The sequence below is a fragment of the Amblyraja radiata genome, chromosome 24 (assembly GCF_010909765.2).
Source record: "Amblyraja radiata isolate CabotCenter1 chromosome 24, sAmbRad1.1.pri, whole genome shotgun sequence".
Taxonomy (NCBI): Eukaryota; Metazoa; Chordata; class Chondrichthyes; order Rajiformes; family Rajidae; genus Amblyraja; species Amblyraja radiata.
The window spans coordinates 21,274,677-21,563,034 of record NC_045979.1 but is presented as its reverse complement, the minus strand read 5'-3'; the positions used below and the strand labels follow the sequence as shown (position 1 = coordinate 21,563,034).

Below are 288,358 nucleotides of genomic sequence, written 5' to 3'. Positions count from 1 at the left end.
AGGCAACATCTTTGGAGAGAAGGAAAGGGTGACGTTCCGGGTCGAGACCCCTCTTCAGACTGTTTGTTGGATAAGAGATAGGACGGGGCCAAGTATGTTCAGACATAAATCCAGTCAACAGAGACGCAGCGGTACAGTGCCAGAGACCCGGGTTCGATCCTGACTGGGGGTGCTGTCTGTATGGAGTTTGTATGTTCTCCGTCACTATGTTGCTTTCTCTAAGTGCTCCGGTTTCCTCCCACACTCCAAAGACATGCAGGTTTATAGATTAATTGGCTTCTGTAAATTATCCCTGGTGTATAGGTTGCGAAACTGGAATAACAAAGAACTAGTTGGTCGGCGCGGACCTGGTGGGCCGAAATGACCTGTTCTCTCACTATATCATTAAACTGAAACTAAAACGTGGAAACTTGCCCCTTGGCCCAACTTGTCCACGCTGGCCAAGATGCCCCAGCTAACCCGATCCCATTCACCTACATTTGACCCATACCCCTCTCAACCTTTCTGATCTATGTGCCTGTCCAAATGTCTTTTAAATGTTATAATAGCTACCTCAACTTCCACCTCTGGCAGTTCGTTACAAATACCCACAACCCTCTGTGTAAAAAAGTTGCCCCTCAGCTCCATATTAAATCTTTCCCCTCTTACATTAAACCTATGTCCTCTTGTTCTGATTCCTCTACCCTGGGTAAAAACCTCTGTGCATTTATGCTGTCTATTCCCCTCATGATCTTCAAGACCTCTAAGATCACTCCTCATTTTTCCGTGCTGCAAAGAATACAGTCTTACCCTGCCCAACCTCTCTCCATTTTACTCCAGTCCTCGAGTCCTGGCAACGTCCTCATTTCTACAGTACAGGAACAGTCCATTCGGTTCACCATCCAATTTCATCCCAAAATGAACCAATGCCATTGTCTCTACACGTGGTCTAGGAGGGGCGAGCGAGGGTGGGCAGGGAGGGGGTAAGCGGGGTTATGTGGGAAGGCACGGGGAGTGTGGGTGGGTACACGGTGTGTGTGTGAAGGGCATGGGGAGACTGCGGGGGGAGACAGCAAGTAGGAAGGCAGACACACCAACTCCATCTCCCCACAATGCTTCACCATGAGGCCAGCCCCCCCCCCCCTGAACCCCCCAACCCCCCCCCCCACCAGCCCAGCCACTTGACCATCCCCCACTTACGTCGTCGGTCGTGTCTGCGGGCGGCTGGCTGTAGATCACCTTCGGCTTGTCGCTGGGGAGAGAGCATTGTCACACTCAGAGCAGGGGGGACAGATATGTGGGGGTGTAGGTGTCAAGGACCAGGGGCCAGAGGGGATTACAGAAGGCGAGGGGCTTGCGAACAAGGGGGTTTACAGAGAGAGAGTAAGGGGGTGCAGGGACTGGAGAGGGTCACAGAATGAGGAGTTTGAGTAAAGGGGGTGGGGGGGTAACAGACAGAGAGGGTTAAAGACAAGAGGTAAGATTATAGAGAGAATGGGGGGGGGGGGGGGGGTTTACAGGGAGATAGGGAGGGAGAGGGGTTATGGAGATGGGGGGGGGGGGGGTGATTACAGTATGTGGGGTGGATACAAGTCCAGAGGGATTACAGAGATGATACCTTACCTTGTTTTCCCTGTAGGAGTGGACAAAAAGAGGAGAGATTAGAGTCAGAGAGGATTCAATCCCACCACCTCCCCTCGCTCAGCGCCCCCCCCCCCCCATCTTAAACATCCCCTCCACCCTATACACCCACTCCCTCAACCCAAAACCTCCCTCCACCCCAAACCCACCCTACCCCCGCTCCCTCCATGGGTGTGTATTAGCACAAGTTCCAGTCAGCCCTCGCCGGGGATGGGGGGGAACATGGGAGAAGGAACTGGAAAGGGGTAGGACCGGGAATGGGAAGGGGAGGGGTTACGGATAGCGGATGTGGTACTTACGTCCCAGGTATCCCTTGCGATAGGCGAACCAGATGGCGACGCCGATGAAGGCCAGGATGATGAGGGCCACGATCACTCCGGCAACGATGCCCCCCACGTTGGTTTCATCTATACAGGCGGCAGGAGACAGGTAACCGTCAGGCCATTCAGCCCCTCGCTGTAGACTAGTACACACAGGCAGCAGCAGGCTGGGTGGGGGGGGGGGGGGGCGGGTTGGAGGGGACAGAGCGGTAGGGGGAGTAGGGGACGGGAGCAGGACATTCAGCCCCTCTCTGTAGCCTGGTACATGCAGACAGCAGTAGGCTGTTCTGGGGAGGGAATGGCGGTGGGGATGGGGGTGTCACTTACACACTTGCAGGCGGAGGGGGGAGCTCTTGGTGGGTGGCCCCACCCCATTGTTGGCTTCACACATGTATTCACCATTGTCTGCCTGATTCACTGGGTCGAAGGTCTGGGGTCAGGGACAGCAAGGGCAACATGTCAGTTACAGACCTCACCACTCTCCCCCCCCCCCCCCCATCTGATCCAACCCACGCCCGCCCTGTGCCCAACACTCATCCATCTCCCACCACCACCCGCTACCCCTTGTCAACCAATAACCCCACCACCACCATCATCCCCTTTCCCACTGCCTACCTCACCCTCCCTCCCTCCCCATTCCCCGTCCCTCCAAACCTCCCCCCCACCACTCCCTCCTCCCCCTTCACCCTCCGCTCCCCACCCCTCCCTTTTTTGCCCCCACACCACCGGCCATCCAACAATCTCCCTCCCTCCACTGCCCTCTAACCCCCGACAGCCCTCGCCATCCGAAACCAACCCACCCTACCCCCTCCCCCTCCATGGGGGGCACTCACCAGCTCCCCGGTGCCAGGCTGGATGGTGTAGGAGGAGTTGCGGAAGCTGGCACTACCGGCTGATTTCTCGGGCATCAACACCCCGTCGCGGTACCAGCGGAAGTTGGGCGGTGGGTAGCCCGTGGTCTCCGTGCACTGCAGCTGTACCATGCTGCCCTTGACCACCGAGGAGGGCACAATGGCCATGGGCAGCCCGGGGGGGACTGCAGACGGAGGGGAGGGACAGGCAGTGAGACGCACCATCCAGAGAGCATGTCCGCCCTCTCCCCTCCACCCGTCACCATCCCCTCCCCCTAATTTCCCTCCCCTCACACCCCGTCTCATCACTCCTCGCCCCGTCGCTCCCCTCTCCTTCTCCACCTGTCCCCACATTCACCTCCCTCTCACTATTTGGCCCCACATCTCCACCGTGCCTACACTTTATCCCTCCCCTTCACCACTGACGCAGATACCCCCCTCCACCCTGGCCCAGCCACCCCCGCCCCCTGCCTGGTGCCCCCCTCACCCTGCACGACGAGCTCGACCTTGACGGTGTCGGTTTGGCTCCCATCGGGTGTGGTCACCTCACAGGAGTATTCACCGCTGTCTGTCGCAAGAGTCTTCACAAAGTGGAGAGCACGGGCAGAGAAGTCTACGCGGCCCTGGTAAGTGTCTGCACGGGGAGACAGGGAGAGGGGAGACATAGAAACATCGAAAATAGGTGCAAGATCATCCAAACTCAGTACCCCCGCTCTTGCTTTTCCCCCATATCTCTAAATTCCATTAGCACCAAGAAATCTATCTAACTCTCTCTTGAAAACATCCTGTCAATTGGCCTCCACTGCCATCTGTGGCAGAGAATTACACAAATTCACAACTGTCTGAGTGGAAACGTTTTTCCTCTTCTCAGTCCTAAATGTCCTACCCCGTATTCTTCACTTGTGACCCCTGGTTTTGGACTTCCCCAACAGCGGGAACATTTTTTCTGTATCTTGCCTGTCCAATCGCTATGATGGTCAACATGCCAGCGGCTTTCTTCACTGCCTCCTGTACCTGCATGCTTACTTTCAGTGACCGATGTACAAGGACACCCAGGTCATGTTGCACCTCCCCTTTGCCTAATCTAGTACCATTCAGGTAATAATCTGCCTTCCTGTTCTTGCCACCAAAATGGATAACCTCACATTTATCCACATTACGTTGCATCTGCCCACTCATCCAACCTATCAAAACGACTCTGCTGCCTCATAGCATCCTCCTCGCAGCTCACACTGCCACCCAAATCTCACCTAAATCGTTAATATATATTGTAAATAACTGGGGTCCCAGCACTGAGCCTTGCGGCACCCCACTAGTCGCTGCCTGCCATTCTGGAAAGGACCCGTCAATTCCTACTCTTTGCTTCCTGTCTGCCAACCAGTTCTCTATTCAATTTCAATACCCTACCCCCAATACCATTTTTTATACTAATCGCTGATGTGGGACCTTGTGAAAGGCTTTTTGAAAGCCCAGATCCACCACATCTCCCTTATCCATTTTACTTGTTACATCCTCTAAGTTTCTCCCAGTCCTCCGGTTTGTTGCTTCCTCTGGCCAATTTATATGTTTCTTCCTTGGATTTAACATTATCCCTAATTTCCGTCGTTAGCCACAGTTGAGCCGCCTTCCCAGTTTTATTTTTTATGCCAGATAGGGATGAATTGTTGTAATTCATCTATGCGCTCTTTAAATCTTTGCCATTGCTTATCCACAATCAATCCTTTAAGTATCATTTACCAGTCCATCGTAGCCAATTTTTGTCTCATACCATCAAAATATGATGGTCATAAAGCATATTATGGGCATTGTTGCCCAAGGGGCTTTGCACAACAAAGTTGCTAACTAAAGAAGAAAGGTGTTTCGGCCCGAAACATTGCCTATTTCCTTCGCTCCATGGATGCTGCTGCACCCGCTGAGTTTCTCCAGCACTTTTGTCTACCTTCGATTTTCCAGCATCTGCAGTTCCTTCTTAAACATTAAATGCTAACTAATCCTTCCTCATTACACAATACCCAGTCTAGCATGGCCTGCCCTCCAGTTGGTTCCTCTACATATTGGCTTAGAAAACTGTTGTTGCCAATTTGGTTGGCCCAATCTATATATAGATTCAAGTCACCCATGATAACTGATGTACCTCTGCTACACACATCTCTAATTTCCTGCTTGATGCTATCCCCAACCTCCCTACTGCTGTGTGCTGGTCTGTACACAACTCCAACAAGCGTTTTCTGCCCTTGGCTATTTCGCAGTTCTACGCATACCGATTCTACAGCATCAAAGCTAATGTCTCTCCTTGCTATTGTGTTAATCTCCTCTTTAACCAGCAATGCCACCCCACCTCCTCTTCCTTTCTATCTATCCTTCCTGAAAATTGAATACCTCTGCATGTTGAGCACCCAGCTTTGTTCACCCTGAAGCCACGTCTCCGTAGTCCCAGCTATATCATATCATATCTGAGATAGGGGGAGGTGAGACACGGGGGGGGGGGGGAGGTGAGACATGGGAGGGAGGAGATGGTCAGACCTACCAGTGATCTGATTGTTGTAGTAGACGAGACGGAAGGATCCTTCGAGGTCTTTGAACTTCCACTCCACGCGGGGCTCCCCAAAGTCGGCAGAGTACCGACAGAACAGGTCGGCAGCTGGGGGCAGAGCCAGGCATCAGCACCATGGGGAGGGGCCCGCAGGAGGAGGGGGGCGGAGGTGGGGAGGGTTGAGGGCACCAGAGAGGGGGATGGCCGCCGGAGGGGTGGTTTGGGGGACGGTGAGACGGGAGGGAGGGGGGGGATGGGTGTCAAAGCGCTGCCATGGGGGGGGGGGGGGGGGGGCGGACGCAGCTGCGGAGCCGAGAGAGAGAGGGCGCTGCAGGAGGAAGCATCGAGGGGGAGACCGCTGGAGGGATAGCGATGAGGGGCGGCGTGGGGCAGTGACTCACAAGCTGTGTGCATCGTGCTACAGGAACAAGGCCAGAAGTAGGGATGGAGGGGGCGAGAGGCAACATGGAGGAAGGGGTGTGGAGGGGGCGAGAGCGGGTGTGAGAGGCAGTGTCGAGGAGGGGATGGTGGGCATGTGGCGAGTGTACAGTGGCCCACACTTCCTTTACCTGCTCCAGCTCGCACGCTCACTTTAGGCGTGCTGGTCGTCACTTCGTAGGATCCACTTAAAGACACTGTGAAAGACACAGCACGTCAGCCAAGGGTCACAAATCACCCAAACCTTTATTTCTGTACCCTGACTGGAGTCTCCCAGTCCCTCTCACAGAGGGATATCTGTACACCAAAGGAACTCGACCCAAAACATCATCTATTACTTTCATCCAGAGATTCTCTCCCTCTCCCTCTCTGAGATATATATATATATATGGGCTGGATATTGAAGAATAATGAGACAAAGTACAGGAATGAGACGGAGCGTTTAGTATCATGGTGTCAAAACAATAATCTGTCCCTCAATATCATCCAAACCAAGGAGCCGGTGACAGTGCAGGAAGCAGGTGGACTCCAGACCCAGACTGCATCAATGGTGCTGAAATAGAGATTGTTGAAAGTTTCAAGTTGCTTGCTATAAATATCACCAACAAACAGCCAGATCACCCACCAATACTTCTGCTTCCTCATAAGACGAAGGATCGTCCAATTACCGATTGCTACAGATGCACCACGGTGCAGGTGGCAGCATGGTGGCGCAGCGGTAGAGTTGCTGTCTTACAGTAACCAGAGACCCGGGTTCGAACCCGACTGCGGGTGCTGTCTATATGGAGTTTGTGCGTTCTCCCTGTTACCTGCGTGGGTTTTCCCCGGGTGCTCCGGTTTCCTCACACACTCCAAAGACGTACAGTTTGTAGGTTTATTGGCTTGGTAAAATTGGAAATTGTCCTTAATGTGTGTAATATAGTGGTAACGTGCGGGGATCACTGGTTGGCACAGACTCCGCACAAGATCTCTAAACTAAACCAAACCAGAGAAAGCATCCTCTCAAGATGCATCACAACCTGGTTTGGCAGCAGCTCTGGCCCAGAGTGCACGGACTTGCAGAGTGTGGGTGAGGGACAGTGCGTGACAAAAAGCTTCTCAATACACAATCTGTACATGATCGGTGTCTCTCAGTCCTTCTCTCTCGATCAGGGGGATATCTGTACACCAACTGGTGTCTCTCAGTCCCTCTCTCCCTCAATCAGGGGGATATCTATACACAGTGTGGCTAAATTCTGCTCTAAATATAGTAAATTTGGAAATTGTCAGATGCACGACTGTGGAGGGCTGGATATTGAAAAACGATGAGACAAATTGCATGAATAGAAACATAGAAAAATAGGGTCAGGAGTAGGACATTCGGCCCTTCGAGCATGCACCGCCATTCAATATGATCATGGCTGATCATCCAACTCAGTATCCTGTACCTGCCTTCTCGCCATACCCCCTGATCCCTTTAACCACAAGGACCACATGTAACTCCCTCTTAAAGATAGCCAATGAACTGGCCTCAACTACCTTCTGTGGCAGAGAATTCCAGAGATTCACCACTCTGTGTGAAAAACGTTTTTCTCATCTCGGTCCTAAAAGATTTCCCCCTTATCCTTAAACTGTGACCCCTTGTTCTGGACTTCCCCAACTTCAGGAACAATCTTCCTGAATCTAGCCTGTCCAACCCCTTAAGAATCTTGTAAGTTTCCATAAGATATAACCATATAACAATTACAGCATGGAAACAGGCCATCTCGGCCCTTCTAGTCCGTGCCGAACACTTATTCTCCCCTAGTCCCATCTACCTGCACTCAGACCATAACCCTCCATTCCTTTCCCGTCCATATACCTATCCAATTTATTTTTAAATGATAAAATCGAACCTGCCTCCACCACTTCCACTGGAAGCTCATTCCACACAGCTACCACTCTGAGTAAAGAAGTTCCCCCTCATGTTACCCCTAAACTTCTGTCCCTTAATTCTCAAGTCATGTCCTCTAGTTTGAAACTTCCCTACTCTCAATGGAAAAAGCTTATCCACGTCAACTCTGTCTATCCCTCTCATCATTTTAAAGACCACTATCAAGTTCCCCCTTAACCTTCTGTGCTCCAAAGAATAAAGACCTAACTTGTTCAACCTTTCTCTGTAACTTAGTTGTTGAAACCCAGGCAACATTCTAGTAAATCTCCTCTGTACTCTCTCTATTTTGTTGACATCCTGCCTATAATTAGGCGACTAAAATTGTACACCATACTCCAGAATTGGCCTCACCAATGCCTTGTACAATTTTAACATTACATCCCAACTTCTATACTCAATGCTCTCATTTATAAAGGCCAGCACACTAAAAGCTTTCTTTACCACCCTAGCTACATGAGATTCCACCTTCAGGGAACTGTGCAGTTATTCCTAGATCCCTCTGTTCAACTGCATTCCTCAACTCACTACCATTTACCATGTACGTCCTATTTTGATTTGTCCTGCCAAGATGTAGCACCTCACACTTATCAGCATTAAACTCGATCTGCCATCTTTCAGCCCACTCTTCCAAATGGCCTAAATCTCTCTGTAGACTTTAAAAATCTACTTCATTATCCACAACACCACCTATCTTAGTATCATCTGCATACTTACTAATCCAATTTACCACACTATCATCCAGATCATTGATGTACATGACAAACAACAGTGGACCCAACACAGATCCCTGTGGCACCCCACTAGTCACCGGCCGCCAACCTGACAAACAGTTGTACACCATTACTCTCTGGTATCTCCCATTCAGCCACTGTTGAATCCATCTTGCTACTCCACCATTAATACCCAACAATTGAACCATCTTAACCAACCTTCCATGAGGAACCTTGTCAAAGGCCTTACTGAAGTCCATATAGACAACATTCACTGTTTTACCCTTTACCACAAGATCCCCCCTCAATCGTCCAAATTCTAGTGAGTACAAGCCGAGTCTACCCAGTCTTTCTTCATATGAAAGTCCTGACATCCCAGGAATGAGACGAAGCGTTTAGTATCATGGTGTCAAAACAATAACCTGTCCTCAATATCATCCAAACCAAGGAGCTGGTGACAGTGCAGGAAGCAGGTGGACTCCTGACCCAGACTGCATCAATGGTGCCAAAGTAGAGATAGTTGAATATAAACTTGCTATAAATATCACCAACCATTGGTACGGGTCCAACAAACAGCCAGAGTACCCACCAATATTTCTGCTTCCTCATAAGATGAAGGATTCTCCAATTACCAATTGCAGGGGGTGGCATGGTGGTGCAGCGGTAGAGTTGCTGCCTTACGGCGCCAGTGACCAGGGTTCAATTCTGATTACATGTGCTGTCTATATGGAGTTTGTATGTTCCCCCTGTGACCTGAGTGGGTTTTCTCTGGGTGCACCGGTTTCCTCCCACACACGAATGCCGTTTGTAGGTTTAGTGGCTTGGTAAAATGGTAAATTGTCACTGGTGTTTGTAGGCTAGCATTAATGCGCGGGGATCGCTGGTTGGCATGGACTTGGTACATCCATGCTGCACCTCTAAACTAAACCAGAGAAAGAATCCTCTCAAGATGCATTCCAACCTGGTCTGGCAACATCTCCGGCCCCGACTGCACGGACTAGCAGAGTGTGGGTGAGGCAAAGTCCGCGACAGAAGGCTGCCTCTCTCCACCCCCAGCCCACACACTCCAGCAACACCACACTGCCTCAGGAGAGCAATCAACACAATCAGGGGCCACTCACACTCCCGGCACTGTCTCGTTTCCCCCCCTCGCTCATCAGGCACAATATACAAAAACTTCAACATGTGCCACCAGATCCAAGGACAGATCTTCCCACCCATATCTGACTATTGAATGGGCCTCTCATATGCCAGGGATGTATTCCCAATCATAGTCCCATAATTCCCTATCTCATCATGGCCCTGTGCCTCCTGCTTGATCTGCATTTGTGTTCCAGCTACAACACTACATCGTGCACCATGCATCATTTGTCGTTGTTGCACTCATGCATTATAGGATGGCACACATGTTGTGCCTCGGTAGCACGCAAACCAGTGTTGTTCCACCACTCACTATATATGTGACAACAAGAAAACAATAACAATATCCCTCAGCCCATGTCTCTCTGGAACCAAAACACACGTACTCAATACCCAATCTGTACACAACAGCGGTGTCTCGCAGCCCCTCTCTTTCAGGGGATTTCTGTAACCAACGTCCCTCTCTCAGGAGGATAACTGTACATCGACTGGTGTGTGTGTGTCTCTCTCTCTGTCTCTCAGGAGGTTATCTGTACACTGACTGGTAGACACAAAATGCTGGAGAATCTCAGCGGGTGAGGCAGCATCTATGGGGTAGGTGATGTTTCGAGTCGAGACCCTTCTTCTGACTGATGTTGGGTGGGGAGGGGGGGAGGGGGGAAGAAAGGAAGAGGCGGAGATAGTAGGCTTTGTGGGAGAGCTGGGAAGGGGGAGGAGAAGGAGGGACAAAGCAAGCGCTATCTAAAATTAGAGAAGTCAACGTTCATGCCGCTGGGGTGTAAACTACCAAAGCGAAATATTAGGTGCTGTTTCTCCAATTTGCACTGGGCCTCACTCAATGGATGAGGCCCAGGACAGAAAAGTCAGATTGGGAATGGGAAGGGTAGTTGAAGTGCTGAGCAACCGGGAGATCAGGTTGCTTAATACGAACTGAGCGGAGGTGTTGGGCGAAACGATCGCCGAGCTTGCGCTTGGCCTCGCCGATGTGGAGAAGTCGGCGCCTGGAACAGCGGATGCAGTCGATGAGGTTGGAGGAGGTGCAGGTGAACCACTGCCTCACCTGGAAAGACTGATTCTTGGATGGAGTCGAAGGTGGAGGTAAAGTGACAAGTGTCGCATTTCCAGCGGTTGCAGGGGAAATTACCCGGGGAGGGGATGGTTTGGGTAGAAAGGGACGAATTGACCAGGGACTTACGGAGGGACACAGACAGGTGTCTCTCTCTCTCAAAGGGATAAGTGTACACTGACTGGGAATGTGCTGACAGAAGATTCATGCTGTAATATTCCTCCCCTCTCAGTCCCTCCCTCCCTCTCTCTCTCTCTCTCTCCCTCCCTCCCTTGCTCTCTTTCTCTCTCCCTTAACGTCACACCCTCAGGAATGCAGCAGAACAAGAATTTCCTGATCACATGACTAAGGTGAGCATTAACTATTGTGGAGCCACATCTCACGCCCACGCTGTCCCTCGCTCTCTGCAAAACCAGACACACAACTCCGATTTCACAATCTCTTTCCCTGCAAACCAACCCTCTTACATTTCTGGTCATTGTCCCGTCTCTCTCTCTCCCAAAGCACCGGACAGACCAGGGCCTCTGCGAGGAATTTTATCCGTGGGTACAAAGTTTCTTTCGGGCCCCCTTCCCTTCTCCACTAGTCATCCTGTTTTTATCCACTATGGTTTGATGCCATGACCTGTAGCCTGAGAGGCAAAAAGGGGGGTATGGAAGACGAGAGAGGGGTGGAATGGAGCGCTCTGCTGCTTTTCTGCATTTGAGGCCTGATGCTCCTATACTTCCCTCCATGATAAATATAAATAAAAGGATCAGAAAGAATGAAGCACATTTGTTTTGAACGTCTTTGTTTATCCTACAATACAGATAAGGAGAAAGAATTCACCTTGAAACTTCTCTTTATATTTCAATGTAGATCAGATCATCAGAATACATCATTATTAGTAAAAACTAAAAGAAGGTAGATATGCTTAGTATTTACTTTAAATAAAGAACTATCCTGTCCTTTTTTTGTGAAAGATTTCGAATCATAGCGTGAAAATCTATTGCTCTGGCAATGTTTGATTCAATACTTAGCCTGGCCAAATCCACACGACATTCCTGAGACATTGTAGACCTTAATTAATTCTTAATCATCTTGCGTTTGCTAAATGACCTCTCTGCAGAAGCTGCTGTTGCTGGAATTGTTAATAGTATTCTTAAGCAAACACAAACATTTGGAAACAGGTCACCAAGTCTGTACTCTGTTAACGAGTTCCACAGATCTAATGGCTTTGTGCATTTACAAAATTCACCCTCCCACTAACACACACACTTACTCACACCCATTTGCACACCTACCCACTCGCACACTCACACACACACCTACACACATACACCGAAACCCAGGACTGGACCACTGAAACTGCCACCCCGGCAGGGGAGTGCTGTCGATGAGGGGGCTGGCCGCTCACCTCCTACGGGCTGGGAGGCGCTGGGTGTTGAGGTTGGCCGTGGGCGATGCCCCGGGGCACAGAGGCTGAGTGAGGGGGCGGCAGGGTCAAGGGGTTGATGTGCCCGCATTGTTGCATTGACGGAGTGGCCTTCTGGAGGCCCTGCAGCAGCCCCCGTGGGGATTAGATTCGATCGGGTGCCGCTGCAAGGCTGAGTATGTGTATTGGACATAGCGGCAGGGGATCGGCAATGTTCCCTAGCCAGGCCCAGCATGAACCTCCAGCCCCAGTGGCACCACCAGGACACTTCATGGCCAGGTGAAGACTCAGAAACATTTTTAACAACTTTGAAATTGAGAGATACAAGATGGTGGTTGAAAAGTGGCGACTCACTTTGTGTATTGCCTCAGTGGAATGTACTATTCTTGTAATTAAAGACAGACACAAAGTGCTGGAGTAACTCAGCGGGACTGGCAGCATCTCTGGAAAGAAGGAATAGCTGACGCTTCGGGTCGAGACCCTTCATCAGACTGAGAGTCAGGGGAGAGGAAGTCTAGAGCTAGGGAGGGGCAAGGTGTGAAAACGAGAGATTAAAGCAGACGATGATCAAGGAAATGTAGAATGGTTCTACATTAGCTGAGGGGAAGCTCACAACGAGGCACACACAGTAAAATTAATCAGGACAGTGAAATTAGTCAGAGAACTAGGCTGGGGGAGGGGCAGGGAGCCAGGGAAAACAAGGGTTACTTGAAGTTAGAGATATCAACATTCATACCACTGGGTTGTAAACCACTGCAGACTATTGGCCTGTGACCACAGGCATTCACAGGGGTCAGTGCTGGGTCCACTATTGCTTGTCATCTATATGAATGATTTGTATAAGAATGTAGGTGGCACCCTCAACAACTTTGTGAATGACACCACTATTGGTGAGGTAATGCACAACAAAGATGGCTGTCTAAGTTGACAGAAGGATTTAGATTGTGGGCAAAGGTATGGCAGATGAAGTTTAACTCGGGCAAGTTCGAAGAGAAGGTTCATAAGGAACAGGAGTAGAATTTGGTCCATCAAGTCTACTCCACCATCAATCATGGCTGATCTATCTCTCCCTCCAAACCCATTTCTCCCCATAACCTCTGACACCTGTACTAATCAAGAATCTATCTATCTCTGCTTTAAGAATATCCACTGACTTGGCCTCTACGGCCTTCCGCAATTAATTCCAAAGATTCATCACACTCTGACTAAATACATTCCTCCTCATCTCCTTCCTAAAAGAACTTCCTTTAATTCTGAGGCTGTGACCTCTAGTCCTAGACTCTCCCACTAGTGCAAACATCCTCTCCACGTCCACTCTATCCAAGCCTTTCACTATTCTCTATGTTACAATGAGGTCTCCCCTTCATTCTTCTAAACTCCAGCGAGTACAGGCCCAGTGCCGACAACCGCTCATCATAGGTTAACCTAGTCATCATTGTCATTCCCCGGATCATTCTTTTAAACCTCCTCTGGACCCTCTCCAGAGCCAGCACGTCCTTCCTCAGATATGGTGCCCAAAATTGCTCAGAATATTCCAAATGCGGCCTTCTCAGCGCCTTATAGAGCCTCAGCATTACATCCCTGTTTAATGTGAGCAGTTCTGATCAGTGCATAAACTGGTTAAGTGTGATTAAGCTAGAGAGGGTGTGGAAAAACATGGGCATGGACATTGCAGGTACTGAGGGATGCGAGAGCGGAGAGTCTGGACACTCAAAAGACTGCAGATGCTGGAATCTGGAACAAAAAACAACATGCTGGAGGAACAAGCGGTCCAGGTAGCATGGATGGAGGGAGGGAAATGGACAGATGACGTTTCAGGTCGGGACCCTGCCCACTGAGTTCCTCCAGCAGATGAAACGTGCAGGAAGGAACTGCAAATGCTGGTTTACACGGAAGATAAACACAAAATGCTGGAGTGATTCAGTGGGACAAGCAGCATTTCTGGAGAAAAGGAATGGGTGTCGTTTCGGGTCGAGACCCTTCTTCAGACTGATAGTCAGCGGAGAGGGAGACTGGAGATATGATGAGGTAAGTTGTGAAAAGGACTGATCAAAGCAGACGATGATCAAGGAAATGTAGAATGGTTCATTGTTGGCCGAGGGGAAGGTGACAATGAGGCATACAATCATTAAATGTAATCAGGACAGTGAAACTAGTCGGAGAACGAGGGTGGGGGAGGCACGGAGAAAGAAGGAAAGCAGGGGTTACTTGGTTAGGAGAAATCAAGATTGATACCACAGAGTTGTAAGCTGCCCAAGAGAATATAAGGGGCCGTTCCTCCAATTTGCATTTGGCATCACTCTGACAGTGGAGGTGGCCCAGGACAGGAAGGTCAGTGCGGGAATGGGAGTTAGTGTTAAGTAACCGGGGGACACCTCGGGCAAGGCGGACTGAGGGAAGGTGTTCACCGAATCAATCGCAGAGCCTGCGCTTGGTCTCACAGGAGTCCACACCTGGAACAGCAGATACAGTAGATGAGGTTGAAGGAGGTGCAAGTGAACCTCTGCCTCACCTGAAAGGACTGTTGGGGTCCTTGGACGGAGTAGGTATCGGGACAGGTGTTGCATCCCCTGTGGTTGCAGGGGAAAGTACCTGGGGAGGGGGTGGTTTGGATGGGAAGGGATGAATTAACCAGGGAGTTGCGGAAGTAGCGGTCTCTGCGAGAGCGGAAAGGGGTGTATGTGTGACTGTTGGTGGGATCCCATGGGAGGACCAGAGACCGAGGGGCCGATGTTGTGGGAGGGCCAGTGACGGGGGCGGGGGGGGGGGCTGGGTGGTGTTTTGGGAGGACTGACGCACGTTGACCAGGCGCTCGCCCACACCTCATTGATGCCCTGGCGTTGCACAGTGGTAGAGTTGCAGCCTCACAGCGCCAGAGACCCAGGTCCGATCCTGACTACGGGTGCTATCTGCACGGAGTTTGTACGATCTCCGCGTGGGTTTTCTCCAGCTGCTCCGGTTTCCACCCACGCTCCAAAGACGTGCAGCTTTATAGGTTAATAGGCGTCAGTAAAATTGGAAATCGTCCCTAATGTGTAAAACAGTGCTGGTGGGTTGCTGGTCGGCGCAGACTCGGTGGGTTGCAGGGCTTGTTTCCACGCTGTATCTCTAAAGTAAACCGGTACACCCCACCAGCTCTGTAGGGGTGAGACCCCAGGGCTGGAGGAGTCAAGGGGGGAAGAGTCGGGGGGACATCACACAGACGCCCCGGGATGCAGCCTGGCCTCAGCGAGGGGCCGTCACGGTCCTGCTATCCAACAAGAATGATGCCTGCTGCTTGGGAAGATGGCGCCCAGCCTCACTGCCCAGCGTGGGTTAGACCGGGCCGCAGGCTGCTGCCCCAGCCACTGGCCCTGACCCACTAACACATAGATCGGGCCCCAGCCTGCTGCCCCAGCCACAGCAATCACCCACAAACTGGGAGCAAGCAGTTTTTAATTGCTGCAAACCTATCACTGTAACAAATGTGGTCAGAAATAACCTAGAGTTAATATTTACACACATTGTGTTTTAATCTACTAGTGTTGTACATTGATAACATGGAATGATTGGCATTGAACTTTGGTAAACAAGGGATACCAGAATTGTAAACTCGAGCCAGAGTAGCAGATGACTGACTAACGGGGTGAGGGACAGACATGGTAAGAGAGAGACGGGGATGTGGATTTGATAGAGGAAGGCTGGAGAGGGTGAGAGAAAGATTGGTAGGAGAGTGAGGGGGATGGCAATAATGAGAGAAGGGGCAGAGAGAGAGTCGGGGACGGAGAGAGAGAGATGGGGAGAGGCGGAGGGAGAAAGAGAGAGGGAGAGGGTGGAAGGAGAAAGAGAATGGAGGGAGAGAGAAGGAGAGCGAGAGGAAGAGGGTGATAGAGAGGGGAGGAGAGAGTGAGGAAAAAGTGAGGGAGGGGAGAGAGAGGGGAAGGGGAAGGGGAGACACAGAGAAGGAGAGTTAAGGAGGGGGAGAGAAAGGAGAGGAAGTAGACGGAGAGAGGGAGAGGAAGCAGAGAGTGGTAGAGGAAGGAGAAAGAGGAAGGAGAGAGGGAGGGGGGCAGAGAGATAGAAAGGGGAAGTGGAGGGAGAGAGGATGGGAGAGAGGGAGGGAGAGGAAGGAGACAGAGATAAGGTGAGGAAGGAGAGAGAGGGAGGGAGAGGAAGGAGACAGAGATAAGGTGAGGAAGGAGAGAGAGGGAGGGAGAGGATGGGGGGTGGGATGGGGTAGAGGAAGGAGAGAGAGGTAGAGGAAGGAAAGAGGGGAAGGACAGAGGGAGAAAGGAGGGGGAGGGGGAGAGGAGAGAGAGACCGAAGGAGGAAGAGGAGGAGGGGAATGGGGGAGGGGAGGGCTCGGATAGAAAGTGTTAGGTGCACAAAGAGAGAGAGAGTTGGTTTCGGAGTGGGGGTTGGGGGTGGGAGACTGGCCGAATCTCGCTGCCGGCAATCTCGCACTCGCCTTAAGCCCGGTGTGAGAACTGTTGTCGACTGCAGACAACCCGCTGTCGCTCCACCCTTGCCCTGCCCGCCTTCCCTCCCCGAGGGACCAGGAACCCCAATGTGTCATCGTTTCACCGAAACTGGAACCGCTGCCGACTTCCCAACGCGCACACCTCCTGCAATCCACGGCGGTTACAGAAACCAGACTGAAACGAAACCCATACGAAGGGGGCACCGTCCCACTTTCTAATGTCCCCGAGACTCAATCCCCACAGCCCAGTACTAACCCGTGCATCCCACGGCCCAAAACTCAGCCCTTGATCCCAGTACAAACTCCTTCACCCCATAGCCCCTGATCCCAGTACAAACCCCAACATCCCCCATCCCCCCCCCCTTTACCTCACAGTTCCTGGTCCCAGTCGGACTCAGCAGGAGTTTAAGAAGGAACTGCAGATGCTGGAAAATCGAAGGTACACAAAAAAGCTAGAGAAACTCAGCGGGTGCAGCAGCATCTATGGAGTTTCTCCAGTATTTATGGAGTTTCTCCAGCTTTTTTGTGTACCTAGGACTCAGCAGGAACTCACCTTGTCCCCCCAGGAGAACCAGCAGAACGAGCCAAGGGGAAGCCATCTTGTTGCAGGCAGCAGAGGACAAGGACGCGGCGCCAATGAGGGCAACGTCCCCCTCGCGGCCACACCTGACCCAAGCCCCGCCCTCACCTGCCCAGGTAACCCCTGTCCCATTGGCTGCCTACACTTCCTGCCTGCTTCCCATTGGTCGGCCTCCCACAGGGCTCGGTCAATTGGCCACTAGAGCTGCCGCTCTGCGGGAGGGGGCGGCTCTGATTCGCCAAAAGTAGCAGCTCGACGCTGATTAGCTGGCCAAGCGCGACCGTCAGTGGAGAAAGGCTGTGATTGGACAGCTGCGGCGGGACAGGTCCAGCAGCTGATTGGATCCGGTTTACAAACACTTAGAAACATAGAAAATAGGTGCAGGAGTAGGCCATTCGGCCCTTCGAGCCTGCACCGCCATTCAATATGATCATGGCTGATCATCCAACTCAGTATCCTGTACCTGCCTTCTCTCCATACCCCTGATCCCTTGAGCCACAAGAGCCACATCTAACTCCCTCTTAAATATAGCCAATAAACTGGCTTCAACTACCTTCTGTGGCAGAGATTTCCACAGATTCACCACTCTATGTGTAAAAAATGATTTTCTCATCTCGGTCCTGAAAGACTTCCCCCTTATCCTTAAACTGTGACCCCTAGTTCTGGATTGTTCTTGTTCTGAACAATCTTCCTGCATCTAGCCTGTCTAACCCCTTAAGAATTTTGTAAGTTTCTATAAGATCCCCCCTCAATCTTCTAAATTCTAGTGAGTACAAGCCGAGTCTATCCAGTCTTTCTACATATGAAAGTCATAACATCCCAGGAATCAGTCTGGTGAACCTTCTCTGTACTCCCTCTATGGCAAGAATGTCTTTCCTCAGATTAGGAGACCAAAACTGTACGCAATACTCCCAACATCGGGAATAATCTTCCTGCATCTAGCCTGTCCAACCCCTTAAGAATTTTGTTGTGATTAGATCTTTAAGAAGGAACTGCAGATGCTAGAAAATCAAAAGTAGACAAAAATGCTGGAGAAACTCAGTGGGTGAGGCAGCATCTATGGAGTGAAGGAAATAGGCAACGTTTCGGGCTGAAACCCCTCTTCAGACTGATGTGAGGGTGGGGTGGGAGGAAGAAAGGAAGAGAAGGAGCCAGTGGGCTGAGGGAGAGCTGAGAAGGGGAGGAGAAAGTAGGGACAACCTGAAATTGGAGAAGTCAATGTTCATACCGCTGGGGTGTAAACTGCCCAAGCGAGATATGAGGTGCTGCTCCTCCAATTTACGGTGGTCCTCACTCTGGCCATGGAGGAGGCCGAGGACAGAAAGGTCGGATTCAGAATGGGAGGGGGAGTTGAAGTGCTGAGCCACCGGGAGGTCAGGTTGGTTATTGCAAACCGAGCAGAGGTGTTGGCGAAGCGATCGCCAAGCCTACGCTTGGTCTCACCGATGTAGAGCAACTGACATCTAGAGCAGCGGATGTAATAGATGAGGTCGGGGGAGGTGCAGGTGCCGCACCTGGAAAGATTGCTTGGGTCCTTGAATGGAGTCAAGGGGGGAGTTAAAGTGACAAGTGTAGCATTTCTTGCGGTTTTAAGGGAAAGTGCCCGGAGAGGGGGTGGTTTGGGTAGGAAGGGACAAATTGACCAGGGAGTTACGGAGGGAGCGGTCTCTGCAGAAAGCAAACCGGGGAGGAGATGGGAAGATGTGGCAAATGGTGGGATCACGTTGGAGGTGGCGAAAATGACGGAGGATTATTGTTGTACGTGACGGCTGGTAGGGTGGAAGGTGAGGACAAGGGGGACTCGGCCCTTGTTGCGAGTGGGGGGATGGGGAGTGAGAGCAGAGTCGCGGGGTATAGAAGAGACCCTGGTGAGAGCCTCATCTATGGTAGAAGAGGGGAACCCCTGTTCCCTGAAGAGTGAGGACATCTCCAATACCCTGGTGCGGAACACCTCATCCTGGGAGCAGATGCGGCGTAGACGGAGGAATTGGGAGTAGGGGATGGGGTCCTTACAGGAAGCAGGGTGGGAAGACGTGTAGCTGATTGTATGATCAACCGCAAGACCCAAGCGGATTGGTCTCTGTTGGCCAAGGCACCGGTCAACGCTTGCTGCTGATTGGCCCTCAGCCCATCAACAAATGACGTCGGCCTGGATTGATTGGTGGCTCAACAAAGAGAACGTTGGAATCTCCCAGCTGATTGGATGTTTTAGAAGGAACCTCTTGCTCCAGCATCTTAGCTGCAGACAGAGATGATCTTTGGCCGCAGATGTTGGAAAAATCGAAAGTAGACACAAAAAAAAGCTGGAGTAACTCAGCGAGTGAGGCAGCGTCTATGGAGAGAAGGAATGAGCGACGTTTTGGGTCGAGACCCTTCTTCAGACAGTGTTTTATTGTCACAATTATTATTACAAGTTACTTGCAGCACCACAACCGGATATGTAAACATAGTACAAAATAATAGACGAGAAAAAAAAGTTCAGTATGTGTATACTCACATATACACATATATACAGATCAAATATATGTATGTGTGTGTATATATATATATATATATATATATATATATATATATCCGCGCATGGGGAGGGGCATGGGAGATTTGGGATAAAGAGAGGGCGGTGGTTGGGACCAAAGATCTTATAGCGGAGAGGGGAGGAGTCGGGGTAGAGAGAGGGAGGGATACAGGGGGTCCGTCTAGGGAGCAGAGGGGAGTCGAGATAGGAAGGAGTGAGTCGGGATAGGGGGAAGGAGGTAATGTGTGGAGTCTGGTGGGAGATGATCACAGAGCGCTGGAGTAACTCAGCGGGTCAGACAGCGTCTCTGGACGTAGTTCGGCGACGATGCGGATCGGGCCCCTTCTTCGGGCTGAAGAAACGCCACCTATCCACGTTCTCCAGAGATGCCGCCTGACTCGCTGTTACTCCAGCATTTGCGTTCTGCGCAAAATCCCTTCACTTGCAGTCCCACGCGTGACCAGGAGGGGCATAACTCTGGGCTTTCCGGAAGGAGGGGGGGGGGGGGGGGGGGGGGGTGAGCGAGAGGGGAGCGGGGTTTCCACCCACATTCCTTGTGTTATTTTCCTGCTCCCACTGCTCTACCCCGGAGTTCTCTCCCTGTGCTCACGTTCTGCACCACCCCCCCCCCCCTCCCACCAGTCTGCTTCCATCTGCCCTTCACTTCCTCATCCCTCATCTGGTTCCACTTCCCACCTTCCAACCCGCACCTCCTCCTGCTCCCCACACCCCCCCCCCCCCCCCACACTCCCTTCCTTCCCATCTTCCCACGCTCCCCACCTCCCCCCATCCCAAACTGCCCCCTCCCACCGCACACTCCCCCCTCCCACCGCACACTCCCCACTCCCACGCTCCTCTCCTCCACTCTTGGAGTTAGTGCAGAGTACTGACGTGAAGCGTTGACTGCCCCTACCCACCCCAGTCTCATTGTCATAAGATGACCACACGACAAGTATCGCAGAAGTTGAATCGTCCAAGTGCTCTTGCACGCGAAATGGGCACAAACGTTTGCAGATGACACAAAAGGTGGGAGATATTGTAGATATTTTAGATGGATATAAAAAAAACTTGCAGCAGGATCTTGATCGATTGGCCTGACGTTTCCAGAATAGTTAATGGAATTTAATAGGGAGGTTGCACGGCAGTCGAGGTCACAACCCGTACTGTTGCCATACAACGCCTTCTGGAGTACAAGCGGTGAACGTCAGGTAAGCGCTTATTATGGCTGCCAGTACAGCGGGCCCATCTTCTGCCCAGCATCCGGACTCCAGCTGATTGGTTCCACACTCGCGGACTTCGGGCCGTCTGTCCCCGCGGCCGGGGGGTGGGGGGGGGGGGGGGGGGGGGGGGGGTCAGGGTGCCGGTGTGGGGGTCGAGGTGCCAGTGCCGGGGCAGCGCGGTCAGTGACTGGGTGGGCTGACGGACCAGACTGCCCCCCAACTCTGCTGCAGCTGACGGGGATATTGCCGGGTTTTCGTTCCCGTGTGTCCGCGGTCCAGCTCCACCCGGCCCCGTGTGTGGGCGCTGCCGACCCACAGCCCGTGACAGTGCGGCCGCACAGGGGGAGGGGGAGTGGTGGATGGCTGTGGCCGGACAGCGCTGACCCCGGGGTGGAGAGTGGGGGCTGTCCCGAGGGATGCGCTCCTTCGGCCACTTATACAGTGCTCGGCTTCAGAGCAAGGATATTAGAGCATTTGGTTCAGAGCGCTCAGTCACCCGACACAAACATTTACCCCCCACAGCGCAAAAAAAATAAAATTTTGGCGGTTTTTAATAGGTAAGAAAGTACGCGTTTCGTGTGTTAACAGTATATGTCGGAGGCTGCCATGTCCTCCAGAAGGATTGAACTGCTCCGTGCGTCACGCCCGTTGACCCGATGACCCAACGTGCAACTCCCCTCGACAGATAAATGAGAGGTGTTGCAGTTTGGGCATTCTAACATAGGCTGGATCTGCACAGTGGATGGTGGGCCTCTGGGGAGTGTTGTAGAGCAGAGGGATCGAGGAGTGCAGGTACGTGCAGTAGTTCCTTGAAAGTGGCATCACAGGTTGATAGGGTCAAGAAAGGCTTACGGCACATTGGCCTTCATCAGTCAGAGTATTGTGTACAGAAGGTAGGCAAAAATGTTGGAGAAACTCAGCGGGTGAGGCAGCATCTACGGAGCGAAGGAAATAGGCAACATTTTGGGTCGAACCCCTTCTTCAAACCCTTCTTCGACCCGAAACGTATCCTATTTCCTTCGCTCCATAGATGCTGCCTCACCCGCTGAGTTTCTCCAGCATTTTTGTCTACCTTCGATTTTCCAGCATCTGCAGTATCTTCTTAAAAATCTTGTGTATAGAAGTGGGGAGGTCATGTTGCAGTTAAATAAGACATTGGTGAGGCCATGTTTAGAGCATCGTGTTATGGGGGAAATGTTGTTGAGCTGGAAAGGGTTCAGAGAAGATTTACGAGGAAGTTGGCAGGACTTGAGGGGCTGAAACAAGTCTTTGGTGTACAAATTCATGAGAGCAGTAGATCGGGTCTCGAAAGCCCAGAGTACTGGGATTGAGAACCAGGGGACACAGGTTTGTAAGGTGAGGGGGTGGAGGGAGAGACTTAATAGGGACCTGAGGGGTGATTTTTTTTTACAAAAAGTGTGGAGGGTGTATAGAACGGGCTGCCGGAAGAGGTAGACGAGGCAGGTACTATTGCAACGTATTAAGAAATATTTAGACAGGTACATGGACAGGACAGGTTTAGAGGTATATGGGTCAGACGCAGGCAGGTGAGACAAGTGTAGATGGGACATGTTGGGCGGTGTGGGCAAGTTGGGCTGAAGGGCCTGTTTCCATGTTGAATGACTCTATAATAGATTGGCAGACATGGAGCGGAGGTTGGTTCGATCTGATCAGAGGAGGCAGGAGAAGGTCGGAGTGTTTTGCGTTGTGACTGGTTGCCGCGCCCGGGGAATGGGCATGACCTACGATCCCATTGTTCCCATTGGCGAAGGAAGACCTTGGACTGAGGGGACCTCTTCCTGAGTCCAATGCAAAGCTGACGGTGCTGGAGGGACTGAGGTGGTCAGTGGGCCACATTGTGCTACAGCAGGCAAACAGGCCCTTCGGCCCATCAATCAGAGCTAACTCTCACCTGCCAGGAGAAAACGCCTCAGTCAGTGGCCGGGAGTCATGGGAGAGGAGACCGGCATGGTGGGACTGTGCCACCCGCCAAAATTCTACTGGCAGAGGCATAATATCAGGTGATGCTCCCTCAACTCCTTGTTTTTCACTAACGTCTCAATTTCCCTCATCAGCCAAGCTTCATTACGTTTGCCTGCTTTGATTCAGATTCAGATTCAACTTTAATTGTCATTGTCAGTGTACAGTACAGAGACAACGAAATGCAGTTAGCATCTCCCTGGAAGAGCGACATAGAATATGATTTCAATAAATAAAATCTATTTACATGCAATTTGCCCTTCACTCTAGCAGGGACGTACACGTCCTGAGCTTTCTTCAGTACACTTTTAAAAACATCCCACTTGGCCGATGTTCCTTTCCCTTCTAATAACCTGCTCCAGTCAACTTGATCGAGACCTTCTCTCATACACTCAAAGTTGGCCTTATCCCAGTTGAGCATTCTCATTCTTTCTCCCTCCCCCCCCCTCCCCTTTATCACTACCTCATCAATGCAATCTACCTCCCGTGTCCTTTTGCTCATCCCCTCTCGCTCTTTCCCATTAGTTCTCACTCTCCATCCCTCTCTCTCAGAGCCATAGAATCTCAGCACCAAAACAGGCCCTTCAGCCCAACTCATCCATGGCACCAAGGCGCCCCATCTAAACTAATCCCATTTACCCCCACTCTCATCCCTTCCTATCCCTGTACCTGTCCATGTCTATCCCAACTACCTCCTCTGGCTGCTTATTCCATATATCCTCCACCCTCTGTGTGAACACGTTTCCCCTCAGGTTCCTATTAAAATTTCCCCCCCCACCCTCGCCTGAAACCTGTGTCCTCTGGTTCTCCATTCCCCTATTCTGAGTAAAAGACTCTGCATTCATCCCATCTATTCCCCTCGTTATCTTATACACCCCTATAACATCATCATTCATCCCCGCGCTCCAAAGGATAAAATCCAAGTCTGCCCAACATCTCCCTGTAGATCAGCACCTTGAGACCTGGCAACACCCTCGTAAATCTTCTCTGCACTCTTTCCAGTTTAATGGCATACTTCCTATAACAGAGTGGCAAAAGCTGAATATAATACTCTAAATGCGGCCCCTCTCTCCCCCTCACGTTGTCACTCGCTTTCCCTCTTTCTCCGACTCTCACTCTCCCTCGCTCACCACACTTCTCCTTCACTGACGCTCTCTCTTCCTTTCACTCACACTTGCTCTGCCCTCGCCCTTCACTTTCCCTGACATTCTTACTTTTTCTCTCTCTCCCTCTTTCAGCTTCACTCCCTCCCTCTCCCTGTCCTCTTACCCATCCCCTCCCTCCAACCTGTTAAACGACGAGATAAGTCGAAACCATGGGTGTTTGCACACAATGTTCGGTTTTTATTAACATCCTAAGCTCGCGTTTATTTCAGCCGCGCACCACCAGGTGCAGAAAGCCCCCACTCCCCCCAACCCCACCCGAGCGATCGCCGTCCGGTCTAACAGTGGTGCCGGCGACGTGGGAGAATGCTCTCCGTCTGCGCTGCACTGCCGACCATCCTCCATTCGTTCTGGCGCCAGTATTATCCGCAGGAGGCCACTCAGCCCCAACCTATCCCACCGTTGAAAGACGCCCCAACTATGGCCTGAGCCTCACCCCCACCCGCCTGTGAGCTCTCACCCACACCCCATCACCAACCCCTCCATACATAAACACTGACGCTCCCGTTGGGAAACTGCATCTCCTCCAGCAGGTCCCGCCTTGCTCCAGATTCCAGCATCTGCAGACTCGTGTGTTTCATCTTTAAACGGAAGGTGATCTCTCCCAAACATGAAACTGGGATCAACTCTTCACCCCTAACCCCTGAGCCAGCCTCGAACCCCTAAACCCCGGCATTGCCAATCTTTAAACCCAATATCCTGGCACTGCCAATCTTCAAACCCTATACCCTGGCACTGCCAATCTTTAAACCCTATACCCTGGCACTGCCAATCTTTAAACCCTATACCCTGGCATTGCCAACCCTTCACCCCTAAACACTGGCACCGCCAACACCCTTTCACCCTAAATCCTAGCAAAGCGCCCAACCCTTAAACCTTTACCCCAAGCCTGGAACAGCCACCAACTCGCAACCACTAAATCTCCACCCCCTAAGCCTAGACCCCTACACCAACCCTCAACCCTAAATTCCTACACATGAAGTACACTCACACCCTGTCCCTGAGCAAGTTTTAATCCTTCGTCAGTTTCCTGGTTCCAGTGAGCCGTTGCCACGGACGATGCAGTCAGGGAAACATCCTCACGTTCCGCCCTCACAGCCTAGTCTTCGCCAGTCCACTCCTGGAAACCACCAATTACATTCACGGCCCTAAATAGAGAACAATGCAGAGAACACAGCACTAAATGCCCCTGGAGTGTGTGACGGGACCGTGTAGACGGAGCTTCACCCCGGGAGTGTGTCAGTGACGGGACGGGGTAGGAGGGCTCCCCCTCGCTCGAACCACCCACCTGGTGTAGCCCAGATCCCGGGCGATCGTCATGGCCGTGTTCCCTCGGCGCCCCGCCCTGCAGTAAAACACCAGCATCGATTCCAGTTTCGGCTTCTCCGCCCCAAACTGGTCCTGGAAGTTCTCCGCGTCCAGTGAGAAGGCATCCTTCACCTTGTCGACTGAAGGGGAGAGGCAGAGGAAGGGTTAATACCGCCTCTGCCAGCTGCACTCACACGGCACGGAGAGGAGGAAGCAGGTAATCCTGCCCACGATCTCAATCACCCACCCCCACCCGAGCCTCTGTCGCCAGAGGCCAGGACTGGTATCACAAGTTTCATCCCTCCACCCATTCTCGTTTAACTCATTCAGTTAAACCCTCTCCCGATCTCTGCACCTGGAATGTTGACAGATCCAACGATCTTGCCGTTTTCCAGCTCGTCCGGGTTACGGACATCGAAGATGGGCACTCTGCCATCCACCATCATTCTCTCCAGCTGTTCACAAGTAATCTCGCTCGCTGTGGGCAGTGGGGCAACTGCTCGGGGGGGGGGGGGGGGGGGATCGGGGGGAGCAAGAAAGGGAGGGAGGGACAGAAGAAGGGGGGGGGGGCGGGGGAGGGATCGGGGGGGAGAGGAGCGAGGGAGAGGGTGCGAGGGAGTGAGAGGCAAGCGATGGAGTGAGCAAGGGGCGAGGGAAGGGGGAGTGAGGGAGTGAAGGAGGGAGGGGGGCGAGGGTTGGAGGAGTGATGGGGGGAGAGGGGGTAAGAGAGAGTGGGAAATGGAAGCGAGGAAGGGAGAAGGAAAGAAAGGACAGGGTAGAGAAATGGGGAGAGGGGAGAGAAAAGGGGAGAGGGAGGGAGGGGATGAGAAAGTGGAGTAAAATGGGGGAGAGAGGGGGAGGAAGAGAGGGTGACGAGGGAGGGGAGAGAGAGGGAGAGAGAAAAGACAAACAGGATCAGACAACGTGAGATTCACATTCCCTTTCAGCCCTTACCCCTCTCCCATTCAAAGGTATTTTATTGTCACGTGTGCCAATTAAGGTACAGTGATATTGCGAATTACCATACAGCCATCCAAAAAAACCCCAAGACACACAACTACATAAAATTTAACATAAACATCCACCACAGCAGATTCCCCACATTCCTCACTGTATTTCCCCGCGGTCGGGGCAGTCGACCCATCCATAGGGGCGGTCGCAGCGCCCGCAGCTTGGAGCTCCACGGTGTAAATCCGCATCGCATCGCATCTCCGTGGAGGGTAAAAGATTAAAAAAAAGTTTCCCCCAACCTCGCCCACGCCCAATAAAACAAGCTAAAGAACACAAACAACATGCATTTAACGCGTGCTATCAACACAATAAAGAAGGAAGGGGCAGTCAGGCTGTTGGCGATGCAACCCCCCCCCCCCCCCTCCCATTCCCCCTCTCTCACCCCCCCCCTCTTCTATCCACCTCTCCTTTCCCCTCCCCAGCCCAGAGGTCCCCACACAGTGAGGCAGGGCCGGGACATCGCATGGGTGAAGGAGCCTCACCTGTCGAACCCATTGCCACCACACACTGACCAAGGAAAGTCCAAATGCTCTGAATCACTTGATTCAGCCGAGCAAGAGGCGGGGCGGATCGGAATGTACCTAGCAACCCAGCCAAACAGCTTAGAAAGAGAGGAATATCGGGTGACGGCAAGAGATAGGGGTAGATGAGGCTAGAGATATTGTAGGGTGGGGGTTACATGCTGGAGGGGATTATAGATAGGGAAGGGCTGCCGGGGGTTGCTGAGCAGGGGAGAGGTACACGGTAGGAAGGAACTGCAGATGCTTGTTTACACCGAAGATAGACTTCAGACTTCTGACTGAGCCGCTCCAGCATTTTGTGTCTATGACATGTAGAGGGAGCTGGTTACACAGATCGGGAGGGGGAGGTCGGGCTGGAGGGATTGCGGATATGGACAGAATGTATGCGGCGATATTACATACAGATGAAAGGATCTGGTGCAACATGGGCTAAAGTGTGTTACATAGAAACATAGAAACATAGAAAATAGGTGCAGGAGTAGGCCATTCGGCCCTTCGAGCCTGCACCGCCATTCAATATGATCATGGCTGATCATCCAACTCAGTATCCTGTACCTGCCTTCTCTCCATACCCCCTGACCCCTTTAGCCACAGGGGCCACATCTAACTCCCTCTTAAATATAGCCAACGAACTGGCCTCAACTACCTTCTGTGGCAGAGAATTCCAGAGATTCACCACTCTCTGTGTGAAAAATGTGTTAGAGTGGCGGAGGAGGGGAGGGGGGGGGGGGGGGGGGGGGGGGGGGCGGGGGGGGGGGGGGGGGGGGGGGGGGGGAGGGGTATATACAATCTTCCACCTCCTCAGGCAGCTGTTCCACACACCCATGCCCTCAGTGTGGAAATGTTTCCCCTCAGTTCTCTTTTAAATCTTCCCCTTCTCACTTCAACCCCGTGTCCTCTGTTTTAAACTCCCGTTCCCTGGTGAAAAGACTTGTACAACCCTCATGATTTTATAAACCCCTGGATGGTCACTCCTCACTCAGCCTCTTATGTTCCAGAGGGCAGAGGAGACGGAGCGATGATGCAGAGAGAGCAACAGAGTTGTTGAGCAGAGAGCGTGAGTGGAGGGCATGGGGGAGGAGGGAGGACTAAGAGGAGAGTCGAGGGGTGGAGGGGAGGGGCTGTTGCCTGATTCACAGAGGCACTCAGAACAAGCCCAGCCTCTCCACAATGGGACGGCATCCGATGTGTCTCCTGATCTGGAGCGGGATTCTGCACGGTCTCCATGGTCCGTGTGGGACAGAGATGGGTGGGGTAGGGAGAGAACGGTGTGGATGGGGGGTTGTGGGGGAGAGGGGGGAGGGGGGATGGGGAGAGGGGTGGGGATGGAGAGAGGGATAAGGGAGTGATGGGTGGTGAGGGTGAGAGGAGTGGGGAGGGAGAGAGGGGTGGGGATGGAGAGGGGGATAGGGGAGAGATGGGTGGTGAGGAAGAGAGGAGTGCGGAGGGGAGAGGGGTGAGGAGGGAGAGAGGGGTGGGAAGGAAGAGAGGGGTAGGGTGGGAGAGGCTTGGGAAAGGGAGTGAGGGGTGAGGAAGGGAGTGGGGGTGCGGAAGGTACGGGGGTAGGTGGGGGAGGGAGACGGGTGGGGAAGGGGAAGGGAGACAGGAAAGAGGGAGCCAGAGGCAGGGCAGAACACACACAAAAGTATGACAAGAGAGATTGAATGAGCGAGGCATACGATAAGAGAGAAAGAGAGAGAGATTCAGGAATGGGAGCGGGAGCGGTTTAGGGAGAGGGAGGCTCTGATCTACTGATCCCACATACAGACAGAGAGAGACGGAACGGTGTTGGTGTGGTACGGGGGGGCGGGGGGGGGGGAGGTCCCTGGACACCACTCTCTGGACGTTCCCATGCAGGAAGAGCAGCAGTCAGGAGGGGGACGGTCCATGGGCTTTCACTACGACAGTGGTTGCGTCCAGGAGTTGAGACGTCTCGCTCCATTTATCCGGGGCCCGGGGGAGACCACACCTGGAATATTGTGGACAGGTCTGGGCTCCCCGCCTGTGGGAGGTTCAGGTGAGGGAGGGAGGGAGTGCAGCAAAGGGTCACTGGATCGATTCCCGGGATGGGGGGGTTTGTCCCAGGAGGTGAGAGGAAGCAGACTGAGACCGTCCTCTCTGGAGTTTAGAAGAACGAGAGGAGATCTCACTGAAACCTTCAAACTCCTTCCAGGGCTCGACAGGGTGGGTGTGGGGAGGGGTTCCCCCCGGCTGGGGTGTCTGAAACCAGGGGGTCCCGTCTCAGAGTGAGGGGTCGGCCGTTCAGGGGAGAGACTGGAAGACATGTCTCCCCCCCCCCCCCCCCACAAGGGAGATCTTTGGAATTCTCTTCAACAGAGGCTTGGGGACTCGGTCACTGAGGATATTCAGGACAGATCGCTGGGGTTTGGGATGTTGAGGAATCGAGGGATGTGGGGTTGGTGCAGAGAGAAATAAAACAAAAGAGAGAGAAAGAGAGGGGGGGGGGGAGGGGTGGGGGGGAGAGAGAGAGAGAAATCTGGTTCACAGCCCTGTGCTGAGAAAGTTTGTGAGTTGGTCACAACATGACAGTGGCTGTCTGTATTTGGGCAGTCAGGCGGGAGACAAGCAGAGGGACCGAGAGGGGGAGACCGCAGATTCCACAGAGGCATTCCCATCAACACTACGGGAAATTAGCTGGGAGCTGCGGTCTGATCCAGGGATTCAGGCTGGGGGTGGGGGTTAGAGCTCGCCAGGACTTGGTGGCACACTGGTATCCAATTGGTTTAGTTTAGAGAACACAGTATGTGAACACGCGGAATATTCACCCCCTCCACACTACTTCTATGTTACCCCACTTTCTAATCAGGGGGTTTATAACATAACCTCTCACCCCCCCCCCCCCCTCTTCTATCCACCTCTCCTTTTCCCCTCCCCAGCCCAGAGGTCCCCACACAGTGAGGCAGGGCCGGGACATCGCATGGGTGAAGGAGCCTCACCTGTCGAACCCATTGCCACCACACACTGACCAAGGAAAGTCCAAAGGCTCTGAATCACTTGATTCAGCCGAGCAAGAGGCGGGGCGGATCGGAATGTACCTAGCAACCCAGCCAAACAGCTTAGAAAGAGAGGAATATCGGGTGACGGCAAGAGATAGGGGTAGATGAGGCTAGAGATACTGTAGGGTGGGGGTTAGGGGCTGGAGGGGATTATAGATAGGGAGGGGCTGCCGGGGGTTTCTGAGCAGAGGAGAGGTACACGGTAGGAAGGAACTGCAGATTAGATTAGATTAGATTAGATTAGATTATTTAATGACCACACAGTCAAACTGGTGGAATTCAGGTTCAGTACAGGATGTTACAAGGTAGGCTCATTCCCGTCAAACATAACATAAAACACAACATCATACAATATACAGTACATGCATGGGGAGGATATGTGCTGTTATCATAGTGTGTTCAGAATTCGGATTGCGTGTGGGTAAGAACTGTTTTTAAATCGAGATGTCTTGGCGGGCAGTGAGCTGTAGCCCCTTCCTGATGGCAGCAGGTGGAAGATGTGGTGAGCTGGGTGGGAGGGATCAGAGTTGATTTTCTTCACCCTTGACACGGACCGTTTGTGATGGAGTGATTCTATTGATGGAAGGGGAGTGCTGATGATTTTGGATGCTTTGTTAACTATGCGCTGTAATTTATTACGGGAGTGAGTGTCTAAACTGCTGAACCAGACTGTAATTGATGAAGTGAGCATGCTTTGGATGATGGCTGTGTAGAATCGGATTAGGAGGTGTTTCCTTACTCTAAACTTCTTGAGCTGGCGGAGGAAGAAGAGTCTTTGGTTGGCTTTTTTGTAGATGTGATTTGAATTGATTTTCCATTTGAGGTTATTGCTTATGTGAGTGCCAAGAAATTTGAATGAGTCAAATGCTTGTGAGATGCTTGTTTACACCGAAGATAGACACAAAACGCTGGAGAAACTTAGCGGGACAGGCAGCATCTCTGGCGAGAATGTGCGGGTGACGTTTCGGGTCGAGACCCTTCTTCAGACTTCTGACTGAGCCGCTCCAGCATTTTGTGTCTTTGACATGTAGAGGGAGCTGGTTACACAGATCGGGAGGGGGAGGTCGGGCTGGAGGGATTGCGGATATGGACAGGATGTATGCGGCGATATTACATACAGGTGAAAGGATCTGGTGCAACATGGGCTAAAGTGTGTTACATAGAAACATAGAAACATAGAAAATAGGTGCAGGAGTAGGCCATTCGGCCCTTCGAGCCTGCACCGCCATTCAATATGATCATGGCTGATCATCCAACTCAGTATCCTGTACCTTCCTTCTCTCCATACCCCCTGATCCCTTTAGCCACAAGGGCCACATCTAACTCCCTCTTAAATATAGCCAATGAACTGGCCTCAACTACTTTCTGTGGCAGAGAGTTCCAGAGATTCACCACTCTCTGTGTGAAAAATGTGTTAGAATGGCGGAGGAGTGGAGGGGGGGAGGGGGAGATACAATCTGCCACCTCCTCAGGCAGCTGTTCCACACACCCATGCCCTCAGTGTGGAAATGTTTCCCCTCAGTTCTCTTTTAAATCTTCCCCTTCTCACTTCAACCCCGTGTCCTCTGTTTTAAACTCCCGTTCCCTGGTGAAAAGACTTGTACAACCCTCATGATTTTATAAACCCTTGGATGGTCACTCCTCACTCAGCCTCTTATGTTCCAGAGGGCAGAGGAGACGGAGCGATGATGCAGAGAGAGCAACAGAGTTGTTGAGCAGAGAGCGTGAGTGGAGGGCATGGGAGAGGAGGGAGGACTAAGAGGAGAGTCGAGGGGTGGAGGGGAGGGGCTGTTGCCTGATTCACAGAGGCACTCAGAACAAGCCCAGCCTCTCCACAATGGGACGGCATCCGATGTGTCTCCTGGTCTGGAGCGGGATTCTGCACGGTCTCCAAGGTCCGTGTGGGACAGAGATGGGTGGGGTAGGAGAGAGGGGGGTTGTGGGGGAGAGGGGGGAGGGGGGATGGGGGAGAGGGGTGGGGATGGAGAGAGGGATAAGGGAGTGATGGGTGGTGAGGATGAGAGGAGTGGGGAGGGGAGAGGGGTGAGGAGGGAGGGAGGGGTGGGGAGGAAGAGGGGTAGGGTGGGAGAGGCTTGGGAAAGGGAGTGAGGGGTGAGGAAGGGAGTGGGGGTGCGGAAGGTACGGGGGTAGGTGGGGGAGGGAGACGGGTGGGGAAAGGGAAGGGAGACAGGAAAGAGGGAGGCAGAGGCAGGGCAGAACACACACAAACGTATGACAAGAGAGATTGAATGAGCGAGGCATACGATAAGAGAGAAAGAGAGAGAGATTCAGGAATGGGAGCGGGAGCGGTTTAGGGAGAGGGAGGCTCTGATCTTTGGAATTCTCTTCAACAGAGGCTTGGGGACTCGGTCACTGAGGATATTCAGGACAGATCGCTGGGGTTTGGGATGTTGAGGAATCGAGGGATGTGGGGTTGGTGCAGAGACAAATAAAACAAAAGAGAGAGAAAGAGAGGGGGGGGGGGGGAGAGAGAGAGATAAATCTGGTTCACAGCCCTGTGCTGAGAAGGTTTGTGAGTTGGTCACGACATGACAGTGGCTGTCTGTATTTGGGCAGTCAGGCGGGAGACAAGCAGAGGGACCGAGAGGGGGAGACCGCAGATTCCACAGAGGCATTCCCATCAACACTCCGGGAAATTAGCTGGGAGCTGCGGTCTGATCCAGGGATTCAGGCTGGGGGTGGGGGTTAGAGCTCGCCAGGACTTGGTGGCACACTGGTATCCAATTAGTTTAGTTTAGAGAACACAGTATGTGAACACGCGGAATATTCACCCCCTCCACACTACTTCTATGTTACCCCACTTTCTAATCAGGGGGTTTATAACATAGAACATCACAGGGACAGACCCTTCGGCCCACAATACCTGTGCCAAACACGGCGCAAAGTTAAATTAAATAGTACTCCACATGCAGCCTAACCAAAATTTTGTGGCATTTTCTGCCACAGAAGGCAGTGGAGGCCAATTCACTGGATGTATTCAAGAGAGAGGTAGATATAGCTCTTGGGGCTAACGGAATTAATGGATATGGGGAGAAAGCAGGAACGGGGTACTGATTTTGGATGATCAACCATGATCACATCTTTAAGAATAAGGAGTAAGCCATTTAGATCGGAGACGAGGAAACACTGCCTCAGGGGGCGGCGGAGGCAGGTTCTCTGGATGCTTTCAAGAGAGAGCTAGATAGGGCTCTTAAAAATAGCGGAGTCAGGGGATATGGGGAGAAGGCAGGAACGGGGTACTGATTGGGGATGATCAGCCATGATCATATTGAATGACGCTGCTGGCTCGAAGGGCCGAATGGCCTACTCCCGCACCTATTTTCTATGTTTCTAAATCCCCTCTGCTTAAACACCACTGTTGTGTCCGCTTCCGCCGCCACCTTGCCAGCACGCTCCAGGATTCACCCCCCCCCCCCCCCCCCCCCCCCCCCCACCTCCGTACATTCCTTTAAACATTCCCCCCACTAACATTATGGCATTACCCTCTAGTATTTGTAACCTTTTTAACCTTTGGGGCGAAAAGGTTCTAACTGTCTACCTCTCATAATTTTATGTCCTTCCATCAGGTCTCCCTTCACCCTCCAACACTGCAGGCAAAACAATCCATGTCTGTCCAACCTTTCCTGATAGCGGATACTGACTGCCTAATCCAGGCAGTTTTCTGGTAAACCTCGTCTACACCCATTCCAAAGCCAGCACATCCTTCCTGTAATCGGGTGACCAGATCTACACAAAATAATAATAATAATAATAATACATTTTATTTATGGGCGCCTTTCAAGAGTCTCAAGGACACCTTACAAAAATTTAGCAGGTAGAGGAAAAACATGTAAGGGGAATGAAATAAATAGTAGAGACATGGCTAGTACACAAAGTAAAGACAGAATACAATTCAAAACACAATATGAGGCGATTAATGTACAGATGAAAAGGGAGGGGGACGTGGGGCTAAGGATAGGCAGATGTGAAGAGATGGGTCTTGAGGCGGGACTGGAAGATGGTGAGGGACACGGAATTGCGGATCAGTTGGGGGAGGGAGTTCCAGAGCCTGGGAGCTGCCCTGGAGAAGGCTCTGTCCCCAAAACTGCGGAGGTTGGACTTGTGGATGGAGAGGAGACCGGCTGATGTGGATCTGAGGGACCGTGAGGGTTGGTAGGGGGAGAGGAGGTCAGTGAGATATGGGGGGGGGGGGGGCAGATGGTGGAGGGCTTTGTAGGTGAGGATCAGGATTTGGTAGGTGATCCGGTGGGAGATGGGAAGCCAGTGGAGTTGTTTGAGGACTGGAGTGATGTGATGCCAGGATTTGGTGTGGGTGATGAGTCGGGCGGCTGCGTTCTGGACCAGTTGGAGTCAGTTGATGTAGGTGGAGCTGATGCCAAGGAGAAGTGAGTTACAATAGTCCAGTCGGGAGGACTGGAATCCCGATGCAGTAATCCTCATGCAGCCTAACCGAAATGTCATGAGGTTGCGACATGGGTTTGGGAGTTTATAGAGAATAACTCCCCAGGGGTGGGTTGAAATAGAAGCGACTAATTAATGAGGGATTAGCAACAACAACAAAAAAGGCAGTACCGTGGTAGAGTTGCTATCTTAGAGCACCAGAGACATAGAAACTAGGTGCAGGAGGAGGCCATTCGGCCCTTCGTGCCAGCACCGCCATTTATTGCGATTATGGCTGATCGTCCCCTATCAATAACCCGTGCCTGCCTTCTCCCCATACCCCTTGACTCCACTAGCCCCTAGAGCTCTATCTAACTCTCTCTTAAATCCATTCAGTGACTTGGCCTCCACTGCCCTCTGTGGCAGAGAATTCCATAAATTCACAACTCTCTGCGTGAAAAAGTTTTTTCTCACCTCCGTCTTAAATGACCTCCCCTTTATTCTAAGACTGTGGCCCCCTGTTTCTGGACTCGCCCAACATTGGGAAATTTTTTCCTGCATCGAGCTTGTCCAGTCCTTTTATAATTTTATATGTTTCTATAAGATACCCCCTCATCCTTCTAAACTCCAGTGAATACAAGTCTAGTCTTTTCAAACTTTCCTCATATGACAATCCCGCCATCCCAGGGATCAATCTCGTGAACCGACGCTGCACTGCTTCAATGACAAGGATGTCCTTCCTCAAATTAGGAGACCAAAACTGTACACAATACTCCAGATGTGGTCTCACCAGAGCCCTAGACGGATTCGGTCCTGACTACGGGTGTTATGTGTACGGAGTTTCTACGTTCTCCCTGTGGCAGTGTAGGTTTTCTCCTGATTTCCCTCCGTACTCCAAAAACATATAGGTTTGTAGGTTAATTGACTTCTGTTAATTGTAAATTGTCCCCAGTGTGTAGGATAGTGTGTAGGTAGTGTTCACGGTTAGGGAGGGCGTGTGTGGGACATACTGGGCTGATCTCGGGCAAGGAATACTCTGCGTTGGCTACCTGGGGCAGCTCCATTTGATTCCGAACACGCTATGTGAAGGAAGGAACTGAGTATGCTGTTTTACACCGGACAGACACAAAATGCTGGAGTAACTCAGTGGGACAGGCAGCATCGCTGGAGAGAAGGAATGGGGGTCTTTTCGGGTCGAATGAATTGACTGGGATTATATTCACTGGAATTTAGAAGGATGAGAGGGTATCTTATAGACGCATATACAATTCTTAAGGTATTGGACAGACTAGATGCAGGAAAAATGCTCCCGATGTTTGGGGGAGGGAGTCCAGAGCCAGGGGTCACAGTTTAAGGATAAGTGGTAGGCCATTTAGGACTGAGACGAGGAAAAACGTTTTAACCAGAGAGTTGTGAATCTGTGGAATTCTTTGCCACGGAAGACAGTGGAGGCAAATTCAGGGAATGTTTTCAAGAAAGAGTTAGATATAGCTCTTAGGGCTAACGGAATCAAGGGATATGGGGAGAAAGCAGGAATGGGATACTGATTTTGGATGATCAGCCATGATCATATTGAATGTAGGTGCTGGCTCGATGGGCCGAATGACCTACTCCAGCACCTATTTTCTATGTTATCGTGGGTCGGCCCGGACTCGGTGGGCCGAATGACCTGTTTCCGCGCTGTATCTCTAAAGTGTACACGGGTGCGTCACAGGCTGGCGTCTAATCAAGGGGATCGGATGTTTAGATCTAGAATGACAGATCTCTAGGAGTGGATCATAGGCTGGGGTCTGATCCCTAGGAGTGGGTCACAGGCCGGCGGTTGATTGCTTCACTGTGTGTTCAGTGCTGGACCTGTGTGCTTGGGCCGCTGGCGACGTCTCCGTCTCTGTCCTGCTGGGTTTGAACGCGAAGCTACCCTGTGACATTGCCAATGCCCAGGATGTCTCCAGACTGTCCATCGTCTGGAGTTTAACGGCGACAGCTGGCGATGGACGCCCCACACAGGTATGGAATCTTTATTGTCACATGTGACAAGGCACAGTGACATTCTTTGCTTGCAAGACCCAAGGTATACAAACAGCGGCCATCTCCGGCGCTGACAAAGTGACAAAGTACGCCGGCTCCTACTGTATGAGGCGCACCTTCACAATGCTCGGGCCTTCCCTGCCGCGGACTACCACACCTACACTAATCCCACCCTCACACATAAATACCCCACCCAATCTAATCCCCCTCCGGTCTCGAACACCCTTCAATGTCCTCGCTCTTTAACTTCCCCACCTATTTAATCCTTCTTCCCATCCGCTTTAGCCCCCCCCCCCCCCCTCCGGTCTAACCCCAACCCTCCCCCCCCCCCCTCCCCCCCCCCCCACACACACCCCGTCTCCTCCCCCTTTAACTCTCCGTCCCCCCGCTCTTTAACTACCCCCTCCTCCCCCGGTCTTGCCCCCTCACCTTTTTAACCCCTCCCTCCCCCTCCCCCGGTCAATCCGCCCAACACTCGGGACTGAAGGCCGTGTCTCTGCCCGCAGGTGATACTGTACCAGGGCGGGACGGTCACCGCCAGTCCCTGGGGCACGGGGGCGCGGACAAAGTTCGTGGGCGACCCCAGGCGCAGCGGCAGCGTGGTGATCGAGGGCGCGCAGCGGGACGATGCCGGGCTGTACCAGTGTATCACCGTCAACCCGGCCCGCCTGCACCAACCCCGCATCCACACCGTCCGGCTCAACGTGCTGGGTGCGGCCCGGGGGCCGGCGGAAGAGGGGGATGAATGAAGGGGCTTGAGGAGGGGAGGCGGTGAGGAGAAGGGGGGTATTGGGTGAAGGAGGGAGTGGGGAGGGGGGGGAGCGGGGGAATAAGAGTGGGGAGGAATAAATAGGGAGGGAGAATGGAGAGGGAGGGGGGTGGGAAGGGTGGAGTGGGAAAGGGGAAGTGGGAGAAAGGGAGTGGGAGAGTGAAGGGGAGAAGGGAGAGGGGAGATGGGGTAGGAGGGATGGGGAGGGGAAAGAAGGTGGTGTGGGAGGGGGTGAGGGGAGCGGAACGGGGAGTGCGACGAAGGGAGGGAGTTGGGGAACGGGAGAGGGGGGAGCAGGAATGGTCGGAGGGGGGGGGGCAAGGAAGGCAGCTGAACAAGGGGTAGGAGGGAGATGATGGGGAGGCGGGGAGAGGAATGATGGGGATGGGGAGGATGAGGTTGTTGTGGAGTGGAGAGTGGGGGGGGGGGAGTCAGAGTGGGAATGGAGCGAGAAGCATAACAGAGGAGGGGTGGATAGGAAGGGGAAGAGGATGGGGAGAGGGGATGGGTGAGAGTGAGAGCGGAGAGAAGGGGAAAGAGATGGTGTACAGGGAGGTGGGGGGATGGAGGAAGAACGCGGAAAATGTGGAGGGAGGGGAGAGGGAAAGAGAGAAGAATGGGAGAGAGCCGGGGAGGAGGGGAGGAACGGTTATACAGTTATTTAAGAAGGGTGTAGAACAGGTTCGCTGGGATCTATTGTACATTTGCCGGCTACGATGATATACATTGTTCTTGGGAGTGTAGCTGGCTGAAAGATAATATGATTGAAGTATACAAAATCAACTGGGTACAACTGTAGAACTGGGTACAAGTATGCCTTTCATAGTCATAGTCACACAGAACGAAACAGGCCCTTCGGCCCAACTTGTCCATGTCATCATCTATGATTACCTATCTATGCTAGTCCCATCTGCCCGCCTTTACCTCGTATTCCTATAAATCTTTCCTCTGCGCGTACTGTTCAAATATCTTTAAATGTTGTTAAACGTATCTGCCTCAACTACCTCACCTGTCTGAAGAAGGGTCTCGACCCGAAACGTTGCCTATTTCCTTCGCTCCACAGATGCTGCCTCACCCGCTGAGCTTCTCCAGCATTTTTGTCTACCTTCGATTTTCCAACATCTGCAGTTCCTTCTTAAACATACCTCATCTGTCAGCTCGTTCCATATGCCCGCCATCCTCTGTGTGAAAAGGTTGCCCGTCATGTTCCTATTAAATCTTTCCCCTCTCACCTTAAACATGTTCTCTAGTACTTGATTTTCTTACTCTGGGTAAAAGAATGCGCATTCATCCCATGTATTCCTCTCATTGTTTTACACACTCCTACCCTGTAAGATCAGCCTCCTGTGCTCCAAGGGATAAAGTCCTAGCCAGGCCAACCTATCCCTATATCTCAGACCCTCGAGTCTTGATAAAATCCTTGTAAATCTTCTCTGCATTAACAACATCCTCCCAATAGCAGAGTGCTCAAACCTGAACATAATACTCCAAATGCTGCCTAACCAATATTGTACAACTGTAACATAACATACCAACTTTTATACTCGATACCCTGACCGATGAAGGCCAATGGCCAAAAGTCTTCTCAACCACCCTGTCTACTGCGTTGCCATATTCACGGAAATACGTATCACACTCCTAAATCTGCGCTACAACACCCCTAGAGCTCTGCACTATCTGTGAAGGTTCTTCCCTGGTTTGATTTTTCATAATGTAACACCTTGCACTTATCTGCATTAGCCATTTCTCAGGCCACTTACTCAGCTGCTCAAGATCCTGCTGTAATTTCTGATTTCAAAATAGGTTTCTACAGATATATGGCGAGGAAGGGTTTTGAGGGATATACAGAAGGGAGGGTTCAGGGAGAGAAAATGTGGAAAGGGCATGCAGTAAAGAATGGACAATGACTAAAGGGAGAGGAGCGTAGCTGATTGGGAGGAATGAGGACGTGGGCACGTGGAAGAGTGAAGAGTCGGAGAGAGATGGAGAGAGGCAGATAGACTGGGACAGTGATGGAGGGAGTGAGAAAAGGCGAGGGGGTAGTGCAGGTAGATGGGGGTGATTAGGAGTGAGATGGGTGGGGATCGGGTGGAGGAGGCGGTGGGTTTCATCTTTGGCCTGTGCTTCCCAGAGGCCCCCTCTCCGCCTCAGTGCGCGATGAGGGGCGAGGAACAACTCGGGGCCACAATGCTCCTCACCTGTAACTCGTCCAGTGGCAATCCCGAGCCGACGTACAGCTGGTGGAAAGTGGAGTCCAGCGGGAACCAGATCCTCAACTCCTCTCACAGTGAGTGTGTGACGGCACCGTGTAGAGGGAGCCTCACCTTTCCCTTGTGTTTGACCCGTGCCCCGGGAGTGTGTGACGGGACCGTGTAGAGGAAGGTTCGGTTTAGTTTAGAGATACAGCACGGACATAGGCCCTTCGACGAACCGAGTCCGAGCTGACCACCGATCCCCGCACACTAAGTAACGCTATTCTACACACACTAGCGATTATTTGCAATTATACCAAGCCGATTAATTTACAACCCTGTACGTCTTTGAAGTGTGGAGGGAAACGAGATCCCGGAGAAAACCCACGCGGTCACAAAGAGAATGTCCAAACCCCGTGCAGACAAGATCGAACCGGCCGCGTCTCTGCCGCTGTGAGTCAGCAACTCTACCGCTGCGCCACTATTTGTGCCCTGGGAGTGTGTGATGGGGCAAGTGTAGAGGGAGCTCCACTCTGTTTCTGACCCGCTGATATCTCCCCTGCAGCTTCTCCGGGGACTCTGCTCATTCAGACCCTCTCGGTGGACAGTCCTGGTGTGTATCTCTGCATCGCCTCCAACGTCTTGGCCTCAGAATCATGCTCCATGGCACTGACACTGGAGATATGTGAGTGTTGCCCTCCTCCCAAAACCATTCCTACTGGGATGTAATGGAATTGTGGACAGTGGAGTGTGTGGGAGTTGGGTCGGGACCGTTGGGATTGGACAGTGGGAGTGGGTCGGGATTGTTGTGATTTGAACAGGGAGGATAATTGGGATTGTTCTGTGCCATCCTCACCCAGTCCAGGAGAGTGCGGGCGGCATAGCGGCGGGCATTGGCATCACGCTGGCCATGGCTGTGATTATCCTCACCCTGTTTGGGCTTGTCCTCTGGCTGCACTCCAAGAGGGCCGGACAGCGGCCTGGGCGCCGGGCAGCAGCAGCGCAGGTCAGTCCGGCCACGGCACTCCACGGTCCTCCCCCACTCGACTACCCCTCCCCCGGGCTGACCCTACCCCCCTCCCCTGGTGGTCTCTACCCTTACGCCCCTCCCTACCGACCCCCCCCCCCCTCCGACCCCCCCGCCGACCGACCCCCCCCCCTCCTCCCCCCCCGCCGATCGACCCCCCCCCACTCCTCCCCCCCCCTCCTCCCCCCCCGCCGACCGACCCTTCCCCACCCTCGCACCCCCCATTGACCCTCGCTCCCCTCTCTCCACAGGCCACGAGTCTCCACCAACCCTGGCAGCCGGACCGGGAACGCTTTCCCCACAGCTCAGGCCGGACTCTCTGAGCTCTCCCTTTACTGGCTTTTCCCAGGATGTCCGGGGCACCGGGAGATCCGCGTGGACAAGTCCCGCGGCCGACTGGAAAGTGGGAATGAGCCGGAATAAAACAGGCAGATTGTGTCTCGGTGTTGCTGTGATTGTCTGACTCCCCTCGCCCCCTCCAAACCACCCCTACCCACAGCACACCCCCCCTCCAAACAACCCCTCCTCTCCAAGACACCCCTCCCCCCGCAGACCACCCTCCCCCTCCAAACCACCCCCACCCCTAGCACCCCCCTTCCAAACAATCCCTCCTCTCCAAGCCACCCCTCCCCCCTGCAGACCACCCTCCCCCTCCAAACCACCACCAGCATCCCCCCTACAGACCACCCTCACCCTCCAACCTGCCCCCCCGACCACCCTCCCCCTCCAAACGACCCCTCCCCTTCCAAACAATACCCCCCCCCTTCAAACCACCCCAGCCTCACCCCTCCTCCCCCCCCACCCCCTCCAGCCCAACGCCCGTGCAAACACCCCCACTTCATCCAATCGTCACTTGCTCCAACACCCTTGTTCCTCTCCTCCTCCCAACCCCATCCCTTCCAGACCTCCCCCTCTGGAGCAGCCTCTCCCTCCTCCTACCCCCCCCCCCCCCCCCCCCCCCGACCTCTGGAAGCACCCCTCCCCCACTCCGGTAGAATGGGATCACATTTTCCTTTCAGACAAACCAAGTCCCATCTCCATCGGGGAGGAAGGGGGGGGGGGGGGGGGGTTGGAGCCGAGCAAAATGTGAAAAGGGCCGGGGGGGGGGGGGGGGTGGGGGGGGAGTAGGCAGGTGTGACAGGGAGGCCGAGATGTCAATGGGAGTATGAGTAGGGAGGAGGAGAGCGAGTGGTGGAGTGTTGGGCGAGGGGGGGGGGGGGGGGGTGAGGGGGCTGGGTAAGTGAGTGAGAGGTGGAGACGGGAGTGGAAGGCAGTGAAGAGGCGGGGAAAGGGAGCGGGGCCGCAGGGGTGTTTCTTTCCAATGGTGGTGGTGTGGGGCGGGCAGGCGTGCGGGGGGCGCGGGCAGGCGTGCGGGGGACGCGGGCAGGTGTACGGGGGGCGCGGGCAGATGGGCGCGCTGGTGCCGCCGTAGTTTGCCGACGGTGTGGAAGCAGTGGTGCAGGAGAGAAACCCCGGGCGGCACCGGCCTCCTCAACCCCCCACCGCCGCTGCTCCCGAGCCTGGCTCCCTCTTCATCGCCGCCTCCCTCAGCCTGGGGCCCGGACATACAGGAGAGGCTGACCCTGCGAGAGAAAGCCGCAAGGGCGGCGATACTGGGCTGTGGGGAGAGAGTGGAATCGCGGGATTCATGCAGGGCTGTGGAGTTGGTTTGAGATTTGCTAAAGAGCGCTGCGTGGGGAGCGGAGCAGTGGGAATAGTATTTGGGATTGGCTTGCTTTTGAAACGGGTTGTATGCAAAACAAAACATTTCACTGCACCGAGGTACATGTGACAATAAAGTATCATTGAGTCATTGGATTAATTAGGGATGTGGTGAGAGTGGGGCAGTCAGGTTAGAGGAGCAGAATTAGGCCATTTGGTCCATCAAGTTTACACCGCCGTTCAATCATGGGTGATCTATCTTTCCCTCTCAACCCCTTTCTCCTGCCTTCTCCCCATAACCCCTAACACTCAACCCCTAGTACTAATCAAAAATGTGTTCATCTCCGCTTTAAAAATATCGATTGACCTGGCCTCCACAGCCTTCAGTGGCAATTAATTCCACAGATTCACAGAAAAATATTCCTCCTCATCTCGTTTCGAAAGGTATGTCCTTTTGTTCTGTGACTGCGTCCTCTGGTCCAAGACTCCCACTAGTGGAAACATTCTCTCCACATCCACTCTATCCAGGCCTTTCAAGAGTCGGTAAGTTACCCTCTCATCCTTCTAAACATACCAGAGAGTAAAGTCCCAGTGCCAATAATTTTGTCAATCATCTCTGGGATCATTCTCATAAACCTCTGGATCTTCTTCAATGCCAGTACATCCTTCCTAAGATATGGCCCAAAACCACTCAATACTCAAATGTGCTGAATAGTGCCTTTTGAAGCCTCAGCATTAAATCCCTCTTTTAATATTCTAGTCCCATCGAAATAAATGCTAGTATTGCATTTGCCTTCTTTACTACTGATTTGACTTGTAAATTCATTTGTTTGCAACCTGCACCTGTACTCCCAAGTCCCTTTGCGCCTTCGATTTCTGAATTCTCTCCCCATTTAGAAAATAATAGCTAACGCCTTTATTCCTACTACCAAAATGCATGACACCACACTTGCTTGGTGCATTCCATCTGCCACTTCTTTACCCACTCTCCCAACCTGTCCAAGTCCTTCTGCAGGGTCCCTGCTTTCTCTACACTACCCCCCCCCCCCCCCCCCCCCCCCCCCCACCGAGCTTCGTATCGTCTGCAAACGTAGCCACAAAGCCTTCAATGATATGCAACGTGAAGAATAGCAGCCCCAGCACTGAACCCTGTTGAACGCTGCTTGTCACAGGCAGCCGAGGAAAATCCCCCTTTTTTGCCACTCTTTGCCGTGGGATTATAATAATGATAATAATAATAATAATAATAATAATAATAATTATAATAATAATAATAATAATAATAATAATAATAATAATAATAATAATAATAATAATACTAATAATAATAATAACAATAACAATAATAATAATAATATATTTTATTGTCATTGCACATCAGTGCAACGAGATTTAGTATGCAGCTTCCAACCGATATAAAGAAAAGTAAAATAAATAAGCTGTGTGACGTGACCATCCGAGGGAGACAGTCCGGGGGGGGGGGGGGGGGGCACTCAGCAGGGCCGGTTCAGAGCCGCTATAGCTCTGGGAATAAAGCTGTTTCTGAGTCTGGAGGTTCGGGCGTAGAAGGCCTTGTAACGTCTGCCGGAGGGAAGTAGTTCGAACAGTCCGTTACAAGGGTGCGATGAGTCTTTATGGATGCTGACGGCCTTCCTGAGGCACCGTGTGTGGTAGATGCCCTCCAAGGCTGGTAGCTGTGTCCCAATAATCCTCTGGGATTGATCAGGGCTGTGGGGAGAATGGGGCAGTGGGAGCAATCTCCCACCCTGCCTGTTGCTCTGAACATTAATAGACCATTATCTGTTTATTTGCACTTTATCCGTTTATTTATTCATGTGTGTATATATTTATATAATGGTATATGGACACACTGATCTGTTCTGTATTCATGCCTACTATATTATGTTGTGCTGAAGCAAAGCAAGAATTTCATTGTCCTATCTGGGACACATGACAATAAACTCTCTTGAATCTTGAATCTATTCCCTATCCACTATTCCTCCTGCTCCCAAGACGAGGCTCCCCATCAGTGAGGTTCTCTTACTTTAGTTAAAATGGGTTTTCCCCTTCGGTCATAGATGCATCCATCACTAATCTCCCCTCCGCGTCCCGTAGTTCTGCTCTTGGTCCCCGTCCGCCAAGATGGAACGAGTTCCCCTGGCCCTCAACTTTCACCTGGCCTCCAAAACATAATTCTCCAACATTTCCGTCACCTCCAACGGGATGTCACCAGTCACACCTTCCTATATCCCCACCACTTTCCACAGAGACTCCCCTCCTCAAATCCTTGCTTCACTCATCTCTTCCCACCTAAACTACCCCCCTCCCCTAGTACTTTTCGGTGCAACCACAGGAGATGTAACACCTGTCCCTGTACCTCCTCCCTCACCTCCATCCAGGGACCAAGCAGTCCTTCCAGGTGGGACAGAGGTTCACAATCATCTCCTGTAACCTCAACTATTGCATCTGTTGTTGCCAATGTGGCCTCCTGTACATCGGTGAGACCCACCGTAGTCTCTGCAACAGTTTCGGTAAATACGTCAAGGTCAAGGGATTAGTCTGGACATTGATCGAAATTGTGGAATTAGTCAGGGATTGATCGAAGTTGTGGGATTAGTCTGGGATTGATCGGTGCTGCAGGGAGAGCGGGCTGGGACTGCAGCTTGAGTGAGTGCCTGAGACTCACCTGCCAGCTACTCTATGTTGCTGCATAGGTTGGGAGCGGTGAGGAGCCTGCACCCGCGCCCACTCCTGGACCTGCCCCGTGGAAGCGCATTGCCCATGTGGACATTCTGATCTCACTCTGCCATTGTGGAATTTCCGTTAGTACCCAGCGGTTGGCGAGCTGGAGGGAAGAGCGTTAGTAGTCGTGCAGTTTCACCACGCCGGGGAGACACGGGGAGGGGAGTGCATTAGTGCGCCTGCCCTATGCTGTGAACCGCATGTGAGGGAGAGACCACGCATGCAATGGGTGCAGCAGGTGACCGGGATGGCCAAGACGGATCGGGAATGAATGGTCACATGTGTGCCCGCCCCATATGTTGCTGCGATACTAACCCTGCATTGGTGCCACCATGTTTGATTTGCTGTGCACTCCCCCCCACCCTCCCTTTGCTGGCCCATGCCTTGCATTAGTAACCATCCTATTTTCAGCGTGTAGGAACTGCAGATGCTGGTTTAAACCGAAGATAGACACAAAATGCAGGAGTAACTCAGCGGGACAGGCAGCATCTCTGCAGAGAAGGAATGGGTGACGTATCAGGTCGAGACCCTTCTACAGACTGAGTCAGGGGAAAGGGAAACGAGAGGTGTATACGGTGATGTAGAGAGATATAGAAAAATAAAGATATGTAAAAAAATAACAATGATAAAGGAAACAGGACATTGTTAGCTGTTTGCTAGGTGAGAACGAGAAGCTGGTGTGACTTGTGTGGGGGAGGGATGGAGGGAAGGAGTGCAGGGGTTATTTGAAGTCAGATAAATCAATAATCATACCACTGGGTTGTAAACGGCCCAAGCGAAATCTGAGATTCTGTCCCTCTAATTAGCGTTTAGCCTCACTGACAATGGGGGATGCCGAGGACAGAAAGGTCAGTGTGCTTGCCCTACATTGCTGTCCCTCCCTGCACTGGTATGCCTGCCCTGGATTTGCAACGGTCCCATGCATCAGTGCAACTGTTTTCTGCATTAGTGCGCCTGCCCGACATTAGTGTTCCACCCACTTGTACTTGCAACCCAGCTCACGCGACCGTTGCATTGGTGTCCCCCCCCCCCCCCCCCCCCTGCATTGGCGTCCCTGCCGTGTATCTAATCCACCCTCTGCAAAAGCGTGAGTGCCCTGCATCAGTGTCCGCCGCCTGCCTGGATTAGTGTCCCTTCACTAGTGTCCATGGATTAGTCCTGTATTGGTATCCGCCCCCTAGCTGCATTAGTGCGCCTGCAATGCGGACCGTGCGGCTGCCGGAGAGCGATGGCCGGAGTGTGATAGCGGCCGTGCATGGGAGTGCGAGAGTGGGCAGCACCCGCCGCTTGCAGCAGCTTGCAACCGGCGAGATGCAGCATTTACCCCCCACCCTCCCGGCCGCGGGCTTCCTGCCTTCCTCCTTTGTCCTGCCCTCACTCCGCTCTCTACCGCTCCAATCGCCCCTTCTCCCAACCCCACCCCTTGTGCTTTGATTTAACAAGCAAAGCCCGTCCTTGCAACCTGCGACTCCTTGTACCAATGATCCCAGCGCAACCCAGAGGGAATAAAAGAAAGGAAAGCCTGCAAATGGCTCCCGGCATCAGCTGGTCTGCACAGGCACTGCCCGCCCCATTCAATCGGTAGAGCGCTTTCCTCGCAGCGTGGCATTATGGGCAAGGATGTGGCCATTGCTCTAAAATGAGACGGGTTGCACCTAAAATATCATAGAGCTGTACAGTACGGACACACGCACAACTGACCCATGCCGACCAAGAAGCACCATTCTCTGATTTATGGACTGTTCCCAGGGACTAATGGGAGAGGAACATCAAGTGTTATCTGAGGGGTAACATTTTCACACTGAGACGGGTGGGTGTATGGAAGGAGCTGCTAGAGCAGGTATTTGACGCAACGTTTAAGAAACATTTAGACAGGGACATGGAGAGGACAGGTTTAGAGGGATATGAGCCAAACATAGGCAGGTGGGACTACTGCAGATGGGACATCATGGCTGGTGTGGGCAAGTTGGGCTGGAGGGCCTGTTTCCACATTGTAAGACTATGGCGCTGGAAGGTGATAAACTCGGTTGAAGAGGCTCTTTGGTCTGCCCAAACCTTGTTAATCTCCCAACAGAGTGAGATGTCCGTCAGAGTATGTTGCTGACAGGCCCGCTCCAGACTGCAGGAGTAGGTGCTGATGGATGCACTGAAGCTTGGTGCAGCCAACACCAGGGCTCAGTGGGGGACCATAGTCTAAGGTCCTTCCGCTGCTGCACATTGAGGAGCAGGGTGTGGTGGAGCCTCCCCTCGAACGAGAAAAGGGATATCACCCCAGGGGGGCACGAGTAGCAAGGGCGCCTGGTACAATGATATTTCCCTGAACTACACTGGTTGGGGGGGGGACGTCTCCTCGTGATGGATGTACGTTAAGGTAACGTAACGCAGCTCTCCGCTCCGGCTGATCAATGTGTACGCCTGGCCCATGTGGAGAGAGCAGCGTGCCATTCTCCGGCAGTTCTCGCCGCTGTTGGCGATGTTCCGGACGGTGACATCAACTGCTTCATCCATGCGGCGGGACGAGCCAGCGGTGCCGACAACAGGCTGGACACATCCACGCTCCTGATGGATCTAGTCAAGGATGCAAAGCTGTGCGAAGCCTTCAGCAACCCTTCGACGGATCTCAGCTGCGATTCACCTGGTTGAGGCCGGATAGTTTAGCCCAGTCCCGGATAGACTTACTCTTCACATCGAAGGCCATCAGGGTCAGACTTACCATTGTTCCTCTGACCACTGCCTTGTTCAGGCTTCCTGTCACCAACAGGAGGACCAGAAGGCAGGCAGAGGTACGTGGAAGTTAAATGTGAAGCTGCTGACCCTGGAGAACATTGAGGGGCTAAAGAGGGACTACGTAGGTTGGAGAACCGTGAAGCCCTTCTTCGACTCCCCGACATTCTGGTGGGAAGTGACCAAGAAGAACATCCAGAGGTTTTTCCATCCTCAAAGGTGTACAAAAAGCAAGAGGGAATTGTGCCAACTCCAGACAGGTTGATGGCAACTCCTCCTCCTGCAGTCGAGGAGAGTGGTTGTTTAGTTTAGTTTAGAGATACGTGGAAACAGGCCCTTCGGCCCACCGAATCCACACTACCTACAATCCCTGCACACTAACACTATTCTACACATACTAGGGACAATTTGCAATTTTACCGAGGCAATTATCCTACAAACCTGTACGTCTTTGGAGTGTGGGAGGAAACCAGAGCACCTGGAGAAAACCCACGTGGTCACAGGGAGAACATATAAACTCCGTACATACAGCACCCGTAGCTGATGGTTTATTCTACAGCAAGACATTGATCCCAAACATACCGCTAAAGCAACAAAGGAGTTTTTCAAAGCTAAAAAATGGTCAATTCTTGAATGGCCAATCACCCGATCTGAACTCAATTGAGCATGCTTTTTATATGCTGAAGAGAAAACTGAAGGGGACTAGCCCCCAAAACAAGCATAAGTTAAAGATGGCTGCAATACAGGCCTGGCAGAGCATCACCAGAGAAGACACCCAGCAACTGGTGATGTCCATGAATCGCAGACTTCAAGCAGTCATTGCATGCAAAGGATATGCAACAGAATACTAAACATGACTACTTTCATTTACATGACGTTGCTGTGTCCCAAACATTATGGTGCCCTGAAATGGGGGGGACTGTATGAACACTACTGCAATTTCTCCATGGTGAAACCAAAATGTGTTAAAATGGCCTTTATTAAAATCTGACAATCTGCACTTTAACCACATGTGATTTTTTTTCTATTACAAATCTCAAATTGTGGAGTACAGAGGCAAATAAATAAATGGTACACAAAAATGCTGGAGAAAGTCAGCGGGTGCAGCAGTATCTATGGAGCGAAGGAAATAGGCAACGTTTCGGGCTGAAACGTTGCCTATTTCCTTCGCTCCATAGATGCTGCTGCACCCGCTGAGTTTCTCCAGCATTTTTGTGTACCTTCGATTTTCCAGCATCTGCAGTTCCTTCTTAAAGGCAAATAAATAAATGATGGTTCTTTGGCCCAAACATTATGGAGGGCACTGTAGATACATGATAAGGGAATAACATTTAGTGCAAGGTAAAGCCAGCAAAGTCGGATCAAGGATAGTTGTGGGTCACCAAAGAGGTCGATGTTAATTCACAGGACTGATCTCTGGTTGTGATAGGCTGATTCAGTTGCCGGATACAGCTGGGAACAACTGTTTGCACTGTTCTTGTTTTGTATATTGTATATATGTTTTAATAGAGGCAAAGACATACAGCATGGAAACAGGCCCGACGGCCCAACTTGCCCTCACCAGCCACTTGCTCCTCTCAATTTCCCAAGATGCGATCAAGTCCAATCTAAACTAGTTTGCAAATTTGGTCAAAATGAAAAAGGAAGCGCATGCAAAGTTTAAGAGGATAGGGGCCTTTGGACAGACAGGGCCTTTGAGTCATATAAAGAAAGGAGGAAAGTATTCGTGTGACTAGAAAGGCCAAAATGGGCCATAATATGGCTCTTGCTTGACGGATTAAATAAAATCACTGAGTATTTTATACCTACTTTATAAACAAGGGTTGGTCGAACCATTCAAGTAGAGAGGGAATTTGTGCTTTGAGTCTGGGGATGTAGGCAAGGCACTAAACAAATACTTTGCATTTGTTTCCACCAAGGAGAAGGTCATAGTGAGATCAGTGTGGGGAATGCTAATATACAAGGCCAGTTTGAGATTAAGGAAGCAGTGTTGGGGCTTTTAAAGAGCATTAAGGTGGATAAATCCCCAGAACCTTGGATTCTATCCCAGGTTATTGCGAGAGGCAGGAGCGGAGATTGCGGGAGCCTTGAAGAAGATCTTTGTGTCTTCTCTAGCAACAGACAAGGGCCTGGAGAACTGGAGATATTCCAAGGTATTATAAAAAAGTGAGTCTCACATCAGTAATGGGGAAGCTACTGGAGAAGATTCTCCATGATAGGATTTACTTCCATGTGGACGAGAATGGGATAATTACGGACAATCAGCATGACTGTACAAGGCAGGTTATGTTTTACTAACTTGATAGTTTTTTTAAGGAGGCGACGAAGGTGATCAGTGCGGGTAGGTGGTGAATGTTGTCTACATGGATTTTAGTAAGACATTTGATTAACTCCCCCATGATAGGCTGATCCAGATTAAGATGCATGAGATGAACAGTGGCTAGGTTGTACAGATTCAGAACTGGTTTACTGATAGAAAACAGAGGGTTCTGGTGGAAGGACAATAATCCGGTGGTCTATGACCAGTGGGGTTCTGCAGGGATCTGTGCTGGGACCTCTGCTGTTTGTGATAAATGACTTGGACATAAATGTAGATGGGTCGGTTAGTAAGTTTGCAGATGACATTAGCATTACTGGGATCGCAGACTGTGAGGAAGCTCAAAATATACAGAGAGTTATAGATCAGCTGTAGAAAGGAATGGAGAAATGGTCGATGGAGTTTAATCCCGGCAAGTGTGAGGTGTTGCACTTTGGAAGATCAAATATAACGGGAAAATATACAATTAATGGCCTGACCCTTAACAGTAGTGTTGTACAGGGAGATTTTTGTGTCCAAGTCCATACCTCTCTGAAAGTGGCAACACCAGTATATTGAATGGTAAGGAAGGTATATAATATGCTTGCATGCACTTAGTATAAGAGTCCGGAAGACATGATGTAGCTTGGTTTGGCTGCATTTCTAGTTTTACAGTTCTGGTCGTCCCATTATAGGAAGGACGTAGAGGCTTTTGAAAATGTGCAGAGGAGGTTTACCAGAATGTTGCCTGGATTAAGCAGTATTGGCTACAGGGAGACTTTGGACAGGCTTTGGTTGTTTTTTCTGGAACACCAGAGGATGTGAGGAGACCTGCTAGAAGTATATAAAAATATGAGACATTGATAGGGTGGTCAGTCAGATCCTTTTCACCAGGATGGAAAAATCAAATACTAGGGGTGGGAGGGGGGGGGTTGGGGGACACAGCTTTCACGTGAGGGGTAAAGTTTGAAGGAGATGTGCAAATCAAGATTTTACAGAGGATGGTGAGTACCTGGAATATGCTGCTGGGGGCGGTGGTTCAGGCAGATACAATGGTTTGTTTTTGGATAGGCACACGGGTATGCAGGGAATGAATTATGAATTATTTGCAGGCAGATAAGATTTGGTCTTGGCATCATGTTCAGTACAGGCATTGTGGACTGAAGAAACTGTCCTTGTGCTGTATTCTATGTTCTAAACTCCATTAGCCATTCCTTAGTCCATTTGCGCCTGTGTAATTTTTAATAACTATCTATGATACCATGCATTTTAATGTCATATGCAAACTTACTAATCATGCCAAATCTTTGCAATGGACTCTACCAATGCCTGAGGCATACCACTAGGCTTAGGCCACCAGTCTGAAAAACAACCTTCCATTATCACCCTCTGCTTCCTTCCATGAAGCCAATTTTACTTCGGAGTCACGTGAGTGACTTCGTGAAGAACCCCGCCTACGGCGCATGCGTGTCATATCGCATACACGCATTGAACGTGTCGGACCTGGGGAGGACGTCCCCTTGAACGGGAGAGTTAAAAAGCCGGTCGACGGCAGGTAAGTGATTCTGCATTTTCACCGTTTTTTAGGAATGGATAGAGGACGCAGAAAGGCTGTGAAGAAGCTGCAGGATGTCGGCGGTAAAGGTGCCGGGGACCCGCAGCAGCAGCCGACGGCACAGGCAGTTTGCGTTGAGCCAGCTGTGCCAGATTCAAACCCCGCGCCGGGGAAAAACTAATTCTAGACCGGGCGGGAAGGCGAAACGCAAAACGAACCGCTGGGAAAGTGAGCCCGAAAAATCGCCGGTAAATACTTACTTGTATAGCAGTGATGATGACCAGCTGCAGGGCATAGAGCAGCCGGCAGCGATCGCATCTGCAGAGCTCGGAAAACAGTACGAGTGGCTGCAGCATGTTGGGGCCGTCATCTATCTGTTTGGAGGAGTACCGGGACGGCAAAAAAACGGCGTTTGCAGCGGCCGGGAGCAACCAGAGCCGGTAGGCATGGCGACGAGTTGCGATTTAAACCGCGTGCGACTAGTGCCCGAGGGCACGAAAGTCGGCAGGAGCGGTGGGCTAAAAAGAAACACCCGCGAGCGACTAGTGCGGGAGAGCACGAAAGTCGGCTGGAGCGGTTGTGGGAGGAACATCTCCATAGTGTCAGGCTCCAGAAAATGGATAAAAGCCGCACACATACAGGTGTAAGTCCCTCAGAGCATGGCCAGAAAAGGCTGCTGGACATATCATCCTCATCTGAAGAGGGTGTTCAAGGGCTGCCTGACTCGGACTCTGAACAAGAGTCAGAGCCACGTTCCCATATGGAGGATGAGGGAACACAGTTGCTGGACATGGTGCACACATATTTCCAGCAAGAAGAAACTGGAAAAGACCTAGAGGCCAGGATGGCGGCCAGCATTGATTATATGACGACCCATCACCTCAAAACTGATACCTTAGCTGAGGTATGGGCAAGACATTTACCTCCGCGAAATTGTGCGGCTCTGAATGTACCCAAGGTGAACCGAAGCATTTGGAGACACGTGGGGCAGGATATTCGGAGTCTGGATATAAAAATACAGAATGCTAGTAAAGGACTCTCGGCGGGTATAACAGCTTTGGCCCGTACGCTGGAAAATGTGGATATGTCCAATGACATGAAAGACGCTTTAGCACTGTTTTGCAATGTTCAATTTGAACTGAACAACATCAGGAAAGGGGCTATTCAGCCAACGTTAGACCCAAAATTTGCAATCCTGTGCAAACAGAAAGCCATAAAACCTCAAAATTTGTTGTTTGGGGTGACCTATCAAAACAGGTCAAAGATTTGGAGGAAGAGGCCAAAACGTTGGGCCTAATAAAAGCGACCAAAGGATATGTCGGAAAACGGTATCATCCTTATGGGACGACTAAAAAAGCAAGTACTAGTATGTATAGTACGAAAAATTGGAGAGAGGCCAGAGGAAACCAGCAACAGCGTCCTTTTTTAGGGGTTGGCCCGGGACGCCCACAATGGAAAATGCGGAAGCCTCCACTTCAACATTTACCCCACTTTCAACCTCAAGGCCCTCCGCAACCTCGGTTAAGACCAAGAAAGTAACACCACCGATAACCATGGAGGTAGGTGGGTCTGTGCCTCAAAAATTAATAAGGAGCACAGAACTTGGAGGGAGGTTGCAATTTCATTTGGAAGCATGGTGTAAGTTAACTGTGGATAGGTATATCCTTAGCATTATTAGGGGATAATTATTGATTTATCAACACTTAATAAGTTTGTACAATATGCTCATTTTAAAATGGATACTTTTAGTACTGCTACAGAGCTAGTGTCGGCAGGCTACTTTATGGCAAGTATTGATCTGCAAGATGCTTACTATACGGTACCCATCAGAGAAGAACACAGACGGGTTTTGAAATTTAATTGGATGGGTCAGCTTTGGCAATACAAGGCGCTACCAAACGGGCTAACGTCAGCCCATAGATTATTCACAAAAATTATAAAACCAGCTTTGGCATTTCTTAGACAACAAAACTATAGAGTGATGGCATATTTGGATGATATCTTGATTGTGGGGAAAACTTATGAATTGGCTAGTAGAGCAGTGGTTGCCACAAGAAAATTGATGGAACAGCTGGGATTCATTATCCATCCAATTAAGTCAAGATTAACACCTGCAACTAATATTGATTACTTGGGGTTCACTATTAACACACTTGATATGTTAGTGACTTTACCTATAGGGAAAGCCACTGAGTTCCAAAAGGATTGCACAGAGCTTATTAATACCGTTAAACCATCCATTAGAGGGGTAGCCAGGATTATTGGGAAAATTATAGCCACGTTTCCTGCCATTCAATTTGGACGATTGCATTACCAAAATTTACAGAGAGAAAAAATTAGAGCACTAAAAATTAATAGAGGCCATTTTGATAGGCCTATGGAGCTAACAATTAGAGCTATAAAAGAACTACAATGGTGGGAACAAAATGTTATATATAGCTCCAACCCAATAGTTATTCCAAACCCATCTGTGGTATTACAAACAGATGCCAGTGCACTGGGTTGGGGAGCAACGGATACCATCTCGAGCTCTGGAGGGAGATGGAATATACAGGAAACTAACCTACTTACCACAAAGGGTATAAATTACTTAGAAATGTTGAGTGCTTTTTATGGTTTAAAATCTTATTGCTCGGGAATGATTAACCAGCATGTTAGATTGCAGATAGACAATACCACGGTGGTGGCATATATAAATCATATGGGTGGAAATATATCAATATCCTGTGATGAATTGGCAAACCATATTTGGGAATGGTGTATCCAAAGGAATATTTGGTTATCGGCTACGTATCTACCAGGGATACTTAATTCAGTGGCAGACGCCAGGTCACGAAAATTTAATGAAAATACGGAATGGATGTTAGACAGAAAGATATTTGCTGATATCACAGCAAAGTACGGAAGGCCGGATATTGATCTTTTTGCATCCAGGTTAAATCATCAGTTACCTAGGTATATATCATGGGAACCAGATCCTGAGGCAGAAGCTACAGATGCATTCTCTTTGCACTGGGGGAAATGGTTCATTTATGCATTTCCTCCTTTCTGCCTCATCAATCGGGTACTACGGAAAATTCAGCTAGACTCGGCATCTGGGATTCTCATAGTACCTGATTGGCCTACCCAACCATGGTTCTCGGTGCTGCAGGATTTGGTGCTTACACCATATATTACTTTAAAACATAGTCCTCAGTTGCTGGTGCATCCGGTGACTGGGGACAGCCATCCTTGCCATAATTATCTAAATTTATTGGTTTGTAGACTCTGAAGGAACCATTTCGGCATATGGGTTTATCTGATAGAACTGTGGACATGATCACAGCAGCACAGAGACTTTCCACTCAAAAACAATATTTATGTCATGTCAAGAAATGGACTAAATACTGCCTGGACAACAATCTAGACCACAGAAAGGTGGATATTCCAGCTGTCCTAGAATTCCTCACAAGCCTGCACTTTGAAGGACTCAGTTACAGCACGGTCAATAGTGCTAGGAGTGCCTTGTCCAGTTATTTATGGGACGGCACAGAAAGACAGGGTGTCGGCTCACATCCTCTAGTAATAAAACTGCTACGAGGCATCTTTAACACTAACCCACCAAGGGCTAGATATAGCCAAATCTGGGATGTGAGCGTAGTCCTAAAAATGTTACGGAATTGGTCACCGGCTACGGCATTACCGCTAAACTATCTAACTATGAAAATGGTTATGCTTATGGCGCTGGTCACAGCGCAAAGGGTCCAGTCATTACAGAAGTTAAGATTGGATAACTTGACGGAGGCGACAGGAAGGCTGATTTTCGTGATCCAGGGCCTTATTAAGCAAAATAGACCAGGATCAGCGGGTCAGGTGATAGAGTTCATAGCCTATCCACAGGATGAACGTCTCTGTGTAGTAAAACACATCATGTTATATATGGACAGAACGAAGGCTATCAGAGGCAATGAAAAGGCTCTTTTAATTAGCCATAAGAAGCCATACCATAAAGTCTCGACTCAGACCATTTCACGGTGGCTGAGATATTGCTTAGTTCAGGCAGGAGTGGACACTAATGTATTCAAATCTCACTCCACCAGGGCTGCATCTACATCAGCAGCTAATCGCCTGGAGGTACCGATGGACAATATCCTCAGAACTGCAGGATGGTCATCAGAGGAAAACGTTTCGCACATATTACAACAAACCAGTTAGAAAAGAAGAAACGTTTTCGGGCAAAATTTTGAGTTCTATTTAATTTACACCTGAAGCTTATAAGGTTTATAAATTGATTTAATATATATTATTTACAATTTTTGCTTAAAAATGTTGGTATCATTGTGTTTTTTTTTTTTTTTTAATACCAGTAACAATTTCTCCCAAACTACCAAGGCAGTTGTGAAGATTGGACTCGTTCCACGGCATGAGGTCACAGAGCTTTGAAGTCTTCACGAAGTCACTCACGTGACTCCGAAGTAAATAGTAAGATTAAACGAGAACTTACCAGTTTGAAGTTTGATCTTTATTTTATGCTCTATCCAGTTGGCTAGCTCTCCCTGGATCTCTTGTGATCTAACTGCCCAGAGCAGCCTCCCACGTGGAACCTTATCAAAAGCGTTGCTGAAGTCCATTTAGTCAATATCTATAAATTTGCCCTCGTCATCCTTTTCAGTTATTTAGATTCGTAGGAACATGATCTTCTACGTACAAAACTATGCTGACTATCCCTAATTAGCACCCATCTATCCAAATACTTTTACATCTTCTCCTTCAGAATCCTTGCCAGTTTCCTGTTATCCCACGTTCATATCCATTCCCAACATACTAGGGGCAATTCATCCACAGACCCACACATCTTTGGGATGTGGGAGGAAACCCGAGCACCGAGGAAGCCCACGTGGACACAGGGAGAATGTGCAAACTCCACACAGATAGCACCCCGAGGTCAGGAAGGAACCCTGGTCTCTGGCACTGTGAGACATCAGCTCTACCAACTGCGCCACTGTGCTGCCGTGTGAGCAAAGATGATTCGTCACCACCGTGCCGCTGTCTGCAAAGGCAGCAAGATGTCACATTCCACCCGCCTCATTCTCCGCTCCAAATGTCCTTCAGAAAAATAAATGCAGGCTCAGCTCCAGAGACCCAGATTCAATACCGGCACCCAGCACTGTCTGTGTGGAGTTTACACAATTCTCTCTGTGATCTCCTGGGTGCTCCGGTTTCCCTCCACATCCCACAGACAGCGGGTAGGTTAATTGTCTGCTGTGAATTATTCCTCATGTATGGGTGAGGGGTAGAATCTGGGGGGGGGGGGTTGATAGGAGTGTGCAGGTGATGGGTTACAGGGAAGGAAGTGAGTGGATTGGGATTGCTCTGTGAGCTAGCAGACTCGATGGGCTGAATAGGCTCTTGTGACTATAATCCTGGCTCTCTCTCCCAGCCAGCACCACCACCACCTGTGCTATCTCTCCTCAGCTCATTCATTTCTCCCTTCTGTGACTTCCAATGCTTTTGCTTGTCCTGATCACTGTCTTTGAAACCGTCTCTCTGGTTCTCTCACCACAGATGCTGCCCAACCCGCTGTGCACCCACCTTTATTTCAGGTTTTCAACCTCTGCAGCCGTTTCCAACCACGAGCTAAGGACAAATGCAGGAGAGGCCCTTGTTCCTACTCCATCATCACACGGCTGATTATTTTACTCCAGTCGCACTCTTCCCTCACTGACCCCACATCCCTTGATTTCTTCAACAATCCCAAACCTGTCCTGAATCTCCTCACCACTGAGTCCCCACAGCCTCTGGGGGAGAGAATTCCAAAACTCCCCCCGTGGGAGAGACATTTCTCCCCGTCTCTGCCCAGAACGACAGACCCCTCACTTGGGGGAAAACGACCTCCCCACACCCACCCTGTCGAGCCCTGGAAGGCGTTTGTGGAGGTTTCAGTGAGATCTCCTCTCGTTCTTCTAAACTCCAGAGAGGACGGTCCCAGTCTGCTTCCTCTCACCTCCTGGGCCAAACTCCCCCATCCCGGGAATCGATCCGGTGACCCTTTGCTGCACTCCCTCCCTCCCCTGAACCTCCCTCCTGTGGGGAGCCCAGACCTGTCCACAATATTCCAGCTGTGGTCTCCCCCTGGACCCCGGATAATTGGAGCGAGACGTCTCAACTCCTGGACTCAACCCCTCTCGCAGTGAAGGCCCACAGACCGTCCCCCTCCTGACTGCTACTCTTCCTGCAGGGGAACGTCCAGTGAGAGGTGCCCAGGGACTCGGCTCCCTCTCCATCCCAACATTGTCCCGTCTCTCTCCGTCTAAAACTTCCTCCAGCTTTTTTTGCGTTTCCTTCTGCTACAGAGGATGGGATGACATTTCCCCATCTGCCCTGTCCTGCCCCCTCCTTCGCCCTGTCTACACCCCAGAAAACCCCCTTCTCTTCCCACACCCCACATCACACTTAATTCCCTCGACCAAACCTTGCCCCTTTTCATTCCCCTTGGCTGAGATCACTGTGTCTCTGCGTCCACCACCCTCCCCACAGAAACACCACTCCAGTCTTTGTGTCATCACGTACTGTTTTAATTCACATTATACAGAGGAGAACAGCGGTGCCATGCTAAAGGGCGATTGATCGGTGGAGGTAGTGTGGCCCACCCTCACCCCCTGACCCGGGGGCTGACCTGGGAAGAGGCATTCGAGGGCGAGCTGGAGGGAGGGGCATGGCGAGGGGAGCTGGAGGCAGTAACTTCACAAAATGGGCGACAGTCCCACTCATCCCACACTCTCACTCATTCCTTCTGTTCCACACTCTCTCTCTCGCCCTATGCATTCACTCTCCTCTCCGCTCACTCTTCCTATTCATTCTCGTTCATTCTCTCTCCATTCCCTCAATCACCCTCTTTATTCATTCTCTCCCCCTCACTTCTCCACCACGGCTTCATTCACACTCAGCCTCTCTCTAGAACCCTCCCCCACCCTCTCTATTTACACTCTCCCCCTCTGATTCAATCACTCTCTCTCTCTCTCTCTCTCTCTATCGCCCTTCCTCATTCACCCTCTCTGCAACATTCAGCTTCACCCTCTCATTCACTCGTTCTCTATCGCTCTCTCAATCACTCCTTATCATCCTCTGCCTCATTTCCATTCTCTCTGTCACTCTGCCACTCCTCCCATCTCTCTCCCTGCCCTCACCCCCGCCTCACTGCCCTCAATGACTGTGCCCACTACACACCCGGCTGGTGGTTTGGATTGTCGGGAGTTTGGCAACTGGTGGGGGTTGGGGGAGGGAGCCTCACGGGTCCTCCCAGCTACTGCCCTCCTGCCCCTCCCTGCCAAGTGGAGGGATGAGAGAGTGTCCCCTGGCTGCACAGGTCGGCTCCCCCCTGCCCGTCCCAGCTGGGGGGTGCGGGGAAGGCTCCCTGCAGGCAGAGCTCAAAGTTGGAGAGGCCCAGGCCGAGGCCGAAGCCAGCGATGTCGAAGCTGGAGAGGTGGCCACGACAGAGGGGGCAATGTGAGTCCTCATCACCAGCTGCCGGCCCCTCGCCCATCGCCGGTGCCACAAACAGCTGGCGGCAGGCGGCGCACTGCACCGCCCGCTCTCCCTCGTGCTGGGGCTGGTGGGCCAGCAGCTCCGGCCACGAGCCGAAGCCCCTCTTGCACATGCCGCACTCGAAGAGGGCCGGGGCAGTGGGGGTGGTGGAAGGGGCTGGGGTCTCTGCCAGCCGCTGTGTGCCCGTTGCCAGCTGCTGGGCCCGTACCTCCTGCAGCTGGCGCTGGGCATCAGCCGCCAACTGCTGGGTGCGGGCGTCTGCCAGTCGCTGGGCCGCAGCTCTGGCCAGCTGGTCGGCCATGGCTGCCTCTGGCCCGTGCACGTTCTGGTGCTTGCTCAGGCCGCCCGCCGTGTAGAAGCGGCGCTGGCACACGCCACACTGGAAGGTGGGCTCACCCGAGTGCTGCCGCTCGTGCAGGCGCAGGCGGGCAGCACTGGGGCAGCGCTGGGGGCACAGGCGGCACTGGAAGAGGCCCCCGGGTGTGGCAGCGTGCGTCAGCCGATGCTTGGCCAGCACGCTGGCCGTGTAGAAGCCCTTGGAACAGAGCGGGCAGCGGAAGGGTTTCTCGCCAGTGTGGGTGCGCCCGTGCACGCCCAGCTCGCTGGAGGTGTAGTAGCGCTTGGGGCAGTGGGTGCAGGCGAAGGGCTTCACCCCGGTGTGGGTACGCCGGTGCTTGGAGAGGTCGCCCGAGCGGTAGAAGGACTTGCCGCAGAGCGGGCAGCAGTACGGGCGCTCGCCAGTGTGGGTGCGCCCGTGCACCCGCAGCTCGCTGGCCGTGTAGAAGCGCTTGGGGCACTGGGAGCAGGGGAAGGGGCGCTCCCCGCTGTGGAAGCGGGCGTGGATCTTCAGCTCGCTGCCGGTGCAGAAGCGCTTGCCGCAGGCAGTGCAGCCGTGGGGGCGCTCGGCACCGTGAGTGCGCTGGTGCTTCACCAGGTCACCCGAGCGGTAGAAGCGTCTGGGACACTCGCTGCAGCAGAAGGGGCGCTCCCCGCCGTGGGTCTGCTGGTGCCGGCGCAAGTCCCCCGAGGTGAAGAAGCACTTGGTGCAGTCGCCACAGGCGAAGGGCCGCTCCCCACTGTGGAAGCGGCGGTGACGGGTCAGGTTACTGCTGGAGTGGAAGCGCTTGCCGCACAGCGGGCACTCGAAGGGCCGCTCGCCGGTGTGGGTGCGCTGGTGCTCCAGCAGGTGCCCCAGCCGGCCAAACCGCTTGCCACAGGCGGTACAGGGATGCGGGCGCTCGCCAGTGTGAGCCAACTGGTGGGCTCGCAGCTCGCTGGAGGTGTAGAAGCGCTTGGGGCAGAGATGGCAGGGGTAGGGCCGCCGGCCACTGTGGAAGCGCTGGTGGGACGAGAGCTCGGAGTAGGTGGGGTAGCAGCGGCCACAGATGGCGCATTCGAAGGGGCGGGGGGCACCGTGTCGGGGCCGGTGAAGGGCCAGGTGGCTGAGCGTGGCAAAGGTCTTGCCACAGACGATGCACTCGAAGGGGCGTTCACCGGTGTGGGTGCGGAGGTGCCGCTCCAGGTGCGAGGGGCAGGCAAAGCCTTTGCCACACTCGGGGCAGGGGAAGCGGTTAGGTCGGCGCTGCCTCTTCCCCTCAACCTCACCCTCACCCTCACCCAGCTCGGCATCCCTGAGCTGTTCTGCCGTCCCGTTCAGGCCAGTGTGTGAAGGATCCTCACCCTCAGCATCGTCCGCTGACCCTGGGAGAGCAGAGAGCTGCGGGGAACCCCCAGCCATCTCCAGGTAGGGGTCAGGGCTGGGCTGGAGCGGGTAGAAATCCTGGTGCTCCTCATCCTCTTCCTCATCCCCCATCCCTTCCTCTTCCTCTTCCTCCCCCTTCTCCTCCTCCTCCTCCTCCTCCTGCTCCTCCTCTGTGGGGGTCCACAGCAGCCTACCCGCAGGTATTGGGGGCTTCGGGCATTCCCCCTTCTCCGGGATGGGAGGGTCCCCTGCGAGCGAGGCCGGTGGTGCGGCGAGAGTGGACGCGCTGGTCTGCTCCTCGCCTGGACCCTCCCCCTCGACGGGGGAGGGGAGCTCCTGCCGGATGTCGGGGGTCCGGGACAGCTGAGGGCCCGGCGGGGACTCCATCACTGCAGCAAGAAGCAGAGGGTTAGGACATGGTAGTGGTGGGGTGGGTTTCGGGTCACCCACCGACACAAACAGCACCGACCCCACACACTCCACCATCACCAGCCCCTCCCACAGTGCTCCATCGCCGCCCCTCCCACCCCACTACATCCGCCCCTCCCACCGCACTCCACCATACCCCTCCCACCCCGCTCCCTCATCGCCCCACTCACAGTACGGCGTTCCCTCACTGCGGAGATCCCTCCTACAGTGCGACACTACCCCAGTGTTGCCCCCCCCACAGTGCGGTGCTCCCTCACATAGAGTGGCATTCCCTTGTCATCCCTTCCACTGCACAGCGCACCCTCTCCGCCCGTCACCCAGTGTGGCACACCCTCACCGCCCCTCACCCAGTGTGGCACACCCTCACCGCCCCTCACCCAGTGTGGCACACCCTCACTGCCCCTCACCCAGTGTGGCACACCCTCACCGCCCCTCACCCAGAGGCACACCCTCACTGCCCGTCACCCAGAGGCACACCCTCACTGCCCCTCACCCAGTGTGGCACACCCTCACTGCCCCTCACCCAGTGTGGCACACCCTCACTGCCCCTCACCCAGTGTGGCACACCCTCACTGCCCCTCACCCAGTGTGGCACACCCTCACCGCCCCTCACCCAGTGTGGCACACCCTCACTGCCCCTCACCCAGTGTGGCACACCCTCACTGCCCCTCACCCAGTGTGGCACACCCTCACTGCCCCTCACCCAGTGGCACACCCTCACTGCCCGTCCCACAGCACGTTAATCCCTCACCGTGTGACGCTCCTTCACTTCTGCGGCGAGGAAGAGTCCATGCTCTCTGCAGTCTGCATGCAGTGTGAGAGGTTGCAGCCCCTGTCCGACTATCTGAAGGGGCTGCTCCTCACATCTTTGGCTACATTTTAGCCCCACGTTCCTGATATTTGGGCACCCGGTACAGAGGGGGGGGGGTCTCCCTGTCGGTCTGCTCCTGGGCCTGGCCAAGATGGCCATTCGCGGGTCCAGGCAGCGGGCAGTCGATGGCCACGCAGAGGTCGGCTGCCTGCCCCTTTTCCGGGGTTACGTCCGTGCCCGCGTGTCCCTGGAGAGGGAACACACGGTGTCCACGCGGACTTTAGACTCCTTCCGTGAAGGCTGGTCGCCGCGGGAGGTCGAGTGTATTGTTGATAAAGTTGGTGATATATTAATTTGATGACCGTTGGTTTGTAAACTGTCAATATAGGCAGTCTTTCATTGTGTTAATAGGCTGTCTGCTTATTTTTATTTTTTGTAAATAAAAGTATTTGTATAATAAAAATGTTTTTTTAAGTGACTCTCCCTCACCACCCCTCCCATAGTACAGCCCTCACTCACCGCCTCTCCCACAGTACAGCCCTCACTCACCGCCTCTCCCACAGTACAGCCCTCACTCACCGCCTCTCCCACTGCACGGCGCTCCCTCACTGGCCCCTCCCAAAGCATGGCGGTCCCTCAGTGGCCCTCCCACTGCCCTTCTCCCCTGGACCCTGCCTTCACTCACCAATGCGCCTCTCTCTATTCCAGTGGTATACTTGTTCCGGTCAGTGGTGGGATGCTGTATCCGGCTCTCCTTCTCCTTGGTCCAAGGGTCCTGCAGGCGAGGAGACACTTTAATTGGGATGGGGAGATTCTCAGTGTCTGTGTTATGCCCCTCCTTCACCACTGCTATTGCCCGGGGGTTTTTGCTGCAGTGTGGGGCATAGGACCCTCTCTCTCTGTGTCTCCCCCTCCGTCTCTTGCTCTCCTGTCCCAGCCCCTCTGCCCCTGCCTCGCACTCCCATTCCCTCTGGCCCCTATCTCCACTCCCGCCCCCACACACACACTCCCTGTCCACTCATTCCTCCTCCTCTTTCTGCCCTGGTTTCACTCTCAGCCTGACCTCTCATTCCTCCTATTCTCTCTCTGCTCCAGTCTATTTCTCTGTCTCTCACTGTCCGGGTCTCCCTCTTTCCCTGTCCCAGTCTACCTCTCTCTCTAGACTGTCTCTCCCCCATTCCCGTCTCTCTCTCTCTCTTGCCTCTTTGTTCCAGTGTCTCTCTAACCCTGTCCCAGTCTTTCCCTATACTTCCTGTATCTCTCTTTCCTGTATCCCCTCACTCCCCATTTCTGTGCTCTCTCTCTCTCTCTCTCCCCTTCCTGTTCTCTCTCTCCATCCCCCATTCTGATTTATCCGTCTTCCACTCTCCTGTCATTGTCTTTCCCTGCCCCTATCTCCCGTTCCCTGGTCCCCATCTCACTGGGTCTCTCTCCCCCTCGTTCCAGTCTCTTTCCCTCCTCCTGGCCCTCTCCCTGGACACTCTTTCACCAGTCCCAATATTTCTCTCTTCTCGTCCTGGTCTCTCTCTCCCCCTACCTGTCTCTCTCTCTCTCTCTCTCTCTCTCTCTCTCTCTCTCTCTCTCTCTCTCCTCTGCCTTCCTCTCTCTCTCTCTCTCTCTCCTCTCCTCATCTCTCTCTCTCTCTCTCTGTGTCACTCTGTGTCCATCTCTCCCAGTCTATCTCAATCCCTGTCCCACGTCACTCTCCACGTCCCTGTCTCTCCTTCCCCCACCCCCTCACCTGTCTCTCTACCCCCCCCCCCTCCTGGTCTCTCCCTCTTCCCATCCCCTTCCTGTCCGGTCTCTGCCCTCGTCCCCGTCCTGATCTCTTTCCCCATCCCCGTCTCTCTCCGTCCGTCTCTCCAGTCTCCCCTTCACCTCTCCCTGTCTCTCTCATTCCCATCTCTCTCCCGTCAGACTCTCTCTCCTTGTCTCACTCTGCCCGACCCCCCCCCCCCCTCCCCCATGTTCTGAAATCTCTCTCTACCCGTCTGTCTTTCTCTATCCCAATCCCCTTTTCCCTCTTTCTTCCCATCCTAGTCTCTGCCCTGGTTCCCATCGCACTCTCTCGTTGTCTCTTTCCCTCACCCATCTCTCGTTCCCTCACCCATCCCAGCTTTCTCTCTCCCCCCGTCCCAATCTCTCTGTACCAGTCTCTCTCACCCGCCCCAGTCGCCAGTTCCCACTCTCCTCCCTGTCATAGCCAGACAGGCCCTTTGATCCAACTTGCCCACACCAACACTATTCCCACCTGTCCACATTTGGCTCACATCCCAATAAACCTAGGACTATTAATGAACCTGTCTGAATGTTCTGATAGTATCTGCCTCAACTACTGCCTCCCCTGGCAACATCCTTGTAAATCTTTCCTGCACCCTTTCCAGCTTAACCTTTCCTGAAACAGGGTGAGCAAAACTGAACACAATACTCTAAATGTGGCCTCACCAATGTCATAAAACTGTAACATGACCTCCCAACCTTTATATAATACTCTGCCTGATGAAGGCCACTGTTCCATAAGCCTCTTGACCACCCTATCTACTTGTGAAACCACTTTCCCTCAGTTCTACTACCCTCCCCAGAGCCCTGGCAATCGTGTGTATGTCCGGCTCTGGTTTGACTTCCACTCTCCCTCCTTGTTCCAGTGCCTCTCTACCTCTTCCTTGTCTCTTTCCTGTTCTCTCCCATTCCCCTCTCTCTCTTACTCGCCTACATCCCTATTTCTCTACCTTCCATCTCCCATCTCTCTTCCCTTGGTAAATCTATTTTTCTGCTCCCCTTCTCCAGATCGCTCTCGCTCTCTCTCTCTCTCTTTCTCCCTTTTACACTGTCTCCCTCTTTTTGTTCCTCCTTCCTGGATTCTGTCCAGTCTCTCCTCCTCCTCCTACCTCTGGTCCCTGCTTCTCCCCCTGTAACTCACTCTACATACTTCTCTCCATACCCCCTGATCCCTTTAGCCACAAGGGCCGCATCTAACTCCCTCTTAAATATAGCCAATGAACTGGCCTCAACTACCTTCTGTGGCAGAGAATTCCAGAGATTCACCACTCTCTGTGTCAAAAATGTTTTTCTCATCTCGGTCCTAAAAGATTTCCCCCTTATCCTTAAACTGTGACCCCTTGTTCTGGACTTCCCCAACATCGGGAACAATCTTCCTGCATCTAGCCTGTCCAACCCCTTAAGATTTTGTATGTTTCTATAAGATCCCCCCTCAATCTTCTAAATTCTAGCGAGTACAAGCCGAGTCTATCCAGTCTTTCTTCATATGAAAGTCATAACATCCCAGGAATCAGTCTGGTGAACCTTCTCTGTACTCCCTCTATGGCAAGAATGTCTTTCCTCAGATTAGGAGACCAAAACTGTACGCAATACTCCAGGTGTGGTCTCACCAATGCCCTGTACAACTGCAGTAGAACCTCCCTGTTCCTATACTCAAATCCTTTTGCTACGAATGCTAACATACCATTCGCTTTCTTCACTGCCTGCTGCACCTGCATGCCTACTTTCAATGACTGGTGTACCATGACACCCAGGTCTCGTTGCATCTCCCCTTTTCCTATTTGGCCACCATTCAGATAATAGTCTACTTTCCTGTTCTTGCCACCAAAGTGTATAACCTCACATTTATCCACATTATACTGCATCTGCCATGCATTTGCCCACTCACCCAGCCTATCCAAGTCACCTTGCAGCCTCCTAGCATCCTCCTCACAGCTAACACTGCCCCCCAGCTTCGTGTCATCCGCAAACTTGGTGATGTTGCATTCAATTCCCTCATCCAAATCATTAATATATATTGTAAATAGCTGTGGTCCCAGCACTGAGCCTTGCGGTACCCCACTAGTCACTGCCTGCCATTCTGAAAAGGACCCGTTTACTCCTACTCTCCTGGCCATGTCTTTCTCTCTCTTTCCCCACAGCCCGTCCTGGTTTTTCTGTCTTTCTCTCTCCCATCTCTGTCTGCCCCTGTACCCGTGTCTCTTTCCCCCATTCGTCTGGTCTCCCTCTCTCTCTCCCTGCCCATCCCAGTCTTTTTCCCCCCATTACCCCGGTTTCACTGTCCTCCTCTTTCCTGTCTCTCTTTCTCCCCCTTCTTACAGTCCACCTCACTTTCTCTCCCTGTCACAGTATCCATCTCTCAACTTCCCAGTCTCTCTCTCACACACAATATCCCAGACACTCCCCCGGGCCCAGTCTCTTTTCCCACCCTGCTCTCTCTCTCACCCCCCCCCCCCCCTCCCATCCTATGCTCTTTCTCCTCATTATAGGTTGTCTCTTTTCTCATGCTTCCCTCCCACGCTCTTCCCTGCCTTGGGTTCTCTCTCAGTTCCTCTGTCCCTTTACCTCTACCACTGCCCTTCGTTCCCTCTTTCTGTCCCTGTCCCAATCTCCATGACACTCCTGACCTGGTTTCATTTCCCAGTTTATCTCCCCGTCTCTCTCTCTCTACCTTTCCTGAGTATCTCTCTGTTCCGGATTTCTCCCCTGTTCTGGTCTCTCTCTTTCTCTATCCTACTGTCCCATTCTGTCTGTCTCCCCCTGTACTTTGACTCCCCCTGTTTAAGTCTGTCTGTCCCGGTCTCTCTCTTACCCAGCCTTAGATACTCTCTACATAGTCATAGTCTCCCTATTCCCCTAACCCAGCCTCTCTCTCTTGACTGCCCTCTCTGGACTCTCCCTCACTCCCTGTTCCACTCTCCCAGCCACCCCCCCCCCCCCCTTCTCTCTCTACCCCATACTGATCTCTCTATCTCTCCCTCACCCAGCCCCTCTCACTCCTCTGTCCATGTCTCCCCCTCTCTCTCTCCTATCCCTGTCTCTCTCACTCCCGCCTCAATCTCTCTCTCCACATGCCTCTCTCTCCCCCTATCCTGCCCCCCCCCCCCCCCCCCACTTCTGCTTGTCCCTGTTACACTCTCTACCCCTGCCCCAATTCTCTCTCCTGCACTTCTAGTCTCTCTCCCCAGTTTTGAACTATTTCCCACCCTGGCCTCTCTCTCCCCCATCCATGTTTCTCTGTACCTGATTCCTTTTACACTCTCTGTCCCCACTCCTGTTTGTCCCTCCCCATCTTTCTCAGCCCATTACTCCCCTTGTTCCCATCTCTCTCCTGTTTACCATCTCCCCTCCCTGATCTTTTCCCCTGCATCCTGCACTGTCTCTGTCCCAGTGTCTCTCTAACCCTGTCCCTGTCACCCTGTTCCCCTGTCCCAGTCGCTCTCTCTACCCCCATCCCAGCCTCTCTCTACCCTATCCCAGCCTCTCTCTCTATCCTATCCCAGTCTCTCTACCCCTGTCTTGGTGATTTCTTCCCATTCTTTTCCCCCTCTTCCAATCTCTCTGCATCTGTCATAGTCCGTCTCCCTGCCCCTGATCCGGTCCCAGGCCCCCTTGTCCTCCACCACCCGTTATTCTCCGTTCTCCTCACCCTCTCTCCCGCTAATCCCTCCTCCCCCCCCCCCCCCCCCCTGTTCCGTTCTTTCCTTCACTGTGTCTCGGTCTCTCCCCCTCCCCCTCTCTCAGGACTCTCTCGCCCTGTTCTAGTCTCTCTCTGCCCATCCAGATTCTCCCCCATCACAATCTCTCTGTCTTTCCCTCTCGACATGTTACCTTTCCCTCGCCATCGCTATAACCCCCCTGCCCCCCACTGGATAGAAGGAATGGGTTACATCGCAGGTCTGAAGAAGGGTCTCGACCCGAAATACCACAATGCCACCCATTCCTTCTCTCCAGAGATTCTGCCCGAGTTGCTCCAGCATTTTGTGTCCGTCCTCTCTCTCTGTCTCTCTCTGTCTCTCCCGCCCCCCCCCCGGCCCAGATGGTCTCTTACTCTCTGTCTCTGCAGTTTCTGTCTCTTCCTCTGCCTCTGCCTCTGCCTCTATCTCCCAGCCGCGGCCATCCCCCCTCTCTCCGGTTACAGCCTCCCCCACCCCCTCTCTCTCTCTCTCTCTGCCCCTCCCCCTCTCTGGTCTGCTCCTAGCTTGGCTCCGGCCTGTGGTGCCTCCCTCTACTGTCGGGAAGCTGGGAGGCCTTTGTTTGGCCGGGGTGAGGCAGGGCCGCCCGCTGCGGCTGCAGCCAACCCCCCCTCTCCTCCCCTCCTACCCCACCGTGGTGCCAGCTGAAGGGGAGGGGGGGTCCGGTCTCATCCCATCCCGGCGTAGCCCCCCCCCTGCCCGTCCCGTCCCCCCGTCCCCCGCCCGGAGCAGCTCACCCAGGCCCAGCTCCCGTCCACAAGCTGCAGAGCCTCTCGCCGGGCCGGCCAGGCACGACTGGCCCATCCCCCCGCCGGAGATGGCCACCCCTTCCCCCGCCCGCCTCCAGCCTCCCCCCCCCCCCCCCCTCCCCGCACACGCTCACCCCGCACAGGCTGCTCGCCGGGCCGCACAGCACCGTAGTAGACAGGCAGTGACAGGAGGGGGATGGGGGGCGAGGGAGGTGGGGAATGAGGGGGGTGGAGATTGAGGGCGATCCGGGGGGGGGTAAAGATGGAGTAGTAGAGGTGGGGTGAATGGAGTAGAGGGAAAGGGGTATAGAGGGGAGGTGGTAGGGGGGGGGGGAGTGGAGGAGAATAGAGAGGGGGTAGAGGAGGGAGGTGTAGAGATGGGGGCAGAGGTGAGGGGGGGGGGGGGGGGGGGCCCAGACCTCTCGCGCAAAGCGACCGTTCTCGCCCTCTGGTGCGTTCGGTACCTCAACCACACGCCCCCCCCCCAGTACCATCACCCCCCCCCCTTCAGTACCATCACCCCCCCCCCCTCAGTACCATCACCCCCCCCCCCTCAGTACCATCACCCCCCCAGTACCATCAACCCCCCCCCCTCAGTACCATCACCCCCCCCAGTACCATCACCCCCCCAGTACCATTACCCCCCCAGTACCATCACCCCCCCCCCAGTACCATCACCCCCCCAGTACCATCACCCCCCTCCCCCCCATACCATCACCCCCCCAGCACATCACCCACCAGTAACCATCACCCCCCCAGGTACCATCACCCCCCCCCCAGTACCATCACCCCCCCAGTACCATCACCCCCCCCCCCCCCCAGTACCATCACCCCCCAGTACCATCCCCCCCCCAGTACCATCACCCCCCAGTACCATCACCCCCCCCCAGTACCATCACCCCCCCAGTACCATCACCCCCCCCCCCTCAGTACCATCACCCCCCCAGTACCATTACCCTCAGTACCATCACCCCCCCCAGTACCATCACCCCCCCAGTACCATCACCCCCCCAGTACCATCACACCCCTCCCCCCCAGGACCATCTACCCTACCCTCCCCCCAGTACCATCACCCCCCCCAGTACCATCACCATCACCCCCCCAGTACCATCACCCCCCTCCCACCCCCCCAGTCCCCTCACCCCCCCGTCCCATCACCCCCCAGTACCATCCCCCCCCAGTACCCTCACCCCCCCCCAGTACCATCACCCCCCCCCCCCCCAGTACCCTCACCCCCCCAGTACCACACCCCCTCCCCCCCCCCAGTACCATCACCCCCCCAGTACCATCACCCCCCCCAGTACCATCACCCCCCAGTACCCATCACCCCCCCAGTACCAATCACCCCCCCGTACGCAGATCACCTCACCCCCCAGTAACATCCCGCCCACAGTACCATCAACCCCCAGTACCACACACCCCCCCCGTACCATAACCGCACCCCTTCCCCCCCCCATTTTTAACCATCACCCCCCAGTACCATCACACCCCCCCCCAGTACCATCACCCCCCCCCCCCCCCCCCCCAGTACCATCACCCCCCCATACCATCACCCCACCAGTACCATCACCCCCCCCAGTACAATCACCCGTCAGTCACCCACCCCCCAGTACCATCACCCCCCCCCCCCCAGTACCATCAACCCACCCCCACCACAGTACCATCACCCACCACCGTCGCCCCCCCAGTACCATCACCCCACCCCCCCCCCCAGTACCATCACCCCCTCCCCCCCAGTACCATCACCCCTTCCCCCCCAGTCAGTGGCGGACTGGCCAGGGTGTCAGCTTGCCCGATGGCAAGTGGGCCCCTGATGAAGTGGGCCCCCTTTGTCTCCTGGCAACCAATATTTTTAGACCCAGTCCGCCACTGCCCCCAGTACCATCACCCCCCCCCCCCAGCTTGCCCGATGTCCAGCTGTCGAACACCCTCACTGACGTCATCCGTAATTCCCCCCCTCCCACGCGCAGCTGCCCCTCTCCATCCCGCCTCAATGCAGTGGCCCCCCGCCCCCCACATGTCCCCCTCACCCTGTCACTCCCGCACCCGCTCCCCCTTTGTCATCCCCTCCCCGTCATCGTCACCATCACCCCTTTACCCTCACCCCCCCCCCTCGTCCTCACACCCTCCCCTTCCCCTCACCGTCACCCCCTCTCTCCCCCCATGCACCCTCCCCATCGCGTACACAGTTCCCCACTACTGACGTGTGCAGTACCTTTCACCCCCTCTCATCCATCCTCCCCCTCGCCCACCCCCCACCCCCCTCGCCAACACCCACCCACCCTCCCTCTCGCCCTTGGCCACCCTCACCCTTGCCCATCCTCCCCTCACACACACACACACACACACCACCAGGCACACTTCCCCTCACGTGAATCACACTGTTCCCCTTACGGGCACAGACACCCCTCACTCACTCACCCCCCACTCACATATTCACCCATCACACACACACGCACACACACACACACACACACGCACACGCACACACACGCACACGCACACGCACACGCACACACACACCATTCACACACACTCACCCCTCACACATTCACCCATCACACACGCACACACACACACACACACACACACGCACGCGCACACACACGCACGCACACACGCACACACACACACGCACGCGCGCACACACACACCTTACACACACATTAACCCTTACACGCACACTCACACTTCACACCGCTCCCCCCTTACTCACCGACACACACACCCTTCACTCACACACCTTCCTTGTGCCCAGTGCCCTCACCCTCCTTCCCACAGTCCCCCTCCCACGTGCCTGTAGCGACCCTCTCCCCCCCCCCCCTTGTGCCCACAGTCAACCCCCACCCCAACTCGTGTGCAATCTCCCCCCCCCCCCCCCCCCATGCTCCGGTCCCAGCCACCCATCCATCACACGCGCAGTCACTCTCCCCTCTCCCGAGCCTGTCGTCACCCCGCACCCTTTCTACCCCTGTATGCAGCCCCCCCCCATTACGCTCACAGTCTCATCCCCCTCCTACCCTCTCAACCTCCTCCCCATCGCTCCCCCTGCCCCCCTCCTCAATTCTCCACCCCCCCCCTTCTCTTCCCTCCCCACACACCCATCCTCGCCCCCTCTCTCTCCTCCCTCTGCCCTCCTCCTCTCCCCCCCACCCTCTCAATACCCCCTCCTTCTCCCTTCCGCTACCACTCCCTCTCCCCCTCTTTCTCACGCTCTCCCTCCCTCACCTCCCCTCATGATATCTCCTTCCCGCTCTCTCCCTCCCTTCTCCCCTCCACCCCATCTGACCCTCTTTCTCCCTTCCCCTCTGCCCCCCTTTCATCCGCCCTCTCCTCCTCTCGCTGCCCCTCCCTCTCTTCCTCTCCCTCTAACACTTCTTCCCTTCCACTTCCCCATCATCTCTTCCCCTCCCTCTCTCCTCCTCTCTCTCTTTCCTCACCCCGCCTCTCCCCTTCCCTCTCTCCACCTCCCTCTCTCCCTCATCCCGCCTCTCCACTTCCCTCACCCCCTCCCTCTCCCTCTGTTCCCCTCCCCTTCCTCTGTCCCTCCCCCCTTACGTTCTCCCCCTCGCCCTTTCTTTCCCCATCTCTCTCCCCCTGTATCTCATGCAGACACCCCCCTCCCCCTCGTGTGGACAACCACCCCTCACATGCTCATTCATTCTCTCCCTATCCCCCTTGTACGCATTCATCCTCCCCCCCCCCCTCGCGTCCTCAGTCACCCCCCCCCCCCCCTCCCCGATACACGGTACCCCCATCCCGCTCCCCCCCCCCCCTGCAGAGTGCGATCTCCTTTCCACACACACACACACACGGTCTCAACCTCACTCTATCACACAGTATTTCTCTCAAATATCTCCTCACTCACTCACACACCATCCATCTCTCTGTCTCTCTCTCTTTCTCTTTCACAATGGGAGCGGGGGATGGGAGGAATGATGAGGCAATGTCTGTGACACACAGACGCAGCGCAGATCTTTTCCACACTAGTGAATACAAATCACTCACTTCACCAGAGGATTGTCTGCAAAACTAACTGTACAGCTTCAGGGACATTTGGCACTCCTCTCTGCAGAGCCGGCCCGTGGTGAACAATATCATCCCATTATCACCATCGTCCCACCGAGCACTCCCACAACCATCTCCCTCTTGTGTCCACACATCCCCGAATACTCCCAAACACCTCGAGTACAGGCAGGACACGCCAGTCAGTGTACAGCAGTACCCCTGAGAGAGAGAGAGAGAGAGAGAGAGAGAGACCAGCCAGTGTACAGATATCCCCCTGAGATAGAGGGACTGAGAGACACCAGTCAGTGTACAGATCCTGAGCTTACTGACAACGACTGGCCTCCACCCCCACAGCCCCACAACCCCACAAAGCCCCCCACACCTCACACCCCCACACAGCCCAAACACCCATCTCAGACCCCTCTCCCCTCGGACCCCCTCACTCACTAGATTCAGGAAGAGCTTATTCTCCACTGTTATCAGACTGAACAGTCCTCCCATAGCTAGGGTGTAGTACAGATCTTTGAACCCACCTCATTGGGCACTTGCACTTTTAAAGAACCTGCACTTTCTCTGTAACTGCAACACTATAATGCTGTATTGTTGCGCTGGCATTTTTCTCATTGTATCACCTATTGTACAACTTGTGAATGACTTGAGTGCATGGCATGATTATATAGTATCAAGTATATCATGATTTGACTGATGTGACAGTAATAAACCAATATCCTCTCCCCCCTCCCCCTCCCCCCTCAGCCCCTCTCCCCCTGGTCCACTTTCCTCATCCCTCAATGTTTCTCTCATCATACGTCAGCCTCTTTCCCCTCATCTTCCTCTCTCTTTACCTCCCCATGCCCCTTTCTCTGAGGCATTATCTGCCCCACTCCCCCATTGCTACTTTCTCTCTCCTCCCTCCATCAGTATCTCACTATTTCTTTATCTGTCCTGTCTCAGCTTCCCTTCTTTCAATCCCACTCTCTTGTCCCTCTTCTTCTCACCATAACCCCCCCCCCCTCTTTGTCTCTCTCCAACTCTCTTGCCCCTTGCAGAATTCCTTCCTCGATCCTGCCTTCTCCCACCTTCCTCTCCCATTTCCTTCCCTGCCTCCACCCCATCACGTTTCCTCCAGCCCTTTGTCCCCACTCCGTTCTTCCATACCTCTGTCTGGCTTCATCCAAACCTCATTCCTCGCGATCCCCACTCCTTGGTCTCCGTCTCTGTCTCTCTCTCTCCCCTCCCCCACTCTAGTCACTGAGACTGGAGATATGCGTCTGCAACTTTCCCTGAGACTAGCAGTGACCTGGTGCCCTCTCCACAGATGCTGCTTGACCCATGCAGTAACCTCCGCTGTGCTTCCTGCTCAACAGAGCTGAACGCTGGGGGGATGGGGACGCAGAGAGACAGGCTGAGGACAAAGGAAGGAGAAGGGAGAGAGAGAGAAAGAGAGACAGTGGGGGGGGGGGGAGCTCAGGGTGATGTGAGAGAGAGGAGAGGGGAGAGAGGTGGGGAGAGAAAGAGGGCAGAGAAAGGGAGGGTGAGAGGTGGTGGAAGAAATGGGAGATCCAGAGGGAGTCGGGGAGAGTGGGAGGGAGGGGGGTAGTGGGAGAGAATGGATTGAGAGGGGGAGGGGTGGGGTGAGTGAGTGAGACGGGAGAGAGTGGGGAGGGGAGAGGGGCGTGGGCGTTGAAAGGGGGGGTTGAGGGTGGGAGAATGGTGGTGAGAGAATGGTGCAGAGGGGGAGAGAGACATGGAGGGGGGGCCTAAAGAGGAACTCCCTCTGGGAAGGGGTTACAGAGGGGAGGAGGAAAGAGGAAAGAAAAAGGAAAGAAAGGGGAAAGGGAGAGAGGTGAAAGGGAGGGTTAAAGGCGAGTGGAGCGGGGAGAGGGGAGAGAGAAATGGTGAGAGGGAGAGAGGTGAGGAGAGGGGTGACAGAGAGAAGAGATGGTTGAGACGGAGGTTGGAATGAGGGAGACAAGGAAGGTGAAGTGGGGAGAAAGAAGAGGGAGAGAGGATGGCGAGTGGGAGAGGGAGAGAGAGGGGCAGTGAGAGAGGTGGGGAGACGGAGGGGGTGAAAATGAGTGGGAGACTGAAGGGGAGAGAAGGGAGTGAGGGAGGGAGAGAGGGAGGGTTGAGAGGGGTGGGGTGAAAGGGAAAGGAGAGAAAGAGTGGGTGAGGCAGGTGATAATGAAGAGGGAAGTGAAGGGCTAGGAAGGGAAGTGAGAAAGGCGGGAATGTTGGAGAGAGGGAGAGAAAGGGAAGGGGAGAATCGTGGAGGGAGAGAGGGAGAGAGAAGGGAAGAGAGGTTGGAGAGAGAGAGGGTTGTAGTGGAGAGGGTAGAGAAGTGGGGGAGATCGCAGAGATTGGGGACAGAGAGAGCGGGTTGGAGAGGGGGAGAGGCAGAGGGGGAGAAGGGGAGGAATGGGTTGACAGAGAAGGGGGGAGAAAAAGGGAAGAGCATATGGTGAGCATTTGACAGCACTGGGCCTGTGCTCGCTGGAGTTAAGACGGTTGAGGGGGGACCTCATTGAAACGTACAGAAAAATGAAAGGCACTTAAGTGGATGTGGAAAGGACATTTCCACTGGTGGGAGAGTCTAGGAAGAGAGGTCATAGGCTCAGAATTAAAGGCTGGTCTTTTATAAAGGAGGTGAGAAGGAACTTATTTAGTTAATCTGTGGAACTCACTGCCACAGAGGCCAAGTCAGTGGATAGTTTTAAGGCAGAGATTGACAAATTCTTGATTAGAACGTGATTTTTGGGAGAGTATCTGGCATCAGTGCAGATTTGGAGCAGAGTTATTCCTGTTGAGTCTGTGTTTCATTTCTCAATTCCTATTTTGCGTGAATTTGAACCAACTCTTGCTATGGCCATGAAAGCCACATACCACATACCACATACTCAGAAGACAAATGACATTTGGCATGCCTTCAGCGACTGATCTCTAGTGGGATACATCACGTTGCTTTGGCAACTGCTCTGCCCAAGACCACAAAATTGCACAGAGTTGTGCATGTAAGCCAACTTCTACACCATCCCTTCGTCACCCCAACACCCCCCCCCCCCCCCCCCCCCCCCCCCCCCCCCCCCTCGCCTCCCCATCTATTCAATCTATGCTTGACAGCCTCAGGAAAGCAGCAGCCAACATTATCAAGGAAAGACACAAAATGCTGGAAAATAATTCAGCAGCATCCCTGGAGAACATGGATAAGCGATGTTTTGGGTCAGGACCCTTCTTCAGATTTGATGATGGGTGGGAGGAAAGAAGGCAAGAAGAGAGGGCTGTGCATTCATAGGGGGTGAGATTAGAGGGGAGGTGGGTGTGAAAGTAGGAGGGGGGTAGGAGAGGTACTGTGGTGAGAATAAGGGGAAAGGCAGCATAACCCAGTGGTACCATTATAGAGGCCCCCAGTTGGAAGGGGAATGCAGTAGGACCACATGGTGTTGTTTGAGCTGGCAGCGTTGAGGCTCCGGGACTGGAGCTGGGCCTGGAACCCGGGTGTGTCGCTGGCCTCACCGGCCGGTGACCTGGAAGGGGGGGGTGGAGGGGGGTGAGGATCAGGGGAGTGAGTGACTCCGGCCCGCGGGGGTCGGGGAGGGGGGGGCATAGTGTCGAGAGGGGTCAGTGGTGGCGTTGGTGGCCCTGGCCTGGGAGTGGCTGGGGAGGTGGTGAAGGTCAGAGAGGTCGTAAAGGTGGGAGAGGCGACGAAGGTGGGAGAGGTGGTTGGAGAGGTGGCGAAGGAGGGAGAAATGGTCAGAGGTGAAGGAGAGAGAGGTAAAGTTGGGGAGAGGGGACGAGTGTGGGAAAGGGGGTAAGGTTGGGAAAAGCGGTGTGGGTGGGAGAGGTGGTGAGAGAGCCAGTGAGGTTAGGAGAGGCTTCTTGCCCACAGTTATCGGACTCTTGAATAAACCTCTCGTATGCTAGGCGTGAATTTCTCTTCTCCCAATCCATCTTGCAGCCCTTGACCTTTTTCCATTCGCACTTTCTCTGTACCTGTAACATTATGTTTTGCATTGTTTTCTTTCTCTTATGCACTCTATTTCTCTTCTCCGTTGTACTGTATGGTATGATATGTATGGTATGATCTGACTGAAGAGCACGCCAACGAAACGTTTCACTGTATCTCGGTGCACATGACAACAATAAACCAATACTGATGAATCACTTTTCCAATGTGTCACATCTTGGTTTTCCTGTGTAATTGTTTGACATTTGTGATGCTCTAGTGCGAGCTTTCAACTCTTCTGCTTCAGTATCTGTGCAATTGCTGGTAGTATTTGATGAAATCTTCAGTAACACTGTCCAAAGTACCATTAATATACATATTGTGAATAAGATCTTGCAAAGTTTGACCAAATGCTTCAATAGCTTGTTTTTGTGAGCCATACATTGTGTGTTCATCCCAGACAATGTTTTAGACTTTGCCCGGTGTGGTCTCCTGATCAATAGTGCGTTTGGACTCTCCACATTTGTCAAATGTAAAAACTGAACATACAGTTCTCACCCAAAAGAAGAGTTAACACAATGATTAAAGAGCCATTGGCCAAGCCAATGATTTTTTTTGTATTTGAACTTTAGCCAGAAGTAGATTAATAACAGAAATGTTCTACATTCCATCAGAAGATTCCAAAAAAAGAAAGATTTGAGGTCATTGTAAACAACTAGAATAGTCATAGAGATAGTCATAGAGCTATTCAGCATGGAAACATGTCCCTAGCCCAACTTGTCCATGCCAGTCAAGTTATTATTCTGGGTGGGTGCCATTTACCTGCATTTGGCCCAGATTCATCCAAGCCCTTCCTATCCATTTATCTGTTCAAATGTCTATTAAAACAGTAGTATCAAAAACCTATACAAGGATGGCATCTTTTCGTCTTTTGCGGAGCTCTCGTCCAACTATAGCCTCCCAAACTCCCACCTTTTTCGTTTTTTCCAGATTAGGGATTTTGTGAAGAAGACATTCCCCCATTTCCCAAATCGACCCCCTGAAACCCTGACCGATACCATCTTAGCTCTAGATCCCAACCGGAAGAAATGCATCTCTGTTTTGTATAACTTGTTAGGGTCGGTTATATTGAAACCTCATACCTCATTAAAAGCTGTGTGGGAGGGTGAGCTGAATACGAAACTAACAGACCAGCAATGGGACTCTGCCTTGGATTTGATCCATTCTTCCTCCATATGTGCCCGTCATGGCCTAATCCAATGCAAAGTCCTTCACAAAGTCCACTACACAAATGCAAGATTATCTAGAATTTACCCCGCTGTTAGGGACACCTGCAACAGATGTAATCAATCTCCTGCCAACCATAGCCATATGTTTTGGTCTTGCCCTAAGCTAGCAGCCTTTTGGAGGAGTGCTTTCGACTTGATAAGCAGAGCCTACGGCCAGACTATTCCTCTAAACCCACTGTCAGCCATTTTCGGTACCCCTCCCAACACCAACCTCTCTGTTGCGGTGAAACGGGTCCTAGCTTTTACAACCTTGTTAGCCCGGAGACTGATCTTGCTTAACTGGAGGCTCACCTGTCCCCCGACACACGCCCGCTGGATTAAGGAGGTGCTTTACAATTTAATGCTTGAAAAACTTAGGTTCTCTCTCAAAGGCTCTACCAAGACATTCCTAGATACATGGAACCCTTTCTTGGAACTTGTTAACTCTCTCAACTTGTCCCCGGACTCGGAAAAGGACTGAGTGCTCTCCACCATTGTTCTGCTCTACTGCAGCTGCTCTCCGCTTAACCCCCCCCCCCCCCCCCCCACACACTTATTTATTTAATTACTTACTTATTTACTGTTATTAGTGACCCCTTTTTTTTTTTAGTACTTTTTGTTTCGTTTATCTTACCATATTTGTGTGAATGTGTATGTATGTGAGTGTTGTTTGTCCCCGTTTGGTTCCGACCTGATTTGGGTGGGTTGAAGGTGGGTAAGGGTAAGGGCTTTGAGGGTCGCCTACATACTGTTGCACAATTATGCCTTGACTGTCACTGTCTGTTATCATTGTATGTATGCAAATTGCTGTGAAATTCAAATAAAAAGATTTAAATCAAATGTCTATTAAAAGTCATAATTGGCACCTCTATTGCTTCATCTGGCAGGTCACACCACATACAGACTACGTTCTGAGTGGAAGAGTTGTCCCTAGGATCCCTCTTAAATCCTTCTTCTCTCACCTTCAGCCAAATGCCCTCTAGGTTTAAAATCCTCTACTCTGAGAAAAAGACTGTGTTCACTTTATCTATGTCCCTCATAATCTTATGCACCACAATCAGGTCACTCCTCAGCTTCCTACATTTCAAAAGAAAGAGTCACGGTCTATCTAGCCTCTCCCTATGACTCAAGCCTACAACTCCTTCACAAATCTCCTCTGCACATTTTCTAATTTGATATTATTCCTGTAACTGGCCGACTAGAACTGTACCCTGTACTCCAAGTGCTGTCTCGCTAATGATTTGTACGCCTGCATTGTGATGTCCTATATTTGTACGTACTGCTCTTCCCAACGAAGGCAAGTGTGCCAAACACCTTCTTCACCACATAGTCCACTTGGCTCGCCAATTTCAGGAAACCATGCGCCAGTACTCCTAGATCTTATTGCATGCAAAGTATCAAAGCATTTCTGTGGTGTCCCATTAAATATGGATCTTCCTCTAGGAATCGTTCACCTACCTGGTATAAGTTGCTGCTGGGCTCCTGCAGAAACAGCATGGACATGTCCACTTTCTTATTGAGGTATATAAGATGTGGGTATATGGAGATAAGATATATAGGTCAGACCTACCTAAATATTTAGTATCTCAGAAATAGATATGAAAAAAAACTTTAATTTTCAAAAGAGTTGCGGAGTTATGCCCTCCAGAAAGATGCCCTTTGGCGCAACTTATCCGTGCCAACCAAAATATTTATTTGAGCTAGTCCTAAGTACTGGCATTTAGCCCATATCCCTCTAAAATGTTCCTATTCATCACCGGTCCAAATGCCTTATAAATGTTGTAATCGCAGAGTGCCCTCCATAATGTTTGGGACAAAGACCCATCATTTATTTATTTGCCCCTGTACTCCACAATTTGAAATTTGTAATAGAACAAATCACATGTGGTTAAAGTGCACATTGTCAGATGTTAATAAAGGCCACTTTTATACATTTTGGTTTCACCATGTAGAAATTACAGCTGTGTTTATCCATACCCCCCCCCCCCCCACCCCATTTCAGGGCACCATAATGTTTGGGACAAATGGCTTTTTAGGTGTTTGTAATAGCTCCGATGTGTTTAATTGCCTCCTTAATGCAGGTGTAAGAGAGCTCTCAGCACCTAGTCTTTCCTCCAGTTTTTCCATTACCTTTGGAAACTTTTATTGCTGTTTATCAACATGAGGACCAAAGTTGTGCCAATGAAAGTTAAATAAGTCATTATGAGATTGAAAAACAAGAATAAATCTGTTAGAGACATCAGCCAAACCGTAAGCTTACCAAAATCAACATTAAATTCTGACAACGTGCACTTTAACCACATGTGATTTTTTTCTATTACAAATCACAAATTGTGGAGTACAGATGCAAATAAATAAATGATGGGTCTTTGTCCCAAATATTATGGAGAGCACTGTATGCAATGCTACAGCTCATCTGGCAGTTTCCTCCATTTACCCATCACCCTCTGTGTGAAATGATGGCTCTTAGATCCTTTTTAAATCTTTCCCTTTCACTTTAAAATTTTGCCCTCTAACTTTCACCTCCTCAAGTAGAAAGACTGTGGTCATTCACCGTATCATGATATACACTCCTCGTAATTATATAAACCTCTCCATGGTTCCCACACAAACACCTATGCTCCAGGAGAAAATGTCCTGGCTCATCCAGCTCTCCTTATAGATTTCATCTGCCATTTCTTGTCCCACTTCTCCAGTTTGTCCAGAACACGGGTTCATGCCTCCAGCGGCTTCAGGTAGCCTGCAGGAGACACCCCCGGGACACAAAGATGGCTGGACGAGGAGAGGGACATCGGTTCGTGGGAACTGCTCCAGTACAACAAGCGCGAGGGCAGATTGGACTTTGGAATTGGTGGCAAAACATGACGGCACATGCATGTGTTACATATGCAAGAAGACTTTCACTATGCAGTTGCATGTGTAACCAATAAAGCACCATTGAACCATTGAGATACTGTTGTGATCGTAGATAACTGTCCTCACTGTCCACTATGCCGCCAATTTTGGTGTCATTTGAAAACTTCCTAACCAAGTCATCCAGATTGTTACTATCGATGACAAACAATAGAGGAAGCAGCACCGACCCCTGTGGCACATTACTGGTCTCACGCCTCTAATCTGAACAACAACCCTAAATGACCACCCTCTGTCCCCTGCCACAAAGCCGATGTTGTACCCTATTGACTAGTGTACCATGTGCTCCCACATTCCAGACTAGCCTACAACATGGAATCTTGTCAAACAACCTGCTGAAGTCCACGACTGCCTGCCGTTGTCAATCCTCTTCATTACTTTTTTGAAAAAATTACAATTTGAGGAACATTTTAATTAAAACCCCTGTTGGCAACGAAGGGGCTTCCCATGGGGAAAAACTAAGAGTGTTGTGGACATCCTTTCATACCTAACTAACGTACAAAATGTTACATTACTAGCTTGTTGCATTACTGAGTTCTGCACGAGATGCACACACATTCTATTTTACTGTATGTCATTAGATTAGAACGGAGAGCGTAACCAGGAGGTGAGTGCCGGGCCTTTTAGGGGGCGATTTGAATGTGGAGCCAAAGGATGTGGGCAAGATTGTCAGCGAACACCTCTCATTTGAGATGTACGTGGTAGAGGGAGAGTTCAGGAAGAGGGATGGTGATGTTCTGGAGCATGCCAACATCAGGAAGGACATGTTAGATATCTTGAAGCTAATTAAGTTAGGTAATTGTCGAGGGTGTGATCAGATATATCCCAGGCTACAGTGGGAATGCTTGCCAAGAGAATGCTGGCAATTTGGCATCTTTGTTAATCGTTGGCAAGGTAGCAGATACTCGGAGGAGAGCTAATGTTGTTCCCATAGACATTTGTTCTTGTTTGTGCGAACAAACCTGGTGGGCTGAAGAGCCTGCTCCTATGCTGTACTGCTAGTCCCAAGATTGACAAAACATGCTGGAGTAACTCAGTGGATCAGGCAGCATCTCTGGAGAAAGAATAGGTGACGTGTATGGTTGGAACCTTTGTTTGTACTGAACACACAGCCCCTAAAGGCCGATAGCTGGCTGGGGAATGTGTGAAAATGAGAGAGATACAAGCATGCGAACAGTGGAACTGGTAGGAAGATAGGGTGGGGGAGGAGAGAGAGGGAATACAGGAGTTACTTGAAATTAGAGAAATCAACGTTCACACTGCTGAGTTTTGTAAGCTGCCCAAGTGGAATACGAGGTGCTGTTCCTTCAATTAACACACACCACTATTTCCATAGAAGGCTTCGGAAGGTCGGCATGTCCCCAACAATCCTCAACAACTTCTGCAGATGTAGCATAGAAAGCATTTTATCAGAATGCATCATACCATGGTTTGGGAATAGCTCCATCCAAGATCACAAGAAATTGCAGAGAATCGTGGATGCAGCCCAAACCATCACGGAAACCAACTTCCTTTCCATTGATATTCAGATTGTGTAAGAAGGGACTGCAGATGCTGGTTTATACCAAAGATAGACAACAACAAAAAAATGCTGCAGTAACTCAGTGGAGACCATCAAACTATCTTTAATTGGACTTTACCTTGCATTAAAGGTTGGACCCTTTATTCTGTGGTATAACTGGACCGCTTGATTATATTCATGAACAGTCTTTTATTTGACTGGATAGCACACATACAAAATATTTTCACTATACCTCGATACACGCACTAAACTAAACCTAATTAAGTCTGCGTACAACTTGGAAATCACTGCTGGGGACAGCAGGCTAGGTGTTTTCCCACTCCCTCCATCCCTCTTCTGGTTCTCCGACTAGTTTCACTGTCCTGATTAATGTTACTGTTTCTATGCCTCGTTGTCACCTTCTCCTCAGCCAGCAACAAATGATTCTACCATGATTTTCTTGATCGACGACTGCTTTGATCTGTCATGTTCACTCCTATAGGTTCACTCTCCCCCTGACTCGACCCAAAATGTCATCCATTCCTTCTCTCCAGAGATGCTGCCTGTCCCGCTGAGTTACTCCAGCATTTTGTGTCTGTCTTCTGCCTGAGGCTACAACTGGACATAGAACAGATGCAAGGTTGAGCAGGGCAGTGTCAGATGGAATTTAATCCTGACGAATGTAGCTGAAAACGGAGAAAAGGCAGATGTGGTGTAACCCGAGCAAGGGCGAGGGGACTGTGAATGACCAAGAAAGCTGTGAAAGCCCTGTCCCACGGTACGAGTTCATTCCAAGAGCTCTCCCGAGTTTAAAAAAAATCAAACTCGTGGTAAGCACGGAGAATGAACGTAGCGGGTACGTTGGAGCTCGGGGACATCTCTTAGCGGCTCGTAACGCTAACTGCAGGTAAGCACTGGAAGACTCGTGAAGATTTTCAACATGTTGAAAAATGTCCACGAGATCCCCGAGTACCGACGAGTGGCTATTACCGTAAATCTCAGAGTTCGAATCAGGGCAAACTCGGGAGAACTCTTGGAAAGAACTCGTACCGTGGGACAGGGCTTATAAACCTGGTCAGGAAGAAAAAGGGTATGTCAGGTTTAAGAAGGTGGTATCAGAGGGGGCTTATGATGAATATAAAGCAAGTAGGAAAGAGCTCAAGCGGACAATTGGAATACCATGAGGGGCCATTGAAATGTCATTAGGAAATTGGATGGAGGAAAATCCCAAGACTTTTTACACAAACATTAAAAATAAGAGGGTGACCAGGGAGAAGGAAGGTAGGACCACTCATAGATTTAAGGGGGCAATCTATGCATGGAGTTTGAGGTAGGCGAGCTACTAAATGAGTACTTTGTATTTGTATTCACCGAGAGGGACTTGGAGGACAGCGAGATCAGTGTGGAGCATACAAACATGCAAAGGCAATTTGAGATCGAGAAGGAGGTGGTGCCGAGAGCTCTTGAACAATATTAAATGGAATAAATCCCCAGGGCCTGAAGTGATCTATCCCAGGTTATTGAGGGAGACAAGAGAGGAGATTGCAGGTGCCTTGACGAGAGTCTTTGTTTCTTCTCTAGCCACAGGCAAGATTCCAGGTGACGGGCAAGTGGCCAATGTTGTTCCTTTGTTTAAGAAATGAAGTAGATAGAATCCAGGGAACTATCGGCCAGTGAGCCTCACGTCAGTGGTAGGGAAACTATTAGAGACTGTACTAACCAGAGCTGGTTCCCAGGGACTGTAGTAACCAGGGCTAATTCCCAGGGACTGTACTAACCAGTGCTGGTTCTTGATTAACTCTTACTAACCAGCTGTTCTTCCTGATGGACTACACTAACACAGGGACTGTACTAACCAGGACTGGATCTCAGGGGGACTGAACCAACAAGGACTGGCTGGTGTGGGTAAGTTGGGCTGAAGGGCCTGTTTCCACACTGTTTCACTCCATGACTCTATGACTGGATCTCGGGGGACCGTACAAACCAGGGCTGGGGTTCCCATGGTATTGTATTAAGCAGGATGGATTCCAGGGCATTGTACTACGAGGGATGATTTTCTGTTATCTGTATTAATCAGTGGGTCCCTAAGGACTGTACTAATTAGTAATGGTTCCCGGACATGAACTAACCAGTGGTCATCCACAGGGGGGTGTACTAACCAGTGCTGGTTCTCCGGGGTGTGTACAAACCAGGTCCAGCCTGACCCTTGAGCAGTCTCGTCCTACAAAGAGGAAACAGCTGGCGTCCAGATGTGGAGAGGGATGGCAAGTGGCCTTTTCCTGTTTATCCCCCCATTACCACAGTCAGCACGGAGTTCATAGCATTACTCAGTGCCTGCTGATTCCTCCAATACTCACACAAAACACTCACTTGCATTTCTCGGGAACCAGAGCTAGGAATCAGCTGGGGACTGAGACATTTACAGCAACACGGGATGTTTATTGTTACAGTGAAGGGTGTATCAGTGTTACACTGAGGATGTGGGTTGTATCAGTGTTACAGTGATGGGTGTATCATAGTGTCACGGTGAGGTGAGTGGGGTGTGGACAAGCTTTTCAGCTAGAGGTGTGTGGTGTATCAGAGTGTTACAGGGATGATGTAGACAGAGTGTATCAGAATGCATAGCCAGGGTGCAGAGTGTATCCGTGTCACAGTGGGGCGTGGGGCCACTATCAGAGTGTTTCAGCGAACAGTGTAGGGTGTATTAACATTATAGTGAGGTGTGTGGAGTGTACCAGAGGGTTACAGTGAGTGGTGTGGTGTATAGCTGTTACAATGAGGGATATCAGTGTGTTACTGTAAGAGGGATGGCCTGTATCAGGGTGTGGCTATGGGGTTGGGGGTCTGAAGGTTCTCAGTTACAGTGATGGGTGTGGGGTGTATCAGTGATGGGTGTGTGGTGTATCAGTGAGGGGTGTGGGGTGTATCATCTGGTTACCATGAGAGGTAATAGGAACATGTACCAGTGTTAGTCTGGGTGTATTTGGTGGCAGAATGTGATAGCGAGGTGGTGTGGGGGTCGAGTGCACATGGTATTGGGGGTCGAGTGCACATGGTATTGGGGGTAGAGTGCTGACATGGACAGAAAATTGGTTGGCAGACAGGAAACAAAGAGTAGGGATTAACGAGTCCCTTTCAGAAAGGCAGACAGTAACGAGTGGGGTATAGCAAGGCTCGGTGCTGGGACTACAGCTATTTACAATATATATATCAATGATTTGGATGAAGGGATTCAAAGCAACATTAGCAAATTTGCAGATTACACGAAGCTGAGTGGCAGTGTGAACTGTGAGGAGGATGCCATGAGAATGCAGGGTGACTTGGACAGGTTGGGGGAGTGGGCAGATGCATGGCAGATGAAGTTTAATGTGGATAAATGTGAGGTTATCCACTTTGGTATAAATAACAGGAAGGCAGATTACTATCTAAATGGCGTCAGGTTGGGAAAACGGGAAGTACAACGAGATCTGGGGGTTCTTGTTCATCAGTCTATGAAAGTAAGCATGGAGGTACAGCAGGCAGTGAAGAAAGCGATTGGCACGTTGACCTTTATAACAAGAGGAGCAAAGAGGTCCTTCTGCAGAGCCCTAGTGAAACCACACCTGGAGAATTATGTGCAGTTTTGGTCCCCTAATTTGAGGAAGGACATTCTTGCTAGTGAGAATGTAGCGTAGGTTTAAACAAGGTTAATTCCCGGGATGGTGGGACTGTCATATGCTGAGAGAATGGAGCGGCTGTACACTCTGGAGTTTAGAAGGATGAGAGGGCATCTCATTGAGACATATAAGATTGTTAAGGGTTTAGACACGCAAGAGGCAGGAAACATGTTCCCGATGTTGGGGGAGTCCAGAACCAGGGACCACAGTTTAAGAATAAGGAGTAAGCCATTTAGAACGGAGACGAGAAAACACTTTTTCTCACACAGAGTTGTGAGTCTGTGGAATTCTCTGCCTCAGAGGGCGGTGGAGGCCGGTTCTCTGGATACTTTCAAGAGAGAGCTAGATAGGGCTCTTAAAGATACCGGAGTCAGGGGATATGGGGAGGAGGCAGGAACGGGGTACTGATTGGGGATGATCAGCCACGATTACATTGAATGGCGGTGCTGGCTCGAAGGGCCGAATGGCCTACTCCTGCACCTATTGTCTATTGTTATCAGCGTGTTACAGTGCCGAGAATGGGGGTGTATCAGCAAGTGTTACAGTGAGGTGTGTGGGGTGTATCAGTGTGGGGTGCATCAGAGTGTTACAGTGAGGGGTGCCGTTTGTATCGGAGTGTTATGGTGTGGAATACTGGAGTATATCAGAATTACATTGAAACATAGAAAATAGGTGCAAGATGAGGCCATTCGGCCCTTCGAGCCAGCGCCGCCATTCATTGTGATCATGGCTGATCATGAGGGATGGTGTGAGGTATGTGAGGTGAGGGAGGGATGTGACACAGTGAGGGATGTGAGGTGTATCAGTGCTAGTGAGATGTGGCATGTATCAGTGTTACAGTGAGCGATATCGGGTGCATCAGTGTTACAGCGAAAGGCGTGGGTATATCAGAGTTTTAAAGTTTTGGGGTGTATGAATGTTACAGTAAGGAGTGTGGGGTGTATCAGTACTGCAGTGAAGGTGTCGGGCACGTCAGTGTGTTAACGTGAGGGGTATTGGGCGCATTAGGTATACAGTGAGGCCGGTTGGGTGTGTTAGTGTTTCAGTGAGCAGGAGGAAGTGGATCAGTGTGTTACAATGAAGGCGAGTGAGGTAACATTGTTACAGTGATGGGTGTATGGTGTTACAGTGAGAGGGCTGGAGTGTAACAGTGTAACAATGCGGGAAGTATGGTGTAACAGTGCTACAGTGAAGGGTGTGTGTTATAACAGTGAGGGGACTGGGGTGTAACAGTGTTACAGTGAGGACACATTTATCTGTTTTGTAGTAAATGCCTACTATTTTCTGTGTGCTTAAGCAAAGCAAGAATTTCATTGTCCTATACAGGGACACATGACAATAAACTCACTTGAACTTGAACTGGGCTGTATTGGCTCCCAGTGTGTGAGGCAAAGTGTTGTTAATGGCAGGGTTAACTGGGCCCCCCCATGTGAACAATGATGACATACTTGGCCGAGTTTGCTGGATGATAAATCTGCTTAGGTTGCGTGCAGTGTGTTTGTGTGCGTGGCTGGCGAGGGTTTGTGTGTTTACACTTTTCCTACGACCGCGCTGTCCTCCAGTCACTGCCTGCGCTGCTGCGACTGAGGTGGGTGAGTTGTCACATTTGCCTGGATCATGTTGCACCTGGCTCTGCTAGCGGCCCTGTGGTGTTGGCCCACACCCCTCCGGGGAGATGTGGTCGCTCGGTTCCAGGACCTGCCCTCATGCCTACCGTTCTTCTACCAGGGAGAGCCACCTGCGGGCTTTGTCGGGGGGTCCCAGGTCCACGTCTGCCAACGCCTCTCCGGCACCGTCTACTATGCCACGCTCTTCGATACTTACGGGCGACTGCCGGTCTACTCCGCCTTCCTTTACAAGTACCGAGCCCCGGGGGAAACTCGAGGGACAGGGGTCGACCGCAGCTGGAAGTACGAACCTCAGGTGAGTGCGTGGGACGTGGGCAGTGGGTCCGGTGAGGAGGCCAGTGGAGGAGGGTGGTCACCATGGTTCAGGGCAGGGCCACTTCCATGATGCTAGCTCTGCTCAACAGCCAACACAATAAGCCCTCCTCAACCTGGTACCAATTTGTATGTAAAGGTGTGTCACGCTGTAGTGGCTCTGCCCGACCTCTGGAGGGCATCGATCGTGTGCGATGGCATCTCTTGGGCATTTTGGAGTCTCTACAAGTATTTATTCTCCCCGATATTCTCCTGCCTCCTGCTCTTTTCCAATTTAAAAAAAAATCCCATGTAAACGTGTCATGCTGTAACTCTGTTGGAGCGGAGGTGGGATAACCGAGCCAACCGCAACTGCTGTCAACGCTCTGCCCGGCCTGTTGGGGTGGAGAGGGTGGGATGGAGAATGGAGTGGAGGGGATGGAGTGGAAGGCAGTGGAGTGGATGGAGGGGAGAGGGTGGGAGGAGACAGGAGTGGATGAATGGGAGGGGAAGGGAATGGAGAGGAGGGGATGAGAATGGAGGGGAAGAGAATGGAGAGGAGGAGAATGGAGAGGAGGAGAGGAGAATGGAGAGGAGGAGAATGGAGGGGAGGGGAGTCCAGGGGTGGAGTGGCAGAGAATGGAGTGGAGGAGAGGGGATGGGAATGGAGGGGAGTAAAGGAGAGTGGGTGGAATGGGAGTGGAGTGAGGTGATGAGAGCGATGAGAATGGAGGGGGTGGAGTGGAGGAGAATGAATGGGAATGTAGGGGAGCGTATGATCGATGGGATGGCCGGGCGGCGCCGGACTGATCCTCCCTCCTTCCCTCCCTCCCGCAGCTAGCCGACCCGCGGGCGAACAGCAGCATGGCGGAGCTGACGGAGACGGTGCGGACGGACGCGGTTGTGCGCCGGAACCAGGCGGTGGTGGCGGAGGGAGCCGGGCGGCAGATGTACGTGAAGGTGCTGCTGAACGCGGCCAACATGCAGGGCAGCCGAGGCAGCCGCAGCGCCGCCTACACCGTGACCAACGCGCTGGCCGTGCCGCGCCCCTTCTACCACCATTGGAAGGGCGGCTTGAAGGGCGTCCTGGGCCGGCTGAAGGGGCAGTGCCAGGGCGCCGACCTGCACCTGGTGTCGGGCGCGGTGCGGAGCCCGCGGCGGGAGGAGAAATGGTTGCCGGCCAAGGGTAAGGGCCGGGGGGCCTTGCCGCTGCTGCTGTGGGCGGCCTTCTGCTGCGGCGGCCGAACCAGCGAAGCTCTGCTGGGCCACGCCCGGGGCTCCGGCTCCTTGACCATGTCCGGCCTGACGCTCGGCCCCTACGAGACCAAGAACATGCCGGTGGCGCAGCTGGAAGAGGTGCTGGTCGCCCGCATGGGGCGCAGCAGGATCCAAATCTTCAAGGACGGCTGCGCCCCTGCTGCTTAGATCGGCCGGCGCTCCTTCCTAAGCCGAGCGGTGCCACACCCGGGGACCGGGATGTACCCCTCCCCAGACCAGCCGGCCAACGCCGTCCCCTCGCCCACCCCGGCGCCAGACGACACGGCTCTCGCTGCAACACCCCTGCCAATAAAGCGAAGACGGACGTAAAGTGCTGGAGTACCTCAGCGGCACACAGGCAGCATCTCTGGAGAAATGGGCCCACACCGTTCTTCAGTCAGTCTCGACCCAAAGCGTCACCCATTCCTGCTCTCCAGATATGCTTCCTGTTCTGCTGTGTTACTCTAACATTTTGTGTCTAACTTCGGTGTAAACCAGCATTTTTGTAGTTCCTTCCTACACATTCCAATAAAGCATGTAACACCAACCTGGCGTCCATCGTTGTATTCGACAGTGATCTCTCTCACTACTAGGCCCCCTCACCTCTTCTCCAGGGGTCTACCTTTCTCTAAGCACCCCCGCTTGGTTCCCTGTCTCCAGTGTGTATTCGCCTCTCACTCTGTTCGTTTTTTTTTTAACTTTTCCGTTTTCTACCAGTCCTTTCAAACTTTTCTCTTTCTGACCATCTCTTGATTTGTCCCCTTTTCTGTTTCTCTCATCAACCCCTGACTCTCTTCATCAAAAGTACACAAAGTGCTGGAATGACTCCGCGGGTCGGGCAGCATCTCTGGAGAACACGGATAGGCGACGCTTCGGGTCGGGACCATTCTTCAGTCCCTATGTATCGCTCTCCCTGTCTCTATTTCTGCATATCCACCCCATACTCCGTTTCTTTCTTGAACCCATTCTTTCTTTCCCCTCTTTAAACCCTTGCTTCATCCATCCACAGGGAGGCGTTGTGGAGTTTTTATAGGCACATTCACTGGTTTAAGAAAGCGTTGGATTCAGCTCTTTGGGCTAACGGAATCAAGGGATATGGGAACGCAGGAACTGGTACTGATTTTGGATGATCAGCCATGATCACATTGAATGGCGGTGCTGGATCGAAGGGCCTACTCGTGCATCTATTGTCCTTGTATAATATTGTGACCAGGATTGTACACAGTACTCCAAATCATGTCAACTGGAGTTTATTTTCACATGCACATTTGTGGTGAGGTGCAGGTGCATTAAATATCTTGCCGGCAGCAGCATCACAGGCACATAGGCTGCGGCAACAAACAGATCACAATTATACACAAAATGAAAAAGATAATGAAAAGAAACAAACTGCAAAACAAGACATGAATGCAAAAACATTGGTCCATAGTGTTGCCTAGCCAGTGTGTGGGGAAAGTTGAAACATCATAACGCCACAATGATGTTATGATGTAATTACGCCCCAATTTACAAGTGTGACATGCCTTCTTTACCACCCTATCCACCTTCGCTGCCGGTTTTGGGGAACTATGGACTTGAATCCAAAGAACATCAACATTCCTCAGCACATCAGTACATGTTCTACCTCGATTTCACCTCCGAAAATGCATCACCCTGCAATTGTTAGGATTAAATTCCATCTGCCAATGCACCATGAACTCTGCAGCAGATAAATGTCCAGAGTGTACTTAGACAACCTTCCTCACTATCCATTGCACCGCCATTTTCATCCAGAGTTTCGAACTGTGTCTCCTACATTGATATCCAGGTTGATGGTTCACATCCTGTTTGATGATTTATATCTCAAACAAGTGTCCTAGCTCGAATCCTTTCAGTACACCACTGATCACAAACCTCCAATCAAAGAAACACGTTTTCACCACCATCCTCCGTTTCCAAATAATTTTCCAATTATTGAAATCACCTTGGATCCTGCCTTAAACCTCTGGAAGATCCTACTTTGCGAGGAATGATGCCGTGTCTGGAGGGGTGTACAGAGAAAGAGGGATGTGGGGAGGGTGTTACAGAGATAGAGTGATAGGGGAGTGAGGGATTTCAGAGATGTGGAGGGTGATGGGAAATAGGTTAGAGGACATGTGTCCTTTCGTTCGCCCCACCAGATATCTCCCCGTTATTCTCTGGTGACGCCCCCATCATTTTACTACACACTCTCTCATTTCCAGTCCTCGACCCTGATGATGAATCTTTGGCCCGAGGCATTAACTCTTTCGCCCCTGCCTGACCTGCTGAACATGCGCTGGGCTACGCCTGGTTGGGTCTCAGGGTTTGCGTTCAAGGGTGTGGGTGCAGGTGCCAATTGTCGTGGGTGCTGGGGGTAGGCCTGCTGGATGGATTGGTGTTGTCATGTTGAGGGTTGCGTAGACAGGTTGGGTTGTATGTTGGCAGTGAGGATTGGATTGTAGGCAAGGTCTGGGGTTAGTATTGGGCTGAGGAGGATTGGGTCAAGGTGCAGTTTAGTTTGGGAGTGTTGTGGGTTGGATCGTGGACAGGGTGAGGATTGGGGTCATGGTTAGAGATGAGGTTTGGGTTGAGGGTTGGGATCAAGTGTTGAAGTGGAATGGAGTGTTGAGGTTTAGGTTGTATGTCAAGGGGTGGGGGAAGAGGTTTAATTTGGGGATGAGGTTGGTTGGGGGTGAGGATTTATTTGGCAGTGGGCGTGCTGTGGGTTGGGTCAGATTTTGGGGTGTTGGGGTTGACGATTGGCTTGGGGTGAAAGATGTTTAGAGTTGGGGGTAAGGTGCAGTTTGATGGGGGTGATGAGGATTGGGTTAGGGTTGGGATTTGGGGATTGGGGATGATGCTTTGCTTGGCACGGGGAGTGTTGAGGGTTGGGTGAGGTTTAGGTTGGAGTGGAGGATTGGGTCATGATTGCCACAAAGCATGACGGGTGGGTCGGAGCAGCTCAGAATTGGGTTGCAGCCTCGTGGGCCAGGGTTTTGGATGTGGGGATCACATTCTGATTCAATTTCCGTCTATCCTGGGATCCTCTCATTCACGGAGTCACCTGTGGAAGTGGTAAGTTATTGAGTGGGAGCACACCCTGTGAGGAATGAATGGTTCCTCGAACCTTCCTGTTGGGGGTTCAGAATGCCAGGCTGGTATGTGGGATGGAGCTTAATAGGGTCAAGCGGAGAGAGCAAAGGTTACTTCACACAATTCACAACCCCCAGATGGAATACCAGGCACAGGGTGGGGAAGGAGTGGTTACAACAGAATCAAAAGGATTCTGTGATCCCCAGTGCCTCACAGCAGTGGCTCCCACCCTCCACACCCCTGTAGTGCTTCAACTCTGGAATCTTCACTTCTCTGCATTAAACTATGTTCACTGTTTCCCTGCCCAACTACCGGGTTCCTCTCCATCTCCCTGCGGTCTGAATCTCCATGATGGGCCGCATGGCCACTCCAGCCTTCGCGTATGCTCGGCCAGACTCACTGTGGTCCCTCCTCTTGCTGAGGCGCCGCAGGGAGCAACAGATCACGCCGGCTATAATGGCCGTGGAGACCGACAGCGAGGTAGGTAACCGTGGCCACCATGGCAGGCTATCAGAGGGTATCAGACACTGCGGGGGCAAGGGGAGGGGTGAGTTCAGAATCGTTGGGGAGCCTCGCGCACACAACTCCCTGATGGGTGACAACACATCTTCCAGATGCATGGGATCTAAGGGGGGTGGAGGCTTGGAGAGGAGGAAGACTGGGGGGGAAAGGAAAAGGTGGGAACAGATGGGAGGGGGGGGGGGGAGCAGTGGCAGGGAGGGTGAAAGATGGGAGAGGACGGAAAATGGGGAGAAGGTGTGGAAAGAGTGAGGGGAAGGGGTGGGAGAAGGTAGTGGTGGGGAGGTGGACAGCTGAGGGGTGATGGTGTGAGGGAGGGGCAAGGGTGTGCAAGTGATGGGTTGAAAATTGTGCAAGGGTAAGGGAGTAGATGTGTTGGAGGGGCAAGAAACTGAGATGGTAAACTCTTCTACCACGTATAGAGTTGAAGCACAGAGGTTGTATTTACAAATCAAGACAACATAAGCAGACAGTTTGAACTGTTCTCTCACTTTAAGACAATATTAGCAAGTAAACTGTGTTTCAAGGAAGATAATGGAGCATTTCCCTCAGTTCTTCATTGGTGCTGCAGCTAAATTCGGCAGCTCCCTCCCGAGTAAACAGCATCATGGGAGAGTTTTCATCAGAACGGTTGAAGATGAAGTTCACAACCACCTTCCCAAGGATCAGTGGGGTGAGCAACAAATGATAGCCTTACAAACAATCCACACATCTGAAAATGCATTTTAAATAATCAGTAACAGCGCAGCAGTTATTATAAATGTAAGAAGGGTATATAGTTTCCAGGTGGGTTAGTTAGTCTGCAGGAAAGATGTTGGTATGGATAGAGTGAATGCTCACAGTCTTTTTCCCAGGTTAGCGGATTCTAAAACTAGAGGGCACAGGATTAAGGTGAGATGGGAGAGATTTCAGAGGGAGCTCAGGGGGCAACGTTTTCACTCAAGAGGACAGTCCATATCTGGAATGAGCTGCCAGAGGAAGCTATAGAAGTGGATATAATTATGACTTTTGAAAGACATTTAACAAAGGAAGGGTTTAAAGGGTCATGGGACAAATGCAGGCAAATGGGACTAGCCCAAATGGGCAGTAGGATCTGTTTCCCTGCTGCTATTCTATGCTGAGAGTTCAATTAAAAGTGCAAAAGGAAATATTCGGTACAGGTGGGTTGGATGGGATAAAGTGCTTTACTGGGATGAAACTCACGATTTATATTATGTACTGCTGAAAATGTTCATGCCACTAATATATTTAGATGCCACCCTCATGATAGTCTACTGGATACCCACTTCCCTCCAGCAGCAGGTATCTATATCCAGAAAGATGCCTGTGCAATTCTCAAGCCTAGCAATTCCTTTTTGGACCATCTTGACCTTTGGAGGATTTCCACAAAACCCATCTCATGCAGTTGGGAGACCATGTTGCAGTTACATAAGACATTGACAAGGCCACATTTAGAGTATTGTGGTCAGTTTTGGGCACAATGTTATAGGAAATATGTTGTCAAGCAGGAAAGGGTGCAAAGATTTACGAGGATGTTGCCAGGACAAAAGGGCCTGAGCTGTAGGGAGAAGTTGAGCAGGCCATTTAGGTACATGGATAGTGTAGGAAGAAACTGCAGATGCTGGTTTACACTGAAGATAGACACAAAATGCTGGAGTAACTCAGCGGGACAGGCAGCATTTCGGGTCATACATGGACAGGATAGGTTTAGAGGGATATGGGCGAAACACAACCACTTGGGATTGGTGTACATGTTGGTCGGAGTGGGTAAGTTGGCAGAAGGTTCTGTTTCCACGCTGTGACTACCACAACTTCCAAATTACACCTTCTTTGGGCTGATGTACATTTTATTCCCTTATACCGTACAAATTCCATACTTTTCAAAATATGAGCAGCCATGTTGTAAGATTAAACATACAAAAATATACAACTCCATTAAAAGAATTCAAAAACAAAATTTACAGAAATTACCTACTTTACTGACATACATAAAACCGTGTGTTAAATATCCACATCTATGTTAATACAGCACCATAACAAGGAGTACAATGTGGCTGCAGCATTTTGTGTCCTATGCTTCAAGGAACCTTTTGTAACCTTAAAATGCTATGAAGATCATGCTTGCTGTCTAAATTAACAGAAACTCCATGGCCCACTAGTCCATATAATACATTCACAACAGATGAACTTGTTCGCCTTACTGAACCGTAGCTTGGTTGATCGTGGGTCCTTACCCATTTCACACCCAAATAATTCAAAACACACAATTAATTTGTGGTTGATTGAGGTAGCACCTTCTCCAACGTGGGAAGTGGTACACTTTTCCACCTTTTCTTAGTGAACATTAGTCATGGCCAGCAACCTTGTCATGTTACTCCATCAAACATCTCTCAGGTGCAAGTATGGATTGGAATCCCAATCTCCCTCGTAGCTTTGTGATAAAAAACAAGTGAACCTTTGCATCCATGCATTAAATAATATATTCAGCAAATTGATAGAACTAATATTCAAAGTAAAATATTTATTTAAAAATAAGTGAGGATTAACCTTTTAAAACGTTTGTCATGTAGCAGTAGATATCAATTTTCAGTGTGCTTAATGTTGGCAAAAGGTCATTAGGAATTAGTACATATTTCACAAATGCAGACACTTTGCATTTAGGTTGGGAAGTGCATGGCAAATGAATTTAGTCTAATAGGATTTTAAACAACGAAAATTAACAGGGAGAATCTTGATCCTTTGGAATTTCATTAACTGCAGATTAATGCCAAATAATTCATTGCATCAGATTCCTACATATTGGAGTGAATAAGACGGACTAAGCTCACTGCAATTCTCCAAAATTATTTTGGTTGATTGGAATTCCATAAATGTTGGTACATTGGGATTCTGTTGTGGGATACTTGGTCGTACTCCGTGAACAGGTGATCATAATTTTGGTCATAACTGGGTGAAGAAATTGGATGGTGTATATCTTGTTTGATCCAGTTAAGAACAGCAAAAATACTCAAAAAATGGACAACCAAGCTACAGTTCACAAAGACCAAGAATTGTACTTGGGTCAGATCTCTGCCATTCCATACATAATGATGAAATAGGAGCAACCAGGGAAGTACACCAGATCGCAATGCCACCAGTCTCTTATTCGATTATTTCCCACAAAGTATCTCGTCGTGTTTACTGAGAAACTAAGCCGAAGAGTTACAGCCCATAACACATCTGAAACTAAAACAGTAAAACAAACAAGATAAAATGAATCAGTAAGTTGATATCAAGAATAAACGAGGTGTTCCACCGTTTTAAGGTCCTGGGAGAAAGTAATAGTTGAGAGGTGCAATACAACAAAATTAAAAATGCCATGGACAGATATATCAAAAAGCATTGCCTTTGCATTCTTTCCCACCAAGAAGCATATTTTGGTCCATTCAGAAACAAAAATCAATAATCAGTGAAGGAATCTTCTGGTGGTAGATGCCCGTGGTAGTGGAAGCTAATAACTGGTTGCCATTCTTGATTGGATTTTGCAAGGAAAATAGACACGTACAAAGCCACCTGGTACCGTATCTTTATCACTGTATCTACTCTCCCAGGCAGTGGGTTTGAGCATCTTTACCAGGATTGTGGCCAAGTAATGTGAGAAGCAATTCGGGTGCCCAATCATCAAGCCTCATCACAAGCTAAACGATTCCACATTCAACACCCACAAATGTATTTTCCAGCAGCTCCTTGTGGTATGGCATTTCGCCTCAAAACCATAAATAACAAATAAAAAGAAACAGCTAGAAATTCCTGTTATAAATTAAAAGTATGGTCTCTCCGCCTGCAAAAATCTAGCAACTCATTTATACACGATTACAAACAAGAGACTAATGTACAAAACAGGGTTGGAAATCACTGCAAGAGCTCCTCCCAGCTGATTGGCTTTGAGAAAACTTCCCTCTCAAGCCAGAGATCATAGTTCATTTGAAACTCCTCTGGTAATATCAGCTGCTGCCCCAGCACGCTCTGCAAACAGTTGTCCACTGGGGCAAAATCAGGGTTGCTTGGATTTTTGTCGTATCGGCGGTTGTTAAACCGTTCAATGTTGGCTCTCAATGCACATTCCTCAGCTTGGAAATCCCACGGGCGGGCATCAAGATCTGAAAATAACATTTTGTAATCATCAGAAAATCATAATTGAAAACTTATTTTTAAATAGCATCGCTTCCAAACTCCCCTGCAAGATATACACCATCCAATTTCTACACACAATGACAGATTGTAGCGAGGTCAAAAGCCCAGATTCAAGATCCGACACTTGTCTGCAAAGGAATACTCTCACATCTGAATTCAACCAGGTTTTCTGGTGTGTCACTGATTAAGTTAGTGATGATGGAAAATCTATTTCACAACACCATATCCATCACTTTCAAAGGGCTTGCTGATTATTTTGAAAAGTTTACAGCCTGAGAAAACAGTTGAGCCAGAGGAAGCAGGTACAATCACAACGTTTTAAAAGCTACTTGGACAGGACCATGGATCGGAAAGATTTGAATGGATATGGGCCAAACTTGGGCAAATTGGACCACCAGAGATGGGTCATCTTGGACGAGTCATGGACGAGTAGGGCTGAAGGGCTAGTGTCCGTGTTGTATAACTCTATGCCTGTACTTGAATATACACGTGAATTTTAAATGCTGTTGTAGTACCGATTTCCAATCTTTTATCATAGAAATACAAGTCCCGGCCACATACCGTTTCCATAAGCCCAGTCATCGTTGAGTCGATGGCGCACCTTCTGGTAGATGGCAGACATGGTCTTCATGTTGCTCTTGCGCCACTGGCGCCCCAGGTATTTGGTTTGGACCTTGAGCAGCTTAAGGACATACAACTGCATCATGGCCTGCTTCACCTTGAGTGCTCGTTTCAGGATCGGAGCCGATTTAAAAACAACCAACATCTGGAGAAAATACATGAAATCTCTTTCACTGAAGATAGTAACTCTTAAAATATTTCTTTCTGAATAGTGGTATTTACACTTAACCATGCCAACTACAATTTGGTAAGCAGATGAATTCCCTACTACAAAGGTACTTTACAGGTGCCTGGAGCTGTGATTATCTGTAGATATGTTACAAAATAGCATGATCCCACACATTGATAAGTAACAAAACTTAGAAAACTGAAATTTTGCATGCAAGTTAGACAGGGTGGAGAGGATGGATACAAAGAACTGCAGATGGTGGTTTACACAAAAAAGACACTAAATGCTGGAGTGACTCAATGGGTCAAGCAGCATCTCTGGAGAACATGGGTAGGCGAAGTTTCGTCATGGATGGGTGATGTTTAGGAGGGTTAGATTTTTATTCCATAGGACAGTGGAATCAAAAGAACCAGAAAGCACAGGTTTAAGGTGAAAGGGATGTAATTTAAAGATCTGTAAATATGTCTTTCACACAGAGAATGGTGAATATCTGGAACAAGCTGCCAGTGGAGGTAATAGAGTCTGATACAATTATATTGATTAACAGGCATTTGGACAGGTACACGGATAGATAAGGTGAAGAGGGAAATGATCTATCGCAGGCAAGTGGGATCAGTGCAGATAGATGTCACAGTCGGCATGGATGTAAGGGCCTCTTCTGTGCTGTATGCTTACTCCCAATTACAATTGGCCTCCACAATACTTACCATGGTCCTGGAATGTTTCCATTTGGTCAATTTATTGAGGATTCGAAGTAGGTTTATGCAGGAGAAGAGGTTCCGCCAGCAGAATTGGTTGTTATCCCCTGCTTCCTAGGTGGGGCAAGAAGAAACCAACATTAAGGATATTTATTCTGTCATCAAATAAATCAGATATCAGCATCCAGCATTGAACAGTAATCGTTTTAATAACAGATAGTGATAGTAACCGGTGGGTTACTTCTCAGTCATAGAATGATAGTGGGGGAAACGGGCCCTTCGGCCCAACTTGCCCACACCAGTTGCACTAGTCCCACCTGCCTGCGTTTGGTCCATATCCCTCCAAACCTGGCATATCCGTGTACCTGTCTGTTTCTTAAATGTTGGGATAGTCCCAGCCTCAGCCACCTCCTCAGGCTGCTTGTTCCATACACCCACCATCCTTTGCGTGAAAATGTTACCCCTCAGATTCCTATTAAATCTTTTCCCCTTTACCTTAAACCTATGTCCTTTGGCCCTCGATTCTCTTTTTAATGTGCTTTAGGTGATTCGATATTACGTTGTTTGCCTGTGCAAAGTGATTTAACTTAGGATTGCCACCAACATGTACTGTTGGTAGCATTCCACAGAATATCAGGCTTTTAAATTTCTATTTTCTTGGTTTTGTTACATCAATGCATGGGATGAATGATCAGGCACCTGACTATTGTCTAGATTTTATTAAGATTGTTCCAATCTTCAGCTATTTTAAAGAGCTTTCTCTTAAATCTCCCCAGCTATGAAACTGCTCTAATGTTATCAACGGCATCATTTTCGTAATGCATAAACCTATGTTATAAAATATGTAATTGACAATAGCTGTCCCACTTACTGAAGTGTCTATAACTATACAGGGTTACACAGAGTTTACAAAACTACAGTACAAGTTGATCCTGCTTTACTGTGCAATCTTGTATGTGGTCAGTAACAAGAGGGTGATTAAAAAATGAGGTAAAAGGGCAGAAATAGGCAAACAAAATGATGGTGTGTGCAACTTAGTTGAAGAAAATGAACATTGTAGGGACTTTGTTTCAGTTATGAAGCTCAGCAGAGATTTGGTTAATGCTCTCCGGCAACTTACAACTTACGTCAAATCAAACCGAGATATTCTGACTAACAGATTCACATACAGTCCGAAATTCATTTCCTGGGAGATATTGTCATTGTCGTGTTATTGTCACCTGCACTGAAATACAGTGAAAAGCTTTGCGTTCAATCCAATCCTTGCTTACTTACCAAGCTCTCAGCTGTCAGTTCAGGGAGTTCATGTACAACACAGTAGGGGAAATCCAACACAGAAATGCTGCAGAAATATGGGCATAAATGCAAGAAATTAATAATCAATCAAAAATTGGATTTTAATAAACACCTTTGTATCAATGGCTTTTTGGTACATGCCATCTTTCAAAATATTTTAAGATTAGCCCCTTTAAAACCCTTGCCCATGTCATTAGGTTTTAGATTCAACTCCAGCTCCATAGAGGAAGATATTCTCAACTGACACCTCAGTGCTGGGTGGACACTGATAGACGTGCCTTCTGGTGACTTCAAACTGATGGTAGATCCACCATCACAGTTACTTTGAAAATAATAGTTTATGAAGAACAACCAATGCAGAACAGTACAACACAAAAACAGGCCCTTTGGCCCACAAGGTCTGCGCTGAACTGTGCCAAGGTAAGGGATTTTCCAGGTATTTAAACCATTCAACCAAGTAAAATTTTCTGGAATACTGTTCATTGATCTGTAGAATGTTCTGTTATCTACATTATAACTGAGAATACACTAAACATTGTTTTTGAAGCAATTGGGGACTTTTCAACGGCATAAAACTGTGAAAAGGATTGAAACTTTCCCTCATAATTCTCAGACATGGCCAATAACTCCATTCCAATGTCTAAGCCATTGCATTTCACCTCAACCACAAAAATATAAAGAGAGATGCAAACAGCCACTGAAACAAGAATGCCCATTGAACCAATTCTAGGTCATCCAACCAGAAATATACCACTGACCCTCAGTTCACAGCCTGTATCAAATTCTGCCTCTACAATCTTGGTCAGGAAGTCTATTCAGATGCTGAATATATTCAATCCAAATATTCTCCAAATTATGTCTAAATTTGACATTTATTTGATTGAATTGGTGTCCGTGCCCTGGTGTGAAGTAGTATTTAATCATGCTTGCCTTGCTATTTGCCCGCCTGTACACCAAGGATTAACCCCTTTAAAACTATCTCCATCAGCATAAAGGCTGAGCAATAACTGCCTTTGACCTTTTTGGGAAAAACGCTGGAGTCTGTTATTTATGAGTTGCACCCACGGTGCTGTTGGGTAGATTCAGGATTTTGCCCCCAATGAAGAAGAAATGACAATATATTTCTCAGTCATGGTGCTGTGTGAGGGATTGACCGGGGAGAGAAAGTGTAGGTGCCAGCAGGAACGGGCTGGTTATTTGCAGCCCCAAAATCAAAACAGAACTGAACTTCTGTGCAATGTTTTTTGGTGTTTCACTTACAACCAGAAATGAATCTCTGGATTTTGCCCTCTAATCTCTCTAGCAGCAACGTCTCTCTTGCTTTCATGAGTACAACTCGACCCAAAGTGAAATCATGATTGGACTTGAACAATATTTCGCATCTGTCCTACATTTTGGCTTGATAGCACGATTTGCTTTCTTAACCAAGATTAGAGACCTACTTAAAAATCCAACAACAATTGAGAATGTGTTTGCACGAGCAGAAATTTACAATGCGAGAACAGACAACTTGTTGAATTATGACCCAGTTTTTGGAGTAATTAAATTATAATCCCAAACTTTAATATGGCAAGAATATTCAGAGGTTTTACCTGTTCTTAGCTGTAATGTAGGACATGATATTCTGATTGAAGAACTTCAAAATGAGTGGAATGCAGTTTGCAAAAACCAGATGCTGTGCCATGTACTCAAACTGCAGAAAAGTAATACGACATAGAATCAGGTTCTTCAACAGCTTTTCAATACAGGCAAAGAAAGAAAAACACACGGCCTCAAATTTTTTCTTTGACTCTATTTGAGAGTTCACAATTGGCAAATTGGCAAAATCGGATCACAACGGATGATCGCAGAATATTGAACGAGGTGGCCCCAGTTTCAGCGCCAGAGAAGATTCATCGACTTTTATTACAAGAGTGCAACAATATTTAATTCAAGTACCATTGTTCCCGCAGATGGCATTTCCGATTAAAGTTTACACGAATAACATCCGTACACATGAAAGACAACAGCCACATTTTTGTCAGGGACATGAACAGTGGGTTAATATCTTTGCAGGAGTAACATGATAAGAAAGTGCGAAACTGCAAACAAAACTCCCCACGTCCTTACATGTCACTAAATATAATGGGTTAAGTGGTTGATATAACAACATTACTCACCTGGTAGACGTGATTGAGTTTGAAGTGCTTAAGTAGCAGCAAAAGGACAGCGGAAATTGCCTTCACAATGATCTCTTTGTGTCTGTTAACATCGACTCCCAGCTTCATACTCTGTAGCACCGTGGTACTGTCAGGATAAAGTGCGCATCACAGCATTACTGTACGATGGGGTGAGAGTCACAGAGGCAACAGAAGATGAAGAGGCAGAAATAAAGCTGCTGGGATAAGAGGAGTGGGGATGAGAAATCATTATTGGCCTTTGCGAGCTAAAGGAGACAGCGCAGGTCCGAAAGGAAGCTAATGTGGATGAAGAGTTAAAGACTTTACAAAGAACTAATGGCAAGAGGGTACGGACTTTACAGACACCTAATGTGGAGAAAGGCGGCTCACCTGATGGAGAACAGGATGTTATTAAATATTGCTGATTATAGGAAAAAATCTCAGCTTCTGAGAACAGCAACTTACCAAGATAACTTAAAGTTGCAAAATATTAAAATTAAATTACTTTCAGTGGGTGACAGATTTTATCTAGGTAATTATGGTAATTTATCTTCTGAATGTCATGAACTAACTAATTTGGGAGAGCAAGCATCCTATTTGCCCAAAAAGAGATGAGGAGACATACGGCATTTCTTCTGGGAGGACATCAGCCAGAATGTTGATCGAGTCAGTCTTTGCTTTTGAGGTTGGAGCTGCCGCCAGAAGAATCTTCAGTAAGGCAATCTGTAAGAAGCGTCGAAGACAGAAATGGAAGGAAATTATGTTTTTCTGATAGGATTTGCATCATAAATCCATCTCGGACCTGTATTATGGTTAACCTTCCCAAATAAATGACACCTAGGTCTTCCATGTGTAGGAAGGAATTGCAGAAGCTGGTTTAAACCAGATACACACAAAAAAAGCTGGAGTAACTCAGTGGGTCAGACAGCACCACTGGAGAAATGGAATAGGTGACATTTTGGATCGAGACCCTTTTCTTCAGATCTTCTTGCAGTATAGACAAAGGCTGTTGAAAACTATGGTCAACAACTTGTGAACCACAGGGTACAAACCCCACACCCGATAAGTTTCATTTAAGTTATTTTGGAAGAAAACAACATTCAAATAAATCATTCCTGAAAGCTTTGCCTGTGTTTATTATTTCCCAGCAAACCCAAAGTGTTGGAGGAACTCAGTGGGTCGGAATAGACAGTTGGCACTCTGCTTCAACTGATTGCAGTGGGGGTGAGGGTGGAAGAAAGCTGGAAAAGAGAGGCAAGAGGGGGCCAATTAGTAGTTAGCAGTATGGTATTGCAAATTGCATTTCATGCACTAATGGTGTCAGTTACGGTGGTGGTGCAAGTTGGGTGACGTTGACCCAGGAAGACTGAAGGATCACATTTAAGTGCTTTTCAATTTGCTTTTCAATTTAAAAAACTGACAAACGTACATTCTTCTAACACTTCACTAGTCTTTCTTGGTTTCCTAAATTAATCCAAATCCTATCAGAAAGAAACAGTTCAATCTTTTCACTTAGATTATTGAATTAATTTTCAATATAGTTATTTGTAAAATATTAAAGACTGTATTTTTTATTTCATACATTGGATTCTTGAAAGCTCAACATGAGAGACTGACGATAGTTACCAAAAACTTAGAAAAACAATGAGAAAGGCTTAAAAGTATTTGAAGAATTTAGTAAAATCCATTCCAGCAAAAAAAAAATCATAAAGCACTAAAAACTATTGAGATCATGTGGATGAACAATGCCATATGGGGAAAAAATAGCGTTGAAAAAAAAAGGAAGAACAATAAAATTTAATAATTAAACATTGTGTGAGATAGTCATCATACATTAAAAAATGAAATTTGGCATGGGATGGAACAACTTAGGGAGAGGCTAAAAAAACAACATATTTGTGAGGAAATATTTAACAGGGTGACTGATCAAGTTGACATTATTTTGGACGCTGACACTACACGTAAAATAGATAATGAAAAGAGAAAATGAATTAGGGACAAAATATAAAACCTCTTGCCCTGAAAGATTGCATTTGCAAAATAATCTAAGAAGCAGATAGCATTGAATTCATCATAACATAAAATATTTGAACAAAAGTGTATTGCCAAAGAACTAGAAAATTGCTGGCACATGTATTATTTAAGGAACAACATAGAACATGCCAATGGGATGCATAATCCAATAAGACGAGCATCTATATAACAAGATCATGGAATTTACATTCACAGAAAGAATACAAAATGATCCAGAGAGCAGACAACATGTAACCATGTAGGTGTTGCATCCAATTGCATTGATGCATTTAAAGAGACGATATGCATGCAAGGTAGAATGAGGTAGAGGTTTACTGCAACAAATGACGAGAGCATGAGCTGCAGAGAGCAGTCGCTGAATCATTTCTGTGTCAACTATTTGACATAAGCAGATGCAAACAGAATTAATTCAATGACTTTGCACTCACCATGTACTGAGGCAGACTGGGAAGTATGCCCTGATACAGAACCTCCGCTGGTGTCAGGTCAAATTCTTCATCTCCCTAAAATCAGAGAAACATGGTTTCACTAATAATACTTTAATTATTCCTGCAACTGAGTACCGTGCCTGGGGAACTGCGGAAAGGACATACCGTACCGCAGTGGGTCACTGTGTTGGCCACGCTTGTTACTGGGAAGTTTTGTGGACTAACCACAGTACAAAACAATTAAAACCATATTTTACATAACTAGTGATATATATTACATTATAAAGAGATTAAACAGCATTACAAAACACCAGGTTGATGTTGAGCAGATTACAAATATATGCTGTGAGAACTAAACAATTATTACTTTGTGAGCACTTCAGACACTTAATGACAAATTGTATGGAGAATAATCCTTTATCTTATTTGGGGACATGTTTTATAGCACGTTTTTACATTATCCTAATGTTGAACAGTATATTGAAAAAACCCCAGATATAGACTATTGAACCAGATTCAGACATTCATACCTCAAATCCATGTACTCAATTTTGTCCCTGAACCCTTGAAACTCTAACTTGTCTAAAACCTTTCTAGTTAAAATCCCCAAAACTTCACAAGTCATCTTAGTCTTCTAAAGAAAGTTTTTATTTCCACCAGAGCAGGAAAGTGCTTCGAATTTTAAGATTATGCCCCTTTGTTCTGGGTTCACTCCCCAAACAAAAATATAAACCCAATTAGTTATTGCTTGGTGCAGTTTTAATTCTTCTTGTTGAAGGAAAAAATTGATCTCATTAACTAATCACTGACAAAGAGGTATTCGATAGTGAATGCAATAATATGATATCGGGAGCATTGGTAAAGAGCTTTAATCTTCCTTCCCCCCCCGCCCCCCCCCGTCCCAAATATATTCATTATGTGTATGCTAAACAATCCATCACTTTTAAAGACTACATTATTGCCTCAACTATGCATGAAAAGTTGTCCATTTTCCACCAAGTGCAGTTTATACAAATGACCAGACTGTCAAACAATACCAGCCAAACCATACCGCAGAAAGTGGCTTCTTCAGATATTCCTCCTCTTTCTTGATCTGGACTTCAGCAATTGCAATGTACTTGTGCTGTTGAGTAAATAAATGATGAGTGTACACGTTGAAAAAGAAAATCTGCATGTCCATTAAAACATTTTTTTAAATTTTTTATAAATCACCTACAAATAGACGTTTAAGATTTTGTCAAGAATATGAGCCCTGGTAGACAGTATAAAGTTGGACCGCCTTCACCTACCAGTTTAAGGGTTTTGATGCTTTCATGGATGGGCCGAGGCAATCCAACAACTGTATCAGTGTCACTGCAAGGAAATTAGGGAATTAATTTTTCAGATACATTTAGGTTGAGCATTCTCATACACTCAGCGACTACCCAAAGCTAAACTTTCTACAACCTATGAATAGTACAAAGAAATACATCGGATCATTTATATTATCGGCCTACTTGCAACTGAGACCAAATATTCCTGCTGTGAGCTTGGGTCAAACAGGCATTGCCAGGTTCCACGGGCACAATAACAATTGTCGTAGCAGTAACTTATGAATTTATATATTAACATCTACCAAACCCACTCAAAATTAATGAGAACTATTCCAAATAGAATAACAGAAAAGAATACTTGCCTTCCTAAAGTATAACCGATGAATTTACTTCTGCTAGATTCTAAGAATGTTTCAATGTCCTTTTCCCTGTGGAAGGAAACAAGATTGTTCATCGTCATGTGGAACATATAAGTATGCAAAGAAATTTGGAATAACCAATTCAAGATTTCACTTAAGACACAAGTTATCAATAATGCTGAATAATGAAACGCCTAGAATGGATGTGGGGAGAATGTTTCCAGTAGTGGGAGAGTTTAGGACCAGAAGGACAGCCTCAAGGGCCTGTCCCACTTGATGATTTTATCGGTGACTTACGGCATCATTGACTGACGTATCAGGTCACCGAAAAAGTCGCAGCGTGATGACGTATTGATGCATGGCGCCTCCTCAAGTGTCGCAACATTTTTTTTGTCGCCGCTGGATTTTGAAATGTTCAAAATCTATCGGCGACCCTGATACGTCAGTCAATGACGCTGGCAGACGCCGAAAAAAAATCACCAAGTGGGACAGGCCCTTCAGAATAAAAGGACATGCCTTTAGAATGGAGATGAGGAGGAATTTCTCTAGCCAGAGGGCAAAGAGTCTATAATTTATTGCCACAGAAGGCTGTGGAGGCCAAGTCATTGGGTATTTTTAAAGCAGAGATTGATAGGTTCTTGATTAGTAAGGGTGCAAAAGATTATGGGGGAGAAGGCAGGAGAACGGGGTTGAGAGGGGGAAATAGATTAGCCATAATCAGATGGTGGCGCAGATTTGATGAGCCGAATGGACTAATTCTGCTCCTTAGGGTCTTACAATGTTGGAACTCTGAACCCAAACAGAAAATGCTGAAAGCAGTGCGGATTGTCAAGGGCAGGAACATTATTTTTACAGGCGAATAACCCGTCAACCAGCAGGCTAGAGTTTCGACGGTCATCATCCGTGTTCACTGCATTGGAGGGAAATTAATGACAGGAACATCACAGCCTGGCCAAGTGCAGAAGGGGAAACTCCTGACAGTGACCATGGTAGGCTGAGGGAGAACCATTGCAACCAGCAACAAAGAGGAAACAAATGCCAAGTTATATTTTGGCAATATATCATACTTTTACGTGGAAAGTATAATGATCCAGACATGAAAACAAAATAAATAGGCAGGCCCACTTAGCGCACGACTAACAGGGACTAAGTTGAGAGGGAAAAGATTTAATGGTAACTCGAGGGGCAACTTTTCCACATAGAAGGTGGTGGGTGTATGGAACAAGCTGCCAGAGGTGGTTGAGGCATGTACTATAATAACATTTAAAAGACTTAGAACAGGTACATGGATAGGAAAGATTATTTCTTAATGGACAAAAGGGGCCAAACGCATGCAGTTGGACTGGCATTGATGGGGCATCTTGGATGACACGGGCACATTGGGCAGAAGGGTCTGTTTCCGTGCTGTATGACTCTATGACTAACTCCTCACCTCACTTTAGGGGCCCAAGGCAATCCCTTGGGCAGTGATAAACGCTCACAGGTCGGGTGATGAATTGGTGGCGGCAAAACATCGTCCCTTTCCAAAGGAAATGTTTCTGTTTCAAGCGAATTATCGTTATCGTCATTCTCGTCATCCTCCTCACGGGGATCTTCTGTTTTATACGGGTCTTTCTCATTGTAAGCATCCAAATTATCTTGCTTCATAAGAGCCTGTATTTGGAAATGCAACAAATGATCTTTCAAGAAAAATAATCGATTTGCACCAAACAATTTAATTTTCTGTATCTATATTTCTCCTAGTATTTTTGAACGATCCTCCCTGACAACAAGCCTATGTTCCTTCTGAATGTGATCGGCACATGCTTGCAAAGAGCAGATCTCCTTACATCTAGTCTTGAAATACACCTCTCTTTCATCTATTAAAGACTAACAGGACACTAGACTATCAGAGCACGATTGTGATGAATTGTGATGAGTTTTGCTGAAGAGAAATCATAAATCTTGTTTTATTAAATGGCAAGTGACTAGAAAACGGAATTACCAAAACGATCCTCCCACAATCTTCTGATAATTAAATATGAGAACGTACACAGAACATAAAATGCAGAAATGTACAGCACAGGAACAGGTCCTATGGCTCATATCATGGCAAACATGATGCCAAGCTAAATTCATGTCCTCTCTCTGCCTGTGATCCAAATCCCTCTATCCCCCTGCCTATTCGTGTGCCTATCCAAAAGTATTTTAAACACCACTATCATATCTGGCATCACCACCAGCTCTGGCAGCCTGCTCCATACACACACCACCCTGCGCAAAGAACATGCCCACACATCTCCTTTAAAACATTCTCCTTTCACCTGAAAACTATGTCCACTAGTTTTTGACATTTCCACCCTGGAAAAAAGGCTCTGACTATTTACTCTATCTATGACTCTCATAATTTTATATACTTCTATGAGGTATCCCTTCAGCCACCGACGCTCCCCCGAGAAAAGCTTGTCCATCCTTTCCTTATAACAATTTTCCATGTGCACACCCCTTACTTACCATCTTGATTAAATCCTGATGCAGATCAGTTAACTAGATTGCAAACTCAATGATAGGCTGAGACAACACTAATTTACTGGTACGTCAACAGTTGCATTATAAGTGGGTGGATGAATGTACATGGACCTCACCTTGTGCTCTCTGCGGGCTCGCTTCTGCTGCTGCTCTATCAGGTCAGAGGCCGACGCCGGGGGTGAGGCAGCTCTCATGTTACGGATAACCTTGATGCTGTCTTCAGGAAGTGGTGGGAGACCAAGTGCTTCACGCTTCTTCACTTTAAGAACTTGCAAGTCTTCAAAGCCTCCCAAGGATAACTGGTTAAAAAGTTAAATAAAGAGATCTCAAACAGTTATCCGATCTCGGCCTGAAGCATCATCGGTCCATTTCCCTCCACATATGCTGCCTGCCCTGCAGAGATCTTCCAGCACTTTCTGCTCAAGATTTCCAGCATCTGCAGGTTCTAGTCTCATTATAATAGTTCAACTAACCTGGACAGTTGAGATAATGTAATTTTGGAGTATTTTAATAATCCATACAAGTTAGTCAAATTAAACTGCATTCAAATGTTCATCATGTGAGTGAACAGGATATTCAACTTTGCAAAGCACCAATTCAGACCAGACATCTCATCATTTACTCCATCTACACTTCACGCTGCCTCAGAAAAGCAGCCAACATAATCAAAGACATGTCCCACCCTGGCCATTCCTTCTTCTCCCTTCTACCATCTGGCAGAAGGTACAAAGATTTGAAAGAGCACACCACCAAACTCAGGAACAGCTTCTTCCCCTCTGTTATCAGGCCCCTGAACGGTCCTTCCATAAGCGAGGGTTCCGTCCAATTTACCTCCACCGCATTATGGACATTGGACCGTCTATGGAACTGATGCTGATGACTATATAGTGCGTTCTGTATCTTCCCCTATTGCAGTTGAGTTTGACTTAATTGTATTTATGTATAGTAAATCTGATCTCATTGGATAGCATGCAAAACAAAGCTTCTCAGTGTACCTCGGTACACGTGACAATAATAAAGCTAAACTACAGCCTACCCTGTTCAATACCTACTTGTCGAAAACCTATCCATTAGAATTACTGGACAGCAACTGGAAACTAATTACTAATATATCAAGGAGATGGTTCAGAAGAAGAACCCTGACCTGAAGCTTCACCTATCCACGTTCTCCAGAGATGCCGCCTAATCCAGTTACTCCAGTAATTATGCCAGTATATCAGTATTTAGCCCATGATGCTGAGGTCTAAATTATACTTTCAAAGTTCATACAACCAACTCAACACAAACCAAGGAAAACACCAGGATCTTTCACTGACTTCACAGAACAGCCTGGCTTACAGAACATTAGGATTGGATAATTTTACCGAATTAGGTGAAACAGCCTCTTTACTGAATACGCACAATTCAAAATAGCGTTACCCAAATTATATACTGCCCGACCCGCTGAGTTACGCCAGCATTTGTGTCTATTTTGGTATATACCAGCATCTGCAGTTGCTTTCACCTATATTGTAATTTTGTTATACTTACCAAGACAGTTTTCCAAAGCAGCAATAGAACCTTCTTCATGGGGAAGTGGGGTGCGTGGCCACTGCAGAACTTGGTCACCATTCCGAACAGCATGACTGAAAATGGCTCGTTGTTGTACAAGGATACACCTATAAAGAAAACGGCCACATTCTGTACATGTAAGGGTATACGTTTAAGGGAGATTTTGTTTTAATTCAGGTACGGATTAGTGGGGTAAACAGCAAATTTGTAATCTATAATCAAAATATTTTTGAGAAGATTTATTAAAGTAACTCAGTGAACTTTATGTTTTATGATCGCCCCGACCTTCGAGCGCCGGCTGCGGGAGATTTGATCGCCCCGACGGATGGTTCGACTGCCCCGACTGCGGGAGAAATAAAGAGGAAGAAGTTTGGACCTTTTTGCCTGCCATCAGTGAGGAATGTGGGGAATCCGCTGTGGTCGATGTTTATGTTAACTTTTATGTATTTGTGTGTCTTGTTGTTTTTTTATTCGTATTCGCTAATCACTGTACCTTACTTGGTACATGTGACAATAAAAGCAACAAGACCTGGGAAGGAGAACTGGGAAGGGGAGGGAATGCAGAGAGAGAAAAAGCAAGGATTATTTGAAGTTAGAGCAGTCAATGTTCATACCGCTGGGGTGTAAGCTACCCAAGCAAAATATGAGTTGCTGTTCCTCCAATTTGTGCTGGGCCTTACTCTGACATTGGAGGAGGATTAAGACAGAAAGGTCAGATTGGGAATGGGAGGGGAAGTTAAAGTGCTGAGCAACCGGGAGATCAGGTAGGTTAAGGCGGACTGAGCGGAGGTGTTCAGCGAAATGAATGACGAGTCTGTGCTTGGTCTCGCCGATGTACAGAAGTTGACACCTGGAACAGTGGATACAGTAGATGAGGTTGGAGGAGGTGCAAGAGAACCTCTGCCTCACCTGAAAAGACTGTCTGGGTCCTTGGATGGAGTCGAGGGGGGAGGTAAAGGGACAGGTATTGCATCTCCTGCGATTGCAGGGGAAAGTACCTGGGGAGGGGGGTGCTTTGGGTGGGAATGGACGAGTTTCCCAGGGAGTTGCGGAGGGAGCGGTCTCTGCTGAAAGCAGAAAGGGGTGGAGATGAGTAGATGTTGCCATTAGTGGGATCCTGTGGAGGTGGCGAAAGTGTTGGAGGATTACGGCTGATGGTGTGGAAGGTGAGGACAAGTGGAATTCTGTCCTTGTTGCAAATGGGGGGAGGGGGAGTAAGAGCAGAGCTGTGGGATATCAAGGAGATCCTAGTGAGAGCCTCATTTATAATGGAAGAGGGGAACCCCCATTTCCTAAAGAATGAGGACATCTCCGATGATCTGGTATGGAAAACCTCATCCTGGGTGCAGATGCGGCATGGATGGAGGAATTGGGAGTACGGGATAGAGTCTTTACAGGAAGTAGAGTGGGAAGAAATGTTCCCACCCTATTCGATAGCTATGGGAATCAGTAGGTTTCAGTAGATGTCAGTCAATAGTCTGTCTCCTGTGATGGAGACGGTAAGATCCAGAAACGGTAGGAGATGGTCCAAGTGAATTTGAGTGCAGGATGGAAATTAGTCGCGAAGTTGATGAAGTCATTGAGTTCTGGATGGGTGCAGGAGGCAGCACCGATGTAGTTGTCAATGTAGCGGAGGTAGAATTCGGGGATAGGGCCAGTGTACGCCTGGACCAGTGATTGTCCGACGAACTCTACAAAGAGGCAGGCATAACTGGGGCTCATGCGAGTGCCCATAGCTACGCCTTGGATTTGGAGGAAGTGGGAGGATTCGAAGGAGAAGTTGTTGAGGGTAAGGACCAGTTCTGCTAGGCGGAGGAGAACATTAGTAGACGGAAATTGGCTGGTTCTGCAGTCGAGAAAGAAACGGAGAGCTTTAAGACCTTCCTGGTGGGGGATGGAGGTGTAGAGTGACTGAACATCCATGGTAAAGATGAGGGAGTGGGGCCTGGAAAACGGAAGTCAGTGAAGAGTTTCCCCGACAGTCTTTTCAGGTGAGGCAGAGGTTCACTTGCACCTCCTCCAACCTCATCTACTGTATCCGCTGTTCCAGGTGTCAACTTCGGTACATCGGCGAGACCAAGCGCAGGCTCGGCGAACATTTCGCTGAACACCTCTGCTCAGTCCACCTTAACCTACCCCATCTCCCGGTTGCTCAGCACTTTAACTCCCCCTCCCATTCAAAATCGGACCTTTCTGTCCTCCATTGTCAGAGTGAGGTCCAGTGCAAATTGGAGGAACCGCACCTCATATTTTGCTTGGGTAGTTTACACCCCAGCGGTATGAACATTGACTTCTCTAACTTCTAATAGCCCTGGCTTTCCCTCTCTTTCCATCCCCTCCCCCTTCCCAGTTCTCCCACTACATTCTATCTCTGTCCCGCCCATTCCCCCCATCTACCTTCAATTTAAACCAGCATCTGCAGTTCTTTCCTACATAGATTTTTGATTAGTACGGGTATCAGAGGTTATGGGGAAAAGGCAGGAGAATGGAGTTAGAAGGGAGATAGATCAGCCATGATTGAATGGCGGAGTAGACCATGGGCCGAATGGCCTAATTCTACTCCTATTCCTTATGACCTTTATCTCTCAATTGATCACTAAATGCTACGTAATTCTTTGATATAATACCTGGAAGATGCCTCATTGTTTAATGCCTTATCCTGAGGGAGGATATTAGTCTATCCACTCATTCAGTGAAAATCACAAGACTTATCAAAACAGAAACTTGATAATTTTGTGTCACTGGAGAAAGATGTAATAGGAAATATAACAGAAAGCATGGTGACAGGGGTTGGGGTTTAGAAAAAAGTTAGGGGGTGAAGAAGAGTAGAGATGTAATTCTAGGATTCCAAAAAGTTAGAGCAATTCAAAATGGGGCCACACAATGGGCCAGAGTTGAAGTGTGGATGGTGAGCTAGAGGAGTTTGCAGAGCAGTGTGGTTGATGGAAAAGAGGGCTTGGGAAGAGTTCAAAGCAGGAATTAGGGCATTAGATCTGAAGCTCTGTCAAAGCAGGTCACTGAATTATGTTTTTTTCTATTTTTTTAAATGCATATATTTCTGCTTAAAAATGTCCATTAATCAGACAGAATCTATTTCCAAACCTAGATCTGTTCTGAAGGTCTCCCGCATTACCCTCCATTCTGCATTATCCTCATCTGTTTCCTGGCGGATTGTTTCCACCATCAGGCACATAATGTTCAGGAGCACTCTGAAAAACAAAATGCACAAATTAGGAAACATCATTAATGAATACCTACTGTTTAACCTTTCCTGGACTCTTGGTACAGAACTGCCAGGAACAGAGTGTAGTTTAGTTTCCTTTATTGACTCTTCATTTCAGTCTTGATAAAGCCTAGTGGTACTGTATTTGCCTCTACACCCACCATTGTTGATGGCTTTAAAGATCGTCCCTACCCTATCACACAAGCTTTAATGATGGCTCTGCATTATCTTCTTTGACCTGACAACTCCAAGCAGGAGCTAATTGCACAGGTATGGGTATAAACATCTCAATCACCTGGGCAATTTATACAATCAATTTAGAATTTGGTAAAATCCACATCAGGCAAATTAAGAGCATGAAAACTATGTCAGCAAGATGCAGAAGCTAGTTATTGAATTTAAGAAAAATGGTGGTACACGCGACTCAATCAGCATCAATGGTGCTGAAGAGGAAATGGTTAAGAGCTTCAAGATCTTAGCTATAAATATTACCAACAATCTGACCTGATCTAACCACATTGAACCCATGGCCAAAAGAGCACACCGACATCTCTACTTCCCCAGGAGACTAAGGAAGCACGCCATTTCCCAACAACTCTTACTAGCAGCTTCAAGAGATGCACCACACAAAGCATCCTATCAGGTTGCATCACAGTTTGATTTTTCAACAGCTCTGCCCATGAAATTACAGTTGCGGTTATAGCCCAGTCCATCAAACAGACCAGCCTCCCCCGCCTGCGGAAACCACCAGCACTTCGCTCTGCCTCAGCAAAGCAGCAAACATAATCAAGAACCATTTACAGTGCCCTCAATAATGTTTGGACATATTAATCTTCGTCTAATCTGTCCACAAGACCTATTTCCAGAACTGTGGTTGCTCTTAAGTACTTCTTGGCAAACTGTAACCAAGCCATCCTATTTTTGCAGCAAACCATTGGTTTGCATCTGGCAGTGTAGCCTTTGTATTTCTGTTCATGAAGTCTTCTGCGGACAGTGGTCATTGACAAATCCACACCTGACTCCTGAAGAGTGTTTCTGATCTGTCGGACAGGTGTTTGGGGATTTTTCTTTATTATAGAGACAATTCTTCCGTCATCAGCTATGGAGGTCTTCCTTCCAGTCCCTTTGCGATTAGTAAGCTCACCAGAACTCTCTTTCTTCTTAATGATATTCCAAACAGTTGATTTTGGTAAGCCTGTGGTTTGGCTGATGTATCTAACAGTTTTATTCTTGTTTCTCAGTCTCATAATGGCTTCCTTAACTTTCATTGGCACAATTTTGGTCCTCATGTTGATAAACAGCAATAAAAGTTTCCAAAGGTGATGGAAAGACCAGAGGAAGGACTAGGTGCTGAGAGCTCTCTTATACCTGCATTATGGAGGCAATTAAACACACCCGAGCAACTACAAACACCTGTGAAGGCATGTGTCCCAAACATAATGGTGCCCTGAAATGGGGTGACTATGTATAAATACAGCTGTAATTTCTACATGGTGAAACCAAGATGTATAAAAATACCCTTTAATAAAATCTGACAATATGCACTTTAAACACATGTGATTTTTTCTATTACAAATCTCAAATTGTGGAGTACAGAGGCAAATAAATAAATGACGAGTATTTGGCCCAAACATTATGGAGGGCACTGTACACGCTGGGTATTTCCTCTCCCTTCGGCATAGGATACAAAAGCTGGAAAGAGTCGGGAACAGCTTCTTCCCCGCTTTTATCAGACAACTCAACGATCCTCCTGTCGGCCAAGAATGTCGTCCCAGCTTTTTTTTGTGGCATTACGCCATAGTGCTGAAATGCATATTCTGCACTCTTTGCACTACCTGTTGCAGCTGTGTATGGCTTGATTGTACTCATGAATGGTATGATTTGATCGGGTATCAGGCAAACATGGATCTTCAGTGCCCCTCGGTATATGTGACAATAATAAACCAATGCCAAAGTTGGCTATGAGTTGATGGCATTCAATACTTCTGGTTAAGTGTGCAAAGGGAAGATAAGGATAAGGCATGAAGCAGACATTATATTGTGTTCCGCTCACCACATACTAAACACACATTAGTTCCGGTCATTGAGTAATTAGGAAGACAGAGCAATGCAGGCAGCAGAAAATAGCCACCGGTCTGCTCCTAGTGCAAGACGGGTGAACTGGATGGAAGATCAGAGGAGCTCAGTTTTTTTCACCAGGCAAAAGGATCAAAGAGAAGGTTCAGCAGAGCGATAAAATATTATGAATGAAATCAAAAGGTGAAATTCAGAATATTTATTCAAGTGAAATCATGACAATCGGAGGGAGAGACGGCAGTCAGCAATGCTCGGATTTAGGACTGATACAAAGAAATACTGTACACAAAAGTAGCCTTTGGGATAATATGGAAAAAGAGGCAATCTTGCCAAATGAATGTAATAAATATTCTATTTTACATTGACCTACCTGAGATCTGTACTGTCAGCAAGAGAGATTGCTGGCTTCCTCACAGCATTACTACATGCAGCACTGTTGCTGAAAGATAAAACCATAAGGTTAATATTGTGAACACCATCACCTGCACACAGATCTTTCAAAACATCAAATATTCATCACAATTACAAAATGTTCATAGCTGTTAGAAGCACTGTGAGCAGTGGAACTACAAAGCAAATGCAGGTGCATCGATGGCCTAAACAAAAGGCAAAAACAATTGCACAGCAGATGACCTTGGATTCAATCACCGATGTATAGTGAACCACAACAGGATGTTTCAAAGATATTAAATATGCCTTGTAGCTTTAAAATCAAGCACTCCTCAACTATGTGTAGGAAGGAACTGCATATGCTGATTTACACCGAAGAAAGACACAAAGTGCTTGAGTAACTCAGCGGGACAGGCAGCTTCTCTGGATAGAAGGAATGGGTGACATTTCGGGTCAAGACCCTTCTTTAGACTATAATAACCGGGGTGATCGTTATTGTAGGTGTTAATACTGGCAACATAAATTCCTGACTCATTTTCTAATCCTTCCACATTGTAACAAATTAAGTTCTCTATAATGGAGGCACAAAAAACTGCAGGTGGTGTAATCTTGAGCTGGGGGAACTCAGTGGGTCAAGCAACATACGTGGAGGGAATGGACAGGCAATGCTTCGGGTTGGGTTGAAGAGTCCCGACCCAAAATGTCTGCCCATTCCCTCAACAGATGCTGCCTGGCCCGCTGAGTTCCCCCAGCACTTTGTGTTTTGCTCTAAGTTCCCTATAAACTTGATCTCTGCGACACTCAATTCCATTTGCCACACAATTTGGCTGTATAAATACTGAACCATGATATCAGATGTTGAACAGAGTAACCAATAGTCCTCACAGAAGCAATGAAGACCAACCATACAACATCGAAGATTTTTTTTGTTTTGATTGGACATTGTGGGCTAGGAGAGGCTTTCTTGGGCAGTATTTTGCAATCACTCAAACTCCTACTCCCCTGATCACTCCAGCAAAGGAACTGATTGACCTTCCACCCTCCTGCAGTCTATTGATGGACAGAATGTCAGCCTCATCACTGCAGCATTTAAAGTCCAACACGTTTCTCTCACCCAGGGCACGCATTGGGCACCCAGTGAGGCCATTCTGCCAACCTTGCACTCCCTAAGGGCATTGAGTCAGTGATGTAGTGTGGAAACAGGACCTTCGGCCCAACTTGCCCACAATGGGCTACATGTCCCAGCTATAGTCCCACCTGCCTGCGTTTTGTCCATATCCTTCCAAACCTGCTCTATCCATGAATCTGTCTGTTTCTTAAATGTTGGGATAGTCCGACAACTACCTCCTCTGGCAGCTTGTTCCATACACCCACCATCCTTTGTGTGAAAAGGTTACCCCTCAGATTCCTATTAAATCTTTTCCCCTTCACCATAAACCTGTCCCGTGGTCCTCGATTCACCTGCTCTGGGCAAGAGACTCTGTACGTCTACCCGATCTATTCCTCTCATGATTTTATACACAAGCAGGTCAAATTTCTTCCAAAGTTTCTACGCTGCAAGAGCTTAACATAGTATGTTAATATTATGATTTTCAGCCTGTCAATGGCGCAAGATTATAAGTTTCCCCAGTCAGTTTTAAAGAGCATGCAATCACCTAGCACAGAGGAGGCCATTTAATCAATCGGGTCTATGCTAGTGACTGGATACAGCTGACTAATCAATGAATATTACCCCACATTTCTCCTCATAGTTCATCCTAAATCGATTAAAAAAAAACAAAGAGCTGCTTGAAACTCAAGCAACTATTAAGAGAGCGATCTGCCAATTATTTCATTGCGTTATAATGCTCTGTGTAACAGCCACTTTGTGCATGTGTGTGTTTGGCACTCACTCGATCTCCATGCTGAGGAGCTCCACTAGTGCAGTGAAGGTGCCGACCTCCAGCAGTAAGAACACGTTGTACCTCATCCACTGCTGCACCTCTCCCTCCGAGTTACATTCACCAAAGGTACCTGCACACAAACATACAGGGTCACATCCAACCCACTTTATGTTTGTTCCTCCACAATATCATATTTATATAGCAATTTAACATTGATAATGATACAAGCACCTCATGGCTTGATGACACGAAGCTGGGGGGCAGTGTTAGCTGTGTGGAGGATACTAAGAGGCTGCAAGGTGACTTGGATAGGCTGGGTGAGTGGGCAAATGCATGGCAGATGCAGTATAATGTGGATAAATGTGAGGTTATCCACTTTGGTGGCAAAAACAGGAAAGTAGACTATTATCTGAATGGTGGCCGATTAGGAAAGGTGGAGACGCAACGAGACCTGGGTGTCATGGTACACCAGTCATTAAAAGTAGGCATGCAGGTGCAGCAGGCTGTGAAGAAGGCGAATGGTATGTTAGCATTCACAGCAAAAGGATTTGAGTATAGGAGCAGGGAGGTTCTACTGCAGTTGTACAGGGTCTTGGTGAGACCACACCTGGAGTATTGCGTACAGTTTTGGTCTCCTAATCTGAGGAAAGACATTCTTTCCATAGAGGGAGTACAGAGAAGGTTCACCAGACTGATTCCTGGGATGTCAGGACTTTCATATGAAGAAAGACTGGATAGACTCGGTTTGTACTCGCTAGAATTTAGAAGATTGAGGGGGGATCTTATAGAAACTTACAAAATTCTTAAGGCTAGATGCAGGAAGATTGTTCCCGATGTTGGGGAAGTCCAGAACAAGGGGTCACACTTTAAGGATAAGGGGGATATCTTTTAGGACCGAGATGAGAAAAACAGTTTTCACACAGAGAGTGGTGAATCTCAGGAATTCTCTGCCACAGAAGGTAGTTGAGGCCAGTTCATTGGCTATATTTAAGAGGGAGTTAGATGTGGCCCTTGTGGCTAAAGGGATCAGGGGGTATGGAGAGAAGGCAGGTACAGGATACTGAGTTGGATGATCAGCCATGATCATATTGAATTCACTTCACGTGCAGGCTCGAAGGGCCGAATGGCCTACTCCTGCACCTATTTTCTATGGCAATATTTTGGAGGGTAATTTTTGGAGGTGGGGTGGGGGTAGTTGTTGTGTAATCTCCATTTACACAATTTCTATTCTCTCTCCATTGACACAATTTCTATTCTTTTGGACAGCCTCATATTTCCCCAAATTACACCTCATTTGCCACTTAGTTTAACCTATATATTCCCCATCTTCATTACTTCCATCTCACCATTGTATCATCAGCAGGCTTGGCTGCAAAATAATCATCCATGCACCTTAATGCAAAGAGTAGGAGTAAACGGGTCCTTTTCAGAATGGCAGGCAGTGACTAGTGGGGTACCACAAGGCTCAGTGCTGGGACCCCAGCTATTTACAATATATATTAATGATTTGGATGAGGGAATTGAATGCAACATCTCCAAGTTTGCGAATGACACAAAGCTGGGGGGCAGTGTTAGCTGTGAAGAAGATGCTAGGAGGCTGCAAGGTGACCTGGATAGGCTGGGTGAGTGGGCAAATGCATGGCAGATGCAGTATAATGTGGATAAATGTGAGGTTATCCACTTTGGTGGCAAAAACAGGAAAGTAGACTATTATCTAAATGGTGGCCGATTAGGAAAAGGGGAGATGCAACGAGACCTGGGTGTAGGAGCAGGGAGGTTCTACTGCAGTTGTACAGGGTCTTGGTGAGACCACACCTGGAGTATTGCGTACAGTTTTGGTCTCCAAATCTGAGGAAAGACATTCTTGCCATAGAGGGAGTACAGAGAAGGTTCACCAGACTGATTCCTGGGATGTCAGGACTTTCATATGACGAAAGACTGGATAGACTCGGCTTGTACTCGCTGGAATTTAGCAGATTGAGGGGGGATCTTATAGAAACTTACAAAATTCTTAAGGGATTGGACAGGCTAGATGCAGGAAGATTGTTCCCGAAGTTGGGGAAGTCCAGGACAAGGGGGTCACAGTTTAAGGATAAAGGGGAAATCCTTTGGGACCGAAATGAGAATAACATTTTTCACACAGAGAGTGGTGAATCTCTGGAACTCTCTGCCACAGAAGGTAGTTGAGGCCAATTCATTAGCTATATTTAAGAGGGAGTTAGATGTGGCCCTTGTGGCTAAAGGGATCAGGGGGTATGGAGAGAAGGCAGGTACAGAATACTGAGTTGGATGATCAGCCATGATCGTATTGAATGGCGGTGCAGGCTCGAAGGGCCGAATGGCCTACTCCTGCACCTATTTTCTATGCTTCTATGTTACTATGTTAATCACTCAGGTTTACTGCCGGATCAGTGGAAGATGTTACCTTGTGCCATGTACAGGATGGCACGAGCCACTTTCAGTCTCTTCTCCCTGGCAGTTACTTCCAGGCCATCCAGCAATCGCATGGCGTGGGCCTGGTGCTCTGAGATGTCCACTTCTGTCCATTTCTTGTCCTTTACTGTGCAGGAAATCATTAGCATGCATTTCATCAATCACAATAAACAATGAAAACAAGCAAATAGTAGAAATAAGGAACTGTACATGCTGGTTTACCAAAAAGACAAAGTGCTGGAGTAACCCAATGGGTCAGGCAGCATCCATGGAGAACATGGATTGGTGTCTTTTCGGGTTGGGACTTCTTTATATCTGCTGGAGTAGTATACCTACTGATTTGTGATGAATCTGTGGAACTCTTTGCCATAGACTGCTGTGAAGCCATTGGGTATTTAAGGCACAGATTGACAGATTCTGGATTAGCAAGGATGTTACAGTAAGATTAGCAGAGAGCCACAGGCACCGACACAAGACGCCCATTTCACCTTCTATCGGGGTGCATCACAGCATGGTTTGGGAATAGCTCCATCCAAGACGGCAAGAAATTGCAGAGAATTGTGAAAGCACCCCAGACCATCATGCAAACCAACCTCCCTTCCATTGACTCCATCTACACTTCACGCTGCTTTGGGAAGGCCACCAGTATAATTGTGTACGTCGCACCCCCTGGTCACACCCTCTGTTCCCCTCTCTCATCAGGCAAGAGACACAGAAGTGTGAAAACACGTACCTCTGGATTCGGAGACAGTTTACTCCCAGCTGTTATCAGGCTACTAAACAATTCTACCAATAATTAGAGATGGGTTCTCAGCTACTATCTACCTCATTGAAAACCCTCGGACTATCTGTACTCGAACATTACTGAACATCTTGCACTAATCGTTATTCCCTTCATCATGTATCTGTACACTGTGGACGGCACAGTTGTAATCATGTATAGTCTTCCCACTGACTGGTTAGCACGCGACAAAAAGCTTTTATACTGTACCTCAGTACACATGAAATTAAACTAAACTTTGGCACCATGAAAATGCCCCAGACAATATACTGACAGGGAAGAAACAAAGTTATTTGATTTTGTTCTGAGAATTAAATACAGGTAATTCTGCCATATCGCTACTGTTGCATACGCAATAAACTTGGTGTTATAGAAAATCACGTTGTACAGACAATCGTGTGCATTAAGGAAGGGAGTTTAGGCCTATACAGTTAAGACTGACAAAACCAAAGGCTTTTTTCCCCCACCTGGATTTTCAAAATAAAGGTCTTTTCAATAGAAAAGTTTATTTTTGTTACTGTAAGCCACAAATTCTAATGGTAGGGAATTACGTTGTTTAATATAATTGTCTATAGAAGCGATTGCTTGAAAATTTCTATAACCTCTCACAGTGAAAGCGACAGACTGTGTTCCTAGATACAAGTGTCTGATCTATTGGGAGGTAAATCTTTTCCCCCCAACTGTTGTTTTGACGGCTTTTATTTCTGCTGGTCAATTCCCTAAGTAACTTCTAGGTGGTTCTCTAGTTCCCAATTGAAATTGTGTTATACCTAATAATGCAAATAATGTTCCCCAATTCATCACTTGTGTTATATCCAAATAGTGTTTATGGAAACACGCGTTAGAGCAGATCTCTGTGTGCAGCAAATAGTTAGTGCAGGAAATTGGTCATATTTGACAGTGGAGGCCAGAGATGAAGAAAGAATTAATGGCAAGAATTATGGACTGGAAAACAGAAAATGTCAGTATTGTAAGAAAGAAATGAATATCAAATTAACAAAACCAGCCTGATCATCAATGGGAATATTCAAATGTGAAATGGAGAAAGAGTACAAAATATATTTGTATTAAACCAGCATCTGCAGTTCCTTGCATCTCATATTCCTGAATGGTAGTTTAAGAAATAACACAACTATTTGAATAAAAACTCATTAAACATCATCAGGATTGCTATTACATTGCATTTGGGGTCTCAGTTATTTGAGATGTAATCTCAATATCATCTTCTACAGTGTAAACAAAGCAACAAAGAGGCAAAATGCATGTCATTACCATGAGTCTTGAATTCATCTTCAAAGCATTTTCTGTTCAGGTGAAGCTCAGGACCTTCTGTGTAGCTGTACAACTCTAGATAAATAGTATCAGAAATGTTTTGGCGTGTTAATAAATATACCTTGTACCATTGATGTAATCAATGACAATCATACAAAATACATTAAAAAGGCTGCTGACAGAGCAGTGGGAAGGGACACACACGCACCCAGAGATGGATTGTTTCCCTGTCTACCCATCTTTGCTTCCCTGACATTAACGCTTCTCGAGAATCAAATCCACTTCAATTTTTTCACCATATTTCTCCTCACTGTTCTTCCAAAACCACTTCTGGAAAAACAAAGATATTTGCTCCCATTATTTTCTTTAATTTTGCTGTCTACCTTTCATACCAAAGTCACTTATTCATCTCCTTTTCTTCGTCATACACTCTCATTCTCAGTTCATACGAACATTTCCTCTCAATATAAGCTGCACAAATCAAGTTAGTTCCTTCTATGAAAATATTAACATAAGTCGGACGAAGGGTCCCGACCCAAAACATCGTCTATCCATTTCACGTCACAGGTGTTGCCTGACCCGCTGAGTTCCTCCAGCAATTTGTTTTATACTCAAGATTGCAGCATCTGTAGTTTCTTGAGTCTCCAGTAACCTCATCTTCTTTGTTTCTATCTTATCTTTATCCACTCAGAGCAAATGGGGAAAGCACAAATAAAGCAAGGAAATGGAAAAACAGCACATGACGGGGGAAGGAAAAGGAGTTTTTGTTTTAATCTGATGAAGGGTTTCAACCCGAAACGTCATCTATTCCTTTTCTCCAGAGATGTTGCCTGACCCACTGAGTTACTCCAGCACTTTGTGTTTATCTTCGGTGTAAACCAGCATCTGCAGTTCCTTCCTACACAAGGAGTTTTAGGAGCATGTTTCTCCCACAACCCAATGGGAGTTGCATGTGGACAACTCCTTTCCTTCACACCTTCTTTGGCCAAGACAACGAATGAAACAACAAAGCAATGACAAAAGATACAAAGTGCTGGAGTAAATCCGCAGGTCAGGCAACATCTTTGGAGAACACGGATAGGCGACAGTAATGAGAATCTATTCTCAACTCACCAGCTTGATTGGTAATATCATAGCATATACTTATTAAAAATCTGATCTTGTACTTATTAAAAGTCTGATCTTGTACGTGTGTATATATGTGTGTGTGTGTGTGTGTGTGTGTGTGTGTGTGTGTATGTGGTTGTCTTTACATCTTCGCAAAAACACAGTAACGATAACATTTTTACATATTCCGATTGACATATTTCCCCTCGAGGCTGGGACCACCTTATCAGAACATTTTATGCTTTCTTTCTTGATTTATTCTCGACTCATTACTGATTAAGTCTAAAAAAGTCAAAAAACTTTGAAATTAAAACCACCAGCTTCAACTGATGGCGTCACAATGGCTCTGCTAGCAGTGATCAGCATCAGTGAAGATTTCATCCTATATTTGACATATTATTCGCGATTAAAGCATTTAAAATGCCAACTTTCACAAGATTTTTACATATTCTGATCCACATTTCCCCCCTCTAGGCAGAGATCACATTCACTGAACATTTTATGCTTTCTTTCTCGACATTACTGATTAAAGTTTACATTTTTTTTAAATACCTTGAATTTCAAACCTACCAGCTTTAACTGATGACGTCACAATAGCTCGACTAGCAGGGGGAGGGCGAATTGCTGTTGCAACACGCAGGATAAGTGCAATTGGAATTTTTTTTTAAAAGAGCACTGCTGAGGGTGGCAAGGGGAGTGCTGGAATCTTACATTCGGGAACAGCTTGAGTTGGAGGACCACGCCTCCCGTGGGGGCTACGGTTAGGGAACGGGCGCGTTGGTGGAGCAGACCCAACGGATCTGCACTTGGTCTGGTATATATTTAAAAAATCACACTTCCTTTCAACACTGTATGGTATGTTCAATGTCCAGCTGCAATGCAAAGGATCTATGAAGACAGCTAAAGCCAGCAACTTCTGCTGCAGACTGGCAGCAATAATTCCACCCAGTCTATTTAGGATAAAAACCCAAAGAACCCACAAGGGGTTGAGCTCGGTGCCTCAAGCAATGTTGCATTTATGTATCCATCACCATTCCACATCTACTAACAGCCACTTTACTATTTTTGGATCTGAGTACATTTTCTTCTCATAGATTTATTTAATAACTTTATGTTCTTACCGGAAAGCTCGGCTGCCCACTTGTCACTGTCGAAATATTCAAACTCCAGGTCAGATGTCTCGGAGAAACCCTGGAGGTTAGGAAGAGGGAAAGCAAAACTAAACAATGAAATATCAGAAAACAAGCTCTGCACAGACATTTTACAATGTGCAAATGAAACAGCAGAACTGACGTTATTGAAACTGTCCATGATTTACGTTTTTAGAAGGGTCTCGACCGGAAAGGTCACCTATTTCTTTTCTCCAGAGATGCTGTTTGGCCTGCTGAGGTTCTCCAGCTTTTTGTGTCTTTACAGAAATGTTTCAAAGCTTTGGAATAAAAAGCGACTTCTAAGTTTGCACACAACACCAAATGTAAGGTATAACCAATGCAAAGGTGTGGGTGTATCTGGCCCAGCCGGTGTGTGAAAGAGGTCGCAGATTAACCATCTCTTCTTGAGAAGCTTCAGTGCTTTTAGTGAAGATAATCCAACAATAATATTGTGAGGAAAAAAAAGACCTGAAGTGCTGGAGGAACTCAGCGGGTGAGGCAATATCTCTGGAGAAAGTGAATAGATGCCATTTTGGAACTGGACCGAGGGTTGGTTACAGAAATCTAGCAATACTGAAAGATTGACATGCAATTATATTTGCAAATCAAGATGGTGGGTGCCATGGAAGAGATCCTGAAGCTGAGGCACGGTCTGAGGAGGAGCTGTCAAAGTAGACTTGGCTAGTAACTGCAGTGTGTTTTGTAGAAGATGCAGCCTCCAAAAATGCAGCCAATATCATCAAACACACTGGAGATAGTGCATATTGCAGCCACTGTGTGTTTGTGGTGCAGACAATGAACGCTTTGGGTGGCGAACCGATGGCTGGGCACGCATGATACTTTGTCCTGGATGTTGCTGGGTGTTCCTGGAGCTGATCTCATCCAGCCAAATGAAGAGTATTTCAATCTGCTCCTATATGGTACCTTGTAGATGGTGGAAGCATTGTGTGGTGTCAGGCAGTGATCATTCAATCCTGGATAACTGCCTCATAACATGCTGTTATGGTCAAAGTGGCTGATCAGTCTCAGCTTCCGAGTAACATTGATTTCCACGCTGTTAGTGGCAGGTTAGATCACGGAATATCAACTGTAGATGACGGGGCTTTCTTGTTGAAAGTATTAATTGCCTTACAGTTGTGGGCTGCAAATGCCACATCAACCCAAGCCTGAACATCACTTGGTTTTGTGGTATCTTTGCATGGATTACTTCATTTCCTGATTACTTCTTAAGCAAATTACACACTCAGTGTCCCACACTCCTCTTGCCCCCACCCCCTCCTGATTCTATCTCCTGCCCTCCCTCCCCCATGCTCCTCCCCTGCTTCACTACCCTATACCCCTTTCCTCTCCACCCATGTATCCCCCTCTCCTGTTCCTCTTACCCTTCTTCCCCATACTCTTCGCCCATGCCTGCTACCAACCCCTTCTCCTGTGCACTCCTCCCCTGCCCTATACCCACGACCATAGTGTGTCCTCCCCATCGCCCTGTGCCCATCACCTCCCCTGTGCCAGCTCTCATGTCCTACACCCCTGGCCTCCCATGACTTGTACCCCTCTCCTGCCCATCACCTATGCCCTTTACCCCTGCCCCACTCCCATACCTGTGCTCCCAACAGTGCCCCCTCCTCTGCTGTTCTGTACCTCTGTCCCGTACCCCTGACCTGCTCTCTCCCCTGCCCCGTTCCCTTCTCGTAGGCCCCTGGCCTCCTTTCTGCCCCGTACCCTGTAGCGCTGGCCTAGCCTTGGCCCTCTCCCCTGCCCTGTGTCCCGAGACTGCCGCCGCCTCTCACCTCCGAATCCTTCCTCTGGTTGCGGAAGAACTCGCGGCCTTTGGGCAGGGCCCGGGGTTTGCCGCAGCTGTTGTTGGCCGGGCATGGGGGCGTGACTGCGGCCACGGGCATCGTTCCTGCTCCCACCGCGGCTCCTGGCACCGCTGCTGCTCCCGGTCCTTGCCCTGCCCCCTGTCCTGCTCCCGCCCACGGTCCTGCTCCCGGCCCCAATCCTGATCCCGCTCCTGGCCCCAATCCTGATCCCGGTCCCAAGCCTGATCCCGCCCACGGTCCTGCTCCCGGCCCCAATCCCGATCCTTGCCCCAAGCCTGATCCCGGTCCCGGTCCTGCTCCTGACCCCAAGCCTGATCCCGGTCCCGGTCCAAAGACTGATCCCGCCCACGGTCCTGCTCCCGGCCCCAATCCTGATCCTTGCCCCAAGCCTGATCCCGGTCCTGCTCCCGCTCCTGGCCCCAAGCCTGATCCCGGTCCCGGTCCAAACACTGATCCCGCCCACGGTCCTGCTCCTGACCCCAATCCTGATCCTTGCCCCAAGCCTGATCCCGGTCCCGGTCCTGCTCCTGACCCCAAGCCTGATCCCGGTCCCGGGTCTGCTCCTGACCCCAAGCCTGATCCCGGTCCCGGGTCTGCTCCTGACCCCAAGCCTGTTCCCGGTCCCGGTCCTGCTCCTGACCCCAAGCCTGATCCCGGTCCCGGTCCTGCTCCTGACCCCAAGCCTGATCCCGGTCCCGGTTCTACTCCTGGCCCCAATCCTGCTCCAGCTCCTGGTCCCACTCCCGCTCCCGACTCCGGTTCTGCTCCCGACTCCGGTCCTGCTCCAGCTCCAGGCCCAGGCCCGCCCGGCAGCGGCTGCGGCCCGTCGCCCGTCTCCATCGCCGCCGCCCGCCCGCCTCTCGCGAGATCCCGACGTCAGCCGACATCATCACAACACCCAGGCAACCGCCCTTCACGACATGGCGTCCCTACCGACCGGCACCCACGCCCTCAACCTGATCTTTGCCTTCAACACAGCACTGGCGTGACCTCCCCAGCATGGCCGCCCGAACAGCACCGCGACCAACCTAATGTGGCTCCTATGGAAGCCGGCCCGACCCTCCCACCATGACCGCACTGAACACTTGAATGACCTTCCAAATATGGCCGCCCAGGACATAGGTATGACCTTCCCAACAAGGCTGCCCCGAACGCCGGGCCTGACCTTTCCAACATGGCCGCCAGAAAGGCCCTTCCATGTTCACGCCCAAATACTAGCCCTAGAGACTTGCACTCCGTTTGCAATAGAACTTGCTGCCGAGTTGTGATGATATATGTGTAAAAATCAGCGAGATTAACCTGTTTACATGCAGCACTGATGCTAGATCAATCACCAGAAGGATTAATTATGTTTGTCTACAGCATGGAAATAGGCCCTTCGGCCAATGTGCCCACACCGGCCAACATGTCCCAGCTACACCAGTCCCATCTGCCTGCGTTTGACCCATATCCCTTCAAACCTGTCCTATCCATGTACCTGTTAAATATTGTTATAGTCCCTGCCTCAACTACCTCTTCTGTCAGCTTGTTCCATACACCCACCACCCTTTGTGTAGATTTCTATTAAATCTTTTCCCCTTCACCTAAACCTATGTCCTCTGGTCCTTGATTCCCCTACTCTGGGCAAGAAACTTTGTGCATCCACTCGATCTATTCCTCTCATGATTTTATACACCTTTATAAGATCACCCCCCATCCTCCTGCGCTTTTGAATATCTCCAGATATTTCTGTTGCTCTTTTAAATTTCCAACACTTGAATTTGTATTTTGGATTCTACTTAAAAACTGTGCTATTAAACCCGGCTTTGCTTCCCATTACCAGAACAGCTGCTGGTACATCAAGAGTGTTCAACAAGGAACCACAGATACTGGTTTACGCCACAAGATACAAAGTGCTGAAGCAACTCAGCAGGTCAAGCAGAATCTCTGAAGAATATGGATAGCTGATGTTTCAGGTCAGGACTTTTCTTCAGACTGATTTGACGGTCCCGACCTGAAATATCACCTATGCATGTTCCACAGAAATGCTTCCTGACCCGCAGTTACTACAGCTCTTTGTATCTTTTCATGGTGTTCATATTAAGCCTCAGATTTGAGCCTGAAATAAATTACAGCTTCTCTGAAAAATCATAACATTTTACAAAATAATACAAATGTGTAACTAGTCTCAAAATATTTACAATGATGCATGATAGAATGAACATATCCTTAAACATACTCCAAGATGCATGAAATCAAAAGTAAATTTCTGCCACTCAATCAAGGACAATAAAGGGTCTCTAGTTTAAACATTTCCATGGAGGAGGTAAAAGTAAAGATTGAAGCCAAAGCCTCCCGATTCATCTCCCTGTTGCGTTCAGCGTTCTGTTTCTTTTTACCATTTCCAAGAGGTAAGTTTTCTTTTACACGGAGAATAAACTGCCAGAGGTGGTGGTGGAATCAGATACAATTACGATGTTTGAGAGACATTTCGACAGACATTGAAATAGTCACGGTATTGAAAGGTATGGTTCTAATGCAGGCAAATGTATAATTCTTGATTAGAACGGGTGTCAACGGTTAAAACATAGAAACATAGAAAATAGGTGCAGGAGGAGGCCATTGAGACTTTCGAGCCTGCACCGGCATTCATTGTGATCATGGCTGATCATCCACAATCAGTAACCCGTGCCTGCCTTCTCCTCATATCCCTTGATTCCGCTAGCCCCTGGAGCTCTATCTAACGCTCTTTTAAATTCATCCAGTGAATTGGCCTCGACTGCCTTCTGTGGCAGAGAATTCCACAAATTCACAATTCTGGGTGAAAAAGTTTTTTCTTATATCAGTTTTAAATGGCCTCCCCTTCATTCTTAGACTGTGGCCCCTGGTTCTGGACTCCACCATCATTGGGAAAAAATTTCCTGGGGAGAAGGCAGGAAAATGGGATTAGGTGGCAGATTGAAAGACTCGATGGGCCAAATGGCCTAATTCTACTCCTATAACCTGTGAATGTGAATTTATTTTAATTTATTATTATTAGCACGTATACCGATGTACAATGAAAAGCATTTTTGTTGCATGCTATCCAGTCAGCGAACAGACTATACAAGATTACAATTGAGCTGTCCACTGTGTACAAATACAGGATAAAGAGAATAATGTTTAGGTAGGTGGGAGGTCAAGGCTGCTCTTTAAGGAAGGAACCATTTTTGTTCTAATGTGGTTGGCATTTGTGGTGTAATAAGGCTGTCATATACATGGTGGGCCAAAGGGCCTGTTGCTGTGCTGTGCAATTCTCTGAGAAAATAGTCAAAACCCTGGCATTCACCAGAAGATGGAAGTTATTATTCTGAGAAAGGATAGTAGGTTTGGAAAACACTATTGCATATAAAAATAAGAATTTTAAATACATAAGCAAACTTTTTTTTCCCTCTGTCCAAGGATAATTAAGGATTATGAAGTCAAGTCGGCGAAATTGACTTGGCACTAGATCAGTCATGCACCAGGACATTACCTTATGGGGTCGTACAACACAGAAACAAGTCATTCGGCCCAAATTGCCCATGCGGACCAAGATGCCACATCTAAGCTAGTCCTATTTGTCCACGTTTGCCCCTTATCCATCTGAACCTTTTCGATCCATGTGCCTGTTCAATATATGTTGTTATTATACCTCCCTCAACGACATCCTCTGGAAGCTCGTCCCATAAACCCACCACCCTCCATGAAAAAGTTGCCCCTCAGATTCCTGTTAACCTAAGTCCCCTGCTTCTTGATTTCCCTACGCTGGGACAGATTTCACTGTCTATTCCCCTCATGATTTTATACACCTCTATAAGATCACCCCTCAATCCAAGGAATAAAGTCCTGACCAGCCCAACCTCTCCCAATAGCCTTCACCTCGTGTCCTGGTAACATCCTTGTAATTCTTCTCTGCACCGTCTCCAGCTTAATAGCATCTTTCCTATAGCAGGGTGATCAAAACCGAACATGATACTCCTAGTGCGACCTCACTGTCTTGTACAACTGTAATGTAACATCCCAACTTCTACACTCACTACTTTAACTAATGAAGGTCAGCATGCCAAAAGCCTTCTTAACCACACTACCCGCAACACTCCAATCAATGTGCCGATGATGAAGGTGGGCTGATGGATGGTAATTAACCTGATTACTCCAACAAGAACAAGCATCTATGGACACAAGGAAGTGTAGATGCTGGTTTACAGAAAAATACACAAAGTACTGGAGTAACGGCATCAGAGTGGCGTGGTGGTAGATTTGCTTCCGTGCAGCACCAGAGACCCGGGTTTGATCCTGACTATTGGTGCTGTCTGTACAGAGATTGTACGCTCTTCCTGTGACCATGTGGGTTTTCTCCGGGTCCCCTAGTTTCCTCCCAGACTCCAAAGACGTACAGGTTTGTCGATTAATCGGCTTCTGAGAATTGGAAATTGTTCGTAGTGTGCAGGATAGAAGTAGGGTCGGTGCGGACTTGGTTGGCTGACGGGTCAATTTCCACGTTGTATTTCTAAAGTCTACAGTCTGCAGTAAACTGAGCGGGTCAGGCAGCACCTCTGTAGAACATGGATAGGTGACATTTCGGGTTGGGACCTGAAATGTTGCCAATCCAGGAACATTTGTGCTTTCCTAACCTGGAATGGATTTGCTATGCCACGGTAAACCAGGACAGTGAAAGACTGGCGGTATTTTACAAAACACCCCAGAACATAATACAACATATTATGCAGCTGAATTACTCTGGTTTGGGTTCTGAGTAGCTCCTTCCATGCTTGTTGTTACAAAATAATTTCACCAGAGGGTGATCTTTACCAATACATATTAAATATCACAAATTAAAATAGCAAATCAAAGTATCTGAAAAAAGATTTTTAGATAGGTTAAAATACTTTAAATTACGGTAGTTCTCTAAAGTAGTGTTAAAAAAATTAGAAACAATTAGTCTTAGTGAATTCTATACAACATTCGGCTCTGACCTTCCTTCCATCGAGGGGATTTATCGCAGTCGCTGCCTCAAAAAGGCTGGCAGTATCATCAAAGACCCACACCATCCTGGCCACACACTCATCTCCCTGCTACCTTCAGGTAGAAGGTACAGGAGCCTGAAGACTGCAACAACCAGGTTCAGGAATAGTTACTTCCCCTCAGCCATCAGGCTATTAAACCTGGCTCGGACAAAACTCTGATTATTACCAACCACTTTCTGTTATTTGCACTATCAGTTTATTTATTCATGTGTGTATATATTTATATCATGGTATATGGACACATTTATCTGTTTTGTAGTAAATGCCTACTATTTTCTGTGTGCTTAAGCAAAGCAAGAATTTCATTGTCCTATACAGGGACACATGACAATAAACTAACTTGAACTTGAACTTGTATTGAGTAGAATTAGTCCAAAGGAGAACATTGTCTGTCTGACATCGATGCTGGTCAATCTCAATGTAGACACAAGGAACTGTTGAGAATATGGATAGGTGACGTTTTGGGTCGGGACCCTTCAACACTGTCCTCAAGGGCTCCTGCATGGAGTTTGTACGTTCTCACTTGGACTGCATGGGTTTTCTCCAGGTGCTCCGGTTTCCTCCCAGACTCCAAAGACGTGCAGGTTTGTCAGTTAATCAGCTTCTGTAAATTGCAAATTGTCCAGTGTGTGGAATAGAACTGGTGTACGGGGTGATTCCCACCTGTTACTCTACCCTCCCTTGTAAAGCTGGTCTCCACTATGAAACCTGCAACCTGCCCCCTCGACGTTGTCCCCACTGCCCTTCTGAAGGATGTCATTGCAAAAGCCGGTCCCAGCATCCTTTCTATCATCAACAGTTCTCTGGCCACTGGCACTGTTCCAACCTGTTTCAAGCACGCGGTGGTCCAGCCCCTCCTGAAAAAAACTAACCTAGACCCCACCTTGCCTAGCAACTACAGACCTATTTCCTAACTGCCTTTCCTTTCAAAAGTCCTTGAAAAGGTAATTCTAAATGCCTTACCTACAACAAAATACCATCTTGGAAAGTTTCCAATCAGGTTTCAGGGCCCACCACAGCACAGAGTCTGCCTTGCTGAAGGTACATAACGACCTGCTTCTCGCCATCGACTCGGGCGACTGTGCAATCCTGCTCCTTCTCGACCTCAGCGCAGCATTTGATACAGTGGACCACACCATCCTAATTGACCGTCTCCGGTACGGGGTTGGTATTGATGGCACTGCCCTGAGCTGGTTCGTTTCCTACCTCGAAGGTAGGAGTTTCTCTACAAATATAGGCAACTCTTTCTCTTCCCCAGCTAGCCTTTGCTGCGGGGTTCCACAAGGCTCCATCCAAGACCCCATTCTCTTCTCTCTGTACATGCTCCCCCTAGGCCAAGTCATTCAAAGGCACGGCATTTCCTTCCACTGCTGTGCAGACGATACACAGCTCTATCTCCCCCTGAAACCCAACAAACGATCAAGTCTACGCAGCCTTATGCACTGCCGCGACGATATAAAGTGTTGGATGGCGCAGAACTTCCTCCAACTAAATGAGAGCAAGTCTAAGGTCATCCTACTCGGCCCCTCGGACTCCATCAAAACGTTAGCAGGCAGCCTTGGAAGCCTAACCTCCTTACTCAAACCGTACGTCAAAAACCTCGGCGTGATATTTGACTCCGCATTGAAGTTCGACAAACAAGTCAATGCTGTGGTAAAAGCTAGCTTCTTCCAGCTTCGCACAATAGCTAAAATCAAACCATTCCTCCAATCCGACAACCTTGAAAAGATCATCCACGCATTTATCTCCTCCTGCCTTGATTACTGCAACTCCCTATACACTGGCATCAGCCAATCATCCCTGTCCCGCCTGCAATTGGTCCAAAACGCCGCAGTGAGACTTCTGACGGGCACCCGTAAAAGGGACCACATCACCCCAATTCTGGCCTCTCTCCACTGGCTCCCAGTACGGTACATAATCAATTTCAAGCTCCTCCTATATGTATACAAAGCCCTTAATGGGCTTGCCCTCACCTACATCAAAAATCTGCTAACCCACCACTCTACCTCCAGGTCCCTCAGGTCGGCCGCCTTGGGGCTACTGACTATCCCGCGGCCCAGCTATAAGCTCAGGGGCGACCGCGCTTTTGCGGTTGCAGCACCTAGACTGTGGAACAGCATCCCTCTTCTCATCAGAACTGCCCCCACCATCGACTCCTTTATGTCCTTAAGGGCCTGTCCCACTAGCATGCAATTGCATGCGTCTAGCGCGACCAAACAGAAGCGTTCGCACTATGTTTGCGGTAAGTACGCGCTAAGTACGCGCAAGGTTCGCGCAAAGTTCGCGCCTGACGTAATTTACATCATACTCACCAATCAGCTGGGCAGGAGGCGGGTTGACTGAATTTGGACGTCGCACGCGTCGGGCGGTGACGTCATCACGCAACGGCATGCCGGGCGGTGACGTCATCGAACAACGCCATACGCTAAGCGTACGCCGTCAAGACGCTGCGTACGACATCAAGATGCTGCGTAAGCCGTCCAGACGCTGCGTACCCCCTCAATGCGCTTGCGGGCCGACAGGCCGTTGGCGCGCGAAGATTTTGGACCGTGCGGGATTTTCAGAGCCCGCACAACTCCATATGCCTCCGCGCATGGAAGTGGGACCGGCCCCGTACGGCCGTACGCCTCAAGCGACCACGTTTGGTCGCGCTAGACGCATGCGATCGCATGCTGGTGGGACAGGCCCTTTAAGGACTTAAAACCAATTTCTACTCACAAGCGTTTCTTGAGGTCCTCTGAGGGAGCGCTGTATGTATGTATTTATGTATGTATTGTTAGATCTATATACCATTGTATGTAGCATGTTAGTACCTGCACTGATATAAAGCACTTTGGTCAACGAAAGTTGTTTTTAAATGTGCTATAGAAATAAAATTGATTTGATGGTCTGCACGGACCCGTTGGGCTGAAGGGCCTGTTCCCACGCTGTATTTCTAAAGTCTAAAGTCAAAAGTAAAATGAACGGGTCAAGCAGCTCCTCTGGAGAACATGGATAGGTGACGTTTCTGGTTGGGATCTGAAGCATTATGATCTGAAATGTTGCCTATCCAGGAACATTTGTGCTTTTCTACCTGAAACGTCACCTATCCATGTTCACCAGAGATGCTGCTTTACATGCTGAGTTACTCCAGCAATTCGTGTCAATTTTTGGATCAGTCTAATACACTTTAACCATTTAAAAACAAATCATGTGATTTACAGTGCGTACAACATAGAACAGTATGGCACAAGAACAGGCCCTTCGGCCCACAATGTCTGAGCAGACCATGATGCCAAGACCAACTATTGTCTGAGCTCTTTTTCAACTTCTTTTAATTCCCCTGATCTTTATCACCAGCTGGGAGTTTGTAACTTAGTGAGTGAGACTTGATAGGTAGCAGTTGAATGCTCTCCACAATGAGCAGCAGCCAAGTGTTCTGAGCTTTGCTTTGTATGCCATTCAGCGCACAGAAAAACACCCCGAAATAGATCAACATTTACAACAATGCCGGGCTGATGCTTTTGAAAGTCCTGAGCAATGGAATTTTGCTTCAACCGCTCCACGGGGCAAAAGGACCAATACAAAAAGTAATCAATGGATGGTTTCAGATCCAATTTCAAGCCAGATATTTAAAGGTTTAGAGGTGAAAAGTCACATCACCTGTGGAGAATAGAGCTTTCAGGATTGGCAGCAGGAAGCTGAAAAACTGTCAGGAAGAATAAAGGATTGAGGGCACAATAAAGTGAGATGTTAGGGTCACAGCAATTCCCGAAGGAACGGAGAGATGTTACTGCAGATATTTTTTAAGTTTACTCACACCTCGTCGGACCTTCAAACTGAAGTCATACCCTAACTCTAAATTAGTTCATTTTGTTTAGTTTTATTTATTGTCACGTGTACACAGATGGTTTGATTGATTGAAAGATACAATATGGAAACAGGCCCTTCGGCCCATCAGGTCTACGTCGACAATCGCTCTCCCGTTCATACTAGTTCTACGTTATCCCACTTTCTCATCAACTCCCTACACACTAGGGGAAATTTACAGAGACCGTATTAACCTACAAACCCGCGTGTCTTTGGGATGCAGGAGTAAACCGGAGCACCTGGAGGAAACCCATGGGGTCACAGGGAGAACGTGCAAACTCCACAATTGAGAAATGCATATTTTAAAAGTCAGTCAATCTAAAATACTCAGAAGAAAGACTTGAAACAAGCAAAGACACAAGGTGCTGGATTAAATCAATGGATCAGGCGGCATCTTCAGAGGACATGGATCCATTTTCGCCACAGATGCTGCCTGACCTTCTGAGTTACTCCAGCACTTTGTGTCTTTTTTGTAAACCAGCATCTGCAGTTGCTTGTGTCTACCCAAAACAAGTAGTTTGTCCTGTAGCACAATTCGGGATATCAGTAGGGTGAAGGGCACGCTATGCCTGAGATATTGGGGGCTTCGTAGGTCAGTTAGTACTTGGGAAAGACATGAAATTCCAGTGTAGGTGTGTGTCAGGTAAAAAAAACCTCAAACTGCTGGAGTAAAACACAGCGGCTCAGACAGCATTTCTGGAGAACTGGAGAACTCTGGAGGGCGGCACAGTGACGCAGTGGTAGAGTTGCTGCCTTACAGCGCCAGAGACCCAGGTTCGATCCTGATACGGTGCTGTCTGTACGGAGTTTGTACATTCTCCCTGTGACCACGCGAGTTTTCTCCGGGTGTTCCGGTTTCCTTCCACCTTCCAAAGACTTATAGGTTTGTAAGTTAATTGGCTTTGGCAAAGGTTGTAAATTGTCCTGATGCGTAGGAATGGGGGTCGATGGTCGGTGTGGACTCAGTGGGCCGAAGATCCTGTTTTCGTGCTGTATAGAACTAAATAAACTATCTTCTTAAACAAAACTAAACATGGATGAGTGACGTTTTGTGTCTTCAGACAGCAGGTGGTAAAGCAGCATGTGCAGTGGGTCTCTAAGCGGATCAGGTTGCTGTGTGTGGTTTAGGCATTCCTGAATTAATGTTGCAGCTAGCACCTTTGCCAAAAAGCACCTAGTTATTTTGGGATTTTCATAAGATGTCCTTTCTCATAAATTTAGCTTCCAGAATCTTTTGAAGGCGCAGTCTTTGATGTAAATGTAGTTGTTGGTTTAACTAGTCCTTCAAAGATATACCAACCACATTAATTCAATGCCGAATGTTCATTATTGATATACTTGAAAGGTCGTGTAATTTTTCAGTTTGATGCATGACATCTTTTATTTCTTTTGGGATCACTTTGTTTCAAATGTTTCTTTTGTCTGACATTCAACACTATTAAAGGATTTTTCAACAAGTTTGATCTATATGTGGTTTTCAGTGTCTCTTGAAGTTGGTAATGAGGAAGCTGTCATGGAACAATATACTTCCCAGCAGAAGAAAATAAAACATATACATGCAGAATTTAAGAAAGAGATAAATATATATTTTTTGGAATTCAAATTAAAAGTGGATGGGAAAGTAATTAAGTTGAAAGCCAGTTATCAAACGTCTACAGGTGTTCAGCAGTGAACATATTCACATGGTTGCATCAAAGCCTGGTTTAGTTTAGTTTATCATATCATATTCTACAGGTTATCACATCATATTTTACAGGTGTGCAGTAGTGAACATATTCACATAGTTGCATCACTGCTTGGCTTAGTTTAGTTTAGATTAGAGGGCTCGTCTAGGGAGGCTATTTGGGTGGAACTGAGAAATGGGAAAGGTGTATTATAGACCGCCTAATGGGGAGCGAGAATTGGAAGAGCAAATATGTTAAGAGATAGCAGATATTAGTAGTAAGCACAAGGTAGTGATTGTGGGAGATTTCAATTTTCCACACATAGACTGGGAAACACATTCTGTAAAAGGGCTGGATGGTTTGGAGTTTGTAAAATGTGTGCAGGATAGATTTTTGCAGCAATACATAGAGGTACCTACTAGAGAAGGGGCAGTGCTGGACCTCCTGTTAGGAAATGAGACAGGTCAGGTGGCGGAGGTATGTGTTGGGGGGCACTTCGGGTCCAGTGATCACAATACCATTAGTTTCAATAGAATTATGGAGAAGGTCAGAACTGGACCAAGGGTTGAGATTTTAGATTGGAGAAAGGCTAATTTTGAGGAGATGCGAAAGGATTTAAAAGGAGTGAATTGGGACATTTTGTTTTATGGGAAGGATGTAGTAGAGAAATGGAGGACATTTAAAGGTGAAATTTTAAGAGTACAGAATCTTTATGTCCCTGTTCGGTGAGAAAGGAAAGAGTAATAATTGGAAAGAGCCATGGTTTTCAAGGGAAATTGGACACTTGGTTCGGAAAAAGAGAGAGATCTACAATAATTATAGGCAGCATGGAGTAAATGAGGTGCTTGAGAAGTATAAAGAATGTAAAAAGAATCTTAAGAAAGAAATTAGAAAAGCTAAAAGAAGATATGAGGTTGCTTTGGCAAGTAAGGTGAAAGTAAATCCAAAGGATTTCTACAGCTATATTAATAGCAAAAGGATAAATTGGTCCATTAGAGAGTCAGAGTGGACAGCTATCTGCAGAGCCAAAAGAGATGGGGGAGATATTGAACAATTTCTTTTCTTCGGTATTCACCAAGGTGAAGGATATTGAATTATGTGAGGTAAGGGAAACAAGTAGAGTAGCTATGGAAACTATGTGGATCAAAGAAGAGGAAGTACAATACAATACAATACAATACAATACAATACAATACAATACAAAGTACTGACACTTTTGAAAGATATAAAAGTGGATAAGTCTCCAGGTCCTGACAGGATATTCCCTAGGACATTGAGGGAAGTTAGTGTAGAAATAGCAGGGGCTATGACAGAAATATTTCAAATGTCATTAGAGAAACGGGAATGGTGCCGGAGGATTGGCGTACTGCGCATGTTGTTCCATTGTTTAAAAAGGGTTCTAAGAGTAAACCTAGCAATTATAGACCTGTTAGTTTGACGTCAGTGGTGGGCAAATTAATGGAAAAGATACAGAGATAATATATATAATCATCTGGATAAACAGGGTCTGATTAGGAATAGTCAACATGGATTTATGCCTGGAAGGTCATGTTTGACTAATCTTCTTGAAATTTCTGAAGAGGTTACTAGGGGGAATTGATGAGGGTAAAGCAGTGGATATTGTCTATATGGACTTCAGTAAGGCCTTTGACAAGGCTCCACATGGAAGGTTGGTTAAGAAGGTTCAATTGTTGGGTATTAATAGTGGAGTTGCAAGATGGATTCAATAGTGGCTGAATGGGAGATACCAGAGAGTAATGGTGTATAACTGTTTGTCAGGTTGGAGGCCGGTGACTAGTGGGGTGCCTCAGGGATCTGTGTTGGGTCCACTGTTGTTTGTCATATTTATCAATGATCTGGATGATGGTGTGGTGAATTGGATTAGTAAGTATGCAGATGAAACTAAGATAGATGGTGTTGTGGATAATGAAGTAGATTTTCAAAGTCTACAGAGAGATTTAGGCCATTTGGCAGAGTGGGCTGAAAGATGGCAAATGGAGTTTAATGCTGATAAGTGTGAGGTTCTACATCTTGGCAGGACAAATCAAAATAGGACGTACATGGTAAATGATAGCAAATTGAGGAATGTTGAACAGAGAGATCTAGGAATAACTGTGCATAGTTCCCTGAAGGTGGAATCTCATGTAGATGATGTGGTAAAGAAAGCTGTTGGTGTGCTGGCCTTTATAAATGAGAGCATTGACGTGGATAAGCCTTTTCCATTGAGAGTAGGGAAGATTCAAACAAGAGGACATGATTTGAGAATTAAGGGACAAAAGTTTAGGGGTAACATGAGGGGGAACTTTTTTACTCAGAGAGTGGTAGTTGTGTGGAATGAGCTTCCAGTGGAAGTGGTGGAGGCAGGTTCGATTTTATCATTTAAAAATAAATTGGACAGGTATATGGACGGGAAAGGAATGGAGGTTATGGTCTGAGTGCAGGTTGATGGGACTAGGTTGAGAGTAAGTGTTCGGCACGGACTAGATGGGCCTAGATGGCCTGTTTCCGTGCTGTAATTGTTATATGGTTATATGGTTATAGTTTAGAGATACAGCATGGAAACAGGCCCTTCGGCCCACCAGGTCCGCGCCGACCAGTGATCTCCGCATATTAACACTACCCTACATAACTAGGGTCAATTTTTACATTTACCAAGCCAATTTACCTGCATACCGGTATGTCTTTGGAGTGTGAAAGGAAACCGAAGATCTCGGCGAAAACCCACGCAGGTCACGGGGAGAACGGCAACTCGAATGCCCAGAAACAAAGGAGACGATTGAGAGTGGTGGATACTGCCCAGTCCATCACAGGTATTGACCTCACCACCATTGAAGGGATCTCCAGGAGGCGCTGCCTCAGAAAGAATGCAAATATTATCAAAGACCCACACCACCTTGGCCAAGCTCTCATCTCGCTCCTACCATCGGGAAGAAGGTAAAGGAGCCTGAGAACCGTGACCTCCAGGTTTAAGAACAGCTTCTTCCAAGTAAGCATCAGACTCTTGAACACTGCACAATGCTAACATCAGCGATTATAAACTTCCATGGACTTTTGTCTTGGTCATACCACAGACTCCAATTTTGCGCTATTATGCTTACCTAGTATTATTGAATGTTATTTTATTGTATTATTGATTGTTCTATATATTTATCTGTGTGCTCTAGTGTTAATGGGCCTTTAAGTTGCAGCACGTAAGAATTTAATTGTTCCATTACCGGTACATTTAACAACTAAATGCTCTTGACTTTTGATTATGATAATGACTCACGGAAGAACGCATTTGAAACGTCCTGTTGCCGACTCTGCCCCAATGTCTTGTTTTCTTTTGAGCTAATTATTGTTTTGCAACTTAAGGGACCATGCTGCATACAGTAGCTAGTTGCATTTTCCAGATGGACTTCAGTTTCAGAAAAAATTGAAGAAAAGGTACTTAATAAAACTTAAGATGACAAAAAATGTTTTACAAATACACATCTATTTCTTTCTTGTGTCGACAGTGGTGAGCGATGGTTGGGAGGAGAATGTTGTACATTGATTTATTCAATGGCAATATTAAATGTGTTTGTAATACAGTACGTACAGCGGAGGTTTATAATTGACTCTCATTCTTCATTGCCTCAGGAGTGGTGTGGAATCACATCCATTTATCTACTCAAAGATGTGCACCCTTCATTTAAATGACATACGCTGTTCTAATCAATCTATCTTCCCCCAAAATATGATTTAGATAAGTACTGTGGAAAAACAAAGTAAATTCTGAATTAATTTAAATTAGAATCCTTAATAGGTCAGCAATAAGAAATGTATCTTTCATTTCTCTGGCTCCTTTCCAATCCAATTTCCAAATGGCTTGACATTGTTCCAGAATATTTTAACCAATAGTCCCCTATCCCAAGGAAAATAGGAAGTTGGACCTTGGAGATGTATTGAATTCTGATTGATCAAAACATTAGACTGGTTTGACTATTAAGCGATAGAACAGTACAGCACAGCAACAGGCCCTTCGGCCCATAATGAAAGTTGCTAAATTCGCTGATGACAAAAGGATGAATAGGAAAGTTGTGCAATGAATGTCAATAGGCTGCACACAGAATATAAAAGGCTGCAGACAAGTTGTGAGTTAAGTTGGAAAGAGTGCAGGGAAGATTTACAAGGATGTTGCCAGGACTCAGTGGGGACTTACAGGGAGAGGTTGGGCAAGGACTTTATTCCTTGGAGGTCAGGAGGCTGAGGTGATCTTAAAAAGGAGTATAAAATCAAGATAGGAATAGATAGGGTGAACGCATTACACAGGGTATGGGAATCAAGAATCAGAGGACACAGGTATAAGGTGAGAAAGGGAAGTTTCATAGGAATCTGAGGGGCAACTTTTTCACAGAGAGGGTGATGGGTATATGGAAAGAGCTACCAGAGGAGGTATAGTTTTTGATTTTGACTTGACTGTATATCTCATCTGTTTGGATAGCATGCTTAACAAAGCTTTTCACTGTACCTCAATACAAAAGACAGGAACGGGGTACTGATTGTGGATGATCAGCCTTGATCACAATGAATGGCGGTGCTGGCTCGAAGGGCCGAATGGCCTACTCCTGCACCTATTGCCTATTGTCTATAATAATAAACCTAAACCGAATGCACACTCTTTACTAATGCACATTGGCTGTCCACTGATCTCTACAATTACATCCATTATTACTAGTTGTTCACAACCTGTAAACTATTCATGATCAAATCAAATGTAATTTGAAGAAGAGTCCCAACCCATAACATCACCTATCCACATTCTCCAAAGAAACTGCCTGCCCCCTGGATTTACTCCTGCACTTTCTTTCTTTTTATGTAAACCAGTAACTGCAGTTCCTTGTATCTATCCTTGAACTTACTTAAATGTGATTTAATTAATTTCAAGATAAAACTGCCTAGTTAGTAAAGCAACAAATACACATTGTAAGTTGCAACCACCAGTGTAAGCGATTTCACCATAACTGCATAAATCTTTATTATAATTGTCAAAAGAAAGTGCGGCACGGTGGCGCAGCGTTAGAGTTGCCGCCTTGCAGCGAATGCAGCGCCGGAGCTCAGGGTTTGATCCCGACTACAGGTGCTATCTGTACGGAGGTTGTACTTTCTCCCCGTGACCTGCGTGGGTTTTCTCCTCCAAAGACGTACAGGCATGTAGGTTAATTGCCTTGGTAAATGTAAAAATTGTCCCTCGTGTGTGTAGGATAGTGTTAATATGCGGGAATCACTGGTCGCTGAGCGGCCTGCTTCCGCGCGTCTATCTCAAAACTAAACACTAAACTAAACTAAACTAAAGAATGGAATAATTTCCTTTAACAATGTCACCTTAATGTAACTGAAAGGTATGGATTAAAAGGTACAGATGAAAATGAGCTGCATTTTAAATGTACTGAAATATAACTAATTTAGTCCAATTCGGTTGTACCAACTTAAAAGGTCTAATTTAGTAATTAATACTGGACACTAAATCTCCTGTTGCAGCGCCTTTTTCTTTGTACAAAAGCGCGTTACATTTCATATGCAAAGATCTAACAGCAATTAGGCATTTGAAAAGATACAAGATTTGAGGCGAGCTGCAATAGAATGAATTATTAAAAGCAGTAGCATTCTTGAATTTAATTAGTAAAACGATGGCTTTTTTTTAAAGATGAAATATGATGGCAAAATCTCAGGAGATCAGAGAGCTGCATCATTTTCAACTTTACGTTCATGTTTTGATTAGAGTCGTATTTGTGATATTCAGGCGTAGGCATTACAAATTGGCATTGAGACAAGTGAAGTATGATGATGGAGGAAAGATCTTTATTGCATTTTCTGTTTGGACTGCTTAAGCAATACTGTTGGGGTCCTTGCAAGTACCAAAGTTCGTGTTGGTTATGGATCCGATGATCGATTTATCACCGTCACATTTTAGGCCACTTTCGCAGGGACATTTGTAATAAACATTGTACAAGAGCTGAAAAGACAGACACAATCTCAATATTAATTAATTAATCAATCAATCAATCGGCCATAGACGCCAGTTAACTATTTTTCTTCAGCCCACCAGAGATTAATGCATGTCGAGATGGATTAGCTGCGATCACTTTAGGCTTTAGATTTTAGACAGTGCAGAAACTTCGACCCTACTGTTCGTGCCGACCAGTACATGAACACTATCCTACACACGAGGAACTTACCCAAGTCAATTAACTTACAAACCTGTACATATTTGGAGTGTGGGAGGAAACTAGAGCACCTGGAGAAAACCCTCGTGGTCACAGAAAGAATGTACAAACTCTGTGCAGACAGCACCCAGAGACAGGATCGAACCCGGTATCTGGCGCTGAAATGCAGCAATTCTACCGCTGCGTCACTGTGTCCCCATTAGCTGGAAAAGATTTAATAGGAGCCTGAGAGCAACGTTTTCACAGAGTGGACCTGTCGAATGCTGCCAAAGGAGGAATTTGAGGCAGGTACACTAACAGTATTTAAAAGATAGTTGGACAGGTTAGGCAGGCTAGGACTTTATTCCTTGGAGTGCAGGAGGCTGAGGGGTGATCTAATATAGGTGCATCAAATCACGAGGGGAATAGATAGGGTGTTTTTCCCCCCCCCAGGTTAGAGGAATCATGAACTGGAGGGCCAAGGTTCAGAGTGAGAGGGGAAAGAACCTCAGAGGCAACTTTTTCCACACTTAGGGTGGTGGGTATATGGAACGAGGTGCCAGAGGAGATAGATGAGGCAGGTGCAGTAACAGCATTTAATAGACATTTGGACAAGTACATAGATAGGAAAGGTTTAGAGGGGTATGGGACTAGCGTAGACGGGGCATCTTGGTCAGCAAGGACTGTTTGGGCTGCAGGGCTTGTTTCCTTGCTGGAGTTTCTATACCATCTAATTTCTACACTCAATTATGCTCTTTGGCTATGTCCAGAGGGTGGAGAATCTGTGGAATTCATTGCCACAGATGATGGTGGAGGCCAAGTCATTGGGTATTTTTAAAGTGGATGCTCTTGATATGTAAGAGCATCAAAGATTAAGGTGAGAAGGCAGGAGTATGGGGTTGAGAGTAAAATTGATCAGCCATGACTGAATGGCAGAGTTGACTCGATGGGCCGAATGGTGTAATTCTGCTCCTTTGTCTTCTGGTCTTGTAGAGATGATCTGGCAACTGGACGAGAGGAAACTCTCACTTCTGAGCAGCATCAACTGAAGTTTGCAACGCATCAATGCCTTCTCATTAGAGATGGCCAGCAATGACTCAGCAGTGATCGTACAGAACAGCAGAGAAAGGCCATGTTTGCTGTTCTGGGAGAGGTATAAAAGATTGGGCAATATCATTTGGGAAAAAAAACCAAGAGAGCTCACAGGCTTCTGCAATGACATTTATTTTTCCAAAGAAAAACAAATTACTTGGTCATTATCAGCTTGCTGTTTGCAGGACCTTATTTTATGCAAATTAGCAGTTGCATTCCCAACACCAGATTACTTCAGAAACACTTAAATGAGTGTGAAGCAGTTTGGGACATTTCACTCTCAGGAAATGAATGCAATACCTTTCTCCTTATTATAATTAGAATAAATTGATGTTGCAAAATTAATGTAAAAGCGTATTTTACACAACAATATATCGATATCAGTATATGTCATAAAATCTATTATTATTGAAATATCTCTTGTAACCCAAAGGTGTCTTAATTTATCGTGATTGGCAAAATTCAGTCGTAATAATAAATACCAGGTTTCAATTATGGAACGAAATGCAAGATATTTTTTCCTGTACATATTTTCTTGAATATTGCTGTTATTTCTTTGCAATTTTAATGAGTGAAAGTAATGTTGACCACCTACATGATTTGAGCAGGCGCTTCTTTCAGCACCTTTACTGGCACACCTTGCAAGACTCAGTCCAGTCTCTCTTTGACAGCAACTGCTCTTGCACTGAAAGCTTCCAATGCAAAGCTCTCCATTTCCCTTAATGAAAACAAGACATATTTTATTATTATAGAGACATGCAGCATGGAAACCAGTCCTTCAGCCTACCGTTGATGGCAACACTCAATCGCCCATTTATACTCATTTAATCCAACTGTATTCTCTCCATATTATTATCAATTCCCCTCCTATTCTACCATTCCACTTCATGATATTGACTATTTTGGATATCATCATTCAAATTCAATTTGATACAGCATGGAAACAGGCCACTTGGCCCACTGAGTCTGCACCCACCATAGAAACATAGAAAATAGGTGCAGGAGTAGGCCATTCGGCCCTTCTAGCCTGCACCGCCATTCAATATGATCATGGCTGATCATCCAACTCAGTATCCCATCCCTGCCTTCTCTCCATACCCCCTGATCCCTTTAGCCACAAGGGCCACATCTAACTCCCTCTTAAATATAGCCAATGAACTGGCCTCAACTACCTTCTGTGGCAGAGAATTCACAGATTCACCACTCTCTGTGTAAAAAATAAATTTCTCATCTCGGTCCTAAAAGACTTCCCTCTTATCCTTAAAGTGTAGGAGAGTGATCCCTAATCCATAATCCCTAATCCCTAAATATCACCATTCATCACCTGTTCACACTAGTCCTATATGATCCCCTTTTTTCGTCCACTCTTGGCCGCTGGATCATATAAAACATGTGTAAACCAGGTCGCCGTTATAATCAATACACCTATAGAAGGTTTTATAAATAATTTTAATTAAACAACCATCAATTTTCAATTGGGATCTTTTACTGAATGAACATCCAATCATTTTCTTACAACCAAACCCTTGTGGCAAATTCAATTTTAGTTGCCCTGGTTTATTTAATGTAGAAAACATGTTTCTATGAAAAAAGTCTTATCACCCTACTGTAACTTAAATCCTATAGATATTGGAATCCCTGAAGAAGATTTTGCTGAAGTTATTAAGGACAAACTCATAGGAAATCTCTAACTTGTTTAGTTTAGTTGAGTTTAGAGATACAGCGCGGAAACAGGCCCTTTGGCCCACCGAGTCCACACTGACCCATATCACCCATACACTAGTTCTATTCTACATACTAGAGACAATTAACAGGAGCCAATTAACCTACAGGCCAGTATGTCTTTGGGATGTGGTTGGAAGCAGGAACGCCCGGATAAAACCCACGTGGTCACAGGAAGAACGTACAAACTCTGCACAGACAGCACCCATAGTCAGGATCGAACCCGGGTCTCTGGCGCTGTAAGGCAGCAAGTCTACTGCTGTGCCATTGTGTCGCTCATTGCTACCTGTGTAATCTCTTTCATATGACCATCCTCATTGCTAATGTCCATTGCATTGCCCAACATAAGTAGTTCTCTGTGGACTTTCCACAGATCTTACCAGGTTCAGGAACAAGCCTCTCTCTGGAACTGCTGTTCCCAGCGCAATGTAGCTTGCAAGAAAAAACAACGTTAACTTCATTTTACAGACTGCTGAACAGTTGCATCTCAATGCTTCTTTTTATAGCTATTCAATAGGCTGCATGCAAATTAATGATTGAACTTGGCCACTTTAATCACTTTGCAGTTATTGGACACGACTAGTCCACCACAGATAGGAAGCGTGTCTGAGCCAGTTTTGTGAGAAGAGATATGGTTGGGAACTGTGCACATTTTGTTCTTAATTTTATTGTTTTATGTATGTTCAGATATTTCAATACTAATGCTTTATTTACATATGATAAGGAGGCTTATTATACACCCTATCGTGAGAATGCCCTTCTGTGTTTAACTATTAAGTGGAGTCTGCCACAGCGTTGCACTGCCGATAAGCAGTTTCAACAACCACTTGCAAAACTATCAGTTCGCTCTCCTACACCAAAGTAAACACTTTTTGTTACCTCTTTATCAACCTCTATCGGGTGACTGCCGTGTGTTTCTGTGGGAATTTGCCTTCAATAGCAGCTGGAAAAACACCAGGTGATACGCCAGACATTTTACAAACACTTTTACTGTGTCAACAATGAATAAATCCTAACCTCGTTCCTTGAACATTGACGCCAACACATATACGAAAGGACTGCTCCTCCACTGTTAGAGTGATGCCAAATGCAAAATGGAGGAAGAGCACCTCATATTTCACTTGGGCAGCTTGCAACCTAATGGTATGAATATAGATTTCTCTAACTTCAAGGAATCCTTGCATTTCCTCTCACTTTGTCCTTCCCCCACCCTCATCATCCTACTAGTTTCACTGTCGTCCTGCTAAGTTTCACTGTTTGCATTCACTCATTATCCCCTTCTCCACAGCCTTCAATGGACCATTGTGGGCTCCACTTTCCCTTGAGCATCGTTGCTGGCTTTGATTTATCCTTTTGCATATCTCTCATTCATTTGTTCTTTGTAACTATTCATATCTCTAGTTTCCCTCTCCCCTGACTCAGTCTGAAGAAGGGTCTCGACCCAAAATGCTACCTATTCCTTTTCTCCAGAGATGCAGCCTGACCCGCTGAGTTACTCCAGCATTTTGCGTCTACCCTGAAAGAAGAGTTGTGAACATGGTATATGAAATACTCCTTCTCTGAATCGGAAGAAGGGTCCTGACCTGAAACGTTGTTTGCCCATCCTCTCCATAGATGCTGCCCGACCCACTTGAGTTTCTCCAGCATTTTCACATTCACAAGTTCACAAGTTATAGGAGTAGAATTAGGCCATTTGGCCCATTGAGTCCACTCCACCATTCAATCATGGCTGATCTCTGACCTCCTAATCCCATTTTCCTGCCTTCTCCATATAACCCTTGATACCCATTCTAATGACGAATTTGACTATCTATGCTTTAAAAATATCCACAGCACTCCATGACACATTAACTACCCTCTGACTAAAGAAGTTCCTGCTCACCTCCTTTCTAAAAGAATGCCCTGTAATTATGAGACTGTGACCTCTGATCCTGAACTCTCCCACCAGTGGAAACATCCTTTCCACATCCACTCTATCTATGCCTTTCATTATTCTGTAAGTTTCAATGAGGTCCCCTTTCAACCTTGTATACTCTAGCGAGTACAGGCCCAATGCTGTCAAACGCTCATCATATGCTGACCCACTCATTCCTGGAATCATTCTTGTAAACCTCCTCTGGACCCTCTCCAGAACCAGCACATCCTTCCTCAGACATGGGGCCCAGATTTGCTCACAGTCCTCCAAATGCGGCCTGAACAATGCCTTTTAGAGCCTCAGCATTACATCTCTGTTTTCGGCCTTTGCACCACACCAGACCTGGCAATCTATGGCATAATACCTGGGACAGTGACGTTGAGGGACATTCTGTTCACCTGTGGCCAGTCCCAGTCCCGCACCCACTCCCTGATGCACTCGGTCTGAGATCAAACTAAGTCACACTTTTCAAAGAAGGTAATAAATGGGAAAGCAATGTTATGTTTGGCCCAGCGGTCATGCAGCATAGCACAAGCATTGGGTTAGGGTGAGGTAGGTTCTGGTTCTGGGACTGGAAATACAAACCGACACAATTACAGACTATTTACCGCTCCACCTTTCCTTCAGGAAGCCTGCACACTATAGGTGTACAGCTGCCATGGAGGCAGATATGATCATGGTGTTTAAGAGGCTTTTGGATAGGCACATGGATATGCAGGGAATGGAGGTATATGGATCACATACAGGCAGAGATTAGCATAACTTGGCATCATGTTTGTCACAGACATTGTGGGTTGAAGGGCCTGTTTTTGTGCTGTGCTGTTCTGTGTCTTTTGGGGACCGTAAGTTTAGGAGCTGAGAATCATTTCTGAGATCTGGACGGAAAGGTGTCTGACGTCGATGTCCCTATTAGGATCCACCTGCCAACACCTTTACTGCAGTGCCAAACCACACTAACAAGGATGCATCAGGGAACTGAACCATCCTCTCACCAACTAGAGAGCGGTCCTGATCTACCATCTAGCTCATTTAAACCCTTGGGACTATCTTTAATCGGACTTTACAGGAGTTTATGTTGCACTAAACGTTAATTCCTTTATCCTGAATGTATCCTATAGGCTTCATTGTAATCATGTATAGTCTCTCCGCTGACTGGATAGCATGCAACAACACAAGCTTTTCACTGTACCTTGGTACATGTGACAATAAACTAAACTAATTTAAACTACACCTATTGTAGTTGAAGATAGACACAAAGTGCTGGAGTAACTCAGCGGGTCAGGCAGCATCTCTGGAAAAAACGGATGGGTGACTTTTCAGGTTGAGATATTCTATTGTAGATGAGTTTGACGATTGTATTCATGTATAGTATATGTGTAGGAAGGAAGTGCAGATGCTGGTTTAAACTGATGATAGACACAAAAAGCTGGAGTAACTCAACGGGTCCTGGAGAAAAGGAATAGGTGACGTTTCGGGGTGAACCGGGTCTCAACCCTAAACATCACCTATTCCTTTTCTCCAGAGATGCTGCCTGACTCGTTGAGTTACTCCAGCTTTTTGGGTCTATCTTCACTGATAGTATCATTTGATCTGATTGGATAGCAAGCAAATCAAAAGCTTTTTATTGTATCTCGGCACATGTGACAATAATAAACCTAAACTTAAACATATTTGCTTTTGAACAATTTTGCAAATTGTTTGAGTTTTTAACTCACCAAATAAAGTGTGTTCCAATTTGTGGCCTTGGGTGGTTGATGTAGAATGGGTTAGTGGGGTCTGCAAACAGCAACATACTCCATTGTCTATTCTCCAAACACATCGATGCACGAAGATAAGTTTTGCTGCAATCAATCCAGGAACAGCGTTCCAGAACTTCCAAAAGTCCTTTTGATGTGGCAAATCCTTTGAACATTGAAGCCAGTAGAAACCATCGCCTGGATTTGAAAGCAGATAAAAGCGCACATGGGGAAAAATGATTGAATTGTGACAAGATATTTGGTGACTTTATTCAACAATTCCTTCAATTCAACACAGTTACAACCACCGTATGTGACACATCTATAAAAAAATTATCATATCACACCTGTGGAATTGCAATTCTTTCAGACAGTAGAGCCTGTACCAGTTTTCTAATTTTAGCTTTTCCAGTACAGTTTTTACAAATTGAGATAAATTCTAAGCTTATTACTTAACTTTTTGAAATCATTTGCAATGCAAAATGAAGTGTTTGAGCTGACCAGGTGATAGCTGAGAATCATTATAAAACATGGGAAAATTGAGCAAGGAACATTGTCGAAAAGCTCTTCGATGTCTATAGGAAAGGTTTAGACAGGAGAGGTTTAGAGGGATAGGGTCCAGGTACAGGTGAAAGGAACTAGTTTGCATCGGGTATCTTGGTTGGCATGGACAAGTTGAGGCTGTTGCCCTGTTGTTTGTCTCCATAACATATCTCCTGCCAATTGCTGGATCTTTGAAAATATTTTCCTAGTCTCTCACTTTTACCAGTGGGTGGTATCGTAGATAGCAAAGATGGTTATCACAAATTACAGCAGGATCCTCATCAGCTGGACTACTGGGCTGAGGAATGGTTAATACAGATAAATGTGAGGTGTTGCATTTTGGGGAATCAAACCAGGGTGGCCCACAGAGTGAATGACAGGGCCCTGGGGAGTGTTGTAGAGAGGTGGGATCTAGGAGTACAGGTACAGAGTTCTGTGCAAGTGACACCATAGATAGATACAGCAGTCCCAACATCTTTTGGTATGATGGCCTTCATCAGTCACAGTTTTGAGTATAGAAGTTGGGATGTTATGTTACAGTTATACCAGATATTGGTGAGGCTAAATTTTGAGTATTCTGTTGGGTTTTAGTCACTCTGCTATAGGAGAGAGGTTATTAACCATTAAAAATGCAGAAATAATTTTCAAGGATATTGCCAGGACTTGAGAGCCTGAGCTGTAGGGAGGTGTGGGGCAGGTCAGGACTTTATTTTATGGATTACAGGAGGCTGAGCAGTGATCTTGTTGAGATGTATAAAATCATGAACAGATGGGCTGAATACACAGAGTCCTTCACCCAGTGGAGGGGAATCAAAAACCAGAGTACATTGAATTTAGTGTGAGGGCAAAGATTTAATAGGAACCTGAGGGGCTGCAGGGAGCGGTTGGATAGACTTGGATTGTTTTCTCTGGCATGTCGGAAGTTGCAGGGAGACCTGATACAAGCATATAAAATTATGAGAGGCATAGATAGGGTAAACAGTCAGAACCTGTTTCACAGGATGGAAAACTCAAATACTGGAGGGCATGACTTTAGGGTAAGAGGAGCAAAGTTTAAAGGAGATATATGGGGCCATTTTATTTCCACAGAGAGTGGTGAGTGCCTGGAACTCGATGTTGGGGGTGATGGTGGAGGCAGATGCAATAGTGGCATTTAAGGGGCATTTAGAAAGGCCAATGAATATATAGGGAATGGAAGGGTATGGATTATGTGCAGGTAGATAAGAGTTGGTCATGGCATCATGTTTGGCACGGACATTGTGGGCCGAACGGCCTATTTTTGTGCTGCACTGTTTTAAGCACAGTGGGGTACATTGGAAGCAGTTGTTTATTAACAGTGTGCATCCCTTCATTCCAGAGTTTTGTCTAAGTCACTACCATAAAATAGAGGTTCTAAATTCTAACACTCACACGTGCCAGGTTGGTCTACTTTCCATAAACTGCACATTAAGCATGGATGTTCCATGAAGATAAAAAGCTGTTCTAAAGTGACGTTAAGGGTGGCGCAGTGGTAGAGCTGTTGTTTTACAGCGCCAGAAACCTGGGTTCAATCCTGACTACGGGTGCTGTCTGTACGGAGTTTGTACGTTCTCATGTGTGGGGTTCCTTCAGTTGTTCAGATTTCCTCACAAATTCCAAAGAAGTGTGGATTTGCAGGTTAATTGGCGCCTGTATATGGTCTACACCTAGGATAACAACTAGTGTATGGGAGATCGATGGTCAGTGTATACTCGGTGGGCCAATGGGCCTGTATCCACTCTGTATCTCTAAACTAGACTAAACTATACATGGTTCAATAGTGCTTTATCTATCAAAGTGCACCAACACAGTGAAATTTGTTTTGCGTATTTACACATCTGGATGCCTCCATGTCTTAGTGATATTTCCTTCACTGACATTAAAGCTTTTCAATGTACCTTGGTATACGTGACATTCATAAACCTAAACCTTGTGGTTCATTTTGTTAATTGAAAGCCACATATAGAGCGACAGTTTGCGTGGTGTGGCCCGTGGAAGTGTGGCTGTGTAAAGGCACGCTGAAACTGTCGCACTGCAGGTACCTGCAGTTCTCAGCAAGTAACACATCGGGAGCAATCTTCACACTCAGCTCTTAAAGAGACACACCACGATATAATTAACATCCCACAACTGTAGTGCACCATCATGGAGCCATAGGGTTGTACAGCACCCTTTGGCCCACAATGTCTATGCTGATCAAGTTGGTGCATTGGGTGTGGCCCAAATCCCTCTAAACCCTTCCTATCCATGTATCTGTCCAAACGTCATTACTTTAGACTTTACTTTAGACTTTAGAGATACAGCATGGAAACAGGCCCTTCGGCCAACCATGCTGACCAGCGATCACCCCGTACACTAACACCATCCTACACACTAGAGGACAGTTTACAATGTTACCAAAACCAATTAACCTGCAAGCTTGTAAGTCTTGGAGTGTGGGAGGAAATTGGAGGACCCGGAGGAATCCCATTCAGTCACAGGAAGAACGTACAAACTCCGCACAGACATCACCCGTACTCAGAATCGAACCCGGTTTCTGGGGCTGTAACTGTATCGCCACTGTCCCACCGTGGCCCACTTGGGATATTGGGGTGTTATAAATAACAACAGTGTATGGTTTAAATGTTAAATGTATGCAGTATATAGTGCTAATGATAAATATACACAAAGTATGGTTCCAATGGCTTTTCCAATCTCCCAAACCTATTGCAAAATTGATTGAAAATACATTAACCATAGCACAATAGCATTTAACACATTGGCTTAGTAATACCCCTGTCCCACTTAGGAAACCTGAACGGAAACCTCTGGAGACTTTGCGCCTCACCCAAGGTTTCCGTGCGGTTCCCGGAGGTTTTTGTCAATCTCCCTACCTGCTTCCACTACCTGCAACCTCCGGCAACCACCTGCAACCTCCGGGAACCGCACGGAAACCTTGGGTGGGGCGCAGAGTCTCCAGAGGTTTCCGTTCAGGTTTCCGAAGTGGGACAGGGGCATAATGTGTTTATATGATCTTGCTAAAATCTACTGTGGTATACCAAGTCCTTCAAAGTAATTTTCTTAAAATCACTTGGAATTTGTTGAGCGTTTACTGGCTTATGTATCTCGATCCATTACTTGTAGACAGACTATCCTTCCTCTTTGAGAGAGTAGCAGAAGACTTCACTCATTATCATAGCCTCACTCAAACAAGTTATGGAACTGGAACATTGTAGCATTGAGAGGGAACAGTCATTGCTGGCAAGAAGTGGTTACTATTTGTCCACACAGGAATACACAGTATATTATATTCATAAAGATACCACAAAAGCTGGAACCCTGAGCAAACAAATACACTGCTGGAATAACTCAGTGGGTTCGTCAGCACCTGTGGAGGGGGTGGATAGATGACATTTTGGGTCAGGACCCATGACCACGAGACAACGGAGCAGAATTAGACCATTCGGTCCATTGAGTCCCCTCAATCCAATTCAATCATGGTTGATCTATTTTTCCTTCTCAATTCCATTCTCCTGCTTTCTCCCCATAACATTTGACCCCTTACTAATCAAGAACTTATAAATCTCCGCTTTAAAAATACCCAATGACTTGGCCTCCACAGCGAATGTGGTAATGAATTCCATAGATTCACTGCCCTGTGGCTAAAACAAAATCCTACTCATCTCCATTCTAAAGGTATGTCCTTTTATTCTGAGGCTCTGCTCTCTGGTCCTAGAGTATCCCACTAGTGGACACATCCTCTCCACATTCACGATATCCAGGCCCTTCATTATGTGGTTTGTTTCAAAGAAATCTCTCCTCATCCTTCTCAACTACAGTGAGTACAGGCCCAGAGCCATCAATGGCCCTTCAGCCATTTTATTGATTAGAAACAAGGAACTGCAGATGCTGTTTCCAAAGGTTCTCCAATAAAAAGCAACTTTGGTCTTCCATGTCTAAGAAATAATCATGTTGTATGCAGCCAAGTGCACTTGAAAGGTATATTTTTAACTGAGGGTGCTAAAAAAGTTATTTGCATCTGTTAAAGTACAAGTACACATTTTCAATCACGAAGAATCTGCAAAAAATAATTTCCCATAAATTAATGGAAAAATATTAAGATAAAATGCGGAGCCCGCGTGAGTTTAATTTAGTTTAGAGATTCAGAATGTAATTAGGCCCTTCGGCCCACCGAGTCCATGCCAACCATTGATCACTTGTTGACACTAGTTCTATGTCATCCCATGTTCTCATTCATTCCCTACACACTAGGGATGTGGGAAGAAACTGGAGCACCCGGAGGAAACTCACGGGGTCACAGTAAGTACATGCAAACTCCACACAGACAGTACCTGAGGTAAGGATCAAACCCTAATCTCTGGCGCTGCGAGGCAGTGGTTGTGTCACCATGCCATTTCCTTGTAGGCGGAAAATTGAGTTTGGGTCTGAGGACTGCAGGCAGTTTCCTTAGCTCATGTTGAACAAACTGACGGCGATCAGTAAATATGTGAGAAGACAAGGAAAGTGTGAGAGAATTAGAGTGAGAGAATGCGATAGAACCTGCACGAAGATATCAAAGTGGTAACATCCCAACTTTTTGATAAATAGGAATAGAAGTTCTAAAAAACAAAAAGATGCAGGTGTTGAAAATCTGAATTAAAAATATTGAGTGCTGGAAATACTCAGCTGGTCAGTCGGCACCTGTGCGAAGAGAAACGGAGTTAATATTTGGTTTCAAGAAATATCTGATTTTTCAGATCCAAGAAGCACTCCCTGCAACTATGAGCACAAAATCTGCCAAGCTGAAACAACGTAAACATATAAAACCAACCGAGCAACTCCTTGCCTGAAAAATCTCACCCGGAGTCACATAAAGGCATGGCACAGAAAGAGGTGCGTTGGCCCCATAGTCTGTTCCACACAGTGGCGCTGCTGGCAGGACCGCTGCCTCACAGCACTAGACACCCAGATTCAATCCTGATCTTGGGTACTGTCTATGTGGAGTTTGCATGTTCTCTCCGTAACCGCGTGGGTTTCCTCCGGGTGCACCGGTTTCCTCCCACATCCCTAAAATGTGTGAGTTTGTGGGTTAATTGGCCTCTGTAAATTGTCCCTAATGTGTAGGTAGCGGATGAGAAAGTGGGACAACATAGAACTAGGGTAAATCGGTGGACTCGATGGGCCGAAGGGCCTGTTTACAAGTGGTATCTCTTAAAAGTAAAAAACGCAGTGCTTGCTTTGTGATGGTGCAGCAATACAGCACCTCTAAAAAGTTCAAAACTAGATCTCTAAAATTTTAATATTACTTAACGATTACTAAAATTTCAAATATAGAATGTATGAATTAAATTAGGCAGTCAGGCCCTTAAATATCTTAAGCAGTTTATAGGACGATGATCCGCCATAGACACCAGCAGCAAGGAAGAATATTATCATAAAATACACTAATCACGGCCTCGACGGTTGGAGGCCCTGCAGCAGCCAAGGCCTCGGCTAATCCGGGCACCGCTCCACGAGGCCGAGCACATGGATCACACACGGCCCACAGCGGTGGAGATGCGGCGGAGGAGACCAACGCTATGCTTGGTCAGGCTAGCCCTGCAACACCGCCATGACAACCGACATTCATGGTCAGATCAAGGTCCCTGCACTTACAACAACTGGGACTTGAAAATGGCACCAAACTGGCGACGCTGTATACTATATTAGTGTACTATTGCTATACATTTGAACTGTATATGAGGTGCTTATCTAATATGTATCTAAGTGCTTATGCATTGTGATACTTGTAATGAACTGTATACAAAATGAATTTCACTGTACCTAGGTAGATGTGATAAATAAAGTACCATACCATACCACACCATACCATACCATACCATACCATACCATAATCAATCCAAAAATGTTCTGATTTTCAGCTTGCAAACAGTACGGGAGGGTTATTTATTGCAATGATCACTTAAGTAAAACTCCGAAAGTTTCATCAAAATATGAAATACAAAATCATTCTTTAAACCATTTTGGCAACACTCTGAGTTTCAGCGAGATGAATACTATCATCTTCCAAATGACACATTTTATTATTAAGTACCAAAAGGAACAAGCATTGGAACAATTGACTAAAGAAAAGAAAAGGAAAGAAAAGAATGCCCAATGGTTGCCCTGAATAAAAGTAAAGTAGTTGGAGGGAATTGTTCTTGATGGAAACACAAAACCAACGATTACCAACTGCACGTTACATTCAAAGTGTATGAACAGTACAACCCACACAATTTCAAATTAATTGACTGAGTCATTTTACAAAAAGATTCTTGCATCTTTCAGGGTTGCAAAAAGGCCAGCGTTTATATAGCACCTTTCACATCCTTTTCCCGATCTCTCATTGCATTTCACAGCCAATTAGGTAGTTTTATTAAGTGCAGTAGTGTGGGAAATGTTGCAAGGGATCTGCCCACAGTGGCCTCCCAATATCAGTCTTAATTGAGAGAAAAAGCTTTTATATTACTCATTAGATTTACACCCAAATTTCCTGATTGTACCTATTCTTAACTGGCATGTTCAAACACTGGATCAGCCCTACAGCCAAACAAACCATTTTGAAAAACACTCACCACGATTCCAATGTCTCCTGGTCTCCCACTATACTCAGACCTGCATGTGCAATAGACGACTTCATCTTTGCCGCTAACATTGTTGGCACTGTGCCCATTGGATTTTGTCTCTGGAACTGGCGCACTCTGTATTTTCCCCTTTGCTCTACCGATTGTACTTGAGCTTGTAGAAACAAGGAACTGCAGATGCTTGTTTATACCAAAGATAGACACAAAGTGCTGGAGTAACTCAGTGGGTCAAGCAGTGTCTCTGGATTTAGAGGATGGCTGACGTTTCAGGTCAGACTCTGAAGAAGGGTCCCGACCCAAAACGTCACCCATTCTTTGTGTCATCATCCCTGGTGAAAAATAATTGGTGATGTCAGACTGAAGACATACAGATGAGGAAGGGTTCCGACTCGAAACGTCACCTGTTACTTTTCACCAGAGATGCTGCCTGACCCGCCGAGACCAGCATTCTGTGTTTATCTTCGGTATAGAACAGTACAGCACAGGAACGAGATCTTCGGCTCACAATGTTTATGTTGAACACGATGCCAAGTTTAAACTGATCTCATGATCCATATCCCTGTGGCGTACAAGCCTAACTAGATCAGCCCCAGTTCCATGGCAGGTTTGAACTCTAGTTTTAGAACTCAGATTACATGTGAGAAAAGGGAAAATAAATAATGAAACCAATCTCTTCACTGAAGTGTCAATTGTCAAACCTGACACAACGGTCTCTGCGCTGTCCCTCTTTAACACGTTCTGCACTGTGTTTGCTTAGTCAGTGTTACACAGAATTACACCAACAGTTAAGTATTTATTTGCACCCGTCTATAAATAAAATGCATCCAAATGGGAAAAACATTTTTAATTTTATCACCCAAAAATCTGGCGATCCACACCTTGTTGATAAAGCTCATTTGACAAGTCTAGCACGTGTTTCCAGGGAGATTAAATTCTTGAAAGACCAAAATGGTACTTTGAATCTATAGTTACCATGGTATCCAATTGAAAAAGTAATGATATATGCTGGAATTAAAAATGTTAATTAGTTTCTATATTTATTTAATTAGAATTATTTTATTTAATAAGAATGTAGCAATGTTGATTGTGATATCAGATATGTTGCTGACATTATCAGATCAAATAGATAATTTAGATCTAAACACAGAGTGCTGGAGGAACTCAACAGGTCAGGCAGCATCAAGGGAAGGAATGGGCAGGCACCATTTTGGGTCAGGACCCTTCTTCCGACTGATGCTGCCTGACCCGCTGAGTTTGTTTTGCTGCAGATTCCAGCATCTGTAGTTTTTATGTCTTCAGATAATCTTGATCTGACTCTTCTATGCACCAATGAACCACAAGAACCATTTACCTGGTGGCACACCCATGGTTTGAGTTCTGAAAAAAAATACTTTGTACATATGGTATGTGATCTTACACAAAATCCTTTTCATGTCAGATGAATATGATGTATTTTACAAGACACAATCTCTCAATCATATAGGCAAGGTTAGTGGGAATTGAATGAGATTCGAATGGTTCATAGCCTGATTTAAAGTTGATCATGCCAGTTTTCTAAAATGTAATTTGAAGCGTATGTGAAATAAATAAAATCATTGACAATATTTTCAGGTGTTTGGGACATCACTGAACCCTATCAAATAATCACCAGAAAGAGTTTGAGAAGGAGATTGAGAACTTCGTAATTCGGTAGAAAGCTTCTTCTTAGGAATAAATTAATCGGCAATTAGTCCTGGAGCAGCCACATCGAAGCAATGTACAAGAAATAACTCAGCACCTCTACTTCCTTAGAAGGCGAACAGAGAAAGATCACATGGCATTACTTTAGTGAAGTGTCGGGAGTTGCTGACAGTGCCCTGACCACGACCAGCTACTCCACTGTGTACCCAGTAGTCAACAATATGGATAAACATAGCACAGTACAGCACGGGAATGGCCCATTCGGCCTATAATGTCCATGCTGAACATAATGCCGAGTTAAACTAATCTCCTCAGCCTGCAAGTGATCCATATTCCTCTATTCCCTGCATATCCATGTGCCTATCTAAAAGTCTCTTAAACGCTACTATTGTAGCTGCCTCCACCACCTCCCCTGGCAGCGTGTTCCAGGCACTCACCACGTATAAACAACTTGCCCCACATATCTCCTTTAAACTCTCCCCCCCTCACTTAAAGCTGTGCCCTCTAGTCATTTGCCATTTCACCCCTGATTAGAAGATTCCGACTGTCACAATCTCTGTGTCTGTGGCAAGCTGTTCTTGAGCAGCAGGTCAGGCAGCATCTGTGGAGGGAATAGACAGATGACATTCTGGGTTGGGACCCTTCTTCAGACTGATTAAGTAGAGTGGAGAAAGCTGGAAACGAGAGGTGGAATGGGGCAGAGCCTGGCAAGCGATGTCAACAGTTCTTAACTGACTACAAACCATTATGAGACTCTCTGACATTATAAACAGTCAGATTGCCTCACGCATTGAAAAGCAAGTCCTGCTTTACTGTAATAGAACACAAAGTGCTGGAGTAACTCTGTGGGCCAGGCAGCATCTATGGAGGACATGGATGGGCAAGGTTTCAGGTTGGGACCCTTCTTCAGTCTCATTCCTCCAGAGATACTGCCTGACCCACTAAGTTACTCCAGCACTGTTCTACACTCGATTCCAGCATCTGCAGGTACTTTTATTTGTAATTTCTTTAACCCAGGAGAGGAAAAATCAGTAGAATTCATGAAAATATGTCACAGTCGTGCATTCTTAAGATTCTGCAAAGCAATATTTGGATTAATTATTTAAATGTCTCCACAAATAGCATCAAAGGCTAGATTTCAAAAATAAGCATGGCAAGTATTTTGGTCTTGTTGGCCAGAGCTGATGCTCTGATTTTAGCACCATTTTTCCTTTGTTCTGTTTCTCTCTCGGAAACACACCTGACACTACGAGTGTTACTCCCAACTCAGTCTCCACGTGGCATCTGACAGCAGCCAAAGGCATCTGAAATTAATATATCATTCTCCACCTTGTGCAGAAACAATTGACTTTACAGTGGCTCCAGCCTGTATAACAGGGCTGTGCGTGAGATTCAGTGTACAAACTATGGGCATAAGCATGCCGTAACATGCCTGGGGCTTTGTCCATTCACGATCTCAACGCTGCAGGCAAACCAAAAGAAGATGCAGTAAAATATTATTGCACTGTCTTGCACAATTATGTTGAAATATATGTAGTGTTAAATTGTGATTAAAAAGACCTACGTAACTGCATTTTTTCACCTCAAATGCCATTCCTTGTTTCAACAGCTACGGATTTTGGGCAGATACCTATCGGCTTTGGAGCTGAATTTTCAAACTTTTCACTTCCAAAATATTTGTTTTTAATGAGGTGATTCTCACTTTGTTAGGTAGAAAATAATTAAGTTTCCCTTTACGATCATTTACGTCATCGTCTGCTTCTTCTTCGTCTTTCGTGTGGCGTGCACAGCCTAAAGTTGTTAGACAACTTGTTCTATTTGATGGTACACAAAATTGCTGGGGAAACTCAGCGGGTGCAGCAGCATCTATGATGTTGTTCTATTTGATCTTCCGTTTGTGCAGGTCGAGTTGCATTAGTCAAAACAGGGCGGACCACGTGAAGGTTGCAATCTTCCACCCCATTTACATCATCCACTGGTTAGAACTAGTTCCAAGCAGCAATCATTGGAGCCAATGAACACCGCAGGGTGCTTGCATTATGTATTATTGATGGGTTACTGAATTAACACTCAGGTACTGATCAAATGCAAAACTCAAACTAATGCTGTTCTTTTTAACATTACAACAAGGGTACAATTCCATTGTTTTAAAGAATAAAAAGCCTTTGTTCTATTTTACTTATCGCCTGGGAGGTTTACCAGAATGCTGCCTGTGTTAGCGGGTTTCAGCTACAAGGAGAGGTTGAATACACTTGGATTGTTTTCTCGGGAACATCAGAGGTTGAGGGGAGACTTGATAGAAGTATATAAAATTATGAGACGCATAAATAGGGTAGACAGTCAGAAACCTTTTCCATGGTTTTTGCAAATGTCTAACATGAGACGGCAAAGCAAAGCACGAGAGGTGAGAGTTTAATGAAGATGTGCGGAGTATGTTTTTTTAAACAGAAAGTGGTGGGAGCTTGGAACGCATTGCCTGGGGGCAGTGGTGGAGGCAGATACGATATTGGCGTTGAAGGGGCTTTTAGATAGGCACATGGAAGTATAGGAATAGAGGAATATAGATCATGTATGGGCAGATAAGATCAGTTTAACTTGGCATCATGTTCGGCGAAAACAATTGTGGGCTAGAGAGGACCTTTTCCTGTGCTGTACAGTTCTATGTTCCCTGACTTTATGTCATAATATTGTTGCAGGAACTCACATTAGAAAATAATTGAAAATTATGATGATAAAGAAAATGCATTTGCTCACTGAAAGCCTATTCCTCAATGCTCAAAATATACAATAAGGGGAGATTATAAGGGAATTAAATTACTGTTAGAACACAAAGTACTTGTGCTATAACTCCAGGATAAGCACTCAACCAAGAAGCCCAATGCCAAAGTAGTGTCTAAACTGCTTATTATACGTGCTTATGATATAGGACAATAACTCACTCCATATTCAGTAAAAAGCTATTCAGTTAACAAACACAAAACCTAAATGTTTAACCAAGAAACCCCATCCAATGCCACATGAGAATCTAAGATGCCTTTACTCAGTTAAACGATGGGACAACAAAAACTAGGTGTGTAGATGCCAGTATATCATTGGGGTTATCAAGTGGACAAGTGGGCTCCTCCTTTCACTGGTGTTTCATTGAGTTAGGCCCACGACACCTCGGGAAGGCTCAACAGTTAGTTGTGGCGTCCCAGAACCAACCCCCTCAATACCTGTTCTCAACATCTACACTACTACTACTACTACTACTAAGCAGCTAACTATATAAATATCTACAGATGATGAATTTACTCAAATAAATGCTAAACACTTGCATCCTGTCCTACACTTATCCTCACCCTGAGGGGGGCTGATAGAGCTTAAAACCGACTCACCTGTGTCCACCTATTGCCTGCCAGGCTTTATCCTAATGTCCTGGTTGGGTTGCTCCTGGGCCTGGCCAAGCTGGCCATCCGTGAGTCACGGCGCCAGGCAGTGGAGGGCTCTACCCGAGCCGGCTACCTGCCCCTTTACCGGGGATACGTCCGTGCCCGGGTACGGTTAGAAAGGGAATATGCCCTGTCTATGGGCACCCTGAGGGAGTTCCGGGACCGCTGGGCTCCGCAGGGTGTAGAATGAATCCTCAATAAAGATTGTATCATAATTGTATAATAGTTTACTATGGATATATGTTTGTATTGTATTATGGTGGTGGGTTCTGGTTTGTTTTATTGTAGTGTAAATACTATTTTTTAATAATTGAATAAATTTTTTGATTAAAAAAAAAAAAGGCTTTACCCTACCTCTCCTCTCTTCCAGCATTCCCCTCCACCTCTGACAATCACTCAGAAGAAGGGTCCCAATGTCACCTATCCATGTTTTGCAGAGATGCAACCTGACCTGCAGAGTTACTCCAACACCTTGTGTGCTTTTGTGTAAACCAGCATCTGCTATTCCTTGTTTCTACATTTTGACAATTCCATGATTGTGATGGATGGAAGGCAACTGATGGGAATGTTGGGACAGTCGAAGGTCTTCAAACTTTGCCCGAGTTACTCCAATATCCATGTCCCAGGGTTTATATGTTTAGAATTCTGTAACCACAATCTACTCCCATCAGACATAACCAGCCTACAGTGATTTTTTTTCCTTTTGATTCAAATTAACTTTGATATTTTTCTTCAAGTACCTTTCATCTCCCGGACTCTTCCCTGAGGACATTGATTCCTCACTGATGTACATGTCTGTTGTTCTTGGATATTATTCAGCATCTTTATAGCAAGCATGCACCTTTTTTTAATCTACCCTACACAATATCAGCAGCCTACTTGGTCATGGTGAGGGATAGACAACTGACTCTGACCCATGGAGACAAAAGGAACTGCAGGTGCTGGAATCTTGAGCAAAAGCCAAAGTGCTGGAGGAATTCAACGGGTCAGGTGGCATCAGTGGAGGGAATGGACAGATGACAATTCACAAAGGGACTTTCCTTCGGATTTATTCTGACTGAAGAAGGGTCCCAACCAGAAATGTTATCAATCCATAAGCTCCACGATGTTCCCTGGTCCACTGACTTCTGCCTGCACAAAGTTTGACATTAAACCTACAAGATTGCTTTTGAAGAGTATGGCCAAGTGTATGGGCAAGGTCATGGGCGGGGGAGGGGATGCATGAGCAGAACCAGGGGCCAGGAATGGAGCCCAGCATCTAGCTCATGCTCTGGGCCAGATGACAAGAGTGTAGCCAGGAACATGGACAAGAAGGGGGTGAGGAGCCAGAGGGCCGGATGTGGGCAAGGACTCCGGCACGTGACACCATTCATGTGTGCTGGCAAAAGCAAAACAATTATTATTTATTTTTAAAAAGTGGCATGTGCCAGGGTTATTGACAGCAGTTTCCAGCAGTTTTGGCTGATGATAGAGAGTGGACTGAGTGTATTTGCCCACATTAGAGTCATAGAGTGATACAGTGTGGAAACAGGCCATTCAGCCCATCTTGCCCACACCAGCCAACATGTCCCAGCTTCACTAGTCCCACCTGCCTGCACGTGGTCCATATTCCTCCAAACCGGTCCTATCCATGTACCTATCTAACTGTTTGTTAAACGATGGGATAGTTCCTGCCTCAATTACTTCCTCTGGCAGCTTGTTCCATACACCCACCACCCTTTGTGTGATAAAGATACCCCTCAAATTTCTATTTAATCTTTTCCCCTTGAACCTACTGTAAGTCCTCTGTTCCTCGATTCCCTACTCTGGGCAAGAGACCGTGTGCATCTCCCAGATCTATTCCTCTCATATTGTTGGGTAGATGCCAGTATTGTAACTACACTGGAATAGTTTGGCAAGACACGCACCCTGAGTTGCTGATTTTGTAATAACCACAACAGTAGTGTATGTTATTTGGTGGTAAATTGTGTTAAATTGATACAAAACTCTGGTATGCCATCATACTCCTCACCGGGAAGAGACAATTATAGTGTCATAGTTTCATACTGAATGGAAACAGGCTCTTCGGCTCAACCTGCCCATGTCTACCAAGATGGCCCATCTAAGCTCGTCCCCCCATCAGTCTGAAGAAGGGTTTCGGCCCGAAACGTTGCCTATTTCCTTCGCTCCATAGATGCTGCTGCACCCGCTGAGTTTCTCGAGCATTTTTGTGTACCTTCGATTTTCCAGCATCTGCAGTTCCTTCTTAAAAACTATTTGCTCATGTTTGTCCAATATTTAGGAAACATTTAGACAGGTACATGGATAGGACATGATTAGAGGGATATGGGCCAAACGCGGGCGGGTGGAGCTGGTGTAGTTAGACATGTTGCGCTCTGTGGGCAAGTTGGGCCGAAGTGCCTGTGTCCACGCTGTATGACTCTGACGAATAAATGTTTTGATCGATTGTTTTGAAAGTAATTCTTCACCTCTCTCTGCAGCTGCATCAAGTGGGTGAAGACTTTGTGAAATCGAGTTGTTGCGTCTTTGAAGGGTGCTCCGCTCTACCCTGGGAGGTGCTTGTGCGCGTCAAGCCGCCGTCACTAGCAAACTCCTCAGAACGAGCCGCTGGCTGTCCGCGGTGCTGAAACTCTCCGCTCGCCTCCGTCTCCGCCTCTCCGCTTCAGCACCCGCGCCTCCACCGACGCCGCTGGGCAGGACACGCGTCAGGCGCCAACATTTAACCGGGCACCGTTCAGGTATTCAGAAGCTGTTTCGTCTCCTTAGCAACATGAGTCAAGGCAAAGCCCAGAGAGTATCTTAGGTGACGGATCTCAGCCGCAGCAGAAGAGCGGAGCCCGGGCTGAGACTGAGGGAGCTGACAGCCGGGAGCATGGGGGATAAGATGCTTCCAGCCCAGGAGGCTGCTAAGATCTATCACACTAACTACGTGAGGAATTCCAGAGCCATAGGCGTCCTCTGGGCGATCTTCACCATTTGCTTTGCCATCATCACCGTGGTCATCTTCATCCAACCCTACTGGATCGGGGACAGCATCAACACCCTCAGGCTGGCTACTTCGGCCTCTTCCATTACTGCATCGGCAACGGACTCACCCGGGAGCTCATCTGCAAAGGAAGTGCCCTGGATTTCGGCTCCATCCCCTCAGGAGCTTTCAAAACTGCCATGTTCTTCGTCGGCATCTCCATGCTGCTCATCATCGGCTGCCTCGTCTGCTTCAGCCTCTTTTTGTTTTGCAACTCAGCCACTGTTTACAAAGTCTGCGCCTGGATGCAACTTGCTTCAGGTGAGTCCCCGCTGCTCGGCTGCCGACTGCACCTCGGCTCGGTGCTTCCAATAGCTCTCCCGTCTAACACGCCTTCTTAAAATTTAAAATAAAAACACGAGTTGCAACGTTTGCCAGTTCTCACTTTGCCTCGGAATTACTGTGTCCACTTTGCTAACTCGGCTTGGGCGCTAGCAGTGATCTGTATACTTGATCATTTATCCACAATCTTCCCCATTCATCGTATTGCAATCTAATGATCTATTTCTAAACGATCTTCATATCCATCACTGTGAGCATTTTTTCCACACAGAGGGTGGCGGGTGTATGGAGCGAGCTGCCACAGAAGGTAGTTGAGTCAGGTACTATCACAACGTTGAAAAGGCATTTGGGCAAGCGCATGATTGAAACGGTTTAGAGGGATATGGGCCATCGAGGGCAAGTGGGATGAGTATAGATGGGGCATCTTGGTCAGTATGTCGGTCGAAGAGCCTGTTTCTATGCTGCTTCTATTTGTTCGAGGTTATATTAATTCAGGGCAGTAAACGAATTCAATAATAATCTACCCAAAGAATTCTTAGAAAAGCATGACATAATTGTGGTGGAAAGCTCCAGAGTAGGTTTTTAAGTCATTGGGTATCTGTTGTTCTGCCTACTTCAGTGAATCAACTATTAAAGGACTGTCGTTGCCTGGCAGCTTGATCTCTTCAATATACACTAGTCCTCTATGGCAACGTTACTCCTACATCACCAGCTTCCTTCAAATCAGAACCACTATCTCCAATCTTTCCATTGTTAAACACCAGTCAGAGTACTTGATCCAAGCCCAATGTCACTCCTGACCTTTCTATTGAACATGTATTTCAATAGAACTGGTGATGAACACGTACAGTACCTTGAATGTTTTTCATCTGTAACTGGGGTTAAGAGAATCTCTTCAGGGAAATGTAATGCATATTTTCAACTTCAGAAGCTTGCACAAACATTTGGCTGCTTTGGATGTTCTGGGTGTGATATTTGGACTGGTCTCACCCTCACCCTCCTCACCCGTTTCCTTTCCCAACCCCTTCCCGTGCCCTTCCCCCTGCCCCACCCCTTCTCTACACCTGTCTCTATCATTGTGAAGCATACCAACTAATTGAAATTTGCTTCACATTTTCCACACTTGTGCCTGACCACACCAGCAATAAGTTCCCCCAAAGCAACGTCTTCAGCAGTTAAAGCCACAGGTCGCCACTGTATCCAATTTTCATTTCTGCGAATATATTCACAGTGGAAACAACTAATTGATGACTCATTAACCACCTCACTGTAGTCTTGAAATTTACTTTATAAAAGAACCGGAAAAAATTACTCATGGTGACAAAATGCATATACAAAGCATTTAGTTTCAGGTCCATTTAAAACTTCCAGCAAATTCAGTATGTTCAGTTTAGTTTAGTTTACGTGTACTAACAATACAGTGAAAAGCTTTTTTGTGGTGTGCTGTCCAGTCAGTGGAAAGCCCATACATTATTACAACAAGCCGCCCACAGTGTTTAGACGCATGATGAAGGGAATAACGTTTAGTGCAAGATAAAGTCCAGCAAAGTCCGATTAAAGGCAGTCTGAGGATCTCCAATAAGGTAAATGGAAGGTCAGGACTGCTCTCCAGTTGGTGATAGGATGGTTCAGTTGCCTGATAACAGCTGGAAAGAAACTGTTCCTGAATCTGAAGGAGTGCATTTTCACACTTCTGTACCTCTTGCCTGATTGGAGAGAAGATAAGTGACCAGGGTGAGACTTGTCCTTAATGATGCTGGTGCCCTTGCGAGGCAACATGAAATATGCAGATTGATACACATATGAAATATAGTAGATTGAGTCAATGGAAGGGAGGTTGGTTTGCGTGCTGGTATGTAAAAACTATAATATAGCTTTACATGGAATAGTGTGGTGAATGATTTAATACAAAATAATACTTCCAAATAAATAATTAGAAAAAAAATGTTTCGAACTCTGCTCTTGAAATAAAGACACATATATGAAAACATAATTTGAATTGTTATTGCTACATTCTTTTATAATTGGCCAAATTAAGATTTAGTGTTGCAATGACAGAGAGAGGTGAATAACACGATGAAGGCATCACGGGCGGGGAGCCTAGTATGAAGTGCAGTGTAGGAAGGAACTGCAGATGCTGGTTTATACCAAAGCAAGACACAAAAAGCTGGAGTAACTCAGCGGGCCAGGCAGCACCTCTGAGTAGAAGGAACGGGTGACGTTTTGGGTATGTAGTACTCCCGTCTCTCAGCACTCTATACTCCAGCCTGCGTAACTGATGAGGCATCACCACCAAAATACACAGCCTCGCTTCTCATAATAACTCTGCAGCACTAGTGTGGCACGGTGGCACAGCGGTGGACCAGCTGCCTTACAGCATCAGGAACCCGGGTTGCATCCTGCCTATGGGTAGTGTCTTTACGGAGTTTTCACCTTCTCCCTGTGACCGTGTGGGTTTTCTCCGGGAACTCCGGTTTCCTCCCACACTCCAAAGACATAGGTTAATTGGCTTCTGTAAATTGTAAAATGTCCCTTGCGTGTAGGATAGTGCTAGTGTAGAAGCGATCGCTGGTCCATGCAGACTTGGTGGGCCGAAGGGCCTGTTTCCATGCTACACCTCTAAAGTCTAAAGTATTTTGTGATGTTCGCCTGGACTCTGTAGGTGATATGTGGGTGTCGTGAGGCACACCATTTCAATCATAACACAAAGCTGCCCAGATAATACCTCAGTTGTTGCAGTGGCAGCACTGTGTCTCGGGCACAACTTTTCATGATGTTCCCTCAGCACTGAACATATTTTCAGAGTACTTAATCTTTCAAAGCTAACACAGAAGGTACCTGGTATACCAAAAGTGCAAGGAAAATTATGCTGGGCAGTCTTCAGCTACAAAGTGCTGGAGTAAGTAATCGGGTCAGGGAATCAGTCCTCTATTCACAGATGCTGCCTGACTCGCTGAGTTACTCCAGCACTTTCTGTCCTTTTTTGCCAACCAGCATCTGCAATAAATTCCTTGTTTCTTCAACTGAACTGGTGTGAATGGGTAGGAGGGAACTGCAGATGCTGGCTTACACCGACCATCAATCACCCACTCACACTAGTTCTGTTATCCCAACTTTGCATCCATTCTCTGCAGGGAAAATTCCACAGAGGCCCAATAACCCACACATCTTTGGGACGTGGGAGGAAACTGGAGCACCTCTCACAAGCTCACAGGGAAAACATGCAAACTCCATGCAGACAGCATCCGAGGTCTAATTATGTTCTAATCCTTCGTATTCTAATTTCCCTTATTCTTCCGGTTAAATTCCTAATGCACATCCACTTGTTATTTGGTCACTCCAATTAGCAGCAGCTATACATTAAATGAATGATTGGAGGCATTCGATTATTTTCAATTTGATTAAGTACTGAGAAACAACCAAATCCTGGGGCTTGTCATGCAGATACTAGTTGAACATATCTGTTAGATGGCTGTCTCTACCGTTTATACCTGCCAATTTTATTCCAATGGAATGTCATTTACTGTAAATCATAGCAGTCTCCAGATGTGCAAAGTGAATGGTCACTGCAGGTTTCTTGACCAGCTAGCAATAAAACATCATCAGAATGGTAGACTCAATCATGAACAACATAGAAACATAGAAACATAGAAAATAGGTGCAGGAGTAGGCCATTCGGCCCTTCGAGCCTGCACCGCCATTCAATATGATCATGGCTGATCATCCAACTCAGTATCCTGTACCTGCCTTCTCTCCATACCCCCTGATCCCTTTAGCCACAAGGGCCACATCTAACTCCCTCTTAAATATAGCCAATGAACTGGCCTCAACTACCTTCTGTGGCAGAGAGTTCCAGAGACTCACCACTCTCTGTGTGAAAAATGTTTTTCTCACACAGGTAATACAGGTAATAACAACGGGTAATACTTTCCATTTTCTTCCTTTGCCGCCTCTTCCCTATGCCCCACATGGGCTAACACCCATTTCACCCCTTCCACCCATATTCCTTCATCTGGCTTCACAATTTGTCCCTCTTCTATCCTTATCTCACACCTTCTATTTTTTCATCTCTGGACTTTGTCCACCCATCTGCTTATCGATGCCTCCCTCCCCAGCAAATTATTTCATATCCCTAACCAGTTCCCTTTTGAATCTCAGGCCCTTAAGTCCGTGCAGTATCAACGTACTTGTAAATGTTCAGTATTGGTCAGCTCAGTGATGCTTCCCTTGTACCTGAAATGGAAGGCTTTGCTTCACTCACTGATCCAGATCTTCAGCATGGTGACATAGAGCTGATAGTGCACTGCAACATCAGGGGTAGCACCTTCTTGATGAGATGTTCGGACACCTTAATTCAGAAGTGATCGTCTGTGCATACAGTATTTGAAGTTTCGTTTTGCAGATCTCGGGAGCTTAGCTTCAAGGGGGGCAAAGTTAAAAGCTGATGTGCATTCAACGTCCCTACAGCGAGGGTGGTGAGTGCCTGGAATGTGTTGTCGGGGATGGTGGCTGAAGCAGATCTGATAGTGACATTTAATAGAATTTTGGATAGGCGCTTTGATATACAGGGAATGGAGGGATGTGGATCACGTGCAGACAGAGGAGACTAGTTTAACTTGGCATCATGTTCAACACAGACATCGTAGGCCAAAGACACTATCCTTGTCCTGCACTGTTCGATGTCCATGTTCGATGTCACCACTCCACACTCAAATTATGTTTAATTTAGCATGGAAACAGGCCCTACGGCCCACTGACTCCACACCGACCATTGATTACCTGTTCACACTCATTCTATCTTATCTCCACTTTCTCATCCACTCCCTACGCACTAGGGGCAATTTACAGAGGCCAATTGACCTACAAACTCGCACATTTTTGGGATGTGGGAGAAAACCCGGAGCACCCAGAGGAAACCCCGCACAGTCAGAGCGAGAACTTGCAAGTTCCTTACAGATGGCAACCAAGGTCAGGATCGAACCTGGGTCTCTGACGCTGAGAGGCAGCAGCTCTACCAGCTGCACCACTGTGCCACCCTATATTTACCAATAAGATATGGTAATCAAATAAGAACATGACTATAGGCTACGGAACTCTCTTTTTATCCAATTCGATGAAATAGAACATCATATTAACTTTAATTTACAAGGCTATAAAAAGAATTTCAATTATTTCATAGCAATGACACCAATTTAAAAGTGTTTAAGAATTGATTGGATTTGTGCATTTCTGGTTATATGCAGCACCTTATTACCAATCTTCACTTTCAATAACATAAACACAGAAGAGGGAGTTTCGCTCTTTATTGAACCATCTTTAACCATTTCAACTCATCAAGCCATGACTGATCTGAAAGTGAGTGATCTAACACAGAGCTGGAAACGTGTTACATTGCAAACTTAAATATCCCTTCCCTCATTAAGTACAAAGCAGTAAAAATAATAGATCCACGTCCCGACACAAATCCAGAACAGATGTTACTCTGCTTAGAGAAACAAGGAGCTGCAGGTGCTGGTTTACGATGAAAAAGATGTAAAGTGCTGGAGTAACTCAGCAGGTCAGGCAGCATCTTTGGAGAACATCGATAGGTGAAGTTTCAGGTTGGGACCTTTCTTCAGACTGATTATAGTGGGGGAGGGGGGGGGGGGTTTGGGGGGTTGGAAGAAAGCTGGGCGAGAGGTGGGGCAGACAAAGAGTGATGAGTGATAGGTGGATACAGGGGAGGGGGTGATTTGATAGGCAGATGGGTGAACAAAGGCCAGTAATGAAAAAAATAAAGGTGTGAAATAAGGATTGAAGAGGTTCATATTGTGAAGCCAGAGGAAGGAATGTAGATGGAAGAGGAAGGGACAGGGTGAAATGGGTGTGTTCAGAGAGGGTGCTGGGAAGAGAGGGGGGGAAAGGGGTGGATGGGGCGGGGTTAGGTTAGTAACCTAAAATTGGAGTTTGCTTTATTGGTTTAAAATTGAAGCGGCAATTTTATGTCTGTTTCAATCTCTTTCATTGTTCCATTTTACTCAGCCCAACTTTGCCTGAAAAATGGTCTTTCCTGGTGTCTCTCCACAGCCTTGCCTTCCTGATCAATGCATCAGGGATTAAACTGGATGTTGATTACTCACCTCAAGAATGACTCATGGCTTGCATTCGTCCAAAGTGCCCTTTCCCTTTTGGTGCCCTGGGTGCCCAAGTTACAGTATATCAGAAATACACACGGTAGAAATTTGGTGCTTATTTTATGCAGTGGACATGTTATATACAGTGACATGCGCAAATAATACTGCATTGCGTTGCAGAGCAAAATACTGCAGGTTTGGGAAATAAAAGCAATGCTGGAAGTAGCCAGCAAGAGAGGCAAGAGTATTTCATTGTCATAGGTCCCAGATAGAACAATGACATTCTTACTTGCAGTAGCACAACAGAATATGTAAACATGGTGAAAGGTAAACAATATAATAAATGAGGAAAAAAAAGTTCAGTGTGTGTATATACATGCACACGCATGCAGATATACACATAAAAAACAAACAATAATAGTGCAATAATGACAATAATAGTCTAAATAGTTCAGAGCTCATTTGAGGTTATAATGTTTAATAACCTAATGGCTGTAGGGGAGGAGCTATTCCTGAACATGGACGTTACAATTTTCAGGCTCCTGTACCTTCTTCCTGCTGGCAGGGGTGAAATGAGTGTGTGGCTAGGGTGGTGTGGGTCTCCGATGATGCTGGCTGCCCTTTTGAGGCAACGGCCCTGGTAAATCCCTTTGATTTACTAGAGGTCAGTCAGCATGGTAAGGAGAGGTGTTGAGTTAACATTACAGGCTGATGATCCTTCATCAGCTTCTGCAATTCATCCTAAGATGTCAGGAAAGTGGAGAAAACCGGCATGAAAATGTTGCTCTAAAACCAGACCGCACAATCAATTCTTCCAGTGATAAATAGAGACACAAGGAACTGCAGATGCTGGAATCTTTAACAAAACACAAAGTGCTGGAGGGACTCGGTGTGTCAGGCAGTCAGGTGATGTTTCAAGTTATGACACATTTTCAGAGAAGGGTCCCAACCCAAAATATCATCAGTCTATTCCCTCCACAGATGCTGCCTGACCTGCTGAGTCAGCACTTTATGTTTTGCTTTTATTGATAAAAATGAATTCAATCTCAAGAATTGATGAAGCATTTAGGAATACCACACTGGAATCATTGCATTACAGTTAACCAATATACATATATATTTATAATTATTTTATTTTATCACTAAAGAAGTTCATGTTCAGACAGTGTACACAATTCTCCATCCTATAATTTATTGTGGGCAAACTATCCATTATTGGGATGTAATGTTAACATTGTACAAGGCATTGGTGAGGCCAATTCTGGAGTATAGTGTACAATTTTTGTCGCCAAATTATAGGAAAGATGTCAACAAAATAGAGAGAGTACAGAGGAGATTTACTAGAATGTTGCCTGGGTTTCAGCAACTAAGTTACAGAGAAAAGTTGAACAAGATAGGTCTTTATTCTTTGGAGTGCAGAAGGTTAAGAGGGGACTTGATAGAGGTCTTTAAAATTATGAGAGGGATAGACAGAGTTGACGTGGATAAGCTTTTTCCATTGAGAGTAGGGAAGATTCAAACAAGAGGACATGATTTAAGAATTAAGGGACAAAAGTTTAGTTGTAACATGAGGGGGAACTTCTTTACTCAGAGAGTGGGAGTTGTGTGGAATGAGCCTCCAGTGGAAGTGGTGGAGGCAGGTTCGATTTTATCATTTAAAAATAAATTGGATAGGTATATGGACGGGAAAGGAATGGAGGGTTATGGTCTGAGTGCAGGTTGATGGGACTAGGTGAGAGTAAGTGTTCGGCACGGACTAGAAGGGCCGAGATGGCCTGTTTCCGTGCTGTAATTGTTATATGGTTATATAAACTGATTACCGTGTAGAATGCTGCTGCTTGCAATGGAAGATAGAAATAGATAGTTACAGCATCTCTATACTGTATCTGTCTGTAGCATCTTAACAGCAATGAATAAAGCTGATAAAATCAAACGTAACAAGACAGGGGCTTTGAATGTACTCTGTATTTTGGGCTTGACAATGTAGCCACAGTGAACAAGTAGCCATTGGGATCTTTGAGATTGAAACCCTGTTATAGAACTATCAACATGGCAGTATGCCAGGAGATTGCCTCAATGTTTTCAGCAAGTTACTTGGTTTATGAATACAGCTAATCACCATTGCCCACACTCCCATTACACTGTCCTAGAGATTAGAACAATACGGTCCACAATGTCTATGCTGAACATCAGTTAGTTTCCCCAATCATCCTTCCCTAGTAGCGAGATGGAATTGCCTTCATAAGAATAGAATGATAGAGGCAACCAGCATGGAAACAGCCCCTTCAGCCCACCTCGTCAATGCCGACCAAGGTTCCCATCTACGCTAGTCCCATTTAGCTGTGTTTAGCCCATATCTTTCTAAACCTTTCCTATCCACGTACCAATTCAAATGGCGTTTACATGTTGTTACAGTATCTTCCTCAATGACATCTTCTGGCAGCTGGTTCCATATACCCACTATCCACACCTTAACAGTAAGTTTATTAGTTCACCTTCTTTAATGGGTTTTGATGCAGTTCAACTATTTCGACATGCAACTTCCACGGACGTTTTGTCTTCAATTTACTCAGCACTTGCTGGAACAAAGGAACAACACCGGGAAAGCTGGAAAGATTGCAGAGAATGTTTTATGCGGATGTTGCCTGGACTCGAGGGCCTGAGATATAGGGAGAGGTTGGACAGGCTGGGAATTTATTTCTTGGGGCGTAAGAGACTAAGGGGGTGATCTTATAGAGGGATACAAGATCATGGACAGGGTGAATGCGCAGTTGGGTAATTGAATCAAGAAGCAGAGGACATAGATTTAAGGTGAGTGGGACAAAGTTTTCACAGAGGGTGATGGGTATATGGAACGAGCTGCCAGAGGAGTTAGTTGAGGCAGGTACTATAGCATTTGGACAGCCACATGGACAGGAAAAGTATAGAGGGATATGGGCCGAACACGGTCAAATGAAACTAGCTTAGATGGGCATCTTGGTTGGCATGGATACGTTGGGCTTTCGGGCCTGTATGACTATGATTCTGTGACTCCTTGTCTCTTTGACTGGGTTATAGCAGATATTTCACAAATAGATACAATCATCTGTAATTTGTGACAATGTGACTGCGGGAAGAAAAGACAGTTTACATTCAGGCACAATTGCATCTTTTGGAAAAGTGTATAGAGCTGCATATACAATACATCACTTTGCTGAACCGTGGCTGTTGATGCAAAACCAGCTACCTTTTTGCTCAGCATCCTACACAGAATGAAGCCCTGGTTTAACTGTTTTGGGTGGAGCGGTGGGCAGTTAATGCTGCAGAGACAAGCCTCTGCACATCAGTGAGATTTCCTTTCACTGCTCTGTACTTAAAGCTTCAAGAAATAATGCTGGTTTTCATAGCTCACAGAAAAGCCAGAGTTAAACGTAGATAATTGTAATTCTTAGATTAGTTCAAAGCACAATACTGCAGATACTGGAAATATGAAATTAAAGAAAGAGCAGGAACTTATTTTCTGTTATTATTTTTAATTCCCTGAAAGGGTATGGGCAGTTTGTCATAAGCAAACAATGGCTGATGATTAGAAAATGACAGTAGACACACCAAAGTGACAACTGATAGTGGTAATTCTCTGTGACAGCCAGACCGTAAAGATTGCTTAATAATAGTTGTGTGCCTGGTGGTTGGCAATTTCAATGTATTAGTTTAATTTAGTTTAGAGATACAGCACAGAAACAGGCCCTTCGGCCCACCGAGTCCACACCAACCAGCGGTCCTCGTATAGCAGCACTATCCTTACACACCAGGGACAATTGACAATTTTTTTACCAAAGCCAATTAACCTATAAACCTGAACGTCTTTGTGTGTGGGAAGAAACTGGAGCACCCGGATAAGACACATACCCATGGGGAGAACGTACAAACTCCATGCAGACAGCACTGATAGTCAGGATTGAACCTGAGTCTCTGGCGTTGTAAGGCAGCAAATGTACCACTGTGCCGCCCCATGGTATTAGATTGTAGATGATTAGATTAGAGAGGATTTGTTCGGCTGCATGACCACAATCCTGGGGCTTGTTCCTGAGCAATGTTGAAAAGTTGCACGGTTGGTAAAGAGGCGGAAAAAAACTCTCAGTCAACACATTCCGTTCTTTCTCCGGACACGAGTTCCACACAAATGTGCAGAGCGATGGTTTCTGATGTTCACCCTCGTGAAGGATCTTTTGATGTCATGCTCGGAGACTGACATCATTGTGTTTGTCGGGAACTGTGTGCGCTCATGAAGGTACAGCTTTGTCCTCCTGATGGTTCACTTGTAGTTATTTCTCTATAAATCAAAATTTTACCAAAATCTAATATGATCTTGTCTCTGCCAGGATTTGATTAGACGTCAATGTAGGCATTTGAAAATTTGGGGGTGCTCCAGTTTCTTCCCACACTCCAAAGATGTGTGGGTTTGTAGGTTAATTGGCTTCTGTAAAAAAATGTGAATTGTCCCCAGTGTGTAGGATAGTGTTAGTGTACGAGGTGATCGCTGGTCAGCATGAACTCAGTGGGCTGAAGTGCCTGTTTCCATACTGTATCTCTGAGGTCTAAAGTAAAGTCTAAAAATTCTAAAGTGGCAAGAATCAAGCAACCATTTCCTGTGCTACTAATTGTTTTGAGCATTTCATTGTACCTGTAGAAACATAGAAACATAGAAAATAGGTGCAGGAGTAGGCCATTCAGCCCTTCGAGCCTGCACCGCCATTCAATATGATCATGGCTGATCATCCAACTCAGTATCCTGTACCTACCTTCTCTCCATACCCCCTTATCCCTTTAGCCACAAGGGCCACATCTAACTCCCTCTTAAATATAGCCAATGAACTGGCCTCAACTACCTTCTGTGGCAGAGAATTCCACAGATTCACCACTCTCTGTGTGAAAAATGTTTTTCTCATCTCGGTCCTAAAAGATTTCCCCCTTATCCTTAAACTGTGACCCCTTGGTCTGGACGTCCCCAACATCGGGAACAATCTTCCTGCATCTAGCCTGTCCAACCCCTTAAGAATTTTGTAAGTATGGAAATGGAAAGTATTGAAATGAAATGAAAAATTTTGTTAAGTAAAAATGGAAGGGTCTTTTACATTTGGAAATAATACAGATCTTTCATTTTTTCATGGAACCTCTAACATCTACAACCAAACAAAGCACATCCACACACAAAAATCAATGAGGATTTCCATTCCTATATCAGTAAGATTTAATCTGAAGACTCACTGGCAGATGAGAAGTAAGCTTTCATCTGGGTGTACCATCAATATCAATCAAAATTTCATCTGTAGAGAAAGGAAAGGTCAAACTATAATTTCCGTAACTAATGGAATCACAGCGAAGGAAGAAAGAAAACTCCTGCATTCAAAACCACGCACGTTAGTATTTGATGGACTTTCTTCTCTGTATGGTCTGGGAATTAATATCAGAAACATTTTCTGGTGGAGATAATGAAACAAGTCCAGCAAGTTGCACAAGGAGTATAAGTCCTTCAGGTTTACCTTTGTTTTAATAAGGTTACCGGTAAATCCTCAATTCTCTATGAATGGGCAGTTAGTATTAATACACAAATCTAAAATGTTATCACTTCTGACAGTCGACTGAATTTTGCTTCTAAATCTTTGTGAATTCCCAAGTGTGGACCAGGCTTTCAGTGTCTTAGAAGTCCCAACCGAAGCAATCCAATATATTGGAGACACAAGAACAGGAGATGCTGGAATCTTGAGTAAAACAAAGTGCTGGAGAAACTCAGCGGGCCAGGCAGCATCTGTGGGGGGAATAGACACTTTTGAAGAAGGATCCAGACCCAAAATGTTGTCTATCCAATTCCTCCACAGATGCCGAGAGACCAATTGAGTTACTCTATTCCAATATGATATTGGAGAACTGTACAACAGGCTCTTGATGCCCTGGTTCAGGACAATCCGAGGATGAGAGCTGTAATTTGTAATAAAGCTCAGAGGTGTCAAATAGGTTATCTTGATTATTGGGTATATGGAGCGAGCAGCTAGAGGAGGTAGTCGAGGCAGGTATAATAACAACATGTAAAAGACCTTTGCACCAGTACATGGATTGAAAAGGTTTAGGGGGCTATGGGACAAATATGGGCAAATGGGGCTCAGATGGGGCACCTTGGTGGGCATGGATGAGTTGGGCCAATGGGCTTGTTTCCATGCTGCATAACTCTAGGACTCCATCCTATTTTCTGCAGAAAGTATGCGGTTTCCAGAATACACTTCTGTTAGTTAGCAGATGTAGCGCTGAAGTTCTTCATTTTAAAGGCTGCTGAATTTAAACTGCCTAAGTGTATGGAACGCGATGATTTTCATTCACAAAAACGGTGGTTGTTTTTGTCACTCCAGGCTTGGAGCTATCTAATTGTACAAACATGTCAGAAGCAATGCCTGCCATCACATCTGTCTTTGATTCTGTCCTGCCAACACTTGAATAGATGGACGACTAGCATCAAAGATCAAACTGCATACATTGACCGCTTCAGATTAATGAGTTACTGAAATCAGTGAGCAGCAGCATTATTTTGTACGTTGATGTCAAGTGATAATTTCCCATCCACATTCACAGTAACGATTCAATTAACCCATGTCAGTTTCCAATGGGGAAAAAAACTATTTTGCTCTAAAGATTCTTTGCTGTTTAAATTAATAACATGTAGTACGTGCTTTACAGAAGCAGCATTGCACAATGAGCCGTTTCTCAGTGGAAGAAGGAGATATTTTGCAGTTACAGCTTTTATGTGAGGGATTCTCAATTTGGTTAGCATACTGCAGATAGGAAAATGCTTACTGGTAACTTCCAGCTAATGATGAGGGTTACATTTTAAATAGCTGCTGAAATCTAACTATTGTGATAATTCTCTCACTGTTCTAGAACAGCTGACTCAGAAACATTACACACTACTACAGTTAAACCAGAAGAAGTCATAGACTCATACAGCACGAAAACAGGCCCTTCGGCCCAACTCGTCCATGCCATAGAAACATAGAAACATAGAAATTAGGTGCAGGAGCAGGCCATTCGGCCCTTCGAGCCTGCACCGCCATTCAATATGATCATGGCTGATCATCCAACTCAGTATCCCGTACCTGCCTTCTCTCCATACCCTCTGATCCCCTTAGCCACAAGGGCCACATCTAACTCCCTCTTAAATATAGTCAATGAACTGGCCTCGACTACCCTCTGTGGCAGGGAGTTCCAGAGATTCACCACTCTCTGTGAAAAAAGTTCTTCTCATCTCGGTTTTAAAGGATTTCCCCCTTATCCTTAAGCTGTGACCCCTTGTCCTGGACTTCCCCAACATCGGGAGCAAACTTCCTGCATCTAGCCTGTCCAACCCCTTAAGAATTTTGTAAGTTTCTATAAGATCCCCTCTCAATCTCCTAAATTCTAGAGAGTATAAACCAAGTCTATCCAGTCTTTCTTCATAAGACAGTCCTGACATCCTAGGAATCAGTCTGGTGAACCTTCTCTGCACTCCCTCTATGGCAATAATGTCCTTCCTCAGATTTGGAGACCAAAACTATACGCAATACTCTAGGTGTGGTCTCACCAAGACCCTGTACAACTGCAGTAGAACCTCCCTGCTCCTATACTCAAATCCTTTTGCTATGAAAGCTAACATACCATTCGCTTTCTTCACTGCCTGCTGCACCTGCATGCCCACTTTCAATGACTGGTGTACCATGACACCCAGGTCTCGCTGCATCTCCCCTTTTCCTAGTCGGCCACCATTTAGATAATAGTCTGCTTTCCTGTTTTTGCCACCAAAATGGATAACCTCACATTTATCCACATTATACTGCATCTGCCAAACATTTGCCCACTCACCCAGCCTATCCAAGTCACCTTGCAGTCTCCTAGCATCCTCCTCACAGCTAACACTGCCCCCCAGCTTAGTGTCATCCGCAAACTTGGAGATATTGCCTTCAATTCCCTCATCCAGATCATTAATACCACACCTGGAGTATGCCGACCAAGGTGCTCCATTTAAACTAGTCCCATTTGCTAGAAATCCTTTAAACATTTCCTATCCATGTACCTGTCAAAATGTCAAACATGGAGACACAAGAGACTTCAGGTGTGGGAGCAAAACACAAAGTGCAGGAGGAACTCGGTGGGTCAGGCGGCACCCATGGAGGGAATGGGAAGGCAATGTTTTGAGTCAGGACCCTTCTTCAGAATGGTTTGTCTGCCTGACCAGCTGAGTTCCTCCAGCACTTTGTGTTTTCAGCAACACAAACATTCTGGAGTATAATTCCGGATGGAGTTAACAATGAGAAGGCATACTAAATAGCAAGCAAGAACTTGCACTGCAGTTTTGATCAATAAAGGATCAGTTTGTGGTAGACGGGGTGCACAATGCAATTATAATTATTAAAAAAAGACACAATGTGTCAAGTGGGGTCTAAAGACGGGTCTCGATCCGAAACGTCACCTATTCACGTTCTCCAGAGATGCTGCCTAACCTGCTGAGTTTCTCCAGCACTTTGTGTGCCTCTGACTGTCTACCCTATTCCACTTTGGTGGGAAAAACAGGAAAGTAGACTTATATCTAAATGGTGGGCGATTAGGAAAAGAGGAGATGCAACAAGACCTGGGTGTCATGGTACACCAGTCATTGAAAGTAGGCATGCAGGTGCAGCAGGCAGTGAAGAAAGCGAATGGTATGTTAGCATTCATAGCAAAAGGATTTGAGTATAGGAGCAGGGAGGTTCTACTGCAGTTGTACAGGGTCTTGGTGAGACCACACCTGGAGTATTGCGTACAGTTTTGGTCTCCAAATCTGAGGAAAGACATTCTTGCCATAGAGGGAGTACAGAGAAGGTTCACCAGACTGATTCCTGGGATGTCAGGACTTTCATATGAAGAAAGACTAGATAGACTCGGCTTGTACTCGCTTCAATTTAGGAGATTGAGGGAGAGATCTTATAGAAACTTACAAAATTCTTAAGGGGTTGGACAGGCTAGATGCAGGAAGATTGTTCCCGATGTTGGGGAAGTCCAGGACAAGGGGTCACAGTTTAAGGATAAAGGGGAAATCCTTTAGGACCGAGATGAGAAAAACATTTTTCACACAGAGAGTGGTGAATCTCTGGAATTCTCTGCCACAGTAGGTAGTCGAGGCCAGTTCATTGGCTATATTTAAGAGGGAGTTAGATGTGGCCCTTGTGGCTAAAGGGATCAGGGGGTATGGAGATAAGGCAGGTACGGGATACTGAGTTGCATGATCAGCCATGATCATATTGAATAGCGATGCAGGCTCGAAGGGCCGAATGGCCTACTCCTGCACCTATTGTCTATGTTTCTATGTTTCTATGCCTCTCATCCATTTCTATACTTCTATCAGGTCTGCTCAACTTCCATTGCTAATTTATTTCATGGTCGTCATCCTCTGACTTTCTTCTGGCTTTCGTTGGATGAGGCAGTGGTGAATATTGCCGAGTGTCCCAGCGTCAGCCGTGCAGGGCTAGCGACAGACAGGTGCACCACACAACACACTCAGCACAGGACAGATGCGATGACACGCGGGATACTGACTTTGGTGTCGCTGCCTTAAGTAAAGAATCAGTGATGTGTAAAACATCGAGACAGCTTTGACAGGAGAAAATGATTTACAGATGATTGGTGAATCATGCAGATTAAAAGGCTGAATCTCGTTCATGACACAAAACCAAGTAAATCACTTTCTATATCAACGCAAAAACGGAATTGTAGACATGCTGAGCAGAACTGATAGAATACAATTAAAATGCAAAGTGGATGCTAGGTATAACAGATAAGGAAAGCACCATGTTTGTGTAATGGTTTATGGGCTGTTTCAGTTCCAGATGCACTGTTTGATCTCCCTCATTAAACCAGGAAGGGTAAGTTAGAACTCACAGCTGTTTTTGAATTAGTTATCCGTACTGCAGATAGATTCTCTCTCCGCTGATCAGATTTAAAAAAACACCAAATTGTTGGATTATCTTCCACCCCTTGACCTACTCTGGGAATTCCACGTTTACAAAAGATGAACTAGGAATAAAACTGAACTGGATACGCAAGGTTTAGCGAGATACGGGTCAAATGCAGGCAGGTTGGACGAGTGTAGATGGGGCATCTTGGTTGGCATCGGGAAGTTGGGCCGAAGGGTCTGTTTCCATGTTATATGACTCGATGCTGCCAATGACAATAACTGAATAGGTTTCGGTATATTATTGTCCCCTGCACCAAGTTAAAGAGAAAGGCTTTGTTTTACGTGCTATTCAATCAGAGGGGATAATATTATATCTAAATAAAATCTATCCCTGGAGAATATGGATAGGTGCAGTTTTGGGTCATGACCCTTCTTCAGACTCTGAAGTCTGAACCAGCATCTGCCTTTCCTTGCTTCTACATTTTTAAGCTTCTAATCAAGAAGGGTCCTGACCCAAAACATCACCATGTTCTCCAGGGATGCTGCCTGACCCACTGAGTTACTCCAGTACTTTGTGTCTTTTTGTTTGTCTCCATTGGTCCACAAATCTCATATACACACGTCCGGTGAGTCCAGATCCCCATGGTACTCCTAAGCCACAAATTGATATTAATATTTAGAGTTTAGAGAGAAAGATACAGCATGAAAACAGGCCTTTGGCCCACCGAGTCCACTTCGACTAGCGATCATCCGTCCACCTGCACCTCCTCCACTGCATCCGCTGTCGTAGGTGTCACCTTCTCTACATCGGCGAGACCAAGCGTAGGCTCGGTGACCACCCGGTTGCCCAGCACTTCAACTCCCCCTCCCAATCTGAATCTGACCTTTCTGTCCTCGGCCTCCTCCATTGCCAGAGTGAATCCATTGCCAGTCCCAGCGCAAATTGGAGGAACAACCCCTCATATTTCGCTTGGGTAGTTTACATCCCAGCGGTATAAACAATGACTTCTTTAATTTCAGGTCATCCTTGCTCACTCCCTCCTTCCCCTCCCCCGTCCCAGCTCTCTCACATAACCTGCTGTCTCCGCCTCTTCCTTTTTTAACCCCGCCCCTCCCCCGAACATCAGTCTGAAGAAGGGTCTCGACCCAGAACGTCGCCTACTCCTTTTCTCCATAGATGCTGCCTCACCTGCTGAGTTTCTCCAGCATATTTTGTCTACATCCGTTCACACTAGTTCTACATTATCCCACTTATTGCATTCACTCCCTACACACAATTTACAGCTGGAATCTCACCTTTTAACAACTACAGCACAATTTTGTGTTAAATGCTCAACATTCACCTGAGAGGGGATTAGTTCGACTTTGGCTACTTTCTGAACGTGCTGTGCCAAAGCCCCTACAAAGAATGCACACTCATCAGCCCTGCGTGGACCAGATGGCAAGTGACAAACAGACGCGTGCTATCACATACTGGAGTAGGAGTGGGACTCCGATTCATTAGCGTAATTGCTCTAGGGAGCAGCAGGCATGTAGGGTAACCGAGCAGCTCGTGAAATATTTATTCACACTTTTGTTGGTGGCGAAAGGAGAGGACGTGTCGCAGAGTGAAGTGGGGCATGACTTACGGAAGAAAATACCTACACTGCACACGTCAGGCGTCGCCAATTGGATATTACAGCTTTAGTGCAGCACTGAGCAGTCAATGTATAGAAAGGTCCAAATTAGACTGTAAAGCAAAGTTGGACTGTCCTGATGAAAGATCACTGGCCAGAAGTTTAATGGAGTCACTAAGTCACACAGGCCCTTCAGCCCAACTCATCCATGCCAACCAAGCTATCCCATCTAGGCTATTGCCATTTTCCAGTGTTTGGCCCATATCCCTCTACACCTTTCATAAGTCATAAGATCATAACTGATTAGGCCATTCGGCCCTTCAATTCTACTCCGCCATTCAATCATGGCTGATTGTCTATCAGGGAGTCTATCTCCCCCTCTGAACCCCATTCTCCTGCCTTCTCCCCATAACCTCTGACACCCGTACTAATCAAGACTCTATCTATCTCAGCCTTAAATATATCCACCTACTTTGCCTCCACGGCCTTCTGTGGCAAAGAATTCCACAGATTTACCACCCTTTCATGTGTACCTGACCTAATGTTTTTTAATGTGGTACCTGCCTCAACTACCTCCTAAGCTAGCTAGTGGGTATGCAACTTTCAAATGGTCTGAGTTTGCCTACAGACAATGTTTTACACAAATTTCTCATAATTAGAGTTTAGAAATATAGAGATACAGCACGGAAACAGGCCCTTCGGCCCACTGAGTCTGTGCAACCTATGATAACCCTGTGCAGTTGCACTATCCCACACAATGGGGACAATTTACAATTTACAGAAGCCAATTAAACTACAAATCTGCAAGTCTTTGGAATGTGGGTGGAAACCGGAGCACCCGGAGAAAACCCACGTGGTCACAGGAAGAATGTACAAACTTCGTACAGACAGCACCCATGGTCAGGATTGAACCCGGGGGTCTGGTGCTGTGATGTAGCAGCTCTACCACTGCATCACCGTACTGTCCCATCTCTGCTGGGCCAATAGTGTGATTTCTGTGCCAGCATCTTAATCAGCAACAAATACTTACGGCAATGTTATGAAATTCAACCTGACATATAAAGTGCATTGCACAATAATTTGATTAAAAATCTAAATTTGTTGCAATATTTATTAGCTATCTGAATTTCTTCAAAACACAGTGGGATGATTACGCAGAGTGGAGGGGTGGAAAGTAGATTTTGTGCTAATTTTAATTTAATTTTAATACAGAAAAAACCCAAGTTATCTCTTAAAACCCAAGGTCTTGATAAGATCATTATTTTTCATCTGGTACTTTAAATCCGTTAGGGAAAACTCCAGCACATGACGAGACTGCATTTTGGTGATTGTAAACCAGCACATCGCTCAAAACCTCGGAGAATAGAACAGCGACAAGCCATTCATTAAGAGATGCTGCCCATGGACCCGGACCTTGTAAAAGCTTTGAGGAGATGATGGGTAGCTGCCTGCCCTGGTAGCATGGCTATTTGGTGAAATTAACTGTGGGAGGGAATTCTTACACATCGTTGATTTTGAATTGATCAGCTCATCGCTGTTGCACTGAGGCAGTGATCATTCAGGATTAATCCCGTTGCTTTGGACATGGGAAACTATTGGTTGGGATCATACAACATAGAACAGGATCAGGCCCTTCAGCCCACAATATGCATGCCGAACATAACGCTACAACCAGCTTTACTTTAGACTTTAGAGGTGCAGAGCGGAAACAAGCCCTTCAGCCCTTCAAGGGACAATTTATAATTTTTTTAACCAAAGCCAATTAACCTACAAACCTGCACATCTTCAGAGTGTTGGAGGAACCCGGAGCACCCGGAGAAAACCCACGCGGTCATAGGGAGACCATACAAACTCCATACAGGCAGCACCCTTAGTCAGGACTGAACTGTGGCGAACATGAATTAAATGTAACAGCATTTAACGTCAGTGCAGCTCCTCAAATAAGAACCTCAGTATCAGACAAAATGTGTTGGAAAGAACTGCTGATGCTGGTTTACACCAAAGATAGACACAAATTGCTGGAGTAATTCAGGGGGACAGGCAGCACCTCTGGAGTAAAGGAACAGGTAACATTTCAGGTTGGGACCCTTCATCAGACAGAAAGAAGAGGTGGGGGTAAGGAATAAACAGGAGATTAGAAAATGCCAGAATAAAACACAGCCGGCAACAGATGACCTCAAGAAGGGTGGAGCCCACAATGGCTCATTGTTGGTTGGGGAAGGTGTGATAACAACTGAGATACAAGGATGCGAACAGTGGAACTGGTAGGATGACTACGGTGTGGGAGGGAGGCGGGGGTGGAGAGAATCAACGTTCATACCGCTGGGCTGTGAGCTGCCCAAGCGAAATATGAAGTGCTGTTCCTCCAATTGATGTGTGGCCTCACTCTGACAGTGGAGGCAGCCCAGGATAGAAATGTCAGTATGTTGCAGTGAACAAAATGCATTGCATTATGTATGCACGGATACAAAGCATGCACGGCTGCAAAGGATGCATGGGTAACTGCTGCACATTTGTCCATTTGTTGTGGTGCAGTTTGTATTGAGAAAGCGAAGGTGACAGTGACTGGCAAAAGTGAGAACAGATGCTGGTGAATGGGAGAAAATAATAGTAGAGAAAGATAATAACAGTAATAGATCAACTCCTTTCCAATCCTCCCAGCCAACCTTGCTACCATCAATGTCCCTGTCCTCCAGCCTCACCCTCTGGTAATCTTCTCCCCAGTAAAGAGGTTTCCCAAGATTATTTGGAAAGCGATTATTTTCAGGCTTATCCCATTACCTCAAAGCTGAAGTGTATTTCAGGAGGATCTCTGCCTGACCTGTTGAATTCTTGCAGCACTTTGTATTTTGCTCAAGATTCCATCATCTGCAGCTTCTTGTGTCTTCAAAAATACCAATTCTTCATCAGGGCCTTCAGGGCTCCTTGCCAAGCGTGTAAAGGGCAGCAGGCACATGCTGACTTATGTCCATCTGCCTAAGTTGTATTTTGATTAAATCCCTTCATCTCTAGAACCAGAGTTCAAACACATGTTGCCCAGACTGAGGGATTAAAAATTGGGTCTTAAGTGACATGAAACAAAGCAGAAAATGCTGGCAGTCAGTCAGCGTCTGTGGAGGAAAGAGGCGAAGGTAACAATCTTCAAAAAGAATTGTGGGAGTGAACAATGTTTTTCGAAAGGAGCAAATACATTAAAGTTTTTACTACATAAATCTGTATCAGGATGGCATCTATATTAATGCATTAGAATAATGTGAATCATTTTTGAAGAACTCATCAAGACACAGCTATTTATTTCTGCTGCAGAGAATTTGAAACCAGCTACTCAGAGAACATCAGCACGGGTCCTGAAGTAACTTTAGGCAAAGCACAGACAGCATATTAATAGATATTAGTTTAACTCGGGTGGCTTGATTGCAGACTTGCGGGTTATTTAAAGGTCACTACCTTGTTTTAATCAAGCGTGCAGTCACCATCAATTAACTCATGTTGATTAATTTCCGAATCAGGGAGTTTATTGTGAAAGTTGTGGACAGGTTTTAGAAGTAAGTGTATGCTTGTTCCACACTTCATTGGCAATTTGGCCAATTTATTAAATAATTAATATTTAATAAAAAGGAACTGCCGATGCTGGTTTATACCAAAAATAGACACAAAGTGCTGGAGTAACACAGCGGGTCAGGCAGCATCTCTGGAGAAAATGGATAGGTGACGTTTCAGGTCGGGTCGAGTCTGACGAAGGGTCCTGACACAAATTATCACCTATCCATGTTCTTCAGAGATGCTGCCAGGCTCACTGAGTTACTTCAGCACTTTATGTGTTTAAACAGAAACATACCCTTCTCCAGCAATGTTGCCTGGCCTGCTGAGTTACTGCAGTACTTTGTAGCTATCTTTTTCATCAAATCATTATGCATGTTGAGACTTAAACGATTGCATTGACTTTGAACATGTTGGCCTGACATCGCTGTGGCATTGTGAATCAGAATGCATACCATGGCACTCTGATGAACATTGCTCATATCAATGGCCAACAACGTCATTATACAATCTCATCAAACACACGTCATTGAATTGCCCGTCTCAGGTCACTTGAAGCACAAGCACCTGTGCTCTCAGTACTCAGTGCACACACTCACCACGCCAGAGGTGATGGTCGGGAACGTTGATGCTTAGACTTTATGGTTCAATGGTATTTGTCACGTGTACCGAAGTACGGTGACATTCATTTTTGTTTACAGTTCAGTACAAGTATCACTATACACAAGCAAATAGATACATCTCAGACACAGTACACGTGTATAGTAGTTATACACTGAGACAGCATACAGAGTCGCCAATTTGGCGGCATTTGCAAGTCCCAGTTGTTGTAAGTGCAGGGCGGCCGTTGTCCAGGTTAGCGGTGGCAGTGGCGGCAGGTAGTTCAGCCAGGAAGCGGCTATGAAGGTGGTGCTGGCCGGGGGTGGCAAGGGCAGCCATCGGTAGGTCTGTCCGCTATGACCAAAATCAACATCTGAAAAGAGTTTGTTGGTGGTTACCTCTATTCCAATGGAGGAAAAGACTCAATGTAGAAACAAAGAACTGCAGATGCTGATGGAGACCATCGGACTATCTTTAATCGGACTTTACTGGACTTTATCTTACACTGAATGTTATTCACGTTATTCCCTTACCCATACACTGTGGATGGCTCGATTGTAATCATTAGAGCCAGGATTTTGCCATAAATGCCATGATGCCTTTACATGCCTTTTTTGATGATTTCACCAGGATAATGCCTTTCTCATGATCGAGTGCCTAAATCAGCCTTTTATTTTACCATTTTGCAAAAAGGTCGCGTTATTTTCTCTAGTTGTACCATGATTACAATGACGTTTTCTATGTTAACACGTTAGTATTAATGTTATTATTAACGTGTTAACATAGCATAACTTACAAGAAAACTTCCACCATTGGGGCGAAACCGGGGGCGCCATTCATTCGTTCGTGCCGCTGTCCGCTGGTTCAGTCTTCTTATGTTGACAGCAACTTCAACAATGTTGTGCAGAAAATTAGAGATGAAGTTGCATGCAACAAAATATGGATCTCAATAGATGAGACAACTGCTGCTATGGGGAGTTATGTTGCCAATATGGTCATCAGTACACTGGAGGCAGGTCAACCATCAAAGGAGTATTTGTTGACATCAAAAGTATTGGAGAAGTCAAACAGCTCAACTAATGCTCAGTTGTTTACATCTTCACTTGCTGTACTTTGGCCAGAAGGTATAAAACATGAGAATGTTCTTCTGTTTGTGACTAAAAGTTTTATTCCCCAAAATATTGCATTTGACATGCTTAACTCAAGGACTTCATAGAATTGCCAAGCACATATGTAGCTTGTTTCCAAATGTCGGTGCCTAGTTTCCAATGTCAAGAAAATCTTCCTCAAAGCACCGTGCAGTTGTTCAAGGTAATGACACCCGAGATTCCGCTACCTCCTCAGCCCGTTTGGACTAGAAATCGTCAACTGTTTTGAAAAAGAAGAATTTGCTGCAGTCAGGGTTGTCAGTGAAATCATGCAGAAAATGTTCCTCCACCGCGATCTTGTGTTTATTGCTTCCAATTTTGCAAACTTCCCACAAGCTATCACTTCCCTTGAGAAACGTGGCGAAACATTAATGAATAACTTGCAGGTTTTCAACAAAGTAACTGACGATATTCGTAAAGTTACTGGCGATGTAGGTAAAGACATACAAGGAAAATGTGAGAGAGTCACGTGGGTTTTCTCCGGGTGCTCCGGTTTCCTCCCACACTCGAAGGACATACAGGTTTGTAGGTTAGTTGGCTTAGGTAAAAATAAATTGTAAATTATCCTTAGTGTGTACAATAGTGCTAGTGTATGGGGTGATTGCTGGTTGGCGCAGACTCAGTGGGCCGAAGGGCCTGTTTCGCACTGAATCTCCAAATATGACACAGGATAACTAACTCCAGATCAGCCTGTTTCCAGGAGATCTCTTGGAAGAGAGAGCCTCTGTGCAATTAACTGTAAACAGACAACAAAATGATACATTTTCTCCGGCAGCATCAATGTCTAGAGCTCAGTGACTTGTATACAAAAGTTTTAATGCAGAGTCAACTCAGCTTACTGGAGCATGAATTAAATTATATAAATCCTGTAATTTCACTGCCATTCCTTCAAGTATTTTAGCAATTCCAGTGATCACTCAGGCCAGTTCCATCAGACAGCTGGCATTCATACAATGATTTCCACATGCAGCCTGGAACGGCAAATTGAAATACTTTATTCAATATGTAATTAGAAAATGAGAAGTATTTCAAGTTCAATATAATGAGAATCCTTCCCCTCTCACCTTAAACCTATATTCTTTGGTTCTTGATTCCCCTACTCCAGGTAAAAGACTGTGCATTCACCCAATCTATTCTCCTCTTGATTTTACACACTTCTATAAGATCCACCCTGAGCTTTCTACATCCAAGGAATAGTCTCAGCCTGCCCAATCTCACCCGATAGCTCAGGCCCTTGGGGCCAAGTTAGGCACAGAACACATTCAGTGGTAGGCCATTTGAGCCCACTCCACAGTCATAGAGTCATAGAGTCTTACAGCGCAGAAACAAGCCCTTCAGCCCAACTTGTAAACACCGGCCAACATGTCCCATCTACACTAGTCCCACCTGCCTGCGTTTGGCCAATATCTCTCTAAAGCCGTCATGCATGTACTATTATCATTTCTCTTCTCTCTGCCCACATCCTTTGATGTCTTTTGCATCTAGAAATTTTCTCCTTCTTAAAAAAATAATGCAGAGTTTGATGTAATGCTTTATATAAATCAAATGAGATCTTCAGGGAGATTAGATAGACATTTACAAAATGTACAAGAGCTCATTTCATTATTTCTACTTTAATAATTAAAAGGGTACGGAAATGAATTACAATGAGCAGAGCTGATTACCAATTACAGCATTATCTTTTATTAAAGCTTTAAATGGAATAATATTTAAATAACTGCATTATGTTCGAGGAACAGAGGACATAGGTTTAAGGTGAAGGGGAAAAGATTTCATCGGTAACCTTTTCATACAAAGGGTGGTGGGTGTATGGAACAAGCTGCCAGAGGAGGTAGTTGAGGCAGCGACTATCCCAACATTTAAGAAGCAGTTAGACAGGTACAAGTATAGGACAGGTTTGGAGGGATATGGACCTAATGCTGGCAGGTGGGACTAGTGTAGCTGGGATATGTTGGCCCGTGTGGGCAAGTTGGGCCAAAGATCCTGTTTCCACACTGTATCACTCTATGACTCTATGTCACAAGATGGGAACACAACAAGTTCAGGTGCAATGGGATATGTGATATATTTTAGCCACACACTGTAAAAGCTGTTGCTATTTAGTTCATGAACATGTAAAAGATTCCAACAGGCACCTACACATAAGTGGCGATTTTCTGCAAGGAATTGTGCTGCCTAAGTGGAGGGATCCTACAAATGAAATTTGCAAACAAAAATGAAAGGGATAAACGTTTCTGCGACACAGAATCATTGTCGGGTCAGAAAGAAGTGAATATGCTAATTTTCTCCCCTTCCCCCCACCCCCCCCCCCTCCCTCTAGCTTTATGTTTCATTCCACTTTTATACGGCCTTTCTCTTTATCTGACACCCTTTGTCTCCTTGTCATCTCTAGCTTTTGTCTGTCCATCTGCCGATCAAAATCCTCCCTCACCTGTATCCACCTATCACTTGCCAGTCTTTGTCCCACCACTCCTCCCTTTTCCAGCTTTCTCCCCTCACTACAATCAGTCTGAATAAGGGTCCCGACCCAAAACGTCACCTAACCATGTCCTCCAGAGATGCTGTCTGACCCGAAGGAACTGCAAATGCCGGTTTATAACGATGATAGACACAAAATGCTGAAGTAACACAGCAGGTCAGGCAGCATATCTGCAGGAAAGGAAAAGGTGACTTTTCGGGTTGGAAGCCTTCTTCAGCACACTGTGTTCTGTGCAAGATTCTAGCATCTGCAGTTCCTTGAGTATTCTTATTTACCCTCTTTTGAGAGAAGAGATCTCTTCATTCTCTTTGTTCTTCCCTGCTGCTTAGTAGCAATGGTTATCAGCATTGTGTCTGGTTTGAAGTTTCATTTAGGTTAATGAAATAAAAATGATGCCCATTTGCACAGATGTGTCTAATTTACTGCATTGAGAGCTTCCATTTACAGAGACCATTTATATAGACGGAGAACAATTTCTGACTTGATGCTTCATTTATTTGCCCATGTGCAGGTAATAAAAGTAAGAGTCATTACATTTGTATCCGGTCACCACAAAAATAATCCAACTATTGTAAATGGGAAGGCAGCCTGTAACAATCCTTGATGCACTGTGTATGAAGGTCGTGGGAGGACTCAACTGTACGTGATGTTACAGATGGAGACGCAAGCGTTTACACTGCAACAGACTCTTTACCGTTCTTTACCAAAAGCACTGGTTCATGTCAAAAATCTTTCAACCAGGATTCCCAACCCCAATCACAGAGAAAAAACATTGCTTAGTCTAGAGATACAGCGTAGAAGCAGGTCCTTCGGCCCACCAAGTCCGCGCCAACTAACGATCACCCATACACTAGATCTACTGGATTTACAGAGGCCAATTAATCCAGAAACCTGCAAGTCTTTAGGATGTGGGAGGAACCTGGAGCACCAAGAGGAAGCCAATGCGGTCAGAGGGAGAATTAGAATTAGAATTAGATCCTTTATTTGTCATTCAGACCTTACGGTCTGAACGAAATGTCGTTACCTGCAGCCATACATACAATAATAAACAACAGAACAGACAGTAAACACAAATTAACATCCACCACAGTGAGTCCACCAAGCACCTCCTCACTGTGATGGAGGCAAAACTCTTAGAGCTGCTGTCTCTTCCCTCCTCCTCTCCCTCTGCGCTGAGGCGATACCCCACCGGGCGATGGTAAGTCAGTCCCGCGGCTCACCGAGCTCCGCGAACGGGCCGGTTCAAACTCCGTGGCCCGGGGGTGGTCGAAGCTGCCGCCCTCCAGAACATGCAAACGCCGTACAGACACCACCATTGGTCAGGATCGAACACAGGTCTCTGGGGCCGTGAGGCAGCAGCTCTAACGCTGCAGCAATTTAATCATTAAATGGGTGATAGCTACTCAGATAATTTTAATACTGAATTATTATTCAACCATTTGAGTGTTGCAGCTGGTAGAGCTGCTTCCTCACAGTGCTGGTGATCTGGGTTAAATCCTGACTTTGGTGCTGTCTGTGTGACCACATTGGTTTCCTCTTTTTAAATCCCCTTTTAAATCCTTCCCCTCTCACCTTACTATTTGATGCCGAAGGCACTGTGCATTCACCCTATCATCTCCACTCATCTGCTCCCCTATGTCCTCTGGTTCTTGATTGTCCTACTCTGGGAAAAGATTCTGAGTCTGAACTCTGAATCTGAGTCTGAAAGGATTCTGTAGAAAGGTCTCGACCCGAAACGTCACCCATTCCTTCTAGCCATCTGCCTGTCCCGCTGAGTTACTCCAGCATTTTGCGTCTATCTGGGAAAAGATTCTGTGGATTCACCCTATCTATTTCCCTCATGATCTTATACACCTTCATAAGATCGCCCCCTCAGCCTCTTGCACTCTAAGGAATAAAGTCTTTGCCTGCCCAACCTCTCCCTGTAGCTCAGGCCCTCGAGTCCTAGCAACATCCTCGTAAATCTACTCTGGCACTCTTTCCAACCGAAAGACATATCCTCCTTAATATGTTTCCCCTTATTAATAATATATCTTCTAAAAGCTGTTAATGTGGATTTGTTATAAACCCAGTCATTCTCTGCTGTGCTCCGTAAATGCTGAGGAGGAGCCAGGGATTTGCAAACATGGTTTTCTTCAAAGAAACAATTATCTTTTAATTGAGTTAAGGTGTGATTGTCAATTAAACTCCATTCCCTCAAAGATGGGTTTCTTCACAACTATTCTACTCTGTGGTCTGTGCAGAGTTTTAGTTTAGCAGCAGAACGGTCTGTGTTATTGATCTAATGTCCACACACTTGTAATCTGAGGAAACTGAAATTGGAAACCAAAATGCTATCGGAAGCTGGATCTTTGCATATTTTTGAGGCGGAGATGGTTGGATTTTTGAGAAGTAGGGATGGACAATTAGTGTGCATAGCGGGAATGTAGGGCTGAGGTTACAAGCAGATGGTCATTTTATAACAGTGGAGGAGGCGCAAGGAGCCAGTTGACTTTGCCCTGCTTCGAACCCACATGAATTTTACCCCCCAAAAAGCAAAGATGTTCAAGGCAATCAAATGGGGAAAAAAAGTTAATAGAATGAATAATTTGAAAAGGCAAATGGTAGAGGGTTGATGAATAAAAAGAAAGATTTGCGTTCACAGGGCATTCTTCGCAGTCTCTCCTGGTGTTAAAATACAACACTTCAAATGTACACCATTGATTATGAAGAGATGTTAGAAGCATGGAAACCAAACCAAATTTCTGAAGTAGGTTCTTGACCCGAAACGACACCTATTCCTTTTCTCCAGAGATGCTGTCTGACCTGCTGAGTTATTCCAGTTTTTTTGTGTCTATCTACAGATTTCTTGTTGATAAACAACACATAGTTCATGATACCAGGGACATCTCTCTGGCTCTTAAAGTCATACAGAATCATACAGCAGAGAAACAAGCTCTTTGGCACAGCTTACTCATGCTGACTAAGCTAGTCCCGTTTTCCCTGCGTTTGGCCCAAATCTCTCGAAACCTTTCCAATCCATGGGCCTGTCCAAATAATTTTAGGCTATCCCTCAGAGTAATGCTGTGGATTTTTACTTTTTCTTAGGCCAAAATTCGAACTGAATTTTAATAGCATGCCTCTGAGGGATTATTAAATACCTTCTGAATATCCAATTTCATTATAATTACAGAATTCCAATTACATAATCTTCAAGAAAGGCTTTTGTAGCCTTTGGCTGTACCCCAGCATCACAGCAAGAATTACTAATGTATAGAGATTGAAAAATGTGGTCAAAATCTCCAATATTTCCGTACTGATCTCTATCAACAGTTTGAGGTACTTTAAAACTGGGTTAGCTAGTTAGTTCCGTTGTACCACTGCTGTAAGTAAGAATTTCATTGTTCTGTTTCGAGACATATGATAATAAAACGCACTTGACTCAGAAACGGATAGGTTAAATGAGTCTTTTACCCAGAGAAGGGGAATGAAGAACCATAGGGCAATAAGGTGAGGGCAGAAAGATTTAATGGGAAACTGAGGGGCAACTTTTTTTACACAAAGGGTGGTAGGAACAAGGATAAGGAACAAGCTGCAGGAGGAGGTAATTGAGGCAGATACCATCACAATGCTTAAGAAACATTTGGACAGGTGCATGTACTATCTGATATCAGTCTGAAGAAGGGTCCCGACCAGAAACATCACTACCCGTGTCCTCTAGAGATTCTGCCTGACCTGCTGAGTTACTCCAGCAGTTTGTGTCTTTTTTATTTCCAACCCTCATTTCCCAAACACAACATTTTTTATATTATGCTCCGTAGAATATCCATACCTGGGAATATGGTGTACGGTTGCTTGGAGAAGGCTTTCAAATGTATTATAATTTTGAGACGTAAACTATTTCTAGGGCAGCATAGAGGTGCAGCTGGTAGTGCTGCTGCTTCACAGTGCCAGAGACACGGGTTCAATCCTGACTTCGGGTGCTGTCTGCGTGGAGTTTGAACGTTCTCCCTGTGACCGTGTAGGTTTCCTCCGGGTGCTCCGGTTTCCTCCCACATCGCAAAGACGTTCGGGTTTTTAGGGAATGTGTAGGGAGTGAATGAGAAAGTGGGACAATATTTAACCGGTGTGCACAGGTGATCGAGGGTTGGCATAGACCTGGTGGGCTGAAGTGCCTGTTTCCATGCTGCATGCTTCAATCAATTAATTCTTCAGGTCATCAGCTCCTCCAGGAGTTCCTCGAGCTGCAGATACTGATGCAGGATGCGATGGCAATGGATCCATCAACCCCTAGAACTACAACATCATGAACCCCGCTACCTCACCCCTCCACGGCACTGTCTGTCTGGAGTTTGCATGTTCGACCCTGACCTCGCCTGCTGTCTATGTGGAGTTTGCATGTTCTCCCATATGACGTTCTGCATATGACTTTCCACCAGGAGCTATCATTTCTTCCCATATTCCACATTCTCACTGCAAGTAAGAATGTCATTGTTCCATTCCATGGTGCACATGACAATAAAACACTCCGCACTCTCTTCCCACTTTCCAAAGACATGTTGGTATTTTAAATTGGCTACCGTAAAGAAAACCCCTCAAATGCAGGTGAAGAGTAGAAGGGAACTAATGGACGTACGAGTATTGCAGGTATGCAAGCAAACTGGCAGAGTGGGCAAGGGACTGAAAGGATCGTTCTGCTGGAAAATAGCATGGTCCCAATGGGCCGAATTGCCTCCTCTGTGTCATTAGTAAGTAAATGTATAATATCACTTGCCATTCCATGCCTGTCTTCAAGTATTTGTTGATTTTAACTCATTCATTTATTCCAGAACATCCACCCTCATCCATCATCACTGATTTAGTTTCCAGGTGAGGTGTCAGTATATTTGTGTCAGCTGACTTTAATTAACCACTTTCAGCTGCTCCCAATTAGCTGGGAGATTGACGGCTTCTTATTCACCGTTTAATGTCATTCCAATTTAAATACAAGATTAAGTAAATTGAATTGTAAACATAATTAAATACATTTTTTAAACAGAGTCATACGGCACAGTAACAGGCCCGGCTACCAAGATGGTCCATCAAAGCTAGTCCCGTTTGCCTGCATAATAATAATAATAATAATAATAATATATCTTTTATTGTCATTGCACGTCAGTGCAACGAGATTTAGTGTGCAGCTCCACTGATGTACAAGAAAGGTAAATAAATACAATACATAAATAAACAAGCTGAATTGATTGACGTGACCATCTGAGGGAGACTGTCCAAAGGGGGTGGGTGGGGGGGCACTCATTAGGGCCGGTTCAGAGCCGCTATAGCTCTTGGGATAAAACTGTTCCTGAGTCTGGAGGTTCGGGCGTAGAAGGCCTTGTAACGTCTGCCGGAGGGAAGTAGTTGAAACAGACCGTGGCAGGGGTGTGATGAGTCCTTATGGATGCTGAGGGCCTTCCTGAGGCACCGCGTGTGGTAGATGCCCTCCAAGGCTGGTAGCTCTGTCCCGATGATCCTCTGCGCTCTGTTGACGACACGCTGAAGAGCTCTCCTCTCCGCCTCCGTGCAGCTGAGATACCACACAGAGATGCCATACGTTAGTATGCTCTCTGTGGTGCAGCGGTAGAATGTTGTCAGCAGCTGTTGGGGCAGACCAGTCTTTTTTAATGTCCTCAGGAAGAACAGTCGTTGCTGTGCCTTCTTGACCAGCGCGGCGGTGTTTGTGGACCATGTGAGGTCTTCTGAAATGTGAGTGCCCAGAAACTTAAAGCTGGACACTCTCTCCACACTTTCCCCATAAATGGAGATTGGGGCGTATTCTCCAGAATGGGACCTCCTGAAGTCAATAATCAGCTCCTTGGTCTTAGAGGTGTTTAGTGCCAAGTTGTTATTGGCGCACCAGTCCGCCAGGTTCTGCACCTCCGCTCTGTATTTTGTTTCATCACCGTTGGTGATCAGCCCAATCACTGTTGTGTCGTCTGCAAACTTCATGATGGTGTTGGCCCCTATCCCCTTCCTATCTGTGTACCTCTGCAGAATTCTCTGCAATAAGTGGAATTCTCTGCCACAGAAGGCAGTGGAGGCCAATCCACTGGATGTTTTCAAGAGAGAGGTAGATATAGCTCTCAGGGCTGAAGAAGGGTCTCGACCCGAAACGTCACCCATTCCTTCTCTCCACAGATGCTGCCTGACCTGCTGAGTTACTCCATTTTTGTGTCTACCTTAGGCCTTAGGGCTAATGGAATCAAGGGATATGGGGAGAAAGTAGGAACGGGGAACTGATTTTGGATGATCAGCCATGATCGTATTGAATGGCGGTGCTGGCTCGGAGGGTCGAATGGCCTACTCTTGCACCTATTTTCTATGTTTATATGTTTCTACCTGCCCAAATGTTTTTTTAATAGTTTTGTATGTAATTTTTAATCTGAAATACAACCCGTGGTGTAAAAACGCATGGTCGATGGTTAGTGCGGACTTGGTGAGCCAAAGGGCATGTTTCTATAATAGTGTACAAAGTGCTGGAGTAACTCAGCGGGTCAGGCAACATCTCAGTTTGGCTGATTGCAGTAGGGGGGAGTAGCTGGAAAAGAGAGGTGAGTGCGGGATAAAGTCTGGCAAGTGATAGGTGGATACAGTTGAGGTGGGATTGTCCTGCCCCACCTTTCTCCTTCCTACGTCACCTATCTGTGTTCTCCAGAGATGCTGCCTGACCTGTTGAGTTACTCCAGCTTTTTGTATGCTTTTACAGAAACTTTCTTCACAATTTATATTAATTGCTTGGAAATATAGACAAAGCACAAAGTCTCCAAGTGAGTTTACAATACTAGATGGAAAAGTGGAGGTGTGCGAAAGACACAAATAGATTTAAACAAAAGTGCTGGAAGAACTCAGCAAGTCAAGTTGATCCTTATGTCCTTACATTCTGTCACCAGGTCAAATAAACCTAATGTGAAAGTTACAAATAAAACAAAAGATCACAAATACAAATCCAAGGTTAATTATAAAATTATGTAAAAGTGTTGAATAATCTTGGATTAAAACTCAAACATTTCTTGTTACTCACCAAGAGTCAAGAAGGTTTAATTATCATCTGCACTAACAAGGGAACAATGTGATTCTTACTTGCTGCAACTTTATAGGGCCATTATGCAATGTACACATTGATAAATATAGAGTAATCAATAATACAATGAATTAATAATCAATCAGATTCAATAACCAGTCCACAATAGTGCAGGGAACAAAGTCTGGAGTACAACCAAAGATACACTCTATAGAAGGTCATAGTTGCTGAGGTTATTGTCTGTTCAGTGTTCAGAGCCTGATGGTTGTTGGGAAGAAGCTGTTTTTGAACTGGGACATCATGGTTCACAGTTCTCTGTACCTTCTGAGAGTATGGGCAGGGTGATGTGGGTCCATAGAAACATAGAAAATAGGTGCAGGAGTAGGCCATTCGGCCCTTGGAGCCTGCACCGTCATTCAATATGATGATGGCTGATCATCCAACTCAGTATCCTGTACATGCCTTCTCTCCATACCCCCTGATCCCTTTAGCCACAAGGGCCACATCTAACTCCCTCTTAAATATAGCCTCAACTACCTTCTGTGGCAGAGAATTCCACAGATTCACCACTCTCTGTGTGAAAAATGTTTTTCTCATCTCGGTCCTAAAGAATTTCCCCCTTATCCTTAAACTGTGACCCCTTGTTCTGGACTTCCCCAACATCGGGAACAATCTTCCTGCATCTAGCCTGTCCAACCCCTTAAGAATTTTGTAAGTTTCTATAAGATCCCCCCTCAATCTTCTAAATTCTGGCGAGTACAAGCCGAGTCTATCCAATCTTTCTTCATATGAAAATCCTGACATCTCAGGAATCAGTCTGGTGAACCTTCTCTGTACTCCCTCTATGGCAAGAATGTCTTTCCTCAGATTTGGAGACCAAAACTGTACGCAATACTCCAGGTGTGGTCTCACCAAGACCCTGTACAACTGTAGTAGAACCTCCCTGCTCCTATACTCAAATCCTTTTGCTATGAAAGCTAACATACCATTCGCTTTCTATGCTGGCTGCCTTTTCGAGGCAGCACCTCCTGTAGATCCAGTCAGTAATGATAGATAGTACATGGAGTTGGGCTCTTAAGTCCCATCCCACAACCTCTATCCACATCATTGATGAATCAAATGCAACAAGATTTATAGTTATAATTACGTCGCCATTAAAATTTAACGGGAGCAGCTTTATATATATATATTTTATGATGCTGCCAGCAAATCTTCCGCAAGAAATTCTTCACTTGAAGCAATCGTCATAGATCTCAAAAGATCAATTGATTACATGTCCAGCAATTTCATCAAATAACTCACACGCCCGTGACATGTTCAAAATTAATCAGGTCCAGGAAGACTTGTTTCTGAAGTCTTTTCATCTCCATTTTATCGTCTGGTTTCTCTGAAGTCTCATTTGCCAGAGAAGGGAGATTTAATAGCATAACATAATATTTTCTGGGTGCAGCAGCTGAGATGTTGTTGGCTGGCAAGGTTAATACATGTTCTTTTACTCTTACGAAAACTCGATTGGTGTCTCTTCCTAATTACACACGACTTTAACTCAAACCCGAGAATGTTTGAATGCCTTTTCCTTCAATGTCGCAAATTATTTTTCTCCCATTGCAGTTAATAGGTTTAGGTTTATTATTGATATGTGTACCGGAGTACAGTGAAAAGTCTGTGTTTACGTGCTATCCAGTCAGATTGATTGATTGATATAATTGATATAATTTAATTGCCACACAACCAAGGTCGGTGGTATTTGGGTTGCCAGCAGCGGTACAATAATAAAGAACACAACCACAATAAAAATTTTACACAAACATCCACCACAGCATTCATCACTGTGGTGGAAGGCACAGAGCTTGACCAGTCCTCCTCCATTTTCCCCCGTGGTCGGGACCACCACCCTCCACAGCCGTTGCTGCGGGCGTCCAGATGGTAAGGGACAAAGTCAAAGTCAAGGTGAGTCCAGGATCGGCTCTTCCCAACCAGAGACCGCGGCTTCAGGCTGGTGAAGGCCGCAGGCCGGCGGTCAAAGTTTTAAAGTACCTGCCGAGCCGCAGCCGGAAGCACCGCTGTCTGCAGGGCCGGCGGTCGAAGCTCCCCTCCTGGGGTGATGTTAAGTCCATGCCGCATGTTAAGTTCTTCTTCCCCCCGGGTCCTCCACGAGGGATCCCGGGCTGTAGACGCCGCACCAGCTGGAGTTCTGCAGACCGCGGCTTCAGGCTGCCGGCTGCCGCGGGCCAGCGTAACGGAGCGCTCCCCTCCAGTGAGGTCTCACCCGCTCCACAACGAGAGTCCACGCTGCGCCCGCCGCTGAAGCTCCGGGCGCGTCTCCGGGAAAGTCCGCGCCGATCCTTGCTGTTAGGCCACGGGGGAGGCGACCTGAAAAAATCGCTTCTCCGTGGAAGAGGCGGCCGAAACGGTTTCCCCCTTACCCCCCCCACACCACCCCCCACACATAACACACAAAGAAACATTAAAAACACACTTTTAAACATACTAAAAAAAAAAAAAAAAAAAAAAAAATGCTATACATGTATACAATCCAGCCTAGAGTGTAAAATATAGTGTCTCAACAGATAGAAGGTGGGTTTAGTTCGTTTATTGTCACGTGTACCGAGGTACAGTCAAAATCTTTTTGCTGCGTGCTAACCGGCCTGCGGAGAAACTATACATGATTACAATCGAGGATTCCACAGTGTACAGCATGGCATCAGCTCAAGGAGTATTGGATGAATCTTTAAAATACAAACCTGTGTGGAAGACACATTCAACCACTTGCATTAATAGCAGTGGATAAATCTGTTGGCCTAATTTTTGGTGATCATCATGTGTGTTATTATCGTACATGAACACGTCAGAGACATACTTCATAAGTTGAGAGTGGCAGAGTTTAAGGTTGTGGGTTTAGACTTTAGACTAGAAATACTGAGTGGAAACAGGCTCTTTGGCCCACTGAGTCCGCGCCGACCATTGATTACCCCGTACACGAGCACTATCCTACACACTAGGGATAATTTTCAATTTTACCGAAGCCCATTCATCTACAAACCTGCCCGTCTTTGGAGTGTGGGAGGAAACCGGAGCACCCAGAGAAAACTCATGCAGTTACAGGAAAAACGTGAAAACTCTGTACAGACAGCATCCATAGACAGGATCGAACCCGGGTCTCTGGCGTGGTAAGGCAGCACATCTACCACCTTGCCAGGCAATCACAATGTGGGGGCTCTACCAATTTCATGAGGCAGGCCCGTCATGAGTGGGTGCAAATATCTGATCTTTCAATGATCAATGAAGAGAAGCCAAAGGTCTTGCATCCTCCAAGACCAAAATTAATTGTTAGTTGTTATACAGAGAGTGGAGGGTGCTGGCGGTGTTTGTGGAGGCTGATACGATAATGGCATTTAAGAGGTTTTTAGAATGGCACATTGATATGCAGGGAATTGAAGGATATGGATAACATGCAGGCAGAGAAGATTAGTTTATCTTGGCATCATGTTCAGCACAGACATTGTGGGCTGAAGGGCCTGTTCCTAAGTTCCACAAGGGACCCATTTCTGTGCCCGTCAGGCAGAATCTCTGGAGAACATGGATGGGTGACGTTTCTTCAGTCTGAACATGGATAGGTGACGTTTCGAGTCGGGACCCTTCTGCAGTGTGAACACGAAATGTTCTCCAGAGAACTGCCTGATCCTCTGGCACTTTCTGTGTTTTTTGGTAATAAGCCTGCAATTCCTTGTGTCTACATTGCTGTGCAATATGGCTCAACGAGTCTCTGCAAACTGCTGCTTTATTAAACATTCATCAGAAATAATCAGTCTAACTCTCTTGCGTGTTCTCATGCCAGGCAGTATTTCCATGCAGTTTCAGTACACTAGAGACAAGCAGCAGGGATATTCAATATTAGCAACTGTATGGGAAGAGGTGGGAATAGAACATTAAATGTGGAGTCAAGAAAAACATACATCCAACTTTGACCCTGTCTAAGCAGTGAAATCAGGTGAGCAATAACCATTTAACCACACCTGTGTGAGATGTAACCCTACCTACTGCTGTTAGGAGGTGGTGAAGGTGCCTTTAGCTTCAACTTCACGGTTTCAACAGGCAGGAAGTGGTCAGAGGAATGGTTAAAATCCTAACACCAAGTCATTGAGTTCCCGGTGAATTGATACTGGTGGCGATTGAAGTGTAGTTGGTCTAGTGTCCAACAAAGGTCTGGTAATTTAAGATGCAAGCATTGCAGCTCAATATCATAATCACTACCTTGTATTTGGTCAGGGCCTACACTGGACTTTATTTCTGAACGTGTAACAATACAATGCTGTAACACTGTATTCTGCAAGTGCAAGATAAAATCTAGTAAAGTCTGATTGAAGATGGGAAGGTCTCAGTGGTTGGTCATGACCGCTTACTCATGTACAGTTTGATTTGACTGGAAAGCATGCAAACAAAAGCTTTTCAAAGTATCTCCTCAGTATACTGTATGTGACAATAATAAACCAGTACTAATACCAAGTCAGAGACAAAATGTTGGAGTAATTCAGCGGGACAGGCAGCATCTCTGGAGAGAAGGAAAGGGTGACGTTTCGGGTGGAGACTCTTCTTCAGACTCCGGTCAGGATGCTGCCTGTCTAATACTCAAATAAATATCTGCGGTTCAAACCAGTATCTGCAGTTCCTTCCTACACTGATACCAAGTCATTTCTGAAAATTCCCTGAGAGCCAAAACGTACAAACGTCACCGTTAAGGCATCCAGTTTTCAGGTTCTAATACCAAATTTTGCTCTTCATTGAGTTGAATATATTCGGGATATCGTGGTGAAGTGAGTGCTCTAGTGTCCAGAGATTGGATTGTTTATCTGGAAACACTCAATCTTCACTTCAACAGCCGGGGGATTTAAAGTGAAGGAAATAACTCATCCTGAAATTAAAAACTAATGTTAGTAACAGGGACCAAATGTCATTGTATACTGGAAATCTGCTGAGCCTGTGGGTTCTGGCCTGTATGTGTCTCCAGACAAAAGCAATGCGATCCATTCGGCACTCCCAACATCAGTTGCTCGAAAATGGGCAATGAACAGATTTCAGACAAGTGAGGTCATGAGTGAAAAAATAAACTGAGGAACAAGGAGTAAAAGTCAGGTTGATGATGGGACCCGACCCGAAACATCACCTCTCCATGTTCTCCAGATGCTGCCTGGCCCGCTAGATTACTCCAGCATTTTGTGTCTTTTTTTTGTAAACCAGCGTCTGCAGTTCCTCGTTTCTACTCTCAAGTGAAAAGCAAGTTTCATTCTATGAATATGCAGTTGAAACCAGTTTTAGTAACAATTCCCTGACAGGCAAAATGTATAAACATTACCATTAACTTTAGGCAAATCTACAAACATTACTTTTAAGGCAAAGTCCCGCTGTGTTACTCCAGCTTTTTGTGCCTATTTTTCGGTTTAAACCAGTATCTGCAGTTCCTTCTTACACATTACCTTTAAGGCAAACAGCTTTTAGTTTGTGATAACAAATGTTGCTCTTCGCTGAATTGAATATATTAGGGATATCGTGGATATGTATTTTCATAAAATGTGAAGTCTGTTAATAAATATTTCTTGCACGTCTGCCAGATGTGAGATTAACAGAAGGTTATTTGTCCTGTAGCCACCGGCCTCATTATGGGATGCATGATTTACCCAGATGGTTGGGACTCTGATGCAGTCAGACAGATGTGTGGCAACAAAACGGACAAGTACAGCTTGGGAGCATGCTCGGTCCGCTGGGCATACATCTTAGCCATAATCGGCATCCTGGACGCTCTCATCCTCTCCTTCCTGGCCTTTGTGCTGGGCAACAGGCAAGACAGCCTTCTGCCTGAAGACTTTAAGGTGGAAAACAAGGGTAAGCGATTTTATGCTTTGTATCTTGCAACGGATTTCATCCCATTGTTTAGTTTAGTGATTGATACAGAGCAGGCCCTTCGGCCCACCTAGTCCGCACCGACCAGCGATCATTAACACTATCCTACACACACAAGGGACATTATACCAAGCCAATTAACTTAAAAAACCTGTACGTCTTTGGAGTGCGGGAGGAAACCGAAGGTCTCGGTGAAAACCCACCCGGTCACGGGAAGAACAAGCCAGTTCGGTATTCCGAAAAACGCAAGGAATCATGGGATTTGTCAAAGGTCAATCGATAATAAAAAAAGTGAACGGGGTGCCTGGTAGCGGGGGAGAGCGGGGTGTAACCGCTAGAGAGAGAGAGAGAGAGAGAGGGGGTAGATGCAAGTGGGAGACAGGGAGAGGTGGGGGAAGAGAGGTTTCAGTTAGACAGACAACCACTGGTAAAGCCATGGCTCGTTGTTTCTAGGAGAGTGGAGAAAATGTCCTCAATCGAGAGAATGCAACTTCAGAACCCCCTCGTCTCGACCGCGCTAGAGATTTCCACGGGTGCAAGGAACAAAATGATCTAACGTTTACATTGAGTGAACTGAGTGTTACTGTCCTCGTCATACACCGGCCTTTTGGTGTTCATCAAAATTAGACCAACAGATTTATTAATTGCTATCAATGCAAGTGGTTGAATGCGCCCCCCCCCCCTCCGTGCTCCACCGCTCCTGTCCGGTTCGCGCCCCTCGGACGGGACACTCGGGAGGGGATAGGGACAAGACGCTGGTCTGCACGGCCGCTGTGAGTGTTTAGCCCGAGCGACCTATGACCTGTGCATGCGTGGTCGGAATACTGAACTGGCTTACTTACAAGCTCTTTACAGACAGCACCCGTAATCAGGATCGAACCCGAGTCTCTGGTGCTGTGAGCGCTATAAGACAGCGGCCACCGTGTTTGAGTATAGTTAATGTCATAGGAGCAGAAGTAGGCCATTCGGCCCGTTGAGCCTACTCCCACAAGCGCAATGCTCCCGTGGGGAATTGGTTTGTCCTGAGGTCAATACAAAGCTTGGACCTCATGTGAAAAGACATTAGCAACGCAAATGTGGAAACACAAGAGACTGTAGATGCTGGAGCAAAGCACAAAGTGCTGGGGTATTCAGTGGGTCAGGCAGCATCCGTGGAGGGAATGGGCAGGAGATGTTTTGAGTCAGGAGCCTTCTTCAGAATGGTTGGTCCACCATGACTCGCTGAGTACCTCCAGCACTTTGTGTTTTCAGCAACACAAACATTCTGGATTATAGTACTGTATGGAATTAACAATGAGAAAGCAAACAAAATAGCAAGCAAGAACTTGCTCAGCCGTAAGGGTCAATAAAGGATCAGTTTGCAGTAGATTGGTTACACAATGTGTAAAGTGGGGTCTGAAGACGCAGTCTGAAAAAGGGTCCCAATCCGAAAACTCACCTGTTCATGTTCTCCAGAGATACTGCCTGACCTGCCTCAGCACTTCGTGTCATCATAGGTAGATAGTAGGGCGGTCAAGAAGGCATATTGGCCTTCATCAGCCAGAGTAGTAAGTATCGAGGTTGTCGAGTACAGAATGTAAGAGATATTGGTGAGACCACCTTTATAGTACTGTGTTCCATTCTGCTCATCCTGTTATAGGATATTTTGTTAAGCTGGAAAGGACGCAGAGAAGATGTATGAGGATGTTGCCAGGATGATGACCTGAGCTATGGGGAGAGGATGTGCAGGCTAGGACAATTCCTTGGAGCTCAGGGGGATGAGTGGTGATCATATAGAGGTGCATAAGATCATGAAAGAAATAGATTGGGTGAAGGCACATAATCTTTTACTCAGAGTATGGAAAACAAGAACCAGAGGACATGGGTTCAAGGTGAGGGGGAAAAGATTTAATAGGAACCTCAGGGGCAATTTTATTTTTACACAAAGGGTGGTAGGTATATGAAACGAACTGCCAGAGGTGGTAGTTGAGGCAGATACTATCACAATAGTTAAAAGACATTTGGACAGGTACATGGCTAGGATAGGAGCAAGTGTCGATGGGGCATGTTGGTTGGTGTGGGTAAGTTGGGCCGAAGGGTCAGTTTCCACGTTGCTATTAGTTCCATACATCCTCTCTATAAAAATGTTCCTACTGGTGTCCCAGTAAACAGTGAGGCCAGTGGCTTTGTATAACAAGTCCAGGCCACATGATGCAATTAGAAGCAACATCATTGTTATGAAAGGAAGTGAGTTACTGCCAGCATTCAGCACTGTTGTAAAAGAGGTGCCAATCACACCGGAAGCCCGGACAGGAAAGCCTGCACGTACTTTTCATTCCATGCCAAACATTTTTTATATCAAGAAACAATGAAATCAGCATTTATAAGAAGAGGTCACGACAATCGGTCTCTGGGATAAAATTGGCAGCACATTTAATGTTGTTGTTCTTATTCTAGCCCATGGTCTGAGTCAGATATGCAAAGAAAGCCCGGCAGGATATGAACATCCCCTCTGCCTCCTGCAGCCCAGTGGACAACACATTGTAGAAAAAGGAACAGCAGAAGCACAAAAGGACACAAAGTGCTGGAGTAACTCAGCAGGTCAGGCAGAATCTCTGGAGAACATGGTTAGGTGACGTTTCGGATCAAGACCCCTCCCTGGACTGATTGCAGGGGGGTGGGGACTGAGAAGGAAGCTGGAATGGGACGTAAAATATTTTTCCCTTGCCTGTATCCACTAATTACCTGCCACGCTTGTCCTGCATCTCCCATCTTCTAGCTTACTTTCTCCCTCTACAATTGGTCTCGGACTGAAACGTCACCTATCCATGTTCTCCAGAGATGCTGCCTGACTCACTGAGTTACTCCAGCACTCTGTGTCCTTAAATGCACAAAACACTCCGTTAGAAAACATGGAACAGGGATAAACCCCCTGGAATTTTAGATTCAGAGAATGGTGCATGACCAGGGTGAGTAACTGGAATGGGGAGAATATAAATGAAATATTAACAAGATTAGTGGGAGGTAGCAATTGTGGATGAGAGGCTCTTTTTCAAGCCTATGTGTGCATGTTACGAGTCTGAAGAAGGGTCACGACCCAAAAGGTCACCTATCCATGTACTCCAGAAATGCTAACTGACCCGCTGAGTAACGCCACCACTTAGTGTCTTTTTTTTTGCAGATATCATCCTGGGGAAAAAATCCTAATAAAAATGTATGTAAAAGGTGATGAATGTCAGGAATACAATTAAGATGAAATGGGTAGATAGATTTAAATGTGCATAGAGAATTTTCAAGGTTTAAAAATGATTATAGCTTGGTGTTCCTATCTGTGTATTTCTGGGCTGAAGATATATTGTTGTTATTCATAACAAGAGCTTATCAATGCAGAGTATGAATATCAATCAGCTGTTGTCAGAAACAATTTCATACTGAGATTCTCATAGCTTCAGATTATTTCAGTAGAACTAGATAGACTGAATTAGTTTAAACGTTAAAAGCTCAGCTGAAATCCCAATTTATCCCTACACTAGAAATGGATATCAACATCGGATCTTAACATGACGCCATATGTAAACAGCTTTTAAATGGTCCACTTAACAACTGAGATACATCATTCTAGATTTTATCGACATTAAAGAAAGCACACACCAGAATGTAGATGCACACAGATGCACCGAATTGTCAACTATCCATGTTCTCCAGGGATGCTGCCTGACCGGCTCAGTTACTCCAGCATTTGTGTCTTTTGTTTTTGTAAACCAGCATCTGCAGTTCCTTGTGTCAGTGCACAATGCCATGCCCTCAGCTGGGCTGATTGCAATGAATAAGTGCTTGGATAAAATAGTTTTGCCCTCAGACAGGAAAATATCATCTAATATAGCGTAACCTTTCTTCCCAGTACCATAATAAAATTTGAGATTTCATACATTACATTAAAACAGGCAATTTTTCATTGTGACAGATTATATTGAAGCCGGAAAGGAAAATTGCACTTTGAGTACAAATCAAGACAATGTATTATATATTGAAAAAACAGTGGTATCAGAGATTTTGACCACCAGCCTCTATTTTTGCAGCCATTTTATGATGGGAGAAAGAGAACATAGAACAGTACTGCACATATACAGGCTCTTTGGCCCATCATGATCGGACCTACCATAAAGCCAACCTCAACTAATCCCACAGCCACACACACGCTCTATATCCCTCTCTGCCTGTTCATGTCTGACTTTAAAACATTGGTATTGGTCTTTATTTTACTACCTCCCCTGACAGTATACCTGAGTTTAACCAACAAGAACTCAGTTAGTCAATTCATTAATAATGTCAGAAAAACTTTAGACTTCAGAGATACAGCGTGGAAACATGTCCGTCGGCCCACCGAGTCTGCGCCGACCAGTGATCCCCCTGCACACTAGCACTATACTACACACTTGGGATAATTTACAATACAGAAGCCAATTAACCTACAAACCCGCACGTCTTTGGGATGTGAGATGAAACTGGAGCACCCAGAGAAAACCCACATGTTCACAGGTAGGACGTACAAACTGGACACAGACAACACCCAAGGTCAGGATGGAACCCAGGTCCCTGGCACTTTGAGACAGTGGCTATAACTGCTGCACCACTGTATCAGAATTAAGACCTCGTAAGAACACATTAAACAAAGCTCTACCACAGTGCACCTGTGCACTATTCTCCATTTATGCGAACTGGCGGTAGATTAAAAAGTGGCTTAATTATTAGATTGCTGCAATTTTGGGGTGGATTTTAATTAAGTGTTGGTTTCTAACGTGAATCCGCTGGATGCCTTCTCGAGGTGACAACAGGCCATTAAGATTTAAATTACTAAACAGCATTGAAATGCCGCTACGTCCTTTCTAACCCAGGTCAGGTTAGAAGACCATTCAAAGTCGCTCCCAGAGGAAGATGTCGTTTCCAGATGAGAAGCCAATGAAGGATGTGGAAGTATCTTGCAGAAGTGAGAGGGACCAGGCCTACACTGTAGTAATGGTGCAGTGGAGAACCTGTTTGAGTGTAGAAGTGGCATTTGCAAATCAAACTGGGACTGACACAACACAACAAGGATTGGCTGTCTATTGCTTGCTGCAGATTAATGTCAGAAATGCAGAAGAATTCACAGTGGATTAGGTAACCTACAGATTTTAACAATGCACAATTCAGATTGCCGATAGGCAGTCATACAGCACAGAAACAGGCCCTCTGGCCCAACTCGTCCATGCCAACCAAGGTGCCCCATCTCAGCTGGTTCCATTTTCCCACATTTGGCCCATATCCCTCTAAACCTTTTCTATCCATGTGTCTTTTAAATGCTGTTTTTATACCTGCCTCATCTACCTCCTCTGGCAGCTCGCTCAACATAGACATCACCCTCTGTGTGAAAACATTGCCCCTCAGGTACCTATTAAATCTTGTCCTCTCACCTTAAACCTATGTTCTCTTGTTCTTGATTCCCCTACCGAGGGTAAACTACTCTGCGCATTTACCCAAACTATTCCCCACAAGACTTTATACAACTCTACAAGATCACCCCTCAACCTCCTGCACTCTGAGGAATAAAATCTTGGCTTGACCAATCTCTCCCTACAGCTCAAGTCCTGGCAACATCCTTGTAAATGCTCTCTGCACTCTATCCAGCTTAATGGCATATTTTCTATAACAGGGTGCCCCAAACTGAGCACCATCACCAACATCTTGTACAACTGTAACATAACGTCTATCTTCTCTCTGGAATTCGGTTGTGGAAAGGCACGATGCTGCCATCCTGAAATGCACGCTCAACAAATTGCTTAAAGTAAACAATACATTGCAATCCATTCTATCAAGTAGTCCAGAAATTGTGTTTAGTTGTTTGGTATTTAATTCCAACACTCGGTTAGCTATTGGCAATTGAAGTAGTCTTGTAACTCCATCTACAGTGCATTTCTGTAAAAGCAGGTTGTACATCTTTTATTCATAATTATAGAAGCTTTTTCAATAATATTGCTTAAGTTTGGAAACCGTGAATTCCAAGCATTTTACATTCCGTGGTATTGATTTTAAACAATGCCAGAATGAATATGGAAATTTGAGGGAGGAGGGGTGCCATTGACCAATTAATATATATAACTTTTTCTAAAATAAGTGTTATGTTAATATTAACTTGCAGTTCCAGTTATGTGGGATCAATTCAGCTCAGCCATTCAAAGATGGTATTCAGAACATTTCAATGTTTTAATTTTTGGCGTAAAATGCTGGAGTAATTGAAGGAGAGGCAGAGAGCTGCAGATGCTGAAATCTTGTGTATAACACAAAGTGCTGGAGTAACTCAGCAGGTCAGGCAGCATCTCTGGTGGACATGGATAGGCAACGTTATGGGTCGGGACACTTCTTCAGACATTATGATCCAGCCCAATAAACACATTCAGACATTGGGTCGGCAACACAGTGACATAGCTGGTGGAGCTGCTAGCTCACAGTAACGGAGATGTGCGTTCGATTCTGATATCGGGTACAGTCCTTGTGGAGTTTGCACATTCTCTCTGTGACCACGTGGGTTTCCTCCGGATGCTCTGATTTTCTCCCCCCACATCCCAACTTGTTGGTTAATTGGCCCTCTGTAAATTGCCCCGTGCGTAGGGAGTCGATGAGAAAGTGGGATAACATAGAACTAGTGTGAATGGGTGATCCTTGATTGGCATGGGCTGAACGGCCTGTTTCCATTCTGTACCTCTAAAGTAAACTGATTTACGTTTTGACCAAGGTATGTATTTGAAAAATGTCAACATTTTAGATGAACTAGTTAAGCTATCAATTTATTCTTTAAAATAGTTTCCTAAAATATCAACAAATTACAATACATAAAATTATTATACACAGGGCATTAAGTGTCATGCCATAGTTTATGCACAAGATTTATTGCACCAATCCCTTCATTTCCTAATCTCCTAATGTGGATCTTAAGCCATTTAGAAATCAGCAACATTTAGCAAATATTTATCCTGGGATTCTTACTGAAATATTCTTGGATACTTACTAGCAAATTTCATATGGAAATTGATGAGCAAACTATGGGTAATAGCTACTAAAACTATTGCCTTTGTGTCATGGAATAAAAAGGAACTGCAGGTGCTGGTTTATACCAAAGATGGACATAAAGTGCTGGAGTAACTCAGCGGGCCAGGGAGCATCTCTGGAGAAAATGGCTAGGTAACTTTTCGGGTCGGGGCCCTTCCTCAGAAGTGTTCTGACCTGAAACGTCACCTATCCACGTTCTCCTGAGATGCTGCCTGACCCGATGTTACTCCAGCATTTTGTGTCTGCCTCTGTGACATGTTTCGGTTGAGTTCCCAAATCTGTACACATCAGATTCCTTAACATAAATAATTTGCATAAATCACAGTTTTATCAATTTGGTTCATATTTAGTCTTAACAAACTAGTCCAATTCAGAAGAAATGGGATTTTCCAAGTCCAGTTTTCTTTTATTGCCACAGATTGCTCGGTGACATCGCTGTTTAATAAGAAAATAATTTAACTTAAATAAGAAACCTCCAATCATGCCTGGCTCTTTGAATGTTTTCAATACTAAAATAGATATTTTGGGGAGATATTGATCAAGTGTGGCTGCCTCAGGAGCTGGGCAATTTTGAATCGATTTACTGAGTTCCACTTAAGAGCTGTTACACGCGAGTCTTATTTACTTGGGTCCCATCTGGAAACGTCACCTATCCATTTTCTCCAGAGATGCAGCCTGACCCGCTGAGTTACTCCAGTATTTTGTGTCTATCTTTGGTATAAACCAGCATCTGCTGTTATTTGCTATTACATTTTAACCTCATCATTATGTCTACTGCAAAATCCAAGCCACTTGACTTACATTTGGAAGAGGGCAGGAGTGAGGATGTGGAAAAGAGTTGAATATGGGATGCTAGGTAGAACTACATATATATATATATATATATATATATATATTAGTCATCTTTAAACTAGAGTTGAAGCTATAATGTCAAGTCCTGATAGTTTATAAAGAGAGAAAAACCCAATTAATTTAAAGTCAAAACTATTACCAACGTTAAACTTTATTTATTTCAATTGGCCCTGGATGTTGTTTGCAGGCCAGCTCATGGTTTATTTTAAAAACTCATGTATCTACTAATTAATTCCAAGTCCATATCTGTATTCCATGTGTTGCAGAAGCAGACAATGCCTAGGGAAGGCATCGTTATCATGCATTTTGGTGAGTATTTTCAAGTATATTTACGTTAGTGATACAGTATTAAGATATGCTAGAAGCTAAGTTTAAAATCTCAATATCCAAAACTGTTATCTTCCTTCATACCTTCTGGCACTTTAGTTTAAACGATCAGCCATGATCACAATGAAGGGCTCGAAGGGCTGAATGGCCTTCTCCTGCACCTATTTTCTATGTAAACACCTTTTACGGAATAGTGTAGATATTGCATCATTCCAGGGTCAAAAACAAGAATGAGACAGCTGTACTTAAAAGCCAACCTGGAACAAGCTGGCTGAGGGAGCGAAATAAACAGATACAATTAAGACTTGAAAGACATTTGGATAGACATAGGAAGGTTTCAAGAGGGATATGGGTCACATGCAGGCAAATGGAATGAGCCCAGTATGCCACCTGGGGCAGCCTGGACAAGATGGGCTGAAGGGCCTATTTCCGTGCTGTACAGCTCTGTGACTCTTGCTATCCAAAATCACAGTTGACATCGTCACATCTTGAGACAATTGTGGCCACGTGGTCAGTATGACATTGACTGTCTTGGCAATTGCCAACAATCTGGTACTGGGAACAGTGATGTACAATCATAATTTTAAGCATAGTAAGACAGTCAAATATTGCAGTAATCATGTGTAGTGCAGATCAAGCTGTGAATGTATCTCCTCTGGACCTACTCAGCCACCAGACCAAGCGTTGTAGATATAACCCAGTCTATTAAACAGACCAGACTCTCCACCACCGTTTTCATCTACACCATGCTGCATCAGTAAAGCAGCCAATATAATCAAGGACTTGTCCCTCCTCATTCCTCTTTGTCAGGCAGATGATTCGGAAGCTTGAATCTGTTTTTCCCTCTTGAATCGCTTTTCCTTTGCTCTACCTAATGAACTTGAGTTTGACTTGATTGTAATTATGTGGAGCATTACCTGATTTGAAAGCATGCAAAACAAACCTTTCACTGTACCTCAGTACATATGATTTCAAGAGAGTTTGATTTAACTCTTAGAGCTAAAGGAATCAAGGGATATGGGATAAAAAGCAGGAACGGGGTACTGATTTTAGATGATCACCCATGATCATAATGAATGGCTGTGCTGACTCGAATGGCCTACTCCTGCACCTATTTTTCTGTTTCTATGACAATCATAAACCTAATCGTAAAAGCAGCATAGCATCAACTGTGTGTAGACTTGCTTCAAAATCTCCAGTATGGAGAGCGATGTTCTTCATACTAACTCAGCACAAATGTTTCGCATTATTGCTGTAACAATGTGGAGGCAATATTGCCAATAGTAATACTTAATGTAATATTTTCTGCATAAATGTTTGACGGTAAATGATGCATTAGAGAGATACAGCATGGAAACAGGCCCTTCGGCCCACCGCGTCCATGCAGACCACCGATCACCCCGTACACTAACACAATCCTACACACTAGGGACAATTTACAATTTTACCAAAGCCAATTAACCCACAAACCTGTTCGCCTTTGGAGCGCCCGTAGAAAACACAGGGAGAATGTACAAAGTCCGTACAGTCAGCACCCTTAGTGAGGAGTAAACACGGGTGTCTGGCACTGACAACACTACCGCTGCGCCACTGTGCCACCCTTAGCATTAGCATGAAAAACTACAGGCACATTGTTGACGCTTTGAAGTCCTATTTTTTAAGGTTGCGTTTTTTATTTCCAGAGCCGTTCCATAAGTTTGTGGTATTAAAGAAACTCCACACGGTATTGAACAAAGGTGTCGTCAGTATTTTCCTCAGCACTGAAGAGAGCGGTGATGCAAAAGGATCACCGAATCCTGCAGTTTGCCCTGAAGATACGCATCAGAGTTACAGTAGTTGAAATTGTTTTATTCCACTGGAAGTCAGTCACATGGCCAGTCAGACGATTAATTTATTTACACGGTCTGGTGCCGCCCCCTGTATAGGTCCAAATGAGCCTGATTAGAGTGATCACAAGCATCATCTATGGTTCAATCTGGTGATATATATTTCTGTACCACTGTATATTGTTATAAATGTACGTACTTCAAACGTTGAAATAGCTCGAGTAATTGATAAATCTTAACATTGAAGAAAAAAAAATGTAGTTACAATGTGAATGTTTCTATGTGTAGGCAATGTTTCAAGAAGTGCGAAGTTATTGCATGTTTGCAGTCCCCCATTACACCATTTATGAACATTACAAACCTGTTATTAACAGGGAAAAGAGACCAGTTCTTCAAAATCTGTTCCCTGGCAAAAGTGTGACAAACTTATGTTTTAAGATTAAACAAAGCTTTTCTCCACTAAACAATTATTAAAACCAGAAAATCAATTAATCCATAGTACAAATGACAGAGTTTTGCTGCAGCAGTGAATTAAAATGTGCAATCGAAAGTAAAAATCATAGTAAAACTTTAACAATCTATATTCAACTATTTGGAAATCCCAGTTTTTCAGCATTTATACTGCATTCCTCTACTGGAAAAAATATTCAACGTTAATTTTTTTTGAGGATTTCAAAGACTAACATACAAGAACATAGATCAGAACAGTAAAGGAACAGGCCCTTTGGCCCCCAATGTCCATGCTGTACATGATACCAATCTGTTCTGCCTGCATCCGATCCATAACCCTCACTCCAATTTGCCCTTGCTGTCTCCTCCCCTTCCTTAACCCTCTAGCTGTCTCCTCCCACCCTCCCATCCGCCCGCCCTCGGGCTCCTCCTCCTCCTCCCCTTTTCCTTCTTTCTTTTCCCCCCCCCACCCCCCATCAGTCTGAAGAAGTGTTTCGGCCCGAAACGTCGCCTATTTCCTTCGCTCCATAGATGCTGCTGCACCCGCTGAGTTTCCCCAGCAATTTTGTGTACCCTCACTCCAATGCTTTATTTGTTACGTGCAACTGCTATCTTTGCCTCTTAATTTTATATACTTCTATCGGGTCTTCCGTCAACTTACGCTGCTCCGGAGAAATCAATCCACGAACACCCTCAAATCCAGGCAGAATCCTAATTCAGTCCAGACAGGAATTACAAAAGGCCTAAGCATACCTGAATGACAGCTTTATTGTGCTTCCCATGGAATTGACGATGCAATCTTAATGGTTCTTCTGAAACCCATACTTCTACCAGTTTTAATTGAAATTCGCAAGCAGAAAGATAATGCGTGTTAAGTTGCATAAAGACATGGTTTGGGAGAATGAGCAGAAAAAATTCACAAATATGATGCAAGATTTTAGTAGTTGTTTTCCCATAATATCACAATCATGGAAGCCTGCTCTAGTGTGCACGTGGAATGTTGTATTTGCACTTGTGCTGTGATATCCCCTTAGTTTTAAAATTCATTGCAAATAAGTGAAGCAGTACTGCCAACCAGTAGGGCAGATGAGGGTCGCTTTTGGCATCATGCTCAGCACTGACATTATGGGTTTTAGGGCCGGTTCTTGTGTTGTACTGCTCCATGTTTAGACAACATGGAATAAATACTGCTTGTAGTCATTATTTTAATTTAGTGGTCTGGTCTTCTCTGCTGTTCATCGACATCCTGTTGGCAAAACAAAGTCTTAAATTTATAATTTGTTGTTACTAGTTTATTGCATTGCAAATTGTCATAATTAACACAAATAAAACAAAGGATTTGCTTTCACAATTTTACATTTTAACCACCTCATGACAAAGGTTCACAATGCCCAATTGTTACTTAAAATACACCACCCCTATAATCTGCCAGAAAATGGGTGCAGGTTTTAAGACATTTTTTTAGGTGGTAAATGGAGACGTGTTAAATTATTGTGGCTTGCAATTTGTCAAAGCACAGGTGAGAGTTACAGAGGCAGTTCTCTAAATGCAGACACATTACTTTACTTTAGAGATAGTGTAGAAAGAGGCCCTTTGGCCCATCATGTCCACACCGACCGGCGTGGTCGACCGACCCCATACACTAGCACTATCCTATATACTAGGGACAACAAACAACTTTTTTACCGAAGCCAATTAACCTGCAAACATGCACATCTTTGAAGTGTCGAAGGAAATCGGAGCACCTGGAGAAAGCCCATGTGGTCACAGGGAGAATGTACAAACTCCGTACAGTCAGCACCTGTGGTCAGGATCGAACCCGGGACTATGGCGTTGCAAGGCAGCAATTCTACCGCTGCTCCACTGTGCCGCCTACGTGGAAATTCTCGGTTGCAACTAGAGAATTAATTCAGGTTTACCTGCTGCACCTTCCCCCTCTGGCCCCACCTGGACGTGCACCCATTTCTCCCCTTCTCACACCTTTTGTCTTTTCATCTCTGCCTTTTGTCCAACCATCTGCCCACTCCCCACCCCCTTACCAACACCCACCTATCATTCACTAGGCTTTGTCCTGCTCCTCCACTCTTCCAGCTTTCTCTCTCACCCCTCCCCCCCTTCCCCTACCATCAGTCTGAAGAAGGGTCCCAACCCAAAAAGTGACCTATCCATGTTCTCCAGATGCTGCCAGACCCACTGAGTTACTGCAGCACTTTGTGTTTTTTTTGTGTAAACCAGCATTTACAGTTCCTTGTATCACCTATTGCACCAACAGATTCTGACAACACTGAATAAGACTCAAGAAGGCGTCAGAATTCCACAGTACAGAGTGTATGACCACGTACATTGTATTCCACTATTAATTTAAAATGCACACTTGTGAATTAAAATGCATTTGAAATTAAATTCTATTTCACCTGGTAAATCTATCCCCGAGGTCATAATGTGGAATAATAGTATAAAACTCACAATTTCAGTCCTAGGTTGGGTTCAAGGGGAAAGCTTGCTGGCTATTTTCAGTATTGGGTCAAATACATCTGGAAATATTTCCAAAGGCAACGTATTCAAATCAGATGTTCAATGCAGATCTGATTAGAAACTAACAGAATGCTTTGTAATCATGAACAATTGTGTACTATATTCTTAACGAATGTACTAAATAACAATTGCTAACATCAAATATAATTCCTGATCGTGTCCAACCATTTCCATATGCATGGATCTGTAGTACCAGCTGCAATTCATTTAGAAATTAACTTGACAAACAGACACACAAATGTGCTTTGGGAAATATGGGTTTAAGTAGTAATGGCAAAGTAGGCTCAATAATTGACAAGAAAAACCACTCTGGTAGAAATACACCATGTAAAGGCCAAACAAGAGAGGATTCAAAGAACAGATGACACAAGGAACCGCAGTTGCTGGAAACTTAAGTTACAAAAAAAAGTACTGGAGTAATTCAGTGGGGCAGGCAGCATCTGTGGAGAACATGGAAAGGTGACCTTTCAGGTCAGGATATATATATATTTTTTATAAGGAAGTTGGAAGAGGGGTGGGGGCAGGACAAAGCCAGGCAAGTGATAGATGAATACAGGATTGATTAGATAGCTGGACAAAGGCCAGAGATAAAAAAAAGAGACAAAACACTGTGAGATAAGGAGAGAAGAGGCATGAAGCCGGAGGAAAGAATAAAGGTGGAAGGGGACAAGGGGGAGGAGAAAGGAGAAACGGGTTAGCATCTGGGTGGGGCACATGGAAGAGAGCGAGAAAAAAAAGGGAGCTGGGGTTTGTTACCTAATATTGGAGAGTTCTTTGTTCATACCGATAGGTTGCAAGTCACCCAAGCGGAATATGTGGTGCTGTTCCTCCAGTTTGTGGGAAGGGGAGTGAAAATGGTTAGCAGGGGATTCACTGTGGACCCAGTGATAGAAAATGCAGGAGCTGGTTTTGCACAAGGTTTCACAAATGTATCATATACAAAACGATATAGGACTGCACAGTGGAACAGGGGTAGAGTTGCAGCCTTACAGCACTTGCAGCATCAGAGACCGGGGTTCGATCCCGACTACTGTCTGTACGGAGTTTGTACGATCTCCCCACAACCGCGTGGGTTCTCTGCGATCTTCGGTTTCCTCCCACACTCCAAAGACGTACAGGTTTGTAGGTTAATTGGCTTGGAATAAGTGTACATTGTCGTGTGTGCATTTCGTTGTCTCTGTACTGTACACTGACAATGACAATTAAAATTGAATCTGAATCTGAATCTGAATCTGTGTGTGTGTGTGTGTGTGTGTGTGTAGGATGGTGTTAATGTGCGGGGATCACTCGTTGGTGCAGACTCGGTGGGGTGAATGGCCAGTTTCCGCGCTGTACCTTTAAACTAAACTGCTCAGAGTAACTTGCTGACTGCGCTCTTATTCCTCCATCTCTCCACTCCTGTTGGTTAAAATCAAGGATCTTCCAAATCTGGCTTGGTTTAATGTTCAGCAGCCAGATAGCCCGCAATGGCAGCCGGAAAGTTCTGAATGTCTGGATGCTGCATGCAGTTAAATGATGGAGCAGAAGTGAGAGATTGGCAGCACATGCCAGCAAATTCAGCCCTTTGGCATGCAAACAGGAGCTCAACTTACTGGCAATCACAAGACTAAACTGTGCCAGTTCTATTTCACCAAGCTCCAACACGATATATTTTAAACATTGGTTGAAGAATGAATAGAATAAATAAAAGTCTGCCTTTGAATGGTGCGTGAGATGTCCACAGGAATCACTTTGGGTCTTTGATTTCCATACAATCTGAATGAACTTTAAAAGATAAAATAAAGTTGCCCAAGTGTTTCTATAAGTATCACATATGGTATCCAAAGTGAGCAATTGACACTATGACTCTATACGTTTGGACCAGTACTTGAATCGGAAAGGTTTAGAGGGATATGGACCAAACGTGGACAAGTGGGACTAGTGTAGATGCGGCATCTTGGTCAGCATGGGCAAGTTGGGCCGAAGGGCCTATTTCTGTGCTGTATGACCCTATGACATGTTTGTGACCTTTGCCACTGGACCAAATTTTAGAGTCAATCATACAACACAGAAACAAGTCCTTGACCAAACTAGTTCATGCCAACCAAGATGCCCCCATCTAACTAGACCCATTTGACCTGCGTTTGCCGAATATGCCTCTCAACCTATCACCCATGTATCTGTCTTTTTAATTTCTTAAAATTTAACCCAATAAAAGTGGACGGTCCATAAAATTTAAGATGCATCAATAATCCATGTATCATAAAAACATGGAGCATTTGCCTGAATCAGTCACAGTATTGCTATTATTCAGATAATTGCTGTAGAATCTACGGTAATGCATTTTTAATTCTCGATGCAAAGATTTTTTGAAAGACAAATAACTTGGATGCATCTAATCTGCTTTATTTCAAAATTTGCACAAGTGGGTTATCCTTTCGTAAGCAAGAAATTCCCTTGAAGGCTACTGAATGCCACTGCTGCACATCTTTTAATTTAATTTGATCATTCTGGTGCTTTACATCAAGTGCATTTTCAAGAAAAGGGTACGAATTAGATCACTGCACTTAACAAATACAGGGACAGTAGTAGCCATAAAGAATAATATGTAAAACAAATAGTTGGGCCATTCCAAACAGAATGATTTGATACAACTGACTTGCGATACCATTCTTTGACTCAATTCAATGGTACCAAAACCATACGCAACACTGCCCAGTAATCTGGCTACATATGGCATTGAACGGTAGCATTTATTGTATAATTCAGTGTTAGTTTAGGACACACGAAACACAAACAATCTGGCCAAATATTACCAAGAGCAATTAAGAGCCTGTCTCAGTATAGTCAGCTGCTTTGGTCAAATGTGATGAATTGGGATACCCCACGGTATAGCTTTCAACTGGAAACATCAGCACCTCTTCTGTAGACTCAAAAAACAACACAAGCTAAAACCATACACTGTAATCTTGCATTATGGCCCAAATGCTTTCAATGTTTCCAAAAAAAAGATTTCGCTGGTAGTGTTTGACAGTGTCTGGCAACGGTCAAGAATTCCCTTCAAATGAAAATAAACTTTTCCAACTCAACTTTGTCACGTACAATATTAACATATCATATGCAAAAAGTTCCTTTATTTTTTCGAAATATAGTCTGTTTAGGCAAACAAGCCGCACTCCTATGTAGCAGAACATGACCAATTAATGATCGAGTATCTTTCCTGGATTATTCAATGAAGCAATTTTAAAAACATTTTCTGGACAGAAGAGGTACAAAACACAAAATGGGGAACCTTCATTAGAAAACAGGAATATTTAAATACAAAGTTAACATTTGTAAGAGCTGCAGTAAATACAAACACAAAAGGGGACAAATGAAAAGGAACAGTTTCCTACTGTATCTTAGTTCTTCAAATGACATAACTCCAGAGATTTCAAGTACTGAGAAGTACTTTGGAAGGGACAGAATGCTTTTTTCTAAAGTGCTGTTCCAGGAATGGCAGTTGATAAGCTGGAAAACGAACACATCTTAAACAATGGATTATTTGAGTTATTCAGCTATCAACCTACCTATAGAAAATGTGGTCAAAACACCAAATACACAGCCTAGATGTTAAGCAGGCTAACGTGAAAGCATGCAGACTGGCCAGAAGTCATTCCAAAGCAAAAAGCAATTAATTTACTAGATACTTTACTCCAATTCAAATGGGCAATAGACTAATCGGGCAAAACATAGCTAGCTAACTCTTTGGTACGAGTATAAGATCTCATCTGGTCTCTTCTCCCACATGGCCAAACCTTCCAGATTTTATAATCCCTTGGCAAAATTTAAAAAATAATGACTTTAAATTTATACTCGCACTTACCATAAATGTGAACAGCACAATTGTTGAATGTGGACTAAATGATCTTCCATTAGCAACTAACAAATGGCAGCTATGACTATGCAAATTTCCATATTCCAAACCAATCCAAACCCCTGCAACACCCCCTTTCCAGTACGTGTAATTTTTTCAATTGAATGTGTAAAATCTGCCTAAAGATTGAAGGAGCATGTATTTGTACCTGTTTAAGACATTAAACCAGGTGCTCTACTGAGTTAAGGGCAGAAAATAAAATGGTAGCATTTAATTTGGTTGCTATGAGTTGAGCCAAGGGTGTCTGGTGCATTCTGCTGCTGTAGCCCTCTTCTCCGGTATCAGTTCCAGCATCGGCAACAGGAATTCTGTAAATGTAGAAGCTTCCTCCTGCGGCCATTCGTACTTTTCCACCAGCACTTCAAACAGTCCCCAAGGTTTCAGTTTTGTGATATGCCTCAGCTCACCTGAAGGGAGAAATATCTTGGTTAGTGTATTCAATTTTACAGAACACTCAGTTGAACTACTTTCTCTCTCCTTAAAAGGGACCAGTCTGACATCTTTGCGTTTAGCAAATATTTGTGGTATTACTCTCCAACTGCCCAGTAATCCATTTGATCCGATGGGTAATATGGGCCAAACATTTGAAGGATATCAGCCATACACAGGCAAATGGGACTAATCTCCAGAGTCCTGACAAATTCACATTATGTATGGGCAATAGTCATGCGTAATCAGAAAGCTTTGGGTCGCCTTAAGCCATTTGCCAATCCCTAGTTTGAGGTCATAGAGTGATAGAGTGTGGAAACAGGCCCTTCGGCTCAACTTGCCCACACCAGCCACCATGTCCCAGCTACACTGGTCCACCTGCCTGTGCTTGGTCCATATCCCTCCGAACTTGTCCTATCCATGTACCTGTCTAACAGTTTCTTAAACGTTGAGATAGTCCCAGCCTCAATTACCTCCTCTGGCAGCATGTTCCATACACCCACCACATTTTGTGCGAAAAGGTTACCCCTCAGATTCCTATTAAATCTTTTCCCCTTCACCTTGAGCCTATGTCCTCTGGCCCTTGATTCCCCTACTTTGGGCAAGAGATTTAAAGACTTTTCATGGAAGTTTGATTTTAAATCCAAGTAAATTAAAATCATATGATTTTTTTGCAGTCTACATGGTTAATGTTTTCATAGAGTTGAGTTTGTTTAGACAGAATCATTCATTTGGTCAATGCTGTTAACTAGACCGAGTTCAATGCAGGACGGTGAGACTACAGGTTTTGTCATTTGTGATTGCCGAATCATTTCGCTTACAGAGAAGAGTCTCTACCCAAAATGACACCTATTCATCAGGCGATGTGTTTGTGGAGAGGAAGTCATTTTTCAGATCAATGACCCAACAAAGAGAATTTATTCGGCAGCTGCTCAGCCGATTCCCTCCACAGATGCTGCCTGACCTGCTACGTTCCTCCAGCACTTCATTTTCTGTGGATATATTAACCAGTTTCTAATCTAAAGGTAACTTAACTATGCCCAGAGACTACCACAAAGACTTTGCTAATATTTCTCAGATTTCTCCTTTCTACATTCTGGGATAAAGGCTCGAGACTTTTGAGCCTTTGAATGGTTTAGAACTCTCGATCAATTTACACCCACATCGTTTATTTTACCTAGTTTAAAACACAGGCTGGAGAAAATCAGCTGCTTTGGTATTACTTTGGAATTTCTTAAATTAAGAAAATTATGTATTCTCAACCAAGCAGATTTGAATATTCTATGGCTTTTCTCTTCTAATTAGTTTACAACTGCAGCACAGAAATGTGCAAATTCATGATCAACCTTTCATCTTTTCATCAATTATATTATTTTATTCTCCAATTCTCTTTGTTGGGTCAATGATCTGAAAAATAACCTCTCCACAAACGTTGCCTGACGTGCTGTGCATTTCATACACTAGTTATTCAAAATCAGTTCCCTTGTTTGTGGGTAATACCTGAAAGGTATAAGCAATCTTTAACATGAGGGTAAACACTTCATATGATACTATAGATCGCCAAATAATTCTCACGCATTTCTCGGCCCATTTTCTAATAACTTGAAGTATCACTGCAGTGTACGTCTTTGTTTGGAAAATGTGTAGCTTCTACATTTACACAAAGTTACCATCACATTACTCACTACTTTACCTTTTTTGGTGAAAAATTCCTTGGAGTATTTCCCGGCAAGAATAAGCTTTCGAGGCATTTTCCCCAGTAGTTCAATTATCAAAGCAATGTGATCTGCATGCAAACATAGTAACAAAGAGACAAAACAGTTATATCCATGTACTATGCACCAAATCTACCACATCAATAAGGCCCACGGACACAAGAATATAGTCCTTCAAGTCTGTCCCGACAGTTATTAGGACTGTGGCTGATCCATGCCTCAACCCTTCTGCATCAATGCTCCACACCCCACCATGCCTTGATCAAATACTTATCCACCTCTGCATTAAATACTTCAGAAGAGCCAGCTTCCATCATCTACTGTGCAGAGAATTCCAGATTCACCACTCTCTTCAAGAAGTCTACAGACCTCCGTTTTAAATGACTAGCCCCTCATTGACCAGTTATGTATTCTTTCTCTATACCCTCCTGTTCGCAAAAACATCCCATCATCTACCCTGCTGAGCCCCTTAGGATTTTGTGGTTGAATAAGGTCATCCCTCATTCGGCTAAACTTCAAGAGATACAGGTTATTTTGTTCCACGCACCCAGGGTTCAGAATGAACACTCTGACGCTGTGAAGCAGCGGCTCTACCAGCCGCTCCACTGTGCCGCCCATAGCATTTGTCGTCCTGCGAGATTGTCCCAGGAATTAGCCTGGTAAATCTGCATTGAAATGCCTACAAATTCTTTTTGGTAAGCAGACCAAAACTCCACACTAAAGTGCTCAATTATTGCATTCTAGTAATCTCATTGGCAGCAGCATAACGTAGCAGGCTGATTAAATTTCTGAAAAGGATCACTACTTAAAATCTGCATGAATACCAAATCGTGAAATGCAGTAAATGTCATAGAATTAGAGAGCCACGGTGGATTCTGAGAAATATTAATAATTTAATAGACTTTCCTGCACCTTCACGATTCTTGCTTACTTTCCTTACTTCTTTTATTTCTACCTTTTTTAAAGCTCGAAAAACGAAGTGGTACAACAAAATGTAATAAGATTTATGTGATGTGTATTACTGTAATTTACTGTACTTCTAATAAAAAAAATAAAAATAAAAAATAAATAATTTGAGTAGGAACAAAAACAAATCCCAAATTATGGACTTTGTCAAACAGAAGGAAAAAAAAGTTGAGGTGGACTGAAAAAGGCTGTCCAGAGAAAGATGGTCAGGATCATTTTAAAAAAATGAACAAAGAAAATCCAACAAGATAGAGGGAGTGAGTGAATATTATTTGCAAGCAAAATTGAACATGTTAGAGAGCTATGGGTTAATACTCTCTCTGCCTTTTAAAAAAATTAATGGTAGCAGATATTAATGTCCTTGTATATTCTCCAAGAAATATTTGCCCAAGAAAATTCAGAGAATTTCAGGAAGTTCAAGTCTTACGTGAAGTAGATGAAGTTGAAGAAAGATGAAGGAATGTGGTTTATAATAATTATTTCAAGAGACCAACGATAGTGAAAAGAGAAACAGCATTTTGTAGTCTATAACTTGACTACAACTTGGTCGTGTTAACATGAATTTTAAGTTTATTGGAAAAAATAAAGATAACAGCAGGTGTAAGTTAATAATAAAAGAATTGGGCATTTAGACTGCCTTCACAGGCAAAATGGAAGGATGTTTAAAATATGAGGCAGATTATGTAGACTTCTAAATGTTGATGTTCTGGATAACAGTGAATAGGGAAAGAACAACTCCTTTACTTGGGATTCCAGAATTAAATAATTATTAATGAAACATTAAGTGATTTCACTGAAAGCAGACACCAATTTCAGTATTAAAAGAGATCCTTCGATTAGATTGGAGACTTAACCTGAAGAATCATATACTCAAACTGTAATGGTTGAAGCATCCAATATTTAAAGTATTATGGGCAGTGGCATTGGAAACACAATGAGAATTACCTTCGTCTCTGGAATAATCTTCGCCAGAATGGGGCTCAAACAAATAATCTCCAGTTGCAAGTTCAAATGCCTTGACAAAAAGAAAAGTGTGTTCACTAAAGACAGTACTTGAAAGTAATTTGAAAACATACAAATGTCTCTTCAAAGTAACTTTAAAAGAAGTTTTTTTTTTTCCTGGTTTAGCATTTGCTGGCAACATATGTTTGTATTCAAACAAGAATCAAACAGACTGTCTCCAGGAGTCCAACCAGAACTTTATGACAAGGAACTGCAGATGCTGGTTTACAAAAGTCAGCACCACCATTCAATATAATCATGGCTGATCATCCAAAATCAGGACCCCGTTTCTGCTTTCGCCCCATATCCCTTGATTCAGTCAGCCTTAAGAGCGATATCTAACTCTCTCTTGAATACATCCAGTGAATTGGCCTCCACTGCCTTCTGTGGCAGAGAATTCCACAGATTCATAACGTTGGCTGAAAAAGTTTTTCCTCATCTCAGTCCTAAATGGCCTACCCCTTATTCTTAAACTGCAACCCCTGGTTCTAGACTCCCCCGACATCAGGAATGTTTTCCTGCATCTAGCCTGTCCAATCTCTTAAGAATTTTATGTTTCTATAAGAACCCCTCTCATCCTTCTAAATTCCAGTGAATACAAGTCCAGTCAATCCATTCTTTCATCATATGTCAGTCCCGCCATCCCGGGAATTAATCTACGCTGCACTCCCTCAATAGCAAAAACGTCCTTCCTCAAATTAGGAGACCAAATCTGCACATAATACTCCAGGTGTGGTCTCACCAAGGCTCTGTACAACTGCAGTAGGACACTCCATGCTCCTTTTCCTCAAATCCCCTCGCTATGAAAGCCAACATGCCATTTGCTTTCTTCACTGCCTGCTGTACCTGCATGCTTACTTTCAGTGACTGATGTACAAAGACACCCAAGTCTCGTTGCACCTCCCCTTTTCCTAATCTGACACCATTCATATACAAATCACCTTCTTGTTCTTCCCACCAAAGTGGATAATCTCACATTTATCCACATTATATTGCATCTGCCAACCCACCCAACCTATCCAGGTCACCCTGGAGCTCCATCGCATCCACCTCGCAGCTCACACTGCCACCCAGCAGTTCACACTGCCACCCAGTGTTGTGTCAGCCACAAACTTGGAGATTTTACATTTAATTCCTTCGTCTAAATCGTTAATATATATTGTAAATAACTGGGGCCCCAGCACGGAGCCTTGTGGCACCCCGCTAGGCACTGCCTCCCACTCTGAAAAGGACCCATTAATTCCTACTCTTTGCTTCCTGTCTGCCAACCAGTTCTCTATCCATGTCAATACCCTACCCCAATACCATGTGCTCTAAGTTTGAACACTAATCTCCTGTGGGACCTTGTCAAAGGCTTTTTGAAAGTCCAGATACACCACATCCACTGGCTCTCCCTTCTTATCCATTCTACTCATTACATCCTCAAAAAATTCCAGAAGATCAGTCAAGCATAATTTCCCCTTCAGAAATCCATGCTGACTTTGACCGATCCCGTCACTGCTTACCAAATGCGCTGCTATTACATCTTTAATAATCGACTCAAGCATCTTCCCCTTTACCGATGTCAGGCTAACTGGTCTATAATTCCCTGATTTCTCTCTCCCTCCTTTCTTAAAAAGTGGGGTTACATTAGCTACCCTCCAGTCCATAGGAACTGATCCAGAGTCTATAGAATATTGGAAAATGATCACCAATGCATCCATGATTTCTAGGTCCACCTCCTCGAGTACTCTGGGATGCAGACCATCAAGCCCTGGGGACTTATCTGCTTTCAGTCCCAACAGTTTATTTAACATCAATTCCTGACTAATGTGAATTACCATCAATTCGTCCCCACCTCAGTCCCCTAGTATTTCTGGAAGATTGTTTGTGTCTTCCTTATTGATGCCAGAACCAAAGTACTGGTCTGCCATTTCCTTGTTTCCCATTATTATAAATGTGCCTATTTATTTCTGACTGTAAGGGACCTACATTTGTTTTCACTAATCTTGTCCTCCTCACATATCTATAGAAGCTTTTACAGTCAGTTTTGATATGCCCAGCAAGCTTTCTTTCACGCTCTATTTCCCCCCTCTTAATTACCCATTTGTCCTCTGTAGAATTCTAAATTTCGTCCAGTCCTCCAGTTTGCTGCTTCCTCTGGCCAATTTATATGCCTCTTCCTTGGATTTAACATTATCCCTAATTTCCCTCGTCAGCCACAGTTGAGCCGCCTTCCCCGTTTGAATTTTACACCAGACAAGGGCGAACAATTGTTGTAATTCATCCATGTGATGTTTAAATCTTTGCCATTGCATATCCACCATCAACCCTTTAAGTGTAGGAAAGAACTGTAGATGCTGGTTTAAATCGAAGGTAGACACAAAATGCTGGAGTAACTCAGCAGGGACAGGCAGCATCTCTGGAGAAAAGGAATGAGTAATGTCTGAAGAAGGGTCTCGACCTGAAACGTCACCCATTCCTTCTCTCCAGAGATGCTGCCAGTCCCGCTGAATTACACCAGCATTTTGTGTCAACCCTTTAAGTATCATTTGCCCGTCTATCCTAGCCAATTCCTGTCTCATACCATTAAAGTGACCTTTCTTTAAGTTCAGGTCCCTTGTCTCTGAATTAACCGTGTCACTCTCCATCTTAATGCAGAATTCTACCATATTATGGCCACTGTTGCCCAAGGGGCTTTGCACAACAAGATTGCAAACCAATCCTTCCTCATTGCACAATAACCAGTCTAGGATGGCCTGCCCTCTAGTTGTTTCCTCTACATATTGGCTTAGAAAACAATCCTGTATACACTCCAGGAAATCATCCTCCTCAGCAGTGTTGATACCAATTTGGTTAGCACGATCTATATGTAGATTAAAATTAAACCATGATAACTGCTGTGCCGTTGCTACCCGCATCCCTAATTTCCTGCTTGATGCAATCCCCAACCTTATTAACTGCTGTTTGCTGGTCTGTACACAACTCCAACAAGTGTGTTTTCTGCCCTTGGCTATTTCGCAGTTCTACCCATACAGATTCTACAGCATCCAAGCTAATCTCACTCCTTACCATTGCATTAATCTCCTCTTTAACCAGCAATGCCACCCAATCTACTCTTTCTTTCTGTCTGTCCTTCCTGAATATTGAATACCCCTGCACGTTGAGCTCCCAGTCTTGGTCACCCTGAAGCCATGTCTCTGTAACCCCAACTATATCATATACATTATCAACTAACTGGACTTGGATAGGTGATGCTTCGGGTTGGCTCTTTCTACAAACTTGTTTTTAAAATGGGTAAACAACGCAATAAGGCTCTTATAAATCCAGAGAACTATAAGCAATTAACATTTTATATGAATTTACAAAAATGCAAATAGTCTATATAGAATTACAATGCTGAGGACAATATTCTTCACGCTGTATCTTCCCCATGGGTCTATCTATTGTACTTGAGGTTGACTTGATAGTATCCACGTATGGAATATCTGATCAGTTTGGATAGCATGCAAAACAAAGCTTTGCACTGCAACTTGGTACTCGTGGCAATAATAAACCTAAACCTATTGAATATAACTAAGGTACAAAAAGAAATGTTTTTTTAAAACAAAACTTCAACTGTGTTCTTACATACCATGCAAGCAGTGCTCCAAATGTCTGCAGGTGTTCCGTATCCAGCACCAATTAGAACTTCCAATGAGCGATATTGTCTAGTTTGGATGTCTTCTGTAAAATGTTTATGCTACAAAAAGAAAATGGACAATGTACTATTAACCGAGAGATCTGTAATTAGATTTATTTTTATTCTACAGAATTACCCAAAAATACCTGTACCAACGATTTAAAGAAACACGCCACAAAATACAAAATTCTAAATCTGATGAAATTATACACTTACAACCCAGCAAGCATTTCCAAGGTCGGCAATCTTAACTTGGATGCCTTCTGCATTCATAGGGTCGAGGGGATTTGTAAGCAGGCTAGCAGCATCAGATTTTGCTGTGGAAGAAACACTAGTTTATCAATCAAAATTTAAAATTATCCGCAAAATATAACATGCACAACATTTATCTTAATACTAGGTTTCTACTGCTAATCACAAATAGGAATTAGAAAGCCTTTAAGCTCCTGGCAACCACACCACCAATCAGATAAAAAAAAGTGACAATTCCATGTAAACCATCATTTCCCCATCAATATATTTAAGTAATAAAAACATTTCAAATTTAAATTTAGTAAGTGATGCAGCATCCACTGAAGCTTGCAGAAGTTCCAAACGTTTAAAATTCTCAATGCAAAGGACATTAGTGCTGCTGCCGCCTCACAGCTCCTGTGACCTGGATTTAATCATGGCTTCCCCTGCTGACGATATGGAGCTTGCACGTTCTCAATGCGAGAAACTGCACACAATACACGGGCTGCAGTCAAACCAAGAATTTCAATCCCAATCTTACAATTTAGGTCTAATGACTAACAGTCCATTAGCCTTTGGTCACTTTCTGGACCAACTCACAATTTGTAGTCCCAAGAATCTCTGAAGCTCCCCTGCTTACTTTTGCCTCCATCACAGTGAGGAGGTGCCTGGTGAACTCACTGTGGTGGACGTTAATTTGTGTTTATTGTGTGTGTTTGTTGTTTATTATTATATGTATGGCTGCAGGCAACGACATTTCGTTCAGACCGAAAGGTCTGAGTGACAAATAAAGAATCTAATCTAATCTTTCAATCATAGAGTTTTAAACTCGGCTTTTTCGTTCCAAGGAGGATGACTTCACATTTGCTTGCACTGGGAGCTTTTTAAGCACAAAGCATTGGAGCAGAATTAGGCCATTTGGCCCATCGAGTGTGCCCCACCATTTGATCATGGCTGATTTATTTTTCCCTCAACTCAATTCTCCTGCCTTCTCCCTGTAACTTTTGACACCCATATTAATTAAGAACCTATCAATATCCACTTTAAAAATACCCACTGACTTGGCCTCCACCGCAATCTGCGGCAATGAATTCTACAGGTTCACCACCCTTTGGCTAAAGAAATTTCCCCTCAACTCTATTCGGTCACAATTTGACCCACTTACTTAGTCCATGATTATTATTACATGACTGTAGCACTGGAGACAGCAATTCATCTCTAAGTCCATGAAGATCCTTGTAGAAAAATCAGTTCCATCTCTGATTCTTCACTCAATTGTTCAAATGCTATCATATTCCCTTCTGAAAGTCTCAATTAAACGGTTCCATCAGCATTAGAGACTGTGCTCAAGGAAATCCCCTCTGATCTACACCTGTAAAATACCTCTCCTTGTGCTAGTAGGAAGTGTTTCAACACTATCCAAACCAATCTTGTAAACTACCTAACCTTTCCTATCTTCTTTCCACCAAGCGTAAACAAGCTCCTTCAGACTGCGCAGACTATCCTTGGAACCTCCTCAGATTTGGTCTGCACCCTCCTCAACCTTCACACCCTTACTCAACTGCAGGAGTAAGAGTTATAAGCCAGCCGCTTTCTAAGCAGTGTCTTTAAATTTAACATAATCTCTTTTTGTGCCTTTAGAACTGTGCCATAAAGCCCGTCGTACATCTTTGCAAATTAATGTTGTCATCTACACTGTTTACATTCCCACCCACCAGTCTGCAAACTGGAGAAGTGGCAATTATTTAAAAAAAAGATAATTTGAAGACCCTTGTGGACACTGGAGGTCTGATGCTGCCGCCAATCCTAGTGCCTGCCGATTATCCATACCCCTAAATACTCGATTTCCAAACAACTTTTGGCTAATGGAATGTCATGCACGGATTCACGGGTTGAAGTGTTTCAGTTGCACATTTTGATTCTGCCTCCCAGTGCAAGTACTAATTATTTGGGTTGCACAATCTAGAGAATTTGAATTAAATGAACATTTAATTTACTGGGTTTACGTGTAGGAGACGACCGTGTGTAATCTGAGCGACAGTGTTGCCCCACCTATAATGGTATTTGGCCAAGTTCAGAATTGCTCTGTGAATGCTGAACATATTATCAACTGGAGATGAACCTGCACAGAAGTCTGGCACAAAATAGCTGTCCTCGTCAATAAAGCTATTAAAGACTTATCACACAGAAGCAAAAAGGTTTGCACACGTCCAAAAAAATAACCCGACAAGGAAATTCAAAGATGCAGCCAAAGAGTATGCAGACGATTGGACAACTGTCAAAATATGACCCGTTGCCTTTTTTTCTTACATTTATATGTATTTTCAGTAGTATCTTAATTTGAATACAATTTAAACTAGGATGAAATTGTATTTTTCCCAGCAATCTTTGATGGAGATAAAGTGATTGATAATATCCAATGAAAATTAAACAGTAACATATTTTGTGAATACCAGAACAATTTTTTTTAGTATTGCAAATGAACAAATATTAGATGAAAAATTAAAAGGAAAGCTACACTTGGGTTTCATGCACACAAAATAACGTAAATGCACGAAAGCGAGGTGGAATTTTCACACTTGCAGGTCAGGATGAGTTCCAAGCACATTTTAGAATGGCTATTAGAAGCACAAAGGGTGCCAAAAACATTACTGGGAAAGAAACTGAACAGGCAGGCTCAAAAGCCAGAGATTTCAAATGAACAATTTTTTGAAATCCAACATTTAGAATTTAAATAGTTTAAACAGCAAAATGTTCTTTGCACTGGTAGGTCAGCAAAACGATAGTAATTGCTTAGGATCATGGGAACGGTGAGTGATTAGAGACTCCCAGCTTGAAATAAAATTTAAGTTTCAAGGCACATCCAAGCAGAAAACCTTGGCTGCATCAGATATCGTGCACTGGCGTTTTATAGAGTGTTGTCAAGGAACTAACCATTGTCTCCAGAGCTGGCTATGGAGCCTTCCCTACTTCTATTTTGCTTGGTCTCATTCTCATTCAATGGATTTCCATCTTCTGGGTTCAAATTACAGGTTACAGATTCAAACATTCCAGCTAATAAAGGTTTACAGGTTTCCGAGTAATTATTCTGGTTGTTTTCTTTTCGTCCGTTTTGCAGCAGTCCATTCAACATGTCATAAGGACAAGGGAAGAAGTCGCCATCTTTGCAAGGTTCTTTCAGTTTACATTCATCTGTATTTTGATTAATATCTTCTTTATTTTCCTCTGCTCCATTACTAACTTGATCTGAAAGTGGTCCAACGTCTACATGTCCATTACAATTAATCGATTCAATCCTCGTTTTTTCAGTATTTACATCTTCTAACAGTTCTTTTATTTTTTCTGCCGGCTCATCTCCATCTAAAAATATGATGGAAAATGTAAATTATTTTCCTGCTTTATACAACAAGTGCAATCCCCCAACAAGACACTAGAGGACATCGACATTTTTCCATAAGGGAAAGAAAAAGCTTTCGGTATTTTGGCCAACAAGGGGTTATAAATGTGATCATTAAGAATTAAAAATTGAATAACAGGTTATTTACATTCCAGCTACATGGAGATAAAATGAACCATAGATTACTAAAATAAACACAATGTGCTCTAACATCAATCTGCTCCAATACATTGCAAATTACTGCATTAATTATAAGATAGAACAGCCAATGACAAGTTGATGAATCCCCCATAATCATAGTCACATGTGTTGCAACATCAAACATTTCAACTGGTCCACCATCGATTTTCCAGCAACAGGTGGTTCGACGCCCCCATTATTAATCTGAACAAAATTACGAGAGAGTGCACTTGAAACCCCCCCCCCCCAATCCCTCAGAAGTCCCCCCGGAAATGTAGCACCTAGGCCGGGTGAGGCAGCCGATCTCGACTTCCGCGGTCGAACCGCAGGTCGAATCTGCCCCCTGCTGCCAGTGCTCTGGAGCCGGCAGATCCATCCCCACAACAGACTTCTGCGGGGACCTTGTGCGACGGTTCTTGTATGTGAAATCTGCGGCAATATGGAAGATACATACGATTTTCTAAACGGATGCCAATTCTACGCATATATACAGTGCCCTCCATAATGTTTGGGACAAAGATGCATCATTTATTTATTTGCCTCTGCACTCCACAATTTGAGATTTGTAATAGAAAAAGTGGTTAAAGTGCACATAGCCATTTTTATACATTTTGGTTTCACTACGTAAAAAATACAGCAATGTTTATACATAGTCCCCCCCCCATTTCAGGGCACCATAACGTTTGGGACACAGCAATGTCATGTAAATGAAAGTAGTCATGTTTGGTATTATGTTGCATATCCTTTGCATGCAATAACTGCTTGAAGTCTGGATTCAGGGGCATCACCAGTTGCTGGGTAACATCGCTGGTGATGCTCTGCCAGGACTGTATTGCAGCAATTGTTAGCATATGCTTGTTTTGGTGGCTAGTCCACTTCAGTTTTCTCTTCAGCATATAAAAGGCATGCTCAATTGGGTTCAGAACGGGTGATTGACTTGGCCACTCAAGAATTGACCATTTTTTAGCTTTGAAAAACTCCTTTGTTGCTTCAGCAGTATGTTTGGGAACATTGTCTTGCTGTAGAATGAACTGCCAGCTAATCCGTTTTGAGGCATTTGGTTGAACTTGGGCAGATAGGATGTGTCTATACACTTCAGAATTCATTATGCTACTACCATCAGCAGTTTTATCATCAATGAAGATAAGTGAGCCAGTACCATCAGCAGCCATACATGCCCAGGACATAACACCCCCACCACCATGTTTCACAGATGAGGTGGTCTGCTTTGGATCTTGGGCAGTTCCTTCTCTCCTCCATACTTTGCTCTTGCCATCACTCTGATATAAGTTAATCTTCATCTCATCTGTCCACAAGACCTTTTTCCAGAACTGTGGTTGCTCTTTTAAGTACTTCTTGGCAAACTGTATCTCGGCCATCTTATTTATGCAGCTAACCAGTAGTTTGCATCTTGCAGTGCAGCCTCTATATTTCTGTTCATGAAGTCTTCTTTGGACAGTGGGTCATTGACAAATCCACACCCGACTTTTGAAGAGTGTTTCTGGTCTGTTGGACAGGTGTTTGGGTTTTTTTCTTTATTGTAGAGAAAATTCTTGTCATCAGCAGTGGAGGTCTTCCTTGGCCTGCCAGTCCCTTTGCGATTAGTAAGCTCACCAGTGCTCTCTTTCTTCTTAATGATGTTCCAAACAGTTGATTTTGGTAAGCCTACGGTTTGGCTGATGTCTCTAATAGTTGTATTCTTGTTTCTCAGTCTCATAATGGCTTCTTTGACTTTCATTGGCACAACTTTATTGGTCCTCGTGTTGATAAACAGCAATAAAAGTTTCCAAAGGTGATGGAAAGACTGGAGGAAAGACTAGGTGCTGAGAGCTCTCTTATACCTGCATTATGGAGGCAATTAAACACACCTGAGCAATTACAAACACATGTGTCCCAAACATTATGGTGCCCTGAAATGGGGGGACGATTATTCCAAGGATACTTCAACCTACCTTGCTCTTCACAAGCTGTGTTATCCACTGTTTTCTCCAGCTGCTCAAGAACATGTTGATCAGGATCATTTTCCTGCACTGCATCATCTTCATCATCGTCCAGTTGCTGTTCTTTATCTACGTTTACAGCAACCCGTTCCAACTCTTCAATTTCTTGCAATCTTTTCTCCAGTAGCTCTGCTTGCCGCTTCTGTTTCTTCTTAAGCTTCTTTTTTTTGTTTCTGGACATTTTTCCAATCTGTAAAAGGTACAATATTCCAATTTGTAAGAAACATACTTTTAATTCCTTCAGCTAATTCGCTATTTTGTTTTTCACCATTCTCAGCAACACCATAATGTGCACGATCTATAAACTGATGATCTTTGGAGTTCAAAACTCTCACACCATTGTTGCAGACTAGAACATTTTCCCCCCCAAATCCAATTATATTAGAGCCAGCAGTCACAATGGCATCAACTGATGCAAATTTCCTCAACGAACCGTAATAGTTCTATTAAGTCTGGTCAATTATTAAAGCCTAGTTAATGGATGCCCAAAAATGAATCTATTAAGAGCTAGGAAATTGTAATTCCCAGAATGCTGATTATGGACTCCGTATTAAGCCATGTGAATGTCAATCCCAGTTGGGAAGACTGACAAGTGCAATGTAGCTTGAAAAGCAGCATAAACTATTTTTAAAATGCTGTGCTACTAACACCCTTTCATTAATCAACCATATTTTAAAGTATTATATTAAAATGGTCTCAAACTTTAAGCACAGATACTGTTGCTGAATTTGGCCGTGTTTACAACAGAAGTCAGCTTTGAGTTGCATAGAACCACATAACAATTACAGCACTGAAACAGGCCATCTTGGCCCTTCAAGTCAGTGCCGAACATTTATTTTCCCCTTGTCTCATCTACCTGCACTCAGACCATAACCCTCCATTCCTTTCCCGTCCATATACCTATCCAATTTATTTTTAAATGATAAAATTGAACCTGCCTCCACCACTTCCACTGGAAGCTCCTTCCACACAGCTATCCCTCTCCGAGTAAAGAAGTTCCCCCTCATGTTACCCCTAAACTTCTGTCCCTTAATTCTCAAGTCATGTCCTCTTGTTTGAATCTTCCCTACTCTCAATGGGAAAAGCTTGAGAGTAGGGAAGTAGGTAAGTACAGAATTCTAGTATTAGTATTATCTGTGACGTTGCATGATCAACAAGTTGCAAATATGCCAAAGCAAACAAATGTTGCTTTCAATTTCGCTCATGCTGCTACCACAAACAATGCCAGGTTTCAACCATTCAATGACTTGTATTGTGAATATGTATGATCAATCTAGCACAGTGAGTATAAAATCACAAGCAATAAGACCACACCAATACCTTATGCTCATTTTTCTTTAGATGAAAAAGTTTCAGTTGAGGTACAACTTAGAAACAGGCCCTTCGGCTGCCTGAGTCCACGCCGATCAGCGATATCGTACACTAGCATTATCCCACACACTAGGAACAATGTACAATCTATACCAAAGCCAATTAATCTACAAACTTGACATCTTTGGAGAGCAGGAGGAAACCGGAGCACCCGGAGAAAACCCACGTGGTCACAGGAAGAACGTACAAACTCCATACACACAGCACCCGTAGTCAGGATTGAACCTGGTTCACTGTGCTATAAAGCAGCTACTCTGCCACTTGGCCACATGCCGCTGTGCCTTATTGGTACTATTTTGTACACAGTCATCATTTTAAAAACCAAGGCAGTTTCGCAGTCAGGGACAAATCATAATACCAATTTTCTGATAGAAAATCCCGCTTTGATATCATTAAGTAAAATTACGACAGAACCAAAAGCCGAGGTACTTACAGGTTTAGGCTGTGGTGCAGTACTCACTGCAAGAGAAAAAGCAACAATTACAAATGCAAAAAATTATATTGTAACTGCAAATCAGCAAGACATGTTCTGAAATATTAAACTACACAGTGCAGGTGTGAAGTCAGTCAATAAAGTAGAAAATCACTTTCCTTAAGATATACCGATACAACAATCTGGTCTAGTGGTTTCTCTTTCCTTAACATAACTAAAGCTTATTTCCCATGGCCGGTATGGCTTTTACAGGCATGGATTAAACGTGTGTACAGTATAAATGTGTACATAGTACAACATTATGGCTCAGTCAAGTTTAGTTTATTATGTCGCGTGTACCAAGGTACAGCAGAAAAACTATGCATTACAATTGAGCCATCTGCAAAGTTCAGATACATTATAAAGGAAATAACATTTAGTGCAAGACAAAGTCCATTAAAGTCCGATTAATTATAGTCTGAGGGTCGCCAGTGGGGTAGATAGTAGCCTAGGACCACTCTCTAGTTGTTGATCGGATGGTTCAGTTCCCTGATAACAACTGGGAGGAAACTGTCCTTGAATCTGAAGGTGTGCGCTTTCACACTTCTGTACCTCTTGCCGGATGGGAAAGGGGAGAAGAGGGAGTGACCAGGATGAGACTCGTATTGATTATGCTGGTGCCCTTGCCAAGACAGCGTAATGTGTAGATGGAGTCCATGGAAGGGAGGTTGGTTTGTGTGATGGTCTGGGGTGCGTTCTGAATTCTCTGCCATTTCTTGTGGTCTTGGATGGAGCCGTTCCCAAACCATGCTGTGATGCACCACAATAAAATACATTCGGAGGCACATCTGTACAAGTTGGTGAGAGTTGTTGGGGACATGTCGAACTTCCTAATCCATCTATGGAGACGTTGGGTGTGTTTTCTTGGCTATTGCTTCTATATAGCTGGTCCAGGACAAGCAAGTGATATTTACTCAGATGGGTTACATTTATTCCACCACCTGCAGTGTCGGACTTCATGTGGTATTACACAGCAAGGCCTCAGGAGTAAGCTGATCACAGGCAGCATATTGCTGAGCCTCTCCCCTGAATGCTTTCAAAAGAGACTACACTTACTTGACTGGAAACGGTCACACATTAGTAGTACGATACCTGCTTAATTCACTCTTATTTTCCTAGAGGATCTGAGGGCAGGGTTTTGGATTTTAAAATTATATTGTAATCTTTTTTTAACTCTTCTATTTGCTTAAATTCTTAGTGGTCACAAGACAACCAATGCTGGTAAGGAGAAGATGGAAAAGCACGTCCTGCAGAGAACATGAAGTGGCATCATGTGGATAGACTCAAAGTGCTCAGTGTCAGGCAGCATCTCAGGAGAAAATGAGTCGGGGATGTTTTGGGTCGAGACCTTTCTTCAGACGGTTAGGGCGGTTTATAGAACTAGAAACAAAAATGTTTAAAAATAATGCAGGGACATGAATATAGGGGAGAGATCACTACGAACGAGCAAAGAGTAGGAGTAAACGGGTCCTTTTCACAATGGCAGGCAGTGACTAGTGGGGTACCGCAAGGCTCAGTGCTGGGACCCCAGCTATTTACAATATATATTAATGATCTGGATGAGGGAATTGAAGGCAATATCTCCAAGTTTGCGGATGACACTAAGCTGGGGGGGCAGTGTTAGCTGTGAGGATGCTAGGAGACTGCAAGGTGACTTGGATAGGCTGGGTGAGTGGGCAAATGTTTGGCAGATGCAGTATAATGTGGATAAATGTGAGGTTATCCATTTTGGTGGCAAAAACAGGAAAGCAGACTATTATCTAAATGGTGGCCGACTAGGAAAAGGGGAGATGCAGCGAGACCTGGGTGTCATGGTACACCAGTCATTGAAAGTGGGCATGCAGGTGCAGCAGGCAGTGAAGAAAGCGAATGGTATGTTAGCTTTCATAGCAAAAGGATTTGAGTATAGGAGCAGGGAGGTTCTACTGCAGTTGTACAGGGTCTTGGCGAGACCACACCTGGAGTATTGCGTACAGTTTTGGTCTCCAAATCTGAGGAAGGACATTATTGCCATAGAGGGAGTGCAGAGAAGGTTCACCAGACTGATTCCTGGGATGTCAGGACTGTCTTATGAAGAAAGACTGGATAGACTTGGTTTATACTCTCTAGAATTTAGGAGATTGAGAGGGGATCTTATAGAAACTTACAAAATTCTTAAGGGGTTGGACAGGCTAGATGCAGTAAGATTGCTCCCGATGTCGGGAAAGTCCAGGACAAGGGGTCACAGCTTAAGGATAAGGGGGAAATCCTTTAAAACCGAGATGAGAAGAACTTTTTTCACACAGAGAGTGGTGAATCTCTGGAACTCCCTGCCACAGAGGGTAGTCGAGGCCAGTTCATTGGCTATATTTAAAAGGGAGTTAGATGTGGCCCTTGTGGCTAAGGGGATCAGAGGGTATAGAGAGAAGGCAGGTACGGGATACTGAGTTGGATGATCAGCCATGATCATATTGAATGGCGGTGCAGGCTCGAAGGGCCGAATGGCCTACTCCTGCACCTAATTTCTATGTTTCTATGTTTCTATGAACAGGATTGCCTTTATCATAGAGCCCAACACAGATTCTATGGATCAAATTCTTGCTTCCATGGAGTTATCATCATGATTGTAGATTTAGATGATCTGGGATTTAAAAAAAATACGAAGCTAGCTATGGGATAAAGAAGTTGCTTATGAAAATGAAAACAATCAAAATCTCCAATGACTACCACAAGCAGCCTGGTAGACAAAAAAGCTGGTGAAAATCAGCGGGTGAGGCAGCATCTATGGAGCGAAGGAATAGGCGATGTTTCGGGTCACCATCGATGCTGCCTCACCTGCTGAGTTTCTCTAGATTTTGTGTCTACCTTCGATTTTTCAAGCATCTGCAGTTCTTTCTTAACTACAAGCAGCTTAGTGGCTCTTTCTTTTGTATCAATGTTTAAGCCTGCAGCGCTGGGTAAAACCTAATTACCTGCAGATCCAGACGGTGGAGGGGCACCAGCTTTTTGCCATTCTGTTGCCTCTGCAGCCAGGCGGCGGACATAAGTCTCGTTCACACACAAGAGGATGTTCTCTGGCTTTATATCGGTGTGGATGATCTTGCACTTGGAATGTAGATAATCGAGTCCCTGGAGGACCTACAATCAACAGGGAGTGAAAACGTGCAGTGGCAGCCAATATTTCACAAGCAAACCTTAATGCTCAGATTTGAACAAACTCGTGTCGAATAGTTGTTAGGTGACATACAAAGCACTGCCCGTGATGGATACGCCTAAACCTCCGTCTACCTTTACCTTTTAAAATATGACAAATTTTAATTTTCTTTACACTTTTTAGACTTTAGAGATACAGCACAAAAATAGGCCCTTCGACCCACTGGTTCTGCACCAATCCTGTCACTGGCATTATCCAGTACTAGAGACAGTTTACAATTTTACCAAAGTCAATTAATTTACAAACATGCACATCTTCACATTTATGGCAGGATACTCAAGATCCTGGAGAAAATCCACGCGGTCACAGGGAGAACGTACAAACTCCGCACAGATAGCCTCCCCCTTAGTCAGGATTGAACCCGGGTCTTTGGTGCAGTAAGGCAGTAACTCAACCACCGCGGACCGAGGTGATGTTTTCTTTAGTAACTAAATGCTCTGCCGCATAAAATCTTGTGCACATGCTTATCTCAATGTTATTATAGATTCTAAAGCAGCCACTTATATGCATCCCTCTGGAATTTGTAGAAATATAATATGCACATTAAACATTAGCATTAAGATGAGATGTGGCACCTTTACTGGTTATTTTTCTTATAATTTCCCTTCACCACCTCCCCCTTCCCCAAAAATCCATAAAAATGACCAGACTTACTTGCCGAACTATGCTTTTAACACAATTGATCGGAAGTCCCTGGTAGTTTGATTTGATGATCCACTTTAATAGGTGATGTCCCAATACTTCAAACACCATGCAAACATCTTGAACAAGGTTAAGGTTATATTTTCTCTTCCTCTCTTCTGATCCCATCCATCCCCCATTCACCTCTGCTCCAGTCAGACCAGTTGTGAGCCTTCACCACCCAGTCGCAGCCAACATCACCACATCATTGTCTTTCTTGACTTCGACCCTGTTATTGACATCCTCTTCCTCTACATTAAAACAAGTTTGATTCCTAACATTTAGACACAAGGAACTGCACATGCTGGTTTACTGCACATGCTAGATGCAGGAAGATTATTCCTGATGTTGGGGAAGTCCAGAACTAGGGGTCACAGTTTAAGGATAAGAGGGAAGTCTTTTAGGACCGAGATGAGAAAATCATTTTTTACACAGAGTGGTGAATCTGTGGAATTCTCTACCACAGAAGGTGGTTGAGGCCAGTTCATTGGCTATATTTAAGAGGGAGTTAGATGTGGCCCTTGTGGCTAAAGGGATCAGGGGGTATGGAGAGAAGGCAGGGATGGGATACCGAGTTGGATGATCAGCCATGATCATATTGAATGGCGGTGCAGGCTCGAAGGACCGAATGGCCTACTCCTGCACCTATTTTCTATGTTTCTATCTACAAAAAAGACATCAAGTACTGGAGTAACTTTGTCATTTTTGATTCTGAACATTTGTTGGTTCCAATGAGAAGTATTTGACCAGAAACGTTAAATGTATATCCACAGATGCTACCCAACCTGGTGTGGCTTTGTTTCAGATCTCCAACATCATAGCTATTTTTTGCTTCTATTATACTTTCGCATCTTCTGATGCTAGTTACAATGACTATTAAACAATGGGTATTATCAAATCTTGGAAATTTATAGTAGAATTAGTGACTTGAGGAACTATCATAGTGCTTTGCGTTTTCAAAGGCTTGTCATTCTCCCTTTTACTGACATGCATTTGCACATTCTCGGCTGCTTGTCTTTCATTCTTGTATTGATTACATATCTCTGGAGCTTGTGTTCACATTTGATTTCTGACCAATATTAGCGCTCATGTGGAATTCTTTATTTGAACAGTAGAGTAACAAGAATGTTGAAGATGATGAAGATTAGGTGAATACTTAAAACATTCAAGCACTAACTTCAGCGAGATGGAAACAGGAGATTGCAGATGCTGTACTCTAGAGCTAAACACCAATATCCTGATGTAGGGTCTCGACCCAACATGATTAACCCTTTGCCTACACAGATGCTGCCTGACCAGAGCTCCTCCAGCAGTTTCATTTTAAACTAAAGCAAGTTAACTTAAAGCATTATTTTGAAGAAAAACTTCTATGGAACTGTAATCTGGAATTCATGGATTAATATGGAGCAAAAAGCCAAGGCAATAATATTCAAGCACATATCAGCAAGGGGAAGAAGTCAGCAGCTGGGGCACTGCTTTTCATCTAAAGTTGCAGTTTTTAACCACAGGCTTAGATAACGGATTTACATTGATTACATTTCCACTTTGGAACAACAGCGTGCCACAATGAAAAGCAACTATTTATCAGCCAACTATATCTTTGCTCTCCCATTTTCCAACCATTCATCTGCCGGCCTGATTGGCAAAGATACAACATTGAAGTTGTTTGCATGTTTTGCTCTAACCAGTCATTCTACTCTGGTTTAATTTTCAATACTCACTGTACCAACAGCTAAATTGATAATACACCAAGAACAAAATAAAAAGGATACGTGATCCATTCACTCCTGAAGTTTTGAAGTCATCCAACAACTGAACCACTTTCTCTTTGTTCGGGTCACTTGGGTCACTGTTACGAACCTGAAAAAAGATAACAACATTTTTCCTTGTGCGATATTCTGTTATGTTTTATTTTCTATAATTAGCTCAAGACAAAAGATTTCAGGCAATAAATGGCCAGATCCATGCAGTAAAAGTGACATTGCTGTTAACCGCAAGATAATCCTCATGCAAAATTGTGAACAACATAAATGACCATAAGGTCCCCCAACGTTGGTCACCGGAACAGACTCTTATGCCAATTTTATCACAGGCCCAATTTGATCAATCTAGTTAACCATAGTTTTGTTTTATTTGTGCCACTTTGGTTTAAATTTGTTAAGAAAAATATCTTGGGTTCCGAATATTTCATTTGATTCAACAGCCTCAACTTTTTCATGGAAAGTTCCAAACTTCTCTACACTCGAAGACTTGACTCTTCCACCTCTATGTCTAACTGTAATATTGTTTAGGATAATCACACTCGAATAAATACTTTCAACCCTATTTAAAATGGCTTTTACACTTAAGCTGACAAGCAGCTTTTTCCTAAATTGAAGCTCCAACGTCACCGTATCCAAATGCATCTATCCAGATGGTGTCTGATCATAGCTCTGTATTAGCTGTGCAAATATGCATTTTCAGAGAAAAACAAACCATGAAACCCAACCCTACCTACCACTTAATTGCCTTCAGAAAAACAACAAATCTCATTTCAAGTGATAGAATCAATCAGCAATTTGTTTGGAAACATCAGTCACTGAAACAATGAAATTATTCTGCAAATCGTGATAGAATGAGTATTGATGGCCCTAGCCTAGAGGGTAGAAAGCACGCCACTTGTCAGAAAAGCATCATGAAGCTACTTACTGCTTTCAGTAGTTTGATTTCATCCAGAGCAGTTTCTGTATAATGTTCAGCACTTTTAACAACTTTCATGGCAACAAATCTTTTACCCCTAAATGAACAATAGTAGTTTAATAGCTGAAAAGGGGACAAGATAAAAATTCATTTCTCAACAGCCAAACACAATTAACATCACAATAATGTTATAGTCTGAATTTTCTGCATTCATGTCTCAAGTTCAACCCTTGTGTAAAAATGCAAAGTACATAAGAAGTTTTATTTTCAATTACCGTATTTCCCGGCAATGAAGACGCTATTTTTTACCCAAAAATAAGGCACGAAAATTTACCTGTGTCTTGGAGGCCGAAGGTTAGCTTGTTAGCCAAGCAAGATAGACCTGGCTATCCCTCAGTAAAGCAACATCAAGATCGATGAGCCAAGTCTATCCCTCATTGCTGGCAGCTGATGGGAAGCTGCTGTAAAAGGACAGCGCCGCTGCGGGGTGGGGGGGGGGGGGGTAAAGTTCCTTTGGGGAGTCTGGCCCGAGGAGGGAAGTAGCTCGGGTGGCTGCGAGTGGCCACCAGGGCCGGACAGCAGAACCAGCCTCCACCTCAGCGCCTTCTGCCGGCCGGCCCGCCAGCCAGCCATGGTGCCCTTTGGCACAGGCACAATCGGTGGAGGTGGTGGTTGGCGGACAGCTACTGGGCGGGAGGCTGGCTGCTCCGTCTCGGGCTCTCTCTCTCTCTCTACTAGTCCCAGGGCAGGCGACCAGGGTGCCACAGCCAGTCCCGGGGCAGGCGACCTGGGAACTGCAGCTAGTCCCGGGGACAAGAGGGATCTGGGAACTGCAGCCAGTCACGGGGCACTCAGGCGATGTTGCCGACACCTGGACTAAACCAAACCCTTGATTCGGGCCCGCCATCCTTTTTTCAAAATGTAGCAACTTAAATTGGGGGTGCGTCTTCGACGCAGGTGTGTCTTCATTGCTGGGAAATACGGTACATGCAGATACATAAACAATGTTGGAAAACAATTTCTAATCAAGTGCAGTTTACCCCAAATGTGAGAAAGAAACAAATTTAGATTTGTTCTGGTCAATCACCACCTTTTAGCTGTGTTACAGGTATGATATTGACTGAAGAAAACTCATTTATGTTGCCAAATTGAGCAGCAAGTGTTGAATACAAGATATTTCAAATGGGATACAGGGAGATAATTATAGTCAAGAAAGTATTTTCAGCCATAAACAAATTAAACATTTCTTCAAGATCATGCATAGGTTGAAATGGTTGCCTGTGAAAAATAAGATTCAAACTCCAATCCATAATGTTCAGCCAGGTGGCAGCAAGGTTCAACACATGGTTGCTCCAGATTAGTTTTATAAAATCTATAGGCCACCATGGGAATACACTTACGGAATTTTAAATATAGTTAAACATGACTTACTGAATATCCCAACATAGCCACACTGTAGAAAAGTGGCCCCATCCCAACTTTCGAATCACGTGGTATCGACCATTAAAAAGATCGCCAATCTTGACATGATGATATCCACCTATGATATACAAAGGGGATAAAATCAATGCTGCCATCTATTGTTTCAAAAATATATTTTACTTTTAAAGAGGGTTGAAAACATCTGCGTTTACAAAATACAAAAGGTTTTAAGAAAGGCGGGAGAGAGAAAACAGGGAATTATAGGCCAGTTAGCCTGACATCGGTGGTGGGGAAGATGCTGGAGTCAATTATAAAAGATGAAATAGCCGCACATTTGGATAGCAGTAACAGGATCGGTCCGAGTCAGCATGGATTTACGAAGGGGAAATCATGCTTGCCTAATCTTCTGGAATTTTTTGAAGATGTAACTACGAAAATGGACATGGGAGAGCCGGTGGATGTAGTGTACCCTGGACTATCAGAAAGCATTTGATAAGGTCCCACATTGGAGATTAGTGGGCAAAATTAGGGCACATGGTATTGGGGGTGGAGTGCTGACATGGATAGAAAATTGGATGGCAGACAGGAAACAGAGAGTGGGGATTAACGGGTCCCTTTCAGAATGGCAGGCAGTGACTAATGGGGTACCGCAAGGCTAGGTGCTGGGAACGCAGCTATTTACAATATACATCAATGATTTGGATGAAGGGATTCAAAGTAACACCAGCAAATTTGCAGATAACACAAAGCTGGGTAGCAGTGTGAACTGTGAGGAGGATGCTATGAGAATGCAGGGTGACTTGGACAGGTTGGGGGAGTGGGCGGATGCATGGCAGATGAAGTTTAATGTGGAGAAATGTGAGGTTATCCACTTTGGTAGCAAAACAGGAAGGCAGATTACTATCTAAATGGCATCAAGTTGGGAAAAGGGGAAGTCAAGCGGGATCTGGGATTCATCAGTCTACAAATTCTGCAGTTGTACAGAGCCCTAGTGAGACCACACCTGGAGTATTGTGTGCAGTTTTGGTCCCCTAATTTGAGGAATGACATTCTTGCTATTGAGGGAGTGCGGCATAGGTTTACAAGGTTAATTCCCGGGATGGCGGGACTGTCATATGCTGAGAGAATGAAGCAGCTGGGCTTGTACACTCTGGAGTTTAGAAGGATGAGAGGAGGTCTTATTGAAACATAAAATTGTTAATCCAGAGTCCAGACCCAGGGGCCACAGTTTAAGAATAAAGGGTAAGCCATTTAGAACGGAGACTAGGAAACACTTTGTCTCACTGAGAGTTGTGAGTCTGTGGAATTCTCAGCCTCAGAGGGCGGTCGAGGCAGGTTCTCTGGATGCTTTTAAGAGAGAGCTGGATAGGGCTCTTAAAGATAGCGGAGTCAAGGGATATGGGGAAAAGGCAGGAACTGGGTACTGATTGGGGATGATCAGCCACGATCACATTGAATGGCGGTGCTGGCTCGATGGGCCGAATGGCGTACTCCTGCACCTATTGTCTATTGTCAAAGTTAAGAAAGATTTTGATCATGCCTCCTATTTTCCGTAATATGCATCTAGATGCAGCTTGCAATTAAAGCCTCAATTCAGATCTTATATGTCAACTAGCTCATTGTTCGATAATCTAAACTTCATTTATTCACAATGTAGGCTCACCTGACCTTGCCATCACGACACTCAGTGATAGGCAGGCAATTATTTATTTTCATTTCCTAATATTACTCACAAACTACATCTCATTCCCCTCACTCAAATTTACTTATGCATCAGGGAATTATAACACTATTATATTTCCCTCCCCCCAACACCTCTCTTCCCTGTGACCCACGTGGATTCCTACCCATTTTTCTCCTTCCACCTATATTCCTTCCGCCAGCTTTATAATTCACATCTTTTCTAACCTATCCCCCTAACTTTTCATCTCTAGTCTTTTGTAGATTGGTTACTCCACACTAACCAATTATAGTAGAAGCTCCTTCTACTGTACAGTTTATATTATCAGAACTCAGCTCATGCTGGCAGTCTAATCTTCATCACACTGCTGTAACAACATGCTGAAGTGCACTAAAAGTGATCTTTAATAAAACTATGCTGTACCATGTTGTGCGAATGAGTGGGTCATTTACATGGTGTCAGAAGTGGGATTCAAACCCACGGCTCCAATTGGAGACCAGAACCACGTCCTACAGTCTCGTATCCAGAGGTCACGCATCTGATCTACCCTCCTACTGTCTCCTCCGTCGCGCTCTGCTGCTGCAGAGCAACCGCTGACCGTGCCCCCTACGGCCTCACCACAACGTTTGGCGCCCCGCGCCCCAGCTTCGCCGCCTCCACCCTGCGGGTCTCCGGCGCCATCCCCGGTTACTTCCCTAGTCACTTCCCCGGTGATGGGAGGAGATGCGGATCTATATCGCACGCGTGCGGAATGGGTCTGTAGGCCACCCCTTAGATATGGAGATTTTGTGTAACTATCTATAAGTCCCTGTATTAGCGTTTTGGCTACTGTATTATTTAGCCATCCCGTACTAGTGTGTTTATGCTTATAGGCTTGCATTTAATTGTGCTTCATTTCATTTCTACAATGAAAATGTAGATTGGTTACTCCACACTAACCTGTTGTAGTGCTTTATTAGTAGAAGCTCTGCTTACTACACAGTTTATATTATCAGAGCTCATGCTGGCAGTCTAATCTTCGCCACACTGCTGTAACAACATGCTGAAGTGTACTGTAAGTGATCTTAAATAAAACTATGTTGTACCATATTGTGAGAATGACTGGGTCATTTACACCTTTCTCCCTCACCTGTATGCCTCTATCACTCACCAGGCTTTGTCCTGCCCCATCACACTTGTAGCTTTCTTCTCCCCTCCTCCCCCACCAACCCCTCCCCAACACAATCAGTCTGAAGAAGGGTCCCGACCTAAAACACCACCTATCCATGTTCTCCATAGATGCAGCCTGACCCACCAAGTTACTCCAGCACTTTGTGTATTTTTTTTATAAACTAGCATCTGCAATTCCAAGTCTAACACCATTTCTGCTCCAACTTGCCAGCAACCTCGGTCCAAGATAATGAGAAATCATAATTAAAACATTGGAATGTACTGATATGTACAAAACAACATGTAACAGAGAGACACAAACTGCTGGAGTAACTCAACAGGTTAGGCAGCATCTCTTGCGAAAAGCAATAGGTGACGTTTTTAGTCAGAACCCTTCTCTAGTCTGAAGAGGAGAACTTAAGCCCTAAGTATCACATATTCCTTTTCTCCAGCGGTGTGTCTTTATTTGGTATAAACCGGCATCGCCAAATTCCTTCCAACACATTAATTAAACCTGGAGTACTACTGTGTAGGAAGGAACTGCAGATGCTAGTTTAAACCAAAGATAGACACAAAAAGCTGGAGTAACTCAGCGGGACAGGCAGCATCTCTGGAGAAAAGGAATGGGTGACGTTTTGGGTCGAGACCTGAAGAAGGGTCTTGGTCCGAAACGTCACCCATTCCTTCGCTCCAGAGATGCTGCCTGAGTTACTCCTGCTTTTTGTGCCTATCTGGAGTACTACCTGCAAGTTAAACAGTCCTCTGGGCAGAACAAACTCACCTTTGCAGTAGTCACTTGGGTCTTCTTGTTCTTCATCATCAGATCCCAAAATTTCATCCTCTGGCTCTTGTGCTTCAGATTCTGTTATAATGGGGTGAGATCTATGTTGAGGCTCGGGCCTGAAAATAATAGAAAGAACATATATACTAATTGCTCCCAAAGGTAAACTTAACAGCAACAATGATGCCTCAGAACTGCTAATAACCCATTCCCTCAGGTATAGAAGAGACCATTGAACTGAAACATATGCAGTTCTTAAGGCTGTGTTTTAACAATTGCTGAGAGATTTGTCTCCCAGTGATTGGAGTCATGAACCAGGTGATCTGCTCTCATGGGTTGACTACAGAGAAGAGACAAAAGAGACATTTCTTTACTCAGTGTTCCTACTTCAAGATTTATGACTGTTCAGTTATCAAATAAATGCCATGGTACAAAGCAATCCCAACTGATGGGAATGCAACAAAACATAGGTTAGTTGATGTAGAAACAAAGAACTGCAGATGCTGTTTATACTAAAGATGGACACAAAGTGCTGGAGAAACTCAGTGGGTCAAGCAGCATCTCTGGATAAAAAGGATGGGTAATTTTTTGTCAGGATCCTTCTTTAGTTTGAAGTTCTTTCAGTTGATGTAGAAGTTTAGCCACAAACCTTTTGAGCTGGCTTGACTAGCCTCATTACTTATTTATATTAGTGTTGTTCATGGATTCTCAACATGCTTTGTAAGCAAACCAAATCCAATCTATACATCGTCTGCTTTGTGAGAATTTTGGCTGGTAACACAATGGTATGGCACAAAGGAAAACCTAACCTACCACATCGGTAAGGTTTCAGGATCAATTCCAGGAAACGCTCAGAAAAGTGGCAACTTCTCTGGGACATGCATCGGCAATGGGTGGAAGAAAAGGAATATTTTCATCTTGTAACTATCGCCTCAACGGCAATTGAAGAAGTCCCAGTAAGAATGCATCTTAAACAATAAAATGTGATTGCCATGTATAGTGTAACTCCAAACGCAAACTATTTGCATGCACTACAATGTTACAATTAATTTAGTGCAAAAAAACAATCTGCATCAAGCGTATTTACAGATCAAACTATTTTCCTATTTCTCCCAGAAGAAAAAAAAGGGATTGATTGTAAATTAGTGTTAACCACCTCTGGAGTAATACATTCAAATCTGTGCTTCACCCAAGTATTTGCTATCTCTTGACTTGTTCCAACTTTGATCTCACTTACATCTACCTGGAACTCAACTGAAGTCTTAGTCACCCAAAACATACCTGTTAGTCTCTGAACTATCTTGGATTCAATTTTCATATCCCTCCAAGGTTGTGGCCACTCATTCTATATCCTTCTACACTTCAAATATCTTTATTAAACAAATTTTAGTCTGATGAGTATTCCTACATCATTAACAGCAGTGCCTTCTGCAACTGGAGCCCTGAACCTTTATGCCTCATCAGCATCTGTTGCTTGTTTTGAAGCTTCTCAAAACCTAGTTTTTAGACCATACGTTGCCAAGGATGATGTTTCTCTGAATGGCCCGTCTTAAACCAGCCTCAAATTAAGGAGCAAAGAGTTTACTCGGAGGGTGGCAGAACTTTGGAGTTCTTTACCGAAGCTCGCTGAGGTTAATGTAATTGAGTATATCGAAAACTAGTATAATAAATCATTGGATAAATCAATAAATCAATAAATCATTGGATATTGAGGGAATCAAGGGACACGGGGAATAGTGCAGGAGAGTGGCACTGATGGATGCTCGTTTATATGTTCTAACAATGGAAAGCAGTTTTCAAACAATGGCTCAATTGTAAATACATTACCTGAAGACAAAATTTCTCTTCAAGCAATGAAAAAATACAGCAGCATACATATTACCTATAATTACTGTGTGACATTTATAAAGGAGTTGATGCACATTAGAAGCCAGCTCATAGGTTTTCCAAAGGGAAATAAGAAAATAACTGATCGCCAGGTATGGAATCAACAGTCCAAACTGAATTAGTTACCATCAGTGGCCATGATTAATACAGAAACTTTGGGCTTCATTACAGTTCACTCAATAAATGGCCGGTGAATTTTCTGACAAAAACTGAGGCAGGTTTGAACCACAGGAGAAATTAGTACTGCCCATTCAGTTACTTCACTAGTGTTTACTTCTTCCACTGAACCTCTCCACTGTCCTCTGTGGGTGATCTGACAGAGGTATACAAGATCATGTGTGGGATAGATTGGGTAGAATTTGTTAACGCAGTTATTTTTTCCTCGCCCCCACGTTGACTCAAAACATCACTCCATCCCTCAAAACTGAAACTTAAAAGCTTGTCTAGCTCTATCCATAACTGCTGGGCTTGATTTGTGAAGGAATCATAGAATACCCTTTAACTAAGGCCATGGCTTCAAATGGCCAAAGAGATAATCAGGAGCAAGGCAAGGAACTGCAGACTAAAACATAAAGTGCTGGAGTACAAGATCATGAGAGGATTAGATAGGGTAATTGCACAGAGTTGGGAAATCAATAAATCAGAGGACATATGTATCAGGTGAGTGAGGAAAGTTCAAGAGGAACCCGAGGGCAAATTTTCCACACACAACTTTTTCAGGCTGGTGGGAATAGGGAACGAGCTGGCCGAGGAGGTAGCTGAAGCAGGTATTATGACAGCATAAAAAAAACATTTAGACAGGTACATGGATAGGAGAGGTTTAGAGGAATATGGGCCAAAGGCGTGGGAATAGCATAGATGGGGCAACTTGGTCGGCATGGGCAAGTTGGACCATAGGGCCTGTTTCCGTGCGGTATGACTCTATAACACTTGATTTATTAAAAAATGTGATGAATACAAGACAACGCCACAATGTGACGATAAGAAAGGGAAGTGTTCAGGAGTAGTTACTGTTCCAATCATAAGCATCTGAAATTTATAAACAAAAGGAAACCACAGCACATTTACACATTAAACTGAAAGTATGAACTATTGAATGTCAGGTAACAAAGACTAAACTACGGAAAACACTTGTGTTGTATCTTTCAAGCAGTTTAAGACCTCAACTCTAAACATTTGCAACTTAATGCAATGATAAAGATACACATCAGATACACATCAGTCAGCCATGATCACAATGAATGTGATCTTTCAAAGGGCCGAAAGGTCTCCTCCTGACCCTATTTTCTATGTTTCTACATGGGGATTAAATCATCCACAATTAATAAATGAGTTTTTCAATGGCTCTGTCATAAAAAACATTTAAAAATCTCTCTCTATAAAACACAAACCCGGTCAGTATTATTAATTGATTTATATCGACTTTCGGGATAATACTATTGTTCTCCATTTTTACAAAGTGCACGTTTTGAAAATTCATTCAACTGCTATTGCAGCGTCTGCTGAAGCATTACTAACCGTGGTCTGAAGATTGAAAGATGCCAACCTCTTTGTAATCTGGACATAACAATCTATAGAATACCTGCAATATTACAGTATCTCCAATATTACTAAAAAATAACATCAAGTAAAAGAAATAGTCGACAGGACAACCGCATAAAGACTGTCATCACAATAAGTTTTGAGGGATATCTTGGCGGAAAGAGACATGGGGCAGACCTAATTTAAGTCAAACCAAAGCAAGGCTGTGTACACAGGACTTTAAGCAAGTCCAAATACTTAGATGAGCTCGTATAGAGGAGAAATTGGGAGATTAGCCAAGAGATCAATGGAATTGGCATGTTCGCAAGATACCAGCCCCAGATGAACTGAGCTAGGGACAGAGCCAAGTGATGTCACAGAGGTGGAGATGCCAAGTCATAGTGATGGAGGGGACATGTCGTCAAACCCAGCTGTATTAATCAGATCAATGGTCTGGTTCAACCTCAGAAATGTACTGAGATGGAAATAGTGGCTAGAGAACCAAGCTAACCAAGTAGTGTACCAGTAACCAACGATAATGGGCCCAATCCTCCAATAATGTTTGCTCACCTAATCTGGATGCCAGAGGAACAATCAGAACAATAAACTGAAAAATGAAAATAGCAATATATTTCTAGATATTTGCTGCTTTTTAATTCTTGTTGAATATACCATCTCTAATTAATCAGAAGATACCGAATGTAGTTTGGTTACAATGCCTGATTCAAGTGATAGCTCACCACTGGCAAGTCTAGATAACTAGCATTCAAAACCAGGGAAGCAAAGAATACCATAACCAAGATGTGTGCTTCCCTAGGATCAGCAGAGTGTTTATGAACAGGAATCCTGGCAAAAACATTTGGCAAGAAGAGGAAGACCTAGTCTGTTTGAATAGTAGATAGAATTACATGATTGGTTTACCCATGCTGAGCCAAAGCACACCACAAAATCAACTCCACCTCATCTTATTTTACAAGGGATTGTATGCAGTGTTTTGGTTGGCCCTTTGAATGACATTCAAGCACTAGCTTAAAAAAGTATTCTCGTGACCTTTGGTGCATGTCAAAGATTAGGCCAAGTCGTCCATTTAAAAACAAATGCATCACATGCCTACTTCATAGACTTCAAACACTATTTGGCCGAAAAACTTTGCTTGAGGATGAAAGAGCTACTGTTAAATCAAAACAAATATGGAATAAATAGTGTTCCAACTCTAATGCAACTTCAAAAAAAATCTCCAAATTCCCCATCTAAAACTTTAGTCACAGTTCTGTATCTTGAGAATTTGGTTTTCATTTTAGTAGAAGTTCGTCCTTGTCTGAGAATTGCAAAGCAATTAATGAAGATCAAAGAAAAATAACTATAACCACACATTAGAACTGCAACACAATTAGCTTTTGCCCTCAGATGTAATTAAAAGATCCCCATTTTAAGGCTCATGTTACCAGCTTGGGTGCAGAGGTGTTTTAGGCACTTTGTGGTCAATCACCCCTCCATCACAAAGCAATATGCACTGGTCCCCAATGGCACTGATGCCAGGGTCACCAAGCCCCACGTGCCCGATGCCCATCTCAGAACTCATGGTCAGTAATCAAAGAAATTCCAAAACAACTTTTCAGTCACAATCTTAACATGCAGTGGGTATCTGGTGTTAGGTCATCTATTTTTTTCTACCCGACTAGTCACTGCTTTCTGGGTGTCACTCAACAGACACTAGTACATCAGGGAAGCAGAAGATTTTTATATTTGTTGATCTGAAACAGCCTGCGACAAATCAGCGATTGTTGTGCAGCAAAGTGTCAATTTTCTTTCCACAGGCATTACTCCCACGGAGATAACATTCTGCGATAGATCACTTTAACTTTCCAAAAACTGTACAATGGCAATTTTAACTAGGTGTAATTTTTGCAAATTTGTCTTTTATACATCTGCCATCGAATCACAATATTGCATGTTAATACTTCTGCGCTGTAAATGAAATTTATGGCGCTTTGATGCTTTATCTTTTCCATCACCTCATTTCAAGTTCACTGCCCTAATTATAGTTAACCAAATAGAGTAGGTGCTCTGGCTCCAAACGAGACAAATTTCAATACTCTGAAGCAAACAGTAAAGCACCCAACATTTCTTCCTCTATCCACCCCTTAACTACACCACGATTTATATCCCAGCCATTCCATAGACCTTCTTTATTTCAGATCGCCATGGACTGCTCAACTTTCCCCCCAAAAATGCAGAGAAACAAAATGCATGTAATCCATTTTATATATTTCCTGAGCAGCCCTTTCACATACTATGAACCAGTGGACCTATCTTCCCTTCCCCATAAAAGCACAAAACTAATGACAGGTCTACACAGCTAAAAATACATTCTTTCAATCGGCAAAACAATAGCCAATAAACTGGAGCAAATGAGTGAATTCAGTAAAACTGACTGACAAAAATGTGAACATTTCCTCGTCAAACCTGCTTGCTTTCTAGAGGATAAACACAAAAAAAAGTGCCCAGATTTTCCTTGAAATGGGATAAAGGGTAAGAAATTCTGGTTACTAAGGTCAGTGCTTACATGGAAATGCAAGTACTTCATCAAAACACCGCTTTCTCTGCAATGTACCTGATTTGAATATCAATTCACCAGTAATGACAAAAATAACAGCCAAAAACTGCTAGTTTCACAAGATAACCTGTATACACTACTACCATCACTCGGCACACAGTGTAAAACAAAAGCATAATCACAGACAAGTATTTCATCATATTTAATACCATCATTTGAAAACCAGCACCACAAACTACTGAAAAGCCTCATATCAATTCTTAAAACAGAACATGAAAGATGTACAATACCTGTTTGACGCTCTGTTACCCATTGGCAATGGCAGCCCTGAAGTCAAATCAGAGATTTTCTGCAAAGCCATCAACAAATATTTCAGCTGCTTCTGCTAGAATGCACTGCAGGCTGTGATCAGCCCCCGAGCCGATCGGGAGTCTGCTTACATCACAAGCAGGAAATGGCCTACCACCTAGCTGCAGAAAGACTACACTGCATTGCAGGTGAGTCCCTTCCAGTTTAAAAAAAAAACCTTTTTCTTTACATTTATTTCGAATGCATATATTCTAGTGGACTAGAATCACATTTTAGCAAGTGGTGCAGCGAAGCAGCGTGTTAATGATACTGCATTTAATCAGTGACAGCCACAGTGATAGGCGGTGTGTTCAGAGATCTGAATTCAGACAAGCCCATAAGAGGATTTTTTGGAAAGGGATGGGGGTGGGCAGCAGAGTAGCAGTTAGATGGGGATTCTAGAGGAGCTGTTAGATGTGTTCGGCCTCTGAGTGGCAAGCAGTGTTTACATGCCAATCATGCTACATAATGGCATGGGTGGGGCTTGGAAGTGAATTTTTTATTTAAAATTATTGCATGGTTTGTGGGTTCGTCCCTGAACAGGTTAAGATGGCAAGATCACTCCAGGGAGGGTGCAGGGCCATTGACTGTGAAACACACTGAAAAATGAAGGGCACATGCAATTGTTGAAGAAAAGTGAGACAAGATGAGGTCCAAAAACAATGGGCTTGTACCTCAGTAAAGGCAAAGGAAACTATTGGAATTAGGCAAGTACACATAAGCCCTGTCAGGATAAATAAACCACATATTCAGATACATACTTCTGGGCAGAGAGGGGGGAACAGGAAGGGGGTTGATACATGAATTTACATTTGGACCCAATGCACCCATCTACAGTTTAGTTTAGTGTTACATACAGAGGTAAGGTACAGTGAAAAGCTTTTGTTGAATGCTAGTCAGCAGAAAAACAATACACAGGTACAATCGAGCCATCCACAGTACAGATTCATGATAAAGGGGATAACGTTTAGTAAAAGATAAAGTCCAGCACAGTCCGATCAAAAATAGTACGAGGGTCTACAATGAGACTGAATGTGGGATGTACCTACAGCAGACACGTATCTCCATCTTTGCCTTTCTCTCTTTCTGCCTGGAACCAAGATCTCATTCCGTCAACATCATGCAGTTGCTGGTCTGCAATACACCTAAAATAATATGGGTATTTTATGCTCTGTAAAATATCGTTCTGAAGAAACAGCCAAAGAGTCTTTCCAAACTCAAAATGTTTTTGATGAAAGAATTCCATGGGGTATAAATGTCTTTATTCAAATGCATGGATATTCATCACTTGGTTAGATGGTGCAATATTTTGAGCGCATAGATTTTGGCGAGAATTATACAGCATACATAAATATACTGCTCATTTTCTCTTAATTCTATATTCACATATACTGTACACAGGCAGTCTACCTTCCTCTTACAAAATATGTAATCCAGAGATGATCAACTTCCTCAACTACTTTAAGCTAACCCAACCTACAAATTGAGACCAATGGGTTTTTTTTGGAGATTAGCCTGGGTTTGTATGTGTATAACTATTTGCAGTGTTTGAATCACATTTTGGAAGATACTCAAGCAGGTCTATTTAGCTAATTTTTTGGTCAAGGAATCATTTTAGATTGTAGATGAAAAACCAATACAAAATACAGTAAAGAATTTTTGAAAACCCCTGCACTTCAAAAGACAGGCATTTGATTCTGGAGCTAATATATAATCCAATCCACTTTCTGCAGAACTTAGGTTGAGTTTCTATTCAAGTAAAGTTAATGATTTATATTTTAAGCTGCAAGATAGCCTTAGCTAAACATATTAAATATTACATGGGTACACCATTCAAGCTACATGGTTCATCAACAATTCTTATTTCAATCTAATGAAATGCAATCAACTACAAAATTGACCAGGTACTATGTTTGCACATGTAATAGATATTGCAAGAGAGTTTTGAGACAATTATCAACAATCTAAATGCCTGTTCTAATTATTAGAGAGGACAATTGGTACAGTTGCTGCCTTAAGGGCCTGTCCCACTTAGGAGACCTAAACAGCAACCTCTGGCGACCTTGCCCGCCACCCAAGGCTTCCATGAGGTCACAGGAGGTTTTGGTCACTCTCCCGAAATGGTCGAAAGTGGTTTCCGCGTGGTCGAGGCTTCATCTAGGTTGCTGCTATTTTTTCATCATGATTAAAACTGGCCTCGACTAAAAATAGGTTGCCATTTTAAAAATCGATAATTTTTTTGTTGCAGGTCTAATCGAAGCCGGTTTTCTTCATAGTCGAGGAAGGTTTTCAACATACGCATGGGAAGTGGTAGGAGTTTGCAGGACACATCGACCATGATTTTTTTTTGGGTGGCGGGCAAGGTCACCAGAAGTTGCTGTTTAGGTCTCCTAAGTGGGACAGGCCCTTTACAGCGCTTGAAGCGCCGGAGACCTGGGTCCGATCCCGACTACGGTTGCTGTCTGTACAGAGTTTGTACATACTCTCCGCGACCACGTGGATTTTTTCCAAGATTTTCAGTTTCCTCCCACACTCCAAAGACGTACAGGTATGTAGGTTAATTGGCTTGGTGTATGTGTAAATTGTCCCTTGTGTGTGTGCAGGATAGTGTTAATGTGCGGGGGATCGCTGGTCGGTGTGGACTCGGTGGGCAGAAGGCCTGTTTCCGCACTGTATCTCTAAACTAAACTAAGTATAACTACAAATTGGGGAAACAGAATAGATCCAAAAGGAATTCCAGCTGCATGCTTAATGGGTTATTGTTTTCCAATATTTACCATTTTGCTATTCAATATCTGTTTAATCTCAGTCATTAATCTCAAGGTCCCAAATATATACAGCATCCCAAAAAAGTGCTGGAGTAACTCAGTGAGCCAGGCAGCATCTCTAGGGGACATGGAAAGGGGCAGGACCCTTCTTCAGACTGACCCGAAACGCCACCATTCCATGTCCTCCAACAATGTTCCCTGGCCTACCGAGTTACTCCAGCACTCTTTTTTTGTAAACCCGCATCTGCAGTTTCTTGTCTAAACCATATAGCATACATGGGTGTATTATTTGGAGGAGTAAAGCCAAATATACTGCACAAATTTAATTCAGTTTAATACTGTGTCTCAAAAATATTCACAGGCAAAAGAAATTTCAAAGACAACTACCAGAACAATAAACAGCAGGAACGTGCATTATCTAAAGTAATGGAGAATACTGTACTGTCCAGGAATTGGTGCCAAAAGTACATTTCATTTATCTTGCTCCCAAGATTGAACGAGTTCAAGATAAACTGTGATCTCAAAAGGCAATCCGCGCTGCCATTCACAACATCAGTGCCAGAAAATGCTGGTTCGCAAGTACTTCACAACTACACAACGCAGCACCTTCAGAATCAGAATAGTGAACATTCAAACTCCCCATCAAGGCGTATGCGCATATTTTAAGCTCACACTTCATTTCATTAGTCTTCTTTTGGATAAGGTACTAAAATCCTGTCAAATAGGCAAAATTAAAAAGGACCAAACTGCAGTTTGAAAATACAATATCTGGTTATTTGTATGGGTGGCCAAAATGGAGGATACATTTCTTCATATAATTAAATTGAAAAGTATTTAACCATTTCAAGCTGCTTAGGAGCACATTAAATTCATGAAAGGGATTTTTTATATATGAATGAAAATAATTATATTCACCACTGACAAACTCAGTTCAGCTCAGCTCAAAGATGCCCACTCTTTAAAACTAATGGTTAAACACTGCACTGTGATTGGAATCCATAAACTATTTTAACAAAACAGCAATTTTCAAATTTATAAACTAAGTGTTCATAGTAAGCGGCAAACAGAAGGCAACTATTTAGCTCCGTGTGCTTTTGCTAGATTCTTTATTGATAAGAGTTATCAAATTAATCCCTTAAATCTCTTAGATGCCACCCGGCAGATGCAATAGTGACATTTAAGAGACCTTAGGGCAAGCACATGGATATGTATGGAATGGAGGGATATGGAGGATGTGCGGACAAATAATAGTTGGTCTTGACATCATATTGAACATGGATATTGTGGGCCAAAGGACCTTTTCCTCTGTGGCGCTGCTCTAATCCCATGTTCCTGCTCTTCGCAGGATCCCTGCAGAGTGGTCTTCCTTTAATTATTTGTATAATTCCATCTAATGTTGTATCTTGAACTCGTTCAATCTTGGAAGGAGCAAGATAAAGGAAATGTACTTTTGTCACCAATTCCTGAGCAGTACAGTATTCTCCATTACTTTAGATAATACACGTTACTGCTGTTTATTGTTCTGGTAGTTGTCTCATCCTTTCAAGCAAGTGACTTCCAAATATAATGTTTTTAAAAAAAAATCTCACGTCACTTCTCGAACCTTTGTATCAATACTGCCACTAAAAAGGTTTTAACAATACAATTTAAAATTGACGATCACTAGAAAAAAATCTGTCCTTTTCTGCTCCAAGACATTATAAGCTTCTCTATTAACATCATATAATTGAAAGGCCTTATGTCTGCCTCGACTTTAATAAACCATTTCCAAGATCTTGACACTTGAAGTACTCATTAATACAGAATATTTGGCCCATTGTGATCATGCAAGCTCCCGACAGTATAATCCGATCAATCCGATTTCCCTTTCATTTAATTCCAGAGGTCTACAACTTATTCCCTCTCACACACCCAATAACTTTCCCTGTTGATCTGTTGGCCACATACCTATAAAATGGACAATATGATGTAGCCAATTAATCTACCAGCATATCTTTGAGACACAGGAGAAAAATTGCAGCAACTGGAAGAAACCCAGTTACTGTGAGAGAATTCAAATTCCACCCAAACAACACGCAAGGTCAATACTAAGGTAGACAAAAGTGCTGGAGAAACTCAGCGGGTGCAGCAGCATCTATGGAGCGAAGGAAATAGACAAAGTTATGGGCTGAAACCCTTCTTCAGACTGATGTATGGTGGGATGGGGGGTGGGGGAGGGGGTTGGGGGTGGGGGGGAGAAGAAAGGTAGAGGAGGAGCCAGAGGGCTGAGGGAGAGCTGAGAAGGGGAGGAGACAGGAAGGGCCCCGGAAATTGGAGAAGTCAATGTTTATGTCAATACTAAACTGGGTTACTTGGGTGCCACACCTATTTATCTTTTGCTCACCACATTTGAATAAATTATTAAATTCAAGGTCTAATCAAAGATGGAGTTAACTCTTTCCTTTTCTCCAATAATAAAACCAGCAATGCAAATTCTTTAAATAAGAAAAATTTAATTGTTCCATGGCCTTCAATTATTTGTATATACTCGTCTTTTGTTCTGGCAATCTTCATCAACATTTTACCAATTTTATATTGTGCTTTAATAACCTATTTTTATTCAACTAAAATATGCATAATTTCATATTTTTTACCCTATTATTGTCTTAAATATGTTGTTTCACCCGTTCACGCAAGTAAATCTCAGAGCTGAAACCCCATTTATTGAAATGAGGAATTTTAAGCAGCTCAATGTTATTAGTATTTTCCAGGGCAGATGTCTAAGTGAAGAACATTAAAGACACACTAGAGATCTAAATAATTCATGATGGACACCTGAATTAGCAATGTTAATCTAGACATGTAGATCATTGGTTAACCAAAATATATTCAACATTCATGTTGGCTCCATTGTTCCCAATGAACTCTCTGCAGACTTGTAGCACCAAATATTCACATGGAGAGCCACCAAATCTCTTATTCAAATAGTCATAAATTGGACACATATTTACGAGGTGCTCAGGAAAGATCTTATATATGCAGCTTTTGACCGAAAATAGGACAAAATATCAAAGCTTAGTGCATTAAGTGTTCCAAGAAAGAAAAAGTCAATCGAATAGAATGGACAAGCAGAATTTGACAATTCAACCAATATGGAGAAATGTAAAGTGATCCATGAGGAAGTAAATATATTGCTTTTAAAATGAATAGACAGAAACCTGGAGCGTTAAACAATGTTATTTAAAAACTATAAGCCAGTAGTTTGGCAAGAGGAGGTCCTGATTCTCAATACCAGCCGCACATATTTTTCTCATTATTTCCATCGTTCTTCCCCCCTCCCCCCAGATTCTACTATTTATGATATACAAGGGGCAATTTAGTGGACAATTAACCTACCAGCACATAAATTGTGCAAAGTACTTACGCAAGTACTCATATTGAAAGCATTGAAGAACCGTTTGCATTTGTTATTAACCTATAAGTGAACTACTCAACACTTCCCATATTTTCGTAAATAAAATCTAAAATTGTGGCGAACACCATCTTTATTTAAATGAGAACTCAACTCAAACTAAACCTCCTAATGTTGCTACAGGGTGTCTATTTCTAGAACCTTATAGATTAACATGTCAACACTGAGAAATGCACAATCACGAGCTCTAAATTAACTTAATGAAGATGGAAATGAACTTTGCATGTCTTGAAGCTGCATCAATAGTAATCACTCTCCAGTCAATTCACAAAAGCAAGGTAAAAATGACACCCCAGTGGCCCAGCGAGTAGAGCTGCTGCCTCACAGCACCAGAGATCCATGTTCAAATTGGCCCTCATGTGCTGTATGCAGTTTGAGCTCTTGTGACTGGCTGGATTTCCTCTGGGTGCTATGATTTCCTATCATACCCAAGACGAGCGGGTTGGTAGGTTAATTGGCCACTGTAAATTGTCTCTGGTGTATGCGAGGGGTAGAGCCTGGGAGGAATATAGATGGGATTGATATAGCTTAGTGGAAATGGATGAGTGATAGTTGGCATGGACTCTTTAGACTTTAGTTTAGACTTAGAGATACAGCATGGAAACAGGCCCCTCAGCCCCCAGAGTCTGCGCCGAAAAGGGATCACCCCGTATACTAACACTATCCTACACACTAGGAACAATTTACAATTTTTCCGAAGCCAACTAACCAACAAACATGTATGTCTTTGGAGTGTAGTAGGAGGAAACCAGAGCACCCGGAGAAAACCCACACGCTGAGCATACAAACTCAGTACAGATAGTACCGTAGTCAGGATTGAACCCAGCTTTTTGGCGCTGTAAGGCAGCAACTCTACTGCTGCACCACTGATCAGCCCTCAACTCCATGGGCATGTGCGTGGCTGGTCTAGCTGGGTTTCTGGTGTGGGATAAAACATGATAGCATTGGGCAAGTTTGAAAGACATTTTCTATCCATGGTTCACCAGAGTGATTTGTAAGCTAAATACTTAAGATGCAGTCTTAGCATCAATTCGAGTCTGTACCAGCTTTTAGCCCTGGATTCCCTCTTCACTGTGATAAAGAAACTTGAACTTCAATGGTTCAGTTGGGAGAACACCAATCTACAAAGATGGGGAAATATCTAGACCAATTTCCAGAAATGGTTGTATATGCATGCATACGTGGCAAAATTCTTGGCAGATAAACCATCGAATTCAACTCTTCCACGAGCATTTTAATTCTCAAGTTCATCTTAATGATGGTTTAGAAATGTGCAGTGATTCATGACGGTAGCACAGTATCCAAGAAACAAAATACTTGGCAGTTCATTGATAATCACCCACTCACAGTATACAAGCTTTGACAAGACAAACCCATCCATGGCATAGCTCACTGGGGCAGTGCCTTGCCAAAGATTCAGACAGGACAGACACAAACCTCAGGTAATTCGTACAACCCACCAAGAAACTGGGTGCAAAACTGACCAACCTCAACTAGTAATACTTTCTGGCTTTATTTATCAGGTGAGGAAAAGAGGTTCCCATTTCATGGAGATCAGTTTTTAATAAGTTCAATCAATAATGCAATGCAATTGCAGCTTAATGAAGTGCAAGCAGCTGCTGAGCTGCCAAAAATAGCCAGCCCACTTAAAACCGCTAAAGCTGCAGCCTTTGTAATTCATGTACACTGTAAAGTAACAAGGCGAGCACTTCTTTTCAAACATAAGCAGCTGTCTGGGTTTATCTGGTCAATACAAGTGATAGTGACTGGATCAATCAGTTGGCTGTCCACTCGAGAGCACTGTTATTCCATGTAGCAACAAAAGCTTTCTCTTCAATAGTACCTGAACAAGAACAGTGCAGTGAAGATGAGATGCAAGGAACTGTAGATGCTGGAATTTTTAGTGAAACGCAAGGTGCTGGGATAACTCAAGAGGTCAGACAGTATGTGTGGAAGGAATGGAAAGTTGACGATTCGGATCAGCACCCTTCTACAGATGTGCACCTCTGGAAGGAATCCACAAATGCTGCCTGACCCACTGAATTACCCCAGCACCTTTGTGATCCATTCTAGCAGAGTATGTCTCTGTTGCCCTTCCCTCTATTTAGTGTAAACATATGAGTGTAAAATCTTTTGATTTTAAGTACTATACCACCAATTTGAGCAATCAAAGATGAGACAATCTGAGGAAAAAAAGAATTTTCCCTGGAGTAAAGGCTAATTATTTATCTTTCAAATAACACTAAACTGGCTCATCATTATCTCATTGCTGTATATAGGACAATTAAAAAATTACCACATGGTGCAATGGAAAACTTAACAATGGGGTCAAAACAGATGAGAATAGGGTTTACAATATAAAGAGATAACAGCAGTGCAACATTGCCTATTAGGTAAAGACTTAGCTGAAAGAAATAAGGGTGAAGTGAGGAGCAATAATAAAGAATTTTCAGTGTTGAACACAAAGACGTCAGGTCCAGGAAGGGAAATTTGAATGGACAGAGGCAAACTTCAATAGAAAAAGTTCAAACTTATTTATAGGTAGTCAAATTTGATGGCTAGAGGCTCAGTCGTCAAGAATTGGTTGACATGTTCACAGTCCCAGTTCATTGATTTTATAGAATCTTCCTTTTAAATGTTAACATCAGAATTTTCCATTATCTACAATCGCAATATTTCAATTGTTGTCAAAGCTATGTTATGTCCAATTCTGGGCACCATAGTTTAACAAAGAGGCAAAGGCTTTAGAAATGTGGAAAGCTTATTAAAATAACTCCAGGCATGAAGAACTTTGTTTATCTGGATAGACTGCAGAAGCTGGACTACTCCTTGGAACAGGAGACTAAAAGTATCTGTGAATAGAGAAACTTTTCATATCATTAAAGTCAAGATCCTCACAGATATACTTCTCATGAGTGAGGATAGGACATGGATAAAGAAGAATTTATACTGGATGAACCATACATAAGTTCAAAAGCAAAACGGTGACAATACTGAGCAGGTCAAGCGACATGTACAAAAAACTTAATGTTCTATGTCAATGACCTTTCAGCAGAACTGGAAAATTGAGATCACACTAGGTTTTTCCAACCAAAGTTCTTAATTGGACATCAAGGTAAAAATAAAAGAACAAAAAATAAGAATAAAGTCAACGTGGCTACTATGTATTATACAATTCATTTTTAACGCGAGTAATTAAAATGTTCTGCCAGTGTTCAGTTATGCGGCAAATGCGTAATGATAAAGATTAACATGGGCGCCTCTCCTGAAAGACAGCACAAAATCTATTGAGAGCACTGGAAAAAATGTTACATTTCCCTGGCCTGGTTTACAACAAATATGTTGCTTTAGCATAATAACAAATATTTATATTGTTTAATCAACATAACTATCAAATATTACACCATTAACATTATAATACAATTCAGTCCTTCCATAAGCTGGGGTACATTCCCGATTGTCCAACCTACCTCATTGCAGACTGGACTTTGTCTTTGGAACTGTTGCGCCACAATGCTCAGAAACAGATGCTGCACTCTGTATCTTTCTCTTTACTCTACTTATTGTACTTGAGTTTGACTTGATTGCATTTGTGTATAGTAATAGCCGATTTGATTGGATAGCACAAAAAAACCTTTTCACTGGACCCTGCCACGTGACAATAAACCTAAATTTAAACCTAATAATAGACAATAGACAATAGGTGCAGGAGTAATGATTGATATTGCTTACAGGATACCATAATTCTAAAAATGCAAATTCAGTAACATGTACTGCCAACAGCAAAGGTGTAAACATTTTTTTGTAACATTCCATCGGTGTCAAAAATGTTACGCAAATTAATTTGTTTTCATTTCAATAAGAGATCAAATTACTTGACTGGAAGCTGAGGAGGACAGTATATCTCTTACATAGCTGTAAATTTGAAATCCACTCGACAGGTATATCCATTGGATTACTGAATTTCAGAATGAAAATTTAGAATTCAGGTTCAATTATGTTCTGTAATTTTTTATCCTTATTAATGTATTTCTATTTGAAATACAGGCATTTTTATGAGGATGTTGCCAGGACTCTAGGGCCTAAGTTATAGGGAGAGGTTGAGCAGTCTAGGACTTTATTCTTTGGAGCGCAGGAGGATGAGGGAGATGCTATAGATATGGACAAAATCATGAGAGAAATAGATCGGGTAGAGACACACACACACACACACACACTCTCCTTTCCAGAGTAGGGGAGTCAAGTACCAGAGGACAAAGGTGAGTAGGGAAAAATTTAATAGGAAACTGAGGGGTAACTTTTTCCCCACAAAGGGTGGTAAGTGCATGAAACGATTTTCTGGAGGAGGTAATTGAGGCAGGTACTATTCCAACATTTAAGAAAAATTTAGACAGGTACATGGATAGGACAGGTTTGGGCCAAACACAGACTGGTGGAACTCATGTAGATGGCACATATTGGTCCGTGTGGGCAAGTTATGCCAAAGGGTCTGTTTCCACACCATGACATTACAAAAACGTTGAGATTTGAAAGCAGTGCCTCCGTTAGAACCACTCCCAGCCCTGTCAGACTGAGGTTCAAGTCCCACTCAGTCCACTAACGAGCACCAAACGTTAGCAGACACTTTGATGGGGTGTTGCACTGTGGAAGATATTCCCATGTGGGACTAAACACCAAATTTAGACACATGGAACTGCAGATGCTGGTTTACAAACGAAAAGTGCAGGAATAACTCAGCAGATCAGGCAGCATCTCAAGAGAACATGGACAGGTGGTGTTTTGGGTCGGAAACCTTCTTAGGCTCTGCATACTTTCTCAGCTGATGATGGAATAGTCTAGGATAGTATTTCAAATATAATGAAGCAGCCCTTGCCCAACACCAAATATTATGTTTTAGAAATATTTACACAGGTACATGGATAGGGTAGGTTTAGAGGGATATAGGCCAAACACAGGCAGGTGGGACGTGTCGGTGAGGCACTTTGGTCAGTGTGACCAAGTTGGGCCGAAGGGCCTGTTCCTACACTTATGACCTGGACATGCAACATTCCCATCACAAAGCTGACAAAGACCATGCCTAGAGATAAACTAACGACTTATCCTCGATGTCCAAAGGCATTGCTCCCACCCTCTCCCCTATTGGAATTTTGGGCAATAGCACTTGCCTGTGACTTTATGGGAGAAGCCTTATATTGACTATAAAAAGCAATATTATGTTGGGTGTTCTGCCATGCATGTTCAACTCAAAGCAATTTTCACAACGTACCTAAAGGTTTTAATGATATGGATCACCAGAGTAATCTAACTTTTTAACCAAATGTCAATCTGAAACATATTCTGTTTCCACTGACCTGCTGAGTATTTCTAGCAACTTGTTTTTGTTTCATATATCCTTCATATATAATCATTTTGATTTTGAAGCCAAGGAATTTGCAATGTGCCTTTAATATAGTAAAACACAATTTGGGCTGACAGTCATGACCCATCTGCAATTTTTCAGGTATTCATCCCCTTTATTTAATTATAGGCTGCAGTGATGTTAAACTAACTGGCTTAAAATTCCTTAAATAGTTAATTTGACACTGAGCCAATGGCATGTTGGGCTTCACAACAAGAGGAGTTGAGTATAGGAGCAAAGAGGTCGTCCTGCAGTTGTACAGGGCCCTAGTGAGACCACACCTGGAGCATTGTGTGCAGTTTTGGTCTCCAAATTTGAGGAAGGACATTCTTGCTATTGAGGGAGTGCAGCGTAGTTTCCCGATGTTAATTCTCGGGATGGCGGGATTGTCATATGTTGATAGAATGGAGCAGCTGGACTTGTATACTCTGGAATTTAGGATGAGAGGGAATCTTATTGAAACATATAAGATTATTAAGAGTTTGGACACACTAGAGGCAGGAAACATGTTCCCGATGTTGGGGGAGATCAGAACCAGGGGTAACAGTTTAAGAATAAGGGGTAAGCCATTTAGAACAGAGATGAGTAAGTATTTTTTCACAGTTGTGAGTCTGTGGAATTCTCTGCCTCAGAGGGTGGTGGAGGACGGTTCTCTGGATGGTTTCAAGAGAGAGCTAGATAGGGCTCTTAAAGATAGCGGTGTCAAGGGATATGGGGGATAAGGCAGGAATGGGGGTACTGATTGTGGATGATCAGCCATGATCTTGGATGGCGGTGCTGGCTCAAAGGGCCGAATGGCCTACTGCACCTATTGTTTAATAGGTATAAGCAATGCCTAATAGAGGCATAAAGAGGCGGGGGGGGGGGGGGGCTTAGAGAGGAAATTTCAGGTCCTCAGGGCATGGCATTGCCAACACTGGAGTACCTGCATTCAGAGCCAGCAACGAAAGGCAATGGACAAGGCTGGAAAGAGTTATGCCCCTGTCCCACTTAGGAAACCTGAACGGAAACCTCTGGAGACTTTGCGCCCCACCCAAGGTTTCCGTGCGGTTCCCGGAGGTTTTTGTCAGTCCCCATGCTTCCATTACCTGAAACCTCCGGCAACCACCTGCAACCTCTGGGAACCACACGGAAACCTTGGGTGGGGCGCAAAGTCTCCAGAGGTTTCCGTTCAGGTTTCCTAAGTGGGAGAGGGGCATTATTGACTGAGATCAGGAGGGGCTAAGCAGTGGAAGGATCAGAAAATGTTGAGAATTAAAAAAAAAATCAAGGCATCTTTAATCAGAAGCGAACAAACGGCAGCATGCACAGAAATTATGTTCATAAGTCATAGGAGCAGAATTAGACCATTCAGCCCAGAGTCTGCTCTGCCATTCTGTCATGATTGATCTATTTTTCCTTCTCAACTTTATTCTCCTATCTTCTCCCCATAACCCTTGACGCCCATATCAATCAAGAACCTGTCAATTTTTGTTTTAAAAATACCAGATGGCTTGGCCTCCACAGCCATCTGCGGCAACAGGTTCCACAGATTCACCACCCTCTGCCTCAAGAAGTTCCCCCTAATCTTTCTAAAGTACATCCTTTTATTCGGAGTATGTGCCCTCTGGTCCTAGACTCTCCTACTAGTGGCATCCTATCCACATCTATGATGGGTGAACATGATGCAAGGTTTTCAAAGACCTCCCCATTGACGAGTAACTGGCCAATCTTAACTATGTTGACACTTCCGTCTAGAATTAACAATGATGCGGATCAGCAGAAAATTGGAAAACTAGAAAAATATCATCTATTTAACTTAATGTGGAATGCTGGTAGATAACTGGAGACAACAATTAAAGAGCATTAATATTTAATTCAGTTTAGAGATACAGCATGCAAACAGGCCCACCCAGTCTACGGCAACCATGGTTCACCCATTCACACTATTTCTGTGTTAAACACTTTCCCATCCACTCCTTCCACAATAGGGGCAATTTATAGAAGTCAATTAACCGACAAACCCGCACATCTTTGGGATAGGAGAGGTAACTGGAGCACCCTGAGGAAAAGCATGCAGATCAGGATCAAACTCGGATCTCTGGTTCTGCGAGGCAGCAACTCTACCCGCTGCGCTGCCAAATATGTTGACCATCTGCACATAGACCTTGTGGCACTCAGGCAAAGGTTCATAGATATTTATAGTCAACATCCATATAGTATTTGATAACATCGCTCAATACAGGTTTTCATTAAGTTTAAAATTAATGGAATTTGGCTGGGAGATTTACTGAGCTGCAAGGTACAGAGGGTAGGATTAATGGAAACAAAAGTGGCAGGATGTGATAACAGGGCCCAAGAAGGATCTGACCTCAAGCCACAATTATTCAACACGTTAATGACTAGTGATAAATAAAAATTGAAACTTGCTTACACACAAAGGCAGATTATATTGGAAACATTGAATTAAAAAGAAACATTAATTGATGTGAATGAATAAACTTCAGAAAGCATATTTCAATGTGTGCAAACAGTCATCCACTGTGAACCTGAAATGGAACCAAACTAAACAAGATTTTAAATGGTGCTAATTCAGAAGCAAATGCCTCATAATAGCCGCAAGTGTATCTATTCCCATAACTCCCACTTCCTCCTCACTGGCAGCGTTGTCCAGGCACCTACCACGGTGTAAAAATATTTGCCTTGTACATCTCCCTTAATCGAATCGGTCCCGACCCAAAATGTCACCCATCCTTTTTCTTCAGATACTGCCTGACCTGCTGAGTAAGTGCAGCACTTTCTGTCTATCTCAAGTATCTTGTAAATGCTGCGAAAGTACCCGTCTCAACTACCTCCTCTGGCAGCTTTCCATATACCCACCACCCTCTGAATGAAAAGGTTGCCTCTCAGGTTCCTGGTAAATCTTTCTCTTCTCACCTTAAACCTTGTCCTACGTTCCTTGAGTCGCCTACATTCCCCTCTAATATAACCCTTATTATTAGACTTAATGGTTTAATACAGTAAGCAATCTGTTCCTGCAATTCCAACCCTTAGTCTGCAGAAAAAATTAGCCCCTTATGATACGGGGTAGTCAATATGGCAGGAGTAGTCAATATGGCAATGGTTCACTAGGTAAGTCACAGTGACAGGAAGAATAAGGTCCACCCTCCTGCATACTTTAGGTTTAGGATTATTATTGTCACGTGTACTGAGCTACAGTGAAAAGTTTTTGTTTGCATGCTATCCACTCAAATCAGACAACACTATGCATGAATACAATCAAGCCAACCACAAGTAAAACTCCACAATGTATCAGAACATTTCCGCTGAACAAACTTTAATAAAATGTCACTATACATCTTTAAAACTGGATAGATAAGAACAGATCTTTTCAGCTGGACATTGTGGAATAGGAACTGCGTCAAATATAAGGTCATAAGTGATTCCAAAGTATATCAAATTCTATATATGGAGAAAAAGACAAGGAAAACCTCATCCTAGAATACAAATCATTTATGATTTAAAAATGATCATCCAGATAGGGGCGAGAGAAAAAAGGGGGACCACGTAAAGGTTTGCAGGGACAGAAGAATTAAGAATTTTCTTTGCAAGAAAATGATTGCAGATTTGAAGGAAGCCTTATCTGGCAGAGAGAAGCCATTAACAATATCAGTTAACATTGGGGCCAGGGAGATGTTAGATGATCAGCAGTATGTAGGTCTTGGGATCAAGTGGATGGGCCCGATACAGATGAGCTCAATTGGCAGGATGGAAGACAGGAGTAAAATGCGAGTTTGTAACAGAATAAAACAAGGTCGTGAATTGAAAAGTAATTTTAAAAATCCTCAAAAATCAGTTGAAACAATCTGTTTATGACATCAATGATATTATGATCTCATATTTGAGGAACGCACTATATTCTTTGTTACTATTCTACAGAAATTTACCATCCATTGCAACAATATCTTCAAATATAAATGCAGCAGAATTGGATAAAGTGACAAAAGATGCCAATCCCATAAAGTACAGGCCTACTTTTATCGGCATTGCTTCATGTCCAATTAAAGACCATTTATCCTGGGTCTGTACCATTAATGTCCTGCCATTACTTTATCCATTATCCAAAACAAGGAGGTCAGCTCAAGTGGTTAAAAAGAGACCACAGATGATAGAAACATGAAAAAAACACAATTTGAGAAGTACTCGGCAGTAGTGTGGTGGAGAACAAAGGAAACTTTGACTCTGCAGGTCAAAGATCCTTTGTCCAAACTGAGGTTTTCTCACTCCAGTCCTGAGGAAAAGTCCAGGACACGATACGTGAACTGCTTCTCATTCCACGCACGCCACTTAACACGAGAACAGCAAGATTTGGGTTTTATTCCAGATATCCAGCATCTGGACTTTTTAAAGTTTATTTCTTCACTCTAGACATTGCCCAGCTCGTCCGCCTGATACCAGCATTGTATCCTCCAATATGATATACTTGGCCATCTCAATTGCACAAATCCCCAAGCTTTTTCCAGACATCAAATAAACTACCTAGATATTCAACCAGCAAATAACTGGAGAAAAGGCCCATCTGAGAAAAAAACCCAATCTAGTGAAATACTGGCATTTTCCCAACTATACCTTTTCCACCACAAAAACATGCAAGATCTCTTCCTGTAGAAACAAAGGACTGCAGATGCTGGTTAATACACAAAGGGACACAAAGTCCCATTGTAACGCACCAATTCAGGCAGCAACTCTGTCTGAATAAGGGTCTCAACCCAAAACATTACCTATCATGTTCTCCAGAGATACTGCCTGATCTGCTGAGTTGCTCCAGCACTTTGTGTCCTTGCAAGATATCTTATTGTCAAGAGCAAGGTGCTCATAGTCACTCAAGCAAGAAAAGGACACAGGAAATCGTGCAAGGTAATATAAATTAATTACAAAGCACAAAGTGCTGGAGATAGACAGTGGGTCAGGCTGTGGGGGAACATATAGGTGATATTTCTTCTTCAGCACGACTAGTTGGGGGAAAAGAAGGATATAATCAGTCTGAAGGGTACCAATCTGAAGTGCCGCCTCTCCATTCCCTACACAGATGTTGCCCGACCTGACTTCCTCCAGCTTTGTGTCTTGCTCAAGATTCCAACATCTGCAGTGGCGTGTCTCTATAAACAATTATTAGACACATTTGCAGATAAACCTTGTGTAGGAAAGAACTGCAGATGCTGGTTTAAATCGACAGTAGACAAAATGCTGGAGTAACTCAGCGGGACAGGCAGCATCTCTGGAGAGAAGGAATGGGTGACGTTTTGGGACAAGACCCTTCTGCAGACCGAGTTACTCCAGCATTTTGTGTCTACCTACAGATAAATCTAATCTGTTTTAATGAAAGTGAATAAACTTAGAAGCAAAAGTTGTTCGCCATTCTACCTTAATTAAAGGGTTTGCATTAGCTAGACGTATTAAGAGACGCTACCAATTCAAACCTTTGAGTTACAATGCAGTATAACCTTTCCTCCATCATCCCCGAAGATAGATGGGGATGTGGAGGGGGCATGGGGAAAAGGGGATGGGGGAAACAGGGAGGGCTTGGGGACGTGGGATGCTGGGGGGTGATGACGTGGGATGCGGGGGGGGGGGCTTGGGATGCGGGGGGGACGGACGTGGGGACGTGGGATGCGGGGGGGGGGGGGTGGGGACGTGGGATGCGGGGGGAGGGTGGGGACGTGGGATGCGGGGGGAGGGTGGGGACGTGGGATGCGGGGAGGGGTGGGATGCGGGGGGTGGGGACGTGGGATGGAGGGGGGGGTGGGGACGTGGGATGCGGGGGGGGTGGGACGTGGGATGGGGGGGGTGGGGACGTGGGATGCGGGGGGGGTGGGGACGTGGGATGCGGGGGGGGGTTGGGACGTGGGATGCGGGGGGGTGGGGACGTGGGATGGGGGGACGTGGGATGCGGGGGCGTGGGATGCTGGGGGGGTGGGGACGTGGGGTGCTGGGGACATGGGATGCGGGGGGGGGTGGGGACGTGGGATGCGGGGGGGGGGTGGGGACGTGGGATGGGGGGGGTGGGTGGGGACGTGGGATTGGGGGTGGGTGGGGACGTGGGATGCGGGGGGGTGGGGACATGGGGTGCGGGGGGGGGTGGGGACATGGGGTGCTGGGGACATGGGATGCGGGGGGGTGGGGACATGGGATGCGGGGGGGGGTGGGGACGTGGGATGGGGGGGTGGGTGGGGACGTGGGATGGGGGTGGGTGGGGACGTGGGATGCGGGGGGGTGGGGACGTGGGATGCGGGGGGGTGTGGATGCGGGGGGGGTGGGGACGTGGGATGTGGGGGGGGGGTGGGGACATGGGATGCGGGGGGTTGGGGACATGGGATGCGGGGGGTTGGGGACATGGGATGGGGGGGGTTGGGGACATGGGATGGGTGGGGACATGGGATTGGGGGTGGGTGGGGACATGGGATGCCGGGGCGTGGGGACATGGGATGCTGGGGCGTGGGGACATGGGATGCTGGGGCGTGGGTGGGGACATGGGATCGGGGGGGGGGGGTGGGGGAGATGGATGGGGGTGGGTGGGGGAGATGGGATGGGGGGTTTGTTGGCAGATGGGATGGGGGGGTGCGTGGGGGAGATGGGATGGGGGGGTGCGTGGGGGAGATGGGATGGGGGGGTGCGTGGGGGAGATGAGGTGGGTGAGGGAGATGGGGTGGGTGAGGGAGATGGGATGGGTGGGGGAGATGGGATGGGGGGGGTGGGTGGGGCAGATGGGATGGGGGGGGTGGGTAGGTGGGGGAGATGGGATGGGGGGGTGAGATGGGATGGGGGGTGGAAGGTGGAGATGAGAGAGGTGAGACAGGGAAAGGGGGAGAAGGAGAGGCCAGCCAGGCCCTGGTGCAGCAGGTGGGGATGGGGGTGGGGGTGGGGGAAGAAGGGAATGGGGGGGGGGGGGGGGGGGGGGATGAGGGGAGGACCTCGCAACCAGGGGGATAGGGTTGAGGGGAGAGCCAGGCGAGGCCCGGCCCCGGAGCACTCACTTTTTCGGCACCTTCTCCTTCTTGGCGCGGCTCCGCTTCTTGCGCGCCTGCAGAGCGAGCACTGAGGAGACAAAGGGGGAGATGGCGGGTTAGAGTGGGCCGGGGGCAAGCGCCGGCCGGTCGGTCGGACGGGAGAGAGATACCGCTCACCTTTCCGGGAGCTCATGGTGAGCCCGGTCCTGGCCGCGCCGAGCCGCGCACGCGCAAACCAGCGCGTCCCAACGTCCGCTCGCTCCCGCCGCCGCCAGTACTACGCACGCGTACCGCCAGGGTTTCGTTTCTCTCTCGCTGGGATCCGCTCGACCTCCCACCGCCAGGGGGCGGGCACAGCACCTGCCTCGCTGAGGGCTCCGGCTTGTACCAAAGATGGGTCAGGTCCTCCCAGTTCCCGCGCGGCACCCGTACTGAGATGGCGCTCACCTGATGACGTTCCCTAGACCGTCGACGTAATTTCCATCGCTGACGTTTCTATATTGCTGACGTTTTCTGATGAGATGAATACGTCATAGCACCCATGCGTCATAACGTTCATAACGCTTCAGGCGTCAACACCACCTTACGTCACAGCTTCTCGCCTGGAGAGCTTTGAAGACATCTGTCAGTCGCACCCACATTCACACCCTCATTCACACCCACATTCACACCCTCCACCAGCACAAGCATAATTCAGTTTAAATTTCAGTACAAAAACACTTGTTTAAAAGGATATTGGGATGAGGATAGGTGATTGTGAGTGAGATATTTGTTATACTCACAAGGAAGGACATTAGTTTGGAGGATGTGGAATCGGTATGGGTAGAGCTGCGAAACACTAAGGGGCAGAAAACGCTGGTGGGTGTTGTGTACAGGCCACCTAACAGGAGTAGTGAAGTTGGAGATGGTATCAAACAGGAAATTAGAAATGCGTGCGACAAAGGCAAAACCGTTATAATGGGTGACTTCAATCTACATATAGATTGGGTGAATCATGTGGATAAATGTGAGGTTATCCATTTTGGTGGCAAAAACAGGAAAGCAGACTATTATCTAAATGGTGGCCGACTAGGAAAAGGGGAGATGCAGCGAGACCTGGGTGTCATGGTACACCAGTCATTGAAAGTAGGCATGCAGGTGCAGCAGGCAGTGAAGAAAGCGAATGGTATGTTAGCTTTCATAGCAAAAGGATTTGAGTATAGGAGCAGGGAGGTTCTACTGCAGTTGTACAGGGTCTTGGTGAGACCACACCTGGAGTATTGCGTACAGTTTTGGTCTCCAAATCTGAGAAAGGACATTATTGCCCTAGAGGGAGTGCAGAGAAGGTTCACCAGACTGATTCCTGGGATGTCAGGACTGTCTTACGAAGAAAGACTGGATAGACTTGGTTTATACTCTCTAGAATTTAGGAGATTGAGAGGGGATCTTATAGAAACTTACAAAATTCTTAAGGGGTTGGACAGGCTAGATGCAGGAAGATTGCTCCCGATGTTGGGGAAGTCCAGGACAAGGGGTCACACCTTAAGGATAAGGGGGAAATCCTTTTAAACCGAGATGAGAAGAACTTTTTTCACACAGAGAGTGGTGAATCTCTGGAACTCTCTGCCACAGAGGGTAGTCGAGGCCAGTTCATTGGCTATATTTAAGAGGGAGTTAGATGTGGCCCTTGTGGCTAAGGGGATCAGAGGGTATGGAGAGAAGGCAGGTACGGGATACTGAGTTGGATGATCAGCCATGATCATATTGAATGGCGGTGCAGGCTCGAAGGGCCGAATGGCCTACTCCTGCACCTAATTTCTATGTTTCTATACTGATTGTATTGGGAAGGGTGATTATAGAGTGATGGGTTGTATATATGACTAAGATACTGTATAGTATATGAGGGTTTTTTCTTTTCTTTTTCTTTTTTTCTTTTTGTATGGCTTTGTAAATATTTGATTAGTTCAAATGTAAATAATTTGGTGTACATATAGTGGCTGGTGTACATATGGTGTACATATAGCTGCTAAATTTGTATGATAATTACAAGCAGTTGAATAAGGGGTGGGAATTAATAAGCTTTGGCTTCTTCCTGCTCCTTTTCGGACACATGTGATTTCATTTATTTATAGATATTATTTATAACACTTTATAAATATTTTTGTTTTGTTTTTTTGTATGCTGTTTCACACTTGCTTTTTATTCTTTTATTCTGTTCGAAATAAATAATAAATTTTTTTTTAAAGTGTCATTTCCTGGTGTAAGCATCGGAGTTTGCACATTCTCCCCCTGACCGGGTTTTCTCCGGGTGCTTCGGATTTCTCCCACACTCCAACGATATGTAAGTTTGTAGGTTCATTGACTTTGGTAAAAATTGTAAATTGTCCCGAGGGTGTGGGGGGGGGGGGGGGGGGGGGTGATCGCTGGTCGGCACCGACTCAGTGGGACGAAGGGCCGGTTTCCTTGCTGTATCTTTAAAGTCTAAGTCTAAAGGGTAAATAGTCAGGTAAAGATCAGTCTGATGATGGGTCCCGACTCGAAACGTAACCTATCCATAGGGAGGTTGCACGCAGTCGAGGTCACGACCCATGACCCGTACTGTTGCCACGCAACGCCAATTGGAGTACATGCGATGAACTGCAGGTAAGCATTTACTATGGCTGCCAGCCCAGCATCCGGACTGGTTGCACACTCGCGGACCCCGGGCCGTCTATTCCCGTGGCCGGGGGTGGGGAGGGGGGAGGTTGGGGGGTGGGAGAGGAGGAGGTCGGGGTGACTCTGGGTGGGCGGAGGGAGCAGATCGTCCCCAACTTTGCTGCAGCTGACGTTGCCCGGAGCCCCGGCCCCGCTCCACCCGGCCCCGCTTCACCCGGCCTCGTGTGTGGGCGCTGCTGACCCACAGCCCGACAGAGCGGCCCACAAGGGGAGACGGGGCAAAGGGCGGCCGTGGCCGGACAGCACTGACCCCGGGGACGAGAGTGGGGGCTGTCCCGAGGGATGCGCTCCTTCGGCCGCTTGCACCTTGGTGCTCAGGTTCAGAGCAAAGATACTAGAGCATTTGGTTCTGAGCGCTTAGTCACTCAAAAAAAATAACCCAACAATATTTCAATCAAAGTGCTCTGAGTTTGTTTTATTTAGCAAAGGCTTATCGAGATGGTGCTGTCTCTCTGGACACGACAATGAATGCGGCTATTAGTCGCGGATTGTAAAAGACGCTACACCATGAGATAACACCAGTTTAAACATGATACCTTCCCGCTTTCAATGACAGCACCCACAATTATTTACTGCGCAAAAAATTATCATTTTGGCTGTTTTTAACAGGAAAGAAAATATGCGTTTCGTGTGTTAACAGTGTATACTGAGGCCGCCATGTCCTCCACAGGGATTGAGCTGTTCCGTGCGTCACGCCCTATGACCCGATGACCTTACATGCAACCCCCCTATGGGGTGGAAGATTGCAACCTTCACGTGGTCCGCCCTGTTTCGATGAATGCAATCAATCTGGCGTGCACAATCAAATAAGATCATATAGAACAAGTTGTCCTACAACTTTAGGCTGTGCACGCCATACGCAAGAAGAAGACCTATCCATGTTCTCCAGAGATGGTGTCTGACGTGCTCAGTTACTCCAGCCCTCTGCGTCCTTTTAATTAAAACAGCCTTGACTGTACGAAGTGGCAAATCCTAAACTGCAAGGTCGGGTCAGTAGTAATGGCCATGATACTTCTGAAGTCTCAAAATCTTATCAGTTTTATGAATATGCTTTAGGGCATGTAGATGGTCAGCATGAGCTCTATGGACTGAAGGGCCTGTTTCCATGTTGCATCTCTAAACTAAACTCACTGGTACTCTGCTAGATGATTCCACAGAGATTTTAAGTGTATCCAAACTTTTGAAAAAGCTTTCTCAGACTTTTGACCAGAAGTATTTTTAATGCCAAATTGAACTTGACCTAATTTATGAAGCTGGGACGTATCTGCAAACCTACAAATAGAAACACACCTTCAGTAGATTTGACACACATAGATTGTCCCATATCAGTTGATCAAGCTTTTGGGGCGAGCATATTAAAATTAGGATAGTTACCGTTGTCTATGATCATGAGAACAGCATTTAAAGTCTAATTAACGCAAACCACAATTACAGATGCAGAGGTCTAACTGATTCTACTGGCAGGTGCAACTTATTTCTATAAAAATATTCCAGAGAGGATGTATTTGCCTTTTAATGAGGTGGTGTGAGCTAAATAGTTTTGCAATTAGAGATCGACTGTGTTATTTTTGAAGGAACGAGACAATGAGCCTTTAAGAGAGAGAAGGATATAGACTGGGGTGGCTCACCACTCCCCCAACGCCTGTTCATTACTGCCCTCCGGTGCTGTCTGTGTGGAGTTTCCATGCTCTCTTTAAGCGAACAGATTTTGAATCTATATATCTCTATATTACTAAAACTCTCATCTTGTTTGTTTGTCCATTTGTTTGCCCAGTTTGTATTTGCACAAAAACGCTACAATATTTGGCTCACCTTACTCACCGTTGTCATGTGATCTAAATTAAACAAGTTTAGTTCAGATTGATGGTAAATTTTACGTTATTGTCGTTTAAAACTTTTTTAAAAAACAGCGCCCCACGTGCCCTGCCTCCACTTGCCCCGCCACCACTTGTCGTCTTTACTTGACAGGTGTCACAAAAGACACCCCACGGGTCCTCAGCACGGCCTTTGCACAATTTCAGGCCGCCATCTTTTTCTCCCGTCACAACGTCAACTGGACGGCTCCACAGATAAGTTTCCTTCTATTTTAATTTCTGCCCCCCGGGCCCTGGGCTGGAGTTGGTACGGGGACCGGGGGCGGGGAGAGGACGTGCCGGGTACCTTTGGCCTCTCCCTCCCCCAGCTCCAGAACGCTCGCCTCCCCGACAGCCCCCGCCTCAAGCCCTCCCCATCCCCCGGCTCCATTAGGTTCGTCGTCGTCGTCCCCCCCCCCCCCAACAACCCGTGCCTCAAGCCCTCCCGTACCAGGACACTCGCCCCTCCCCCCGACAGCCCCCGCCTCAAGCCCACCGCTTCCCCGACACTGAGTCCTGTCATTTGAAACATTGTAATGGGCAAGGGAATTGGATTTATTTTTTAAGCAGGTCCCACTTGGTCTATATATATATTACTAAACTTCATCTTGTTTGTATGTGTGTGCGTGTGTTCCCGAAACAGTACACGATAGCGCTACAGTTTTTGGCCCACCTTACTCACCATTGTCCTGTGATGTAAATAAACCAAGTTTTATTCAGATGATGGTATATTTTACAAGTTGTTGACATTTTAAACTTTACAAAAACCACTTTACAAAACGACTTTTCCACTTGCCCTGCCCGCCAGCTTCGTTCGACGTCACAATGACGTCACAATGGGATCCCAAAATTGGGGAAGGGCTGCCGTGACTCGCGTCACATCGGGGATCTCTGGCGTCAAAACGGAAACCCGTCAACTGCGCCTGCGCAGTTGGGGGCTATGGGTCAGAGGTGGAATATTGCGTTGGGGGATGGGCCCAATGGGTCTGCTCCTGGTCTAGTGGCTCAATATATTTGAGAAAGTTACCTGGAACCAGGCACGTGCCTTGAGTAATTACTCAGGGTAGGCAGTCAGTCGGCTTTTAAAAATCTTAAAAAGCCACGCATGCGCACATTGTTCTCCTCTCTGGTAGGCAGTCAGTAGACTTTTATAAAGTAATTTGTCTTCAAAAGCCTTATCTCTTAATAAAGTATTTAAAAACATAGCTCAAAGAAAATTACTTTCCACATTATTTGTACACGAACTCCATTCTTCTCTCTTTGTTTCTTAAGATACTATTAAGATATTGACAATCCATGTTTGAAAAACCCGCCAAGAAACTTGTGCTGTGCATACGCAGTACGTTGCCACGCAGCACATGCACGCAGTCCATGGTACAACGGCAGAATTTCAGCTGCCTTTATACACCGTTGTCATTGAAGGCTTGAAGCAGCGTCGACGGCACGCGAGTTAAACATACTTTCGCATTTTACATGTACTGTGGATGAAAGGGACGGCGAATTATGCCTACCAAAGAGATCAATCTCTTAGGTAGGCATAATTCTCCCGTGCCTTTACCATTTATAATGGTAATAACAATTATCATTTGTGTTGGAGTCTGCATGCATGCTTACTATCACTTTCTGTTGACTGGTTGGCATACTGCAAAAGCTTTATTCTGTACCTTGGTACAAGTGACAATAAACTAAACTAAACTTAAAATACATAAGGTGCTGGAGTATCTCAGTGGGTTCTTTACATCATCTGTAAAGAACATGGATAGGTGATATTTTTGGTCGGGGCCCTTCTTCAGATTGGAGGACTTTGAGATCCTAGCTGTCCCATTGAGGCAGATATACGAACAACAACTTGTCTACACAGAGATGATGGAGCTGCAGTGATAGTGAGCATGCATGCAGACTCCAACACTATTCTCAGTGACATTACTGAGGGCCAACAAGCAGATAAGAAACAGGAGAGATTTATCTTTGATGAGGATGGGCCATCTTGGTCAGCACGGATAAGTTGGGCCGAACGGCCTATTTCTGCGCTGTATGACGCTATGACTCTGAATTAGCACCAGAAAGCGCAACGGTAATAATTTCATTGGACAACATTCTGAATTTTCATTTTCTAGTGATTTAATTCTCTTATTACATGGGGAGAAGTCCTTACTTTCAATGCTACTTCACAGTACTAGTACAGCTTGTTCTTAATATTACAGTGTCTTATTGAAGATAATGAACAAAGACTTGACAATATCTAAGTTCAGTATTATGCAGAAACATCCTCTAATTCAGATTGTAAAGAAACCACCGTCTATTTTCCTGGAATAACCTCCGTTAGTTGCCGCGGTATGTTGGCTTGCTGTGAAAATAAGTAAAAGGAACATGAAAAATTAAGTCCAAAGCATATAAGACATTCCTGGTCATATTAAAAAACACAACCCTTTCCTTTAGAAGAATGTGATTGTCATGTCCTAGCAGCAGCCAGCCCTGGTCCTACCCCAGTGCCAGCGCAAAGTTTACAAAACATTTGAACAGATCCATGGATAGGACAGGTTCAGATGGATATGGTTCAAACACAGGCAGGTGGGACTAGTGTAAATAGTTGGTCAGTGCGGGCAAGTTGGGCCAAAGTGCCTGTTTCCATGCTTTATGAGGTTATGACTCTATGACTTTGTAAGGATTATTAGAATCACACTTGATGTATCACATCTAACAAACCTAGTTTCAGTACATTTCCATCTCACAATAACTTTCTAGAAGATGCAAAGATGTGAGTTTATATTGATTGACTGATTTCTCCCCTCCGCCTACATTCCTACTGCCTTCCCAATTCACAACTCTCACTCCTGTTTTAATCTCTGGCCTTTGCACAACTATCTGCCTATCAAACCCACCCCCCTCACCTGTGTTTACCTATCACGTCATAGTTGTCCTGCCCCTCCTCTCTCCAGCTCTCACGCCTATCATCAGTCTGAAGGGTCTTGACCTAAAATGTCAGTTATCTGTGTTCTCCAGAGAATTTACTGATTTACTCGAGCACTTTGTGTCCTCGATTGATTGAAAGATACAACATGGAAACAAGCCCTTCAGCCCACTGAGTCTATGTCAGCCATTGATCACCTATTCACTCCAGTTCTATGTTATCCCATTTTCGCATCCACTCACTACACACTAGGGCAGGGTTCCCAACCTTTTTCGTCCCATTTACCCCTGGCAACTTTAATAGCACATAACAATGTTATTCCACTTATTTATGAACAACTATTGATGAACGGATACCGGTATACCGGAACCAAACACAGTCAATCAATGAGAAAAAATATGTACAAATCCAGAATCAACAAATTTACCCCAGGTTGGGAACCCTTGCGCTAGGGGCAATTTGACAGAGGTCAATTAACCTGCAAACCTGTCCATCTTTGGAATGTGGGAGGAAACAGGAGCACCCAGAAGAAACCCACGCGGACACAGGGAGAACGTGCAAACTCCCCACAGACAACACCCAAGGTCAGGATCAAACCCGGGTCTCTGGCGCTGTAAGGAAGCAGCTCTACCAGCTGCCCCAGGGTTGAAGAGTAAGGTACATCTGGGATGACAGCATCAAGAAAGATGCATGCCAGCAACCAACTGTCAGGTAAAACATGCTGCAGGAATAAGCACATAGAAAATTATTCTGATTCTGATCATGCATCACAAAAATAGTGTCTCACTTATTGCTCCAGAGATGCTATGAATAGATGCTTTTGTGGGTGAAACCCAAGATCTTGGGGGAGATCTTGCTCGTACGTAAATAGCGCTGGTTTCTGTGTGATCGTGGGCACAGCCACAAATATCTTTCTGCACTCTGTCCCTTGCTATTTTCCGGCGAAACACGTCTTCAGGTAATTGTCCATTGGTGCTTAGCCAACAGCCTCTGTAAATAATTCGGAGAGGCAAGTAAACAGCTAAAGATGTAAGTTTACAGACATGATTTACAAAGACCTTAGCTGCTTTTACTTAGCTACACCATTTTTGATGTTCCAAATATCAACACATAATTTTCCAGCTGGCAATTTATTCCAGCAGCTCATTATTCTGCTGAATAATTAACTGTTCCAAGGAATTAAATGCAAAATATTTGTTTAAGATTATTATTAAGGTGTTTGTAACATCAAAAATGTGGATGAGAATGTACCAGGCACGATTAATAAGTTTGCAGATGACATTAAAGTGGGTGGTATCGTAGACAGTGAAGATGGTTGTCCAAAATTGCTGCAGGATCTTGATCAGCTGGGCAAGGTGGCTGAAGAATGGGTAATGAAGTTTAATACAGATAAGTATGAGGTATGCACTTTGGGAATTCAAATTAGGGCAGGACCTTCACAGTAATGGATAGGGCCAGGGGAGTGTTGTAGAGCAGAGAGATCCAGGATTACAGACATGATTTACCAGGACCTTAGCTGCTTTCCCTTAGTTTCCTGAAAGGTAGATAAGCTGGTTAGGAAGTCTTTAAGTACATGGATCTTCATCAGTCAAGATGTTGAGGATAGAAGTTAGGATGTTTTGTTACAGTTGTGCAAGACGCTGGTGAGGCCACAGTTGTAGTAATGTATTTAATTTTGGTCACTCTGCTATTGGAAGAATGTCATTAACCTGGAAAGAGCGCAGGGAAAATTTACAAGAATGTTGCCAGCACATGAGAGGCTGAACTATAGGGAGAGGTTGGGCAGGCTAGGATTTTATTTCTTGGAGTGCAGGAGGCTGAGTGGTGATCTAATAGAGTGTATAAAATCAAGGGTAGGGGAATCAAGAACACCTCACACTTATGCATTAAACGTCATTAGCCATTCCTCAGCCCGCTTGCCTGCTGTTCAATAGCATGTTGTAATTTCTGATAACCATCTTCACTGTCTGCAATACAACCCACTTCAGTGTCATCTGCAAACTTACTAATCATGCCTGGTTTATTCTTGTATTTTGATTGGGTTATTTTACGCCTACCAGTTCTACAATGTTATAGCAAAGTTGCAACCTAGCCCTATAAATCTTTATACACTTTCCTGATAAACAGTGTAGGAAATAACTGCAGATGCTGGTTTAAATTGAAGATAGACACAAAATGCTGGAGTAACTCAGCGGGACAGGCAGCATCTTTGGAGAGAAGGAATGGGTGACGTTTCGGGTCGAGACCCTTCTTCAGACTTCTGGATAAGCAGTATTTTTTAGACTGCAGAGACTTTTCAACCATTTATCAATGCCAAAGTCATTTTCCCAAGTCAGTGTCATTATTGCTTTAATGTAGAAACAAGGATCTGCAGATGCTGGTTGACCAAGGAGAGATAAAGTGCTGGAGTAACTCAGTAGGTCAGGCAGCATCTCAGGAGAAAAGGATAGGCAACGTTTCAGCTCGGGAGCCTTCTTCAGACTGGGACTTGAGTTTGCTCACTTAAAATCTTAAAGGCTGATCAGTCTGAACAAGGGTCCTGACCCAAAACAATCTATCCATGTTCTCCTGAGACGCTAAGTTACTCCAGCACTTTGTATCTTTCTATCATTATTGTTTTAATACTGATTCATTCTCGTTATTGTTCATGTTTACAGTATACGAAAATCATTTGAACACAAATACACACTTATCACAAAACACTCACCTCTGAGGATCACAAGTAGTTTTTTGAAGAATCACCTCATTTTTCTGCTTCAAAAATGCGTTTGAATGATCATAAACAGCATTAAGATGAATGTCCAGGCTGTCTTTGGGTGCCTATTAGAACAATGTGCAGCTATCAAAACTAAGTGAATAGAGCAACTTCTGTTTGAACTGTAAATTGAAAGAAGCAAATGTTCAGCTATATTTAAGGCATTTTGAAATAGGTCACCATATGACAGACACAATGTCCAAATCTACAGCCGTCTAACCTCATTATTTCCATCCATTCAAAGTAGATAAAGCTAAATAGGTCCAAGTCCCAACTGTTGACTTAAATACTCCATTTAATTCACTGCAGGTAAATGCATTACCTTTATTTTAAAGCAATGCTAGTAATTGAGAGTTGATATTTTAAATATTGTATCTAATTTTGAATAGTAAGATGTAAGGAAAATATTCAATAAACATGGAAAAGTTTAGCTAAAAAATCAAATAATCAACTGTCAGGCCAAACATGCTGAATCAATGAGCACTGTTGGCTGAATGATGTCTCTTATTTTGTTACTCTCAGCAGGTAGATAGGATGATCAAGAAGGCTTTCAGTACTTTGGTCTTCACCAGTAATGGTGTTGAGTCTAGAAATTGTGATGTTGTTCTACAGTTGTCCAAGATGTTGCTGAGGTCGCATTTGGAATATTGTGTGCAGTTTTGGTCACCCTGCTACAGGAAGGATGTTGTTACGCTGGAAAGAGTGCAAAAAAGATTTATGAGGAATTAGCAAGGACCATGGACTGCTGGAGGCCGAAGGGTGATCTTATAGAGGTGTATACAATCACGAGAGGAATGGAAAGGAAAAATGCAGTCTTTTACCCAGAATAGGTGAACCAAGAACATGAGGACTTGGGTTTAAGATGAGAAGGTAAAGATTTAATAGGAATCTGAGTGTCAATTTTTTTCACACAGGGGGTCGTGGGTGTATAGAATGAGTTGCCAGAGGAGGTATTTTAGGCAGGTACTATAGTAGCATTTAAAAGGATAGGAAAGGTTGAGAGGGATATGGGCAAACACAGGCAGGTGGGACTAGCATAATTGGGGCATCTTGGTTGGCATGGTCCACCTGGGCCGAAGGGCCTGTTTCCCTGCTGTATGACCACCATGACTCTCATATTAAGCAACTGGAGGTGAGATTCTAGAATTTCATGTTGCCATTGACAGCAACTTGGTGATACTTTTGTTGGGCAGAAGGCCATGACCATTGTTTAATGGTTTTGTTTAATAGTTTATTGTCATGTGTACCGAGGTACAGTGAAAAGCTTTTGTTGCGTGCTAACTAATCAGCAGAAAGACAATACATGATTACAATCGAGCCATTCACAGTGTACAGATAAATGATAAAGGGAATAACGTGAATAAAGTTTAGTGCAAGATAAAGCCGGGAAAGTCCGATCAAAGATAGTCCGAGGGTCTCCAATGGGGAAGGTAGTAATTCAGGACTGCTCACGAGTTGTGGTAGGATGGTTCAGTTGCCTGATAATAGCCGGGAAGAAGCTGTCACTGAGGTGTGCATTTTCATACTTTTAGATGGAATATTTTATTGTCACATGTGACAAGGCACAGTGAAATTATTTGCTTGTATACCCAATGTATACACATAGCGGCCACCTAGGGCGCTGCTTCTATACCTGTTAGCGTGATGTTTCAGGTGTTCTATACTCTACCTTGGGATTGTAGAGGTAGATTCCTTTGTTGGCACTTGCCACGGTTGCGGCTGCGTGCAGCCGGTGCCATGGGTCCTCCTGTTGTGCTAAGTGGGTCGGCTGCTCGTACTGAAAACTCTGAAAGAAGCGGAGAATGCAAAACATGAAGGACATGGCAACATCACCCGTTAACGTAACGATTTAACACGGTAATTTCCAAGACTCCCAAGGAGCTGGGTACGAACAGGAAAAGACAACAAAAAAGATACTGGAATAACTCAGCAGGTCAGGCAGCTTATCTGGGAACATTTTGGGTCAGTACCCTTTAGACTTTAGAGACACAGCATGGAAACAGGCCCTTCGGCCCACCGAGTCTGCGCCAACCTTCAATCACCCATGCACTAGTACTAGTACTATCCTACACACTAGGGACGATTTACAATTTGCAGAACCCAATTACCTACAATCCTGTAGGAAAGAACTGCAGATGCTGGTTTAAATCGAAGGTAGACACAAAAATGCTGGCGTATCTCAACGGGACAGTCAGCGTCTCTGGAGAGAAGGAATGGGTGACGTTTCGGGTCGAGACCCTTCTTCAGATTGAAGAAGGGTCTCGAGCTGAAACATCACCCATTCCTTCACTCCAGAAATGCTGCTTGTCCCGCTGAGTTACTCCAGCATTTTGTGTCTACCTACAAACCTGTACGTCTTTGGGCTGTGGGAGGAAACCGGAGCACCCAGAGAAAATTCACGCAGTCACGGGGAGAACGTACAAACTCCACACAGACAGCACCCGAGGTCAGAATCAAACCTGGGTCTCTGGCATTGTAAGGCAACAACTCTACCGCTGCCATCCCTTCAGACTGGAAAATAGAGGAGGGCAGGACAATGCCTGGCAAGTGATAGGTGGACAGGAGAGGGAAGGGGGATGTTGGCAGATGGTTGGACAAATGCAGGAGATGAAAAGACACAAGGCTGTGAGATAAGGAGAGGAGAGGACTCCTTCCCTTTCCGTTTCATTTGTTGTCAGGCATTAGACCAAGGAGCTGCCATCTTTGTTTCCCACCACCATCTGAGTGGAAATGTTGTCGCTCACTTCCTATTAAATCTTTCCCTACTTACATTCAACCTACATCCCAGCAATTGTCAGTTATAGAGTTGGTTATAATCACAATAACGTGTCCTGTGGCTCTTGATCACCCTACCCTTGGGAAAAGTTTCTGTCCATTCACCCTATCTATTTCCCTCATTATTTTATACGTCTCTAGAAGATCGCCCCTCAGCCCCCTGCGCTCTCAGGAATAAACTCCATGCCTGCCCAACCTCTCACTGTAGCTGCCTCTCGTCCTCGAGTCCTGGCAACCTCCCCATATAAAAATGCACCAAGTGCTGGATTAACTCAACAGGTTAGGCAGTATTTCTGGATTTGTGAGATTTCAGATAGGGTGGGGACCTTTCTTCAGTCACATAGATCTACTCAGCACTCTTTCTACCTTAATGACACCATTCCCATAGTATGGTGACCAAAACTGAATGCAGTACTCCAAGTACCAAAGATAGACAGACTGATGAGATGTGCAGACCCGAAATGTCAAGTATCCATGGTCTCCAGACCCGCCTGGAGTTACTGCCTGAAATGTCAAGTATCCATGGTCTGCCTGACCCGCCGAGTTACTCCAACATTGTGTCTTTGGTATAAACCAACATCTGCAGTTCCCTTTTTATTATACAAGTACCACCTCACCAGGCCCTGTACATTCAAGTTAAAGTTCAAGTTCAAGTGAGTTTATTGTCATGTGTCCCTGTATAGGACAATTAAATTCTTGCTTTGCTTAAGCACACAGAAAAATAGTAACGCATTTACTACAGTACAGATAAATGTGTCCATATACCATGATATAAATATATACACACATGAATAAATAAACTGCAAATAAAGTGCAAATAACAGAAAGTGGTTGTTAATAATCAGAGTTTTGTCCGAGCCAGGTTTAATAGCCTGATGGCTGAGGGGAAGTAGCTATTCCTGAACCTGGTTGTTGCAGTCTTCAGGCTCCTGTACCTTCTACCTGAAGGTAGCAGGGAGATGAGTCTGTGGCCAGGGTGGTGCGGGTCTTTGATGATACTGCCAGCCTTTTTGAGGCAGCGACTGCGATAAATCCCCTCGATGGAAGGAAGGTCAGAGCCGATGATGGACTGGGCAGTGTTTACTACTTTTTGTAGTCTTTTCCTCTCCAGGGCGCTCAAATTGCCGAACCAAGCCACGATGCAACTGGTCAGCATGCCCTCGACTGTGCACCTGTAGAAGTTAGAGAGAGTCTTCCTTGACAATCCGACTCTCCGTAATCTTCTCAGGAAGTAGAGGCGCTGATGTGCTTTTTTGATGATTGCATTAGTGTTCTCGGACCAGGAAAGATCTTCAGAGATGTGCACGCCCAGGAATTTGAAGCTCTTGACCCTTTCAACCATCGACCCTTTGATATAAATGGGGCTGTGGGTCCCCCTCCTACTCCTTCCAAAGTCTACAATCAGTTCCTTGGTTTTGCTGGTGTTGAGGGCCAGGTTATTGCGCTGGCACCATATGGACAGTTGCTCGATCTCTCTTCTATATTCTGACTCATCCCCATCAGTGATACGCCCCACGATGGTGGTGTCATCAGCGAACTTGATGATAGAGTTCGCACTGTGGTTCGCTACGCAGTCATGGGTATAGAGTGAGTACAGCAGGGGGCTGAGCACGCAGCCTTGAGGTGCTCCCGTGCTGATTGTTATCGAGGCTGACACATTTCCACCAATACGAACAGACTGTGGTCTGTGGACGAGGAAGTCGAGGATCCAGTTGCAGAGGGATGCGCAGAGACCCAGTTCTGCGAGTTTGGTAACCAGTTTGGAGGGGATGATTGTGTTAAATGCCGAGCTGTAATCAATGAATAACAGCCTGACATATGAGTTTTTGTTGTCCAAGTGGTCCAGTGCGGAGTGGAGGGCCAGCGAGATCGCATCCACCGTTGATCTGTTGTGGCGGTATGCGAACTGCAGTGGGTCCAGGTTTTTGTCGAGGTAGGAGTTGATTTGCTCCATAATCAACCTCTCAAAGCACTTCATCACCACCGGCGTTAGTGCCACTGGTCGATAGTCATTGAGGCACGTCACCTTACTCTTCTTGGGCACCGGTATAATTGATGCCCTTTTAAAGCAGTTCGGGACCTCAGACCTCAGAAGTGAGAGGTTGAAAATGTCCGTAAAAACTCCCGCCAGATGGTCCGCACAGGTTTTTAGAACACGACCGGGTATACCATCAGGACCAGGTGCTTTTCGTGGGTTCACCCCTCTGAAGGATTTCCTGACATCGGCCTCTGTGACTGAGACTGAAATGCCATCACAGCGAATGGGGAATCGGGAAGGCACATCAGTATTCTCCCTGTCAAAGCGTGCGTAAAACGCATTGAGCTCATCAGGGAGTGATGTTTCACCGACATTCGAGCTGCCTCCTGGTTTCGCCTTGTAGGAGGTGATTGCATTCAGGCCCTGCCACAGCTGCCGAACATCTGTCTCATCCTCCAGCTTGGAGCAGAAGTCCCTTTTGGCCTTTTTGATGGCCTTACCAAGGTCGTATCTGGTCTTCATGTAGGCCACTGTATCGTTGGAGGTGAATGCCCTGTGTCTGGACTTTAGAAGAGTGCGGATCTCAAAGTTCATCCAAGGTTTCTGATTGGGAAACACTCGGAAGGTTTTTGTAGGGATGCAGTCCTCCACACATTTCTTTATGAAGTCTGTAACGACTGTGGCATATTCGTTCAAGTCCGTTGCCGAGTCCTTGAACATTGCCCAGTCTACAGACTCCAAACAGTCCTGTAGTTGTTCTTCTGCCCCCCACCCCACCAGCTCTGTGCTGTCCTCACTTCTGGGGGTGCGCTCTTTAATTGCTGCCTGTAGGCAGGAAGAAGCAGCACCGCGGTATGGTCGGACTTGCCGAAGTGAGGGCGAGGGATAGAACGATAGGCATTCTTGATGGTGGTGTAGCAGTGGTCGAGGGTGTTAGGTCCTCTGGTGCAGCAGGAGACATGTTGGTGGAAGTTGGGGAGTGATTTCTTGAGGTTCGCCTTATTTCTTGAGGTTCTCTAGCTTGTGTTATTTGTAAAACGTTGAAATACTTGCTCCTCGAGTAAGTGTACGTGCAATATAATCTCGTTGCAATCATTGTTTTATTTACAAGGAACGCAGCTAAGAAACTAATCCAGTTCTTTAAAAAAAACATTTGCAAATGATTCCGGGCTCAGAGTTACACCACAACTATTCAAGGGCTTTAAAACATGCAATGGTTGGTCTGCTTTACAAAAGAGAAAAATATTTGGAAGTTATGTTGCGACGTTCAGCACTCGTTTAAGCGATTTAAATAGTTAAATCCTAGTATATATTTTATGTTTGACATCGTGCTTTTATTTACCACTTTGGGTTATTAATCTTTGTAGATTTCTCTCACATTCCACACCTTGCATTTCGTGCGAAAATGGGTACTTTACACATGATAAAAAAAAAGCGAATCGTTTAACAGTGTTTACAGTTCAGTTATAAACAAAAGTATTAAAATAGTTGTTAAAATAGTTCTCAATAAAATGCATATGCATTTTGACAAAGAGCGGGATATCAAAGTTTTAAAGTTGTTGGAATACCTGACTTTCCTTTCTGCGGCCTCTGAAATCATCGTCGTTTTCATATCTGGGGAAGGGGAAGGGTTCGCGTGTATCTGGCATGGTTCCGCCCGCTGGCCGCAGAGTTCCGAAGGGAAGTCTGGCCGCTGTTACCGGCAAAGATCCTATAGGATCTTTGGTTACTGGGACCTATGTTGTCGGAGTCACAATCCGTTGCTAGGCTGCGATGTTTCAGAACCTCAACGAGAGTTGCCACGACGGTGCTCACTCTACCGCCTCCTGCTGAGCTCCGCCAAGATCACCTGCACAGTTTTATTTTAATATAAGGGCAGTATAAAATGATTGAAAAACTGAAATAACCACATATATTAAAATTAAAGGACGTTCTTTTAGGAAGGAGACGAGGAGACATTTATTTAGTCAAAGGGTGGTGAATCTGTGGAATTCTTTGCCACAGAAGCCTGTAA

The 288,358-nt window shown here is 45.7% G+C and overlaps 11 protein-coding genes and 1 long non-coding RNA gene across 24 annotated transcripts in view; 3 read left to right on the top strand and 9 right to left on the bottom strand.

The window, feature by feature from the left end:
• LOC116986574 (cell adhesion molecule 2-like) overlaps nucleotides 1-4,987 on the bottom strand; it is a 36,401-nt gene extending 31,414 nt beyond the window's left edge. Inside the window, exon 1 of the mRNA XM_033042172.1 lies at nucleotides 4,980-4,987. The gene's annotated coding sequence lies outside the window, so the exon portion shown is untranslated. The remainder of the gene's footprint in view (nucleotides 1-4,979) is intronic.
• f11r (F11 receptor) overlaps nucleotides 1-17,156 on the bottom strand; it is a 17,759-nt gene extending 603 nt beyond the window's left edge. For both annotated transcript variants that reach the window (XR_004415586.1, XM_033042590.1), the window contains exons 1-9: nucleotides 17,017-17,156; nucleotides 5,894-5,959; nucleotides 5,319-5,432; nucleotides 3,279-3,425; nucleotides 2,774-2,976; nucleotides 2,268-2,370; nucleotides 1,920-2,027; nucleotides 1,603-1,612; nucleotides 1,180-1,231 (exon numbers count right to left, since the gene is read on the bottom strand). Coding sequence is in view for 1 of the 2 variants with exons in the window: in XM_033042590.1 (XP_032898481.1) it covers nucleotides 1,180-1,231; nucleotides 1,603-1,612; nucleotides 1,920-2,027; nucleotides 2,268-2,370; nucleotides 2,774-2,976; nucleotides 3,279-3,425; nucleotides 5,319-5,432; nucleotides 5,894-5,959; nucleotides 17,017-17,062 (849 nt within the window). In the remaining variant the exon portion in view is untranslated. The remainder of the gene's footprint in view (nucleotides 1-1,179; nucleotides 1,232-1,602; nucleotides 1,613-1,919; nucleotides 2,028-2,267; nucleotides 2,371-2,773; nucleotides 2,977-3,278; nucleotides 3,426-5,318; nucleotides 5,433-5,893; nucleotides 5,960-17,016) is intronic.
• A 6,922-nt stretch (nucleotides 17,157-24,078) lies between these two features.
• Nucleotides 24,079-29,831, bottom strand: tstd1 (thiosulfate sulfurtransferase like domain containing 1). 2 transcript variants are annotated; one of them, XM_033042589.1, is made up of 4 exons: nucleotides 29,719-29,831; nucleotides 25,585-25,707; nucleotides 25,210-25,369; nucleotides 24,079-25,069 (listed from the first exon to the last, which is right to left on the bottom strand). In XM_033042589.1, the coding sequence occupies exons 1-4, from the start codon at nucleotides 29,729-29,731 to the stop codon at nucleotides 25,021-25,023; spliced, it is 345 nt and encodes a 114-aa protein (XP_032898480.1). In that variant the 5' UTR covers nucleotides 29,732-29,831; the 3' UTR covers nucleotides 24,079-25,020. The 2 variants fall into 2 exon arrangements, with proteins under 2 accessions (XP_032898480.1, XP_032898479.1); XM_033042588.1 differs by lacking the exon at nucleotides 29,719-29,831 and adding an exon at nucleotides 26,723-26,747.
• A 1,766-nt stretch (nucleotides 29,832-31,597) lies between these two features.
• Nucleotides 31,598-40,627, top strand: LOC116986844 (immunoglobulin superfamily member 11-like). The gene is made up of 7 exons (XM_033042587.1): nucleotides 31,598-31,673; nucleotides 36,026-36,186; nucleotides 36,714-36,918; nucleotides 39,108-39,263; nucleotides 39,734-39,853; nucleotides 40,029-40,174; nucleotides 40,447-40,627. The coding sequence occupies exons 1-7, from the start codon at nucleotides 31,616-31,618 to the stop codon at nucleotides 40,516-40,518; spliced, it is 918 nt and encodes a 305-aa protein (XP_032898478.1). The 5' UTR covers nucleotides 31,598-31,615; the 3' UTR covers nucleotides 40,519-40,627.
• A 17,079-nt stretch (nucleotides 40,628-57,706) lies between these two features.
• LOC116986843 (zinc finger protein 345-like) lies at nucleotides 57,707-73,138 on the bottom strand. Of its 7 annotated transcripts, none has more exons than XM_033042581.1 (4): nucleotides 73,030-73,138; nucleotides 71,868-72,090; nucleotides 62,326-62,415; nucleotides 57,707-60,789 (listed from the first exon to the last, which is right to left on the bottom strand). In XM_033042581.1, exon 4 carries the CDS (start codon nucleotides 60,785-60,787, stop codon nucleotides 58,457-58,459), a length of 2,331 nt encoding a protein of 776 aa, XP_032898472.1. In that variant the 5' UTR covers nucleotides 60,788-60,789; nucleotides 62,326-62,415; nucleotides 71,868-72,090; nucleotides 73,030-73,138; the 3' UTR covers nucleotides 57,707-58,456. The 7 variants fall into 7 exon arrangements, with proteins under 7 accessions (XP_032898472.1, XP_032898471.1, XP_032898473.1 ...); XM_033042580.1 differs by having other exon boundaries at nucleotides 71,872-72,090; XM_033042582.1 differs by lacking the exon at nucleotides 71,868-72,090 and having other exon boundaries at nucleotides 73,030-73,135.
• A 13,472-nt stretch (nucleotides 73,139-86,610) lies between these two features.
• On the top strand, nucleotides 86,611-88,877 carry LOC116986842 (endonuclease domain-containing 1 protein-like). The gene is made up of 2 exons (XM_033042578.1): nucleotides 86,611-87,075; nucleotides 87,909-88,877. Exons 1-2 carry the CDS (start codon nucleotides 86,770-86,772, stop codon nucleotides 88,494-88,496), a joined length of 894 nt encoding a protein of 297 aa, XP_032898469.1. The 5' UTR covers nucleotides 86,611-86,769; the 3' UTR covers nucleotides 88,497-88,877.
• Nucleotides 88,878-93,769: 4,892 nt separating this feature from the next.
• Nucleotides 93,770-126,261, bottom strand: strip1 (striatin interacting protein 1). 5 transcript variants are annotated; one of them, XM_033042575.1, is made up of 22 exons: nucleotides 125,778-126,258; nucleotides 125,356-125,567; nucleotides 123,536-123,605; nucleotides 121,308-121,382; nucleotides 119,247-119,381; nucleotides 116,831-116,951; nucleotides 114,919-114,987; nucleotides 112,352-112,458; nucleotides 109,229-109,356; nucleotides 107,815-107,997; nucleotides 106,623-106,843; nucleotides 105,194-105,259; nucleotides 104,808-104,871; nucleotides 104,570-104,641; nucleotides 103,519-103,593; nucleotides 101,682-101,779; nucleotides 101,057-101,183; nucleotides 100,490-100,590; nucleotides 98,877-98,943; nucleotides 97,611-97,715; nucleotides 96,675-96,879; nucleotides 93,770-96,079 (listed from the first exon to the last, which is right to left on the bottom strand). In XM_033042575.1, the coding sequence occupies exons 1-22, from the start codon at nucleotides 126,226-126,228 to the stop codon at nucleotides 95,832-95,834; spliced, it is 3,000 nt and encodes a 999-aa protein (XP_032898466.1). In that variant the 5' UTR covers nucleotides 126,229-126,258; the 3' UTR covers nucleotides 93,770-95,831. The 5 variants fall into 5 exon arrangements, with proteins under 5 accessions (XP_032898466.1, XP_032898465.1, XP_032898464.1 ...); XM_033042574.1 differs by having other exon boundaries at nucleotides 125,356-125,699; nucleotides 125,892-126,258; XM_033042573.1 differs by having other exon boundaries at nucleotides 125,356-125,759; nucleotides 125,904-126,258.
• Nucleotides 126,262-141,776: 15,515 nt separating this feature from the next.
• On the bottom strand, nucleotides 141,777-145,370 carry clps (colipase). The gene is made up of 3 exons (XM_033042171.1): nucleotides 145,290-145,370; nucleotides 143,783-143,905; nucleotides 141,777-141,905 (listed from the first exon to the last, which is right to left on the bottom strand). The coding sequence occupies exons 1-3, from the start codon at nucleotides 145,368-145,370 to the stop codon at nucleotides 141,777-141,779; spliced, it is 333 nt and encodes a 110-aa protein (XP_032898062.1).
• An 18,159-nt stretch (nucleotides 145,371-163,529) lies between these two features.
• On the top strand, nucleotides 163,530-228,259 carry LOC116986839 (LHFPL tetraspan subfamily member 5 protein-like). The gene is given in 6 exon segments (XM_033042571.1): nucleotides 163,530-163,872; nucleotides 163,875-164,120; nucleotides 202,251-202,487; nucleotides 210,686-210,728; nucleotides 212,429-213,334; nucleotides 228,250-228,259. Coding segments are annotated over 4 exon segments (666 nt in total). The 5' UTR covers nucleotides 163,530-163,706; the 3' UTR covers nucleotides 210,703-210,728; nucleotides 212,429-213,334; nucleotides 228,250-228,259.
• Nucleotides 213,773-216,582, bottom strand: LOC116986840. The gene is made up of 2 exons (XR_004415585.1): nucleotides 215,489-216,582; nucleotides 213,773-214,268 (listed from the first exon to the last, which is right to left on the bottom strand). It is a non-coding gene; the product is annotated as an uncharacterized LOC116986840 (long non-coding RNA).
• On the bottom strand, nucleotides 217,922-271,811 carry LOC116986838 (SRSF protein kinase 1-like). The gene is made up of 16 exons (XM_033042570.1): nucleotides 271,556-271,811; nucleotides 271,406-271,466; nucleotides 246,463-246,581; nucleotides 242,861-242,969; nucleotides 241,439-241,526; nucleotides 240,523-240,610; nucleotides 238,724-238,830; nucleotides 237,828-237,993; nucleotides 234,838-234,863; nucleotides 232,986-233,223; nucleotides 230,391-230,816; nucleotides 227,442-227,542; nucleotides 227,178-227,285; nucleotides 223,508-223,577; nucleotides 221,575-221,667; nucleotides 217,922-219,859 (listed from the first exon to the last, which is right to left on the bottom strand). Exons 1-16 carry the CDS (start codon nucleotides 271,569-271,571, stop codon nucleotides 219,675-219,677), a joined length of 2,001 nt encoding a protein of 666 aa, XP_032898461.1. The 5' UTR covers nucleotides 271,572-271,811; the 3' UTR covers nucleotides 217,922-219,674.
• Nucleotides 271,812-278,024: 6,213 nt separating this feature from the next.
• c24h1orf194 (chromosome 24 C1orf194 homolog) lies at nucleotides 278,025-288,156 on the bottom strand. Its single transcript, XM_033042569.1, has 5 exons — nucleotides 287,913-288,156; nucleotides 283,261-283,377; nucleotides 281,544-281,656; nucleotides 279,624-279,826; nucleotides 278,025-278,272 (listed from the first exon to the last, which is right to left on the bottom strand). Exons 1-5 carry the CDS (start codon nucleotides 287,991-287,993, stop codon nucleotides 278,202-278,204), a joined length of 585 nt encoding a protein of 194 aa, XP_032898460.1. The 5' UTR covers nucleotides 287,994-288,156; the 3' UTR covers nucleotides 278,025-278,201.
• Nucleotides 288,157-288,358: the final 202 nt, after the last annotated feature.

Bases quoted from the DNA above. Each gene is read 5' to 3' on its own strand.
- tstd1 (XM_033042589.1), bottom strand. The intron at 25,370-25,584 runs GTGCAGAGATCG...TCTCCCCTTCAG, and splicing joins TGGATCTGTCAACATTCCAG to TCGACAAGGTGAAGGATGCC. The intron at 25,070-25,209 runs GTGGGTGGTTCG...TTCTCTATTTAG, and splicing joins CGGGATCTGGGCTACACCAG to GGCCGTGAATGTAATTGGTG.
- LOC116986844 (XM_033042587.1), top strand. From the start codon at position 31,616: ATGGGACGGCATCCGATGTGTCTCCTGGTCTGGAGCGGGATTCTGCAC. The intron at 31,674-36,025 runs GTCCGTGTGGGA...CTGTGTGTTCAG, and splicing joins GATTCTGCACGGTCTCCAAG to TGCTGGACCTGTGTGCTTGG. The intron at 39,264-39,733 runs GTGAGTGTGTGA...TCTCCCCTGCAG, and splicing joins GATCCTCAACTCCTCTCACA to CTTCTCCGGGGACTCTGCTC.
- LOC116986843 (XM_033042581.1), bottom strand. From the start codon at position 60,787: ATGGAGTCCCCGCCGGGCCCTCAGCTGTCCCGGACCCCCGACATCCGG.
- LOC116986842 (XM_033042578.1), top strand. From the start codon at position 86,770: ATGTTGCACCTGGCTCTGCTAGCGGCCCTGTGGTGTTGGCCCACACCC. The intron at 87,076-87,908 runs GTGAGTGCGTGG...TCCCTCCCGCAG, and splicing joins GCTGGAAGTACGAACCTCAG to CTAGCCGACCCGCGGGCGAA.
- strip1 (XM_033042572.1), bottom strand. From the start codon at position 126,228: ATGGAGACGGGCGACGGGCCGCAGCCGCTGCCGGGCGGGCCTGGGCCT. The intron at 116,952-119,246 runs GTAACATCTTCC...GTTTGTGTGCAG, and splicing joins CATCCTGTACATGGCACAAG to GTACCTTTGGTGAATGTAAC. The intron at 98,944-100,489 runs GTAAAACCTCTG...ATATTTCTGCAG, and splicing joins TACATTACAGCTAAGAACAG to CATTTCTGTGTTGGATTTCC.
- clps (XM_033042171.1), bottom strand. From the start codon at position 145,370: ATGAAGTTAACGTTGTTTTTTCTTGCAAGCTACATTGCGCTGGGAACA. The intron at 143,906-145,289 runs GTAAGATCTGTG...GTTTTCATTAAG, and splicing joins GAGGCTTGTTCCTGAACCTG to GGAAATGGAGAGCTTTGCAT. The intron at 141,906-143,782 runs GTAGGTGGTCAA...CTGTCTTTTCAG, and splicing joins GAAGCGCCTGCTCAAATCAT to CTCTTGTACAATGTTTATTA.
- LOC116986838 (XM_033042570.1), bottom strand. The intron at 227,543-230,390 runs GTTAGTTCCTTG...TTTCTTCCACAG, and splicing joins AGCCAGCTCTGGAGACAATG to CAAAATCTGATGCTGCTAGC. The intron at 223,578-227,177 runs GTATGTAAGAAC...CTTTTTGTCAAG, and splicing joins TTTGGAGCACTGCTTGCATG to GCATTTGAACTTGCAACTGG.
- c24h1orf194 (XM_033042569.1), bottom strand. From the start codon at position 287,993: ATGCCAGATACACGCGAACCCTTCCCCTTCCCCAGATATGAAAACGAC. The intron at 281,657-283,260 runs GTAGAGTATAGA...TTGTTCTAATAG, and splicing joins TCTACCTCTACAATCCCAAG to GCACCCAAAGACAGCCTGGA. The intron at 278,273-279,623 runs GTGAGACACTAT...TTATTTTCACAG, and splicing joins TAGCATCTCTGGAGCAATAA to CAAGCCAACATACCGCGGCA.